The 288,358-nt window shown below is 37.1% G+C and overlaps 3 protein-coding genes and 1 long non-coding RNA gene across 8 annotated transcripts; all 4 read left to right on the forward strand.

Annotated features, from left to right (window-relative positions):
* Positions 1 to 31,055: 31,055 nt before the first annotated feature.
* Positions 31,056 to 95,814, forward strand: LOC119778195 (transducin-like enhancer protein 4). Of its 5 annotated transcripts, none has more exons than XM_038277337.1 (20): positions 31,056 to 31,315; positions 31,657 to 31,754; positions 34,953 to 35,016; positions 35,102 to 35,146; positions 54,930 to 54,992; positions 62,636 to 62,710; positions 63,080 to 63,281; positions 64,162 to 64,178; positions 85,346 to 85,468; positions 85,828 to 85,881; positions 85,986 to 86,138; positions 87,663 to 87,795; positions 88,227 to 88,414; positions 89,327 to 89,403; positions 89,530 to 89,779; positions 89,864 to 90,111; positions 93,223 to 93,370; positions 94,033 to 94,183; positions 95,289 to 95,365; positions 95,602 to 95,814. In XM_038277337.1, exons 1-20 carry the CDS (start codon positions 31,271 to 31,273, stop codon positions 95,707 to 95,709), a joined length of 2,319 nt encoding a protein of 772 aa, XP_038133265.1. In that variant the 5' UTR covers positions 31,056 to 31,270; the 3' UTR covers positions 95,710 to 95,814. The 5 variants fall into 5 exon arrangements, with proteins under 5 accessions (XP_038133265.1, XP_038133266.1, XP_038133267.1 ...); XM_038277338.1 differs by having other exon boundaries at positions 63,083 to 63,281; XM_038277339.1 differs by having other exon boundaries at positions 31,669 to 31,754.
* Positions 95,815 to 109,274: 13,460 nt separating this feature from the next.
* Positions 109,275 to 137,720, forward strand: mccc2 (methylcrotonoyl-CoA carboxylase 2 (beta)). The gene is made up of 17 exons (XM_038277342.1): positions 109,275 to 109,505; positions 110,589 to 110,655; positions 112,475 to 112,559; positions 114,961 to 115,062; positions 115,196 to 115,323; positions 116,246 to 116,358; positions 117,463 to 117,576; positions 120,588 to 120,652; positions 120,916 to 121,015; positions 122,076 to 122,171; positions 122,826 to 122,898; positions 122,976 to 123,052; positions 124,452 to 124,518; positions 124,631 to 124,787; positions 131,609 to 131,723; positions 134,110 to 134,195; positions 137,143 to 137,720. Exons 1-17 carry the CDS (start codon positions 109,374 to 109,376, stop codon positions 137,258 to 137,260), a joined length of 1,695 nt encoding a protein of 564 aa, XP_038133270.1. The 5' UTR covers positions 109,275 to 109,373; the 3' UTR covers positions 137,261 to 137,720.
* A 7,587-nt stretch (positions 137,721 to 145,307) lies between these two features.
* tmem8b (transmembrane protein 8B) lies at positions 145,308 to 219,545 on the forward strand. Its single transcript, XM_038277343.1, has 13 exons — positions 145,308 to 145,599; positions 152,462 to 152,651; positions 153,911 to 154,118; positions 160,046 to 160,179; positions 161,761 to 162,029; positions 170,674 to 171,056; positions 183,717 to 183,813; positions 184,095 to 184,218; positions 186,954 to 187,096; positions 189,706 to 189,884; positions 196,279 to 196,425; positions 210,943 to 211,059; positions 217,502 to 219,545. The coding sequence occupies exons 1-13, from the start codon at positions 145,323 to 145,325 to the stop codon at positions 217,838 to 217,840; spliced, it is 2,607 nt and encodes an 868-aa protein (XP_038133271.1). The 5' UTR covers positions 145,308 to 145,322; the 3' UTR covers positions 217,841 to 219,545.
* Positions 219,546 to 263,494: 43,949 nt separating this feature from the next.
* LOC119778112 lies at positions 263,495 to 264,093 on the forward strand. The gene is made up of 3 exons (XR_005280025.1): positions 263,495 to 263,621; positions 263,716 to 263,971; positions 264,040 to 264,093. It is a non-coding gene; the product is annotated as an uncharacterized LOC119778112 (long non-coding RNA).
* Positions 264,094 to 288,358: the final 24,265 nt, after the last annotated feature.

Here is a 288,358-nt window from a genome sequence, read left to right on the forward strand (position 1 = left end):
CATAAAATACAGAAAGCTTAGCCTGACGTAGTCCGACTCAATTCTAGTCAGAATATGAGTCTGATACTGCTCCATAGAGCTGTGATTATGGGGCGTGTTTTGAACGGACCAGGAAAAAAAATGCCTCTGCACTCAATTGGATAGACCTACAACCAATAAGAGCAACGGAGTGCGTGACGTATGTTAAGCCACGCATAGTTGTTGTCAACAAAAATCAAAGCGTGCAGTTGCGCGCCTAGAATAAGAAGATGAGCCGTGATCGCGTTTCTCTTTTCCTCTTTTGAAATTAATTTGCTTTTGATATCTTCTAGAACAGACCTAATAGCAGAATCTACTCACCTCAACTCTCCGGCTGCAGCCATTGTTGTTGTCGCCCAAGCGCGCTTTGGTCACGTGGTTGATTACGTTACTGTTGATCATCTGTCCATCATCGTATAAAGCCCGCCCTGACAATTTGATTGGATCGCCAGAGGGTGGGCGATCATACTCGCGCTACTATGGAGCAGAGCCAGACCGAACTTCCCGACCTCAAACCTTGTGGGCGGGACTAAGTTCGGAATGGCACCCAGGCTACAGAAAGCTATGGAAGCTTTCCAAGGCATGAAAGAAACCGTCCTCCATCCAACTGAAATGTAAATTTTGAGGGAACTTTTACAAGTTTGGAAAAAGGAAAGTCGAATTAGGGGTGTTTCCCTTTTGGTTAAATCACATTAATCAAAGAGTAATGTTGTCATACATCATCTTCCACATTGTAACTTGCAAGGCTTTGATAAACAGGAAGTAAGGCTGCAATCTAGCACTGACCGCAGATCTGTAATCGGGGAAATATTTAATAAATGTGTTTTAATCAGGTAAGTTGTTCTTAGGTTACATTTTAGGTAGTAATGGTAATTTTGCTTCCAGCCATGTGAGGTAAATGTTTACTTCGTCAGAGCTGATTCAAAAAAGGTGTTTCTTCCTCCAATGTTTCGTGTCAACCTTTTCTTAAAAAATGCACACAAAAAAACACCTTAAGCAATGTTAAAAAGGTATTTTCAAATTTGACAATAATTTTTTTAATGACTATGTATGATATTTAGTTATTTTTGAAAGGGTTAACCCCGGCTGGGAACCAAACCAAGGACATTTCTGCTGCAAGGTTACATTGCTAAAGACTAGACCCTGTAAAGCCAAAGATCAATACATTTACTATGAATTTACATACATTTTACGCTTACCAAAAAACTCTGAGGTAAAGTCAATTTTAACCAGTTACACATTTATCAAGAAATATGTGTTTTTCAACATAGAGGCAAATGTAAAGAACTTCCAAATTCTCAATAAATTCAACTTTCTAGTCATAAAAACATCTTAAAATGCGGAGGAATTGTGCACAAACTGGCACTTTAACAACCTGTGTTCTTCAAATATTCAATCTCTTGTGTTACAATAAAAATAAAGCCTACATGGCAAAATAAGTTAAGGACTGGAGAGATGTAGGATTGCCATAAAGGGGTTAGGAACTCCTCTCAATCTCAAACATTACAATGAGTCCACATGCAACTGTGTTGTATGAAAATCTTATACTGTAAAGTTGTCTTTACAAAGTACAAAAAGAGCTAGGCTTCTCTAACCTGAGCCGGAAAGTACTGCTGCTGCAAAAAACTATGATGCCCACTCAAAGGCAAGCTTCCTCAAAAGTGTGCTCACACGAAGGTTCCTTGTTGTACACTTTCTGTTCTTTAAGCTCTTTCTGGATTGATGCCAAGGTTAATACCCTGTAATTAAGAACAGCTAGTTTCAGCTCCTGTATTACAGACAGGTTTTTTCGAGATGTCCAGCTGTGCCTTTTCTCATATCAAACCCTATAATCCAACGTTTAGGTTCTGAAAGACCAGTAAGAGGCGAATAGAGCTCGCCAACTTTTTTGGAATATGCAGCAGAGCTCTTACATGTACAGCAGTACACTCTCACTCGAGCCTTCCTAGCTATGCTATTAGCAAATGCTGTGAGAGAAGGTTCAACAATGTCAGGCACTTGCTGACAAAATGAGAAACGTCTCATCTAATAAATGTTCATTTAAAAATAATGTAAATACTAGTAGTGCGGCAAACAGTTATGCATGTTTCTTAAGCCCCTGTAACACCTTGACGATTTAGACCAGCGTATGCCTGATGTATGAAAAACCTTGCAAAAACAGTGGCATACATTGGATAAGTTATGGGTACATTTTGTGTAAGTAATGAGCACGCTGAAGCATGCTGGCACACGTCGCCATATGGCAAGTAGGTCAACATATGCCAGCATATGCTCATACGTTGGCCATTAGTTACAGGTAAGTTATCTGATTGTTGACACACGTTAAGTGTAAATTACTTACTTTTTTTTGGGTGGGCGGTAAACAGCAGCTAGGTTAATACCGCGATCAAAGAAATCTTTTTATGCTGACCGGGCGCCTCAAGGTGCATTGTTGCCCCCCTCAGGACATTTGCTTGCGAAACGTATTCAAATCTTGGAAACCAAGTCCAGTGGATATTTTTTGAATTTTTACGGAATGACTATGACCTGGATGACTGAGAATCTTCATCAGCTTAGGCTGTAGTTGGACATACGCTTTGGACTCGTTATAAATACTCTATGTATATGCCCCAAATTGAAAAACTACATAGAAAACTACATAGAAAATTCAATTTATACAAGTGTTTTACAGGATTCTGGAATGTCAGGCATATGCTGGCTAAATGCGGGCTTTACCTTCTCTATTTAGCCCTAAAGAGAAGAGGGAAACGGTGACCTCTTTTCAAGTATTGCAAAGTTCCTTTATGTATTTATATGCAGTATTTTATTGTAATAATACTATTGAATGCTGTGAAATTCTTGAATTTTTACTGTCCTTGTTGTAATATAACATTGTTTTTTGATTGCAGGATTTTGATATAAAATAAGAATTAAATGCTGCAAAATCCAGGGAGACTGTATTTTTTACAGGTATTCATTTGGTATATTGAAGCAAATTACAAGAGTTACTGTTAAATTATACTGTTCATTTCTTTTTGGGAAAACTGGTAATTTCTAACAGTGTGTATCTCACCTAAACCTGTTAATATATCTTTTTTTTAATACGGTTGACTTTATAGAGGATCGTTCCAGGGACTCTGATATTCTAATACAAGCTTCTTCTTTGAGAATTTGAGAACATATTAAATATATGGAAACTTAATGGATATCCAACTGGTTCAGAGTCCACTTTTACTCAGACCTATGGACCAGCAAATACATTTATTAGCCACTCTGGTGGAGAATTAAGGAGTTAGAGGACAAAGCTAGATAGATGATTGTGTAAATAGAAGTAAGAAAAATCCTGAAAACGTTTCCTGTATCCCCACCAGGCTGTTTTAATCTCTGCCTTTGCACCTGTTGTTGATATAAAATTTCTCTGCTGGTAAGAAGAAATATTATTGAATAACAAACCTAAGAACTTCAGAGAGAGACAAGTTTAGCTTTAATATGGAGTCACTTACTATATAATTTCTGTCTTTATACATAGATGTATTGTTTTGACAAGCCTTTCGTTGCAGCAAGGTTTGGAAGTGAACTCAGGAACTCTACTAAATTTACAGCAGGAGAAAAATCAGTAATTGTGTTTGGTTTGTGGAGTCTGCATATGAGTGTGAGAGCACCTGCCTTTGTCTCTGTGTGACCCTGACATGTTCATGTATGTTGAGGGACCAGTGACAGCCCTCTAAGACAAATTTTATTTGCACCTACAGCTCAGTGAGATGAGGGAGGGAACTCTTATGAGGCTCAACTAATTGCTGCCTGGGGATCCGTGTTCACATGTGCGTCCTCGTAGGTGTGTAGTATAGTGTGTGTTTCCTGGTTGTCTCTCTGCCAGTATAAACAGTTTTGTGAATATTTAATGCACGTGTTTATCTGTGTGTGGCTGTCACTGTGTGATAACAAAATGTCAGCAAAGACAGAGGAGCTAATGAGGCTTTTTTGCCATTAGCAGAGGACTGAACAAGGTGCACAAAGCTACATTTGGTGCTTTGGTGTTTAATTATGACTGTGAGGAGGATTTTGCCCAGCCCCAGTGAACAGAACTGAAAAAGATACCAAAATACATCATAAGTTAGATAATCTAATAATCAATTTACATGCTAGAATCAACATTTATTTGGGATGATTGCTCATTTTGCTCCCTTTAATCACGCATGTCTTAATATTTTTTTTTTATATTTTAGTTGTAATAATATTTTATCACTGTTTTGCCCAAAATCTTTCCATGTGATATTAATGGTCTACACAGGCATTTCGTTTTAAGTGAATTACATTACAGCATTGCATTCAAAGCATCAACACTCTGCACAGTGAAAAGTTTGAGACAAGTCAAAACTTCCTGTTGCATGATCATCACCACAGAGAAGTACAGTATACTACATAAAGACAACATTGCCACTCTAATAAAAAAAATAGAATATTCTCTCAATTATTTCATGGTCCAAGCATTAAAGGGCTAAACAACAGTACAACAGTTTTATATCTAATAATTAGATACAATTATTTTTGTACAATAGTAAAAAAGTAAAAGCAAACCAGGGTTTTAGTCAGATTACTTTAGAGAGCTAAAAATGTGCTCTGTGTATTTCTATGTCAATTGTCATAACCCATCCTGCAATCTGGATTTGTGCGGTCCTTCTCTCTCAGGAAGGTTAAACTGAGCTTCTAACTGAGCTGGGGTTCCAAACAGGAAGTTTGGACCCACTTTCCCCAAGAGGTCGTTTGAGCTTCACACCAAGCAAAGGTTTCATCTGCACCGCAGCCCGTTCAAGTTCCGCAGGAAATCAGAGTGGCAGTCAGCTTCTCCGTTCACTCCAAACAGGAAGTTTGGATCAACTTTCCCCAAGAGGTCGTTTGAGCTTCACACCAAGCAAAGGTTTCTTCTGCACTACAGCCCTTTCAAGTACTACAGGAAATCTGAGTGGCAGTAAGCTTCTCCATTCACCAAGGAACAACCACAGTCTGAGTAACCCAGTCCACCCATCACCAAGCAAGACAATCTCTGGTACAATCCTCTCAGTCTGGATTCCATAAAGGACACCTTTCCCTGGAGAAGTGAGTCTGCAACCTTTTCCTCAATTCTAAACCTAAGATTCAAATTACCCACTGAGCCTGAACTAACCGCAATGTCTTCCCCTCACCTTTCAGTCCCTGTTGAGCAGTGCTCAGAGCAGCACTGGATTCATCACATTATTCCTAAATAAACCTGTTTAAACTTTTCCCTGGTCTCTCTGTTTGGCCTTCTGCATCTTGGGGTCAGACCTTAGTTAAATCATGCCACAGGGTCATTCCAGATGGGTGTACAACTGCACAGGATAAGTGATGACTTCGTCATTTTAAGAAATTCCCACCATGCTGTCTGGGAAGAGCTAATGTTGATATTTTAAAACATGATGCCGGCTGATATTAGAGCAAATACACTGCAAATGGAAAGTAATGAGGCTACTGCATATTTCCTGTTCTGTGTCTATCCAGGGTTCATCTAAGGGATTATGTTTTATCCATTTAGAGATGAATTGTGGTCTACTTGCTAAGTAGTAGTTTTGGATGTTAGGTAAATCTGTCTTTAGTTTTCTGTAGTGTCTTTAAGCTGATACGAGGGGGTTTAACTTTCCAAAGAAATGTAGAGATGGAAGAATATTGAGATTTAAACCAGTCGGATGATGGTTTATTGGGGATCATTGAAAATAAGTAGTTAATTCTAGGTAAGACCATCATTTTAATTGAGGCTACCCTACCCATAAGGGAGATCGGAAGCGATTTCCATCTTTCTAGGTCCTCTTCTATCTTTTTTAAAAGTGGGATGTGGTTAAGTTTTGGTAAATCAGCTAATTTAGATCACACAGTAATTCCCAAATATTTCCTGATTGCAGTTGTAAACATAGGGGCAAATAATTGGTAGTACTAGATTTAGACAAATTTATAGAGTAATCTGAGACTTTTGAGAAAGATTCTAGTAATCTAATTACTTGAGAAAGGGATGTGTTTGAGTGCTGGAGATTAAGTAATACTAGCCTGGGTGCCATTCCGAACTTAGTCCCGCCCACAAGGTTTGAGGTCGGGAAGTTCGGTCTGGCATTGCTCAATAGTAGCGGGAGTATGCTCGCACAATATCTGGCGGGCCAATCAAATTGTCATGGCGGGCTTTATACAATGATGGACAGATGATCAACAGTAACGTAATCAACCATGTGACCAAAGCGTGCTTGGGTGACAACAACAATGGCTGCCGCTGGAGAGTTGAGGGGCTGTAGATTCTGCTATTAGGTCTGTTCTAGAAGATATCGACAGCAAATTAATTTTAAAAGAGGAACAGAGAAACGCGATCAAGGCATTTGTTAAAAAAAAAGATGTTTTTGGCGTCCTTCCTACGGGATTCGGCAAAAGTTTAATTTATCAGCTGGCTCCCTTGGTCATACGTCACGCACTCCGTTGCTCTTATTGGTTGTAGGTCTATCCAATTGAGTGCAGAGGCATTTTTTTTTCTGGTTCATTCGAAACACGCCCCATAATCACAGCTCTATGGAGCAGTATCAGACTCATATTCTGACTAGAATTGAGTCGGACTACGTCAGGCTAAAGTAATACATCATCTACGTAAAGACTAATTTTATGCTCTATTTTCATGCTTTTTATACCTTTAACAATATTAGTTTGTCTAATTGTTGCCGCGAGATTGTCAATAAAAATGGCAAAAAGTGAGGGGGAGAAAAATCGAGAAAAAAAAATTGAGATGTTCAGACTTTTTGAGCTCATTTGTTTTTTTTTTAGAATTTCATAAATATTTCACAAAATTATTTTACTTTGTCAACACTTATCCATCATGGTCATGTTGCCTCTCCAGCAGTCCACAGTAAAAGGTACGGTACACCATGGACAGGTTGTCAGTCCATCACAGAGACACACAATGATGCACACACACCCATACTACAGGGCAATTTAGAGACACTAATTAATGTATAAGTAGTATTTCTGGACTGTGGATGAAAGCAATAGTACCTGGAGAAAGCCCACTCATGCACAGTGAGAACATACAAAGTTCCTGCAAAAAGACCCCAGGCCAGGAATTGAAACCATTAACTTCTTTTTGCAATTGTGTCACAAACTGCACTCGTGCAGCCCTCACATTGCATACCTTACCAGAATTTTCAATATTTTGTAGCACAATTCCTCCTGTATAAGCACATTTGCCCCTAAAACAAAATATTTTATTCCTCTATGTATTGACACAAACTTTTGTTTTTAATCAACTAAATTATTAATTGTCTCATTTGACATACGTTGCTAAAACAGTACAAAACCATTTCAAATTAAGAAAATAAAAGTTTTGAATAAAGTAAAATAACCATGCATAATTCTCATCACATTAATTCTGAAATACGCTTCCAAAAGTATATAAATACACCTTCTTTATCCATAACCGATGTTGGATTTGCTTGTTTTTTTTTTTTTGCATTTTAACCTTTCTGGTTAAAAAGCTGTCTAACACAACAGCTTGTGTTTAAATATCTGATTAAAGTGATGGAAAAAGTACTGTCAGGGGTAAAACTTTTGGTTCTGTCTAATCTCATCTGATGTGCTGCTGCAGTGTTTCCTCTGTCTCTGCACGCTCATGTCCACAGCAGGCAGGCTCATAAATTGGGCAGCTAAGCCTTTCATAAAGTTTAATAAAGCGCTGTTTCATGGCTCAGGGGAGCTGGTATTAGTGACGAGAGCCGGTGCTGCCATTCCAGCAAATCACATCATCATAATGAGGCTGTACTATGGGAGAGAGACACCTCCTTTACCACCCACACATCCAACCACATCCCCTCCATCAGCTTTGTTTTCTTTATCGTTCCTCTGACACAATGCGATGTCTTCACTTCACAGATTTTTTTCCAATGGGAATATGTGGATTTTACTGTTTAAACGCCGTGGCCGGCTTGGACAGGCTAGGGTTATTTCTCATTTAGTAAAGATCACAGACGCTGTAAATGCTCCGGTGGCATGCCGTGAATGCCAAGGCCGGTGTGATTGGCAGCTTGACGGCAGCGGCAGCATTTGCATGGCATTTAGCTGGGCGGGCAATCACCACCCCTTACACCAAGGTGGGTAAATAAGATGACTTCTCTGTTCACACAACGTACGCAGGCATGGACACACACAATATATGCTTATGTGCTCACTCATGCAATCTCACATTCTCAACAACACCCAACTATCTTGGCCTGCCAAACCTGGAGCCTCTCATAATTGTTTGGCATTTAAGCAGCAGAAAAGGGACATCTAATCATGTGGGCAAAAGGACCACTGAACAGCCTGAGCTTCACATTTATACCTCTCTGTCTGTTGTTGGATAATGATTAAGCACAGTCTCTATTTTATGAGACTCAGATAAGTGGGAGATGCAAATGACAGTAAATGCAAAATTAACAATACCTTTTGGATTTAAAAGATAACCAAGATTTGCTACAACAAGCTGGAAAAAAACATGGCCAATATAATCATGAACCCAGGATGTAAAAAAAAAAAAAAAAGAAGAAAAAAAAAACAAACTTCAAAACTGATTTGATTTCAATTTCTTTTTTCAAAAAAAAAAAAAGGTGTCTCTCTGTTGTAGTCAGTTTAATCTGAGTGGGCTGTTAAACCTCTTTGTATTACCAACCTGTCATGACAACATATACCATCCAGTGATGCAAGTGTTGTTTGGACAGTTGTTTTACCTGGATGGGATAGGAAAATTTGACAAACACCAGGTTGCGTAAGCAAAAATCAGGCTGTGAGCAGATGGTTGAGGTCCATTATTCAGCTAGAATGTCTGTGAAGAGTCAGAATTCAAGTGACTGGTATTAAACAGTCCTGTGCAATAAAACTCTGCAGTGCTGAATTTTTCTCCTTCTTGTGTTTTACATATCATTTACTATTATCAAGACTAAAAACATCCATGTTTCAGCTTCATTCAGCAGTCCTGCAAAGAGAGTAAGTGCATACGCAATCATTCCAGATTCTGTTATATTCTTAGTCAGAATTTTGCACTTGTCATAACACCCCAAGACTTCATAATAAAGCAGGAAAGAATTTGAAGCGATATCTGAATTCATTCCTTCAGAAAGCAACATTTGCACACCAACAAAAACGGAGCCATGGTAGATACACTGTTTAAAAAGACATACACTATTTGCTCCACTGCCTTCAAAATTCTTTCATCTTCTACCATTTGTCTATGAAAGTCACCGGGGGCTGGTGCTTATCTCCAAAACTCTATGACAAAAGAAGAGGTACAACCTGGACAGGTTACCCGTCCATAACAAGACAGCATATACACACAATCATAACTAAGGGCAACTTAGAGACTTCAATCAACCTAGCAGTAATGTTTTTGGACTGCATGAGGGAACCCCATATATGCACAAACAAGCAAACTCCATGTAGAACGATCCTAGGCTGGAGATTGAATCCAGGACCTTCTTGCTGCAAGGCAAGAGGCCTTCAAACTGTACCACCTTCCTCGTCCATAAGATTTAATATTATGTCGACTCACCATTTAAATGTCAGCTTACCCTTGCAAAAAAGGCTTTTTTTAAGTAGTTTTCACTTCTCAGTCATCCAGAAAATAAGTGCTTTAAGGTTGAAGGCAACTTTACTTCTTCTGTGGTGCCTAAAGATGTTTTGCCTCTCACAGCCTAAGAAGCCTTTTGGTTGAAAAGAAGAATGTCTTCAAGAAATGAGAGGTGGAGTCCATTTGCATTATGATGCCCAGATGAAATTCTTTTTCATTGCAGTTTGGACCTGACCCGTTTAGTAGTTCAACTGTACCATACATAGATGGATATGCACAAAGCCGACTGAATAATGTCAGTAAAAAAAAGACAAGCAACTTTTGCAGAAATCTTTTCTTGATCTTTTTCCAAACACAGTGTTGGGAAGGAGGCTTCCTAGGAACTGAGGTAGTCCACACCTTTTTGCATTTTAGGTACATTTCAGGGGGTTCCAACATAGGGTCTATGGTGTTTTTTAGATGCTGTAGTGCCAGATACTCAAAATAATTCATGACCATAGATTTGATATTTAGTGTGGTTTGAATTATTCTGGCAAGTGTGTGTGAACTTAAATTCACAGACTGAGTGCTCGCCTTGTTATGCAACTAATTGGTGGTCCAGATTCTAAAGCACCAAAGCAGCCCCAGATAATTACAATGCAAAGGTGGATATGATAACCTTTTCTAAAATTTTACGATAACTTTTGAACCAGATGTAAAAGAAAACATACGTTTCAACAGTATCTTCCACTTTTGTCTCATAGGTCCGCATAGAATTATCCAAAACCATAAAGAATCTTTTTTTTTTTTTTTTTTAATGGTAATTTTGATAAGGGCCTTTGTGTTTGTTTTTATTTGTTAGTAGTGGCTCTCCCATGTTTTTTTTCTTTGAGCACAGACACTGACCCTGAGCTTAACCAATCCAGATGAGCTATTAAAATGCTTTTCTTGGTTCCTCTGTATTTCCTGAATATTCTTTTATGTACACTTGTAGTAATTTCTTTCCACTAATCAAACCTAGAAAAACTCAGCGATGTTCCTTGTTTGTCTATATTTGAGTATATAACTTTACAGTATGCCAAAAGCCTCAAAAATAGATTCTTAATAAGTCCACGTCCAGACCAATAGACATTAATTAGCTTAGTTATTTGTTCTTTATTATGATAAAAGCACAACATACATTTTTTAACCCTCTTTATTTTATTAAAGTTGTTTTTTGATTCTATGGCTATGGTGGTAATACAGCCTGTTGTGGATTGCCAAATTTAACCCCAAAAATAGGTATGTCACAGTAGATTCAGGCTTGAGCAAAGAGACCAATTAACTTTTTCATATTCAACCAGATTATTTTATCATTTGGATTAATTGCCTACACAGTAAATTTTGCAGTGTTAAAGTAAGATTTTCAGAGTCCATTTGGTCCCACTCAGTATTAGTGTTAAAGTAGAACTCTACGTAGTGTATATCTTACTCCAATTGTTGTTGGAATAACTCTTAAAAAGTCAATGTGCTTTGAGACCACATATTTAACACTGTGGAATATAATGATTTATCTGATGATCTAAAACATTTAATGGGGACTGAAAAAAAAAAAAAGAAACAACAAAAAAACCCAAACGGAGTGGAAATCTTAAAGGAGGTGAACACAATTGGCTTAATTCTTAATGACAGTACTGAAATAAGAGGGTCTTTTTCTGTAGCCTGGTTATGATTTGTTATTCTTCATGCATGTGCGAATTCATATTAGTAGGATTGGTAGCAGTGAAAGAGGTAAAAACCAATTTTTATCACAACATAAAACATTTCCATATCTTCACACACCAGTGACTTCTGTGTCTAAAGTCATTAACTTCTCCCCCGTCTTCTTATTTTCCAATATTTTTTTCTTTCAAGCTGCAGACACGTTTACGCATCGTCCCTCAACTTTTATTCACCTGAAATTATTTCGAAATGACATTACCGGTGACAGCAAGGCAATAACAAAAGTAGAAAAACTTCTTTGAAAAACAATAAATCAATAAGCCTTGCCAACACATCCTGTTACATTCTCGACTTCTTGACACCTGAAGCTCATTAAACAGAGCCTAATGTCAACTTAGAGGGAGGAGAGTACACAGAGGCTTGCCTGTGTGCAGCCTATCATAATAAGACTTACTGAGTAAGCTTGATATATTGTATATACTAGAAATAAATATGATTGTCCTTTAATCTGATTTTATTATTTTGGGGACTCCCGCTGGCAAATCTACTGAGGACTGATAGGCTGTAATCTTATTGCAAGGTAGCGCGCTGTGTTTCATATCCCCTTCTTGATGGTGTGTTATCATGTCAGGACTATTATTGTTCCTATTGGTATATGTGTCTCCCCATTTATATGCACCAGTGTATATAACCTAATAAATCGAGTTATTGCACATTCTCGAGCATCTGTCTCTGTTTATACCTGTTTGTTTGCTTGTTTGCATGCACCCAAAGGTCCCTCCGTGTTTTTTGGATCCAGGTGCTAATTTCAGCGCGCCCAGCATGCCGGCTTGCTCCGAGGAGGTTCTGCTCTGTTTATGAAGCAGGCATATTGACCCAATTTGTGGCCTTGGTGCTTTTTCTCTCTGTTTTTCTTTTTTTTCACCCTCTATCTCCCTTTTTTTCCGCCTGCCGGGGCATATTGCGAGCCTGCATGGTTGGAGAGACGGGCGCACTCATTCTGAACTAAACGGCACACGCATCATTGAGCAGCATTACCAACCTCTCCCATCTCATCACTCTCTCGGGATGCTGTGTGTGCCGGTGTGTGTGTGTGTGCATACATGTGTGTATTATACGTGTCTGTATAGAAAGCCTGTTAACTAGAAGGTCTAATAAATCAAGCTGTCTGTCCACAACCTTCTCCCCTCCTTCGCTCTTACTTATTCCCCCATTACTTCTCCCTCCTCTTCACTCATCCCTCTGCAACCATTTTCTCCCTCACCCTCTTCATCCCTCTCTCCTTTATGTCCTGTAATTCTTCTTTTAAAGCTCAGAGGGTGGTGTTACAGAAATGATGTGCCTACTGATAAATCACTGTCTCTGAACAGAGCAGGAAAACATCTGTGGATCAGCTTACAACCATCTTGTAGGTAGTCTGTCTATGGTCTTGCTCAGATTTGTGCTTTGATGTGCATGATGACATAAATGTTTTTCAGCTACTCCTGACTGTATATTACATGCAACTCCATTGCACATGCATGCATTACAGCTGAATGCAGTACACGGCTGGGGGACTGATCTCCCTGTCCCGCTGAATGGTGGCTGATTGAGACACATGGACTGCCTTTGTGCCCTGATCTAGTTGCCATTGATTACCTATCAGGGTTTTTGATTGCATCCTGGAAGTAATTCTTTTAAATAGGCCCTAATGGCCTCCAATCTGGGCTGATGACGAGCTTGGAGAGTCCAATCGCAGATCCATTTAGGCCCTTTCAGACCCCTGCACATGCACTCTGAAACTCTCTCTCATAGCTCAGCCCCCCGACTTCTGCCGTCACTGCCTCCCAACCTGCTGCTCAGCAGTGAAAATCTCACAACTAAATGAAGACACAGAATAATGCTTTGCCACCCATGATAGAGATGTATAAAAAAGGCTTAAAATAAGTACATTTTAACAATCCAACTATAAAAAACAACTTTGATATGTCAAAGAGAACAAGCTCGTATAGGCCATTCCATTTTGCTCCCCAGATCGTGCAAAGTTCTTCGTCTTTGTTTCTGTTCAGCTTGTAAGTTGTTTATTTTTTTTTTTTTTAAGGCGCCTTAGACATGGAGACTTAGATGCACATGGAAAACGGATTTGTATTTGATAAACCATTTCTGGATTGAGTTGCATATGTTTTTTGATTGTTTTTAGCATTTAAAAAAAACACCTATCTTTTCTATAACACGCATTTTTACTATAAGACACCCACATCAATTTTTGCTTGTCAAATGGGTACTAAGCCTTTTGGAAAAGATCTATGAAAAACATAAGTTACAAAAATGTAGGAATCGGCTGAAGCTCTCTGTAAGGATCCTACTTTTTCTTTCTAGCTCCTAACTTCTTCCAGTATTATTCAGATAGCATTTATCATGATGATGTACTTGCATGTCCCTACCAATTTGTACTATCGGAAGCATCCATGGCCACTCTTTTGGAAAAAAAAATCAAACCTAGTTTATGTCCCTCCTTAACAATCCGGTTAACCCTGAGTGGTGGGACAATAGATTAAATCCAATAAATGTTATCTATAAAACAAATTAAAACAACAGAGGACCAAAGTGTTGTACATAAAGACCATGACATAAAACAGTAAAAATCAAAAAAGTAATGTTGGTTCTAATTTATCAATGCTCATGAAAATAATTTAAAAAAAACATACATTATCAAAGTATTAAATAATAAGAGAAATTGGTATATAGGACTTTAGTGGGTAAAGAATTTGTTTGTTGAATGTTTGTTTGTATTGTTACCCAGGTAAAAATGCAAGGCACAGATTATAAGTTCAATATTCTCAGAAATACTTCCCAAGGTATAATGGAAAAAGAATAATAAATAGTTAAGAATGACTATTATTTTATAGAGATTTATTTGTGGTAGCATTTTACAACTGTGGACCTTAATGCACACTGCTGTGTATGTTTTAGATGTTTCTTCACTTTAACACTCATAATCAGGTGGTTACAGTTAATCAAAGCCTGATAATAACCCATCAATTAATAGCAGGGCTGCTTAAGCTCAGAAAGATCTAAAACATGGAGGAAAGCTGTGGGGTTAAAAAAACCCCAGAGGTTTAGGGAAAATTTAATCAGTTTTAATTTTTTTCCCAAAATTTTCAAAACGAAAAATCCTACTATAGGAGTCTTTTTCTCTTACTTAATACATGTACTCAAATTAAAAATGTGATTTTTCTAAATGTTCACAATTAAAACTTTTTATTTACTGAAAATAATTGATTTATATTAAATCTTTTTAGTATATCTTTGCAAGTATTGCCAATAAATAGTCCAAACTGTATATCTAACAAACATTTAAAGACAGATTACAAATGATAGAGTTAATACCAGGAGTCCAAGGGAGTGACAGAGTAAGATGGATATAGACACAAAAATACTGTAATCCTGCATTTAAATAAAAAGATTGAGGAAAGTCCTGGTTTTAGACCTGAGAAAAGAAGAGTGGAAAATTAAGTCTGGGAAAATGAAGAGGTGTGACAGATATGTTAGGGATAAAGGCGAAAGAATAAGGGAGCTGCTTGTCAGTCTGGCAGGCTATGTTATTATAGTCTGAGGGGTGGATGGAGGCACGGTAAGGAGGTGGAGGAGGAGGGACTGACTGTGGTGGTGCTGAGGGGGTGGGTGGGTTGTACCAGACAGGAAGAGGGCTCGCCGTCTAATCCTTCAATTTTCTTACATTACTGCTCCCTCCTCCCTCCTTGCTGCCATGCCTGTCGACAAATGAAACTAGAGACAGCAGCAGGTTAGAGATTGACTTGAAGGAGTAAAACACACAGAGAAAAGAGAGGGAGAGAAAGAGGCCTCATGCACCTCAGACAGCATAAATGTAAACTCCCATGGCTCAGTCCTTTACTGCTCTGTGCTGGACAAATGGCAAACTGTCCAAATCATGTACAGTAGGGTGCTGTAACATCTTTTTACCCTTAAATTGTCACATCTTGCAATGTTACAGTGACACGTTTTGATATGTTTTGTTGTGAATATGTGTTTTTTGGTTAGACACTATTGTGACATGGAAAAAAATATGCATATTATGTTATTTTTTTTTACACATAAAGATTTAAATACTTTGGCATGCATTTTTACTTATACCTCCATGGTCTTTGTTGTGTATTAATCTGCACTAATCATAAGATAAAATAAAGTTAATGTTTTATAAGTTTAAAGTTGTTTTCCCAAATACTGTTATGGAGCCATTCAAGGCCAGAGAGGAGAAAAGCAGAGCAGTGAGTATGTGTAACTATTGCACCTGGCCCCAATAGGAGTGAAGTCTGCAGGACAACGCAGGGTTGAGGCCCCTTAGTGATAAGAAAGCACACTCAATAAAAATTAAATATTTGACATCTCAAGGTTGCCCAGCTCAGCAAAATTTGGCCATACAAAAAGAGTTGTTATTTTCAAGGCACACAGAGCGGTAATGGTCCCAGAAAGGGTGATGCTTTGACTAAGATACGAGGGGGGAGCAGTAGGCCAGACTGACATGGCTTGAAGCAAGGGAAAGATGTGTTCTGACATGTTTGTGACTAAACCGTCATAAGTTTCTGATTTGAATGCACCAGATGTTTTCATGGCCTGAGAGATTGCTCTCACAAGAATGAGATGTCTATGAATGTCACCGTGTTTTGCAGATAAATATCAATGTGACCTTTACCAAAGACTGAAATATGTTCTGAAGGGGGTTTTCCACCGATAAGAAATGTATAAAAGGGAGCTGTGTTCACCATTTGTTCAGCTTCGGCTCACCGGTGACCAGCTCAGTGTGAATGTGTTGTGTTTAGCAATAAACACACTGGACCCGGACTCAGCTGCCTCTGCCTAAATTTTTTGATCTTTGTTTGAGACTTTTTCTGCTTTTTAAGAACTTTGAATTTTTATAAAACTTAGCTTCAATTTTAAGTCGTCAAGAAGAGAATTATAGACGACATCTTCAGCTGGAAGTATTTTATCTGTATATTGAACTTTTTTTTCAGGCTTATGATGTCTGATACATGGAATTTTTATCTTTTTTTAACGGTTTTATCCTGTGTATTTCTGGTGTTCTTACAATGCAATGTTTTCATGGAATGAGTTTTTAGCATCCGGAGCGACAGATTACCATGTTAGGCATATGTATAGGTGCTGTCAGGACTGGCACAAGTTATGGTGTTCTGGTGTTGTAGCCTGACTTTTTGTGCTTTCAGAAATGTTATTCTGTATATCTTGCTTGTAACAACCATATATATGAGTTACTGTTTCCTTTTACCAGCCCGAACCAGTCCCCCCTTTATCCTCTCACCTCTGGCATCAACAAAGCAGTTTCACCAACAGAAGTGCTGCTCACCATTTTCTCTTTTTCTACCCATTTCTGCCTACAGGTTGTTGTTATGGAAAATCCCAGTAGATCAGCAGTTTCTGAAATAATCAGGCCAGCTCAACTGGCACCAACAACCACACCACATTCAAAGTCACTTAAATAACCTTTCTTCTCCATTCTGATGCTTGGTTTGAACTGCAGCAGATCTTTCATCATCTTGACCATGTCTACTTGCCTAAATGTGGATTATTGGATTGCTGCTATGATATTGGATGATTAGGAATTTGGATTAATGAGGAGTTGGACAGGTGTACCTAATCGTTGTCCAATGAGTGTATATAAATGATCTTTGCCAATCTGCAAAAAACTACATTGGATTACCTTGGACTTTGACTCAAATCCACCTCTTATTAAACAAATGCACATATGTTCCTGATTACTCACATTAATCACACCTGCGCAAAGTATGTATGCTTTTTTAATGTGACCCTGGTCACTTGAGCCCTGCCCAGTTAGTACAGGAAGTAGCCAAATTTAGGTCCCATCTGGGCCAAAGTTTAAATCATTATTTCTGGTGTTGAACATGGCCTGATTACAGTCGAGGTTGCTACATCCTCATGATCCCACCTAGTGGCAGAGTAAAGCGGCTGGCAAGGAGGCGATAATGAACCGATTCCTGTTTAAACAGAGCTGCACAAGCCATCCATTGTTGCTTGAGGCTTTAATTCTAGTCATATTATTGAATTGTACTTTGCATTTTTAAACTGTGAGGGGGCTATATAAATTCAGTTTACTTACTTAATTATTAGGTCTTTATTTTTGGAAATGAAGATTTTTCCGATTTCTTTTGCAAAAAAGCTAAGCACAGTCCAACTTTAAAAGAAAAACCCTTTATGCACTCAGTTACATTTCTGTCAACTTGACCAGACTATTCTTATGTCTGAATATTCTTTAATATCAGTTCTTTTGAATGCGTGGGTTCCATGTGCATTTACTTGCATACTTTCACCTTCCTGGCTTTACCTTTCCAGGGTTGTAGTAATACTAAAGTCCTAGTAGTTTTTAATCTTCCCATGGCTTGTTGAGAGGTGGAGTTGTGTACAGCTACAGTGCTTTATTCCAGAAGCGACCACAGAAACCAATAAAAGTGAGTGTACAAATTTTTTTTTATACCTTTAGTTTGTCACAAAATAGGTTTTTAAATGTTTTAAGCCAGAAAGTACACCTATGATTTGATCTATGTTCTAAGTTTATCAAGAAACACCCTACTTTAAATCTGTGTTGAAGCATTTTTTTTTACACAAAAAATTATTTCAATATGTGTTTAAGTGATAAGGTAAAGCTCAAAACTTCATGTGTGTAGTCCGTTTAATAAGAAATAGCCTACTTTTAAATCCACATCAAAGCGGCAGACAGCTGTCAGGCTGGTGTCGCTGCTAACTCAGCCAGCATTTGTTGTGTGATCTCCAATATATTCGAAGCAATGATTTTGGCCAGAAAGGCTGTCATCACCTGTCAATTACTTAAAGACCAAAAATTTCTTTAAGATGTTTTTAAGCTGAAAAGTGCATATCAAAACTTTATCTGTTTCTGACAAAACAGATAAAGAGGCATTCAATGAAAATTGGTCTACCGTAATCAAAAGTCCCTTCTCCATGTTCCGTCAGCATCAGTAACTGAAGGTTAGTATACAAATGTTGTATTGGTGCCATTTATTTGTTAGAAAAAGTAGTCTTGAGATATTATCTTGTGAGAAAGTACAACTCAAAACTTAGTTTTTGCATTCAGTCCATCACAATTACTAATTTTCTTTTCAATATATTGTTTTTTTTTTGGCTAGTTAAGCCAACTGACCTTTGGCACCTAAAAATTTCATACTATAGTGGAAAGGCACTGCCATTTTTAATTGAAAGTACACTGGAACAGGAACTTGGTCCTATTAGGAATAAAATGAAGCCCTATTACATCCACTGACCTTAGGTGTAGGTTTCTCATCCACTAATGTTCAGATTAGGGCCAATGCTCGAGGGAGATGATATGCCAAAGGTATTCAATTAGATCTAGGTAAAGGATCCACTGAACTTGGTTTGGGGTTTCCAATAAAACTTCCCATGTGACGTTTTAATCTTTTTGTTTAGAGGAACTTTACTGACAAAAATATACAAGATAAAGTAAACACAGAACTGTGTTCAAACATCTATGCAAACAGCCAATCAAGGGTCATTTATGTAAAGACTAAAGTAGGGTTTCCCCTCTAGCACTGGGAATACCCAAGTTACAGTTGCATCAGCTCGGCCAGAGACTCTTAGATTTCTTGCTAACTGTTCATCTGGTAAAAACAGCTGATCTGCTTCCCCAAAACAATCCATTGAATTTCTGTTTTTTTAAGTAAAAAGTTTCAAAGAGAAATCATAGTGCTGCAAAGCATTTTTATTTGGAAACTTTATGCATATCTGGAATATAAAACTGATTGCACAGTATAAGCGTATAGATCTTTTTATGAATAATTCAATGAACGAATATTTCAGACAACCCAGAAACACTAACATCTCAAATTATACACATGCAAATATTATATACCATCAAAGAAATATATATATAATGATGTTATATGTATTATTCAGTATTTATGACTTAAAACAGGTATTAAGAAATCAAGAGTTTTTCTAAACAGCCTTATGCTTCTTGAATTCAACACAATGTATTTTCCACACTTTCATGCAATTTATTGACATGCATACTGTTTTGTGCTTTAATTGTATGAACACCTCCTTTTGAAAAGCAACAAACTGGATGGTTTTCTTTGTTTTCCTATCAAGCCATGTCTAATCATGGCTCCATTTTTTTTCTCTCTGAAATCTTTGTCTTATTTAGAGATGTACAACGGCTGGTTGACCTTGCATTGATTTGATGAAAAGCTACTGTTGATTAAAGCTGATTTTAAAATTGGAAATGAAGCTGAGCTTTTAGAGGAATCCAACTCCTAAAATTAGAGCAAAGATTCAACCACTTACACTTGATTTTCCTGCACTTACCATATCACATTTAGTGCAACACATTATCCTCTTCAAAATAGCTCCAACTTGCCTTTCTTTTCTTTGATTTCAATAAACAAGCCGACTTCTTTTTTTTTTTCAGTTTGCTCATCTCTCTTATGCTCAGACGTCACTTTGTGGTTTCCATTTCCCCGCCCTCCTGATTGATTTGCATTCCAGTCCCCTCTCATTGGGTGGAGGCAAGGCTCCCTGACTGAGCAGGACTAATTTGCCATGTTAATGAGATGGCTCCGACAAACAGAGCCAGCTGGAGACCAAAGTAAATGATCCTGTCATCAGTCAAGAACACAAACATGGCTAACAGCTAATTAGCTAGTGGCAGTTTGTAGAGGTTACATTTTGTCTGAAAATAGAGGGGTAACAATAAAAAAAATAAAGAAAATGGTGGGAGGTTTTGTTTTTCCAACTCATTCTCACAGCATGCAATGTAGTGTCCACACAAGCACACTGCATATAACTTGCCGGCTTCCTCGCGTACCACAATTTGCAATGAGGATAAGTGCATGTATGTGCCATCAGAGTAGGCGGAGAATGAGGGGAGAAAATATGCTAAGCAGACAATCAGAGGTGTACCCCCTGGTGTGTAACAGCCAATCATGGTTGTCCCAGTGTGTGTCACCAGCCAGCAGGAGGCAGAATTAGTCCTGGTTAGCATCCAGAGCCCTGCAGAGTGCCTGATTAGTCTTTTAGACTGAAGAGGAGACAGAATGTTAAAAGTCCATCTGCCTGTCTGAGGCTCGCAGCAGACAAAAGCAAGGACTTCTTACTTGTAAAAGAAAAGTTATCAGTCACCCTGCACTCTTATAAATGTGATACTTCTAAACAGCACTCTAATAACCCTTATCTTGTTTGCATGTAGCCTTGAGGATAGAAGTTGAATTTGCAACAAAGACAACCATAATTATGCTGTCAGGATTGGTTTTGGATCTTGTAAATGCTTGTATTTAATATTTTTTCATGTTGCTTAATCTCCCCTTTATTTTTGTCTAATTTGGAGTATTTGTTTCTCTGAATTGTTTCTAAGATTCAGGCTTCTTTTCCTAATATGGTGTTTTATATTATGTTTTTCTGTGATTTCAGTTAAAATATTTCAATATTAATGCTGTAAAATTAGCAAGGAAAGGCAAGTTTATTTGTATAGCACAATACAAGGACAATTAAAGGTGCTTTACAGTTCAGGTTGCTCATAACATTAAGGTTTTGGCCATAATCAGTGGTTTCTAGCTGTAGTAGCTGAAGCTGTGAGCTGACTCTTTCAAACGTCCGAAGATTATTACCGCAGTTTTGTTTTTATTCAGTTGGAGAAAATGATGCGCATGCACACATCAATCTTTTGTTTGCATGTAGTATATGGTCACCCATAGCTGTGTATATATAGATATGGTAACTGATGTTATTTGCTATAACCTGAGCTAAAGGGAGCATGTAGATATGAAATAGGAGGGGACCCAGAATGGAGCCATGAGGAACCCCAAGTGTGATTTTTCAAGTCTCTAAAAATTGAGTATCAATTACTGCACTGAGGTCCAATAGTGCAGGCCCTGTGGTTCTCCCACTGTCTGAATTTATAAAAATGCCATTGAACATCTTAATCAGGGCAGTCTCCTGCCTGGAAGACATCAAAGCAACTTGTCATTGTTCAGAAGCAATTTAGCTTTTGAAACCCAACTTTTTCAATAATTTTACAGCTGAAGGCGGAGGTTTGTAGTTATACAGGATTAATTTGTCCTAGCTTCTTGTTTTGATAATTGCTGTTTTTAAGGACCTTCTACATGCCATGAATCAAATCAGACTCTAGATAAGGTAACACCTTCTTAATAAAAAGTGTGGTTAATACATCAAGCCAGCCAGAAAAGGAGCTGTGCTTCTGAACATTTCTTTTTTTTTTTTTTTAGTTTTGCAATTTATTCGGTAGCATAGGGGCATTTTAACAGAGTTTATTCTAACTGTTGACAGCATTGATACTAGAGTTGGTATTGATTTTTAGACAGCTTTTATAACTCCTTGTATTTTAATTACAGGCCTTTTTAGAATGGAGTTCATCAGCCACAGATATAGGCGGCATTGGTAACCTGTTGAATGTGGCAAGGCATGAGGCATGAGTATTGCTGATGTTTTTGTTGATAGTCTCAGAGAAGAAATATTTTATTGCATCTTTTAGTTCTAAATTATATTTGGGAAATTTGTATTTAAAGATTTTAAAGTATACTTGGAGTCCATTCTTTGACACCTTTGTTGGCCTTTTCTCCACTCCCTCCTTTCTTTTCTAACTAATGGAGAATTTTTTCCATTCAAATTTCATCTCCATAAAGCCAAATTTCACTTTAACTGAAGCAATGGAATTAATGATGTCTGCAGTTTTAGAATTGAGATTATCAACCAGCTCATCTACTGAGTTACAGGGTAACATGGAAGCAGAACGATAAATCTGGGTAAAGTTTTTAATTGTACTTTCTTTGAAAACACACTCTCTTATAACATTTCATTTGGTAATTAGATTTGTGGAAAAGATGGTTTCAAACTAATCAGAAAAATGGTCTGATAGGGCAACAGCAGAAACATTAGAAGTATTTAGAGCTTTTCTGATTACAAGTCCAAAATACTGTATGTCCTCCATTGAGTGTTGGCTCCAAAACTTTTAAGTGTATCACACAGTTCTTTTGTACCTCTGTCTTTAGGACTGTCAACATTTGCATTAAAGTCTCCTGCAATAATTAAGTAGTCATTTTCAACACATATCACAGCTAAAAGTGGATTGAAATAATTTATTACGTTTTTTTTTTTTTTTGACATTTTGGAAAAAACAGTACTGATTTAATAATATATGTTTCTCTTTATCATAATTAACCCAGATCATAAAGTGACTTTTTCTTAGTTAGAAATTTTAATGTTAAAGCACTCATCTTAATAGACAGCATAATGCATGACAGTCACTACGTTATAGTTTGTTTTGAACTATAGGTAAACATTCTAAGCATTTACATACAGAAAACCTCCACTCCGACGCTACCACATGTTTCAGGTTGATACCTTTTTGATAAGCTCTTTTCATTGTTTGGGCCCTTAGATTTCAGCCTTCAGCTATTCTTGATGTCACTGCTACCCTGGTAATTGCTCCTCATCAAGGTCCATCTATTATTGTCCCTTTTCAGCATCTTGCTTTGTCTGTCATCTTTTTGCTCTGTGGCATTTTTTTTTTCTTCCATAACTGCTCTTGCATCTTTCCATTTGTAACGTAATAAAGAAATGGCAGCAGTTTGCTCGTTCCTCCAGGGGGTACTGGATGACTTTGAGCACCAGATGCTGATGTTCCCCCCCAAGTCGTTGGAGAGATAGAGAACGATCTTTAACTGTCTCCAATAAAAATACAGACAAACACACACAGGCACTCATCTTCACCCCCACACATACTGCCTACCCACACTCTCAGTGAGGAGGTAGGTTTAACCTGCTGGTTGTGGAGTAAATTCAGCTCGGCACTGTCTCCTCCTTTTTATCTCCGTGTCTGAGGAGGCCTGGTTATCCCCTCACACAAGCTCCATCATTCAAAGAGGTGGCCACCAGGGATTAATGACATGTTAAAGGGGCAACCACAGGGGATTTAGACACAGCTGGCTGTAAAGATGACAGATTTAACAACACAATCCAATGGTTAATGCTCACCTAAGTGAGATTAGCTTGACACTAAAACCCCAAAACATGAATGAAAGCCAAGTACCTTGAATTTAATTACAATTATAATGCTTTTACCATTGTTATTTGTGATTGCAAAAAGAAAATGCATTTAAATGCATTCCAACAAAATTGGGTTTAAAAAGTTTTCAAAGGCACTTTTAGAGATGACCTACACTGTAAAAACGAAAAAGTTAGTTCAACTCAAAATTTCAAGGCTGCACAGAATTTTTGAGTTGAAGGCATCAACTTAATTTTTTAAGTTTTGTAGAACTACACCTATTAAGTTGTGTCAGCTAAGTTTTTCAAGTTCTGCCAACTAAGTTTTTTTAATTCAAGTTACTGGAACTTAAAAACTTATTATTTTAAGTTCAGATTATCTGTAAAATGTTATTTTGAATTCAGATTACCATCCCCTGTAATAACTTACATTTTTGAGTTTCGTCCCCCCCCCATTAAATCATCCACTGACAGTAAACCATCCATCCATTTTCTTACACACTTGTCCCAAGTGGGGCAGGGTACACCCTGGACAGGTCACCAAGCACACAGGACTAACAACCATTCATGCACACACACTCAACAATTTAGAGAAGCCAATCAACCTAACAGTCATGTTTTTGGAGGAGGCCGGAGTACCCACACATGCTCAGGGAGAACATGCAAACTCCATGCAGAAAGACCCCAGGCCAGGAATCGAACCCAGAACCTTCTTGCTGCAAGGCAGTAGTGCTACCCACTGCGCAGAGTCAGCAGAGTGACCAGATGGCTGAACCAAACTTTAGAAGGGAGCTCCTGGGAAAATCCATGGAAACCCTGTAGCAGCCTGTTGCCATGACAAATTTGAAATGAGCATGCGCAGATAAGTTGACCTCGCTCGGACTGGGTGTTAACTACAACTTCTAAGTAAACTCAACTTAATTTATTGAATATGAACTTTTCATCAGAAACTTATGAAAGTGAGTTCAACTGGCTCACAAAAGACAGTTCAAGTTCCAACTGGCAATTTTATTGTCAGTGAATGCAAAAATCTTAGTAAGGTGAACAATTTTGAGTTGTCGTTTTTACAGTGTATGTGTTTTTTGACAATATGCTTTTTACTGTTTTTCACTATAATTAATGCATTGTGAAATTATTTGCAAATAATAGTCAATTTAATCTTACTAATAGCTCACCAATTAATTTAGGTTGCCTTTTGAGCATAAATGTTTTTCAGATGTTAGGTATCAGAACCTTCTGTTTTCATCATTTATTTTGGTTTGTTAGGGTCAGACTTAGATCATTTTATGTCTACAGAAAAGTTGATTTTAGAAGATACAGTCTTTGGAAAGGAGGTTACCCTGTATAGTATCTTGAAAAATGCATTTGTACATCTATAGCATCTCGAAGCAACTTTTGTTTTCAGGGTGTGAAAGTTGTTAGCCACTTTGCTTTCATTGAATTGGGTATTTTTGCAGTCTTCTTCTCCTTATTAGGCCTAGTTCTATGTATATGTTTTATGCTCTGGTCATCTCGTCTCTGCACGTGAGTTGTTGTTTTTGTTTCTTTTTGGTTAATAAACAATTTCAACTCACCAAAGGTCCAAGCGTGAGGATAGAAATGTAGACCGACCATGAAACTGAGTAGTTCATTTTCTGCCTCACCTCACTCTTCACCACTCTTCACTCACCAAGTAGGTTAATCCAAGAATATATCAGAAACCAAATGATGGGAATCTATCATTCTTCAAATGGCTACAAAACAATTCTATAAAACAAATACATTTTTCAAATAAAAGAAAGCTACTTTTACCCAGAATCCACATCTGTCCTGCAGATTAAGCAACATGATTATGATCTAAAGCAAATTTTGTGCTACAAAGCCTGATGGAATCATTCTACTACCTGACAAAAATCCTGAAGAAGAATCCCTGGCCATCAGTTTGTGACCTTTATCTCAAGCCACATGGGCTATCTAGTAGGGCAATAACAGCAAACACACCTGTGTATGGCCCAGAAAATGTGTTCCCCTTTTTCACTGGCTCGCTGCTTTTAGTAGGTATGATCAGAGATGAAGAGGACCAAAAAAGCCAGCATTAGCGATGACAACGCAGTAATGGAAATTGAAAGTTGTTGGTAGAACTAGGCCTACTGGAGCTAGAGGAAAAGTGCAAAAATCAAGGTTTTGGATTAGCCTAGTGAAAGTCTGGATTGGCCATCTCAGATAGAGACTGCAGGAGGAACAATTTGGCACATTTCCACAAAGGAGAGTGAAATAAAACTCCTTCACATTGATGCTATAACCAGAGGTGGGACAAAGCAACTGTTTTGCAAATCTACGGTAGGTTTCAGGTCTTTATCCTCAAACTCCAGTCAAGTCTCTGGCTAAGGATGTCCTGCCAGAGTTGAGTCTAGTTTATGACAATTCTTATGTCTGAGGCTTCAAATTTTAAGTCCTTTTGGCTCTTTTTTTTTCTCCAAACACTATTATTTTAAATGAGATGTTGACATTTAACCATGTATTATTTTTAAAATCTGTATTTATATCAACATGTGATGAAACCGGTACACCTGCACTAAGTTGACTACAGTTGGCTAACTTGTCTTCACAAAAGGGAACTAGGCCTACCACCTAGGTCAGAGGTAAGGGGTGTAAGAAACTGTAAAACAGTCATCCAAAGAAAAACTATCTAAAAATCAAGGAATACTATTTTATGACCCTCTATAATTACGGAGAACCAACAATCAAGACAACAATCAAACAAAAAAAATTCCAAAGAAAAGGCCAGCAACTTTATAGAAAAAAGAGGAAAAAAATCTCAAAGCTATTTATAGTTACATGACTTTCAAACTGAAAAGAATGATGATAAATAATTTCTAGATCAAACGATACTCCTGACAATGACCTTCACAAAGGTTACCTTAGTGAACATTAAGGTTAATCTACAGACACTGCAGTTAAACATGATGCCTCAATCATTAGTTCTTGCCCCGACTCTCTGCTATAGCCCATGTCAAGCATGCTCCCTCCCTCTTAATCCTCCTCTCCCGCGATAAAGCACTGTGCACTTCTCTTAAAACACCAGCACACATTCAGCTCGCTTCCCATCTACTCTCAGAATCCGCTCCCTTGCAATCACCTGTGCATCAGCTGCCAAATGAAGTTCCTCTTTAAAAAAAAAATAAAAAACACTCAGCTGTCGAATCGCCTGCGTGCCTGGCAGCACCGGCAGCCCTTGTGTTGAAGCCAATAATCCAGCATCAGAGCTTCAGGTGCACAGAGGGCCGTGATTGACAGGACTCGATATGAGGCCCTCGCCTCACTTGACATTTGGGTTTCATAAGGTCTGGAACAAAAGGCAGGGGCAAAATAATCAGAGTGGGGCGCAGGCAAATAAATCTGTTTATTCCTCCTCACCTGCCCCCTCCCTCACCTCTGCACCTCCTCTGCTCGTCCACATCAAGCCTCAGCCCTTGAAGGCGAATGAGGGAGGGTGCAATATTACCTTTTCGCAGCCTTAGTGGATTCACGCACCGCGACAGCAGGTCACTTTAGGCCCTGTGCTTACCTGAGATATTAGTTTGTATGAGTGGTAGATAGAGATGTGTATTTGAATGGCTGCAGCGCCGTGTGTATGTGTGTACAATGCTGTGTATGTATGAGGGAGAGGCAGAGACAACAGAAAGGACGGAGAGGTAGAAGCAGGATTGATGTGGAGTCATACTGTGGATTACCATTTGTATGCTTGTGTGGATGCAAGAAAAAAAGGAGAAACATAGCATTCAGCAGATTTAGAAGTCTAGTTTTATATGAAATTTATTCAGGCTAAGAAAAACAGTTCAGTGAAGAAAAAGAAGATCTAAGTTATTTTTTTACACTTGTTTAGTTCTTGTAAATGACTGATGGTAGCATTTATGAGACCTGCTGACCCAGCAACACTGTCTTTCATCTCCACACACTGAGCAAAAACTAAAAGCCACAAATGCAGACGGACTTACTAGATACACTCACTTCCTGCAAGTGAATGAGGAAGCTGTAAGTATCCTGGTTGTAATATTTTACCTTACTCAGCAACCCTAATTGGATTGTGGCACTCAAATGGCAAATCACTACAAAATGTGCAGTAAAGTGTATTTCGATTCTTGCTTCTCCATCTTGTATTTTAAAAACATGGCTGTTCTTCACATATTGAGTTTACACAGACTTCTACGAAAAAACTATTTAATGCAAATACATACATCAGTCCCTGTGAATGACGCTTCAGACACACTAGTATCCTCCAAATGTACTACAGAAGAACTTTTCTGTTTTTTATGTGAACAAAATTGCAGCATAACGAAACTACATATTATTTTCTGAAGTGTAATTAAAAGGGCAGACTCACAATGTCAACATCCACTCAAAGTAGGTTTAATTTTCTCTTTGCATTATTCAACCAACAAGATACTGTGCAACGTTTTGGTTAATTTGCTTCCCCAGACAACTGAATAGGAAGTAGTTCTATGCATCTAACTGGTCACTTAAAGACACCTTAAATTCACCCAATGTCACAGGTAGAAATCAAAATATTATAGATTTGTTATATGTTTCAACATTTTCCTAGTAAATATTTTTTTGGCATTTTGATAAACATGAATTTACATGAGATATCAGTCACAACCTGAGTAATCTGCAGTGCAAAACTGCAGATTATTTAGTCAGATATTTAGACACAACTCAGTTCATGAATCTGATTATGTCTAATGAAGTAGGATGGTACAGAAACAAGCCAAGGAAATATTGGAAGAATAATTTTTTGGTGGATAATGGGTGTCATTAAATAAATCCTGATTGGAGAAAAAAATCATGTTTTTTCAACATACTGTTCATACATCTTCCTACATATACTGCAGCATATACATGAATAAATGGCACTAGCAGACCTCATAGACCTGAAGGAAGGATACACAGAGAAAAGCAATTTCTTTAAATAGATATAGAAATAAAATCACATTTTCCAAACAACCACAATAGTCTCAAACACAACCACTGGGCCTTGTGTTGTCTGAAAAGTTTATCAAGGTCTCAACCCCTGGGTTGCAGAATAAATCCTGTTCAATACCACGTAACCATAATAGCAGAGAATATTAAAAGCATAAAATGCATGTAGAAGATATTCATTTCATGCATGTACAATACATGCATTGAAAGGCATACAGATTGAATGAACCTGGGACAACGACTCAAGGCCTCCCAATACGGTGCACCTTCTCAACCATTTTCATGCATTCTTTCTTTTTCTATACATGATGATAAAGGAAGATCATGGATTAAAAATAATAGTGAATCTGACTTTAAAATTTATGCTTTTTGAAAAATTGTTTTATCGCAGCCTAAGAGGAAAACTGAAAAGCATGCGTAACTTAAATTATATATTTTATAAAAGTTAAAATGATAAAAAATATCAAATTCTATATCCAATTTTTAAGGATAATGACCAAAACTCTATTTTTGAGAATTTCAGCATTATTTTTTTATGCTGCGTTACTTCTACCATTATACTGTGATGGTAGAAAAAGAAACTAAAACAGCAGAAAAGAGAAGGCCAAAAAAATATATGCTACAGTAAATGTAAGCGTTCATATTTCATGCAGAAGGGCCAACATCCCGGAAAAGAACAGATTAATCAACAATCATTTAGTAAAGATTAATGGGGGCATATTTTTAACATACTTGTGATGATGGTACCTCCTTGTGTTGCTTTGGCTGTTTTAATGCAAGATGTGTGACCTCACCATGCAAATCTGATCAGCATTCACATAGGTTGTTAAGAAACAAAATGTAGGCTGACGTTATAAACCAGTCAGTCTCATAAGTCCAAAATCAGTATGAATGATTTACCTTTTAGAGCTGAATCATCTCTATAATATAAAACACCGTCGCAGATGACTGTATTCTGTTTACCATAACTAAGCTAAATTGGGTACTTCATTTAGTTTGAAATCGAGTTATTGTTTCCCTGCTCCTCACAGGCACCCAATCATGCCGAGCCTCGTTCTTTTGACGAATTCTGAAAGGTGAAAGAAGAAAGATATTGTTGAAAAAAGGTCAAAATAAGTATGAATATTTGCCAAACATCATGTAAGAGAAACAACGAACAAGCAAATTAAAGTGCCTTGGTCACACAAGATGAAAATCAAACTTTTTGGACTACAGTACTTGCTTGAAGGCAATAAAATCCGAAAACCCTAGAAGAAAACCTGCTGAAGGCTTGCGACTAGGACAAATGTTTGCCAACAGGATTATGATCCTAAGCAGAAGTATATCGAGATTCATCTTATAGAATGTTAACAAAGGTGTAATGGCCAGAAAATCCAAGACCCATTATTCCAGAGGCAACAGTTGACATTTGAACAGTTTATTAAAATATGAAACTGCATTTAGTAAGACAACAATGAAATAGTTTAGATCCAAAAACATCAACATATTTAAAAGGTTTAGTCAAAGCCCAGAACTAAAGGCTGGGAGTTGTAAGAACAATGAACGGCGGATCTATAATGCCTTGGAATAAATGCAAACCTTTCAGAATGTCATCGGGAATTTTAAAACGTGAAACCTCCCATGTTATGACCTAATTCGTATTAATCTGTCCCATAACATCCAAATTAAATACAATAAAGTTTATAGATATTTTGTGACAAAATGTTATGGGAATTAAGCAGAATATATATTTTTGCATGATGTTATGTTAATTATTGGAAACTGATATATTCAAAAGTAAATTAATAATTGTTAATTATGTATCTTTTGCTCAGTTGAACATCTATCTTCTATATTCTAAGCATGAAACACTAGTATTTCAGAATGTGAACGGTGCTGATTTGATGTCTGTATTTCTTACAGTGTAAATTGTTCACCATGTATCCTAAAGCCTCAGCAATCTATTGAATTTGAGTGCATTTTTGCACATGGTTTAAACTAGTCAAGAAGACTGGGAATGATGGAACAATTGACAGATTACATGTTTAATCTGTGAACACCAAGTAATTAAACAGCTAAACAACAGTGGCAAAAAAGCACCATCAGGCATCTTCAGGCCATATAGACACCTCTAATTTATACTATCAATAAAATCAGATAAGCGAGAGATTTCAGTGTAATCAATGTCACAGCCCTGTATTCCAGAATGAGACCCCCACGTGGGGGTCTGGATAAATAGCATGATGTCGGGATGTGATTGGACCGTTTGCGGATGACAGACGGCAGGATGCTGCACATTGCTCACTTTTTTCTCCTCATTGGCTGTGTTTAATCACCGCTCCTCCTTCAGACCACACATCATTGGCTTTATGGGAGGTGGGGAGTGTACGAAGGGGTTGGATGAGAGCGGTGGTGGACGTGGGGGGCTTTGAGAAGGAGCCGGGAAGTTGTAGTTCTTTATGGCAGAAGCACATCTGTAAGGCTTATTATTGGCTAATAGGAATTAAACTACACGTCCCGACGTCACGGTGTGCGGGGCCCCTCTAAATGTTGTGAATATGTAATTGCGCCCTCAAGAATGGTTGCTGCTAAATTTGGCGTCACAGACAGGGGCAAGGCTGGCACGGTTGGTTGGTGAGGTGGTCTCTCGCTTGGATGTGAAGCGTAAAAGGAAGCTGGAGGAGATAAACTGATTCATGCGCGACAACGGAGAGGAACCTGAGATGCGCAGTGGGATGAGCTGTGCCACGATGCGCAAAAGTTGATGCTCCGTAGGGGAATTTAAGACAATTTAAGACTTTTGTTAGTTTAAAGGGATTACATCGAGTTGCATGGACAGAGGAGAAAGAAAATTAATGGTTAGCGTTGTTTTTGTTGTCAAAGGATGTTTCTACTTTTTACATAAGCCGCTCTCAGTTCGCTGAGCGGATACTGACTGACCTTTTACGCACGGGGACCTCGCTCATTTCTTTATTTCTTTTTGTGGATGAACTTTACAAAGCCCTTGAAATGATTCGAGATCTGAGCAAGATGTACCCGCCGGCACGGCATCCGGTAAGTAGAAGATAGAAGCAGAGAAATCAAGAATGTGTCAAAACAGCGTAGATTAACTGCCGCGCGCCTGATGCGTAATCAGTTTATATCCAGTTTCCGTGCCATTGCGCGGACCCCTTAACAATTCCGCTCATTGTCAACATTACCGCATGCAGCTGGCTGTGTCTGTGTGAGAGTTGTGCGCTCGAATAGACTGTGAGGGGATTGAGTGCGATCACAGAGGTCCATTGTAAAACAAGCTTCAATCCTGTAACGTTGTGTCATGACACTGAACTTTGGTGGCTCAGTTCTCGCTCTCTCCCTCCTCATCTTCATCGCACGCTCTTTGATTTTGGGTTGAGGTGCCACACCAGCCGGGGCAGCCGTTCAAGTTCACCGTCACCGAGTCCTGTGATCGGATCAAAGAGGAATTTCAGTTCCTGCAAGCCCAATATCACAGGTGAGAGTCTGGATGGAAAAACTGCAGAAAGAAAGCCTTGACGCATGGTGCTTCCTGCTCTTTTTTCTGTTTCACTAGGTTGGCAGACAGAAAAAAGAGAAAATGATCAATTAGATAAATAGAAACAGGTTTCTTAGTACCACTTAAAGGAAATTATATATTGAAATGCTTGAAGTGAACCAGGGCATTTGTCCACCTCTTTGGTAATAAATTTTTTTAAGTTACCAAATAAAAAAAGTTACTTATAAATATGTAAAACCTTACCTATCAAAAACAAAAAACAAACAAAAAAAACACTTTTTTGAAGGAGAATGTGACAAAAATAACACCAATTAAACATACTATTATGACCAGCATGATTGGCCTATGAAGTCCCACATAAAACAGTTATCTACTGATTATTCTGACAGCTCTGCCAGTATCAGCATTCAATCAAAAGAAGTTCATCTGTTAAATTGGACCATGCACTTTCCAGATTTAACACTGTTGTCTCTCTGGGGTACCTTTTTTCAATTATGGAAAAGTATGAACACTCCATAAAAGCTGCAGTTTTGGAGACTCTATGACCAATGGTGTCATTAACTGGGAGCTAAAGGGACAGGAGTGACCTGCCCTTTAAATAAGGTCCATACCTAGAGAGGCAGCATGATTGTATGCATCCAAGTCTAAAATGTAAGAGATTAATACGTTGTAAATAAATAAATTATTTTCAATGTTTTAAGGATTACCTGTCCTGGCTATTTATGAAATTGTATGTGTATGTGTGTATATATATATATATATATATATATATATATATATATATATATATAATCATTTTATTTTGTCACTACCAGTAGCCCCACCGTATTTAAAACATTCTGGATTCATCCCTGGCTCTTTAGTGTCACAACTTCACTGGTTTACATACTTACTCAAATCCTTATGTTTGCCAATTTTTTGGTCTCTTTCTAATGCAATTAAAAGCACTGTGTCAGGGTTTAAAATATGACAACAAGAAAAGACTCTTTGAATGCAATATTTGTCAGCTATAAGTCAAGTCCGCAATAAGTGTCTTGGTTTTCTATATGTCTGTGCCATATGCCTGAACATGTGTATGTAGTCGTACTGTCCTTTACGCTTTGACCTGAAGTAGATTATGAATAAAATATGCCACAGGTGAAGGAAAATAGTGAAGGATATTTAGTTATTTACAACCAGTACCATCATCTATCAATATAAGTTATATCAATTAGAAGTTTTGAGAATTTTCAACAAAACTTTGAGGTCCAAAGCATTCACTTCTTCCGTGATATATCCCAAACAGTAACCAAAGCAAAATGTTAATCACTTGGTCACATTATTATGCCTAACTTGTACATCTTAGCGGTAAAAAAGTTTAACAATGCCTAGTGCCATGCATTCATGCATGACTCTTGCAATATGACCAACATATCAGAGAAATAGATGATGCAATGACATGAAATACCAAGTGGAAAGTGGGGTTTGGTTTCAGGTTATTATTGATAATTGAAGGAACTCAGTTTGGATTTTTTAACATCTGAAGATGATATGCAACGTCTCCTCTCCCAGCAGCCTGTACAGAGCTCATTCATAAGCTTGTGTTGTAACCGCTTGTCTCAATCCTGTCCGTTACCAGTGACTAATCACAGGTAAACCCCATTGACTTTCATCTGCACGTCTCTCCCTGCAAGTGCAAGTAGTGTGAAATACTGCTTTACCTGACATGATGAAGTGTGAAATACGTCGCTGCTGGGCAGGACCATAAAGCATGACACCAATGCATAATAATCGCCCACTTCTGGCCACCTTGTAATTGTTACCCAGCCTCATGGGGAGATGAACTGGGGGTCCGACTTTTTTGGTCAATCCTGGGGCTTGAACAGGCTGAACTGAGGATAATGAGCTGCATGCTTAATGATGCAGCCGCCCACATCAAACGGTTCCAACATAGGGGGCTGGGGCTGGTTAAAAACAGAAAGAGACTTAGGATGGATCTGATTGGAAGTCAGAAAACTATAAATCGTCATTCTGATGAATGATCAGGGTTCATTCTTTAGTGTTTAATTAGAACACTTGAGCGGGTCATTATCTAAGCATGGATAAGTATGAAAAATAGAACGGAAAAGGATCTCTTTTTCCATCCATCCATCCATCCATCCATCCATCCATCCATCCATCCATCCATCCATCCATCCATCCATCCATCCATCCATCCATCCATCCATCCATCCATCCATCCATCCATCCATCCAGCCAGCCAGCCAGCCAGCCAGCCAGCCAGCCAGCCAGACAGCCAGCCAGCCAGCCAGCCAGCCAGCCAGCCAGCCAGCCAGCCAGCCAGCCAGCCAGCCAGCCAGCCTTGACATATACATTTTAAACAAGATAACAAATTGACACTGCTATAAGTGTACTTTATTACTTATTAACAAATAAGCGGCGAAAAGAAGTAACACTGCCATATAGAGTGCACTGAAGTGAATCTCTGGTATCAAATCACTGATATCCTATCCAGCTAATTAGTTAATATCAGAGCCGATATCTGATCCAGGTATTGGACCTCTAGCAATTTGAATGTGGAAAAGGAAAAACTTTATTGAATTAATTCATTATTTTAGTTCTATAGTGAACAAAAATGCTCCTTGAAATGCTCCATAAATTTTCAAGCAGTGACGTAGATGTTCACGTGCTACATTGTCTTAACTTCACACACCTGCTGATTATCTCATTAGCTGACACTCAAAAGCTTTTTGTGGTTGTAACAAGAAGATTTCCCATCAACTGAAACATTTTTAAAGAGTAAACCTTTTCTGTTAAATGGATCCTCATTATCTGGTTACTTTTATGTTGATGATGCAGTTTTGGCCCCCTCTCACAGTGTAAGAATATATGATGAGGTCTGTGTGTATGTCCATTAATTCAGTAATTACTCTTCTGCCCCTGCTGAGTAAGGACCTGCATCTGCAGCGGGGAGCTGTGGTGAGCCACAAAACTCTTATTGTTGTGTTGTTGTTCACCCTCTTTTAGAGTTCAGCTTTGATTTAGATCTGCACATTTAACTTTGTGGGGAAAGCCAGAGTTATAAAAACACTCCAAACTAGGCTTTTGTTTCAGGTTATATTAATAGATATTTGAGGTCGATGGAGAGTTTGATACTAACACTGATGTAAAATTTTCTTTTTTGATCTTTTCCTCTAGTCTAAAGTTGGAATGTGAAAAACTGGCCAGTGAGAAAACTGAGATGCAAAGACATTATGTAATGGTAAGTCTGACTGCTGCTTGTGTCATTCTTAGTGCTTGATTTAAAAGAAGGAGCGTAACCTTTTTTTTGCCTGTGCTTTTGACAGTACTATGAAATGTCATATGGGTTGAACATAGAGATGCATAAACAGGTAAGAAGTTTTTTTTTTTTTATTAAAATGCAAGAGAGAAAAAGCCTCATAATTTGTCTCAGAGTAACAAGATCAGTACAAGTTTTTGTTGTATATGTGCATTAACCAATAATAGATCATTGTAGTTGGAATTACAAGAAAAGAAGCGTCAGCTGTATAGAAAATTCTCTATAGTATTTTTAACATTAATACACCTTTTTTCTGCCTTCCACTTGCATCCTTTCTTTAGATGGCTCTGATTTTGCAGGAAATCTTTTCAAACTACAGGGTTCATATGCTGTCACACTGTAAGAAAAGAATAATTAAGAATATTCAAAAATTCAAAACAACCTTATGCAGTAAGAATTTTGTGTTCTCTCAATGATCGACCACTTGATTGTTTCAAGTTTAAATTCCTCGTTGTACCAACAGTTTGTTTGGCTTATTCGCTAAACTCTAAATTCATCATCTTGCCAACAGGAATTTGCTTACTAACTGAATGGTGTTATTCACAAAAGTACATAAAACTAATTACCTACACAGCAAATTTCAACTTTGGTCAAGCATTTTTACTAGACAAAGTACGTACATTCTTTGATAAATTCATAATATTCGATTCCATGTTTTCTTACTTTATTGAACTGTTATCAAATTGAAATTCCAAAGTTTATAATGGACAAAAACCTTAAATCAAACCAGGCTAAATACCTACACAGCATAACATTTAACAGCCTAAAATAAGTTAACAGTGGAGTAAATCATGGGAATAGAAAATGAATGCACACAAAATTATTTCAATTTCCAGTCATATTCCTTTTTAATAAGAACACATCCAATATTTGTCACTCCAAATAAATTGGACGTACTCTTATGTCTGCTGGTTCCTCATCTGCTAGTCTTGAGTTCGATATTTTAAGCCCAGTTATGTTGGAAATCATTAGTGAATTCATAAAAGTGTGAGATGCTTTGCGCACAGATCACCTACATGGTAGACAGATAAGGACAGAGAGAAACTCTTAGATTTAAAGACCAGAAACTAAAATAAATAAAACAGCATTTCAATTCCCATCTTGTCTATTTTCTTTTTTATAGTTTTTCCTTTTTTAATTTAAATTTTCAAAACGTAACTATGTGGAAGCACGTGATTTTAAACTTAACTGTTGCATTTTTGGATTGCAAATAGGCCAAACACTTGGCAGGAAATGTGGATTTATTTTACTATAACAAAGTATTGAATTGTTAAATTGAGACTGTTTGGAAACCTAGAGACTAAACCAGTTGCAAAAAATTTAAGCAAAGATATAGTTTGGTTTTTATTTGGAAATAAAAGAATATGAAAATACAGGTGCACTGATTTTATCTGTAAGGTTGAGGTTTGCATGCATTTTGAGTTCCATCTGGTTCAAATTGTTGTTTTTATGTAGTTGTTTTAAATGAAATTTTAATGTGGGTAAACAGGATCTTATATCATTACATGGTTAGATTAGAGGTTTTTAACAACAATATTTCATGAAAAAAAAAAGCAGCTGGCTAAATATGTGAATCCCACCAAATAGAGATAACCTTCAACACAAATGCGGCAAATGTTTTCACAAAGACTGCTGCATCTTTATAACCATTCTCTAAAATATATCTCTATTCTTAACTGCTTGGAAGATTCAGCAGTAAACATGGTTTAAAGAAAATGGCTATAAATTGCTTTGTTTAATAAGTTGGTAAAGTAAGGAAGGAGGAGGGGTCAAGTTTTAATGTGTGAATTGATGAGTGAAAGAATTTACCCTGAGTATTAAAACCAATAGAACTGAATTGAAACTTTACACAATATACATGCATTACATGCTAACATAATAAATTCACTGCTTTCATTTTTATTCAATGCTTTGTATGAGAAGTTAAGGTTAAAAGCAAATATGCAAAAGACTAAAGTGGAATTGACGTCATATCATTAACTGACGTCAAAAACTGTTATTGAGTTAAAATTATATGAAGCTAGAGATAAGGAGGATACTATAAGTTGCTTCCTAAGTTATTTACATATTACACTTTTCCTAATGTTACCTTGATGCAAACAAAGATACACTGCAAAAATCAAATTTCATCTGTTTCATAGAAGAAGAAAATGCACCTCAGCACACTGCATTAAAGTTAAAGTAAGAGGACTCCAGCCAGCATTGTTTTGGATTTTATTTTTGCATGCTAAAACATACAAAAAAAGCTCCTACTATGAAGGTAATCTTATTTGGTAAAAGAATGTGTAAAGGAAAAAAAAAAGAACAAATGTTAACCTTAAAAATCCTATAAAGACTTTAAAGCAACACCTGGTCTATTTTATTTTGTCTCGTTTGGTCACTTGGTGAAGCTGATAGCAATTTTACATTCGAATAAGAATTTCATCAGCTTAATTGAACAAGATAATGGGCTGAAAAATGACTGCAGCCAATAAGGATTTGGCCTTTAACGAGCCTTTGCATCACTGCTGCTTTTTTTCCCCAACTTCAACACGGAGGGTCATTAGCATAAATGTCTGTGTTAACCACACATCAGCCGCCACGATAAATGGACCACAGCTAACCATCCACACATTCATCTCTGCACAAATAGCGTGTGTGTTGGTTTGAGAAGATGTGATAAATGCTTGGCCTTTGTCTTGCAGTGTATGTGTGTCTCTCTGTAACTATCCAGCCTGTTTACTTTGCTGTGTGTGTGTTTGTCAGAGTGTTTAACAGCCCATACTTACCACCAGTGTTTACAGAGTGTGGATGTTTTCGTGAATGTGTTTGTCTGTAGGCACACTTTAGATGTTTATTCAGTTTTGCATTCACTATTTGCAAATCTGTGCACATGCTGGGTGCGTATGCCTTTTACTTTTTGTGTTTACTCTCACCTCAGCATGCACACCCAAACACACACATCCCCTCCACAACACACAAATGCTGCTTTTTTTTAAACCACTGGCACACTAATCATAGTTGTCGGATGAAATATGGGGTGTCTGCTATAAATCCCGGCCGCCCGCTGCTGTTTGTGGGCGCTGCACGTGCTGCTGTGTGTTGTTGTGTTTGCATGGACAGACAAAATGAGAAGCGGTAAAACGTGGCCTGCAGCTCTGTGTGGTGCCGAATGATTTCTGTCAGGAGAGCGAATCCCTCATTTCTGCCAGCAGTCTGTGGGTTCATGCATCATGCAGTTGTGTGTGGGTGTGTGTGTTTGGAGTATTGGAGGGAAATTATTTAGACTCTTCCTCCAGCATGCCTGGGTATTACTGTGTTAGTGAGCATGTGTTTGATTGTGCTTCGTGTAGATGAATGAATAGAAGAGACAGAGGTGTTTCTTTGGCGGTCTCTGGATTAAGGCAATCAGCAACCACTTCCAAGAGAGTCGCTAATATTGCTTGTTTAGCATTTTCTGAGGGTAATAGGCCCATTGATTTTTGGCTCTGCTCCCTGTTTTATTTACACAGAAGGGCTTCTAGTGCCCAGGGGAGAGAAATGTACCGAGGCTCGTTAAAGAGAAATTGACTCGTAGATGGAGGGGAGGACAGGACGGGGAGGATGCTCACAAGACTGAGAGAGGACAGCTAATCAATTGCAAATTAGTGAGGCTGAAAGAGAAATAAAGCAAAGCGCAGGATGTAAAGAGAATAAAAGATAGGCGGAACAAGGACAAAGTGGTGATAGAAGCAAGTTAGAAGACTTTAGATACTGAAGACTGACAGAGATTTGAATTATGTGTGACACGTTATATCACTGCAGAAGTTTGGCAAACTTTTTTTTGTCTTGGTACAGACTGTTTTCAAATTGTGGTTTGAACAGTAAAAAAAACAACAACAAAAAACTGAAAAACACATAAAATGTAAAAAATATTTTTTTAAAGGACAGATTTGATTACACATTTAGCTCATTTACAGAACTATTTTCTATTTTTCAATCTCATTTCTCTTAATTAGACATTTTATAGTAAATCTGCTCCTTTTGACTAAATAAAGTAGGTGGTACTAACCCATAACCTATTGGCTGGTTTTGTCTGTGTGATGTCAATTACAATATCTTTCTTCTGCTTCCCTCCACCACAAACTATAAACAGTCCCTTCAAAACTAGAATAAAAAAAAATCTTATTATCAACCCATCAGGGGTATGAAGAACAATGATAGATACTGAGCTATACAGCAGAGTTGGTTAAAATAATGCTCTTTGTAGCTTTATTCTGAATTTTGTGCGCAAATCTATCAAATTGTGTGACAGTTTTTACATTTATTTTATTTACAAGAGACCTTTCACTACTGGGTATGAAAAACAGTACCTGCTTCAGATTCCTCACATTCTGGTGTACCACCTTTGTTGGGAACAACTAATATCAATGTATTGTGGCAGTCTTCTACTTTTATATTTTTACTAGCTGCATTGTTTTAATTCAGCCTCAATGGAGGCTTTGGTTTTAAAGCAAGGTAAAGCTTTTAAAGCATAGACTGTTAGATTTAAGTCCAGACTTTTAATATGACATTGCAAACATTTGTTTTTTTTTAACTATTCAGAGTTAGATGTGTTGTATTTCTGAATATTTTCCTACTGTCGAACCCTGTTTTTTTTTTTTTATTATCTTTTTGGTGCGATGAACTAATAACCAGACACCAGACAGTTTTAAGATTTTCTGCCAAATTCATGATTATCTCATTTACAACAAGTCATCCAGATTGTAAGACAACCTGCAGCCATTCAGACACTTAGGGATTGGGATGATGATTTTGTTGTATAAATGTCTTGTCTCTTGCTTATTATTTAATTACAAACTCCAACTGTTTTTTTTCAGGGTTCATTTATTACCTTTTTAACATCAATTTTATTTATCTATTTTGATTTGAGTTGATCATTTTTGTGGGTCTTTGAGAATGATTCAGTGTGGTCAGACGGTGTTTTATAGAGCAACATTAGATACGACTGCCTTTTTTCCTTTAAAGAAGGAAAACTACTTTTTGTAACATCTGACAAAGTTTATTAAATTATCAGGAACATTTAATCAAGACAAAAAAGTAAAAACAGTAGACATTTGGAAAGGAGTTTGATTTGGTTTTATGGCTGAAAGGTGAACATTTGCACTACTTTCAAGTCATGCACAGCCTTACTGTAAGTGTTTTACTTCCAGAACTTCTCTTTATCAGTTTCATCTTCCTACAGCTACTCAAAAAAAAGAAGTGTCTCGAAAACATGATACCAAACCTTGTTTACAGTGTGTTCAAGATGACGTACATTCTTAGTTTGTTCACAGGTGAAGTTTTCCAAATGGACAAAAAATATATATATATATATATTAGATCTCAATTCACCACTGAAGCTTCTTTCACATGTTAATCATCCAATGCTTTGTGGACTTCCCCATGGCTGCACCACTTTGTTTGTTAATTAAATTCCTATAAGAAATACGATAAAAGCTGTGGTTGTAATGTCGCAAAACGTAAAAAAAGGTATAGGAAAACCTTTGCAAAACCTGCTCTATAGACTAGTATCTGTAAAAAAATAAAAGATGGAAAAAATAACTTAAAACTGCATTAATGTTTTACTGTTTGACTTGACAGGTAAAACAGATAATCATACAATTATATATATATATATATATATATATATATATATATATATATATATATATATATATATATATATATATATATATATATATATATATATATATATATATATATATATATATATATATATATATATATATTCTTATGCTAAAAAAAATACTCCTGGAATCATCATTATCCATTGATGAAAAAATTGTGCTTTCAGAACTGCTTTTCTGACTCTTGAAAACAGATGTCTGGTACAATAAACAGGAACTTTACTTCTTTGTAAAATGATGATTTAACATCACTCTTTGTTTCATAGTAGATTACAAGCATTTTCTACATTCGTGTAACTAGTTTTACTGATCACTTCATACATAAGTATCTGTTTGTCAAAATCAGTAAACATCTATGTAACGATAACAACAGTGTGTCTTCTGATTAAGGAGTTCAACTGAAGCAAGAACTGCTCAGAGACAGCTTCCTAATGCTTTTTATATTCTGTCTTTGTCCCCTTCCATTATTCTCGCTGCTTCTTTCACACACCCACTCAAAACACAGAGGATCACAAGGGAATATAGACTTTATATGGTGAGGTCCATTAGGTGTATTAGCTGGTGGTGAAAAGTGGTGCTGATGTGGTGCTTACAAAGCTCCAAAGGGGAGATGGACATTTGATCTTGTATCTGACCCTGTCTGACTCCAGGGCTCCTGCCTGATCTAATTTCAGTCTTGTTAGGAGGTAAAGTGGGACTATTTCAGAATGTTCTCTTTGTTTATTGACATTATTGTGCCTGTTGAGGGTATTTTTGCTGACAAGTTTTTATATATGGCTTGCCAGCCTTTCATAAATAAAGAAAATTCTGTAATCCAGGAAGTAAAGGCGCATAAAAGTTATTTGTTAAAGGCAAATAAACAGAGATGGAATGGCATGGATCTTTGTAATAAACCAACTTTATTTATTTGTATGATTAAGCTGTTAAAAAAACTGATGTTTCTCCTGATGTTTTTGCTTGACTACAAATAATAATTTAATTTAGGATTGAATTCTCACATACCTTACAAAAAAGTTTTGAAAGGAAATCAAATGCCCACAAGCTAACCTCAGAGGTTGCTGCAGCTTGATGTGAAACAAATCGATCTGCTGTATGTCCTAACCTTTAGGAGTCTCTGTTCAGTTGTTTTTGATTATACATTCTCTGTTGAGCCAGTGACAGGTCCGGGTCAAAGCCCTAGTCCTAACAGCAAAAAGAAAATAAATAAATAAATAAATATACTAGAAAAGATGCTTGGATCCTTCCCCCCTCCTTACAAAGAAGCATGTGGCCAAATGCCTGACATGTTTCCACTTTGGCCTGCTGTCACACTGGTTTTCACCTGGTGTAAAATGTCACATGTAATTGGTTGTGTCGCACAGGGCAAAACTATCATTTTCTGCCTCTTTTTAGTTTGTTTCCACTGCCAAAGGTACATCATTGAGAATCTGTGTAAGGGGTGAAAGATTGATTGTGTATTGAAAGTAAGACTTTGACCCTAAAGATTTGAAGCTCAGAACACTTTGAATAATTTTTTGCATAAACGAAAAAAGTAAGCTGTTAGAAGTTGATTTCTGTAATGCTATAAAATTTCCTCCAATGATTATTTAGAGAAGTATGAATAGTTTTTCACTGGCTTTTAAAAAAATAAAATGTTTAAAAAAAATGTCTTTTTTTACATGCTGTATGGTGGATGAGTAGGTAGTAGGGGTGGGTAAAATAATTGAAGAATCGATGCATCGCAATTATTACATGCAAAATTCATAATCGATGCGGGAGCCCCTCAGAATCGATTCACCTCCTGACCGTTGGGGACGCTGTGTGCACTGTTCACAGAGGTGAAGGCTGTGTTGGAGTCGCTAAAGGCTGCTGAAAGAGTCGCGCTGACATGCAATGGCTGGACTTTGAGAGCGACTGACACCTAAATAACCATCACTTCTCATTTCATATCAGATGAGTGGGAATTAGTTTCAAATGTGCTTCAGACCAGGCCGCTTCACCGAAGTCACACAGGGATCATGTTGATGGAGGCATAGCGAACATGTTGATGGAGGCCATAAACGAATGGGGCATAACCGGAAAAGTAGCCGCTGTTGTTACAGATAATGCTGCCAATATGCTAGTTGCTGTCGATATCACTGAGCTATTACATGTTGGCTGCTTTCCCCATGTGCACAACTTGGCATCCTAGGCTGATCTTAATACTCCTGGAGTCACACAGCTTCAAAAATCAGCATTGAATTGAATCGAATTGCATCGGATCGAATTGCAACAGCAATAATCGAAATCGAATTGAATCGTGAGGTTCCTAACAATACCCAGCCCTAGTAGGTAGTATTTTTTTCCTTGAGAGGAAAAGCCTAAGTCCTGGGTGTGAGAAAAAACTGTTGTCTTATAGATACTGCTGGTCTCCCATTGCATGGTTGAATTCTCTCCAGGTACTCTGGCTTCCTCTCACAATCCAAAAACATTTCTGTTAGGTCAGTTGCTCTTAGACTATGGGCTTGAACAGTTGGGGAAAAGTTGTGTTGGGGAAATATTTCTCAGAAATTACTTACAAGATTGCCTCAATTTTTTAAGAAGTATTTTCATTTAACTGTGTAAAACAAACACTTTACTACTTCATAGCTTTGTACAGAGCATCCAGATGGGCAAAAATATGTCTTTATTGTTTATAGTGAGTGGGTGTTTTTTTGCTGTTAACATTATACGATTAAATCTGAGATCTTTGAGTTATGCTTATTTAGAAGTTAGGATAATATAAATTCTTAGTTTGTCCTTCACAGGTGACGTTTTTCATATGGATAAAAAAAGGAAAAGTTTTTAGATCTCTAATTTAAAAAAAGTTTGGATGATATAAATTCTTAGTTTGTCCTTAGCTATTGTAACCGTAGCTGTGGAGCCAAAATTAGACTTCTTTTAAGTAGCCAGTTCAGTGCCTCATTGAACATCCAACAAGCTTTGCATTCAGCTTAAGCTGCGTCACTTGCTCCTTTTCACAGCTTTATAAATATTAAACATGGCCAACACTTAACACCAATGTTCCCTTGAGCAAGGTACTTAAACCCCAGCTAACAACCGTACTGGAGAATCATGGAGGCTAATATGTATGGGTGAGTTCCCTGGCGTGCAGAAATGTGAAGAGGAGTCAAACTGAAAAAGGGCATGTGTGCTCAGCACATCTTGCCTGTATAAAGATTAAACATAAAATGAAAATGTCAGTTTTTTAGGTTTTCTCTGAAAGAGTGTGCCAATGCAGTCCGGTGTTATTGGCACATGAGAAATATTTTTTTCTAATAGTCCCACTCCATTATACAACTATCCATTATACCTATAACATTGCTATATGTTACTTAAAACTATACAGTATATGCTGTGTTAGGAATGTATCAGTCCTGTAGAACACATTCTGATGCTTGTTGAGGAAGGACAAAGATATAATGCAAAAGTACCTTACTGATGTTTAAGTCTGTTTCATATATATATATATATATATATATATATATATATATATATATATATATATATATATATATATATATATATATATATATATATATATACTTTTTTTAACTGTCAGTAGGCTAGTCTGCCTCATGTTGCAGTTTTAAGCTCTGTTGTCATGCAGTTTAGAACTTGGTTCAAATCCTGACCTGTGGTCGTTCAGCATGGGGTTTGAATATATATGATAGTTTTCCTGCCAGGTACCCATGTGTCTTTACCCAAAAAATATTTCATTACAATTCCAAAAGTTTTAAACAAAATAATAATTTTGTGTGATTGAATTATAATAAAAAAAAAAATGTATCTCTATATATATATATATATATATATATATATAGGACGTAAGTTAGTCTGGCTTTGATCAAAATCATACTGACTAACACATCCGAAGAAAAAAACTACATCATAGATTTTAAAAAGCCATGAAGTCAATATCATGCATTCAATTCAGACTATTATCAGCTAATATATTGTTTTACTCAATAATAATCAGCTATTTTTATATTTCTGCAGTAGCGATGCATCTTATCGATTGACAAGTGATTAATTGAGAATCTGACATTTTCTTTAAAACTTAAAAATGTGTTTTTACTAGGGCTGCAACTAACGGTTATTTTGCAAATCAACAATCTGTTGATTATTTTTTCGATTATTAATCGGATTGCCAAAGATTCCTTAAAGAACATTTTTTCTGAAATTAAACCAGGTGAAACTTTCCACTTGAGGAGTTCTGGATAGAGCATATTGCCAGATGATGAGTTTTATTTTTATCTTTAATGCAAAATTTGTGCATATTATTTTTACAATTTTAATATAATTACTCCTCTAAGTGGGTTGCTCTGTCAGCTAAAGGCATGTTTTAGAGTCTCTGTACCCCAATTCTTAATTAGTTGATAATTATTTCAATAACTCATTAATCACGATTAATCTAATTAATTGTTTCAGCCCTAGTTTTTACAATATGCTGATTTTAAAAATGCACTGAATTATTATATTGAAAGTATTTTTTGTGCAAGCTGAATGAATTATTAGAAATGTTTTCTTACGCATTACATTTTAATAAGAGATAACCGTATTGGGTACTGAATAAAAATAGTGGAATAAGATAAGTGAAACACTTGATTTCCTTCGTTTCTTATATACAGAGATGTAAAACTATCATTAAAAGACCAAATATATGGCTTTGTCACCTCTTCCTTATGAGGTGGACAGTAACCGTGATATAGCTCTGTGTTTTGAGTATTTCATCAATCAGTGCCAGAAGAGACTGTGTGCAATACCTTTCGAGATGTATGGTTGATCTTACAGGAATGTTTAAAATTGGCTCCATGAAGTGCATTAACATACACAAGCCATTCCCGTCTAACGTGCTGATTTCTAGCATGTCTTTTTCGATCATTTTACAAATTTTTTGCATATGGTGGTAACATTACAGCACTAAATAAAAAAATTGTTCAAAGTGGGCGTTATGAATTAATATAAAGTAATACTTTTTTATGATACATTATTAATCAACAATTAATCTTAAGTTATCTTTTTATTTTACATCCCTAATTTATATGTTAAATTACAAAAGTCACAGACTGAGCTTTTAAGCTCAAATATCAGGACTTTGTTTTCTTTTTTTCTCTTGCGAAAAGCAGCTGAACGATAGATTTCTGTCCACACTGCTTCACCATCTGTGGGTGTCGACACTATATTCTTCATGCGGGGTAATCACAAGAGGAAATACAGTCCAAACGGACCCCTTCGTTGTTTGTGTTGCTAATAAATAATGTGATGTTCATCCTCAGGTGCCCATTAGTATGCGTTTGTGTTTGAGTCTTTTCTTTTGTCTGTGTTTATGTTTGGGTTTGAGTTGCACTGCTAGCACTCCTTTTGGGACAGTGGATCAGGCAGTTTCCTGTAAAAAAAAATATCCCACCTGATCTGGAGGAAGTAAGTGCTGTATAATCTTTAAAAGCCAAGCCTCAGGTTCACTAAAAAACATCTGATGAATACAAAGAAGGCTGCAGGGGTGGGGGGTGGGATGGGGTAGCCTTTGCTACTTGATGTGTGTCTGTGTGTATATAAGGTTGTGTTTATGTGTGTGCTGTAGCTTTGCTTGAGCTTCTGGCTGAGGGATTTTATTTAAGTGTGTGTTGGGGGTTTGCTGTTGCTGCCGCAGGGGAAGTCTGGTACCACTGATACCAAAGTTAACCTCTTCAAAGGTTACATACATGAAACAGGGTTATAGATGTAGCCTCTGCTGCTTCATTTGCAAGAATGGGAAAAAAGTTATTTTTGTTCATTTTTTTTACCTGATTGATTGGGAAAAAATAAAAATTATTTTCTTTTGATCTCTGTTAAAAAAATATAAAAAAATTAAGTTTTAAGACACTTTATCTTTATAATTTTTTTTTCTTGGTCACCTTTTAGATAGCTTGTTAATTAATTTAAGTCAGCATCACTAGTCAATGAATGTATTTAAAAGTAGTTTGGCAAATTAAAATTTTTGACAATGATCAGGGTGTCTGACAAAGCCAATCAGAACCATGTAATACTGTCAAGACCAAGATACACTCGACAGGAGGAAAAAGGTTGTATAAAGTTATATATCAAATTAAAATGAATGGAGCCAGGCAAACCGCTCATCATTCTCTGCAATGGTGTGGCTGTAGTCTTTGTCTGACCCCTGTAGCAATTTCGCTAAAATGCTATGTGTGGGACAGCAAGACAGATATGGTGGCAATGTAAGGCATAGCATGTTTGGGAAAAATCACATGGTAAACTGGCAGGTTTGTCCCAATAAGGGTTCATCCGGGAAAAACACCACGTGTGTAAGCGGGGAAGACTTGGACATACACAATCAATAAAACATTTCAATAAACAGTATACAGACAGCAGACAAAGTTAAACAGTGATCTTCTTCGAGCTTTATAGAGCAGTATTACTATATCTTCTCAGAACAGTGGTCTGCAAAAAAAAAAAAAACCTTTATGCAACAAACATTACAGGAAAAAAATGGAACTTGAGCTGTTGATTTAGACATTAGGTCTAGGTTCTGGCTTTAAGCCTCCTCTTGGCCTCCGTGGGCCTGTAAAATTCCTTGAAGCCTGTTTTTTTATTTTTGTTATCCAGTTCGTCCAGGAAGACACTGCATTTTTTTATGATATATCGGTAGTTTTATAATTTCTTGCACCCTGTCCACCCGGTGATAATATTTAATGCACAATGTAACAAATGTAAAATAAATCTAAGCAATGGTCAGTTTTCTGTGTTCTTCTAAGCCCACAGTTTGAACTTGCCCTCATTTAAACCAATTTACAGACTCTGCCCCTGATCCTCGAAGATTCCATTTAAGGTGCGTTAACTTGCACTTGCAATTTCCTCTTTAAATACGTTCAATAAGTGGCTGTGTTGCTAGTGATCTACAGACCTTGCTGTGCCAATGTTAAGACATGCAAACCAATTTGGTTCGAATCAGCAGATTATGCATTTACAGGCAGTTGAGAGTTGTTGTAAAAAAAAAAGATGCAGATCAAAGCCATGTAGCTGAAGATAGTAATGATATAAATTATTTAGAAAATAATTATAATACTAAATAATATTTATAGAGCACTTCACATAGGCAGCCCATCTTTAAGTGGCAGAAACAAAAGCACCTAGAATAGGAAGCCGGATGCTGCCTATCAATGATTCATTTGGCATAACAGACCTCCTCTACGCTGTCGTCTGCTGGGCCCCTGGCAGCCCAGAGCGGGACAGAAAGAGACTGAATAAGCTGGTGAGGAAGGCCACTTCTGTCCTGGGCTGCCCTCTGGACTCGGTGGAGGGAGTGGCTGAAAGGAGGATGCTGTCCAACTCACATCCATCATGGACAACACCTCTAATCCCCTGCACACGACTGTAGAGGAGCTGAGCAGCTCCTTTAGTCAAAGACTTAGACACCCTGTCTGTAAGAAGGAGCGCTACCGCAGGTCATTCATTCCTGCTGCCACCAGACTCTATAATAATGCACTACAGTATAACCACAATAACTCATGTAAAAACCACTGTGCAGCTATATTATAGTTTTTTATTTATTGACTGTGCAATATTCTGTGCAATATGCTGAATGTGTAATATATGTGAATTAGGGATGGGACGATTTATGAAAACCGTCAGAACCGTTCGGTTCGACTGTCTCGGTTCGATTCGCGTGTGTTTCGTTCGGTTCATGCGCTGCTCCTTTTTCTCATAGGCGAAGCGTTTACACTCCAGAGCAGAAGGTGGCGGTACTGCGACCAAAGCGAACCACCAGTAGTAAACAAGAAGAAGAAGAAGTGAAGCAGCTTAGCAGGGTGTAGCAGGGAAAAAAATCAGTTGTTGTGGAGAATTGTGTCGGAATGGCGAGTGGGAAAGAACAGGAGTTGGAAGACGCGCCAGCAGCACTTTATAGGTCTGCTGTATTGGACCGCTTTGCATTTAGAGTGACCTACGATGACGGCGGAAAGAAAGTTGTGGATAAAAGTGCAACAGTGTGCAAGCATTGTGCAACACGTTTTGTTTATGCTAACAGCAACATGACCAACATGTCATGCTAACCCCGAAATCCCTCATACTCCGTCAGCAACCCCCGCTCCGCCCCGCTGCGCTCCAGACCGGCTGCTCAAAGTAAAGCTACAGCCCCCACTGTGGCTCCCGTCCGCTCCCCTCTGAGTTCCTTGGAGATGGTAGAGAGCATGCGCGAGATGATTAAATTCAAAGCAGCAAAACATACGGAGATGATCCAGGGTTTCCACGGATAATTTAAAATAATTACAATCCATTATTTTTGGGGAATTTTTTCATTAATTCCATACATTTTTATGGGATTTCGGTGTAACAATCAACATGTATCGAACCGAACCGAAAACCGTGACCAGAAACCGTGAATCGAACCAAACCGTGGATTTTGTGAATCGTTCCACCCCTAATGTGAATAGAATAGTCATACCACTACCTCACTGTTGCTCCTTATCTACTACACTTTAACGTAAAAGTAAATCCACCTTGTACATGATTGTACATACTTTTATTTTTTATTTCTTTATTTCTTATTTTTATTTTGTTTTTCATTGTGTGTGATACATGTACACTTGCACCTGGATATACTGTATATATATTGTTTATTGTTTATATATTAATGCACATTTTTCCTCCTTGTTTGCACCCTCTTTGACTTCTATGCCAATATGTGACAAGTGAATTTCTCCACTGTGAGATCAATAAAGCTCATCTAATCTAATCTTATTTTACTATTTGGATCATGAGGTCCATGACATCAGATGCCTTCTCTGATGTCATGGAGTACCCACTCTGGTCCCCTGCTGGTTCAAAGAGGGCATCTGTATATTGTGCCATCGGGTGTGACAATGAAAAAGGTGACTGATCAATTTCTTTTTACCGCTTACTAAAAGAATGAAATGAAAGTGGTCAGAAATGGCTGTCAGGGATCAGACAGGCTAACTAGACATCTCTGCAGTGTACATTTCTTATCAGATGAGTTTCAAAACAATCATGAGAACTAGCTTAGGCTGTTTCCAACTGGATTGAATGTGTTTTACAATTCTATTTAAAAAAATTATCGAGATCTGAAGATTTTGCTATGGAAATTATAGTTATCAGCTGTTTACATAGGGTACGCATAAAGATCAGCAGAAGACAGGTTACTTTACATACAAAAATCTTTTAATATATTTTCGGTTCAATAACCCAGCCTGCTGTGAAGTACCAATAGGCATCTGCGTTTTTATAAGCTTTTAGAGTTTCCCTGTTTTATGAGGACGGATTTTGCATAAGATATATAAGGCATGAAAGGACAAATCTGAAAGCCTGCAGTTGTAAGAAAGCTGTTGAAAAATGTCTGCAGGGACTTCATATGGATCGCATCCAATTACACTGATTTTATCTGTGTATCATTTAAACTCATGGGATTTAAATGAGAATGAAGAGCTAAGCTACATATGCGGTACTCAATGTTGATATATTTTGGGTTTTGTAACGGAAAGCTTTAGTCGTTTTTGTGTAACTTTATTATTTTTGGTTCTGTTTTAGAAGCCGGTAGTCCCAGTTTTGATTTGCATCATCCATGTGAATTTTCCTTTTTGTAATGGCATCCGAAGGCTGTCTGTATTCAGCACAGCTGTCCAAAGTTCCTGTCCTACCTACGATAGTGTTTTTACTGTTGACCACACAAAAGGTGAATGAATGGGAGTCTGAAACAGGATCTAGGAACTCCAATTTGCAGAAGTCTTAAACTGTCTTTGTCTTTGTAGAGGCTTAAGTCTGGCGACTTTTAGTTTGGACTTCATGTTTCTTCTGCAAAGTGAAGGTTTCCTTAAACCTACCATGACAGAAAAACTTGTGTACGTAGACACTTTATAATTATACAGACGTTTACTTTCATAATGAGCCTGCTGTAGGTTCCAATATGACATTAAGAGGGATTTCTTATTTACATATTTCCAGGGGCCGAGGTAGCCTATCATTGGCCACCCCTTTGGCCACCCCTACCATGTATAGTAATCCCATGTACATAAAATTCACAAAAAGTTCCCCTCTTAAACAGAGGGTGGCAGCAGTATATATATATATATATATATATATATATATATATATATATATATATATATATATATATATATATATATATATATATATATATATATATATAAGATTATAAATATTGAATTCATACTCCTTTCAGAACTAGTTTTTCTGTTTTACAGTAAAGAAGAAAAAGTTATGTATCTGCTGTCACCCAAGTCTTCAATGTAGTTGGATATAAATAACAACAAAATCCATTTAATGTAGGGATTAGTAGATGAAAGTATTAATATTATGCACAACAGTTATTAATAAAATTATAGTTGACATTTTTTTCCAGAAATGCACGTAGAAAATGACAATATGTTAACCTCAGAACTCATAGCTGAAAGAAGATCGTTCACTATACTTTTAGTTTAGACAGCCTGGAGGTGTACATTTGTTTATTTATTAGCAAGGGCTTTAGAAAAACCTAGTTAGTCTTTATTTGCAAAATATGGATAATGAGCTTGTTCATTTTCCAGTTGGAAAGTGTAGATTCACCCTGAGGTTCTGGCGTATGTCTGCTTTTGGCCACCTCTCAATGCACATTGGTGTTGTCCTGGCCACCCCTATAAAAATTTTCTTGCTACGCCTCTGCATACTGCAATCTTCTCTCAGTGTGAACTGGTTTAAAAAGCCAGACAAATGTATATCTGCATTTGTTTTGAATGCCCTCCACATGCATACTCTGTTGCCTGACTTCAAGTTGTTTGATAACTCTTTCAATTCTTGACTAGACCCACAAGCTGCTGCATGCATCTTACCTAAGACCCAGGATTTTGCTTTTTAAAGCTTTATTAAATATTTATAGGACCAACTATATTAAAAAATAAGCAAGCTGTTGTAGGCTGTTTCTTTCCTATGAAACCAGTCTGTCTCTGTTGCAAACTTTTTGAGGGGCTCACCTAAAGTTACAGGTAGGTTAAAATTTACTTCTTAACTTCATCTTTTGTGAAGATGTTGGCCCACATAGACATTCTCATAGGTGCTGTAATGGGTATTCACCTAAAATGTGTTGATATTTAATACTTTTAGACCTATTAAGATAGCACAGTACACCTTGATTGGAAAAGTTGATGCTGAATTTCAATGCCAAATATGGATTGCTCCCACTCAGGAATGATGCTCACGTACTCCGACGAATATGCACTTGACTGTGAGGGGGTGAAAATGTTGGGAGTGTTAAAATTATTTCATAAAAATGGAGCAGATGAAAGCTTCATCCTTCATCATTCATTATGTTTGTTTATGTGGGAGCACTACAGTATTTCTAGTGCACACAAATTCTCCTCTTGAGGCTTTTTTGTAGTTTCAAAGACAATTTAATGATGGTATTTGCAGTAGTGCCAACTGCAATAATTTGGGTGATGCATGTTATGAATGTGATGATAATTGCAGAGTCGTTGTGTATTTTGCTTGTGACAAATCACAGTTCTTACGGCACAGTGAAATGCACACACTTGCTTGGGATGTAAACATTTACACTCTCATTCATGTTCGGATGATCATGACACCACATCCAAATCTGCACCTTAAGTGACAGCTCTTCAGTTATACAACTTAAAAGGTTTCTTTCTCACTGTGAAAAGAATTTTTTTTTTTTTTTTTTTTTTTTTTTTAAGACTTTTATTGGCTTCCTCCATGGCACATTTATAACCCAAACTGTGTAGGTGCTACACTTCTTATTTTTTATTGCAATTCATTTTCTGTGAAGATAAATTGTTAGTTTTGCCCTTTACATGGCATCAGGAAAGGACAAAAGTATCTCACAGTTCTTTTTCTTAAGATTTTTTAACCGTATTATCTGAAGTTTAAAATTTCCCATCTTGAAAGTTCAATGTTGAAATGTTAAACACAATAAAGATACCAGTTATTATCATTAAAGTTAATTTCCATATAGTACAATCCTAATTTTTAAATACATGTTTAACTTTTCAGATTAACTGTTAGGTAACATTCTATGTTATTCCTAGTTTGTTCTGCAACATTTGAATTGATTGGTGCCTCTTGTTGCAAGACATCTGGAGTCATCTAAATAAAATCAGGTACTCACCTAAACTGTCTAGGGATATATTTTAATTGGGCTCTTTGTTGAGGGCAGTGTTGTTTTTGACAGCCATCTTTGAGTAAAGTCTTTCTGAAAAAAATGTGTGAGTCTTTTTCGAATATTATTGTTTTATGTTGTAATTTTATGTTGATATGGAACTTGGGTCTTCAAGAAATCATTTGGGGATATTTTATATTATAGTTATTTTAGTTATTTTGATTATTTAGGTCAATATAGAAATTCTAATTTTGAAACTTAAAATAAAAGTAAAATTATAGTTACAAGTAGATATTTAGCAATTATCACAAGATTTCAATTTCATTATTTGCTTACCGGTAATCTAAATGTCTTTAAAATTGACCCATCTAAAATACTAAATTATTATTAAATTCAGAATATACAGAATTTCAATCTATGTTACAAAGCATTTCATTTACAAAAACAGGAGCTAAATTAGCTTTTTTTTTGCATGCGTATTGATTCCCCGGCAGTCTCAGCAACCGCTTGTCTTGTGCGGACTTTAATTTACGAACATTTTCCTTGCCGCACCTTCTTTCTTTGCTGACTTTTTTAAAACGAGACCTGTAAAAATCTGGGTTTTGTCTGAGACATATACAAAGATTCTTTACTGACTATGTTGACTTTATGACAATTGGAGAAAAATTATGATCAACCATTCATGGGAATAATTATACAACCACACATATAATCTGTTGCATTGTGAAAATGTCACGCTTGGAAAGAGCATTTAGAGCAGGCATTCCCAACTTCGGTCCTTGAGGCCCGCTGTCCTGCAAGTTTCAGAGGTTTCCTTGCTCCAGCACAGCTGATTTTAATTGAAAGCTGATTAACAGGCTTTTGGTCTACTGCATCATTATAATCAGCTGTGTTAAAGCAGGGAAACCTCTAAAACCCACAGGACAGTGGGCCTTGAGGACCAAGGTTGGGGATGCCTGATTTAGAGGGTATCCTGTTTTCCAAAGATCACTGCAGGATGTGCATGACCTCCTCCCACCTTTTTACTCAATTTGATGCCAGACCTTGCCAATGAGAGCGTGACCTATACATTTTTTTATTTGAAACACAGCTTGAAAAACATGTTTCCCCCAACTCTCCCTGAAACCAGCCAATATGTGTAATATTGAGGTGTGTGCACTTCTTCCACCAGCTGTTATACCAAGAGCATTAGAGTAAATTACTTATTGCTACCCTGATGTGGTTGTGATAAGATTGTAGCTATACAATGAAACAAGCAAGACCAGGTCTGCTTCAAATTTTCCACTGGCCAATCCAAGTAGGGGAAACCAAGGTCAAATGCCATGGGAAAGTCTAAAGGGTCTAAAAGGGTCTTCCTTCCTGCTCCCAGGATCCTGATAAGGTGTCAGTGCAATAATGAACCTCCAAAACCTCACCATAAAAATGTTGATCACAATGACAGCAGTAAGAGGTAAAGTCGGCATCTAATGGGAGGTGCATTGCATTCTAGATGTTACCTTTTAAACCTCCTGGATGGGTCAGTTGTTCAATCCATGGATGTCCTGTTGTGCTATACCTTCTTGTTGTACACTATACTGTTTTTTTGTGGCGCCACAACAAAAGTGTGCATTTACAAATACAGTATTTTTACAGTTGATGGGAATTAAGCCAGATTCTAAGAGAGAAAGAAAAAAGTTTAGGCTTACACGACCTTGCTTAAATGTTATTTCAGTATGCTTATTTATTTTCCTTTTTACCCTATATTTACATTTTATTGCTCAAAAGTATCCACATAGGAACTGGTTTAGTATGTATATTCATGTAGAGAAGAAAAGGTACTCTTTAAACAATTGGATAGTTATATTATGCAAAATCATTATCAAAGATTTTAGGTAAATATTCAATCAGATACATAGATATTTAATCGAACTGTGGCCCAATGAATAAAACTCAAATTGAATCATGAGGTTTTCAATGATACCCATGCCTAGTTTTTCCTAAATAGTAAAGCTCAGTCATCTAATCACCTGAAAATGACACCTTGTGTATTTGATGATTTTGTCCTCTTTGCCTGTCCCTCTGTCTTACAGGCAGAGATCGTCAAGCGCCTGAATGCAATCTGTGCCCAAGTCATCCCTTTCCTCTCTCAAGAGGTAAGAGTGAAAAATTCCTGCCACTGGGAGTTAAGGAAAAGGTGGGTGAGAGAAAGAATGAGGGGGAGAAAAGACGACCGGGGGAAAATTGTGGATTCTGAGGCAAACTGTACAAAAAATATACAGACACACACATAAATGCAAAAACAAACATGCAGATTATCCCAGGCTAATCCTCCCTGCTCAGGATAGGCAGATAGACTGTGAACTTATCAAATGTCTCCCACTAACATATGCAGGAGCCAGCAGTGAAGTGTACATGTTAGAAAATACTTTTTTGTTGAAATACATTTCATTTGTATACGTATACAGAGGTGGGTATGAAACGTGGGCTTTATGCGAGTGTTTATTATCCAATCCTATAGTGTGTGTGTTGCTGTGATAAATCCTCCCTCTAAGGAAGTAACAAACTATGTGTACAGGTGCTGGTCATAAAATTAGAATATCATGAAAAAGTAGATTGATTTCAGTAATTCCATTTAAAAAGTGAAACTTGTATATTATATTCATACATTACATACAAACTCATATATTTCAGATGTTTATTTTGTTTAATTTTGATGATTACAAATGACAACAAATGAAAATCTCAAATTCATCATATCAGAAAATTAGAATATTGTGAAAAGGTTCAAAATTGATGGCCCCTGGTGCCACACTCTAATCAGCTAATTAACTCAAACCACCTGCAAAAGCCTTTAAATGGTCTTTCAGTCTAGTTCTATAGGCTACACAATCATGGGGAAGACTGCTGACTTGACAGTTGTCCAAAAGACGACCATCGGCACCTTGCACAAGGAGGGCAAGACACAAAAGGTCATCGCTAAAGAGGCTGGCTGTTCACAGAGCTCAGTGTCCAAGCACATTAATAGAGAGGCGAAGGGAAGGAAAAGATGTGGTCGAAAAAAGTGTACAAGCAAGAGAGATAACCGCACCCTGGAGAGGATTGTGAAACAAAACCCCTTCAAAAATGTGGGGGAGATTCACAAAGAGTGGACTGCAGCTGGAGTGAGTGCTTCAAGAACCACCACACACAGACGTATGAAAGACATGGGTTTCTGCTGTCGCATTCCTTGTGTCAAGCCACTCTTGAACCACAGACAGCGTCAGAAGCGTCTTGCCTGGGCTAAAGAGAAACAGGACTGGACTGCTGGTGAGTGGTCCAAAGTCATGTTCTCTGATGAAAGTAAATTTTGCATTTCCTTTGGAAATCAAGGTCCCAGAGTCTGGAGGAAAAGAAGAGAGGCACTTCATCCACGTTGCTTGAAGTCCAGTGTAATGTTTCCACAGTCAGTGATGGTTTGGGGTGCCATGTCATCTGCTGGTGTTGGTCCATTGTGTTTTCTGAGGTCCAGGGTCAACGCAGCCGCATACCAGGAAGTTTTAGAGCACTTCATGCTTCCTGCAGCTGACCAACTTTTTGGAGATGCAGATTTCATTTTCCAACAGGACTTGGCACCTGCACACAGTGCCAAAGCTACCAGTACCTGGTTGAAGGACCATGGTATCCCTGTCCTTAATTGGCCAGCAAACTCTCCTGACCTTAACCCCATAGAAAATCTATGGGGTATTGTGAAGAAGAAGATGCAATACACCAGACCCAACAATTCAGAAGAGCTGAAAGCCACTATTCGAGCAACCTGGGCTATCATAACACCTGAGCAGTGCCACAGACTGATCGACTCCATGCCACGCCGCATTGCTGCAGTAATACAGGCCAAAGGAGGCCCAACTAAATACTGAGTGCTGTACATGCTCATACTTTTCATGTTCATACTTTTCAGTTGGCCAACATTTCTATAAATCCTTTGTTTTTATTGGTCTTCAGTAATATTCTAATTTTCTGATATGATGAATTTGAGATTTTCATTTGTTGTCATTTGTAATCATCAAAATTAAACAAAATAAACATCTGAAATATATGAGTTTGTATGTAATGTATGAATATAATATACAAGTTTCACTTTTTAAATGGAATTACTGAAATCAATCTACTTTTTCATGATATTCTAATTTTATGACCAGCACCTGTATGTATAGGTGTGTGCTCCTGTGTGTGTGTGTTGAGGGGTGGGAACAGCAGGGACGAGTGAGTTTAAACTCCGAAAGCTCTCCTCCAGATTAGCCATGGATTAGGAGGGTTTAGGATGGATTAGGAATAATGGCATTAGACTGTGGTGCTGCTACACAGCCCTGAGGCCTGCAGAGAGGGGAGGCAGGGAGAGGAAGTTGCTTTGTGTTGGTGCAAAGCCTTGTGGACTGTGCAGATGAAATGCACAACAAAAACGCTGCATATTATCATTATTATGCACCAAATAAGATCAGTTATATTGAACCACTGCTTTTTTTTCAAACCTATTAATTATTTAGGATATGGTTTCCCATTTAACTTTGTACTGAAAATGACATGCTTCCTAAACATGGGGTACTACAATTCTACTCAGTCAATCTCAAAGCAACACTTCTTATGTTGGCAGGATCTGATGCTTCTTATTGCCTAAAAAGAAGTGCATTTCATCATATTTATTAAACTTAATTTCTTTGGAAAACCTAATGAAAACTTAAATTAAAGAGCAACTCAGTAGCCATTGCACTGAATAAACTAAGCTCACTCAGCCTAGTGAGATTCTTTATACCCAGAGGTTTGCAGGTACCAAAACATTGTACTCAAATAAAAATACCACAGCTTCAACATATTTTTGCTTAAGTTAAAGTAAAAAGTAGCTGTTAAAAAATTTTATAAAGTACCGAGTAACTGTATTACTATTTAAAATGATGTAATCGGACAGATCATAATATAAATTTATGGGCAAACTCCTTTTGCATTAAGGCAAAAAGATAATAGGTATTATAAAAATGGATATATATTTGGAAAATAAACAGAGGCAGAAAAAAAGACTTTTAAAATCCCATTTTTCTAACATAAAATACATGCAACCATTTCTTAAAGTGTATGTATATATGACCCAACTGTATAAAGTACCTCCAGTGCCAATGATTTATTTTATATTCATTATATATCGACCGCATAAACTCTTTAAGTGATTTTTTAACTGTCTGTCTGTGTCTTTTGCATTTTAGGTTAAAATAAGCTTGTTGTATTTTAGTAAAGTTACTCACAGAGGGTCGAATAACCAAAGATTTTACTCAAGTAAGAGTAGTGATACTTCATGATACTAGTACTTCTTGAAAGTATTTTTTTAAGTTAAAGTTTTTAAAAAGTGAAAGTAAAAAGTATAGTAGTACATTTCTTTCAAAATGTTACTTAAAGAAACCTATGTAAATCTAACTAGTTACTACCCATATTTGTTTATACCCTTTCAAAGTTCTTTCATTTTGCAACTTTATAGCTACAAACTTATTTTCATTTAACACAACAAAAAGAAAAAAGGAAAAAAAAGAAAAAACAGTGTAGCATTCATTATTATTCAACTACCTGTAATTTGATGCCCCTTACTAATATCCAATGTGAAATCTTGCTTCATGTGTCATCTTATCCAAAATAAACCTATATTAAGGAGCAACTACAAACCTACCATCGATTGGCTGTTTTCTTAAACTTAAATGTCTGGGAAACATTAAATAACACTGCAACTGTAATTAAAGCAAAAGTTGGAGCTCTATGTCTTTGCTTAGTGGATCTTAGAATACACACAGTAGGCAAGCAACAATTTTCTTGTATTTGCTTAACCATTTAGGGATTATATTTATTCACTGCAAAAAATGAATCTAAATAAGTTTGTTTTTTTTCTCAAAATAAGTATGTTTTGTCTTGATTTGAGGAGGTAAGTACTTTGGAAATGGAGCAAAACGATTTACATTTACAATAAGATAAAATTGCATTGTCTTATTTCAAGTACATCTAATTAGCTTTCTTAAAGAGTAAAAATGCTCATTCCATTGGCAGATCATCTTATTTACCTACTTAAATAAAGGGTAAATAATCTAAATGTAAGATTTTTTTTCCTAATTTTAGATAATTTTTGAACTGTTAGATTTATTAGATTAAAATATTGTGATCATTTTAATAGTTTTTATCATTAAATTTTCCTTCCATTTGACGATATCTTTTACTTTTTCACATTAAATTCAATATCAGTGTAAATTTTTTGACAAGATGTAAAAAAAAATTGTCGAAAACTTAAACACTGAACACTGTATGTAGAGTTCTGTTTGCCTAAGATCAAATAGTTTTTCTTCAAAAATCAAGATTTGCATGGCCTGAGATGACAAAGATGATTAGAATTTATAAGCATTTAATTTGTAATGTACATTTCTTATTTGTAGATATTAGAAGTATTGATGAAAATGTTATGGAAGCTAATTAAAAGTATTTATCAGAGTTTTGAATCTTCTCCTGTGTGCGTTTCACATTCTGCTACGTAGGTTAGACTCAGGGAACCGACATGTAACCTAACGCGATGGTCAGGTTCATTTCCACACCTGATAAGCTCTTTCATCTCTGGTTTACTTTGATGTCCCTGGATGAATCTTCCTGCTCTTACTCACTGTCTGCATCCGTCTTCCCCTCTCTCTACCCTTTTTCACGACTTTATTCTGTTGGCTGTCTCCCTCTTTCTAGCTGACTCTTTCTCTCCACAAAAATGTTCGTTACTGTGTGATGAAGCTTTTGGAAGCAACATTTTTCCTTAAATATTTGAGATGTTCTATCAGCCTAAACATAATTCAAAAACCAGAAGGACACACAAAGATCTTATTAAACAGTCTTTAAAATTCAATAAAAAACTAAATACTCATCTCTATTGGAAAAGCAAACCATAATTTTCTAAATTAAAGCTCTATTGCAGAAAATTTGCTCCCATCTAGTGGTGTGCTAAAAGAATTGCAATGACTAAGGGCTCTGCTACTTTGCTGTTAAGTGCATAACTACCACAGAAGTTGTACAGCGTCATTAATGTGAGAAGTCAACATCCTGTTTGCATTCCTACTGTCTCGTTGAGTAATGAAGTGCAGAACGTCACCTAATTATTTTCATATTATATATTTTTTAGCATAAAAATGTTTTCAGCTGAAGTAAATCATTTACGATGAGAAACTTGCATTACTTTGGTCTATTCTATCTGACTAGAGGGAAGACATTAACTCCCATCACCCTTAAAAAAATCAGCTAAAATAAACAATGAATCACATAGAAAATCTTCCAGAAAAATGGCTGAAAGAAGTGCCTACTGGTATGCCTTCTGTATTCTGTATGTTAAAGGGCAACTTTAAATTTCATTGTTATATTGAATTAACTTACATGTCCAGCAGGAAGCCTGCAAACTCTGCATCTGTTTTGATGCTTTGCTCCCTCATGAATTGTCTACACCTGTTAAAAGATACAGTACTCTGATGTAGACTCTCTTGATCTTCCAGTTGTAACCTCTTTTTCTATTCATGGTTATTTTCCTTTCCCTCTTTCTGGGCAAAGAGTCTGGATGTTACTCCATTTCAACTCAGAGAGCGAGTAGAATTATCTACTGTGGGCCGGATTTATCAAGATCCAATTTTGCGTGCAGTAATTTGCGCTCGCAAACTGGAATTTTGCGCGAGGGGCTGAACCATGGTTTGCGGGTGATTTAACAAGAGCGATTGCGTAACTGGTGGCAGGTGCAAAACTGTTGGAGACGCTCTATTTAAATTATGGTTTTGCGCGTTTGGTGGTTTGCGGCATGGCGAGTTTGGACAGCAGAAAGCGCAGAAAGAAATTCGACCCCATGGAAATGGAGGTATTGGTGGATGAAGCCAACAAACATTTAAGTGAACTACAGCAAAAAAGTGTGCCTGTCACACAGAGGAACGCTATATGTGAACAAATCTGTAATAAAGTAAACGCTGTTGGTGAAACCTTGCGAACAGTGGATGAAGTAAAAAGAAGATATCAGGATATTAGAAGGCGAACCAAAGAAAAACTGGCATATAACAAAACATCTGCGAACAAAACAGGAGGGGGCACAGTAGATGAGATGCCTCTGACCAGCATTGAGGAACAAGTACAGCTGACGCTCTGTGAGGAGCAAATCACTGGAATTGCATCTCCAAAATGGCAATGCTGGATAAACGAAATGTTTTGATGATCGTTTCCTCGTTCATTCCAAAAATATTCACACGGAGTGAAAAAATGCGTTCTCTGCGTCTCCTTGCTTCATTTCGATGTCTCCTTTTTGCGGAAATAACCGCTGCCATGTGTGCGCAATTACGCATACAGACCATTTGCACCTTCTTTTGAAGCGTGTTAAATATAGAGTCAGATACCGTAAGTAAAATTGCTTTCAGGTTTGATAAATCACTTTGCGAGTGCTAAATTAATATATTTACATGTTCTCCTCCCACAAGACGCACTTTTGCGTGTAAACGCCCCATATTGCATATTCATTGCAGAAAAAGTACTAAATGGATAAGAGGCGCTATTTAGCACGTTTTAAAGACCAAATCCTTTTAGCACGCTGTTGATAGATCAGTTTGTACATTTTTTAGCGTGCGCAGTGAAATAGCTCACGTTTTAATACACGCAAACCTTTGATAGATCCGGCCCTGTGTGTTTTATATCTATCCTCCACTGACAAGTCTTCATATACAGGTAGAACATGCAAGACAAACAAGTTTGTCTCCTTTCAGCTAATGTATTCAAAGATGGCGACACATAATGGCATCGTCCATTAGGTGCACTGCCAGTTATGTATTTATAAACAGCTCATTCTAAACTATGGGAACATTTTTATCTTGTATGTGATTGTTATTAGAATTTGGCAGAATATGTATTTATGAAAGCAAAACTTGATTTTTAGCTAATAAAGAGTCAAACTAGTTAAGGAATCACTTCCCAGACTACTAAAAGACATTGTTTTATTTTATAACTCACACCTAGGGATAGGCCTGTATAAGACTCTCACTCTATGATCATTTTTATTAAAAGCTATCATGATATGAACATCATACACCAAATGAAAATATATGGCATAATATATTTCTGGTTTGACATTTATATCCATTGTTTCTACAATTACAAAGATGGTAACAAACTATACGTTTGTTTCAGTTCTGATATTTAAACTTGAGTAGACACACCTGCTTGATTTTACATATTTTTTTTCAAGTGCTTAATAAGTTAATAAGTTGAGCTTGCTGGTAGGGTAGAGTCTGCATTTGATGACTTTACGGACATGCCACTGTTAGTATGTTAGATTACAGTTTTAACTAAAACGGAGAAGCTGCTCATTTAGTTTATTCAACACAGTTGCTTGTGTTTTTTGTAACTGGTAAAGAAACACAGACATGGGTTATTTCAAGTGATCACTATTTTATTTTAAAGCATGTTTTTATATAATAAATGGGGGATTTCCTAGACTTGTATCAGCAAAAGACCCTAATTTATTTTAAGATTTACTCCTCTATTAAACTGTTTCCTGTAGAGCAACTGGTTTCATTTGTTACTCTAAGTCATTTGAAACAGCTTGATGCCCTGGTTGTAAATTATGATTTAATTTAGAGTAGTAAGGTCTGTACTTTAATATTCTAATTTAGTGTAGATCTAAGTTTTCCCCCCACAAATATTTATTTAAAATATCTGTTTTTACTGATCTCATTCTCACTTTGCCAGTTAATTTGACTCTAAATCGTCCTGCTTCATTTCTGTCTGTTAGCATCAACAGCAGGTGGTGCAGGCGGTTGAAAGAGCGAAGCAGGTCACCATGGCTGAACTCAACGCCATTATAGGAGTGAGTTTAACACACACATACAAATGCAAACGGACTTAGTGTGGAAAGTTCAAGAAATTTTTCAAAACATATGAGAGTGTCATGTTATAATGTAAAGAAGAACTTGGAGAACTTAACAGATTAGGATTTAATGGTGCAAACATCGCTTATGAAGTCAATTCTATATGGCATTTGAAGGGATTTTATATCAAAAAGAGGGTGTTCTCATTTAGTTTTACACTTTGAGGGCATAAAACCACATTTTTATGAAACATAGGTCAGGTTAAAGTCTAAGTGCTTTAAATAACGTTTGCTGCCAATATTATAGATTTTCATTCCCCATGATAACTGTAAGGGGTGTGTCTGTATGTGTGTCTGTATGTGGATCAGCAGCACCAGCTCCAGGCTCAGCACCTCTCCCATGGTCATGCCATTCCAGTCCCGCTCACCCCCCATCCAGCAGGTCTGCAGCCCCCTCTGCCCCCGGGTGCCAGTACTGCCAGCCTGCTGGCTCTATCATCAGCACTGAGTCACCAGCTGCCACTTAAGGATGAGAGGAAACACCATGAGAACAACGGAGAACATACAAGAGGTAATTCTGGCTCTGTGTGGGTTAAACAATGAGTAATACTGAGCCTGTCTGGGAGAGCATCTGTTCTAATTAGATCCATCTAAATGCTGGAGAACCAAAAGAGTAATTGGCTCAGATTATTTTATTCTGGCTTTTTAAGCTTTGGATACAGTTTAGTTGATTCGCCTCTGAATATATTTTAAGATAAAACCTTACCTCACTTCCTCCTTGTGTGACATCATGTAAACATCGAAATAAATCCATCAAGATACCAGGAAGAGAATAGTGGACCTCAAGATGCTTAATACCTGGAAAAAAAAACAAACATGTTTAAATATCTGAAGGTGCAGCATTAATCTTTTTAAACAACAGGTTTAATACAAACATCATGTGAAAATGAGAGTTCCTTGTCTCAGAAATAACAATTTCATAGTGCAAAACATGAGAATTACTGGAACAAAGGCAAGCGTTTATTATTAGGGTGCTTACAATGGCTGGAAAGAGTTTTATTATTATGATTATCTTGTAAACAACAGGATTTGTGCACAAGATTTGTGAAATCCAAGAGCCAGCAGATATGTTAGCCTTGATAGAGAAATGTTTTGGACCAATGAAATGCAGGTAAAAGAAATGAAAACTTTAGTGCTGTAGATGTACATGAAAGTTTCAGGGAGATTCTGTCATCGGAATAGAAGAGCAATTAATTCAAAGATATTCTCACATCTTCACTAGAGAGAGTCAGTAGTTGGGGTGTTTTATCTGGTCAAAACTGCTTTGTCTTTTTGATTTCGGTGTCTTTTATTTGTTACATATGTGGTTGTTTTACATAAACCTAAATTGTTTTCAGTCTTCAATTAATTTTATTTCTCTCTTTCTGTCTCTCCTTAATTTTCCTCCTCAGACAGAGACTCAGTTAAGGTAAGTCTTTTTAATCTCTACTAGTTATAAAATGAACCATCTTATAACTACAACATTGAGATTATATGTCTGTCTTAAAGACAACTAGTGCATAATTAATTCAGGGTCTAAAGTGCATAATCTCCCCCTCTTTCTGACACTAAATCTGACAGAAAATCTCCTGTTTTAGGTGCATTAGGATTACCAAAATAACAGATTTTTTCTATATCAGTATAAGTGTGTGGAACTTTTAATTTTAATTATTAATTTCCTTTCACAGAAATGTACATACATTTAAATCAATTTGCCCTTAAAAACCTTTAGAAAAGCAAGATGTGAGGTGAGCTCAGGAAACGTTCTGATGCAGTATCTCAAACATGCTGTTCTCTGTGACAAGACGAGAAAAAAATCAAAAGTATCCAAGCAAAGTTGGATAATTATCATTTTGTATGATTTTTCCTGTGGTGTGGGACTTTGGTTCTGCACATTATAAATAGATGGTGTATTGAGGATATAACTCCTATGTGGGATTTTTGAGGCAACATCTCATGGGATCTGTCTTTAGGGTCGGGTAAATATGGGTCTTCAAAATGGACAATGTCCCTTCCTGAGGTTTCGAATTTGGTATAAATTGTTGAAGAAAAAACAAGGTAAATGTTTTGAAGTGGTCATCGTATAGAAAATGTTTGACAAGAGTTTTAGGGAGTTTAATGGGTGGAATAGGGTTTATAAATTTGACTTGGTTACATTAGATTTGTCAAGAGGAACCAATTATTATCCAAGCAAACTGGATTAAACTTGTGTAGTATTTTTTGACTCAAGTTATAAAGTTTAGGCTAACTTTCAAATAATAGGAACATAAACTTCTGAAGCTGATGAAAGTTAAACATTCTTATAGAATTTTTCAGGTTCACTCTAACCTTCAGAAAATACTATAAATGCCATGATCTATTACATGGATGCCCAAAGTGTGGTGCGTGCACCCCAGGGTTGTGCGAGCTGCCACTAGAAGTTGGTGCAAAAAATTATTACCCGTATTTTCACGACCATAAGGCGCACCGGACTAAAAGGCGCACTCTCAGTTATGTGTGCCATTTCTGTATTTAACACACACATAAGGCGCACCGGACTATAGGGCGCGTTTTTTATATACAGGTACATGTCCTCTCAGGTGGATTTTCCCACTTAAAAACATATTAAAACTACTTTATGATCACAGCAAATAAAGCTGCAAGGTGTATTTATTACAAAGTATTATTCAAACCATGGGAACCGGCCGTGAGAGACACATCGCTGATGACACAGGGCTGCGATTACTCCTCTGATACAGTTTATTGACGCATAAATTAACTTAAAACATAGGCAGGATAATAATCTGGATGAACTGACTGCAATGATTAAATTTTCAGGTGGACTTTCTCACTCAAAAAGATTTAGATTATTTAGATGAAAAAACACCTGCCGAGGTGAGCCCGGATGCGCCGCGGCCCAGAGGCTGCTGTTGAATTAAGTTTTCAGGTAGAAAAATAGAGCGGGAGCAAAACCGAGTATGATTGTGCTTTATTCAAGTATTCATTACAGAGTATTAATCAAACCCCTCAAAGTCCTCATCCTGTTTCTGAATTAAACAGCTGCGCTAAATCCGACATGCCAGATTCCCCTTCTTCGTTTATTGACGCATAAATTAACTTAAAACATAGGCAGGATAATAATCTGGATGAACTGACTGCAATGATTAAATTTTCAGGTGGACTTTCTCACTTAAAAAGATTTAGATTATTTAGATGAAAAAACACCTGCCGAGGTGAGCCCGGATGCGCCGCGGCCCAGAGGCTGCTGTTGAATTAAGTTTTCAGGTAGAAAAATAGAGCGGGAGCAAAACTGAGTATGATTGTGCTTTATTCAAGTATTTATTACAGAGTATTAATCAAACCCATCAAAGTCATCATCCTCTGTTTCTGAATTAAACAGCTGCGCTAAATCCGACATGCCAGTTTCCCCTTCTTCTTCGTTTATTGACACATAAATTAACTTAAAACATAGGCAGGACAATAATCTGGATGAACTGACTGCAATGATTAAATTTTCAGGTGGACTTTCTCACTTAAAAAGATTTAGATGAAAAAACACCTGCCGAGGTGAGCCCGGATGCGCCGCGGCCCAGAGGCTGCTGTTGAATTAAGTTTTCAGGTAGAAAAATAGAGCGGGAGCAAAACTGAGTATTATTGTGCTTTATTCAAGTATTTATTACAGAGTATTAATCAAACCCCTCAAAGTCCTCATCCTCTGTTTCTGAATTAAACAGCTGCGCTAAATCCGACAGTTTCCCCTTCTTCTTCGCTGTCAGAGTCACTTTCCATGCCGGGCGGCTCCTTGGAAATGATGCCGGCTTTTGCGAAAGCCTCTTTAGGCAAAGTCTTTCTTTTAAAAATCACCATAGGCTGCAGTTTCTGTCCATTTGCGTGGCAGCCAAGCACAACAGTAAACGACGCCTTTTCATACCCCGTTGTGTGTATCGCTACAGTGCTGGTCCCCTTCTTCTCCACGGTGTGATTCACCGGGATGTCGAAAGTGAGCGGCACCTCGTCCATGTTGGTGATGTGGCTTGGCTGGATGACTTTGTCAGCGATGTGTTTGCTACAGAAGGAGTGGAAGCTCGCCAGCTTTTCATCATAATCCGCCGGACGTCGCTGAGCAACTGTAGTCCTGGTCCGGATGGAAAAATTGCACCGTTTCATAAAACGGAAGCACCACGATGGACCTCCTTGAAAATTTTCAATTTTCATTTCTTCCGCCAGCTTTACTGCTTTTAGTCGAACAGTGACCGTTGAAACGCTGGCCCCACTCGTTCTTTGCTCCACGATCCACCGCTCGAGTCTTTCCTCCAACTCGGGCCACCTCGCCTTATGTCCGCGGAAACTCAGCTGCGTCTACTTCACCAGTCGGAGTTCGTTTTCCAGCTTCCTCCACTTGCGAACCATCGATTCATTTATATTGAATTCTCTCGCAGCTGCTCGATTTTCATGTTCCTCTGCGTAGCTGATAGCCTTCAGTTTAAACTGGGCTTCATAGGCGTGTCTCTTTGCCAATTTCAGGATGTGTTGAGACAACAATTTTCTGCATAAAGCACATACCTGTTCTTTTATACACAAGCCACGCCCACACTCCCCCCTTTAAGGTTCTCACATACTCATGGTGGTCTCAACAACGTCCGCAGATAGGGCGCACCGCACCATAGGGCACACCGCACCATAGGGCGCACCCCACATTTTGAGGGAAAAAAAAGACGTTTAGGTGCGCCTTATAGTCGTGAAAATACGGTAATTGTTTTGATGGGCTTTATTTTCCTGTTTTCTTTACTTTCTGTACTCTCTCAGTCATAGTAAAGTCACAATGTGCAGAACCTGTGCATTTATCCATGTGCAGATTATCTGTGTATTCCTGGATTGCATTTCTGCTAATGTGCACTGTGTTTTATATATTGGTAGTTTTCAATTTTTTTTTATAATTCCAACTGTTGTTCAGCAGATGAATCACATATTTTAAAACAATGTTGTTAAATATTATAGAAATATTACTTGAGGATGATTACACTATTACACTTTTTAGACTTACACTTTATCCCAAAATATGGATACACATCGCATGTTTTATGTACTGTATGTATTATGTATATACAAAAAAATTATATATCTAAAATATTTGTAATATTGATCGAGGAAAGGCTGATTTTTTAAAGAAAAATAAACCATAAGATAGGTTAGAGCAGAAGCTAAGCAGAGATTAAAAGAGAGGTTCAGGACCAGATCATTGTTACCTCCAGTGAGAATAATAATTACTTTCTTAAGTGCCCCCCTAAGGAAAACATTTGGTTTGTTGAATACTCAATGAGCAGATTAGCTTGTTTTTATATGCTGAGCTCACATGCTAGAACACACACTTTAGATATGCTGGCTCTGTGTTTTTATGTGTGTCTTTTAACGATTTGACATCTGAGGAAACTGGAAGAATGTTTTTATATGTTATCTTCTACCCCCCATGCAGAAGATCCCCAACCATGCAGACACACATTCTTTCTGGCTGCATCAATTAGAGGGCTTTGCTAGATGTGTGTGAGTGACCAAGTATAGGTTACCTTGTGGGAACAGTGTAATAAAAGTTTCCCAGGAATATGTTGCACTTGTAGGCACTGACGTGTTAGGATTAGCTATGTATTGGTAATGGGTAGAGTTTGGGAAAGGGTCTGGGTTAGGCCATGCAAATCAATGGAAGCCATTGCAAAATCCCCGTAAGGATGGTGAGACATAACTTTGGGCGTGTGTATCTGTTTGTGGTCCTCAGGAATCAGTGATAAAGAGGCAGCAGCCAGAATGATGAATTCTTTTCATTAGTGCCCAGTGAGAAATCTCCCTCGCACACACAAACAGCCCCCCCCCCGATGCTCTTTGACACGGTGGCCAACAGTCACTCCATGAAACCAATAAGGTGTTTGTCAGTGGTCTGCCGTTGCCTTGGCTACAGTCCACAGAGTACAGTTTGTGTGAACTGCATGAACATCTGTGCCTTGATGTCCTTTGAATTTGGTCCTCACACTCTGCTAAAGGTGTGTGAGTATGAAGCATGCACTGGCATGGGTCTGCAGACGCATTGTAACCCTTTCAGGCAGTCATTTAAGCAGTCTTGTTATGTTCAAGGACAGCACATTCTGACTGCTTGTGTTGCTATTGATGGAAATGAATCTGAGGGTGATATCTGGTTTAGAAACCTTCGATTTACCTTTAAATTGTTTATAGGTTATGTGTAATTTTCCTTTTTAGTCTCTCTTATATGATGGGTTTCCTTTAAATGAGTCATATCAGTTTTTGATTCTTTTAAATTAGTCATAACCTAATATGACTTCTTATACTATTGTTCTGAAAAATTGACGTTAAATTCATGGATAATTAGTTTGAGTTCATTTAGAACCCTTTTCAGTCATTTTCTTTATTTCACGAAAGCATGCACAATAATTTAACTTGTGTGTATGTGAATTTAGGTGGATGTAACATTAGCAAATTGCTTAATCATTGTGGTCCTAGCGCCGATGGCTGGCTTAATTGTGTACTCCATTCACCCGTCTAATTTGCCTGGTTGTTCATTGCCATTTCATCTGATCCACCCGGTTCCTGCTGCTATTTATGCTGCCTGTTTGCCTTTCACTGGTGCCAGATTATTCAAGCTGTTGGTTAGAGCAACTCTAGCATCTATATATAATTCTGATCCTGACCTGTATCTGTTTTTGTAACTTCCGAGTTTTTGCTTTGCCCCTGTTTTGCTCTGTTAGTCTGATCTGCTCTGGACTTATTCCTGCATTCTGCCGGCTTACCGAATTTGAAGCTGTCCTCTGACTTTGGCTTGGTTCTCCTCTGGTACTTCCTCAGATCTCTGATCTTCTGGTCTGGTAACCTGGTTCTGTTATGACTACGGTTTTGAATTTCCCCTCACAGATACTGCTGCTGCTCAGCGTTGGCTGGCATCAGCTCTGCTCATTCTTCTGAACTCTGGGAGTGGCTGCTGCCGCAAGCTGTGGGCAAATCTCCTGTTTAGATTCTGCTCCTTCCTCCTGGATCGAACTGAACTCAGAACCAGAGATCCGGTGTGTCCGCGGCAGCTGACGAGCAGCCGGGTTTCTTTTTGTGTAAATAAATGCATTGAACTTTCCCACTGCCTGTTTTGTTTTCAGTATTGGGTCAGATGTCTAAGATCATTACAGTGGGCTACCCCACTTCTTTGCTCCCCATTTCTGATGCTTCCCCCTCACCTGCTGTATCACACTGTCACACACATAGGATCTTGGGGAAGAGATCATTGCCGTGGGTCCTCCCATGCTGGTGAAGCTAATGCCCCAATTTTATTGAACACTGTAGTCATACGGATTCAGGGTTGTGACTGGCTTGCCGCAGGGTGGGCACTTCAGAGGGTTGGCTACCTGCTCTTTGGGGTGCCTTTGGATATCTGGGGCTTGCGTCACATCTTTATCAATCCTGGGTCCTGTATATCCTCTGTGTTGTCTATTTTTGCTGTTCTGTTTTCATTTGCTCTTTCCTGTCTCTATCTTTTTCTCTCTCAACTAGCGCTGGGACATCTATTCACAGAGTTTTATTGACAAAATAGACACACAAAAGAATCAAAAAGGTTACACAAGCGCAAAAGTTACTGACTACATTGCTGGCGGGTTGTTGTTTGTTGGATTCCCATTTTATGGTGTAATAAAGAGATGGTAGTGGTGATAGCAAGGTGAACTTGTGTTCCACCCCTTCAGTATTGACTTCAGTATAGGAGGAGAATCATATTCGAGCTTTGTGGAGAACATGCTCTTGCAGGCATTTCTGGTTTAAATGAGCCCACAAGAAAAAAACTGTAAAATCTCTGTAAAAAAGTCAGACTTTCATATGATGACTCCTTTAAAGCAACACAAACAACTTTTAGCTACTAGGGGCGCTACAGATGTAACTTTCATGTTCAATGCCCATCAAAGCAACTGGAAGCACTGCATTGTGGCAAAATCAAGCGTAAAGACAAGGCCATGTTCACTCCTCTAGATCAAATCCCTCATCAGAGAACCAACTCTTTTATCAGGTATGTTTTACAACTTTTTTGTTGTCTACCAACAACTTTTAGCCTATATAGCTTACAGGCCAGTTTTACAATAGCTGAATGAAAAGATAAGCCAGACCAGACCAAGTGTGATCCCGTGATCCTGGCTTCATCCTTTTCACAAAGGCCATGCCAAGCTAAGAAGTGAAGCTATGTCAAGGTGTAAGGTCGAGACAGAGTTATTGATTTGGCAAACAATAGGGGATCAACCACATGCCTAATATACATATTTGCTGACCATTTCTCTTAACTGGAAAGATCGGTATATAAAGTGCTGTTTTCCTACATTGAACAACTTAAAAATCAACAATAGAGGTCATTATTGTAAACTTTGCAGATTCTACAGATGATAGATGAATAATAGTCATTTGCCTTGCCATTTCTTGTCTGGGATGAGGGAAACTCAAAATTGATTCTTGGGTACATAATGAATCTGGCATAAAAACTACATCAAGCAGCATTATTTAAATCCTTAAATGGTATGTTGAAATAAAAAAATACATTGTTTTGTTACACATCCTGTCATTACTCATACAAAACAGGTGTGACTGGACAAAAGGATCTGGTAGCAGGTTAAAATGAAACATAAGATCCTTTTTGCATCCTGGGTATCTGGTATCTGGATAAAACAGGTCACTTTGCCTTCATGTTGCTGATGATGCGGTCAGCATCACAGATCATCTTAAGTAATAAGATGCTCCAGAGGGAAGTTTTTATCCTAATGTCAGTGTAATCCTGTGCACTAACAGCATGAGGGAATCTTGCATCAAAACATTGAAGAAATTAAATACATCGACCTGTTCTAACATGTATTTTGTAGTATGTGGCCTTATTCATATTATGTGAAATATTGTAAAATCCCTCTTTGATCTACCTTACTCTTCTATCCTTTTAATTTCAAATGGTGCGGCAAAGAGTTGCTTTGCTAAGATGTTTACCATTTCATCCTGTCCAACACAAAAAACCTTTGTAATGTTTAAGGCATGTTCAGTATGGTGTTGAACTCTAGGACCCACCGGTCTGCAAAGGTATGCAAATGCAGTTAATTGTCTTTAAAATCTCAAAGTTAAGCACACCATTGTAAAGGAAGACATGTCTTTGGAGCCACTCATAAGGCGTAACTTTACAGAGAACACCCTTGATTCTTTATCAGCCATTTTTCTTATTCCTTCTAAAAAGCAAAAGTCTATTAAAGGCATTGCTTTCATACTTGGAACAACAGCCATTTTTAAAAACACAAATGGTAAGAAAATCAGTATACAGAAATAAAGTTAAAAAGGGTATAGGCCTCCATAATTATGTTAAAAAATTAAAATACTTGACTAAATAATCATATGCATCAGTGGTATTCTAATGTATGCAGATAAGAAAATTTAATCACTGACAAAACTCACTGATTTCTGATCAGTGTGATGCTGCTTCAACAGAAACGGTACCAGAAGGAAGTAAGCCTGGCTGTTAGCTTGGTCTGGAGCAGGCTAGCTGCACAGAATAAATCAAAATGGTAACATGTGAATTTTTTTTATCAGAACATCCAGGAAATTCTGGCTTATGGGGTCTCAATGATTAAACATTGCATGGGATCCAGTAGTGACTGGTAGAGTTTTCTCCAGGGGAAGCTATAAATTCAATATAGACACACCAAAAACTTATAAACATATACTAAGTTATCACACCAGTATAATTATATGAATGCCAACAACAAAAAAACATAAAAACACATAAAAACACTTTAGAAAAGCAAAACATAATTTCATGTACAGGTTTACTTTTTGTACATAAATCTTGCCCTTCTGAAGCTTTGTGAAGGCAAATCTGTGTTTTGCACCGTCAAATATAGTGTCACAAACCTAAAAAAAAAATATATATTGTACAAGTTAAAGTTTTTGGAGAAGCTATTACCGGTAGTCAGCTTTATATTTTTTAAGCTATATAGCCGTCAATCCATCCATGCATCCCTCCATCCATCCATTTTCCTAGCTGGGATGGCGAGGGGTGCTGATGCCTCCAGATCTCCAGCTGTCTACAAACGAGAGGCGAGGCACACCCTGGAGATGTTGCCAGTCTATCGCAGGGCAGGCTAACCTTTTATGATTATTTTAATTATGTATTTTGGTCCTTGAAGCGGCTTTAGGCAGAGAGTTAACTGATTGTTGATTATGTTAAAGACAATTTATAACTTTTCTGTCATGATTATATTATTAAAGGTCTGACCACAAGATGCAGAAGACCAAACAGAGAGACCAGGGAAAAGTTTAAACAGGTTTATTTTAGGAATAATGTGTTGAATCCAGTGCTGCACTGAGCACTGCTCAACAGGGACTGAAAGGTGAGGGGAAGACACAGCGGTTAGTTCAGGCTCAGTGGGAAATTTGAATCTTTGGTTTTACATAGGAGGAAAAGGTTGCAGACTCACTTCTCCAGGAAAAGGTGTCCTTTATGGAATCCAGACTGTGAGGATTGTACCAGAGATTGTCTTGTTTGGTGATGGGCGGACTGGGTTACTCAGACTGCGGATGTTCCTTGGTGAATGGAGAAACTGACTGCCACTCAGATCTCCTGCTGTACTTGAAAGGGCTGTGGTGCAGAAGAAACCTTTGCTCGGCGTTAGGTTCAAACGACCACTTGGAGAGAGTTGATCCAAACTTCCTGTTTGGAGTGAGTGGAGAAACTGACTGCCACTCTGATTTCCTGCGGTACTTGAACGGGCTGCAGTGCTGAAGAAACCTTTGCTTGGTGTGAAGCTCAAACGACCTCTTGGGGAAAGTGGGTCCAAATTTCCTGTTTGGAACCCCAGCTCAGTTAGAAGCTCAGTTGAACCTTCCAGAGAGAGAAGGACCGAACAAATCCAGTTTGCAGGTTGACTTCCTGCCGAGAGGCAAAGACAAAAAAAAAACAAAGTTAAGACTCGGGTTGACAAAAACGCAATTTGACTCAGAAAAACTCAGCTTGGCTAGAGAATCCAAAACTCGCAAGACAAACTCAGGTTAGACTCTGCTAAACTAAGCATGGCTAGAGTGCCCAGTATTGGCAAAACAAAGACTTAGGTAGACTCTGCTAAACTAAGCATGGCTAGAGTGCCCAGTATTGGCAAAACAAAGACTTAGGTAGACTCTACTAAACTAAGCATGGCAAGAGTACCCTGTATAGGCAAACACTCTGGCTCCGAGGTAGTGGCAGTCAGCAGCTTAAGAACACTCCACAGGCAATGAGGCAATGAGCTGCAGGTGTGCAGGGAGACCCAATGAGGACGGGGCACAACCTGGTGGAGGAGGAAAGGAAACACAAAAACAGACCACACAAACTGGATTCCTGACATTTTCTTTAGATTGAATTAGTACTTTTGTTTATTTATTGTCCTGTCTGGCAATGTGGAAGTAAGAATAATTGTCTTGATGCCAAAAAAGAGCCCAACAGATTTTTCTTTCACAAGTGGAGCAGTACGGTTATCGCCATAGTGTTCTACTTGATTTATGCATACAAATTTGTCATGATCTTATCTAGTGCTCTGACCCACATGCAGAAGACCAAAACAGAGAGACCAGCGAAAGGTTTAAGTCGTTTATTTTGAAAGATGAGATGAGTCCAGTGCTGCTCTGAACACTGTTCAACCGGAACTGGAAAGTGAGGGGAAGACAGTGCGGTTAGTTCAGGCTCAGTGGGAAATTTGAATCTTAGACTTGAAGAGGAGAAATAGGTTGCAGACTCACGTTTCCAGAAAATGGTGTCTCTTATTGAATCCAGTCGGTGTGGGATGTTCTAGTGATTGTCTTGTTCGATGGAGGGTGGACAGGGTTTACCCAGATTGCGGTTGTTCCTTGGTGAACGGAGAAGCTGACTGCCACTTAGATTTCCTGCGGTACTTGAACGGGTCATTGTGGAGATGATCCCCTGCTCAGAGAGAAGCCCCAAACGATCCTTGGGGGAAAAGGTTGATCCAAACCACTAACTTGAATCCTCAACTCAGTTTGGTTCTGAGAAGATCCTTCCAGGGGAGAGAAGGTCCCGAAACATCCAGTTTGCAGGATGACTTCCTGCCGAGAGGCAAAGACAAAAAAAGCGAGATTAAAACTCAGGTAGACAAAAACTCAGATTGACTCATCAAAACTCAGCTTGGCTAGAGTACCCCAAACTGGCAAACACTCTGGTGTCGAGGTAGTGGCAGTTAGCAGCTTAAGAGCAATCTGTTGATGAGGTAACCATCCGCAGGTGTGTGAGGAGGCCAACCAGAATCAGGCGCTGCCTGGTGGAGGAAGGAAGACAAACACAAACACAAACCACACAGACTGGATTCCTAACAAAATTGCTTTATTATAATTCATGCAGGGAGTATTACAGATTATATGGACACTGCAATGTAAGAAGAACAGGAAAGGAAAAACAGGAAAAAGGAGAAAAGATAAAAGAAAGAGGAGATAAAGGGGAAATAACGATTAAACGTCGTCAGTCTGCTTCATCACCTGCAAAGAGAGATGTAAAAAAAGAGCAGTGCAATCAACGGATGTAGTATAAGAGCTACAACAAAGTAGCACCTTAATATTATCGCTGAGGTATAAGTGGTATTATATAATCTGACACGTATACTGTGGTAGCTTAAGATAAAAGTAATCTAAAAGTGCTAGAAGGCTGTTTTCTTCTATTGTCCTCATCATGTGTGATGGAGTCAACCATAAAATAAAAAGCAAACAAAGTTCTTACAAACAAACTTTGTACTTAGCATACAGGGGTATGAATGACGTACATCACAACAGTGTATCGCAATGTCCTCCAGAAATCTAAGCCTATAGCAGCATAACTATATATATAGCTCAGGATAACCTGAGCCACTCTTAACTATAAGCTTTATCAAAAGGAAAGTTTTAAGCCTAGCCTTAAAAGTAGAATGCGTGTCTGTCTCACAGACTAAAACTGGTAGTTGGTTCCACAGGAGAGGAGCCTGATAACTAAAAGATCTGCCTCCCATTCTACTTTTAGAAATTCTAGGAACCACTAGTAAACCTGCAGATTGAGACTGAAGTGGTCTGTTAGGGACATAAGGAACAATCAGATATCTGATATAAGATGGAGCTTGGCCATTTAAGGCTTTATATGTGAGAAGGAGGATTGATTTTAAATCTATTCTTGATTTAACAGGAAGCCAATGATGAGAAGCTAGGATAGGAGAGATATGATCTCTCTTTTTAATTTTTATCAGAACTGCAGCATTTTGGATCAGCTGAAGAAAAAAAAAATCCCATCCAAATGAAGTGACTGACTAACCAGCTTCTTTTTCAAAGACTCTGGTCCAAAGATTATAACTTCTGTTTTGTCTGCATTCAGGAGCAGAAAGTTAAGAATCATCCAGGTTTTTATGTCTTCAAGACATGCCTGTAATCTATGCAACGGGTTAGCTTCATCTGGATTTATAGACAGATATAGCTGAGTATCATCTGCATAACAGTGGAAATTAATCCCATGCTGTCTAATAATTGTAATGATTGGGAGCATATAGAAAAGAGAATTGGTCCTAGCACTGATCCCTGTGGTACTCCACAGATAACCTTGGAGCATGTGGAAGATTTGTCATTAACGTGAACAAACTGAAATCGATAAGATAGATAAGATTTAAACCAATCTAGTGTTAATTTAATTCCTAAAAAATATTAAAGTCTTTCTAAAAAATATATGATAAAAAACTGTAAATTATACAATAATATAAAAGGGGCATTCATTCTTATTTTACGTTTTTGGTACATTAGGAAATGGTTGGACCAGGTTGCTGTGAAACATGATTATACTGTTATTTTAAAATGAATGTAAAATTATTACGGAGTTTTTATTGTTATATTAGTTAATGTCCAGCAAAGTTAGCTGTTTTAGAATTATTAGGACTGCAGCCTTAGGGTGTGTGTTCTTCACTGTGTAGAGAAAGATCATACCCTTGATCCTGCAAGCTGAAATTTGTCTGATTCTTCTCTGCAACAAGGTTTTTTTGGTGAATTTTTACTGAAACACATTAGAGCTTCTTTTGTGTGAAAAGGGCAATTTGCAGCTTATTTTTCAGTTCTATTTTTGCTTGCAAACGAGCTTTACAACTGCAGTCCATTTCTCTTTGTCAGTGCTCTTTTATAAAGCTCATACTTCAGCGTGTTGCCTGCCTTTCCATGCTGGGATAGCCACAGAGAAAGAAACAAATTAACAAGCCAAGCGAGATGGATTAAACCAAATAACTCTGACTCAAACTTCAAAAGATGTTGTGCTGGTGTAAAAAATTCTGTAGAATAAATCTGGTCTTTTGTAGCCTAATTGGGTGACAAACCATCTGAACTGTTAAGAAAAGAAAAGAAAACTGGACCATTGGTCACAGCTTAAACATCGGATCTTGGGAAGCAACCCTCTGTGTCGCATTTTTCAATCTCACTTGGGGTCTTTCTGCCATCATAGTCCTTATGCAGTGTATTAAATCTACATCTTTCAAGAATAGAATTAAACAGAAATGTCCTTTAAGATCGAGTCGATTACAGGTGCTGGTCATAAAATTAGAATATCATGAAAAAGTAGATTGATTTCAGTAATTCCATTTAAAAAGTGAAACTTGTATATTATATTCATACATTACATACAAACTCATATATTTCAGATGTTTATTTTGTTTAATTTTGATGATTACAAATGACAACAAATGAAAATCTCAAATTCATCATATCAGAAAATTAGAATATTACTGAAGACCAATAAAAACAAAGGATTTATAGAAATGTTGGCCAACTGAAAAGTATGAACATGAAAAGTATGAGCATGTACAGCACTCAGTATTTAGTTGGGCCTCCTTTGGCCTGTATTACTGCAGCAATGCGGCGTGGCATGGAGTCGATCAGTCTGTGGCACTGCTCAGGTGTTATGATAGCCCAGGTTGCTCTAATAGTGGCTTTTAGCTCTTCTGAATTGTTGGGTCTGGTGTATTGCATCTTCTTCTTCACAATACCCCATAGATTTTCTATGGGGTTAAGGTCAGGAGAGTTTGCTGGCCAATTAAGAACAGGGATACCATGGTCCTTCAACCAGGTACTGGTAGCTTTGGCACTGTGTGCAGGTGCCAAGTCCTGTTGGAAAATGAAATCTGCATCTCCAAAAAGTTGGTCAGCTGCAGGAAGCATGAAGTGCTCTAAAACTTCCTGGTATGTGGCTGCGTTGACCCTGGACCTCAGAAAACACAATGGACCAACACCAGCAGATGACATGGCACCCCAAACCATCACTGACTGTGGAAACTTTACACTGGACTTCAAGCAACGTGGATGAAGTGCCTCTCTTCTTTTCCTCCAGACTCTGGGACCTTGATTTCCAAAGGAAATGCAAAATTTACTTTCATCAGAGAACATGACTTTGGACCACTCACCAGCAGTCCAGTCCTGTTTCTCTTTAGCCCAGGCAAGACGCTTCTGACGCTGTCTGTGGTTCAAGAGTGGCTTGACACAAGGAATGCGACAGCAGAAACCCATGTCTTTCATACGTCTGTGTGTGGTGGTTCTTGAAGCACTCACTCCAGCTGCAGTCCACTCTTTGTGAATCTCCCCCACATTTTTGAATGGGTTTTGTTTCACAATCCTCTCCAGGGTGCGGTTATCTCTCTTGCTTGTACACTTTTTTCGACCACATCTTTTCCTTCCCTTCGCCTCTCTATTAATGTGCTTGGACACTGAGCTCTGTGAACAGCCAGCCTCTTTAGCGATGACCTTTTGTGTCTTGCCCTCCTTGTGCAAGGTGTCGATGGTCGTCTTTTGGACAACTGTCAAGTCAGCAGTCTTCCCCATGATTGTGTAGCCTATAGAACTAGACTGAAAGACCATTTAAAGGCTTTTGCAGGTGGTTTGAGTTAATTAGCTGATTAGAGTGTGGCACCAGGGGCCATCAATTTTGAACCTTTTCACAATATTCTAATTTTCTGATATGATGAATTTGAGATTTTCATTTGTTGTCATTTGTAATCATCAAAATTAAACAAAATAAACATCTGAAATATATGAGTTTGTATGTAATGTATGAATATAATATACAAGTTTCACTTTTTAAATGGAATTACTGAAATCAATCTACTTTTTCATGATATTCTAATTTTATGACCAGCACCTGTATAAGGGGGGATGTCAGTGCCTAAGGTTGTCCTAAAAGGAACACCATAGCAGAGACCCAGAGCAGCTATTATGCAGAGGGATGAAAACATGAATATTACTCATGACATATTTGTACATACATATTTGTAGTTTGCACTGTATACTGTAGCCTTTCTTAGTGGCTAAAAGCTGCTTTTCTGAGTTGCACTTAAAGTGTCCATCTGTCACCAAGTAACAAACTCACATTCAGGGATAATATGGTTACTGATTTTAGCAGTTGCCATGGTAACGTTTCCGTTCGTTAGTTTAGAAGTAAAAGAAAAATTAAAAAAATATCTTGTTATACTAATAAAGTCACCATCATCAGCTCTACCTGTTGTCCATCAGATCCGTTTAGCCAATAGTCAGTTTGCAGCTCCTGCTCTTTGTTCGTGCAGTCCTCCATGCTGGCGCCTCTCCGATGTGAGCTCCCCAAAGAAAAGGAAGCAGACATGAGACAGTTGCTTTTGTCCTCAAACACTGTGGGAGGGCAAAGGTACACCTCTATAGGAGTATCTTGTGATACTGTCATTGTGGGAGGGGTTGTAGAAGCTTGAGTGTCCAAACAGCAGGCAAACCTTAATGCTCCCAACCCGATGGTTATAATAAATATCAGTATTGTTTCTTTATCTCCTGTATGTTCTCCCTGCGGTGTTCTCTTGTTCTGCTTTTTGTTGTTCCTTGCATGTTTTCTTCCTGGATTTATGCTTCTGTGCTACCACTGTCAGTAATTTCACAATATCTACTCTCTACCTCCCCTTCTGCATCTGGGTCCTTCAACAAACTTCTCCAGACTCTGACAGTTGGCGGTGGTGTTGAGATAATATTAATATGATTCTAAGGAGCACAGACTGTTTCAAGAAAGCATCTCCTGTGCATTACTACTACCATCAATATTAACCTCTTATAAAAGGTGTGTCAGATTCTTAATGGCATGCTTGGCAGGACGCATACACTTATATGTCTATTAAATCAGGGGTGTGTAAGTTCAGTCCTCGAAAGCTACCACCCTGCAACTTTTGCAGTCTTTTGGTTTATTGCTGCAATGGAGTAAAAATAATGAGCACTCTTGTCAACTGTTCAGAGTGTAACAGGAGATTTATCCAGAGTGAGAAGTTGTTGAGGCCTGTCAAATATCGAGGGATTTCTAAAGTAGTGGGTCACAGATTCATGCAGCTGGATACTACACCATACGCAGATGTTTAAATGCTGAGAAATAAAAAGCATGTGGTCTTGTCTGGCAAGTTTCAATTAGCTGCTCGTTTAATGGTTTAGTTTTTTTTATATAAATTTTGTATAGATTGTAAGAATGTTTTAGACTAAAATGTTTAAGTGCGACCTCTATGTAAATAAAAATAAATTATATCTTTATTGTCATGTTCGCCAGGTGCTTCTGTTTTCTTCTGTAGTGTTTTTGGTCTCAGCGTTTCTTTCTAAGGGTCTTGTTTTAATTAATACATTTCTGTGTCTATACACTACATTTATTGTCTTGCCACACTAGGTCATGCATTTGAGTTTTTTTTGTATTTTTATTTATTTATCTTTTCTCTCTGTTCAATGTTTTAATTTTTTTAGTATTCCAAAGTCTCTGTGTGTCTCACTTTAACTTCCTCTGTGTAAGTTAGTCATCATACTTTTGTCTCTGAAGTCAGCTATAGTAATGCTTCCCGTTCTCCACCGTAGTGCAGTACTGCTGTTGAACAGTGGTTCCTGCGTCATGATTGTATCTAAATGGAGAAAAAACGGTATTTTATCTGACGGCAGCATCATTACATATGTCAGCGTTAAAGATTTAAGCATAATATTTAATGATGATTTTTACATTTAAAAATCAACATTATGTTCAAAAGAAGCTTTTTTAAGTTGCATATTTTTTTTAATCCTGATTTGGAGAAGGTTGTGCATACCTCAATTATTTACAGGCTCAACCTTTCTCTATGCTCTCTATGTTGGTTTGTCTAAGTCAAGCCTTAAAGTGGAGATAAAACAGTCAACCATACTCACCTAAATCACAAGACTGTGTCCTACCATTATCAATAATTATTTTACAAACGTGAAAATTAAAAGAAAAAACTTAGCATTGCTTTATAATTTTTTTGCAAGGGTGCCGCCATGTTGCATTACTCCAAGCAATGATGTCACAGGGTTGGTCAATGATTCAGCTGGCAGTTGAATAGATTGGATATACTGGGGATAAATCACAACCATACAACACTTTGGTGTGATGGATGACGAAGCCGAAAGGATCTAAATCCCATTGCTTATGCTTTTTAGCCAATTTGCTTTGAAACTTGAGCAACACAACATTTATTTTTTCTTTATATATTTTTTACATTTGTACTTTAATTATTGATAACAGTTAGACACCAACTATTGAATTAAGTTAGTTTTGTTAACTGTTTCATTCCTACTTTAATCACACTCAACTTTGTTAGATTGCAGCTGCCTATTTGTACATTAGCACGCGTCCTTCTTTATCTGGACATTTTAGCATATGAGTGGCAGGTCCTTAAGATCTTCCAGACAGATTTAATAGGATGTTCCTAGAACTGAGCTCACTCTCTACAGTGATAATGGCTCTTTGCTGGTGGCACCAACAGTCTGCAACCAGCTTACTTTAGACCTTCAGGCAATCACCAAACTGGGCCTTTTTGAAAGTCTGTTAAAAGAGGATTTTTTTTATGTTTCTTTGGACACTTCTTTTTAGCAGAACTATTTTATTTTCTGTAATCTTTTTGCCTATTTTTTTGATTTTATTGTTATATGCTTGGGTCTCCTTGTTTAAATTTCTCAAAGCGCTTAATAAATAAATACATATGAAGGACTTATTTTTTCAACAGACAGTCTGCAAATAAGAAACTGTAAACTGATTAACTGTATCAGTCCTAGGTTAGGATTTAAATTGATTAAACAGGAGTGGCATCAACCTGCAGTAATGCCCACAGAGAGCACTTTTAAAGGTAATAAAAAAAGAAAACAAGAAGCCACAAACGCCACTGAGAAGTGTGGGAGGATATGAGTAGTAATATGAGTCGGTTACAATGAATACTTTCACTCACCCACAGCAAAGAGTTTGTCACAGTCACAATGCTCCTTCAGCCGATGGGGGCCTTCATTTAACTGTGCAGAAAAGTAGATTTGCTTAGATTTTTTTTGAAAATAGGTAATTTGCAGGCTAATTATTCTAATCAGCCTGAAATGGAGGTGACATTGAGTGATGCCTCAACTTGCTCCTCTATCGCTCAGGAGGCACCCATGCACAGGCGATATCTGCAGATTATTTGCACATACAGAGGACTAAAATGTAAACAGGATCAAGTGCACCACACACATCAAACCAGACACACCCCACACAGCCTCAACCTTCCCCCTGCTCAGAATCGTTGTCATCAACACTTGCAGCACGCCAAAGGGCAGTGGAAAGGTTACGAGCGTGAGTTAGTGGAAAGGTCGAGTTAAAGGTCTTGTTTTATTTTATTTATTTTTCCTTTCCATCTACTGTATTCTGGTGGAGCAGCGCCTCCCAACATGGAGGGGAGATCAGCAAAGACTTTCTCAGGAAAATGAGCAATGTCTGACTGGCCTCAGTTTGATCTCTGCTCCTCAAAGTACATTCATCGTTTAAAAAATGTAAAGCTTGATAAGAAATAAGTGGCATTAGTCTAGCTACTGCACCTAATGAAAGGGTTGTGCAATCAGTCTGTTAAGGATGTAGCACACTTTGTTATGTCATTGCTGGATTTGTAGACAAATGGTGGTGCTGATCTTTATAGTTAATATTTAGTAGATAATATTTTAGGCAATATTTTTGTTGGTTTATTGTTCAGATTTGTCTTTCATTCTGCAGAATAGCTGACTAGCTTCATGCCAAACGCACCAAATATTCAACATACTTTCAGAATTATTTTGTCATCTGTATAAGATTGCTGTTTGCAACTGACTTAATAATTTTAAAAAGGACAGTTCCATCACTGATTTCCTCTTTATTGAGATTTTTAGAATCTAAAGAAAGCACTTATGGGATTCTTGACCAATTTTGAGGCTCTCAACATTAAATTTAAAACTAGATTTATGTATTGCTTCTATGTGGAAACAATTTAAATTGCATTGCATGCATTAAATTGCAACTGAAACATGACAAGTCTGCATTCCAGTCAATTCATTTTGAGATTGAGATCAGAGATTGGGTTTATTGTTCTTGGCAAATGGGGCTTCACAACACATACTGTAAGTATAAATTGCGAATGTGGCAATGCTTGTATAAAGCCACAAAAATTATTTAGGACCAAAGGGTGAATGTTAAGCTAACTCTCATGACCACTTCTTCTTTGCTTGCCTTCTCTTTATGATGTATTTCTGCAACTTACAATGAACCACAGACCAGCTGCTGTATTGTGCAAAAACTAGCTGTTTAAAGGAAAATGATGCCAATATCTGGTCCTTTGGTGTGGCAGCATATTTACAGATACAAGTATGATTACAAGGACATCGTATTGAGTCAGATAGTGGTGTATTCCTACCTGCTGTAATTAACTATTATTTTGCCTATCGATTCATCTGTCAATAATTTTTTTAGATTATTCAATTAGTAATCTAATAGCCAAAGGTTCCCTAAATAAGATTTTTAACAGAATTAAATCAGGAGAAACTAAAACGTTTCCACTTGTAGAGCTCTGGATAGAGTATTTTGACATATTTTATTGGGTTAAAAAAATATATTTATATAATTGTCTAGAATTGTGATATATAAATATATTGCTCTAAATGGGTTGCTCTGTCAGCTAAAGACAACTTTTAGACAATGTTGTGCCAGTTCATAGCTAAAAGTTCAGTTCACACACATGAACATGAACTTGCTCAGGTTCATAGCCGACTTTTTCAAAAATAAACAGTGTTCACAAACCTATAAATGATCTAGTTCAATTTAATTTGGTAAATTAAGCCATAATACTACAATAGAACCTCATATTTCCCCCTTTAAATGTGTGATCATGATATATAGGAAGAATTGGAGAGTACTTGATGCAGTCAAGGTATACTGTATGTGCAGTGAAGCCTTTATTTAGCTAAATAAAATGAAACTTCAGAAAAATACAGGTACATTCAGGTTCTACTGAAAAGATCAGTATCGAAAATGACTTCTTATGTTCCTCATTCAGTATCAGATATTTCCCAAGATGTGTCACTTTAAATTTGGAGTGGACGTGGCTGACTTACAGACTTGTTTGTGAATCCCGGTGAGGACAGTTTGCACAAAAACATGAGTTTGTTTTTTTTCTGTCCCAGTTTCCATTGTTAGTTCATAAAACTCAGCCAAGCACTCTGCAACACTGGCATCAGAAACACCAGTAGATGAGTCTGAATCACACACGACTGGTACTAGCAGTAGAAATCCTGGTCTGTCATGCTGTTTGCCGTAATAAGCACAGTAAAACCTGACATTATCCAATTAAAAGTGTCATTATTAATTAAATGTGAACGTGAGCTGCGTGTGTCGCACATTATTCTGAGAGTGAACGTCACTATTGTTGACATTCATTACTTCAAAACTGATCCGTTCAATTCACCAATCTCTAAAAATATGAATGTATTCAGTGAGTGTGTTCATGCACAACACAGGTTTTAGAGTGTGTAATCAAGTTAATGATTAATCAGTTACTAAATGAATTGATAATTTCCATATTATTCATTATTTCAGCCTTATTCATCAGTTATTAATCAGTTTTTAGCAGTCGAGGATCTGGGCAGGACGTACAGTTAAGAGGAGGATACACCTGGTGCCATCAGAGCACTAAGAGTCTTCAGAGTGGGCTGATAGCATTTCCTCATTTATATCCCTATTGCTGAATTTGAAGGGCTAAAAACAGCTTGGTATAGAACCTTTAAACAATAATTACCTCTGTGTTGACTACATTCTGATATGGAACAAGAGTATCAGTTTCAGTCTTATGGGACACCAGAGCCCATATGACAAAATCTGCATATTTATGTAATCTGCATGTTTAAAAAGGGACATTGTTCCAGTATTGCTGGAGATGCTGTTGGTGTAGGCTGCAAACAGAAACGGAATAAAACATAAACACAAAGGAGCCGTGTGATAAAAACCAATGGTGGCATTTAAGTTCAGAGTAAATAAACACCATGGCTAATCCAGATGTTTTAGTATAAAATAGCATGAGGCTGGCATCTTCTCCCACTTATCTCTACACTGAGTATATATGAATATTAACAGAGGCATTTACAGAACTGTATAGCTACAGTTACACAGCTAAATAAACAAATGTGTAATCAATTGTGATTACCAAAGCAAAACGAAACAAAGATGGTCAGCAGTCTGAATTACAAGAACATTCAGCATCATAACCTTCCATAATAAAGGCTTGGAGGTAGTTGTAATGGTAGTTTTCTTCTCTGTTTCAGAGATCCTCTGTGTCTCCGTCAGCCAGTTTCCGGGCCGGAGAGAAACATCAGAGTTCCAGTGATTTTTCATCTGACAGCAAAAAGCAGAAGACAGACGACAAAGAGCTAACCTCGACCCGCTACGTGAGTTACACGGTTGAAATCATCCTTGACTGAGCAGGGGAGGAGATGTACGGTAATACATTTTATTGCTGAAAGAGAAAATTGGAAAAGAGAGGTAAATCATTTTTCTCTGTTCTTGGTAGGACCCTTTGTTTTGAAAAACTGGGAAATGAAACAGAGTAAAGCTTGTGAGATAAAAAAAAATACAGGTTTACCTATCTTTAAGTTAATGCTTTTTATTCTGACAGATACAAAATGTCAGAGAAAATTGGTTAGTATTGTTAGATCATTTTCCTCTATACAATAAGGCTAATTAATTTTCTATGTATTATTTCTTTTATCTTTGTTAAATGTAAAATTAATTTTTCTGTGAATCCCAGGAAAGTGATGGAGAAAAGAGTGACGACAACTTGGTGGTGGACGTCTCCAATGAGGTACCGATCAGCTTTTACTTTTATTGTTGGATATGATTTTTTTTTTTTTCTCATTTGAAACAATAATGATGTTTTCGTTTAAACATATTTGCTAACCATCTCAGGATGCTACGTCTCCTCGAGGAAGTCCTGCCCACTCTCCTCAGGAGAACGGATTGGACAAAAGTCGCCTGCTAAAGAAAGACGCCCCCCTGAGTCCTTCTTCCATCGCCTCCTCCAGCAGCACACCTTCATCCAAGTCCAAAGAGATTAATTTGGTGAGTCATTGTGAAACTATCGCCTTTTGATCTGATTCAGCTTTTTTATAGATTAACTTCCTTTTATTTCTGGCATATAGTCGTAAACATTACAAAGGATCACTAGAAGTGATGTATAAGGAAATATTAACCTTTGAGAATAAAGATGCACCAGGATATACGTAATAGATATGTTCTGGACTTCATTAGGGTAAAAAGTTTGAAAAATCACCTGCAGGGTTCGTGTGCAAACTTATGGGAAGCCATTATTTAGGAAAACAGATTATACAATTACCCAGATTAATTGATTAAAAAAAAACTGAGTGCATCTAACTAGAAGGAACCCTAACTACTAATTTTAGGGAATTTGAGAAGGAAAGAAACTAGGAGGTTATATAACAAAGGGTATTTTATTTACTGGTCATTATTAAGAAAAATGACTGACCATTTTTAGGTTTGGGCCTCACAGATATGCGATATAACACAAGGCCCAAATGGAAAACAATGGCCTTTGAGAACCATTAGGTGCTGCCCATTAATCTGGAAAGGGTAATAAAATGATTCGAACACTATCTAAACTCAGTATGTCAATTGAGAAAGATTATCATCATCACCATCATCATCATTTTTATTTGTAGAGTGCTTTAAAACAGCTGAAAACAAACTGCTGAACATAGCTAAAAATAGTAAACACAATAAAATAATAAATTACAGCATAAAAACATAAAATAATATGAATTTCTTTAAGCTAAATAGACAAAGTCACAACACCTAAGTCCTTGCAGTGTTAAAAGCCAGCAAATAAAAGTACGTCTTGAGCTGTGTTTTAAAATTTGGCAGGGAAGGAGCCTCCTTAATGTACTGCTTTTACATAAAAGCGGAGCAGCTATACGTAGAGAGGCTCTTGCCCCACTCAGCTTGCTCTTAAACCTCGGTGCCTGCAGGAGCTGCTGTTCTGCTGACATGAGGGATTATTTAACATCCCAAGAAACCAATCCCAAGGTCAGGCTATGCAGCACTCAGTAAAACAGCAAAAAACTCAGTATCTCCATTTAGACTTATGTTAGCCTGTTAAATGTCAAAGATCATATAGTTTGAAAAGGAGTATGACAAATTAACAGAAAGAAATGTGCAGTAGACCTCACAACATGCGACTGAAGGAAGACAGTGTGATAGAATGATAAAATGATCACACGGCTGCTAAAGGTGGCTCCACAAATTATGGACTGTTTGGATTTATTTCCAACAAATTTCCTTTTAAGATTTATCAATTTTTATAAATCATGACTGAGAATGTATGCATGCAGACTGCACAATCTACACTTTATATTTAAATTAATTGTAGAACTTGTTAGGAGCTCGATGAGCCCTGATTCTTAAATGCCTAAAAAAAAGTATACTTTACAACAAACAGTGGGTTTCTAAGTTGGAAAATAATTTTAAGATCAAATTGTTTTCTGCATTATTTTATTATTCCTAAACCAGATGTATGTAAAGAAAATTTTCTTGTAATTTGTTTTTGTTTTTTTGGTTTTGTGGATTCAGAATGAAAAATCGACAACGCCTGTGTCTAAGTCCAGCACCCCAACATCCCGTTCTGAGGCCCCCACACCTAGCAGCACCTCCACCCCTGGCCTGAGGCCTGCGCCGAGCAAACCCACAGGAGCTGAGCTGCTTGGTGGGTCCTGATTATAGCTAATTACAAAGAATCCTCACAGCACCAAGAAGCTTTTGTAAATCACAAAGAACTTGGTTAAAATAACACTTTGGACTTGGAAAATAAGCCTTATGCTGTCAGTTTGACTCATTACAGAGCAATATGTGGTCTAGGAAATTTAATATATATTATAGATTTATTCTATTGTCTTTTAAAGGTAAAAAAAAACATTACCTATTATGTTCTGGTAATGTTATAGAATTAGGTTGCTACTGTTATTTTTAGTAATAAAAAAAGCAATATGATTAAGTAGATCATGACCTTCAAATATTTCTGTTTACTTTTTAATTAATTGCTTAAACTTATAAACTGAAATTTGATAACAATTTTATGTTTTTTTTATACTGATTGAAGAATGTTTGTTATATTTTTTGCCTTGTTTCACCGTCCAGCTTCCGGTCTTCGCACACCGCTTGCAGTGCCCTGCTCTTACCCTGGACCGTTTGGAATGGTGCCTCATCCCGGCATGAATGGAGAGCTGAGTGGAGCAGGCGCCGTCTATACTGGCCTGCATAACATCTCCCCACAGATGAGCGCAGTGGCTGCTGCTGCTGTGGCGGCATACGGACGCACACAAGTGGTACATCCACAGAAACATACATCCTAAACATGCACCAATATGTTAAAAACAACAATGTTCATTGTATGATTTTAGGAATTTTCTGTCAGGATCCTAAAAAAAGGTAATCAAATGTAGTTTGTGAGGGTGAATTATGTTTATGCTATGTTTTATGGAACTCTCATCTTTATTGCTGTTTTTAATCTATTTCTATAACAATCAGCAGCTCACCCTTAAACATGCATGCTAAATATTTTTTTGGTTCTTTAAGATGTGCTTCCAAGCATCTCTAATGGGGACTTAAAAGCTTTTATTCAGATTTCTGCTTAATAACTTCAGGTATTCCCCAGTGGATAACCACATTTTGTCTGCAACCATTTTTCTTTAAAGTAAAGTTTTGCTTAAAATCTTGTAGCCTACTAGTGCCCTTAAGGTGAAGGTCACTAGCAACAAGACAGCAGCTGTTCTAACACATCTAACACAAACAGAAAAGAAGGAAACTCTTTTAACCATTAGGAAATAGTAATCTTCTGTTTGCAAAAAGAAACCCTGAAAATAAAAACACCAATAATTTTCTATGTTCCTCGTTGAAAATATTTAACTGAATAAGTTTAAGTGTTTTTGAAGTTGTTCAAAATTAAGTATTCAAGAAGTGTAATGGAATTTTCATTAAAACAAGAAGAGCCATCCTTCAATAAGATTTTGGTTTTGTCTAATTGTTAAAGCTCCTTAAAATTGAACCATTTCAACATTTCATTTCATTTTTTGTTTTATGTAAATAAACTGATGCTTCTTAATTGATAGCTTAGGAGTTTTGTTTGTTTTTAAAGCTATCATATTTATTTAATCAATACAGATTTGATTAAAGTCAACTATTGCAGCAGTATTTTACAGTAGTGTATAGTTGAACTATAGTCCTGTTATCTTTTTTAGGTGGGATTTGATCCTCACCATCATATCCGAGTCCCAGGCCTTCCCCCCAACCTGTCAGGAATTTCTGGTGGAAAGCCGTAGGTTTCCTCACCTCAATTTTTAATGTCACCACCACACCAAGGAAGACACATGGTTTTGTCTTCCTCCTGTTTGCTTTCATTTCACTCTCCGTTTTTTTTTTCAACACTCTTTGTCCCCTCCAGAGCCTATTCCTTTCATGTGAGCGCTGATGGACAAATGCAGCCTGTGCCTTTTCCTCCAGACGCTCTGATTGGCCCCGGCATCCCACGCCATGCACGACAGATCAATACTCTTAGCCACGGAGAGGTGGTGTGTGCTGTCACCATCAGTAACCCGACTCGTCATGTCTATACCGGGGGCAAAGGCTGTGTGAAGGTGTGGGACATCAGTCATCCTGGTAACAAGACCCCTGTTTCCCAGCTGGACTGCCTTGTAAGACCTATTCCTTGATCCTTACTGTATATTCCAGACAATGTCAATAAAAACATGTCATAAAGTTATTTAATGTCATTTCAGAACAGGGATAACTACATTCGCTCATGTAGGCTGCTTCCTGATGGACGGACGCTAATTGTTGGGGGGGAGGCAAGCACTTTGTCTATTTGGGATTTGGCTACACCAACTCCTCGCATCAAAGCAGAGCTGACCTCATCTGCACCAGCGTGCTACGCTTTGGCCATTAGCCCTGACTCCAAAGTTTGCTTTTCTTGCTGCTCTGATGGAAACATAGCTGTCTGGGATCTTCACAACCAGACTTTGGTTAGGTAGGTGGTTAGAGATTGGTTCTGGATTATTGTATTGACAGCCCTATTTGCCTGTCTACATTCAAACGTAGGAAATTTAATGGCATCCATTTCTTAAGTCATAGGGTTTAATATAATTTCACTTCACCATTTGCAGCTGGTACAGCTCTTCGACTCATCTAGAAAGGCTTTCGCAACATTTAAGTGTTTGTTAGAAATGAACAATTTTCAAAAAAAAAACAAAAATCAACAATTGCGTTTTTTTTTTAACCAGTATCGATTTTTTTTATTTCCTTCATGCTAATCACAAGTATGTAAAAAAAAAAAAAAGTAGATGTTTCTCTGCAGGGGTTTATTGTTTTCATGACCTTGAAAACTTGCTTGTCCAGAATCGTAAAAGTTCTTGTTTCTTCATGCTAGCTGCAACCTTCTCTTCATTTCTCCGAGTGTGCATTACCACCACCTATAGGGCTGGAATTAAAAAGTCAACGTCTTACTCTTATTTTAATGTGACCAAAATTCTGTGCCACTATGATTTGAAAATTGCATTTTGTCAAATTGCAATTATATTGCAAATTCAATGAAATGCCCAGCCCCAGTGTTTATGGGATTTTTGGACATTCATGAGGTCAGACACTGATATGGGATGAAAAGGCCTGGTTTAAACCCTGTTTTTCAACTCACTCCTGGTGTGTTCAGACCATTAAAGTTCTTCCACATTAGAGTTGAGGTTTGATGTATTTAAGGGCAACAAGCGTCTGGGAACACATATAAGCAGAGTGATTAGTTTCTGGTAGCAGGTGGAGAGTGAGGCAGGTATATAAAGGGAGGGAAACAGGTGGAAGGACTTTGGGGATAATTAGTGGCAGCAGCTGAAGCTAGTTATGGTTCTAACTGGTGGCTGCCGGAAATTGACCAAAGGAAATGCACCTGGGAATAATAATTCCAAAACTAAAACAACAATAACCAAAGCATGTCATCTCCCTTCTGCCAAGCTGGTCCATTGCAATGCTATACACAGGCATGAATGGTCACATACTAACTTCTTTAAAGTCCAGTGTTATTTTTTACATTCATGTCATGCTGAAATCAGCATATTGCTATTCACTTTGCATTTTTTATTCTTTTTTATAGTTTAAAAATGTACAATCATAATAAATAAATTATAATGTGCTCCGATGAGCCTTGTTTATCAGCTTAAATATACCTTTTGAAAATATCACTCTTTAAGTGGGTATTAAAATTATTTTAATTATCCCACATTTTGAACCTTTTTATTGGTCTGATTTTAAGCATTGTGTTTATATCAGATGTTATCCAGAAATACACATACTTAACAAAAAAGGCTTGAAAGTATTAGTCTGTGTGTAATTTCTATATAAAACTATGTCAGTTATTGAATTAAGTTACTGGGATAAAAACTATTTATCAACTGAATATGCATGTGTATTTTCTTAGAATGAGAATGTTTACACTTTAGTTATAAGTTAAATGATTAAATTTGATCCAGTCACTTAAAGACCCAGTAATGTAGCTTCAAGTAATTACACTGCATTTTTTTAAGTAACAAAAGAAACATACAAGAGGCGTCATTATAGTACTTTAGCCTAAATGACCACAACGGGAAATGTTTGAGTTCTACTGTACTGTGCAATGCACTGAACTAAAAAGAAATTCTAGAATGATAACGCTTATGCTACGTTCTGACCGCAAGTGTTAGAGGCAGCAGAAGCAGCTGGTTTACATGCAAATTCAGTGGTTGATGCGCATCAAGGTGCAGCAAAAGCTCCTGCAGCACGTCTGAGCAGCTGAAGCAGCCCCTCATGAGCTTCTTAGCATCTGACCCACGTGATGCGCTGCAAAAGCAGCAGATGCTGGAGTTGAAAAAAATTGAACTTATGCTGTTCGACGCGCCACATCAACCAATCAGAGAATCTGATCTGGGAGCTGGCAGGGAGACAGACACAGCGCTGCTGATGCAGATTGCTATGATCGCTCCCTTGAAACAGTTTATTAATGCCTAAATTAACTTAAAATGTTAAAACCTGCCAGCAAAATATGTTAGATTTTATTTATTTATTTTATTCTGGTGCCTGCACTTCGGATTACGTACATGAAAAACGCTAACATCTCCTTCCAGCCGCCATGAACATTAGAGGAAAACCCAGAAGAGACAAGGCCAGAGGCAGCCTTTGAAGGAGATTTCCAGGGACAGTGTGCAGATGGTGTACGGGGGTCTGAGCGGCTCAGACAGCGAAATAATATTTGAAGGCAGGATCATAATCTTGATAAACTGAATGCACAGATAAAGTTTTCAGTTGGACTTTCTCACTTAAAAACATATTAAAACTACTTTTTACCCACTTATAACAGCAAATATAGCAAAGCCGCTCTGTTTGCTAAACACAGGAGCAGCAGAAGCATGAGACGCACATGGACACACTTTTCTGGACGCGCATCAGGAGCAACAAAGTTGCTCTTGATGCACGTCTGACCTTAATGTGAACAAGCATCTAAAATGAAGCAGCAGAAGCTTTTTTGCTGCTTCCAGCTCTTGCGGTCTGAACGTAGCATTATTTGCTTATTTTAAAACACCAGAGTGGTTCTGATTATTTTGCAGCAGTGCAAATAACACAGTGCTATGAACATATGGTCTCATATATTGCAAGACTTAGGGGAATTTGTCCTTTTATTTTTACATATCAGGTATATTTTTACCTTCTATACAAGTGTTGAAGCAATTTAAAAAGCTTAATAAATGCCATTAAATACCATCGGGTCTCTCTCTTTTTTTTTTTTTTTTTTATCTCAGGCCAAAGTCTGGTGTAGGTTCTTCTGACCATTAACAAAATTGCAAACTTTCTACTTTTCTACCAAACTGATTACAACACTGCAGAAAACCATGCAGGTCATAAAAATGTATCACCAGCCTTTGCTTGAATAAATAAATGGTAAAAACTGGTACTTTTCAAACTTTATGCTGCAATTCAAAAGTTAGCTTGTTTTTTACCAGGGCAAGAAAAGATAGGACTTCAGTTTTTAGCTCCAAACTAACGTTAACTGTGGCACAACTGTTGTCAGATAAATCCTACAAAAATTCCATTTATGTTATTTCATTATCTTTGTTTTCAGGCAGTTTCAAGGCCATACAGACGGGGCAAGTTGTATAGATATCTCTAACGATGGAACCAAGCTGTGGACTGGTGGTCTGGATAACACCGTTCGTTCTTGGGATCTGAGAGAGGGCCGGCAGCTGCAGCAACACGACTTTACTTCTCAGGTATACGGAATGCTCCAAAATAACCCCACAACAATGCAGCGCTGTAATACGAAATACAACATTATACAAAAAAAGCTTGGTTTTTATAAAAAAAAAAAAAAATTATACCATTAGTTTGTGCTATAGATAAAGTAAAAATGTCACAGGCTAGTACAAATTGTGCATCCCTAGACAGGTCCTTGCAATTGCATGTGTGATTACTGTCTCTACTTTTGATTTATTGCAGTAATTTACAAGCTCAGTTCAGAGTGTTTAACCCACACTAAGGGCTGGACTGTTTTTGTCATGCCCTCAAATACTTTTAACTCTGATAATACTTGCAGTTTCAATTTACCTTTTTTCAGGCAAGGAGAAAAGCAGCAATAATTGACCATTATTGCAATTTTCCTGAATAAGGCCCATTTTACAACCCGAGTTTGCACATGAGGTCGTGACTATCCATTTAAGAGGTTTGAGAGTGAGGGCAGACAAGACAGGAAGTGATATTGCAGCTTTACAGCTGCAGTGAGTTTATTACCAGATTGAATCTGTTCATTCATACAATTTTATCACGGCAATGCTGCAAATATTTCTTACTTTTTTTCACGAACAATGACTAAATCTACCATCCAAGTTACAACATGTGGCTGTCTTTAAAAGACGACTATTTCTCTTTGTTGCAGATCTTTTCTCTGGGTTACTGTCCGACAGGCGACTGGTTAGCTGTCGGGATGGAGAACAGTAATGTGGAGGTCCTGCATGTCACTAAACCTGACAAATACCAACTCCACCTACATGAAAGCTGTGTGCTCTCACTAAGATTTGCTCACTGTGGTAAGAATGAAACATGGGACACATATGATAGTATATCACATATAGCCTCCTTGTTTAATAGTGAAATATACTTTTTCTTAATAAAGGCAATAACAATGAATAACCCTGATTATTTTAAAGTATGACTATTAATACTGGACAGCTATTTAAAGATTTTTAAACTGGTTTGGCTTGAATATTAATTTGTTAGCCTATCAGGGTCTTTTCTACCGATATAATCCTAAAGATCAGGTGCATGCACACAATACGCCTCCATATAAAAATCTGTTCTTTACTGAACCTAAAATGACGCTTTTGTTGACGTTAAAAAAATATTTTTATTATGCCTGGAAGAAATTAAATGTGATTTAAGATGATTAGAAAGTTGTAAATATAAAAAACAGAATTAATCCACAGCAGTTTATAGTATCTGCATAATGCTGCTCCATCTTTATAAGAGCATACCGCTTGTAGAAGTGCTGTTTTTACCTCTGTAAAGGGTAAAAATATCACCTTTATAGGGCTTATAGTAATTATGAATTGGACTTCTTTTGGCTTTATTTTTGACAATTACTTTTTTCTTGCAACCCTCGAACAAAGGCTAGATTTGTCAAATGCAAGGCTTGTCTACCTTAACAGATTCTCCAACCTGAAGTGTGGGTCTCTGCAGGTCCTATAGCTACATTGGGCCTCTAGAGCAGACTTACCTATTTCAGATGATGGAGTAAAGGAGTTCTTTGTGAGATGTTCATTAACTCGAACACTTTTTATAATCTAGCAATGGTTTAAGTATCTTTAAAAGCTTAATTATCCCTGATTTGTCTGCTCTTAAGACAGAATGCTTACATAAGAAATTGTAAAATATCTATGGGACAAAAACACTATCAGCTGCAAACCTAAACAAACATTAATCCCAGTCAAAGTCTGGTTTGGATTTACAATTGTATCATGTTAGCATATTCCCTAGCCTTTGTTTAACAAAGTTTTATCTGGATAAGTGTTTGGGTGGTTCTCTAAAGACAAGGTAAACAACAAAAGACCCTGGAGGTGAACAAAGAGGGAAAAAAATGCTTAAACATGTTTGATTTTATTTTGAAAACTTTGATTTCTGTCATATTCTCTGCAGGAAAGTGGTTTGTGAGCACAGGAAAAGACAATCTACTCAATGCATGGAGAACCCCATACGGAGCCAGTATTTTTCAGGTGAGCATTCAGAAAAAAAAGGATAGTCGAACATTGGTTAGAATATGTGAAACTATTAAGAAGATCTATTGGATCTGCTGGAACTTTCTTTATAAGGACAGACATTTGAATATATATTAGCTATAGAAATACTTTTTTTTTTTTTTTGATTTTTAGTTTTCACTAAAGTGTGTTCTTATGTTAGCAGAATCTGTCAATTTGTTACATTAGACAACATGTTTCTTTCACCCTTCCAGTCAAAGGAGTCATCATCAGTGCTGAGCTGCGACATCTCCATAGATGATAAGTATATCGTGACGGGATCAGGAGACAAAAAGGCGACGGTCTACGAGGTCATCTATTAAGAAAGCTGGACTTCATGGTCATCCTTTCATCAGGATGTAAAGTCTCCTATCATCCGTACGAAATCCAACAATAAAAAAAAAAAAACATTTTCTGGGATTTTAACATTTTGACCTCCTATTTCTGAAAGGTTGTGGATCAAAATGAACGAAGCACAGAGATTTTTCTTTTTTATCTTTTTTAATTTTTAAGCATTGTTCTGTTGATGTAAATTAAAATATATTGTACACTTCTTGCCGGATAAGATCTCCTCATGTAACATTTAATGTGCAGTAAGCATCTCACTCTTTTGATTGTTTACAGTATTTTAGGTGGCCCAAAAGGCACTTCCTTTATAACAGGTTTCTATTGCTATTTCTGTATAGTTCCCCTCACTGACTGCACCTCCAAGAGTTGACAGATGCCTTCAAGGCTTCATGACAGAGGGTTAGCAACTGCAGACAAAAAAAAAGCCTTAAGATCATGAAATATGTTACTGAATAAAAAAAATCTAACCTGTAATAGAAGTTTGTTTAATCAAAATCACTGATGGCCCAAATATTGTTCCACCTTATGATATTCACAAAGGATAAATCTAATATAAATGAACTAGTAAAAATACTTTCTGTTTATCTGCATATCAATAGGACTTTTTTAACCATTGAATACTAGGCTGTCTAAGGATCCATATTGAGCATAAACACACAGCAGAGTATTGAATACTAGAAAATACACTCTTCAATGTGCACTTTTGGAAAACTGCAGCAAGGCATCATGGTGGTCCATACGAGCACAATGACTTATCTGCCCTACCATCACAAAAGCAAATGTCTGGTATTTGCTAAACTCTATCGAGATTTTAATTGGAACCAGTTGCTTTTATCAGATAAGACTAAGCTTGAGCTTCTTGACCACAAACACTTCAAACGGGCTTGGCATTAAAGAAAGGGTGGATCTATGTAAAAGCACCTCTTGCATCTTGTTCAATTCTGTGGAGGAACAATGGTGCTGTGTGGCTATTTCTCTTCCAAATAACCTTGAAACTTTGTTCGAGCTCCTTTTACAATTGAGTTTTTGAAAATGAAATGGAATTTTAGAATTAAAATCTTAGAGAATCTACCAAAAATGGTTAAAAAGATGTCATTACTCAGTTATTCGGGCTTATATTGTTGTAGAAATTTGTAAAGACGGTTCTTTAGAAACAAGCCCCTGCCTTGCCACAAGTCTTTTAGAAATATGTGGGGCAAACCAAAGGAAAAGGGACCCAGGTCTGTTATTTATTTGTCAGGATTCAGCAAAGTAGCAAAGATCTCTCTCCCTCACTTTGTGCACCAACCTTGCGAATCTTTCTCTGAAAATACTTGGGTCTGACCTACTGGCATAAAGATACTGAACAAAGTGCCAACAACAGGAATACATATATTTTAACGTTTGTTTGAGACAAATACTTAAAGGTGTTGTGGAGGATTTTCGCGAATTTTTTAAAAGACTCAGCCTGTCCCCTTAAAAAAAATGCACATGCACAACCCTGTGCATGTACTCCCATGAGGGAACGCCTATTACATGTGCAAGAGCACATTTCTCCTCATGCACGCTCTGTTTTAAGTTTTTCGTTCTCATAGCTCATACAAGCTTACTGTGTCCGAATGTCCATCCTAACCCCTTAATCCCTCAGTCACTATATAGAGCGGGGCCTATATGGTGGACTTTATAGTGAACTCAGTTAACCAACCGTTTGGACAGATGATCACTGCTTTTCGCTCCCTGTTGATCACTAGACTCCTCGTCCACTGCACGATGACTGCACCATCTTTGTTATTAGTCGCCGCTGTTGTCCCACTGTCGCCGCTGTAACAACAGCCTATGGCGACAGTGGGACGCTGTGACCGCAAATCCCATGATGCTTTGTGAGGAGAGCTCTCCGCGCAAAGCATTCTGGGATCTATCTGCCTCTTCTGAGGCCTTACTTTTCTTCTCATACACTTCGGAAACACATTTTCTCTTACGACCCTCAGCTATTTTCAAAGAACTGTGGTGAGAAAGGTGAGCTTCAATAACTGTCTGAAATCATAGCTCACCACAGGTATAAGCTAGGGATGGGACGATTTATGAAAACCGTCAGAATCGTTCGGTTCGACTGTCTCGGTTCGATTCGCATGTGCTTCGTTCGGTTCATGCGCTGCTCCTTTTTCTCATAGGCGAAGCGTTTACACTGCAGAGCAGAAGGTGGCGGTACTGCGACCAAAGCGAACCACCAGTAGTAAACAAGAAGAAGAAGTGAAGCAGCATAGCCGGGTGTAGCAGGGAAAAAAATCAGTTGTTGTGGAGAATTGTGTCGGAATGGCGAGTAGGAAAGAACAGGAGTTGGAAGACGCGCCAGCAGCACTTTATAGGTCTGCTGTATGGGACCGCTTTGCATTTAGAGTGACCTATGATGACGGCGGAAAGAAAGTTGTGGATAAAAGTGCAACAGTGTGCAAGCATTGTGCAACACGTTTTGTTTATGCTAACAGCAACATGACCAACATGTCATGCTAACCCCGAAATCCCTCATACTCCGTCAGCAACCCCCGCTCCGCCCCGCTGCGCTCCAGACCGGCTGCTCAAAGCGAAGCCTACAGCCCCCATTGTGGCTTCGTCCGCTCCCCTCTGAGTCCCTTGGAGATGGTAGAGAGCATGCGCGAGATGATTAAATTGAAAGCAGCAAAACATACGGAGATGATCCAGGGTTTCAACGGATCATTTAAAATAATTACAATCCATTATTTTGGGTTTTTTTTTTTCCTTAATTCCATAATTTTTTATGGGATTTCGGTGTAACAATCAACATGTATCGAACCGAACCGAAAACCGTGACCAGAAACCGTGAATCGAACCGAATCGTGGATTTTGTGAATCGTTCCACCCCTAGTATAAACCTAAATGTGCGCATGCACAGAAAAAGATAGCTAATGGGATGGCCTTACGTAAACATATCCTCAGAATGATTGACAATTAGGAGGACCACTTATTTTGATGATCCACCCAGAAATAAAAGATCCACCTCTATACCTTTAAATTAAAGGTATGATTTTCTTTTTTACTCAATGCAAAATATGTTACTGCAATAAAACATTAAATTATTTGAATATTTTTTTTTTTTTTTTACATTGGTGTCAGCAAATGTTATGTTTTTTTTATGACAAAATGAACCTTAAAGGCAACATGTTCATATTTATTGTGTTTTTCATCTCTTTTCTCTTTGAAACAAAAATTTTCTCTAACAGCTGTTAGAAAAGCTTCATGTGAAACACATGAAGAGTTAATTTCATTACAGTTGCATGCTGACGGGTGCTCTTTCTAGAAGAGGATTCGGACAGTTATCTTATTATCTCTGAGCTTGTTTGGGGTCTGACAAATTGGGAACAAATAGGAACCAGCCTTTTAGAACAGGTTTGGAGGGCACAATAAACAAACTAAGGCATAAGGAGATCATAACACAAACTTTTAGTGTAAAGACTGGTTTACCCAATCCAGAAATAACAAGATGTCCACTGTACAGAGGTGTGTGATGTACTTAAACTGTATTATCTGCTCTCATTCAAACATACATTATACTGTTTGTAAAAAAAAAAAGTGCTTAAAGGTTTTGTTTTGTATTTGAATGGATGATCTGTGTTTTGATTTTTTTTTTTTTAGGATGCGGCTTATGTTTAGTACCCATCAGTATTTTCTACCACCTTTTTCTTCTTTTTGCTGTAATTCCATTTCAGGTTGGAAGTTTATAGACGTGTGTGTGTTTGGTGTCTATGCTTCAATCTCGTGGGCGATTTATGAACAAACTAAAGAGGCAGCCCTCAGTGTACTAACCCCTGAAAGACCGTTGGACTTGGTTCTGACTCCCAGTTTGGACTCCTGTGAATGCTCTTTTGCTCTGCTCTAACAGTTTTTCTGTAAAGCTTATTTATTGATGTTTTGGAGGTCAGCCTTCTCATTTCTGAACTTGGTTTTCTGTTGCTGGACTTTATTTTTGTTGTATATAAAGAAAAGAACAAAGGTTGACGATGATACAGACTGAATTTACTACGGATTTCTTTTTTCCATTAGCTTCTTGTAAAAAGAAAAAAGAAAAAAGAACAATACAGTGCCTTTATAAGACTACCGTTTCCTGGATTCTCCTTTACCATTCCTGGTTGTACAACAAAACTAAGAGTTAAAATGTAACCCTGTTAAAATTCTTTTTTATTATGATTATTCATTTGATCAAGTATGTTTTTTTCAATGTCAGGAAGTAAATATATGTTAAACTTGTATGCTGCAGTCTGAAAGCATCATTTAGCCAAATGGGATTTTTTAAAGCAACTACAAATAGTTATCGTATACCTACGCAGCAACATGCAAATCTAGCTTTGAATTTCCTATTTTAAACCTATTTAGGGCAAAAACTTGTGTAACAGCAGATGAGATATTTCAAGCTTTGGAGATTGTATCAGTGGGTTCTCTAAATGAGGATCTATTGAGCCAAATATGTTTTTTGATTAATCTAACTCTATACTTTAATCTCCTAAATAAGCCAACCTGAACCACCTGTAACCTCTTAATGGTTAAATGTATGATAATAGTCTGAAAGCTATTCTGCATTGAATTACTCATCCTTCAGCAATCTTTAGCCTCTCCAAAGTATTATTAAATAGTGTTTTTATTTCATGAAACAAGTTTTTTATGTTATATATAAAACCATGATTTACAGCGTTCAATTCTAACATCCTTCAAGTATATAGGAATTATTTTAAACCCTAATTAAGAGAGAAGAGCATTTATGTTTGTGGTACGAGTATGTAAACTTCAGGAAACTGCATTAAATCAGATTTTTTAAATTATATTTCTTTCTAGCATGGCAAACAAGAGGTTTTCTTTTAGTAACAGGTAAAAAAGAAGACAACAGAAATTAATAAACTTGTGTTAATATGGTAGGATTGTTCTTTTTACACTAGGTACCTCAGAAGGATTTAAAAGTTTAATACGTTTTGTTATTTACAGCCTTTTTTCTGCCATTTCTGCCTACAGTCTTACAGCTCAGTGTTTCTTCGCTTTCTTTGTATCATTTGTAACTTTGCCTTACAGTGCTCTTTTTTTTTTTACTTGCAGGAGCCAAAATTTTTCTATTTAAACAAAAGTATTTGGTTTTCTTTCACTGAATGCTCTGTTGTTTTTAGATCTAGTGATTCTGTGTTGAACTGGATTTATTTATTTTGATTCTATCCTCGACACCTTAAATGTACTTTTGTTGTTCTCAATGTTAAGATCCAAACCTGAATGTCACTTTTCTCATTTTAATGCTACACGAATAACACAAAATTAAGATAAACCATTTATTAATGATGTACAGATCACTTGGTTTGACTGAGCTCACAAAGGTGTTACAGCTTGACTGTAAAACGTGTAATTATTTAAGCTGTGAGCACTTAAAGAATAATCCTGTAACCAGTTAAGCTTATTTTCTTTCAGTGTAAAATGGCTTTGCTCTCTTTTTTCTAATCTGCAGCTGATTTTATTAAATTATTGTGTCAGTATATTTTGTCTGAGTCTCTTTTACAGTTTGCTTTTAAGACTGTGGGAGTTTGTTTCATCAGTCCCTATGGTAATTTCTGAAATTGAAATAAAATGTAGCTAATGGGACATATTTTAAGTAGGAAATCTTACGTGGAATTATGGTAATGTTTAAAAAAAAAGAATGAACTTTCAAAATTTTGTTTTTTGAAAAAAATATTTCACATATCAAATCTAGTTGTTCTTACTTATTAATATTGTTATTACTGTTAGAAAGCAAGTTACTAGAAATATTCTAAAAAAGAACAAAACAAAATATACAATGATTAACATAAATGAATTTTATTAATGTTTTTGTATCCACTATTTCCCCATGTGTCCCTGCACTCTCCACTTGTATTTCAGTTGCTGTTCCTTATATATTCTGCTGGATTCTCTCTCATCATCCTCCAGCTTCCTGTGTTTTCACTGTGTTCACCATGTTGATCCATTTTGTGCATCAAAACATCCATTTTCCACAAATTTTCTGCCCTGATCCTGATGCTGCTTTACTCCTCAATAAACCTAAATCTCGACATTTAATGAGAAAATATTAAGCGTACACCCGCTATACTTAAGGACTAGAGAGTTCCTTCATGAAAAGAACCATTGCTTTTTTAATTAAAACAACTTTGTTTCAAATGAAGATATTTAAGTACTCTGATTAGATTTGTAATGAAAGAAATTTGTTAAAATACTTTGTTTTTAACCACATGCAGGGATTTGGTGTCATCACTCCTGCTACTGTATCTGCCCATTGGGAAGGAGGGCAGTCTTAGTCCATAATAACAGTAGCATTTTTGTCACGATAACATTTAATCACTGTTAGAAACAGCATGACTGAGACTAAAATTGTGTTTTTTTATGTGTTTTTTGGCAATGTAAGCAATGCAAAATTTTTATAGACCTATGTACTACTAGGGTGGTGTACCCCCCATGAGCCCTGTTTACTGATGGGGCTTTATATCAGACAGTTTACTTATCTCTCTTTGGGCAAAGCTCAGCAACAGCTTATTACAGCCAGTCCTAGGCTAAACATGCCTGCTATACAGCTGCTTTTAAAAAAAAAAGTTTTTGAAATTACTTAATTCTAACAGCTGATTAATTCTTGAAATGTAACTTTCTAAAATTTTAGAAGTTTATATTACATACATCCAGATTAAAAACTGCACATAAATAAATCAACATCTGGTCACAAGTACATATTCTGCAGGCCAACTGTCTTTTTTGTCTAAATCTTTCAAACTGTCTTTTAAGAGAAAACTAAGCTTTTGTTTAAAAAAAAAGTGATAATCGTAACAGAAGTTACACTCATATCAATTTTGATGGTCAGTTTTATGTTTGGGCTCATGATTTGGGTCATCTGTACAGATGGCATAATCGTAAATGTCTTGTAATTCTTCATAGATTCTTCATAAAGCATAACCACATTTGGTAAGTCTTAAAAGTAATAGCTTCCAAATTGACTCTTACATTTTACCTGCTAACCAATGCCTGTAAAGTATAAGATGGAGCTTTTGCATTTTTTCCATTTTCTCTGAGTACTGCACAGCCTGACCTTCACGTAAGAAGATTGGTAGCTGTCTTACAGTAGGTGTTTTACACTTGAGAACAATATTTGAGAGAAATCTCTAAGGAATGGTCTCTTAAACTGCTCCAGATTAATAGCTGGAAATATTTTCATTGCTGATGTCTCTCCTTGGTCTAGTGTTAACTATCACAGCTGTATGAGCCAGACCAACAAACCTTCTGCTTAACAAAGCGGATCACTTTGTTAGAGACCAAGCATTCAACAGTACTTCATCTTAAGAGCTTGGCTTCTGCATCACCCTGAAATTTATGAGAGAACCTAGAATCACAGCGTTTCACACAGCATTGTTTTGTATCTATAAGAGCAGCATGCAATCTGTTATGGGTTTTCCTAGGCTTTAGGTTAGATTTAAATTTTTTTAAATTACACACACCCCGAGAATAAAAAGAGAGCACACTAATGTATTTATTTTAATCTTAATGATATACATTTTGCTTTTTTGTATTTGAAAATCCTGATTTTGTCATGTTTTATGTTGCAAGACATCATCTTATACCTCATAGTTTATGGGCTAGTCTCAGTCTGACCCCCAATGGATGAACATGATGTGTTCATACAGCACGGAGCTCTGGACTAGTAAAGTGGACTAAGTGATCTAAGTGAGGGCTGTGGAGGAGGACGCTCTGCCATTACAGTGAATGATACTCCTGATGCAGCTCTCCAGTGAGCACTTTAAACAGCCGAAAGTGGATGAGAAGGAGAGAAGGTTGTGATGCAATGTGGGAACAAGCAACCCTACTTCAACAATAAATAGTAAGAGCACTTACTCATGCACATTGCTCACTTTCCACGAGTTGATTAAACAAACAAGACAAACAAAAGCAATGTTCCATTTATTTTGATGCATGTTTGCTTATCAATTTTAGCAAATATATTATGGTAAAATTTTATCTTGACAAGTGAGTACCATTTATTGTGTGAAGTACCAACTGTGTTGTCTTTTTGCAACCCTCCCATGACTGCAGTCATGACCTCACAGCCTGATGGAATAATGTTTGCAAAGGGCCACTTTACCCATTTCAACTCTCCTACAATCTCAGAGGGCTATCAAAGCAGCTCATTAATTCATTCACAGTTTTCAAACACTGACAGCACACTGTGGAGATCTACAGCTATGAAGCAGGAGAATGAATATTCACAGCCGTTCAAAACATTTCTGGTAAATTCTCCTTCTAATCGCATTACGACAAAGAAATGACTGCAGTCCTACATCTGAATGTAATGCACTTTGGCATTGCAGTTCTTTAGGCCAAGTACAAAAATGACAATAGTGCAAAGTTGTTTACATTACAATTTAGTTCATCAGCTTTAAAGAAATATATGTTTCTGCACCCAAGATCTGGCTTTGGTATCGAAGCAGCCTTTTTGGTCTTGATGCACTTTGTTTTATCAAATTGAAAGTAATGTCACTTTAAAAAAATATGTTTACATATTTCTGGGAGTTAATTAAAGGAATGTTATATTAAATAATATTTTTAGCTCTGTAATGTATTTTGGTGCTAAGCCATTCAGTGGTTTTGGACTAATAAGGGTATTTTAATCTATTCCCTGAGATACTTTAAAACTGCTGTGATGTGTTAAACTTCCTTAGCTTCGGTGAGAATGTGAGCAGCATTCTTGATCAGCTGCTTTTGATTTACTTTTTAGTCAGACGTGTGAAGACACAGGTACAGAAATCATTTTTAATACAGATGATGGCATGAATTTTATCTTAAAGATCCCGCTGAGACATTAGTCTTTTCATCCTGCCGATGTTCTTTAGGTGGTAGAAGGAGGACACCATTATTGTCTTTATGTGCCTCTGGATGTTCAAGTTAAGTCCATCACTACACCCAGATTGCAAGCCTGATTGGTGATTCTGGCTGTATTAATTGAAGCTGTGTGTTAAATTGAATACTCCTATTTTAACTCAAAAAAGTAATTAATTTATGTTTCAATTCAGCTAAGAAAAATTGGTCAAATATGTGCATTGATTTCTTCTATACAGTTATCGAGCACTTTAATGGGTTAATAATTAGTCAGTTATTTAGTGAAGCATTACATGCTTTTACCATGTTGATTTTTTATACACTGAAAACATTTTGGTGGAGTTTACTTGTTGAGCCATTCATACCCTAGGAATAACTTGCCACCTAAGTCGAGGTCTCTTTCTCTCCATCTCTTAATAACAACATTACACAAGCTTCTAAGTTAGTACTATATTAGGGAAGGGTATTTTTTAAAAGATATCAATTTGTGTTTTCTTCTATATTGCCTTTTGGTATGTTTGAAATCAAATTCCTAAAAAGTGTTCATGTCTGTCTGCCATACTGAGAATGTCTCAAAAATTTCATAGAAATTTGGCAACAGTTAAGCCCATCAAAACAAAAGAGGGCTAAGGGAGACTGAAATGATCATATTGATCATATTACTCAATCAAGCTCATCAGTGATCATTTGAGACTAGTTATTTTGTTAAGAAATTGTCCATAAATTTTTCTGTTACACTTATTTCTGCTGGGGTCGTGAGGGGTGCTGGTGCCAGCTGTCAGTGGGTGAGAGGCAGGACTGTAGAGAAGCCAATTAACCTAACAGTCATGATTTTGGACTGTGGGAGGAAGCAGGAGTACCCGGAGAGAACCCACGCATGCACGGGGAAAACATGCAAACTCCATGCAGAAAGATCCCGAGCTGGGAATTGAACCCGGAACCTTTTTGCTGCAAGGCAACAGTGCTACGCACTGCATCAACTGTGCAGCCCCATTTAAATAGTAAAATTACTTTGCATTTCTAGCAATGGTTGCAGCAGAATTGCTGCATCACCTACCGCTTCATATAAAAATAATTACCAGGAAAACATAACTAAAAAGAGCCCAGAAGGACTACTAGGTAACCAGACTATAAACATGCAGTACTGCCTCAAACATCTGTATTATTGCAGTCAGCACAAGCAGGAAGCAGAGAACAAAATACACCCATTGGTTGACTGGAGGCCACTGACCCACTTGATACTCAAATGCCACTTGAATGAATCAACTATGTTGAAAATCTGTAAACCTAATAAATGTCTGAACAATCAGGCTTTATTTTGATTGCACTATTTTTTTTTATGTTTTTCTTTTTAAAGCAAGTTTTTAAAAAATTACACTTTACAATATTTTTAAAATGCTTTACAATTATTGTCTAATGGCAATGTAAATTTATAAATTGAAAAATATTAAATTACTGTCTTTCATATAAGCAGTTTACCTGATAATCTAAACTTACTTTGTAAGAGTTGGGATTCTTATTCCCCAAAAAGCAGATATTTTTTTTAAGTTTTACAATTTTTTCATCCATCATATGCATTTGTCTCTTTTTTCATTTTTAATTAAAGCAAAGTTGCATGCTACATTTCCAAATGTTCATGCTAACTTGGGAACTCCTACTATATAAAACCGATGTACTATCCAATATATTAGCTATAATAACAAAATAATTATTTAGAAAAACAGATAGTTAAACATATAAAAGAAACACCAGCACCCACATGCATAAGGAAGTGACAGTTCCACACAACGTTACCTTAGCACTTTCTGTATTCAATGTCAAATAAAGGGACATGTATTATGTGCTGTCTATTTGTGCTTTCCAATTGATTTCTTATAACTCTGATTTATTTAACTATTTAAGATAACCATCTATTTCTAAATAAAGAGGCTTTTTGTGCAGCTACATCTATTCAGTCACTCCACGGCCACTGCTGTGAAGGGATCAGAGGTGATAAAAAAAAGTACAGAGAGCTGGATGAGTGAGAGGGTTTAAGTTCGCACAGAGAGTGGAGGATTGGATATTCCCTAAGAAAACAGGAGCAGCCATTTGAGTGGAGGTCACGGACATTTCTATGCATGCCAGTGAAACAGGTGGGAGTGTTGGAGGAGAGAGGCCTCTTAAAGCCAAATAAACTAAAAGCTCTTGGTTTGAATGCTCTTCAGGCTGCACTCTGTCGAATGTACTTCAGTTCAAATAAAGCACTCGGGTCAGAAGAGATGATTTTTTTTTTTTACCAAGCTTTTAGGACAACTCAGATTCCCACTTAAATCCAGCTTTAGTTCCTCTTTTCAAAACAAGAAAATTACCTTTTTTGTGTGTAGTGAGAGCTTCTAAAGCATGATGTGAAAAATATTTCTAAAATGTTTCAAATTTTAGAGTACTGGCATTGTAGTTATGCTGAAAAAGAGATGAAATAATTATTGCAACTCTAAAGGAAACATGATGTAAACTAGTGAAAAACTACCTGTCATACCAAAATGAAATATAATACACCATATTTAATAACAATTGTAGTCTAAAACCAGCCGGCTTCTTTGTTAAAGGGTTAAGGTCAGGCTAAATCAAGAGATTGGGATGAAAAAAGCGAATGTGCTGCCATAAATTTCTTAACCCAAGAAAAATAGCAGCATCTTCACCTCTTTAGAAAATATTGCATTTAATTGAAAACCAAGTGACAGCTTTCCTAACCCTGTCAAAGTTTATCAAACATTGATAATAAATTAGCATTTTTGCATTTCTGATTTTTGACAAAAGAGTTATGGTATTATTTTATGAATTATTACATATTAATTGAAACAATTGTATGAACTATTGCCTTGCAGCAGTATTATCCTGTATTGGAATTCCAGTCTGGCATCTTTCTGCAGAGATTACATGTCCTCCTTGTGGATTCATGGGTTCTTGTTCTTTTCTAAAATAAAATATGAGTGTTAGTCTTTGTAAATACCTAAATCCCTTTGATTTCAAATGTGTGCATGTGTGTATGTTTGTTCTGTGGTGCTCTGTGATGGAACGTTTATCAGTCCCCTGTGGATCCCATCCCCTTCCCAGTTATTGCTGAAGGTAGGCGTTGTCAACACTGCAAGGATAAAGGAGACATTAGCAAAGGATGGATGGGTAATTCATATCAGCTCAGTTGTAGTGCAGTGTTTAATACACTTGGTGGTAGCATTGGTCTGTGATTCTCTGAGTATAAACTCTCCACAGCATAGCAAGAGCACTGAGCCTACAGTGCAAGCTGCACTCCCCTCCAACAACAAATGGTTCAAAAAATGAAACTATAAAGTTCTCAGTTCAATGGTATTTCATTAATCCAGGGAAACTGGAGGTCTTTTGGAGGAGTTCTGGGAACAGACATTGCTGCATGACAACAAAATAGGTAATTTGTATCCTATCGTCCTGTAATAAGGTACCTAGAGGCTAGAAGGTGAAAATAAAAAAGTACAAGTGACTTTTTTTTTTCTTCTGTAGATCAGGTTTGAGTCCATTTTTTTACTTGCTCATTGAGACCAACAGTAGTCAATCTAGGACTTTTATATGTTGTATTAGGCTAACAGGTCTGAGGTTGCTTTGGGCCAGCCCGACGGTAACATGTCTTAGGTTTTGGAACAGGGCATGATTTTAACCACTTGAAATGTTAACCAGGGTTAAAAAGGTTGAATATGTATATCAGAACCCAACATTAAGATCAGATGCTGTACAGAAGTGTTATGTTATTTTGATTGTTACTGTTCTGTTTATTTTTGACATTTTTCTGTTTGAGCTTACCCAAATCACACTAGGTAATTAATGGACAGGTGGTTGTGCTGGAGGAGGGTTTCATAAACAATGTCAGGTATCAGGAAATTTTAAGAACAATAAGATGAGCTATGTCAGAAAATGAAACATGGGCAGCACTGGGTCTTTAGGCACGGCAAAATAAAGCCTGAAATGTTTTCCTACACAAAGAATCAGTTTTCTCAAAATAAATAAATAAATAATTAAATAAACAAACAAACAAAAAAAAAATATATGGTGACCATATAGAGAAAAGAGCCTTAGAGAGCAGCCAGGGCCAGTCTAGATAGGTGTGTAACACAAAGTTATTAATGTTAATTCTCCTATATTGTGCCATTACTGGTTGTATTTCTTTTTTTAAAAAGGTGTGTCTTAAAATCATATCTAAATTAATGATATTTTTTTTCAAAATGCATTGATGCTATTGCTAAAGAATAAAATAAAATAAAAAATGGGAAATGTTAATTTATCATGTTTCCTGTTCATTTCTGAAGCAGTCTAAAAAGGTAGGCTTTAAGATTGATTCATACATTTTTTGATACAGCTTGTGAAATTGGACATTTCCTTTAAAAATTTTATATCAGCATTTCTGTAAGTGAAGAAATATGAGAAGCAAATAAAGAAAAATATTCTGGGCAATTTGCTGTAGAGATTAAATAAATGAACACTTCTACTGGTAAAAAACAATCACGTATCGGCTCGGATTAAGCAATATTTAATTAACATTGTTTTTAGTTATCATATTGTATTATTGTTATTCTATCACAGACAGGAAAAGACCCCTCTTGAGATACTTATAAAGAAATCATTTTGATGTGTTTTTTTTTATGACCAACAGGTGGCGACGTAGAGCGTCTCTAATGAGAGTGATAGCAACCGTAGAAGAAAAAAAGCTCCCATTAAAGCTAGCTGGTTAGCACGACTGCAAACCTATAATTAAACATATTTGTGAGTTTTTAAAATGCTTCTACAGTCCGTAAGACCCTGGCTACTTCGATGCAGAGTATTACCGCTGTCTTGCGCTCGAACATACTACGCAGACAGCGTCGCTCGGCTCGGCTCCCAACCTGATAAACAGTCGCCTGAGTACCAGGTGGGTTAGGCTAATGCTAAAGCCTGCTAGCCTGACTATAGTAACAACGTAAAGTCATAGTTCAACCTGATTAGAAGGTAACTTAACAGAGGACACCACAGATGAGTCGCAGTAATGTTTACACATCTGCAAAACTGCGACCAATTAGTTTATGGTCTGTAACATATTGCATAGAGGGAATGTTAGAGGTCAGAAACCCCTTTTGCAGCCCCCTAAGAAGTTTAGAAGTGACTAATATGACTCCCATAATTTACAGATTCCGCTTTAGAGTGAACAGTTAAACAAATCGGGAACAATTAATGTTTCCATATGTTATGTGCTTATGTCTTAGTAAGGTGGTTTGTTTGCTAGATGTATGTTAGATGCATAAGTTAAATAATTAACCTCCTTTCCCCAGTTTTATTCACTTTAAATGCTTTGTTGACCCAATCCACCTTTGGCAGCAATTCCAACTTCCCATGTCTTTTTGTATCTGATAGCTTAGTTTGCCTGTTTTTAGGTAGTGTCGCATAATTTTCTTTGCAGTTATTAGGTGAAATTGATTTCTTAGTTTATTTTTTTTTACTTTTCACTGTCTTCATAATACTGTGTTGTGTTTAGACATTTATGTAAAATGAGGTTAGACATTCAAAGATAAATACCTTGCAAAACCATGTGCACATATACATTACATAGACATAAACAAATAAGGCATACTTTAGAACATATACATTGACACTTAAACATATTTTTGGCACTAATGGAACCCCATATTAATAAACATTCATCAAGTAATTCTGTATCATATGTTATACTTGTGTCTAGATCCTTGGTATTTTGATTTTCCTCAGGATCAAATATGCTCATACACTGCATGTAAAGCTCCCTCATTAACACCTTTTTCAGAATTTTTTTATTTTTGAAATTCTGTGTCAAATAGTTCATTTATGAAAGCAACCATTTTCAACCATGAGTTGTGCTTAGTAATTTCACTATGCAGTAGTTTTTCTATAATTTATATGGACAAGCATTTTGATTAGATTATATTCCGTTTTCGAAGCTTTACTCACCAGAAAGTTATACTAAAAATCAATTGTTTTGCAGGAAAATTATGAGCGAATGAAGGTTTTGGTTGATGAATTGAGGAGCCGAACAGAGAAGATCAAGTTGGGTAAGTGTCGGAACCAGAAAAAGAAGATAAAGGAGGTCAATATTAAACCTTAACTTGTGCTACTTTTTTTTTTGCTAGGGAAGATAAACCTCATTATACAGCACTAAGCTACAAAATTTGGAATAACTTAAAATGTGTTTTGTTTTCCAAGGAATGGAAACCTTACTGAATATCTTGTGAACAGCACTTGATTGGAGAATGTTGTTCCCCCAGCAGGGCAATGACCCTAAGGCACCTTTAGACTCCATAGACATTAAAGGAATAGTACACCCAAAACATGATTAGCCTTCATTTTCTACTCACCCCCATGCTGAACAACACTCTGGAGTACTTTTTTGATATCTCAAATGCATCTGGAGATCTGGGAGGCTTCTTGCTGTCTGCTGACATTCAAATAATGGAGGTCTATGGTGCCCGAGGCAGAAAGGTCCATAAAAGTCCACAAAAAACGTGTCAATATTCCTCCATACTGCTCGTCCAATGTATTCTGGGTAGCATCCAGAATTTACTCGAAACGAAGTCATTTAGAATGTTTTTAGAGGATAAACAGTAGTGTATAGGATTTCCTTAAAGTGCGCACGTTCACGACGCTACGGAAGCCGGCAGACCAAACCAACGCATTCAGCTCGGCAAAGAACTCATGCTCTTCCTCAACACTGAAGTCCTCAGACATTTTTCTTTCGTTGTTTCTTTCTTTGCACAGGTAAACAGAACATTTGGTCTTCTACGCTTGCATTATTGACAGAGCAGACGCTGAATGCGCACTTTCATCTGGTTTGGTCTGCCGGCTTCCGTAGCGTCGTGAACGCGCATGTGCGCGCTTTCAGGAAATCCTATACACTACTGTTTATGCTCTAAAAACATTCTAAATGACTTCGTTTCGAGTAAATTCTGGATGCTACCCACTCAGGACACTTGGAATACATTGGACGAGCAGTATGGAGGAATATTGACACGTTTTTTGTGGACTTTTATGGACCTTTCTGTCTCGGGCACCATAGACCTCCATTATTTGAATGTCAGCAGACAGCAAGAAGCCTCCCAGATCTCCAGATGCATTTGAGATATCAAAAAAGTACTCCAGAGTGTTGTTCAGCATGGGGGTGAGTAGAAAATTAAGGCTAATCATGTTTTGGGTGTACTATTCCTTTAATATGTAGACCCATCATTGGATGGGCCAGCCTTATGCTGCGACAAGTTGGTGTTCGCTACATTGGATGTGGCTGATTTGCTGTTAGACTCAGGGATATTTATTCAATATTAGAGGGACTTTAATCTTATTCTACACTTATAATTGTAGTATTAACATTTATTTTATAATAAATGCTTTTATTGTGATTTCCTTTTGGCTTTATTCACCTGATGTTATGACCTATCTCTTCATTTAAAGAAAAATAATTATAGCCTGGCCCTAAGACTCCGTTGTGGAAAATTTTCAGGACTCTGCAATGCTTCTGCAAACGACTGAATGACTATTCTCCTGATGTTTGACTTTATTCTGTTTTAATTGTGTATTGACTTCTGTCTCACAAATTGTGATATATTTTACTCTTAGTTTTTTCTCGTTATATTAGTAGCTTTATCCCTTTATTCTCTCAAAATAGTATGTGCCCCTAATACTCCATCATAGATCTGTGTCAATACCAGATATTGAAAAGTTCACGTGTTCAGTTACATTTGTTCTGACTGATTCTGCTATACCCTCAATGGAGTGAACAGCCTGTGCCATACCAAGACAACTTTGGATTTGTTGATGAAAAAAGATGCTTAAAAAAGAACTAACAATCCAAGTTTTTTTCATATATATTTATCACTAAAGGTGGAGGAGAAAAGGCAAGAAAACTTCATACATCTCGAGGGAAGCTGTTGCCAAGAGAGCGCATTGACAGACTACTGGATCCAGGGTATTATCGTCATCAGTTCCATTTATAATTTATGACTGTTTCATTTTGTTATGTGGCAAAGCGTCATCTAAATTTAGAGATCCACTCTGTGATTCTTAAAATAAAGGAATGAATGGATTACATTTCCCCCAAAAAATATTGTAGTCATTTCTAAAGGTTTTTCTGTTTTTGTTTGTTGAATACTGATTGTTGGTTTTAAGTTGAAACACGAATGATGCACAGATTCAAAATGATACAGATGAAAATGTTATTGGTCTAATTGATTTACAGTTTTGTTTTATGTGCTGCATAGATTTTCTTCTGAGAGTGTTCAGCTTAGAGGGAATCTTAGTTGTGACCTACAATTTAGGAATAAAACAGAAGAAAAAAACTAAACAATCCTACCAGAGCAAGCTAGCTTTGCTAACAATTGAAAGTAAAGAAAAGTTTTGATTGATACCCTTCAATAATACCTTTTTTGAATTTATTAATATTTATAAATTTATTTTAGATCCTATATTTAGTAGGTTTGACTTTTTTTAACTATTGTGATGCATTGAGATCTGCTACAAAAAAGGCTTTTGCAAATACCCTCTACATACTACATTATTTAAAATCTAAAATATTCAAACACCATAAAGCATACAGGTGCTGGTCATAAAATTAGAATATCATGAAAAAGTAGATTGATTTCAGTAATTCCATTTAAAAAGTGAAACTTGTATATTATATTCATACATTACATACAAACTCATATATTTCAGATGTTTATTTTGTTTAATTTTGAGGATTACAAATGACAACAAATGAAAATCTCAAATTCATCATATCAGAAAATTAGAATATTGTGAAAAGGTTCAAAATTGATGGCCCCTGGTGCCACACTCTAATCAGCTAATTAACTCAAACCACCTGCAAAAGCCTTTAAATGGTCTTTCAGTCTAGTTCTATAGGCTACACAATCATGGGGAAGACTGCTGACTTGACAGTTGTCCAAAAGACGACCATCGACACCTTGCACAAGGAGGGCAAGACACAAAAGGTCATCGCTAAAGAGGCTGGCTGTTCACAGAGCTCAGTGTCCAAGCACATTAATAGAGAGGCGAAGGGAAGGAAAAGATGTGGTCGAAAAAAGTGTACAAGCAAGAGAGATAACCGCACCCTGGAGAGGATTGTGAAACAAAACCCATTCAAAAATGTGGGGGAGATTCACAAAGAGTGGACTGCAGCTGGAGTGAGTGCTTCAAGAACCACCACACACAGACGTATGAAAGACATGGGTTTCTGCTGTCGCATTCCTTGTGTCAAGCCACTCTTGAACCACAGACAGCGTCAGAAGCGTCTTGCCTGGGCTAAAGAGAAACAGGACTGGACTGCTGGTGAGTGGTCCAAAGTCATGTTCTCTGATGAAAGTAAATTTTGCATTTCCTTTGGAAATCAAGGTCCCAGAGTCTGGAGGAAAAGAAGAGAGGCACTTCATCCACGTTGCTTGAAGTCCAGTGTAAAGTTTCCACAGTCAGTGATGGTTTGGGGTGCCATGTCATCTGCTGGTGTTGGTCCATTGTGTTTTCTGAGGTCCAGGGTCAACGCAGCCACATACCAGGAAGTTTTAGAGCACTTCATGCTTCCTGCAGCTGACCAACTTTTTGGAGATGCAGATTTCATTTTCCAACAGGACTTGGCACCTGCACACAGTGCCAAAGCTACCAGTACCTGGTTGAAGGACCATGGTATCCCTGTTCTTAATTGGCCAGCAAACTCTCCTGACCTTAACCCCATAGAAAATCTATGGGGTATTGTGAAGAAGAAGATGCAATACACCAGACCCAACAATTCAGAAGAGCTAAAAGCCACTATTAGAGCAACCTGGGCTATCATAACACCTGAGCAGTGCCACAGACTGATCGACTCCATGCCACGCCGCATTGCTGCAGTAATACAGGCCAAAGGAGGCCCAACTAAATACTGAGTGCTGTACATGCTCATACTTTTCATGTTCATACTTTTCAGTTGGCCAACATTTCTATAAATCCTTTGTTTTTATTGGTCTTCAGTAATATTCTAATTTTCTGATATGATGAATTTGAGATTTTCATTTGTTGTCATTTGTAATCATCAAAATTAAACAAAATAAACATCTGAAATATATATGAGTTTGTATGTAATGTATGAATATAATATACAAGTTTCACTTTTTAAATGGAATTACTGAAATCAATCTACTTTTTCATGATATTCTAATTTTATGACCAGCACCTGTACATTATTATGCGGACATTACCATAGTTAGTTTTTGAGTTATTTAAAAAATTGTGTTTTGTTTATATTTTATTGAAATAGTAAACTTTATCCAGCAGATGTGTTTTGTTCCTCATTTTAAGAATCAGAAAAGTGTGACAGTTTTTGTTAATTGTCTTTACAGGACTCCGTTTTTGGAATTTTCCCAGTTTGCAGGATATGAATTGTATGGAAAAGAGGAGGTTCCTGCCGGGGGGATGATCACTGGGATTGGACGTGTTTCAGGGTCAGTATATTTTTCATAAAAGAATGTTGGATTATATAAAAGATGTTGACTGTTTGATCAATTTGATAAAAATAAAACATCTAATTTCCAAAGCAAATTCCATTAATTTCCCTTTGATGTTTTTCCCTCTTAGGGTGGAATGTGTTGTTGTTGCTAATGATGCTACTGTTAAAGGAGGAACCTACTACCCCATTACAGTGAAAAAACACCTCCGTGCACAAGAAATCGCCCAGCAGAATCACTTACCCTGCATTTACCTGGGTATGTTTTGCTAGATTTAGAATAATTTTTTCAAACACTAAATCTTAAAATAATTTAGTTTAAAAAATAAAACTTTTAGCCCTTGCTTACTTAAACATACATTAATACCGTATTTTTACGACTATAAGGCGCATATAAAAGTCTTTTTTTCCCCTCAAAATGTGTGGCGCGCCCTATGGTGCGGTGCGCCCTATGTGTGTTGTTACTGCGGACGTTTGAGACCACCATGAGAACGTTAAAGGGGGAAGTGTGGACGTGGATTGTGTATAAAAAAATAGGTATGTGCTTTATGCAGAACTCCTCATCTCCTCAATGAGGAGATGATGAAAGAGTGGCTGAGGGAGGTGTATGTAAGGAGACCAGGTGTTTTTTTCCACTCATCACCATCGCTGTTAATCTGTGACTCCATGCGTGCCCATCTCACAGCCATGGTGAAACAAATGAACGCTGTGCTTGCTGTTATTCAACCGCTCGATATCGGCACCAGGATAATAAAAGCGAACATATTCTGCCGGCAGATTTCTGCATTTTAAGTTAATTTATGCGTCAATAAACTGTTTCAGAGGAGTGATCACAGCGCTCTGTGTCATCAGCGATGTGTCTCACGGCCAGCTCCCAGGTTTGATTAATACTTTGTAATAAATACACCTTGCAGCTATATTTGCTGTGATCAGTGGGAATAAAGTAGTTTTAATATGTTTTTAAGTGAGAAAATCCACCTGAAAACTTAATCATTGCAGTCAGTTCATCCAGATTATCATCCTGCCTTCTAATGTTATTTCTGTCGGAGGCGCTCAGACAAGAAAAAAATGTGTTGATATCTTTGGAAAAGGAGCATGAGTTTCCTCTTTAACACTCATTATCAGACTTTGGATCATAAATGATCTAAATACTCAACTTTTCTTCATTGAATTTTTCTCAGTGGATTCTGGAGGAGCCAATCTTCCCAGACAGGCCGACGTCTTTCCAGACAGAGATCACTTTGGCCGTATTTTCTATAACCAGGCCAGGTTATCTTCAGAAGGAATTGCTCAGGTGAGGCTTTAAGGTGCTTGTGACAGACTTTTTAATCAAATAAAGATAGTGAAGAAAAGCATATTAATATTAAGTATTTACAATTTAATTAAAGTCGTAATAAAAGACAACTTTCACACAAATTGGGCATTTTGCTTTATTAAATTTTGAGAGACCAAAGTCGACTGGATTTGTCGACTAAAGGGATCTGCAGGATCATTCATTGTGTGAATGTTGGTTATAAACACCTCAGCAGGTTGCACTTAAACAGTTATTAACTGGGGGGATCAGCGTTCACCTTAACTTCATACATAATAAATATATTATATTAATATAATATTTTTTTGTTTCTTTTAACTCCTAATTTTCTTTATGATATTGACCTTCTGAAATCTCTTTAAATGCTTAAATACTTTGCATGATTAAAATGATGAATAGCTCTATAAATTATTAAAAAAGAAGTCAAACAAAATAAAATAGAAATTTCAATCTTAGCCCACGGGTGAGTTGTGCTGTTTTCAGAAAATGCAGTGGGCACCCCATGAGGCCCCTGAGGGCCCCTTGGTGCCCCACGTTGCTGACTCCTAGTTTAGACCAATATGAAAGAGAAAGGCCTTGAAATAATGAAAAACCAAAGGTGTAAAATTAAATGCTGTCAGTAAAAACAAAAACAAAAAACATTTGCAATAAACTGACCCAGAAGTAGCCAGGAGGAGTTAAACATGTCAACTTTAAGGACTCATCCAAAACATTTTTCTTCCTATTTATATTAAAACCTTCTTTTACTTAATACTGGAGAATGATGCACATCTGTGGTTATCCTTTGATAGGCTTAATGGTTTGCATAATAAACCACTACAAAGTTTGTCCTTATGCCCCCTAAAAGTTAAAAGAAAATTGCAGTCATAAGTCTTTTAAAAGTCATATCCTCTAGTGTGTGTTTTGAATCATTTTGGTGATTTGTCACATTTTAATATATCTTGCTAGTCAATGAAACTTTTATGAAGAAAAATTACCACAGACTTTTTTTTCATTGCAGATATATTTTTTCATGGTTCTTTAATCTAGCTGGAGGGGTTGTTTCTTTTCGCATTAAGATTTCTAACACTTCCTCTTTCTTCTTAGATTGCTGTTGTGATGGGCTCCTGCACTGCTGGAGGAGCATATGTACCAGCAATGGCAGACGAGAGTATCATTGTGCGCAAGCAAGGAACCATCTTCCTCGGAGGACCTCCTCTGGTTTGCAGATTTTCTCATCTTGTTTGTATTTTACAATCATGAAATGAATCATGTGGATTGTTGCATCCTCTCATGGTATTACAGTTGAATTGGTAATTCCAGTACCAGCTGGTTACTATGACTGAGCAGCTTTTGCTTCGGCAAAATAGAAGCAAGCCAGCATTTGCGCGCTGGTTTTATTGACTAGGAGCATCTATATGGCCATGCTGTTTATCCACATTTAGGGAGATGTTTTGCATCTCATTTAGAATAAAGGTTCCACTCCATTCTCACTGACAGGAGGTGTTTTATGTACAATTAGTGCGAATATTTACCATGTCCTTAAAACAGGTGTGAAATGAGACCTAACAGAAACAACAGTGAGAAATGAAAGGTGCAATACTGTTGGCTTTATAAAAAGACAAGTTTTTCACTAAGTTACACTGTTTCTTCCTTTGTGCCAGACATTTTTACAAGAGATAATTTTGTCCTAGAATTTGTCTAAAAGATTGCATAAAATCTTTCTGTTCATTTGTATCATCTCATACCTGTAATTTTCAATTTTTTCTTTTTGTTCTTCCATTTGATTTTGTTCCTACTAATATACGATCATGGGGAAAGACCATTTTTAATTCAAATTAGCCCATATTATCTGACTGGATATTTTTTTGTGTATAGCCCATAATTGATATTGACCTAATATGATATCGGCGGATTTAATCAAGAGGTATTATTTAGGGGCAATTGTCATCAACAATAGGTAGGAGTTAAAACTGATCAATTTATTATTAATCAATAAGCAGGGGTTGACAAACTAAACTTTTCTTTAAACTGTTGTGTGCTTGGACAAATATAAATTGTAATGTTAAAAATAAAAAAAAAAACTTGACAGGTTAAAAACCTAAGATAAATCACAAGACAGAAGTCAATGTCACAAATGAATAACTTTTATTTTAGAGTCACGGTATGTTTATACAAGATAATACTATTAATATAATGTGACTTTTCTAGAGAATCATTATACAGTTATTTTATACAGGGTTTCCACAGTCTTACATAATTTCAGAATTCCCTGACTTTTAACTGAGTATGGATTAGTTTTCCCTGACAAAATAAATGCAGCCGTTTGTCGTTTTGGTAACTACATCAAAATTACCTCTAGGTGGACAAAAATCACGCCCTCTGGCGGAAAATCACCCGGCCTTTTCAAATCACGCGAGAATGTGTACAGAACAACAAAAATGGCGCTGGCATTTTTGCGATCATTCCACTTGCTCGGCAGGCAAATGCAATGAAATTTGTACTCTCCCAACAATAAAAACTACTTGCCCTGGGAGATCAGGTGATGGTTAACATCGAGCCCTGATAAGTTACATAAACTTTAAACTGAAGCAGAGAGTTTCTTCCAGCATGCTTACATTGGGGATTTTAATACAGGTTCCAACATTCCTTTTGTTGGCTGAAACCAGACTGATTTCCAATATTGATATTGGGTTGAGACATCCCTGCTATTAAAGACAGATTTTAATTATTTGAATAAAGTTATCACTAACATAGACGGTGGGAGCACATAACATTTCTAATGCCTTCCTCTACAAAATATTGGATCACAGGATGCAAAGATGTGGGGCGAACAATTTTGCCAAAGATGTAAACCTTTTTTTCTTCTTTTTTTTTTTTTTAACAATATTACGATTGGCATTTTAGTTTGGTTTTCCATTTCTCTAACCACAAAGATGTAAATACTTCACCTCAGTCTTTCATGGTTTTCCTGACCTTTTAAGTTTACTTGTCCAGAATCCAATGTCGCAGGACTTTACTGTTACTGTTGTGGAGAAAAGTGCTGACTTCTGCTTGCATGATCTGCATGCTAGCTGCAATTCTCTCTTCCCTTCGGTGTGACAGCAAACCCATTTTAAGTGCATTGCCTCCTAAAGAGCTGAGGTGGGAAAGTCAGTGTTTCTGACTCCTGTTAAATGGGTTGTGATCAAAATTGAGACACCTCTTCAATCTAAAAATGGCTTTGGTTAAATTGTGATTGTATTGAAAATGCAAATAATTGCTCAGCCCCCCAAAGAAGGCAAAGACGCCTTTGTTTCCCTCAAAATATAAAGCCAATTTAATTCTGGATTACATTTCTAATTTCTAAATTTAACAAAGGACTTTTAGAAACATGTAGGAAATATAATCCACTCTTCTTTTATCATCTCTGCCAGTGAAATGATAGCAACCAAAATGTATTGCCGATTGATAAGATGTTGTTGTGCAGTTATAGAAAGTGTTGCTCTGGCTGCTAAGACCTGAGGCTTGTTGTGAGGAAACCGATGCTCATTTCTCTTAGTAGCTTTTAACACCTGATGTGTTGGAGGTCAAACTGGTCGGAGGTTTGGGCTCGGGCCAAAAAGCACATTTTATTTCACTCGTTCTGTATCTTCTGGGCACTCTTTTGATCAGAAGGCATCATTTTCTGTATGAATTAGAAGACTGAATTAAGACGATGTGGGTTGGTGTGGCTCAACCTTTTGCCCATTTGTGCCCTAATTTCCTCCCTGCCCATTTGCTGTTGGTCACCAACATATTAAATTTTATATGTGTAATCAAACCGTTGATGCCCGTTTAGCTGACTGTGCTTAGCAGTTTATTATGTCCTTAGAGTTAAATATCTCCATTACACTAGGATAGTCATAGACCTGATATAGTTGTGTATTACTCATTGTTGTGTTACACTTTATTTTTGTTAAATAACTGAGCAACCTCCTGCTGATGGTGTATATGTTAGAGTCACACAACCACAACTTGTGGATCAATCATTGGATATAGTAGATTACTACCACTACTTTTAATTGTTGTACATCCGGCCAGGATCAAACCATTACTAAGGTGTGTATAATTTGCAGTAAAAGACCAAAGACCAAATGTCAAACTGGCAAATGAATGGTGAAATAGTAACAGTAGGAAACAATCAATCAGCTGCAGAAAAAGACAGTTCTTGCTGCAGCAGTTTCATGAAACCTCTTTGTGTCTTTTAACAGGTGAAAGCTGCCACCGGGGAAGAGGTATCTGCAGAAGATCTTGGTGGTGCTGATCTACACTGCAAGTATGAGCACAGTATTTCGTGTAACATCACTGATTTTCCTCTCTTCTATAAGGCTGTTGTACATTTTCCAAATACACTGCTTTGAATGAAGCGCCTTTAACTGTTGATGTGATGTCCAATGTTTGAAATTATATCACATTAGCTTTATTTGATGGTAAATGTGTATTTGGATCTAAATGACTGCTAGATCTGTATATTCCACCTGCTCTCCACTCCATGGTCATCTCTTAACTACTGGGATTGATTTCTTTCCTGTTTCACAGAAAATCAGGTGTGACAGACCACTACGCTTTAGATGATAACCACGCACTCCATTTAGCCCGAAAGACGGTCCGTAGTCTCAACTACAGGAAGAATATCGAGGTCAGTCCAATCAATGGTCTAATTTAGGGCTGGGCGATAATTCAATAACGATATATATCGATCGATAGACGTGTGGCGCAATAGAAAAAAAGAGGGTTGATAAAAGTTCGATAGAAAAGAAACGTAGTTTTCCTTCCTTCTCATTGTAGCCTAGCATGTAGGTTTATGCTAGTCACTGCTTCCTCCCAACCAATCACAATCGCGGACCCAGGCACGCCGTCACCAAGCGCCGCCCTCTCAAACCGCAACACAGAGCACATGAAGATGTCGCAGCAAGGAGAGGCGGAGGAAATTGTTCCAAAGAAGGGTTTTTGTAGTTCAGCAGTCTGGCAGTATTTCGGTCATGGCAAGTCGGACCAAAAACAAACCACAGTCATCTGTAAAATGTGTAGGGAACCAGTGAAATCGAAGTCTGATAACACAACCAACTTTTTTTTTTTATCATCTCAGCTGCTCACACCCGCAGGAGTACGAGCTGTGTAGGCCCCGACGCGGCTCTCCTCTGAGGAATCTTCGGGAAATATATATATATATTTTCAGTTCTGGGCAGTTTCCCACGTAGTTCTAACAATTGAGAGAAAAATGCTGAGGGGCCAGAAACTTCAAAGTAATAACGCAGGAAACGGGGGCGGCGGCGGCGGCGGCGGTGGGGGGGCATTTATTTATTTGTTATATTTATTTTGGTCACTTTTCTGGTCACTTTAGTTTATTCTTTGTCATTATTTAATAACATAACTCAGGTCTCTTAAGTTATTTTTCTTTAAAACAATTCTGTTATGGTTAAAAAATTTGGTTAAATAAAGATTTAATTTGAAGTCTGTGTTTGTGTTTTTTATTAAAATTAAATCATTTAGCAATATTATAAAAAGTCCAGGCAGAGCTGCACATAAAATATGGTTTCAAATCTTTTCAATAATTATTGATATCGATCAATATGCATTTTTTTTTATCGATAAGCTTTTTTTCTATATCGCCCAGCCCTAGTCTAATTGCTAATTAAATTCACCTAATTGTGCCTGAACTCTCTGTTACCTTTATGTTTTCTTCCTGTTTTTTTAAGGTCACTGTAGAACCCAGTGAAGCCCCCCTTTACCCCGCAGATGAGCTTTACGGGATAGTTGGAGATAACTTGAAACGTAACTTTGATGTCAGAGAGGTAATTGTCCGGCTCCTTGCAAAGCTGATCAAGTGAAGCGAGCTTAATGTTTCAGACTGCACTTGGGAAAAGATGAGCTTTGATATGATGATTTTTCTGTAAGGCGTTAAACTGTGTGAGCTGCACTCAGAATGTTGATGAGACATTACTTGATTCTGAACAGATTCCAAAGAAGATAGAATAGAATAAATAGTCACCTCCATTCTGATATCTAATCCTAGCCTACATTGATATGTATTTTAAAGGCTGAGGGGGAGCAGTGTTCAGGCTTTCAGTTGATTATGTCTGCTTGGCATCAATCACTTTATTTTTCTTCTCTGGCTGCTCCTGAGACTCTGGTGCTCAATGCAGACTCAGGAGCAAGAATTACTGTTAACTCAAGCAATGCCAGAGTGTTTGTGATGTAGAGCAGCATTGACAGCCTGTTTAGGTGTGGTGAACAACCAGCTGTGCCTTTTCCTTTACAAGAGTTTTCTTTCTTATCTGGAACAGGCAGCTCCTCGCAGCAAGTGGCTAAATCACTTTAATAAAGGAGGTTACCTAAGATTTGTGACATTACTGGGCTGCTTCAGCTTCGTTTTCTGCATAATGGCTGTTTTTTTTCTGACGTTTCGTTCCACCACTCTACGATCTGACACATTTATTTGTTTGTAGGTCATTGCCAGAATTGTGGATGGCAGTAAATTTGATGAGTTCAAGGCATTTTATGGAGACACGCTGGTTACAGGTATATGGTCGAATATTGTTTTCCATTTCATTTGCTTCACCAGCCTCACCTTTTAATTTTAATCTCTGCCTCTGCAGGCTTCTCAAGAATATTTGGATACCCTGTTGGAATTATTGGCAATAACGGAGTTCTGTTTTCAGAGTCTGCTAAAAAGGTATTTAAAAAAAAAAATGGGTCTCACCTTGAAGTGAAGGTGATATAATGTTTAGACAACTCTGAAGAATGAAGAGTCCTGAAGTGGTTTGGGTTAGCTGCACAGATTTGCTGCTTCCAGTGATACCAGTTTGTTTCCTTTCTTGTGTTCTTTGCAGACTGTTCATACTCTAACGGCCAAGTTTCTTACACAAAGTAACCTAGCAAATTCCCTTTTTTCTGCCACCAAATCCTTGTAGTTATTGTAACGTTGCATTTTAAAACCTTAATTAAAATTCTGCACATTTCACTTAATTTGCAAACTAATTGGCTTTGAGCCGAGACAAACTTTACTTCAGGATAAACATGAGATGATGAGTCAAATCTGTTTTAATACACCTATATGTTTTTCCAGACATGTTTTGAATTAGATTACAGGCTTGACTTCTTTAAATCTATCTCTCTCTGTCTGGTCTGCTCACAACAGGCTCATATCATCAGTGTAATTACTGTCAAAATAGACCAACAGTGTTTTGTGGAGAAGCCATGCTTGGAGCGCATATTCGACCAAAAATCAATACAGGACCTGGTGTTCAAGATGCATTTATGAGACACACTGTCATCACTTTTAAACAGACCCTGGCTTCAATTATACAAGGTGTTGGGGAGGTTTAAAAGCATATCTGTTGAGTATTTTTACAGATAAGAAGTAAACCAGGCAGAAACATAACAGACACAGATTAGTTTTTTTTCCTTTTCTTCCCCCCATCTAGGCAGCTTTTAATTCAAGGAAAGCTTCCTTAACAAAAGGAAGCCTGCAACAACAATAACCAAAATTAAGCTGCATTAGTGTTTGCTTTATGTACAAGCTCTCAGTTCTTTATTAAGTTAGGTGAATAACAAACATGAAAATAACATGCACTCTCTTGTATCCATCCATCAATCTGTCCACCCATCCATCAATTATTCCTACCATCCATACATCGTTCTGGCTGTTGGTTCATTGTACCCCCCTGCTGATCCATCAATCAGAATGTCTGTCCATCCGTTATTCTATCAGTCTGTCTAACATACCGTCCATTCTGTGTTTAAAGACGAGAGCAAGAAAATCTGACTTGAAAACATGTATAAATCTTGATTATTGGACAATGTGATGCAGACAGGTCAATTTTTATCAGCTGCTGTTAAGATGATGCATTGAGATAATTCATTGCGTACGCACACATGCTTGGGTTGAGGGTTTTTTGATATGTACAATTATACTCAATGCGTCTTCTTATTTTAATGCTATATTGTTGTTGGTCCATTGAGATGCCAGGTCTGTTATCCTAATGTTATGAAGATGCACGGCTAAGATTTTACCTCTTGGCAGTTCTCTAGTGTGAGTAATAATGTTCAAAAACATTGATTTTTCTATTCAGGGAACACATTTCATCGAATTATGCTGCCAAAGAAACATTCCTTTGATTTTCCTTCAAAATATAACAGGTTGGTGCAAATTTGACTTCCTCTTTTGAAATGATGTTGATGTGCTGAGTAGCAAAGACAAACCACTCATTTTTTTTCCTTTAATATCCTGTTTTCTGCTTGTTTTTCAAAGGGTTCATGGTGGGAAGAGAGTATGAAGCTGGAGGTATTGCCAAAGATGGTGCTAAGATGGTCACTGCTGTGGCCTGCGCCAATGTGCCGAAGATTACAGTCATCATCGGTGGTTCCTACGGTGCAGGCAACTACGGCATGTGTGGAAGAGCGTACAGGTAGGGAGAAGTCTCTCCCTGTTGGGTCTGGAGATGTATTTCAGTAAAAAGAACAAAATGTTCCCTGCTTGATATTAATGATTTATATGGACAGTGCGTAATTTGCATAAAATGGGAAAGCTCTTTTTTAAAGCTATTTTTTTATTGACAGTGATCTCTAAATCACCATAAGTAAGAAGGGATTAGCAGTCAGTTGTCTTTTCTTTTTTCTTTTGCTACAGCGCTCGTCCGTTCATTTTATGTTCACCATTATTTTAGTGTTTTGTAAAATATTTCAATGAAGTTATACCCAGCTGTTTCAGCACTGTGTCGGACTAAGAGAGACAATTTTTGACCTTTGCAATGGCATTCTTACTGCAGGCACCAGTGATTAAAAAAATACTAGGATAGCTGGACTTAATTTATTGATCTCATTTTATATGTAATTGATTTCTCTGAAAAATCATAAATTTTTCAGACATCAGACACAATCCATGTTTCATTGTAAAAACATTTTTGCTGCTAGCTGCAAAGATTAGATTTGTGTGACTCATTTCTAGTGTTTTCTTTGTGTGAGCCGTTGACCTGGTCTTACAGATCTTAGTTGAATCTGACCATTTCTCTTAGAAGAAATGGTGGGGGAAAAAATGTCCACGAAGAGGAAGAGATAGAAAAGAGATGCAAATAGATTTTTGTTTTGTTGATAAATTCAACTGAAAATATGTCTTATATTCTAGGTTCTTCAAAGTAGCCATATTTTGCTTTGATTGCTGCTTCGCACACTCTTGGCATTCTCTTGATGAGCTTCAAGAGGTAGTCACCTGAAATGGTCTTCCAACAGTCTTGAAGGAGTTCCCAGAGATGCTTAGCACTTGTTGGCCCTTTTGCCTTCACTCTGCGTTCCACCTCACCCCAAACCATCTCGATTGGGTTCAGGTACGGGGATTGTGGAGGCCAGGTCATGTGGCGCAGCACGCTATCACTCTCCTTCTTGGTCAAATAGCCCTTAGACAGCCTGGAGGTGTGTTTGGGGTCATTGTCCTGTTGAAAAATAAATGATGGTCCAACTACACGCAAACCGCATGGAATAGCATGCCGCTGCAAGATGCTGTGGTAGCCATGCTGGTTCAGTATGCCTTCAATTTTGAATAAATCCCCAACAGCGTCACCAGCAAAGCACCTCCACACCATCACACCTCCTCCCCCATGCTTCACGGTGGTAACCAGGCATGTAGAGTCCATCCGTTCACCTTATCTGCATCACACAAAGGCACGATGGTTGGAACCAAAGATCTCCCATTTGGACTCATCAGACCAAAGCACAGATTTCCACTGGTCTAATGTCCATTCCTTGTGTTCTTTAGCCCAAACAAGTCTCTTCTGAATGGTGCCTGTCCTTAGCAGTGGTTTCCTTGCAGCTATTTTACCATGAAGGCCTGATTCACACAGTAACCTTCGATTTCTGAGGCTGGTTCATCTGACTTGGATGAACTTATCCTCTGCAGCAGAGGTGACTCTTGGTCTAACTTTCTTTGGGGCGGTCCTCATGTCATCCAGTTTCTTTGTAGCGCTGGTGTAGTGCTGGTGCGCTGGAGATAGGCACCAGCACCCCTCGCGACCCCACTCGGGTTAAGCGTGCTAGAAAATGGATGGATGGATGGATGAATGAGGCGTGTCCAAACTTTTGGTCCCCTCCTCCTTAAAATATTCGTACCAAGACTTTACAAGAAAAACAAAATAACTTCATTAATGAACTGCAAAAATGTCAGGATTCTGTATCTTCTAACATTTTAGAGTCCAATGAAACTGAAAATTAGAATACTTTGTACTTTCCAACCAAAACATGATTTACTACTTGTGTCATTACTGTCACGATAACATCAGTTTGTCTTTAGAAATATAGAAGGCTTGTTTTGGTTTTGACTGTTTCTGGAAATGTTTTTACACATCACATGCACCCTATTGAAGGTATAGTGGAGGATTTCCGTGAATTTTTGAAAAGACCTGCCCTCTCCACTTAAAATAAAAAATGCACATGCACAACCTTGTATCCGCTTTAGAGAGGGAACGCTTATTAAACGTGTGCAAGAGCATGCACAAGCCCCTTTCTCCTCATGCATGCTCTGTTTAAAAATTACTGTTTGCATTGCTCATACAAGCTTGAGCGATGCAAGCAGCCGGGCGTACACTGTGCGATTTTCTTTTCAGTCGTTGCACGCAGCTACTGCTCACACTGTACGACTAAACACCACGTCGGACTCAGCTCCGCAATGAGATGGAGCTGCTCTGACTGGTCTATTTGGAAGCCAAACAAATAGAAGATGAATATGAAGCTCACTAGAGTGAAACGCGCTCCTATGGCAATTTGTGCACTTTAGTGCTGAAAGCCCTAAAAAGAAAAGGCGACAATGTGTTTGGAAAAAAGACATGGCTGAGCAAACGTGGCTACTTCGATCTGTCAATTTTACAGACAGAACTGCATTTCACTCATTGCATCCCTGCCATGCTGCTGTGTTTACAGAAGAATCCTTGATTGCGCATGCGCACTGAGAAATTTGCCCTCGACGGTCTGGAGAAGATCGAACATGTTTGATTTTCTCCCTACCTCCCGATTCCTGATCGGGAGGTGGTCATGAGAGGCTGATCATCCCTCTTAACTAGGGCTGGGTACCGAACTTCGGTTCTTTTATGATACCGACCAAAATGCTTCGGTTCTACAGAGTATCGAAACATGCCTCGTCTTTCGGTACCAAGTTTCGGTGATTGGCTATAACAGTTAACGTGATTGCGTCATCCAGGAAAAATACATAGGTGGTCACGCCTACAGCCAGGGTTCACGTGTATCTGTTGTGAACTGGTTGCAGCGTCATGGAACCCCTTTAAAATGCCCCCCCAGGTCAAAAGTGTGGCTTCACTTTATTAAGACTGATAGTGCGCAATGCAACACATCGTGCACGGAAATAATTTAAGAGCAGAAAGTTGCTCGGTGTTGACTGCAAGAAGAGCGGACCGCAGCCAGCGCGACCATCCTCCTCTCAGCAGCCCGTGGGCAGAGCAAAGACAAAGCGGAGTGAATCATGCTGCTTTCAAACTGGACACAGCAGGAGCAGCAAAATCACGTCTGCTGCTTCCTTTTTTGCTGCTTGTACCAGCTTCTGACGCGCGGCTGAAGAAGCTTTGCTGCTCTGGCTGCGCGGTGCAAAAGTGGCTCTGACGCGCGTTGGGCGGAGCTACTCTATCCTTTATTTGCCTTGCAGCTATATTTGCTGTGATCAGTGGGAATAAAGTAGTTTTATTATGTTTTTAAGTGGGAAAATCCACCTGAAAACTTAATCAGTGCAGTCAGTTCATCCTGCCTTCCAATATTTCTGTCGGAGCCGCTCAGACCCCCACATACCAGCGGTGCTCTGTCAGTAGGATCCCATTCAACGGGCTTGTTTGTCAGACATGATAATTTTTCTAAAGGAAAACTGCTAAGTAAAAAGGTCCTCACAATGTAACAGTGAATATTAGACACTGAAATTTTATTTTATGTAAGAGGAAAAATGTAAATGGAAATTTTCAGAGCTTAAAATAAAACTCAAGATTTGTACTTTTTTATGTTGTGTAATTTTCTTTTTTTTTTCTCGAATTGATATTATAAAACTGGTATCGAAAAAAGTATCGTTCAGGAACCGGTATCGAAGTGAAGGTATCGGTATTGGTACCGGAACCGAAAATTTTTGAACAATAGCGAGCCCTACTCTTAACCCCCTGTACACTACATGACTCACGACACACGATCAGGCTGAAAGTCAGCCCGATCGAAAGATTCTCACACGACTGGAAAATCGCCCGGAACATTGCACAGTGTACGCCGGGCTTAAGACAGCACTGTTTCCCATTCGGTACCTGACATCGACCAGATGCAGCTCAGTGCAGCATGGGTTAGTACTTCTCCGCAGCTGGTGGTTGTTATGGATTTAGTTCAGATATATCTTAAATTTGTTGCCTTTGAAAATGTAGTTGCAATGTGAAACACTTACCTAGTGCCACAAAGAACCAGTGTTATAGTTTAATAAGGGAGCAGTCAGTCTAAGCTTTAATTAGTGTAAGAGTTATTGCAGTTACCAGCCTGTGAATGATGGGGCAACCTGAAATCGGTCGGAAATTATTTATGATATTATTATATAGGGATGGGAATCGAAAACCGGTTCCTGTTAAGAACCGGTTCCGTATTTTCCGATTCCATGGCATCGTTTGGCAGCTCGCTGAACGATTCTTTTTTCGATTCCCGCAGCACCAGAGCCTAGAGCGCCGGCTCTGGGGAGCATGACTTACGTCACATTTTTTACGTAAGTTACGCAAGTTACGCAAGTTACGCAAGTTGGAAGAACTATTCGAGGAGGAAGACAACGAGCTGCGGTCACTTTGTGAATCAAAGCCCCGTCTTTCCTTAGCCCAGAGGGTAGATCAGGAAATCCAGCTCTGTAAAAGCTTGCCCTCCATCCCCTGCAGGGATAGCGCCACACTGTGGTGGTGGAAGAAGCAAGATACGCTGCCCTTGCTATCTGGACTGGCTGAAAACTACCTCTGTGTGCAGGCTTCCTCCACCCCATCTGAGAGCGTGTTTTCCACGGCTGGAGACACCATAAGCGCTGAAAGATCCCGTATCCTTCCAGAAAAAGCAGATATGCTCATCTTTCTGCAAAACAATTGTTAATTTTCCCTCACTGCAAAAACGATCTGAAATTAAGTAAAAATATCTTAAATCAAGTGTATTTACCCTTAATTTGAGCAGGTAAATAAGACAGTTTGCCAATGGAATGAGTATTTTTACATTTAAAATAAGATAATTAGATAATATGCACTTGAAATAAGACAATGCAATAGTTTTTTTCTTATTTCAAATGTAAATTGTCTTGTTCCATTGGCAAAATGTGTCACTTACTTACTCAATTCAAGAAAAAATGAACTTATTTTAAGAACAAATGACTTATTTAGATTTACATTTTTTGCAGTGCTACTACTGTTTTATAATTAGTATTTTTTGTTATTTAAAATAGGTTATTATCCCATCATTTGTTATTAGACATTGTTGGTTATTAAGTTTGTTCTTGTATTCATTTTTCATTTAAACACAGATGTTACTCCAGTTTCACATTTCCTGTGGACATCTTGATCTTGTTGAGTTTGTAAGATTGTGCAATAGTTAAGTAAACAAAGTTGATTCTGATAATCAAACTGTTTGTTCTCCTTTTTCCCCCAAATTGGAATCGAAAAAAGAATCGATAAAGAATCGAATCGTTTCATAGAATCGAAAAGGGAATCGGAATCGTGAAAATCTTTTCAATTCCCAACCCTATTATTATATTATCTTTATAACTTTTTATAATGCTGGCTTCTTATGTTAATATTGTTAAGTTGTGTTTAATGAGTCCAAAGCATGTACATGTTTATTTATTTATTTTTGTAGTTCTAGATTTAAGGCTCCACTGTTAAATAATTACAGAAATTTACTGACAAAAATATAAAAAAAGTATTTTATTCATTGTCATTCATGAACTGAACGTCTAATTTTTTTTTGTGTACTTTGCCCTAGAAACTGCTTCTTATAATTACAACGGATACGGTGACGTTTTTATGGAGGCAGGCATCTTTGCTCTACAGCAGCTGTGCAGAGCTGAAAAACTAGTGACTGTAGAGATCCCCATTACGCTCAATGAAGTTATCTTACTCCAGTCCCATTTATATCATACACAGACTGATAAAATATTATAAAAGTATTCATGCAAACAAACCTCATCTTCACTTGACAAGATAGGTGATGTTGCAGAAGCCATTTTGTACCAAGACAGCCTTCGTGTTGTTTGAGGGGGAGAAACGGCTGAGGGAGCAGTTCATGTCCCTGCAGTCTGACCATTAGATGCCACTGAAAATCACACTCTGTAGCTTAGATCTTAAGGGTGACACATGCCTCGGTTCCCCTTTAGAGGGACATCCCGCTGCATTGGCCAAAGATGAGAACCAATATTCAGATCAATGTAAGCATTAAAGCCTGCATCTATGATTGGATAGGTGTGAATTTGTGGCAGTACCATTTTTAATTAATAACTTCTGTCGTAACTTTGCTTATATCTGCCCACAAATGCACTTAGATAGAAATTACTGTACTGTATTACAAGTTATTGCCTTTTTCTCATTAGGTCTATGGTCATTTTATGTAGACAATGTAGAAATTCAAATTGGGGATACACATTTATTACAATGTAACTGTAAACAAATATCAAAAATGAAAATGACTACCTAGACTATGATAATTAGTTGTGCATATAATTATCATTATTTATGTTCAGTCTGGGGCAGCATTATACATTTGTTGCTTAATGCAGCAAAAGCCATTTCAAAACTATAATGACATGTTCTGTTAAGGTCTTCTATAAGCTATAACTGTGTTTAGTATTTTGTCAAAAAGGCAGCTGTTGCTAAATTTATCAATAAAACAACCATAAGAAGTGAAAAAATCTTTTTTTCTTTTCAAAATCACCATCAGGATTCGGTGTTTGCAATAAGTTTAAAGCAGAAAAAAAATATAATTTTTTTCCTTTAGTAAAATAATGCTTATCACTAGTCATCTCCTCACATACAAGAAGACTAAAACAGGCTCCATGCTTACATGATGTCCTGCTGAGGAAAAAGGAACTGACTGGGAGCAGATTCATCAGCTGTTGTAAAGCAAAACAGTAGTAGCTTTTAATTAAATATGAAATAGCTTTTTTAGTGTATTTGAGAAAATGTTCTAAGGTGCTCTGATGTATGTATTTGTAAAATGTTATGTTCAAGGTTTTATTTCTTCCTCACAGCCCTCGATTCCTCTTCATGTGGCCAAATTCGAGAATCTCTGTAATGGGAGGTGAGCAGGCGGCGACGGTCCTGGCCACCATCACCAAAGATCAGAGAGCACGAGAGGGAAAAGAGGTAATAATTTGGAATAAATCTGCCCCTCTGTGCCCTCTCTGGGAAGCCATAAATACACTGTGGTTGATTGGCTGCCAAAGGAATAAACATTAGGAAAGGCACATTTCTTTCAGTTGATGGTAAATCACAGCAGAATGAAATCATATCAGCCTTAAGTGCAACTGTGATGCATTATCCAGAATAGTGCCGTCATTAAGCAGCGGTAATTAAAATGTCTCAGGTTTGCTGTTACAGGTGTATTAAAAATGAATTAATTGCTTTTAGAGTGACACATTAGTGCCATAAAAAGCAGCAGTTTTAATGATGTGTTAGCTGGCATAAAAAGATGAGTACAATTTGTTCATATGTTGTTTTTAGAGCTCTGACTCTTAGTTGAACCTGAGGGAACAAGAAATTAATGTCTAAAGATTTGTAGAAACGGGACACAAAAGCATTCTTTCCTGTGTACCTTTCCCTGTTTTGTGTCACACTATATTTTCTTTGGATTTATGGATTAAACCAACATAAAGCAGCATGTAAAGAATTACATTAACACATGGTTTTAGTATTACCTCCCAGAAGGGGGTTATTTTTTCATCTGCACTGGTTTGTCTGACTCTTTAAAACACTGAAAAGCTGAAATTTTCAGAAAACGTTCGTATTGCGACCGAAACAAATTATTCGATTTTGATGATGATCAGAATTACTGTCAGGATCTGTGGATTTTTAAAAAAAGATTCTGTGAAAGCATATTTTAACTTAAAGTGGACAGTATGTTGTTGGAAATGAGCTACTTGGTCGTGGTCTGCACTAGGGCTGAAACAAGCAGATTAATCGTGATTAAATGATTATTGAAATAATAATCAACTAATTTAGTAATTGATTAATCGTTAACTGGAGCATCAACACTGTAAACCATGCCTTTAGCAGACAAAGCAACCCAATTAGAGCAGTAATTATATCGAAATTATTAAAAAATACATAAACATTTTGCATTTAAGATGGAAAAACATTTTTTTGGTCTGTCAATATGCTCTATCCAGAACCTCCTCGAGACGAAAAGTTTTAGTTTCACATGGTTGAATTTTGTAAAATTATTCTTTAAGGAACATTTGGCTATCGGATTATTAACCTTTTAATCGAAAAAATAATCAACAGATTAATCTATTTGCAAAACAATCATTAGTTGCAGCCCTAGTCTGCAACTAACCGAAGGTTTTTCTAGTTCACGGAAAAAAATGAAAAAATAACTGTTGTTCTAGTCTTGAACAATTAGTAATTTTACAGCTTTTGCACTCTTGTTTTGTATCCACTATTAGGAGATGGTTGTTTAATTTGCAGATATTTTATATAAAAGCCTGAGAGACTTGCCCCAAAGGAAGGTACCACCCACCTCCCTTCTGCCCACACACACATTACACAGCGACAGGGCTTGTACGTCAGTGGTTCAAACTCTGCTTAAAGTGAACATAAAAAGGTTAAGATTAGACTTTTCTCAGCTAGAATGAATAAACAATCATTTATAAATATAGACAGATAAAATTTGCAGCCCAGAAGCAGTGGATAACACCGGTCTTAAAAACTGACAGGTTTTTGTTGGTGGATATATGCTTTAAATTTCACTACTCAGCCTATTTATGTTGAGTTTAGATTACGTACTGGTAGAATCTGTTTACAAATTAAATGACCTGCAGAAGTGACTGATTTGGCTTGAGAAGGCAGCGTGTTTATTTAGAATAAAGAGGTGAATGTATAGGCATTTAAAATGTTAGCTTTACCCTTTTTAACAAATACATATCCTAGTAAATTTAAATGGAGTTCAGTGTTTATAAGTAACTCAGCAAGGAGAGGTGCTCTTCATATCCTGTTCTGGAATAAATTATAAATTCCACTAAAAAGCATATTTATACCCATGATTGTTCTTTTTTTAATCCAAAGTAAAAAGCCTTTTAATTTGTTTATGGTATTTGCCCCAAATGGACTCTAGTCTGAGTTAAGGCCTACTCCTGATCAGCTCAAAATCACATTTTGATCAAAGACCTTAGAATTATTTCAGGAACTTTCCAAGGGCCGCAGAACACCAAATATGTGGAGTCCTTTTTCTTTCAAATATTGCATTAAAGAAGTGCTTCTGATTGACAGCTTGTTCGCCCGTCTCATCCTTGGAGTTGAACTAAAAGCAGTGGGAAGCTTCTGCATTTGCTCAGTTTTTTTTTTTTATCATTTTTTTTTTTCTCTCAAAAAGAATTTGCTCAGTATTTCCAAGTAGATGAAACCGACAAATGAAACGGCCATGTGCTTTCAGCTTTACATTTCAATTTCACCATCAACAATTCAGGCAACCTTTAAAATGCCTGCAGCCCCAGCCCTCATTGATATGTTCTGTTTTTTAACTATTTATTCACAGTTCACAGCTGAACAAGAGGCGGCTATGAAGGAACCAATTGTTAATCGGTTTGAAGAGGAAGGCAGTCCATATTACTCCAGTGCCAGGTGAGATTAGGTCAGGGAGCGGCACATATTGGAAAGCATTCGCTCCATTTATTCATTCCTGTTTGGAAATTCAAGCATTCGAATATTGTTAAAGACAAATGTTGTGATGTTGTGATGGATTAGGTTTTCATTTTTTTATTTTTTTTTATTGATTTTAAAATGTTTTCTAACTTGGAAGTATTTTTCATCTTTGGACCAAGAAACTTATCCTGTCAATATGTGAGAACTAATGCAAACGATTTTATTATTTTTATTTTATTGTTTTGGGTTTTATTTGCTTTCCATTTGCTCTTTTGCAAATGTATTAGTGTGTATGTGAGATGCATCTATCTGTACGTTTTAAAATAGGCCTGCTTAATGGAACTTTTGAACTTCTATGAGATAAAAAAAATCTGTTTTGTGCGGGGGATCTTGCTATCCCAGTTATTTTAAGGCTAAAACTAAACTGGCATTGTTATTTGAGGCCTTATTATGAAGTCTCGTAAGCCTTACTCTGTTTTAAACGAAGGCTGCTGGATGATACCAGCACAGAGTTAAAATCAGTGGGATCTGAAACATCTGGTTTGGACTTATTGTCTTGTTTTGCTTCAACTTAAGTTAAAGCCTGGACTTAAATATTAAACACTGCAAACAATTTGGCATTAGATGAGTTTGGAGTTTAATAATGTTTATTATAATGACCCATGTTATTATTAACACGGGTTCTACAGTAGCTCACTCAGATGCAGCTCGGCCAGCCTTTTTTCCCCCTGCTATTAAAGGCCATTCTGAACGATCGGATCACAGCTACATGCACATAAACAAATGAGAGCAGTCTGCAAGCTTTAAACACCCTCAGCTCAACGATCCATTCTCAATGGGATTCAGAGACTCTTTTATTCATTGTCTTGATGTCAGTAAATGCATCACAAATGCTATTGTTCTTCTGCATAGATGACAGAGTAGACAGAGAGCAATGGTCTAGATATCCGTTAATGACGTTTCAGTCCATGTAGAGATGTTCTGTTTATGTTCTGATAGAGTGGTGAATCTTTATTTTCATGTCAGACTGACTCTGACAAACAAGCTCTGGTGACGCTTTTAATGCTGCTCCATTATTGCCTACTTAACACTGCAATTATTTCAGCAATTGCTAGTCATCAGACAGGCTGCATTACAGACTATATTGTGCACATACAGGTGCATCTCTTTTGATTCCTTCCTTCCTCCAGTCATTTTACTTTAACACATGCTGATTAATCTGTTTGTTTTTTTCTAGGTGAAAAACAACAACAACAATTCGGTTTCTTAGTGAAAATTTTATCAAAAGACTAAATAAAGGATGTTTTAATACTGAGATGTTATTGAAAAATGTACACTAAAAAGTTTAATTGGGTTGGAAAGGGTCCTTAAGAATCATCCCTCTATTGAGAACTGAATCCATGACCATTCTATGTTGTAGGAAAGAATCACAAGTTGTGGAATCCCACTGGAGTCACTTCAGTGCTGACCTCAGATTTTTTTCTTTTTATGTGCATTTTGAAGAATTTGCTACAGATAGGAACCGCAGAATTTGAATCAGTTGACTAAATTTTGCAAACATTTTTATGTTCACCTGAGGTGTTTTTATTTTTTTATTTTTTTTCGAAAAAAAGGAAATAATCCAAAGAAGATATGGAAGCATATTTATCAAATAAGTTCTGACGTAGCAAACATTCACCTCACATGACCGATCAGCTGTTTGATGATCTTAATGCCAGCATTAAAACAAATGGCACATTCCTGTTTATTACAAGTGGGAAAATGTCTTAATTTGTTTTTTTTACATTTTGAAAGTTCATTCAAAATTGGATTAAAATACGGCTACTGATATCTTTAAAACATGAGGCTTCAACTATAGTAGTCCTTTTATCCAGCACAAAGGGGCTAAGGTGAAATAGGGACTTGGACTGTAACTGGTTGTTCCAAAGTCATTTTTCCAGATGAAGGTAAATGTAAACATTCATTTGGTCCCACTTGTTTAGATCAATCCTTGGATCCTGTTACTGAATAAAGTTTGTTTGATATTCCAATTAAATAATAAATGACTGTAAAACCTTAAACAAATGCTAAATATTCCAGAAAGCTTATCTATTCCTAGTGTCCTGATAGCCACATTTTGATATAACATGACATTTTCTTTCCACCCTGGCATACAGGTTTTTGTTATTTAATTAAATTCAGAATCAATTAACAGATAATTTATTGATCTTGAAGAGAAATTAAATGTTGCAACTGAGTTTTTTTTTCTTTAGCTAGCTGTTATAAATTTTAATAGCTGTTGGCAGGAACGATGTCCTGTAGAGGTCTGTCTTAGAGCCGATTTGCAGAATCCTTTGAATATTTACTGTTGCTGTTCAACAGTCTCCCTCAGGGTTATCCATACTGTTCTTCATTCTATGAAGAATACATCTTTGTAAAATCCTCTCTAGAGGAGTTCCTAGAACAGCCAGCTTTGTGGAGCACATTGGGCCAGAGCATTACCAGTTTATCCCACTTGCTTCAAAGCACTGACTTGGCGATGCCTGAAGCCAGTGCAGCGGAGGACAGCATGACTCACAACTGAGACATATGTCTGAGTGAGTTGTATTTATACCCAAATGTGAGGCTAAGATGACGAAAGCCTGTAGTGCTTGTACTATTTAAGCCAATAGAAAGATTCAACTGCAATTTGCACTTTTTAATCCTACGAGGGTTGCATTAAGACTGGTTTAGGAAAAAATATTGAAGAGCTAAAAAAGCTAACTTAAAAATTTAAAGAAAAAAAACACAGTAAGATTAAAACAAAACCCCACAAGCCCAGGTTATGCAAACTATCTGCAAAATAAGTAGTTTATGAGATGAGCTAAAATTTCTAATAATACACTTTATTCTAATAAGGAATATGTGTAAAATTGTGAAACTCTTTCTTTCTTTGTTCTTTTTACAGATTGTGGGATGATGGTATCATTGATCCAGCAGACACTCGTCTGGTTCTGGGACTGAGCCTCAGTGCAGCTCTCAATGCGCCATCAAAGAGGACCCGCTTTGGAGTGTTCAGGATGTAACTTTCCTGTAGTTTTTGATGTATATAGACACATATTTGTAGTATAAATTGAAATATGTGGAAAACAAATTTCAATAGGACAACTTCAGAGGACTTAGTTTTTTGACTAATTGTCGTTGTGGGACATTTCCACAGTAAAGTTGTGCCTTTAGTATTACTTTTCCACTGTAAATGTGGCTGTACTTAGAAACATTTTTTTCTTTCTTCAGTTAAATTTTCATCACTTTACTGTAAATGAAGATTAAACACATTAAAACTTCTGTTTTAATTTTCTTTAATCTCTTAATAATGCTAGAGAACATGTGCTCAATAGGGGGCACTATGTAGCCAAGAATAATAGACTGCCTTGTTAAGTGAGACCTACAGGTTTATTTTTTTTTCTGGTTTTTGGAGCTCCTTCATGTTTTTATGTTTTCATAATGCAAGGGAGTTGTCTAACAATAAATAATGTATGTGGTGTACCTCGTGGTAGAGTTTATATAATCTTTAGAGACTGTCTTTCTACATAAAGTCGGGCATTTTTGTATTTCCTCAGCCATTTGCTCTATTCCCATATAGATCAGTTCTCCCTGAGTCTCAGTTTTACTCCAGGGATTTGGAGGATCATTGTATTTACATGCTTGCATGCAGTCGGCTAGTTAAAGTGCTTAACTAGAAGCCCTTCACGCTCCTCTCTGGATGACTGTAGTTTAAGCACTAAGGCTGGGAAATGCTCACCTTAGAGAGGGAACAGAAATAACTGAGGGCATCATGTGGGCATGAGTTTATCTGCCTTCTACCCACGCCTCCTGCTCCAAATGTCACCGTAGGAGGCTTTCCAAAATCTCACATCATGTCTTCCAAAATTGTGGTCATTCTGCAGATATAAGAGTGAATATTTAAGGAATACTTTAGTGTAATGAAAGTAATAGCATGGAGCATTGAAAGATTTTGATTTCTCATTGGACATTCTAGAATTTGTGTATTTATACTGTTTTAAGAAAAACTGCGAACCCAATATGTAAAACATTCATCTGATGTGCATCTTCCAGATCTCTGACAGTGATTGTATTTGTTTCGTTCAGAATATCTGGCAGGAGTTCGATTTTTCTTAAAAGTGCTTGCTTTGCCTCCAAGGTTCACAGCCTTTCTTGGCTTGTATCGGATTAAAAGGCAGTTGAGACAAACGGCCAGACAGACGAGCGCTCCGAATAACAGCGATGTGTGGATGGTTTATCTAAGAGAAAATAAAATGTCTTTAGGCAACTGAACAAAGATGAAACTGGTGAAAGAGATTAAAGTCAAGTGAGGATCATTGAAGGCAACAGTGCAGCAGCGTGTGGCATTTCATTACATTAAACTCATCAAGAGGATTTATTTCAGTCAGTTGAAAGTGTGAAATATTGATCCATTATCCTTGGGGTGATGGGTATTTTAAATTATATATTTAAGTTTGAAAATATTTGCTGTCAGCTAATAAAAACCCAAAAGTCAGTTTTCCAGAGAACTTGGAGTTTACATACTGTACATCCCACACAATCATGGGTTAAGGGGCTTACTGGAACTGTCGTTTAAAAAAAAACAAACCCTGATGGCTTAAAGAGTGCTGTTTCTAAGCATTGGAATAAGAATTTAACTCCGGAGAGAAAGATTGAGGTAGAGGAAGGTGCATATGTAATGAGTACGGTAAAGCAACCATTTCACAACTTTAATGGTGAGTAAAAAGGTGTGAAATTTCGGCTGGAATCTGCTCCAAGATCCTTTACACACACACACACACATCTGTTTTCAGGTAATGAGCCACACCTGTCACATCCCATGTGTGAAACTTCCCCTAACCAGGAATGACATCAGAGCTAAAAGGGAACAGGCTTGACTGTTACTTGGTGGTTGAAAATCCTAATTTCATCTCCCATCATTTTCTAGAACCAGGTAACCTGCAGGTGTGGGTCCAATGGGTTTTATCATGGTACAAGTAGAGTCCAGCATTGCAAAGCTTTTTAGAGGTGCTGATCTAATGTTCCAGCAGGTCTTAAGTGACCACCAGACTGCTGTACTTTATCGGTCAGGAAATTACCATCACCTAAGATGAGGTTCTTTGGTCGATTAGAGAGAGAAAAAAAGAAAGTTATGGCTTTCCAGCTTTCTTCTTAACTACATGTCAACGTGCCCCTGGGCAAGGCACTCTACCCGATGTAGTCTGTCTGCTTTTAAATGTGTGTGTTTGAGAGAGAAAATCGGGCTGCAGTTAAAAAATACTTTGCACTCTAAGACTGGAGAAATGCTTCATAAGTTCAGTCTGTTTGTGGAGTGGGAGATGAGACAGCAGTCAGACAGTCTGAAGGTCGTTGTTGAAGCAATCAGCAGTGCCACCGGCTAAGAAGAAATCCATGCTTGATTTACATCACTCAGACTCTATATAAGCTCTACTTTTTTTTACAGAGCTACATCAGTATTTCTGTGATATCTTGTTTTTTTTTTTTTCAGCTGTTAAAACTAAGCAATTTTATTCCAAATGTCTGGTCTAAACAATTGTTTTTTGGTGCTTAGAGCTAAAGTGGGATTTGAATTTTTGTTTCATCTGAATGCAGATAAGAATTTGTGCTGAAAGCTATCCTTAAAACAACAGAATCATGTTTTTAAAATGGAATAAAGCTTAGACTTCTTTTTATTTTTATGTAAACACAAGAATTTAAGCACTAAAAATATAAAATTCAGTAAAAAAAACATTTGACATTTATTCTTAATCTAAAGAAGTAGAAAGATAATTTCTGGGCTGTTAAAAAAGACCAGTGTCTGCAAATGTGTAAAGATTGAGATTTTTTGTAAATCCCTTTCTTAATTTTTATTTCCAGGAACTGCTTCCTATCTGTGCTTCATAAACTCAACAAAGAGTTATTCAGCCTCAATCAAATATTCTTATTTTCTCTTGGCTTAAAGCATCATGACCCTGTAACTGTTTTTACAGTATGTGAAGAAGACTAGATTGAAGTATAAATCTGAGCCACCATACCCCATAGACGTAATACACAATAATGCCTGCATTGACTCATAAAATGTTGATTAATTTCTCTTTAGGTTCATCATTTTTCTCCTATTAACTGTGTTTATATAGGAAAGTTCACTTTGTTACAGTACCTAAAGACAATTGATTTCCGTGAAACTGTTTATTTTATTACTGTCTTGGCTATTGATTGATTAATCTGAATGATAATTTTCTCTTTTTTTTGGCATTTCCTTTGCTTTTTAAATTTTACAGCTTTAGACCTAGTTGTAGATTACCATCTTATAATGTCCTGTGCTTCTTTATATGTTTTAGATTTTCAGCTGTCTTTAAGAACAGCTTTTATTTTTGAACAAAGCTGCTTGCTATTGTTGCATTGGACTGATGCAACCGACAGATTTCAAGATATTTTTGATTATCTGCTGTGGAATTTTCTAAGAACTGGGTTCTACTCTAAAAACCTCTGCCAAAAATGTTTTGAAGCTTTTGAACACTGGTTTTCTGTTGAGGGTAAAACACAATGTAGAATAAAATTCCAGTCCGTTTTCTGCCAGGTTATATGAGGTTAAACCTTTAATACTATGCTGTAATAAAAATCCTGGCGGACATGTTCTATTTTTCCTCAGATTAAAACTTTAAACCCTAAAACCCACCAACAAGAAGCCTATTCTCTAAATGGGAGCTGTTTCAGCAATTCCAACGTTGTGATTATATTTAACTTTAGAAACTTGACTTAAAAGTTAATGAACCAACAAAAAGGATTAACAAAAGAGTAATATGAAATATCTTGCACATTTACTATTATAAGTTAAGTGCAACCACAGCAGAAATGTTACTCCACCTGTATTATAGAAACCAGAAGAAATGTAACATAATCTTGAATTTTTTTGGATGCAACTATTTTTCCACCCAAAGTCCAAGACCTGGCCCATTTTGGGGGGAAATAAATTGTCTTTAAAAACAGCAAAATTTGTATTTGTTTTTCATTTATATTGGACTTTTTTGGCATTAAAATAATTATATAGTTTTATATCATCATCTTATGATGACAGCTGTGCAGAGAAATGAAACAGCTTTATTATGTCTAATCAAGGCAGCCAAAAGTAAATTGGGTATATTTACTTTAAGAGAAGATCCTGTACTCAAAGTTAAGGCAATAAAATTATGCATAAAGATTTAAAGTGCAAGTTTGAGCTAGATTACTGGGTCAGAATATTTGTAAAACCCTTTTTCCTGCTCTGCAGTTCTTAGTCTCTATCAAATATGGCCCAATTTCTCAGATTGGTAAAGAGATCAGCATTGTTTTAGATAAAAGGTGTTGAGGTTTGTTTTGTATGGAGATGAATAGCCCTTGGCAAAACTCGGGGAGTCCATGCTGACTGAACTCCATCGTTAAGGTATTAAAGGGTATGTGAGCATTAGAATTTGACCACAGTTGTAGTTTTTGCACAAATAGTGAGTTGGGCAATCTGCTTCTTCTGCCCCGTCAATTAAGAAAAAAGTTGGAAGAAACTGATTTAACACATGACTAAATTAGAAACTTCGAAGAGTTTTCAAAGACAAAATATGGGTTAACATACAGGTGCTGGTCATAAAATTAGAATATCATGAAAAAGTAGATTGATTTCAGTAATTCCATTTAAAAAGTGAAACTTGTATATTATATTCATACATTACATACAAACTCATATATTTCAGATGTTTATTTTGTTTAATTTTGATGATTACAAATGACAACAAATGAAAATCTCAAATTCATCATATCAGAAAATTAGAATATTACTGAAGACCAATAAAAACAAAGGATTTATAGAAATGTTGGCCAACTGAAAAGTATGAACATGAAAAGTATGAGCATGTACAGCACTCAGTATTTAGTTGGGCCTCCTTTGGCCTGTATTACTGCAGCAATGCGGCGTGGCATGGAGTCGATCAGTCTGTGGCACTGCTCAGGTGTTATGATAGCCCAGGTTGCTCTAATAGTGGCTTTTAGCTCTTCTGAATTGTTGGGTCTGGTGTATTGCATCTTCTTCTTCACAATACCCCATAGATTTTCTATGGGGTTAAGGTCAGGAGAGTTTGCTGGCCAATTAAGAACAGGGATACCATGGTCCTTCAACCAGGTACTGGTAGCTTTGGCACTGTGTGCAGGTGCCAAGTCCTGTTGGAAAATGAAATCTGCATCTCCAAAAAGTTGGTCAGCTGCAGGAAGCATGAAGTGCTCTAAAACTTCCTGGTATGTGGCTGCGTTGACCCTGGACCTCAGAAAACACAATGGACCAACACCAGCAGATGACATGGCACCCCAAACCATCACTGACTGTGGAAACTTTACACTGGACTTCAAGCAACGTGGATGAGGTGCCTCTCTTCTTTTCCTCCAGACTCTGGGACCTTGATTTCCAAAGGAAATGCAAAATTTACTTTCATCAGAGAACATGACTTTGGACCACTCACCAGCAGTCCAGTCCTGTTTCTCTTTAGCCCAGGCAAGAGGCTTCTGACGCTGTCTGTGGTTCAAGAGTGGCTTGACACAAGGAATGCGACAGCAGAAACCCATGTCTTTCATACGTCTGTGTGTGGTGGTTCTTGAAGCACTCACTCCAGCTGCAGTCCACTCTTTGTGAATCTCCCCCACATTTTTGAATGGGTTTTGTTTCACAATCCTCTCCAGGGTGCGGTTATCTCTCTTGCTTGTACACTTTTTTCGACCACATCTTTTCCTTCCCTTCGCCTCTCTATTAATGTGCTTGGACACTGAGCTCTGTGAACAGCCAGCCTCTTTAGCGATGACCTTTTGTGTCTTGCCCTCCTTGTGCAAGGTGTCGATGGTCGTCTTTTGGACAACTGTCAAGTCAGCAGTCTTCCCCATGATTGTGTAGCCTATAGAACTAGACTGAAAGACCATTTAAAGGCTTTTGCAGGTGGTTTGAGTTAATTAGCTGATTAGAGTGTGGCACCAGGGGCCATCAATTTTGAACCTTTTCACAATATTCTAATTTTCTGATATGATGAATTTGAGATTTTCATTTGTTGTCATTTGTAATCATCAAAATTAAACAAAATAAACATCTGAAATATATGAGTTTGTATGTAATGTATGAATATAATATACAAGTTTCACTTTTTAAATGGAATTACTGAAATCAATCTACTTTTTCATGATATTCTAATTTTATGACCAGCACCTGTATTTCATTTGTTGTAAAGCCCATCTGAGATTCATGTAGAACAGATTATTGAAAAATAATTCTAGCTCAGAGTTTGAGGCTCAAATACCTCAGGTCAGATGGGGCTGGGTTATATCTATTACCTGGAGGAAAAGCAAGCTGCCAAAGGCAATGGGATCTTTTGGGAACTGTGGTTCCTTCCATGTGTGTGGATGTTACTTAGACATGTATGCAGACTGTCTGCACTGCTGGATGATCAAAACTTTGCACAATGCAAAAACGAATCACAGAGTGTTTGAAGAATGGTTTGAGTTGTTGATCCGGATCAGCAGATCTCAGTCTGATGATTTAAACCTACAGCTGCTAACATTTTGGTACCAGGTAGAAAAACCTGCAAGGATGCAGCGGAGTAAATGCCACAATGGTCTTCAAATAACCAACATGCTACTGAGTAGGTGGTCATAATGTTGCGCCTGTTAGAGAATGTATTTCAGGAAAATGGCAGATATATCAAATCCATTTCGTTGAACTTTTCTTTGTTACTTTTACTTGTCACAAACTCATATATACCGTCTAATGGACTACAAATCATGCTTTCTTTGTCCAACTGCAATCATTTGTTCAATAAGCTATTCAGGCAGACCTCATTCAGGAGCTCATTCACTTTTCAGCAAATCTGCTTGGATTGCTCTGACTCATGGTGAGACAACCCTAAAACCAGAGTATGAGTTATTTCCACTCTTCAGCTCCAGGAAATAGGCCATTATCGACCACAATGATTTAGATTAACTGATGAATCGCATGCGGATGGGTAGAATGTTGTCTGATTTTTATCTTTGAAATATTTCAATTAGTACAAACTAACCACTGATCATACAGTAGGTTATCTTTCATTCCTATGCCTTGCCAGTTTATTATGGATCCTTACAACCACTCTTGCCTCTAGCCGGACCTGCACTGACGATGTTGATAGAAGATGGAGCTGCGACCAACCTTAAGAAGATGGAGGGAATAAAAACCAGCATGTGTATCTCTCTTTAATAAATTTCCCCCTATCTTCTGATCAGTGTTATCAAAAATAAGTGAAGTATGTAAAGTCCCTTTAAGTTTATTTTAATTATTTCTAACAGTTAGGGATTTGAACTTTGATTGGTTCCATTTTTATACTTCCTGACCTAGATTTTCTGCTGTGTTTGGATCTTTTAAATGTTTCATGACTCTGCTCTGGCCAAGCCGGAACCATCATATGTGGCTTAATATCTGAATGGAGACCTTTGGTGTACAGATATGATGAAGAAATGCTTACCTCCTATGCAAGTTACTAAGCTGTGGCAGGAAAACCAAAGTATTTAGTGGACAGCTAATTCCTGCACCCCCCCCCCCCCCCCATGTAGAATGCTATTTATATGTACTTTTCAATTTTTGTATGGTGTTGTGACTACAAAAGATAACCTAATTGCTAAAAAAAAAAAAAAAATTTTTCTTTATGTCTGAAATTAGTTGTTTCCCCCCCCCCCCCCCCCCCCCTATAATAGAATGATATCATCTAGGCGTAGGCTAATCTTCAATAACTTTTAATAGAGGTGATTCACTCTGAAATATTGACTAAAACTAACAAAACAAAACAATCAAACAAAAACTGTAAGAATTCCCTTAGATCACCAATGCAAAAATGTTAAAGTTCATTAAAGGACTTTGTAGGAATGAGTCCACTATCCTCACTAACTTTCTGTGTCGGGTCCCTGAGGAAGTGGAGGCTCCATCCCTCCTTCAGGGGGGGCAGCTGCAGCCTCTGTAGTCCTCCCTTGTCTCCAGTGTGCGGTGGCCCGGCGGAGGCTCCGGCGGTGACGAGGCCCTGTGCTGCAGTCCACGTCTGCAGCGTCCACCGTACAGACAGGGCCGCTGCTCCAATGAAATCGCTCGACATATTGAGGTTGTCAAATCAAAGCCAAAGAGGAGGCGCGGTTCACGTCGTCGTCGGAGTGACGTCATGCACAAACAGCTGGTCGCTGGCTGATAATCAGAAAAAATGTAGACCAGGAGAGCTCCTCAGACCTGCAGCCGGGCTGGAGCCCTCCTCACAACTCGTTCGGCTTTTAACGATGTTGCAGCTGGAGCGCCAGGGCTGTGGATGTAGCCCTCCGAGGCTCCTCTTGCTTGTTTACACCTTTTTCTGCGCTGTTGGAGGTGAGTGGCTGTGTCGCTCTATCCGCTGCTGCTGCTTTGATTCGCGGAGCTGTTCCTTTTGTTGGTGGTGCTGAAATCCACCGAACTAAAGCAGCAGTAAGCCGCGGCGGTGAGAGCACCGCATCCCGGCTCTGGTTCAGTCCTTGGAGCATCCATCCCTATCAGCTTCCGGCTGATAATAAAAATTATCCTGTAAACAAATATGAGGAAAATAGAGCTGCCAATTATGTTTCACTCTAACAAACGATACTACAGTAAACATGTATCGTTTATAAAACTGCAACAGGGAGGAAAAGGCGTCAGACTGGACCTTTATGTTCCTAACTTTCTTCGTTCTTTTTCATTTGTTTATTTTACACAGAAAAAAAATTATAAATTAGGCAAATGTGGTTATAATCGTAGTGACTTTGAATCTCCAATTTAACAATGTCACTTCTAACTAAACTGAGATGACAAAATCAGATAAAGTGGTAGTTTTCAAATCAGTGTTTCCCTTTATCTTTTGTAAATAAGAAAACATTCCAACAGATTATAATGAGTTGTAGTATTTTGTTTTGATGTGTATGATTTTGTTGTCCCTTGGATGCCCACCCAACAGCATGCCATTGCCAAACATATTAAAATCTATGTTCTGGATTCTCGGGCAAACAACAAAATGTACAGTAGGACAATCTGTACTTTTTTTAAGCATCTGTCTGAGAATGTTGCAAACTTGTTGCTGTTTTGCTCCACCAGCTTCTTCTAACTTTACTGCATACCGAATAGAATTATATGAGGTTCCTTATTCTTATTTGCCCCCCCAGTTTTATAGGTGATAAATCGGGTTATTTTACTCGTGATCAAAGTGGAACTGTGCGAATGTTGTAATTTAGAGCAGAAGGTCTACAAATCCTTCTGACTGTGAGTTATTTTCAAGCCATTTGCTTTTGGTGGGTGTAAGCAGCAGGGTGAAGTAACCCCCACCCCCCATAAAAATCCATAACAGCAGCCTCTTATTATATTTTGCCGTTAAGAAATTAAAGTTTGCAGACAGCCGTGTGAAATGTTTACGCATAAATCTCCTGTTGAGATGACAAAAAGCAGGATTATGTCTGTATTAAGCCTCTCTTCCAGGGTAAGAGACAGTGGTAGGGAGGTGCTCCTTGAAAAGATTACCAAAAAAACAGGAGCATGCTGCAAGAAAGCCTGTAAGCACTAAGATGCTTTTATCTTCTGATGAGATGTCTTCATTAAGCTGGCAAACAAAACAAGCAAGATGTTTTCAGCTCTGCGTTAAATTGATTTTTGGTGTCACTGAGGCTTGGACTGTTCGGATTAGAATTTTACAAATCTTTTTTTTTTCATATATAATGCATTCAAAAGAAAAATCTGCTAAAATTCGAAGAAAAGGAATTCTTGTATTTATATACATCCACTTAAAAATGTCTGAATTTTGCAAATTTAACAACAGCTGCTGCAAATATGGTATCTCACATTTCCAAATATTTATTGAGCTCTAATTCCCTTGAGATACCCTACTATAGACCCGCTGTAAACATGCTGGCAGTTAGACATAGGCACACATCTGTGGGTGCACTTATTAATTTCAATCTTTTTGGATTTGGCTGCAGCATCCTAAATAACTTCTGCAGCCCACATAAAGAGCTGAAAATTTCAAATTAATTTTGGATGCTATGCACAAACAAACAAAACATAAATTAAAAACTAATTGATTGGAATCTGAAAGGAAGCAAAAATATTTTTATTATTTTTACTACAACCAGTAACCTACAGGGCCTTGAATAAATGTTTATCATTGTAAATTTTTATCACATTAGAAACACATTGTACATTTTTATCACATTAGAAATACAAACTTGTATTCTCTTATCATTTTTGTGATAAGTCAAGCTAAAATAGTACATAACAGCAAGGGGAAAGGAAGATTAAAATCTAAAAAATAGAAATATTATTGCAAATAAAAATCTGAAAAGTGTGGCATACATTTGTTATCAGTCCACCATGATTAAAACTCACAGCCATGTTTCAGTGCGATTACACCTGCAAATGTATTCATGTTTCAGCTTTGAAATCTCAAGGTTTTCCAAAAACAATCCAAGCATTTAAATATGCTTTGATCAGAACCATTGTATAGTAAATCTGGTTGTATGGTCCTCTAACGGGTTTTCTTCCAGGATTGCCCTGTGTTAAGCACAGGGTCAGCCTTTCAAACCCTCTGACCAACGTTCCTACTGGAAGTGCCCTCTTTATGATTCTGCCCCCACTATTTTACATTGGGAAATTGTGTTCAGGGATCATATACAGTGTTAGTTTTTCTAAGTGCTTGGCCTAATTAATTTGTGTTTTATGATAATATTCAATTGTGACTTGGGATATTTAAAACCAAATCTTTAGTAAACTATTACTTCTGCTCTATGGTTGATTCTCAAGTGTTACAAGGGTTTATCACTCCTTGTAAGTGTATTGTTCCATAACATTTATTTCATGTTTTGTTTTTTTTGTTTTTTGGTTTTGTTGTTTTGCTTTTTTTCCTTTGTACAGTGACTTTGTGTTATGAAAGGAATTTGTGGCAAAATTAATTTATGGTATTATCAAGTAAAATAAATTAAATTTAGAAGCTCTAATATGAATAAGTGTTTAAATGGTGTGAATACTTTTACAGTTTTTTTCACCTCACAGTTTTTGCCCTCCCTCTTAGATAAATGGGAGACTTGCTTTGCCTACTAATAAGCTAACTGCTTTAATATAGAGATCTCTTTTCAGTTGTGTAATCAGTGTCCATTGTTAGACTTGTTCAAGATGATGGAATACCCGGGACTTTTTTCTTTCTGCCTCTAAACCAATGTCCCATTATTTAGTTTATTTTTAGATGTTTTAGAAAGACACATTTTCTGTTTTGCTAGAAGATACAGGAACTATGCCAGAGTTCTTGTGTCACTCTTATCCTTTTGCACTTTTGACTTTGACCTCAGGCGTTTATTTCAAGAGTCAAAAAGCTATAGGGAATTTACTCTGGAGAAGCTTAACACTAATGCTCAAAATTCAGAACAAACTGGCACAGGAGAGTACTAGATATTTAGCAGCTTCTATGGGATTAGGTTTGAGCACTGGAGAACAAGCCACTGCTCTGTTTTAGCTTCTTTATATAGTAATCAAATTTGCCTTTAGTTACTGTGTGTGAAAATCTGTGAACACTTTTAGAATTGGTCATCGAGTGAGGGGGTAGAAACATTGGAGGAGGCCAATTTTATATATTTTTTTTCTCTTTTGTTTTTTTACACAGACATTCAATAATATGACACATTCAGCAAAATCTTTTCTTTTGTGCATCCAGAAATCAGCTCCTGTTCAGCTTACAGGGTCATTTTTCTTCACTATCTCCTCATAGTAAAGAAGTTTAATTAAACAAAGCAAAAAAAAAAAAAAATGTAGCCACATATGAGCTCATAGCACTATGAGCTTGCTTACTGTATTGCCTCGACTCTTAAACATATTTGTTTTCCTTTTTCTTTTCATCCTTGAAACACTTCTGTCGAATTTGATATTTTTCAACAAATTGTAATTTGTACTTCTGAAAAGTGAAGAGATGTCATCATTAGTCTTGTAAGCGCAGGATGTAAGAAGAGATCTACACAAACAGAAAGAGAAGGTGTTATAAATGAAACGCATTCCCTGCAAATGAAAAATCCCCGTAGTTCCTGTGGAAACCTGCTCCCTTTGCTGCTGTTTATGTTTATGATAACACTTATGCTTTATGTGCTTGTGTGGCAATTAACTGACTCATGCAGTTACCCGCAGATTTTGCCCACACACAGGGTATCTTGCCTCTGTGTCAGATCAGCCCAGCTAGGTAATGTGGCAGATTACACCTGCCCGATGTGCTTTTTATATGCAGAAGTCTCTGTGGATGTAATCCTAGGATTTACAATTGTGCAGAATGCTAGTAAAGCATATTCATTTGCTGCTTTAAATGCCGTTTGAAGGCTGTGATCGCAAATTTGGCAGATGTAAACTGCTAAAGCTGTTTTTTTTTCAGAATCAAGGAGTAGTTTTTTTTTGCATTTATGTGTTGAAGAGAGCCTATGGAATTATGCATGCAAACATCCATAAATTAGAATATATATGAAAAAAATTCTATTTTTCACAAAGTCCATTCAAAAAAGGAAACTAATGTTTTAGATTTATTTCACCCAAGGGGGATAATTTTTTGTTTATTCCTGTCTCAATTTATTTCAGTTTCATTTTGATGTATACGGTTTCCAACTATATTTATGGTACTGCTTGTTTCAACTGTATTTTAAAGATTTTTCTGTGATGAACTCCAAATCTTTGAGAATAGAAGACCTCCTTTCTATACTCCTCATCTTTAGCTCCCTTCTTACGTTCCAAAGTCAAGACATTATTATTATTATTATTATTTACATAATTTTTGTTTTTCTTCTCTTGAAACATTATTAAAATCAAAATCTGCTGGGGGTATGGAAAATTTTGGACTTTAAATGTTAAATGGGCTTATCTTTAGTTTATTTTAAGGCTAAGGGTCTTAGAAACAGGATCGCAGTCTGTCCAGTTCTTTGGTCTGAAACCTTTGTGAAGTATACAAAGAGCTGTCATTAAATCCCTTTAAATATCTGCAGTCTCTAGTGAATCGGGTCAATTACCTTTACATCCAGTGGCACAAGATCAGTTCAGACTCATTCAGAGGAACAAACATTTATTGTTTCTATCTTGACGTTAAGGAAAGTTTAAAAATATTTTTTTTTTCTGCAGAGAAAGTCAGATAAGCTACTAAATAATTGCATACAACACAAATTATTAAGGTATTTACCAAATTAAAGAGTGATGGTGGTGATTTAAACTTAAAAAAAAGTAATTATAACTGCCATCATGATCCCATAGTAGTAACATTCTGTAAAAAAAAAGAGTTTTGTCTGGATCCTAAAAACATGTTGCTTTGCAGGAACTCACCCAGTGTGAGTAAAAATGGAAGAAGAAAAAAAAAGTCTCCTAATTGGGTCATTCTCTTCATCTACTACAGTTTCCTTTGCATTCCTGACAGCGAATGGAGGGTGTCTAAGGCAACAGAACAATGTAGCAATTATAATCTCCATGCTGCTTCTTTGTGAAAAGATTCTTTATAATAAAAAGGATATTACTTGTTAGCAGGACTGCAGGTTAAACAATAAATTAAGATGTGTGAACGATATGATAAATATCTACCTTTTTGCACAATATGACTCTTGCTTATGCAGAATATTACCTCTATTTGTCTTTCTGCACGGTAAAAAAAAAGAGTGGAAGAATAGCAAAATGTTATTAGGTAGTTAACTAATCAGGCTATCTGCACAGGTAGGGCCTCCACTCTTCTATTTAGCTTTTGTTACTTGCCAATTGTAGTTTTAAAACACTGCCAGCTTACAGCTTTGTTCTATTTGATGACCACTTGGTGTCAAGCTCCTGGCTATATTCTGATACAAACAAGAAGGATTTGTATGAACATCTCAACAGCATATCCTGTGAGCAAACCTACATAAGAAAATGAGGGTATCCGAAAATAAAAGGCATACACATTTTCCATTAGAATTACAAATAAATGACTGTTTTTCCAAAATTATAAATGACAAAATTTTGAGAATGTACATATGCGCCTGTAGTTGTGAGTCTGTTTGTGTGCAAGCTTGGCTTCACCTGAGGGAAAGATTAGGTTAAAATGCAACCAGCCTGGAGTGCTAATACCGGTATTAGTTTAGGCATGATGAGTTTCTATATGCATATTATCTTTTAATATTTATAGCTGTAATGATGGTTTAGTCCATAAATCCTACCTTATTATAAGTATAAATTTTTTTCTGATCAAAAAAATGAAATAATCAAAGGTCTTAAATTGCTTTTAGTAAGCAAGTCTAGTTGCCCTTTTTTAGTGTCCAGCTTCTGTTATTATGAGCAAAGTTCTCTTTGCTTAATATTGGCAGAGAAAACTCCACTCTCTCTTCCTCTAGCATGCCATTAAAAAGACTTTCCACTAATTAGATGATGGGAAATTTAGGGGGTTTGAAGTTGGAATCATTGAATATTTCTTTTGGTACATTAAAATTTCACTGCTTTTAAATTTCTTAAAAGTATGCAAAAATAATGGAACCAAAAGAACAAAAATTGAGGGTGTCACAAAAAAGCAAAATGAAGGAAAAGAAAAGAATTTGAAAGAATGCATTGGCCTAATTTACCATACGCCTCACTGTTCACTGGTGTCATAATGCTTTTGTGTCCTCCTCCATCCTTGTTTTTTACAGTTAAGTCGTTAAACTTCTTAATTAAGAAATATTCTGACAGTAAATTTAAAGTTCAGGAAAGCAGGGACTTGTTGATACAACAGGAGGACTAACCTACAATCTCTGATTCATAAGTAAGGAAAGCGTAAATTCACTGCACCTAAGATGACACCACTCACCTTGTGTAAACTAGCTTAAATGGTAGGTCTTTGCAACTCTGTTACCAGGACTATAAATACGTTAGCCATTCATTGCATAGTTGGATATTTAAGGAAGCAAAGAAGCCTTTCAGTGTTGGAGCATCAAGACATGAAGGTTTTTCAATATTAAGGCAATATAAGCTTTTTTACCATTGGTCCATCTTGCATTTGTAAGTTGTGTCAGAATTTTCCAAAAGGGTTAGGAAATTAGTCATTTATTTATTTATTTTTTTATTAAGAATAAAATTAAAAAGCGATTAAGCATAACAGAAAGCAGAGGAAATTTAGATGCATGTATGTAACATATGAATGAACAAAAAAAAATATTTAACACTTTTCAAAAAGGGAAAAAATTCCAGTGTACTTATTATTTATTTGTTTTTATCCACCCAGATTGCCTTTTTGTGACTGATTACTTCACCCGTACGCCTCGTAAGCTGAATGCTTTCAACTCCTTTGCCAGTGTGGAGCTGTTCCACTTCAATGTGCCTGAAGACACAATGATGGCCGTCTGGAACCTCATCACCTTCAAGGAGCAAGGGGGCACATTTGGGGACAGCTGCCCAAACCGCAATGTGACAGTGTAAGACAATGACTTCAGAGTCATCTCCTTCTGAGGGGAATGAGTTGATAATCATAAGCCTTTTACCTGTGGATAGGTTGGGGGGTTGGGGGTGGGGAGTAAATCTTAGCAAGGTCAATTGTTACCAGCAGCTCAGAATCATAAAGGAGGAACTGCTGTAACGGCAATTGGCATTCGTTTTTAATATTTATTATCTATTTTTATCATAGTTTCTGTTAAAGGCTTACATTTTTGTGTGTCCTTGTGATATTTTAATAAAAAGGGGAGACAGTGCAGTTCATTTGAATTATTCATATTTCCTTCAGATGCTATCTGTGCTCATAGAGCCGATATGTTTATATATGAAATGCCATGAAAACAGTATTTGCTCCCTGTACTGCCACGCTGAAATACTGTAGATCATCTTGGTCTTTTTTAATTCGTATCAAAAGGCAATCTAAGCCCACCTAGCAAGTGTAAAAATGTAATTGCCTCCCTTGTTAAGTCATTAATGACTGGTAATCAACCATATTGTTCTCTTTCAGTTTTAGATGTAATAGATACACTGATCCCTGATTTGTGATGGCAATATATGATTAAGAAGTCCTTAAAATTAACCTGTGTCTTGGAAGGCGTGGTTGTGGTTACATTACGTCTTAACTAAAACATGATATCAACACTCAAACCTGGTTAATATTGGTCTGGTGATTTTGTGATTAAGTGATTTAAGACCTGAGCCACTAATTGTAATTGATGTAACCTGCAACTTCTATTGCAGAATATCCAACCCTCTGTTTGTAGCCTTAAGCTCCAGCTCACTTATTGGAGCACAGCATTGCTTAAAGGACATCAGTAAGTGATTCCACCTTAATCATTACGCAGCTAAAGCGAAAGAGTTGAGTTAAAATACATGGCATGATTTTAAACAGGTTGTTCATCAGCCAGAAAAACAAAGAAAAATGGGGAAAAAAAATCTCTCATCTACAGGCTCATTACCTGCCATTGGAAATCCTTCATGGGATTTATTTCTGCCACAAGTTGCTAAACTAGTTAAGAAGATTAGGGGCAATTACTTTTTACATAGTCTGGTTGCTTTGGATAGCTTTTTCACCTTAAAAATGAGTTCATTTGAAAATTGAGCACGAAGCACAAAAACATAAATCTTTTAGGGGGCAAATACTTTTTTGCCACACTATTCATCTCTTTTTCACGTAAGGCTGTTTTCTGTGTTGTTTATGAAAATGTTGCTTAGTTTTAAAATGCGGCTTTGCTATTAATAGATATTTCAGGTCAGGGGCACCTCCGGTGATCAATCCCCTTTACACCCGCTTCCCTCAAGATACAGTCGTCCCGGGGTCCTTCGCTGTGACCTTGACCTGGACTCTTCCAAACCGAACAACTGGAGCGTTCAACGTGACTAGCCCTCTCCCTGGAGACTGGTTCTTAGCCGCACATTTACCCAAAGATGAGGGCAAGATCTCAGTCAAGGTGAGCCCGGGCATTTATCAAAGCTAACTGTCTTCCCAGAGCTCCACTTACAAACACATGCTGTGAATAAATCTGCCTTGATATTGACCTGGCAGGCCAATACTGCAATTGCTGCAGCCTTGCAGTTAACATGGCTGAAATGTGGAAATCTCCCATCTAGCATTTGGTTTTTAAAGGAGCAAATTAACTGCTTGAGTCACTCTGATGTTGCTCATTACTCATCAGTGGTGACTGGTAACATAATTTTAATGAGATCAACTTCTATTTTTTTCATGCCTGCTTAACTCATTTTTATAGCTCAAACAGAGAAAAAAAATGTCAGTAGGTGCCAAGATTAGTTTTCCAGCAGGTTGTACACAACCAAAAGAAGCAGAACAGAATCAGAGAGTTTTACTTCATCTCATCATGTTCTCCTATTTGGCTGCATAAACGCCTGCTGATTTCCATTTCAGGCAATTTATTTGTGACCAGCACGGTGTTCCATTGTACTTCCTCTGTGGTTTTCCCCGGCTGGCAAAAGAGCACCTAGAGTACACAACAATCAAAAATATCATCTCAAGTTGCCATCAACATCAAATATAAAAAAGAATTGGTTTTCTTTGGGGGGAAATAGGGGATGAGAGCCACAAAGGCTATAAATGGGGAAAGTTTTTGTGTTTACCCCGTAAACATGGAAAAATGGACATTCTGCTTTATGCAGGAATGAAACAGTTTGCTTTGATATGGAAAGTAAAATTCAAGAAATGCAAGCAGTATTGGGAGGACATAAAATGCCTTTTAAGGACAGAATAAGTAGAGCTTTAGCTGCTATTTCCTCAACTTAAAGACGCTATTACTAGGGGTGAGTATTGGCATGGGTGTTGCGATACGATACATGTCCCAATTCTTGGGTGACGATACAATATTATCACAATATTGCATATCAGTATATATTCTGATATTTTCAACTATCAAAATTACATGTATAGATAAAAAAGCATGTGCTGTATATGTTTATCAGAAGATATTGATCATTTAGTTATTTTGGTGAACATGGTGTTTGGGGTTTGAGTCAGTCCACGTCTTCCACTGTGATTGCCTCAACTACAGACATTGTGCTGTGCCTCACAGCAAAAGGACTCCGTGGTGCTATCTACCACAGTGGCGGTGCAGAGGTAGCCTATTTTTCCCTCATTGTTTTAGGTAAAATATTTTGTTTTTAAAATTGATTCTAGGAACTGAAAAATCGATATTATATCAGGCAGCTGAAAATCACAATATATTGTCAAAGCGATTTTTTCCCACACCCCTATCTTTTACTTGCAATTAGAAATGACATTTGCAGCTCCGCTTTGCAACATTTTTTTAAGATGATGTTAAAATGACTTGACAAACTTTCATATTTATGTAGAAAACTTATTTTGTGAATATACTATTTTTAAAGTCACATTTTCGATAACTTATCAATAATATCTTCCAACCTCTTTGATCTGAAATGATAATTAAAATATTGTGAGAAACACTAGTTTGTCTTCACAAAATAGAAAAAAAGAAGAGAATATTATATCATTATATGTTAAAGTTCCTCTACTATCACTATTACTGCTCTATACTTTTTGAAAAATTATTCAATGTAAAATTAAGAAACTAATGGAATAGAAAATTAAGATGTTTAAAATCATTATTACCTATTTAGTCTATTATCTATCTTTTACTGTCTATTTTCTCTTAACACAAGTTTCAAAAAGCAAAAAACTACAAAAAATCTGAAGTCTTTGTCTTTTCCTTTAATGTATCAGTATTGTGACTTTCAGTGTAGCAGTATTGAGATAGCTGCTCCAGGAACAAAGAAAAGTATCAGTTAACCTAGGCTGCTTTTATCAGTTTAACTTTTACACTTGCTGCATTTTAGTGTATTATCTTAGTATTTTCTAGTGACTGTCAATATTAATCCATTTAAAAACTGATAGATGTTCTGAAAAATAATATATATATATATATTTTTTTGTCCACATAAGTGATTCATATATGAGAGATTTTAGTGAGAAAATCTGTGATTTACTGATTCTTTTGAAAAGCACTGACTATGTTTCCATTAAACCCTTCAAAGTGAGCTGTAAGAGAAAGTGATTGAGGAAAGATTTTAGTACATAGAAGAAAACACAAGATAAAACTTAGAGTAGTTGGTACCGTATTTTCACGACCATAAAGCGCACCGGACTAAAAGGCGCACTCTCAGTTATGTGTCCCATTTCTGTATTTAACACACACATAAGGCGCACCGGACTATAGGGCGCGTTTTTTATATACAGGTACATGTCCTCTACTACCTTTAAATACCTCTACTGCGTATTTAAAAATACAGCGGGGGCAAAACTGAGTATGACTGTGCTTTATTCATGTATTTATTACAAAGTATTAATCAATACAGCTGGCCGTGAGACAGACACATCGCAGATGACACAGCGCTGTGGTCACTCCTAAATTAACTTAAAATCCTGAAACCTGCCGACGGAATATGTTCGCTTTTATTACCGGTATCCTGGTGCCTGCAGCTAAAATTATTTAGATGAAAAACACCTGCCAGCAGCCGCGGTGAACGAAAGGATTTCTCCTGTCGGCGCACCGCTGGTATGTGGGGGTCTGAGCGCCTCCGACAGAAATAGATAATCTGGATGAACTGACTGCAATTATTAAGTTTTCAGGTGGCCTTTCTCACTTAAAAACATATTAAAACTACTTTATTCCCACTGATCACAGCAAATATAGCTGCAAGATTTAGATTATTTAGATGAAAAAAAAACACCTGCCAGCCGCCGCGCTGAAGAGGAGGAGACGCGCCCACAGGCTGCTGTTGAATTAAGTTTTCAGGTAGAAAAATAGAGCGGGAGCAAAACTGAGTATGATTGTGCTTTATTCATGTATTTATTACAAAGTATTAATCAAACCCATCAAAGTCATCATCCTCTGTTATCCTCAGCATTCCTCTGAATAAAACAGCTGCGCTAAATCAGACATGCTAGTTTCCCCTTCTGCGCTGTCAGAGTCACTTTCCGTGCAGCGCAGCTCCTCAGAAATAATGCCGGCTTTTGCGAAAGCTTGAAGAACAGAGCCAGCAGACACAGTCCATCTACAATCCATCCGCAAACGGTGGCGTAACTTGCCCGGCGCTGCCTTCCATTTATCATGAAACTGTGGTCTCCGTCTGTCATCCATCGCTCCCACGCCGCTCGCAGCCTTACTTTGAACGGGCGCGTCACACCGATGTCGAGCGGTGGAAGTTCCTTTGTCAGACCCCCGGGATAACGGCGAGCACAGCGTTCATTTGATTCATCTTTTTTTCACATCGGCTGTGAAATGGGCACGCAGCGATGGTGATGCGTGGAAAAAAGCACCTAGTCTCCTCACATACACCTGCCTTTCATCATCTCCTCATTCATCCAGCCTTTTCATTTGCGTTAATATCATCAGAGCGCTGTGTCTCGCTGTCAGCTCCCAGATCAGCTTCTCTGATTGGTTGATGCGGCGCGTCCAGCAGCAAAACTTCAATTTTTCCATCTGAGCAGCAGCAGCGCGTTGGCGGTGCGTCAGATGCTTAAACGCTCCCGACGTGCTGCACCAAAATGCGCTGCGGGACCTTTTGCTGCACCTATACGCGCGTCAACCATTGACTTTGCATGTAAACTCGCTGCTTCTGCTGCACCTGCTGGGTCCGGTTCACACCGATGTCGAGCGGTTGAACAGGGAGCACAGCGTTAATTTGTTTCCCCATGTTTTTCACATCAGCTGTGAGATGGGCACGCATGGAGTTACATATTAACAGCGATGGTGAGGGGTGGAAAAAAAAACACCTGGTCTCCTTACATTCAGCCACTCTTTCATCATCTCCTCAATGAGGTGGTCTCAAAAGTCGCAGTTACAACACACATAGGGCGCACCGCACCATAGGGCGCACCGCACATTTTGAGGAAAAAAAAAGACGTTTAAGTGCGCCTTATAGTCGTGAAAATACGGTATGTTGTTTGCCAGCAAGCAAACTCCAAGAATGATCGGTTTCTCACTTCAAAGCAGGGGGCAAAACTTTATTTTGAAGGGTGCAACAATAGACTAATCGCTTACAATAACATAAATGTATATGCCCCAATGACAGATGGTGTAGAGGTACAAACCAGGTCGACAGAGTGACGAAAGAATTACTGCAAAACCATGAGAGGTAGTTTAAACCAACATGAGAGATAGTTTAGTATGCTTTTTTATTTTTTAATGCACAAAATATGTTGCTCTTATGATATGGTTAGACAATAAATTACTTACCAAGATAACTCTTTTATGATAGATAAGGTAGACTGAAATGGAAGGCCTTTACGTATTAAAGCTATAACAACAAACTCTCCAAGAGACCCAAGCCAAAAAGTCCAATCCTTGAAAAGAGCAGGAAGTTCTGAATTTCGATTGCAGTTCTCTCTGCTCCATCATCACCTATTGTGTGACGTTGGCCTTTGAGTTTTTAATATCAAAACTGCTGAGACGTCGTAGACCAGGTCCAGAATGTAAAAACCTTGCCTAGTTTCCCTTCATCCTGTTCCCCACCAGTATGTTTTGTGGAGCTGAAAATGCAAATTGTTGGAACTAATCTCTGTAACAGCTTTTTACTTTCTGGGCCTGGATTATTCACATCTGCCCAAATGCAGGAATGGATGTCAAATTTATGAAAGCATGAGGCTCTTTAACAAAACCTATAATAGCAAACATATATATGCTGCCTGTGTTCAGTGGATGAACAAGTTTGTAAAACCCTAAAATGTAATGCCCCATTCATACTTTGTGCATAGACCGTTTTAGAGGTATTTATGTTGTGTAATAAGGTGTAAATGTTATTTCCACAAAATGGAAGAAATCTATTTAAACAGCTGCTCACTGTTAAGATGTTCACACACTGATGAATTAAAAAGGTCTTTTTATTTCGGGCTTCCCGGCTGTAAAGTCCCATCAGAAGCCAAGAAGCAGTAGTCTATTACAAACAGTAGAATTTATGTAAGCAGTAAGTTTAACAAAGATGTTTAAGGTTGCATTCATTTCAGCACTGTTGCATGAGATTGCTCAGGTGAGGCTGATAAACAGCTTGGAAACTCACTGTATACCCTAGAGTTGACCCTGAAAACGCAAAGCCGCCGTGAGCATGTCTGAATGAAGGCGTTAGAATAATGCAATTAGGCAGGATTTCAGTGGGGAGTTCTCGTTCTTCAGGGCTCTAATGGATTTAAGAAAGCAAAAAAAGAAAAAAAAATCTGCACAGAATAAACAACTCTGCTTATATCTGTTCGGGTGTAGATTGTCAAATTTAAAACTGTTAAACCTAAAACCATCCAAAAGAAGCAGGCTTTAAAAATCCATAATGAATGAGTCTTAATTAAAACCCAGCTTACTGTAGAAGACATTTGCTGCTGGTTGAGAAGACGGGCTGTAATAAATCAAGAGGTCACCCTGGTAGCTCTTGGAGTAATGACACGGTCAGTAATTGTTGCTTATATGCTCAAGAGGGGTAGTGATCAGATGACAGGAATGTAGGACCTCATTTTCCATTCACACCTGTCCTTTTGAATTCTGGTATTCTTTTTCCAAAAGCATTTCTGAGCAGATTGTGTGTGAAAACAACGCACGGTCTCCTGGCTTTTAAGTCATTCTCCGTGCTTGGCTCATCTCATAGCATTAATGGTTCAGAGCAACACAAATGAAATAGTGGGTGTGCATGCTTCGCTGTGCAGCAGAGAGGAGGAGGACAGAGTCATATTAATCCAGGAGGCTGACAAGCTTAATGCACACAGTCCATTAGAGAATTTTTGGCCTCTCTGAATGATACCTAATCTTCTCTTTACCAGGTTTAGAGGAATATTAATGAGAAAACCACTGAAATACTGACTAAAACTGTCGGTGGGATGTCGTTTCAGGGTCTGTCTGAGGAATGCCAATATCTGTTCCAGCCTCAACTCATTGTCCAGAAGCTGATTGGAATTTCCGTACTTTATCCTGGGTACTTTATTGATCAGATGATTCCAATCCATAACAGATCAGCACTTTACAAGTAAGTGTTTCTTAAGTCACAATTCCAAAGAGTGTCCAGCTGCCTTTTCTGCACTAGAGTTATTTTCAAACACTGTATCACGCAAAGTTTTTTATCCTCTTTAACGATACAAGGCTGGGTTTTTATCAATGACCTACATTTTATATTTATCAATGATACACATTTTAAAACTCATTTTAGCTGTTTGGTCATTTGCTTTTTAATCACACGAGATTAAAAATCTGCCAAAACAGTTCCCTATTTTTTTATTTGACCATTAAGAGAATCCTTTTATTTCTGTGGCAGAAAAACAATCCTGATCTATTAAAAGTTCTATCAAGGTCACAGGGAATTTGAAAGAAGTCCCTATTTTTTTTTAGATACAAAGGGTTTTATTTTCCAGTGCATGATATTTTCAATAGATGAATAAAAGAGATTAATGGATGCTTCCTTTTTATACCACAGTCAAAGCTCCTAAAAAATGAGGATATTTTTAGTATTGTGCAATCAGATACTCTTAAATGTTTAAATCTTTTCTCCTTAGTATTGTGTAAAATCAGACTTCTGGAAATCCGACTATGTAACTAACCAAAACATCTGCTATGGTCTTAGATTTTTTTGTGCTTCCCCGAGATTATAAAAGAAGCCACCATCCCTCTTTATCAGCACTAAATTGGTGTTTCAAGGCTGCTGAAACCAGCGGCATCTTCTTGTTTTGATTGATTTGCTGATGTAATTTACTGGTGCTTTGTCATTGAAAACCAATTCAAGTTCCTGGCTCAGGACAGAGAATGAAATGGATCTTGCAAGAATATACTAGTGCATTGCAAATGGATTGAATTTTATAATTATCATCATGCTTTACTCATTGGAACCCCTCCTTAAACAGTAGATGACAATATATAGGATTTACTACAGCTATGAAATAACTAAAGGAGACAATTGCACAGACTCTGCTTATCTGAGTTAGCTCAGAAGTACATTTTTAACAGAGAATTGAAGACAGAACTCTTCATTTTTCTAATAAGTGCAAACCATGTACTTGAAAAAAAATTTAATAAGTATGTTTTTTTGGGATTTTAAAGCATTAATAAAACTGCTTTTTGTGCTGGCTTATCACAGTTTTTAAAAGGTTGTTTACCTCATTTCATTTTTAATTCCATTGCATTTAAAGATCACATAAGAGTTCATTAATTTTTCACATTAATCCCTCTTTGTTGATTGCATTGTTCTCAAGATTTAGAGTGAGAATCAAAATTAAGATCTAAAATTAATTACAGGTACAGTCTGAAGCTTTGAACCACCTTTAATAACATTGATGAATTCATTTGTTGAGCCATGTCCCTTTCATATTAATAACAGCTGCAGCTTTTTTGTTTTGAGAGGTGAAGTAACATCAGAAAGACAAGACATACGATGAGTACCAGCTTGCATAAATATGATCATTCTTTTCATCTAAACAATTGTATGCATCTTTTTCTATCTAACAGACTCTAATTTATTCAAATTTTTTTTTCTCCAGACAGAACATACAGATTCTGTACTATTAGTCAGAGTTTGATATAACACATAAAAACTGTATCTCTGTTTGTATCTGTGCAGGGTTTTCATTCCTAATTATGTATCGAAGGTAAAGGTTCAGCTGGTGAACTGCAGCACCAAAAACAAAAGCAGCGACACTTGTCCTGTGGTGCTGAAGATGAGAGCGCAGGCGCCGCCGGTGCACAACTCGAGTGCCCTTGACTGCAGGGAATGGAACCCGTGTGAATTAGTCACCCTCGTACCTGCCTGGGAGCAATGGTACTACATCCTTGTTGAGAGGTATCTGAGTAACTCCGACGTCTACTTTCGCATCGGCGTGCAAGTGACAGGTGAGCATAATCAGCATGAATAGATGTGAATAAGCTATGTTTTTTTCCCCCTCTTATTGTAGAGCCTGTAATTGTTTTATGATTTCCTTTGGAGCTACAGTATGTCAGTTAGTATTTTACAATGAACACAATGTGGCCTTTTTACAGTGACTATGATGTATATTAAGAAAAATGGGAATATGGGAACTATATAAGAATAAGAATTACTTTATGAATTCCTTGCAGAAAATTCTTTAAAATATACATGTTTGGTTGAGCAACTAAACATTGTTATCTAACTACCAGAGCTTTTTGTCTTAAAGCATGCTGATTTCCTACAGAGGTGATACAGCAACTTATGAATCTTATTGGATTTATATTTAGAATAAAGAAAACAAGAAAAGGAAAATTGTGTAAAACATGCTTTTATCAAGTAATGTAAAATTATAAATTTAAACATAAAGATTCTCAAACCTACATCTACAGGAATAAAAAAACGTTTAACTGTGCAAAATTGCTGCCAGAGGAGATTTACTATATTGACATGCCCTCTAAATGGCAAAAGAGGCTCTGCAGATAGTAAATATTATTAAACCAAAAAAACTTTTTAACATACTAGAAATGTTCGATTATCAGTAACTGTGTGGATGTGGCTGCTAAGATTTTATTTATTTTGTCTACATGTATTTTATATGGTGCTGTTTTGTATTTTATGCCTCATGCTATTATTTTATTTATTTTGCCCTATATGTATTTTATATGGTGCTGTTTTGTATTCTATGCATCATATTGTACAGAACTATGTGATGCTTGTCTGAGAAAAGTGTTACATAAAGAAACCTTACTTACTTTCTGTGTATGATCCACTAAAAAAGTTGTTATACGTACACAATGAGCTCACCAGCAAAAGGTTGTTCCCAAATAGGAGTAGCAATACTTTAAAATATTCCTAATGTAAAACTACCTAAAAGGTGCAGTAAAATTTCACAGATTATTTTTTTTTGGCTCACAAAAGTAACCGTAATCCGTTGCCATTCACCTCTGCTCATATTTAGTACCCATATTTGGCAGTCATCCATATTTTTACACCTGCAACTGTCCCCCAATTGGCTGGTTGTCCTTAAGTGCATTTATTTGGGCTGCACTCATAAAGAGGTTTATGAGGATAGAAAAAAAAAAAAAATCTTTGTTATATGATAAGCTAAAGTGGAAGGGCACCAATCAGTCACTTAGGGATTTATTTACATATGATAAACCCTGTTTTGCTCCTAAAATACTTTTCCTCCACAAAATGCAACAGAAGTTTTAAGTTAATCTGCCCTAAACTGTGATTCACAGTTTGTAAGAAAAAAATGAAAACAAATAACAGCAGCTTATTCTAACTGATATGCACCTTGTTTTTTATGGATAAAAAAAATCAAATGCAAGTTAATGGTATTGTGGCAAAATAAGGATAATGTTGCAATTTATTTATTTTCTGTTACATTCTAAGATACCTCCTCTTACCGAAGGACCCACAGCATACAGGTGCTGGTCATAAAATTAGAATATCATGAAAAAGTAGATTGATTTCAGTAATTCCATTTAAAAAGTGAAACTTGTATATTATATTCATACATTACATACAAACTCATATATTTCAGATGTTTATTTGGTTTAATTTCGATGATTACAAATGACAACAAATGAAAATCTCAAATTCATCATATCAGAAAATTAGAATATTGTGAAAAGGTTCAAAATTGATGGCCCCTGGTGCCACACTCTAATCAGCTAATTAACTCAAACCACATGCAAAAGCCTTTAAATGGTCTTTCAGTCTAGTTCTATAGGCTACACAATCATGGGGAAGACTGCTGACTTGACAGTTGTCCAAAAGACGACCATCGACACCTTGCACAAGGAGGGCAAGACACAAAAGGTCATCGCTAAAGAGGCTGGCTGTTCACAGAGCTCAGTGTCCAAGCACATTAATAGAGAGGCGAAGGGAAGGAAAAGATGTGGTCGAAAAAAGTGTACAAGCAAGAGAGATAACCGCACCCTGGAGAGGATTGTGAAACAAAACCCATTCAAAAATGTGGGGAGATTCACAAAGAGTGGACTGCAGCTGGAGTGAGTGCTTCAAGAACCACCACACACAGACGTATGAAAGACATGGGTTTCTGCTGTCGCATTCCTTGTGTCAAGCCACTCTTGAACCACAGACAGCGTCAGAAGCGTCTTGCCTGGGCTAAAGAGAAACAGGACTGGACTGCTGGTGAGTGGTCCAAAGTCATGTTCTCTGATGAAAGTAAATTTTGCATTTCCTTTGGAAATCAAGGTCCCAGAGTCTGGAGGAAAAGAAGAGAGGCACTTCATCCACGTTGCTTGAAGTCCAGTGTAAAGTTTCCACAGTCAGTGATGGTTTGGGGTGCCATGTCATCTGCTGGTGTTGGTCCATTGTGTTTTCTGAGGTCCAGGGTCAACGCAGCCACATACCAGGAAGTTTTAGAGCACTTCATGCTTCCTGCAGCTGACCAACTTTTTGGAGATGCAGATTTCATTTTCCAACAGGACTTGGCACCTGCACACAGTGCCAAAGCTACCAGTACCTGGTTGAAGGACCATGGTATCCCTGTTCTTAATTGGCCAGCAAACTCTCCTGACCTTAACCCCATAGAAAATCTATGGGGTATTGTGAAGAAGAAGATGCAATACACCAGACCCAACAATTCAGAAGAGCTAAAAGCCACTATTAGAGCAACCTGGGCTATCATAACACCTGAGCAGTGCCACAGACTGATCGACTCCATGCCACGCCGCATTGCTGCAGTAATACAGGCCAAAGGAGGCCCAACTAAATACTGAGTGCTGTACATGCTCATACTTTTCATGTTCATACTTTTCAGTTGGCCAACATTTCTATAAATCCTTTGTTTTTATTGGTCTTCAGTAATATTCTAATTTTCTGATATGATGAATTTGAGATTTTCATTTGTTGTCATTTGTAATCATCAAAATTAAACAAAATAAACATCTGAAATATATGAGTTTGTATGTAATGTATGAATATAATATACAAGTTTCACTTTTTAAATGGAATTACTGAAATCAATCTACTTTTTCATGATATTCTAATTTTATGACCAGCACCTGTAGTTATCCTCATTGATGAAGTTTTTTTCCTGGAAAGAAAAGGTACATAAAAAAAAAAAAAAAAAAATGTAGACTCAAATTTCAAATCAGAAATTAATTTTCCTAGTAAATAAAAAAAGGTCTTAAACTGTGTTTTGTAATTTTTTAAAATAATATACATTAATGTAAATTTTAAAGTTCTCATGAAGGCGTAGCATTTTTCTCCATTTAGATTTTATTCTCAAGGGTGAGAAAGCTCATTGTTATTAAGCACGGGAGTATTGTGAGATGTCTTCCTGCTGGGATTCACAATCGGAACTGGTGCATAATACTACTGAGCGAATACAAGTAATGCTCCACTGTATCTGTAGACCAGCCATCTGTATATTACACATTGGTTGTAAAGTGTTTCTCAAAGTGATAAAAAATGGATGCAAAATGATGTTGACCAAGCATGAAAGTGTGTCAAAGCAGAAGTGGGCTGAAGTGCTCATTGAATGGGCACATATATAAAGCTACCATTAATGTTAAATCATCTGTGCTGCTATCAAAGCAGCATGTTTTTAGAGAAAGCTCTTCTTTAGTGTTGAATGGCTTTTTAATGTAGTCCCTGTAAGTTTTAAACAACTTAGTTAAAATTTAAGAAACAACATAAGAAATTTAGATATGATAATTTTGAGAAATGTATGTTTTCTTTGGAAGCAACCATCAGTGCAGCCCCCATCCAGGAAGCAGAAACACCAGCATAAAAAATAAAAAGAAATAACATATTTTTTAATGCTCTCATCAAAATGTAGTGACAAATTTCTGATATTTACCTGAGTAATGAATTCTGAAAGACTCCGGTTGTCTCTACATCATTATAATCAATGATATTAGAAGCAATAAAAACATCAATTAGTGCTCATTAATGATTACACAAGGATGTATGATAGAACAGTCACAGAAAAACAGGTTTTTATAAGGTTTTTGAAGGTTATAGGCTGATTTTAGACATGTTTTAGTTGGAAAACTAAAGGACAGATTCCTTTAGACAACAAAGAGCCTTGTTTAAGAACAGCGCTTTGGGTGACGTAGCAACGACTGGGAAAAGGATGATGAATCCACGGCGGGCTACTACATGCTGTGATGGAGTTCAGGATATTTCATATGCATCATCTACAAGGGATGGCTTACAAATCTGTGGGAAGTCCACTCCTACAGTATGTAGCGATTCTCTCCCTCTGTTCCACGACTTACCATGCACTTTGTGACCATGGTAACACAGACACTAATTATTCACACTCTGTCTCTCCTCCTGCCTGGCAGCCAGATCTTACTTGACCTTTTGCGGATTTGAATTGAAGAACACCTCAGGTTCAGAGGGAGACCATCTGGAGTCCTTACTTCCTCGCCCTTTGCTTGATAACATGAATTTTTGTTGTTAAGTGCATCCGAAAGAGAAATATGCAGCCTTATTTGAATACTTCCCAGTTTAAGAGTAAAAGTTGCTGGTTAGACAGTGCAGAAAAACTAGGTTATGATTTATTATTCATTATTGTTGTGTGGAGCTTTTTCACTGCAGGTGTCTCGCCCTGGGTGATTGGACGCGGAACAGGGATCATGTGTTATGCTATCTGTGAAAGCACAATAAAGACATTCTTTTCAATTATTGATATCATAAAACATATGGTTGCAATCCTTCTTTGTCTAGCCACCCACACATGCAGCACACTAACATATTCATTTGTTATATTCTGCATATTGCTGTTTACTATTTTGTAGAGCATAGGTTGTTTGGTATTTTTAGGTGTGCTGCTTTTCTAACACACGTCAGAATCTTCACGCTCCTTATCAGACAAAAGCATGCAAACAAGGCTGAGCTAGAAAATCCTTTGACAAATGCCTTTCCCTCGAGGACTGCTGGTATTTGATGCCTCTCTGCCAGTTGTCATCAATGACCATTTTGTAGTGAGTTGCTTTATGTTTAAAGGGAGCACACTGTTTGCAATTACAGTGAATCTATGTCTCATTAAGGAGCAGTCTGCTGCTCTGGAAGACAGCTGAAGGCAATCATTTTAAACATTTTAAAGGATTTGGTTTCTTCACAGAATGAGTCATTTTTCAGCTTTTTTTCTCTGTTTTAAATTGTCATTCAATTAATTGCTTTATTAGATAAAATGTAGTACTGTAAAGGTTTTGACGTTAGCCAGTAAAATGATGTCTAAATGTTGCACTTATATAAGAGTTACTTTGAATGTATTTGTATTTTTTTTGTTTTTGTTTCACATTAAAACCATATACTGTATACTTTACTGTATTTTATTGTTATCAGATAAATCAAGTAGTGTAAAAAAATTGTATGGAACTATTTCTAATGCAATATTAATCTATCCATATATCAATTTCTTTACTATCACAGCTTTTCCTACGGCCTGTTTATTTATTTATTTTTTGACCCCACCAAATTCCTTTTAGCTATAAAGCTCATACCCTGCCATACCAGAGTAAAGTGACATCACTTTTTAAAGCTTTGCCTCAGATACTAAAAGGATTTGTTGTAATTGGCTCAATCCATTTTCCTTTCCACTCTGACCATCAACCCTGTCCATGCCGAAGAAAAACGTTCCAGCAACTTGCCTTTACATCCTGCTGATTATATTGCACACTTTGTTTTGTCACACTTTTCTTATTGTGTAAATCCTTTAGGTCTGTAATGTCCTTGTACAAATGAGCACAGAAAATTTAAATGAAAAGACAGAGAAGTGGCATCATTGTTAGAGTCCTGAAAAAGTATGATCTTTTAAGCTTAGATTATTTTTTTTCACATTTGTCTTTTTAAAAAAATTACTTTCCGGCTTATAATCTTACCTCAGAGGTGATTTGTCAAGTAATATCAAAGCCCCCACACGGAGCAGGATTTATCCCACAGAGAAGTGTAAGTAGAGACTATTAAATAAGATGCAAAACATTATTTTGGAAATCATCTGTCTCAAATAAAAGACCACATACTTCCAATCCTTTACGACCAATTTTCAAAGGATTAATTTGCCTTAGAACCTTTAAGTCTCATGTGAAATTTTATTAAAAAGTAAGAACTAAAACCATAACAACTTACTCAGCACCTTTTTTTAACAGAAAGCCTATTTTACTGTTTGTTGATTAATTTCTTTGTAAGAATAGTTTTACAGGTTTAAACCTTGATTGAGGTTCTTATTTTATGTCTATTTTAGAAATGTTTCTTTGTATTAAAGATTAAACATGACCAGGGATAGGAGCTGGGAGATTACCTTTTGGCAGGACAATGGTTTAATTGGGTGTACTGTAGCACAGTTTTCTTTGTACATACTCAAATAAATATAAATACCTTGATAAACATTGCTGATATGCCACAATGATATTCATGGCAATGTGCATTTTTATTTTTTTTCAATTAGGACAGTAAGTTCAGTGTTTGTTTCGTGTTCTTGTTTGCAATTTTAACTGAATGTATTATCTTTCAGCTTTTATCCAACAAATGATTCCTTCCTGCCTCTGTCTTTAAAGGCTAGCTTTCCCTAGGTTTGTTATTAACAAATTCTCCTGCTGTGTATCTCTGCAGCGCTACTTTAGATCCTCACCTGCTTGTCTCATCAATGCTCTCTTGGTTAGGCCTGTTAGTTTAGATGTAAGCTACATTTTTGCAGGTCTACATTTGTACTATACTGTTTTTTATTTGTTAGATGAAAGTTGTCTGTGGGGTCCTCGAGGTTTTAGACCAAATAGATTAAAAACAATTAAATATCAAAAGAACAAAACACTTGAAATTACAATTGTAAAAAAACTTTTATTAAAAATATCTTCCACTTCAATGATTATACAGGTGCTGGTCATAAAATTAGAATATCATGAAAAAGTAGATTGATTTCAGTAATTCCATTTAAAAAGTGAAACTTGTATATTATATTCATACATTACATACAAACTCATATATTTCAGATGTTTATTTTGTTTAATTTTGATGATTACAAATGACAACAAATGAAAATCTCAAATTCATCATATCAGAAAATTAGAATATTGTGAAAAGGTTCAAAATTGATGGCCCCTGGTGCCACACTCTAATCAGCTAATTAACTCAAACCACCTGCAAAAGCCTTTAAATGGTCTTTCAGTCTAGTTCTATAGGCTACACAATCATGGGGAAGACTGCTGACTTGACAGTTGTCCAAAAGACGACCATCGACACCTTGCACAAGGAGGGCAAGACACAAAAGGTCATCGCTAAAGAGGCTGGCTGTTCACAGAGCTCAGTGTCCAAGCACATTAATAGAGAGGCGAAGGGAAGGAAAAGATGTGGTCGAAAAAAGTGTACAAGCAAGAGAGATAACCGCACCCTGGAGAGGATTGTGAAACAAAACCCATTCAAAAATGTGGGGGAGATTCACAAAGAGTGGACTGCAGCTGGAGTGAGTGCTTCAAGAACCACCACACACAGACGTATGAAAGACATGGGTTTCTGCTGTCGCATTCCTTGTGTCAAGCCACTCTTGAACCACAGACAGCGTCAGAAGCGTCTTGCCTGGGCTAAAGAGAAACAGGACTGGACTGCTGGTGAGTGGTCCAAAGTCATGTTCTCTGATGAAAGTAAATTTTGCATTTCCTTTGGAAATCAAGGTCCCAGAGTCTGGAGGAAAAGAAGAGAGGCACTTCATCCACGTTGCTTGAAGTCCAGTGTAAAGTTTCCACAGTCAGTGATGGTTTGGGGTGCCATGTCATCTGCTGGTGTTGGTCCATTGTGTTTTCTGAGGTCCAGGGTCAACGCAGCCACATACCAGGAAGTTTTAGAGCACTTCATGCTTCCTGCAGCTGACCAACTTTTTGGAGAGGCAGATTTCATTTTCCAACAGGACTTGGCACCTGCACACAGTGCCAAAGCTACCAGTACCTGGTTGAAGGACCATGGTATCCCTGTTCTTAATTGGCCAGCAAACTCTCCTGACCTTAACCCCATAGAAAATCTATGGGGTATTGTGAAGAAGAAGATGCAATACACCAGACCCAACAATTCAGAAGAGCTAAAAGCCACTATTAGAGCAACCTGGGCTATCATAACACCTGAGCAGTGCCACAGACTGATCGACTCCATGCCACGCCGCATTGCTGCAGTAATACAGGCCAAAGGAGGCCCAACTAAATACTGAGTGCTGTACATGCTCATACTTTTCATGTTCATACTTTTCAGTTGGCCAACATTTCTATAAATCCTTTGTTTTTATTGGTCTTCAGTAATATTCTAATTTTCTGATATGATGAATTTGAGATTTTCATTTGTTGTCATTTGTAATCATCAAAATTAAACAAAATAAACATCTGAAATATATGAGTTTGTATGTAATGTATGAATATAATATACAAGTTTCACTTTTTAAATGGAATTACTGAAATCAATCTACTTTTTCATGATATTCTAATTTTATGAGCAGCACCTGTACTTCACATATTCTGAATTTTGGGGTTTTAATGAGACTTAGTTTATAATATAATGTGCTTAGTTTGTAATCTTTTGAAACTTGTATCTTCTCCTAATCAGATTGCTCTAAACCGAGTTCATCAAAGGAGCGAGCACAGTCCAGTTCCTCCATGAACATGCCTCAGTCTTTTGGAACAGCAATGGGGTTCTCCCTGTCTGACACCCTGCTCATGGCCTCACTGCCCTCCCTCTCTCACAATGCAAGTCACCTGCACACCTCGGAGGACAGCATCATTTACCTTCCCCCGACAGCAGACACCAACAAATGCTGGCCCATTCGCCCAACCCTGCGTAACGAACTGGATACCTTCTCTGTGCACTTCTACGTCTTCTTTGGTCCAAACATCTCCATTCCACCAGACCGGGCTGCTGTGTTTGCCATCAACCTGATGCCTGTTTTAGACAGCGGTGGGGTCCTTAACATGGAGCTCAAATTAAACCTGGTAAGTTCCTGAATAAGACATTATATATTGCTGGATTATTAAAGTGGTATTTTGTAGTTTTGTGGCTAATTTGCTTCCACTATTTTTCTTTATTTTTATTCCCAATTAACAGAGAAGTTAAGACATTATACATACAGAAATACCTTGAAATTTGCTTTAGGGTTTTTAGGCCAGCTTATTTATTTGATTTAAGATTTGATTTATCATGTTTTTGAATCATTCTCATTCTATGTGGTAAAATGATCTTACGCATATCATTCTTTTTAAACTTAGTAGAGTAATGTCTTCGGAACGCCACTTTTGCTATTATTTTTTTCCTTTGTTTTTTAAATCTCTTCAAAATTTGTTTATATTCTTCCACTTTGAACATTTAAAAAAATCTAAAAATTTGTAATTTTTTAGATTATATGGATTTTTTAAATTGCCTTTAACTTTGCTTGTTGTTTGTCCTCTATGTTTTTGTGGTGCCCTGTGACAGACTAATGTTCTGTTCAACATGTGTCGTGCCTCTTACCCAATGTAAGGTAGGGATAGGCTTTTTATAGACAAGCAATCGTAGATAATGGATGGATAAATGAATGGATGGATTCGCAACATTTCTATTATTTTGGTATTGAAAAGTATATTTTAAATGCTAAAGATGACATTTGAAGGATTGAAAATTAAGAATAGGTTAAATGGGTGCCACCTAAGCCGATTGCCTATTGCATTTAACATTTTGGGAAAAATCTGTAACGGTAAAGCCTTGTGTCCAAGGTACATAGGTGGAGCATAATTGAAATAGTTCCTTGAGGTTAAACAAAGGCTAACATCCGCTACAGGAAAATGTGATCTTTTTGCAAAAATCATATCAGACGTTTTCACAGTATTCTGAACGGCAAATTCTGAACATTTTCCTTTCAAAAAAATCTAATATGAGCCGGTTCCATAGGTGATACTGAATTGGGTACATATACTATTGTTTTTTAAGCGTATTTGCTGTCCAAACATTTACTTCATATTTAGTCCAATGTTTAAATCAAGGCCAAGGCACATACTGCACATCCACACAGACTTCTCTGCAGCAGTTACTGATTGCTTGTTAATAGTAGTTGAGCTGTTTTTTCTTACCTCCTTTCTTTGTTAATGATGTGGGCATTATACTGTCAGCTCCCACAGCTCAAGAGGTTTATAATAACAACACAAAGACACCAGCACCCACTTTGGGTCTTTTTTTTTTCAGCTTAATATTATTGAAAATTCCCAGTGACAGTCGCATTCATTATTACTTCTGTGAACGGTGTGCTGCTTCGTAATGTATACATTCTTCTTCCGTTCCTGTGGGTCACTTTGATGTCTTGAACCACTGAGACTGAAGTATGATAGCGGTCACATTTAATCAATAGCATTAAAAGAAAACGCCAAGAGGATGAGATTTCAGAAAAACAAAAACAAAATTGAGCATCAGGACCTGCTGCGTGAACGTAGCCTAGGAAACCCAATCCCTGACCTGATGAGACATTTCTGAAACGGTTTAGAACAATATGATTGCAAGACCATCATAAACAGATGAGCTTTGGTCTGAATTATAAGACAGTGGAATGATGCATCTCTTAAATTATTTATTTAGAAACAAAAAAATGATAAACATGACTGTACAAATAAGTACATTTGTGTCAATTGTATTAGAAGTACAAGTAACCCAGTATAGAGAAACATTAAGGATCCCCTAGTATATTTATGCATTTGCACTTGAATTTAGTTTCTGTTGTATGAGATCAGATTATAAAGGCTGCTGAGGATTTTCTGTTGAAACACATAAATCAAGAAAATGTACTGACACACAGCTCTATATGCATGAAAATACATGCACTAATAGATCCAAGCATATGCCCTTTATCTAATCAACATATAATTTAGCACATAAAAGGAAATCACAGGCATTTGTCTTGGTAAACCCAAATTACATATGCAGAATGAAGTAAATATGATATGTGCTCATATATATTTCTTTCATATTTATTGAGTAGAGATATGTTAAACATGAGACATAATGTTTAAATGCAGGAAGAGGGATGAGTTCATGAAATTATAGTTTCTTCTACATGAAAGACAACTTGATACCAAGAGCCAAAAAATGCTATTGTGTAAATAGAACACTGTTATTGTAAATGAATCCCAACGCATGCTGCAGAAAGGATGACACTCAGGTGTTTCCAGTATTCAAACTATTTTCCCCACAAAGACATTTAGGGTTTTGTTTGAATATATTGAAACATTAGATTTTTAAGCAAATAATAATAGCAATATCATCTCTTTAAACCACTGCTTTTTAGAATAGCATAGGAATACCCTTTATTGTACCTGCTTTTTACATAGTTGTAAGTTTCCCGATCTTTGTATCAATAGCTGTAGAAACAGCTTTGATTGCTGTGTAAAACCACACACATTTATTTATTGATTTATCCAAGAGGTTTTATGTCAAAAATGATGTTTGCCATGTTTTCATGAATTGCACCCTGTGCATTTGACACACCTGGATGCATATGTAAGAATCAATTTGCCTTGGCATAGAAAAGGCCACAGCAAAAAGGCGTCGGTGTTTAGAGCTGTAACATATTACTCTAATTGAGTCCAAACAAAAATGCAGAAATCCTCAAGATCTGATAATTCTCAGGTGATTTACCCTCAGATCAGGAAGGTATTAGAATGCACCCGTAGTGGCCCTGAAGATCTGCAGGGAACCCAAATGGCTGGCAGACAGAGTTTTAAACTTTTCACTCGTAATCGAGATCAAGCCAGCAACTGCTGAAATACGCAGAGGATTAGGCATAAAACGGACGTCTTTTGATTGTTTGGTTCAAAGGAATGTCCTGACATTTCTCAAAATATCCCTCTTTTTGCTTTCCTCCCAGGAGTTTTACTGATATCAGATCACTTTTGTGCATGCAGAAAACGTATTGTTCAAGGACAATATTTAGCATAAAAAGGATACGGCAACTTTTTACCTAAAGACATATTGAACATAATGATCGACTATTTAATAACAAAATCAGAAGGGAATTTAGTTATTTTCTTTAGTGAAAATAATTCCATCTGCGGCTTAGCATGTGTGCATGGTAGGTTTGAAGTTGTTGAAATGCCACTGCAGCCTCCATGCTGCTTCTCTCTGCAGCCTGAATGTGTGATAGGCAAGGCTAAACACATTCTTCATCTCCACTACACACACACAGATGAAATTGATAATCGATCTTTTCTTCTAACTCCTGCCAAGAAGGTAAACAGGCCTGTTTCCTAAAATGTCAGAGACAAACACAAACGGAAAACGTATGAGGAAATGGAAGATAATTGTCTGTCATTAATTTATTTGTTACTTTGGTGACTGTGAAGTTGACTTTGTCACTTGCAGGGAGATCATCTGGCAGACTACGCTTTGCATTTTCTCTGTTAAGCATGACTATTTCTGTGGTTTTACACACTATGAATTATACATTAATATATATTTTTATTTATTTTGCAACTTCATTGCAAAACATACTTGATCAACAATTCTTCAGACATGTTTTAGTTTCAAATTCCACCTGATACAGGGCCTAAATTTGTCTTTTGAATGTAAGCTCTTTGGGACCCGCCATCAGTCGACTAAACTAACATTTACTTCAGAACATTAGTTAATTTATCTTATCCAAATATTAAGCAAAAAAAATGAAATAAATTGAGCTTTTCGCAGACTACTAGAAAAAAAGTCTATAGAGTTTTGCTTTACTTTTTGTGTTTGTTTTTACTACGTCTGAAAGTTGGGTGCAGAATTAGCACTCAAAAATGTCTGTAGTCATTGTGGTTACAAATGAGGCAATGGTACAATGACAGAGACAATGGACACGTGAACCTATCTTAACTGTCAAAAATATCAGTAGTAGAATTATATTAATATTAGATGTATGCACAGGCTGGCACAGATTGTGCCGTGGGAAAGCAAAGAAAAAAAAATAGTCATGCAAGTTAAACCAAAGTGAAAAACACAGTGACTTAAATATTGTAGCATGTTTATAAAAAATGCAAAGTAGAATAAGGAGGGGTGCCTGAAATTAAAATCCCTTCAACCTAAACTTTGGTTGGAGGGATTTTGTTTTCTCCCTCAATATTCTGTTAAGGGCTGTATTAGTATTGCTCTACAGTTTTTTTTTTTTTTTTCCAATATGTATTGGGTTAAGCAGGTGATGTAAGGAGTGGGCAGAGGTTTCGAGTTTAAGATTTTATATTTAACTCCTCTACTTCATCTTTTTTTTTTGTTTGTTTGTTTCACCTTAAATAATTTTCGTCATTATTATAATTGTATTACTTATGACCTATCTTTTTTACTGCCTATTTCAAACAGCCGGTAGGAAACACAGGTTGTTCATTTAAATGGGGCATAGCTAAACCATGTTGCACCTCTTATCAGTTGCACACGCAATTTCATGAATTAACTGCAACTTTTCCGCCTATTACACGAAATATACCAAATATTTAGTGGATGAAAAAGCAATCGACTCAAAATCTCCCACAGTGCAGTTTGAAAAGTAGTGATCATCCATGCTCACTAGATGAGCAGATATATCCAAGAGTCAAGTGACCAACTGTGAGCGACAGGTAGTGGTAGGTTACTGTTTGGGGCAGAGGTCTGGACACCACCATGGAGCCAATCTGGAAGTGGATTCACATAGAGTAAAAAAATATTAATAAAAAGAAAAAGCTATTTTCATTCTATTTTTTGAAAATATAGCTGAAATATATGAAAATATACAAATAAGAGTATTTAATAATTTATGTTACAAGATGTTTAGAAATAACTAAAAGACAAAAGCTAATATGTAAAGCTAACACCAGACTGACCCTTTTGTTGCAAAAATAAGCATAAAATCGAACCAAGTGTGATTATATGAGCAATTATGTAAAATAATTTTTCTGTGATTGGAAAGAAGTTATGGGCAAAGACAAAGTACAACTTCCTTCATACAGTCTTAAAATTGAAGTTAATTGATACTTTTGTAATAGACTCACTTAACTGATCATAGGTAAGTAAGCAAGGACTGCTTTGAAAATGATTTTTATTGAGAAATCAGGTTAAAAAAAAAAGTAGCAAACAAATGTGACTACCACTATACTGTAACAGCAAAATTTTCCCACTTGGCTGATTTGAAGAATGAAGGCGTGTGTTAACAGCATGTGAAAGAAGTCAATGGTACCCCCTACAGGACAGCTCTCTATTTAAACTGAAGAAAAGAGACAGAAATAAGCATCTATTAGACAGCATACAACCAAGGTTTTATTTAATTCAGTTTATGTATGTAGCACCAATTCACAACACATGTCATCTCAATGCACTTTACAGTTCACCAGATCATACAGTCAAATTCATTAAAAGTTTTCCATCTAAGGAAAACCAGTTGATTGATCCTCAATTCGAAGGCAATCCCTCACATTAAGCATGCTTGTAGGAACAGTCACAGCCAGGAACAGATGAGGCGAAGCTACTATCAGAAAAGGCAGAGAGAGAATAACATTAGAGATTGAACTAAAAGATTCTGCAGAGTGGGAGAATAGAGATAGAATGATGTAAAAGGGGTCCCTGTGTCCTCCAGCAGTCTAAGCCTATAGCAGCATAACTATAGCGATAGCTCAGGTTAATCTGAGCCACTCTAACTACAAGCTTTATCAAAAGGATGTTTTAAGCCTACTCTTAAAAGTAGATGGGTGTCTGCCTCACAGACTAAAACTGGTAGTTGGTTTCACAGGAGAGGAGCCTGAAATAACTGACTGTTTAGGAAAGGCTCAAACTGCTTTTCTTAAAAATACATTAGAGGGGTGGCGTACATTTGTGGAAACATATTTTTGCAATGAATTTGGTTGTGTGACTTATTGGAAGTAATGATGTAAATGAAGATATGTGTAGACATGTGTATGTTTATATTTTAATTAATTTATTTGTTTACTTAATGGACTTTTATAGGATTATGGACTCATAAGTTAAGTAGGAATGGGGAGGGCTACTGTTTTCAATGACTATAGGAAAGAGAAGGGGTATAATTAAATAACTCATAGTCCTCATATCCCTTCTCAGACATGTATATAACGTGATTGTATATGTCATCAATTATATGTAATGTTTGTATGTGTTAAATTTGTAAGTTCTTTGGACCCATTATAACAGAGTGGATTTTGGTCATGATGCACCGTGGCACAAAACAAGCTCAGCACCATTATGTCCTAATATCACCTTCAGCTTATATTGTATTCTAACCTGATGCTTATCGATGTTCTACATATTCTAGTATGCTAGATAATATGTAATAAACTGTTGAATTGTTGATGTATTGCAAAACAGTGAACATCATCTAAGTCCTTAGCGGTCAGTATTTCTGGTGTTGCTTGACTACAACTCACAGTGAAAATAAAATTAAAGTCCACAATGAGACTTTTATCTCCTTCAGCATAGAGAGGTGAAACTTTTTGTCTGGTTTCGTCTGCAAACACCCTAGAGGGTATTGCGGCCTGATAGCTTAATCTCAGTTTGATCAAGTTTCCTGACAGTTTTCTTTATGACACAATAAAGTATAATTTATCCCATCTTTATTCTTTGAACAGAAAATTTTACCCAGGGGACTGACATGTACATCACAGTGAGTAATAGCTTCTCTCTGGCCTTTTTGAAGTGAAAGCGTGACTGAGAGAGTACTACATTGATGATTGTCCTTCTATGGGGGTCAACCACCCCCTTTAGAGAAACAGCATGTCTCATTTTCCCTGAATATCATTAAAAATATAGCTCTCTGCCCAAACTTTAGTATTTTATACAATATAGATTCTAGGATATGTTCAGGTGCACTATGTGACCAAAAGCGTTTTGCTCATCAATTAAAATGATTAAATACACGTGTTACTTATTTTTTTTCCATCTAAAATTAAGCACTGTATGCATGATACAACTTTTCACATACTGAAAGATTGGGTTACCACCTATAGTTAGGAGAATTTGAGTTTGGAAAAATTAAAGGACGCCACCTGTGCAATACAGCCGTGCAAAAAATAATTAGACAGTCATAGTTTCGTTTAGATTTTTTTTTTCCTCTTTAATCTTGAGTTTTTCTCATTACTAGATGCCTTACAGTCAGCTGTGTGATGTTTTAACAGGATTGGGCAAGTGGATGCAAAGTCACAGTCACTATCAATCACAGTACAATTTTATTTAATAATGGTGATATATTCTGATATTTCAATATACATTACAGTCTGTGATTACTGCATTTGTCACTGACTGACATTCCAGGTTTCATGTGTTATTTGTCATGTTATTTGTCATGTTATATAAACAAGACCAAATAGTTGTCATAAGTTTGTACAGGAATCGTTACAGTATTTCTGAGACTTTTATTTTGTTAATGTGGATGTTGAAATTCTATTATTGAAAAGGGTGCAGCATCATAAAAATATTTTACAAGTTAACTTCTAAAAAATTGGTTGCTAACCACCTTTGGGCAATCATGTTTTGCTGTTTTATTGCTGATACTCTTCCTAACCTTTTGTTTTTTTACTCTTACCACATATTTTGATTGTGATCTTGGTGAGAAATTTTCTGACACCTGAATGTTTCAATCTAAACCATCTCTTTACAGCTCTGACTGGGTTTAGGGTCACCTCTCTGATCAGTCAATCACCAGTTCCTTCAGAAGTCCCGAGGTTTTCCCTATATTTAGAGTTGTAGAGTCTCTGGAATGTTAGGGATAATGTTCAAAGACTTTATTATGTATTTATATTTAACTCTGATTTTAACATTTCTACAACTTTAGTTCTTATTAAAGGTATGTGTTCCTTGGTCTTGATGATGCTGTTTGTTCACCAGTGTTCTCTAATTAAAACTTTGAAGCCTTCACACAGCAGCTGTAATTTCACTGATATTAATAAGACACAAGTTGACAGTGGATGTCAGATGGTTGCTTTGGATTTGAGTTAAATGCATTGGAGTGAAGGGGAAGCTACTTTGGTTTAGATATTAAAATAGACAGTCATAATGTAGTTAATTTATCCAAAGGACAACAATAATAAAGAACGAATTTGAGCTTTATCAATGTTCAGTTGTCCGATTATTCATTCAGCCATTTTCATCTCTTTATGCATTAATAGTTATTTATTCATGACATTTCTTCCTTTTTCCCCTCATCCTTAAACCTTGATTAGTAATTTGTTGGTAGATGGCACTCCAGACTGAATTATGCTTCTACCACTCACATTTAACCATCATAAGTAACTGATGCAAAATGGATCCGGCATATAAATCACACTGTTAAATGTGATTAATGTGGCTGTGTTTTCCAACAATGCCACAGAGTGCTTTACATGCACAGGCTGTAAATATCAACCTTAGCAAAAAACATAACATTAAAATTATAAACATGAATTTATAATAGGGCTTTAACCAGAACAAGAAATGGTGGTAATTAAAAGCAAATCACATAATGACCTAGCAACAAAGGTATTTTATGAGGTGTGTTTTAAATCCCCCCTTAAAGTGCTGGCCTTTGTATCGGGGTAGTAAAGATGAAGAGTGCTGAAGGTAGATAAACCTTGAAGACAAACGGAGCCTCAGAAGTTATCGTAAAAATCTTAATGTAAGCTCCACACGGATCTGCAGAGTGGAGTTTTAGTAGAACAGTTTCCTGGTTTCACCCGAGCAGAGGAAGTTGAGATAATAAACCTGAAAAAGATGAAACTCACAAAATAATCACCTGAATCTTGAGATAATCTCTCTTCCTTAATTTCTGGTGTTTACCGGTGAAGCAGGATGTTTACAGCAAGTCAAGAGAAGAAATCACTCAGCATAGATCTCCTGTAATGATTGCAGGTTGAAACAGTAGATGTACCCTGATAAATCCTCTGACACCAAAAGATCTGTCCTGTATTACTATTGAAAGGATATTAACATATTTTATTTGAATGTTTAGAATATTCAGTCAAGTTTAGACTATGTTTAGACTCTTTACTTCTTTGATTCAGTGAAGTTAAATTTTTTTCATCAGACTTCAACTAAATCCTTAGTTATCAATCCATACCTTTCTACAGTTGTCCAGCAATCTATTTATTCACCCTTCCATCTGTTTGTCCACCTATCTCTTCATCTATCAGTCTGACTCTAGGTTTGTCTATACCTTCATCACCATAATAATTCAGTCACAATTCAGTTATAATTCATAAAAGAATTTCATGTATATATGTGTGTATGTATGTGTGTGTGTATATATATATATATATATATATGTATATGTATATGTGTATATGTATATACGCATGTATGTATGTATATGTAAATATGTATGTGTGTGTGTGTGTGTATATGTATATAAACACCTGATTTCAGTGATTTCAGACAATTACTTAAATCAGGTGTTTTCTATAATGTTCAGGAAATGTTCACTCAGACTTGTTGACAGGTATGTTGGTTTACTGTTCATGAACAAGGTGCTTACATTTGTTAGGACTTTTTTGATTTTTTTAAACAAAATTTCAAAATTTATATTTTCAATTTTACTATATTATTCTTAGTAAATTTTCATAACTTTTTCAGTTTTGTGCTATTTGAACTGTGAATGTACCATTTTTTTAAATGGGAGGTCATGTAACCTTTCAAGCACATCTGTACATATAGAAATTTGTTTAATTAAAAATTATTGTAATGTAGATTTTCATTATTTTATGGTATTTGGTTGAATTTTAAAGATAAACGAAAACTGGTCCTAGCAACACTACTCTTTATATTTCCAAAACGGTCAATTTGAACCTTGTTGTATTATTTCTGCATCTGCACAATGTGTCTGCCTGTGAGGAATCTCCTTTCTCACCATAGCTTGCCATAGCTCTCTAAATCCATTCGACAAATAACCAGGAGCTATTTATACTGAACTTCAAGCTCTTTCTTTCTGTTTGACCTTTAAAACATGAATAGTTTGAATAAAGAATATATTTTTGGTTAATGGGTGTGGATTTCTAGTATGTTAGAAGGAAGTGCTAGTCTTCTACCTTGATGTTTCTACTTTAGTTTATTTTATTTTTTTCTTATCGAAGGGTCAACTTACATGTTAGGGTTAATTCTTCCATGCTGTATAAGTGCTCTCTAGTAGTCATATAATTATGAGCTTAATTATTTAAAAAGGGAGGCCACCTTGATTGAGTCCTCATCATTGAAAACAGATCTCTTGCAGTGGCAGAGATGGAATTACATACTTTTTCAAAGTAAATTGCTGCAATGTGAAATTGCTGCAATATATTAATAGCAGCTGCATAGATTCTGCTGCATATTCTGTGGTTTACTTTGCTTCTAAGAGATAAGTTCCTCATATCCGTTAGTACTTTATGTCCAGAAAATCTGCTGCAGTAATCAGAAATGCTGCAATACCATTGCTCTGACAACAGGTGATGATATTTAGACAGTGACTGCTTCTCAACATCTCCTTTATTATCTCAAAGGGAAATAAAATCTTATAGATATCACAATGGCTGGATAAAGATACTGATCGCTGTGGGTAGGAAGGATCTCCTGTTGCAATCAGTATTACAGCAAGCCTGAGGATGCCTCTGACTTTAGGCACAGTTGTATGACGGTCTCATAAAGAGGATGTTGATGGTTGTTTATAATGGACTGCATTTTATGAAGGATCCTTATTTGTACAGTTATCTCCAGAGGCTTCAGAACTGTCCCCGGAAAAGTCAGCAGCCTTGATTAGACTACTCAGCTAAATAGGTGCTTGGTCAATGTGGAACATTAATGTAAACACAGAAAAAAATAAATCTCATCATTGCAGAATACCCAAGTTCACTTGGCTAGGGCTTTTATCAGGGATTATACGGCTATAGAGATATGAGCTAAACCGATCCTCTTGTTACCATGTATGTTCATCCCTGCCATTAGAAACCAACAATCCCTCCAACCAATTGTTCTTTGTTCCACCATCAATCCATTTCTGCTTAACTGAGGCAAAGGGTCCAAGACATAAACCCACCTCCTTCCACCCATAGAGACACATTTCTTTCCCCTCAAGGAGGGAAATTGCCAAGGAATAAATATAGTCCCTTGGTTTCCTCATGGGTTTTTTCACCCCCAATGGGACCTGCCTGGATACAAGCAGCTGTACCCTTTTCCTCCATCCCAGCCTTGGTTAGATTTAAGTTGAGGAGCTCTGCCACTTGCCTGTATCTTGGATCTTGCTCTTAAGGCATAATCCATATATATCAGGACCACAGGTCAGAAGGTGGATGAACCGGTAAATCAGGAGTTTTGCTTATCGTCTCAACTCCTTCTTCACCTCCACAGATCAGAGCACTACACACATCACTGCAGATTAAGCCCCAATCTTTGCTTCATTCTGTCATTACTCCTGAAGAAGACGCATAATACTTTCAATTATACGGCTTGAGGCATTCATTGAACACCAAGCCATACTGTAGGTAGCAGTCCACCCTTTTCTGGTTATGAACATTGAAAAAAAGGAATTGACTCTGATTCCAGCAGCTTTATAATGACTTTTTGGTGTGCTGCCGTATTTCTAAACTCCATTACATATCATTAAAGATATCTAATTTTGTAATAAAATACACACACAAATAATCATTACCCCTTTTCTTCCTCTTGGCCAGTATCAGACATGATCTTTTTTGTCCTTTCCATCTTAGTGTTTCTTACCTAACTCGTCATCTACAGGTTTTATGATAGAGCTGGAATGAAACATTGGGTAAAGGAGGGGCAGAAACCATTTTAAAATGCCAGGGGACTTGATTTAGTTCAACCACCAGGAGAATACTGGCCAGATGGTGAGTTTAGGAAGCCTGAAATCCCAGCACCTGGCTAAGTGTTTGTCATTGCATTAATCAACAACATTGCCAGCTCCCTGCATATACATTATGCTTATTTTCTGCTATGTGGAGGTGATGAAAATCTTATAAATCCTAGAAATAATTGCCTTAAGATGTCTTTATTTCCCTCTGGACACAAAACAAATGCATTTACAGGCTGGAAAATTGTTCTATGATTTTCCTTTTTTTCTATTTAAGTTAAAATGACTTCTCCTGTTGTCGAGGGCACTTTCTAATTCGCTAACTTAGTTGGACAGTTTTTATATTAGTTATAGACCACTTCATTGCTTTATTCACTGGGGAAAAAAACAGGAAGAGCGCGACTAAGAGGAATTTTGAAACTTGTGAAGTGTCAGATAATGTACTTGAATACCCTCAGATAATTTATGAATACATTCAAATTTTTTTTACAGCATTTTGTCCTCGTGTTTTTTTTTTTCCTGTGCTGACACTAAACCATATTGCCTCCATTTTCCCCTCAGCAGCATGAGCTATTTTCTATAAGCATAATGAAGCTCCTGACGCCTGAATAATTCTCCAGAATTTCCTTTTAATGCTTGAGCATGTTATTGTATAATTGATGCTGTAAGGAGATAAACTGCCAACTTCTTCATTTAGGTGCCTCTGGCAGACAAACGTGGAGAGGTTTCACTTGATTTGTTAGTTTTAAAGTATAGTGATTCATAGCTGAGGAGAGCAAAGGCCTGAGGTAATCATGAACAGTGCTGGCTCACTGGCAGCAGATGGTTGATGGTTGTACAGATGATTGGCATTTTCTTCTTTTTCTTCTTTTTGCAGTCTTCGCTAAGAGGAGCAAATTTGACTGTATTCGGCTGCCTTAATCATGGAATGCCTCTCTTCCTGAGAGAAAATTCGTCACTGAAATGTGAATCAGGTGTGTTGGAATTACTGTACCTGTGATAAAATAAAGTTGACAGATTCTGGGTCCCCACAGTTTGCATGTCATAGTATAGAGTATAGATATCCAAGAACAGAAAAAAAATCTATAAATCTGTAAAGTCCATCCATCCATCCATCCATCCATCCATCCATCCATCCATCCATCCATCCATCCATCCATCCATCCATCCATCCATCCATCCATCCATCCATCCATCCATCCATTTCAGTAATAGAAACTGAATTAAATCCCTTTCATTTTTCTCTTTTTTTCAGAATCTGTTGCTGGGTTTTTCCTCTCTGTCAACATCTCCTCTAACGTTACCAAACTCAGAATTCCCTACCCACAAACAGGAACCTGGTACCTCAGTCTGCGCTCTTTATGCGCCACTGTACACGGGTAAGATGGCAATGGTCCTTAGCTGCAGGTATATTAATTCAGCCAGATGTAAAATATAATTTATTTACAGAGATGGTTAGATGAATTTAGATGTGCTATTTCCTTTCTTGTCATTACATACTGTAAAGCAGGGCATACACTGTGCGATATTTTCAATCGTTTTACGCCGCTACAACTCAAACTGTATGATAAAACCGCAGGGTTTAAAAGTTCACAGCCCACGATGAATGTTCTTACACTGTGCGGCCAGATGCTCTGATGCAACCTTATGACGGCCGACCGACTATAGGTTTGATTTTCTCCGGACCTTACAAATCCTGATTGGGAGGTGGTCGTGAAAGGCTGATTGCCCCTCGTTACCCTCTGTGTACTACATGAAGCACGATGCACGATCAGGCTGAAAGTCGGCCAGATCGAAAAATTCTCGCAAGACTGGAGAATCGGCTCGAAAAGGGCAACAGATTGTACAGTGTATGCCCGGCTTTAGAAAATGATACATTCTTTAAATAGCTGTAGAAGATTTTCACGATGTTTTGGAAAGACCCGCCCTCTTCCCTCCAAAAAAAAAAAAAAAAAAATGCACATGTACCACCCTGTATCCACTCCCGGGAGGGAATGCCTTTTAAACCTTTGTGAGAGCATTCATGAGTCCATTTCTCCTTGTACATGCTCTGTTTATAAGTTGCTGTTTGCATCGCTCATGCAAGCTTACTTTCAAAAGGAAGATTTCTAAATTTTTCCACTATTTCATGCTCACTATTGGTAAGTTGAAATGCGGACGAGCACGTAGGACGGCCTTAAGTAAACATATCACCAGAATGATTTACAATTAGGCGATCAACCGGCTGATCAACCCGGAATAAGAACATCCTCCACCATACCTTTAAGGATCTTGCCTGGTACTAAAGTTTAGGTTAGCAAGCAGACTGGAAAAAAACTGGTCTGAATGGCGTTGTAAATATATTAAAATGGTTCTTTAGAATATATAAATAAACAGGATTGAGATATCTATCATCTGTTCCCACTCTTAGCGGTGGATAAAAATATTTCCCAAAATATCTAACAGGTCTTTACAGTGGAAAGGAGTCTGTAAAGTGCACTCTAAGAAGGATTCATCCAGAAAGTATAGAAAAAAAAGAAAGAAAAGAAAGTGGATTTACAAGCAAATATTAATTGAAACGAGCTGGTTAACTGTGTCTTATAAATTTTTGACGTTCTCATAATCAGTTCACAGCCTTGGTCCCAACACCCCATAGCAGCATCACAGAGACGCTGTTTGCTCTTCTCTGCTGGAAGACGATCACAACACAGGATGTAGAGTTTATTTATAGAACGTTTTCAAACAATCGCTACCTTGTTAAACAAATTTAATAATTTAGCACCGGGATATGGAAACCAAGCTCTTCTCCCATCTGTCGTCCAGCAGTTCAGTTTATTATCTAGATGCAAGTGACATCTAAGAGTAACTCTATTTTCTATATTGAGAAATGTAAACATAATTGATGATTCAAACAAGTAGGTATATTTCTTTCTCCCTAAAAGTATTATAAATAATTTTATTGCCTATTTTGTTATAGGTTACATTTCAGTATTAATTATGTAGACTGCAACTTTACCTGGCACAATAACATATAAGCAGACCAAAGCTGTCAGCATATTGTGCTTTCTGTAAAGGTCACAGCTCTTATCGTTTGTGGACTAGATTACGTCTTGTGTTCACTCCAACAGTTTGTGCTCTACAGATGAATTCACACATTTCTTCTCAGAGTTTATTTTAAGTCCATGTAAGAGATGTCACTGAGAAAATTTTGGACAAATAAAGCTATAAAGTCATCCAATTAAAATATATTTCTAAGTTTTTTAGTGTTGGGGATTCAGCAGATTGATTCATTTTACAGAATGTTACATTATTAATGAATGTGAACAAAATTGAATTAAATGCTGTTTTTTGCAGGACCGACCAGGGTTTCCAATTGAATATGAATCACAGATAATAACAGATGGTGTGGGACATGTACTCATCCTCATTTGAAAGCTTAACTAAGGTTTGAAAATGAAGGTTGCATGCACATAGCTGTGTGTTACATTTCACACTTTAAAAGATGCAAAATCAGCCCAGGCTCACTTCAGAAGAAAACCGCAAGTGTAATGGGTTGGTCGTCATTACATGTACTTTTATATTTAAATGCAAATCAAAAGGAGGTCAGTTAAAGCTTTTATGAACAGGAAGAAAAAATATCTGAACGTGCTTCAGTCTCGGTTAAAAGTTGTGAGAAAGATAAATCATGGTGAGATATAACTAGTCCGTTTAAAGGCAGGCAGAGCTATTGGATCTCTATATTTTAAATAATATATACAAAAATATTTAAAGAGTCTTAATAGTGTGCAGGTTGTGTTGCTGCATTGTTTAAAACCATGATATTTTGCAGAAGAAAATGTTTTATTAAGTAAAATATCCCTATTGTTTCCAAGACATGCTAGGTAAGATGGTTGTAAAAGCAAACAAACAGCTGTAGCAAAATGTGAGGGTTTACAGTAGATTATAATGTATTAGATTGTTATTCTGCAGAACATAAAGATAGATCTATGGTTCAAAATAGTTTATTTAATCCAACATTTTAAATTATGTGTTATGAAAGAGAACCTGGAAAAGAAAACCACATCCAGGAGAGGAGAAGTAGAGCGTAAAGAAATCTGAAGTTATATGTAAAAAATCTGTTTTCTCTTCTCCCTAGGTTTGAAGGATGCACCAATGTAACTGCACTGGTATATATGCGTGCTTATCTGACTCCATGCATCAATGATTGTGGGACATATGGACAGTGCAAGCTCCTACGAACCAACAACTACCTTTATGCTGCATGTGAATGCAAAGCAGGTAACCATTTTTATTTAAGAGCCATTGTGAATCAGAGCATCTCTGTTTGCCAGACTGACTTTTTTTGCTTTTTGCTCCATTTCACTTGTTTTTATTTTACTCAGAATCAGAATGAGAATCAAGTTTATTGCCAAGTAGGTTTGCACTTACAAGGAATTTGACTTGATGTTGATTGTGCAGACAAATTAGATTTATATACAGAATACAGAATCTATAGCTATATACATTATAAAACATATACTACACTATATACAATATTTAGTATATAGCTATATACTATATACACAGTAGACTGTGCTATAATGTCACGCAGGACGACTGGAGATGCTACGTTCATGTAAGATGCTATGGTGGTCTAAGCTCGCTGTAAGCTCATTTTAGGTTTAGTCGTCTAACAATGTCTTCCTTTGATTTTATTCTTATTTCCAACTCAGTCAGCAGCAAACTGATTACAGCGTGCTGTTTTAGCACAAGTGGGAAAATAATTAACCAATATCTTATCCGATAAATCTCTTCTTTATTTAATATTTATCAGTAAATTATAAGGAGATGCAGGACCATTAATTATTTAATTGATTTTAGATTAAAGGAAAGACACAAAAACTACACAAGGTACAACATACAGCAATTAATATTGGATTAATTGTGAAATATGTCGAATTTAAGAAATAGAAAACAAATGGGGTTGGACAAGTCATTATCCTGAAGATAACTAACAGAAGTGCAATTAAAAAGTAGGGACCACTGTCCACTAGGCCTTGTATTAATTCTTTTCACATAGGCTGTTCAGACAACAGTAAAATGCATTCTTAATTACAAACAGCTTTTCAATAAAAGATGAGCTTATGAAGCCAAACAAAGACTGTCCTCAGAGGCTTTTTTTTAATCCTGCGTTTGATCTTGTTTTATCCGAGCCCATTTCTCTTCTGTTGAATCCATTGTCATACTTAATGTGTGCCTTTGCTTCCTGGCAGAGCTACAGCAATCACCACTTGCCCTCGGCTTGTGTTAACTCAGCAAAACCTAAGTTAAACAGTGCTCTAAAAGTGTTGTACTTACCAAACTTTTTTTTTTATGTTGTTCCCTAGACATGGGCGATATACTGTAGAAATATTAATTATCACAATATTCCTGCTACAAAGCAGTATCTCAATATTTATCACAATACCTCTGCCAATAAACAATACAGTTAGGATGCTATCTTGGAGAGGGAGTAGAAAGTGAAAACTCTTTATATTCAATTTTATTCTTTTTCAAAATACGACATATAACCCAAACCAAATTCTTTTAAACACTATTAGAATTTATACATTAAAGAATACAAAAATATAGATATACTTCTCAAGTAGCCATACAGTATATTGACATGTCCAAAAAATCCATTTGTAATTCTGTGTAGCAGGTCAAGTATGCATTCCTATAAGCACAAAGCAAGCAGAATTCTTAGGTTATAATCTAATCTAAGAAAATTGCTGCCACCATGTACTGTCTGGTAGGCCACACATATTGTCTTTGTTATTGGATCTAAAGCTTATGCTTATCACTGATGTTGTAATTTTCTGTTATTCCGTGTAATGTTGAAATTGTGTACTGCTCTACACTATTACTATTACATAGTATTTTTTTGTAGTTTGCCTTTTTATACATCTTCTGTGCCTCTGATAAATTACTACTGATAAAATAAAATCCAGTGCGTTAATTGCCTTTAGAAGTCACCTAACTAGAAAATAGTCTGACATTGAGTCATTTAATCTGATCATATATACAGCTGTTCTATAAAGGTCTCAGAGGTTTGGTAGATAAATACCAAATTTAATTTGGTATATTGTTGCAAGAACAACATCTGATAGGTCGGGGATAACCCTGCATAGACGTTAAATGCAGGGTTAGATTAAAAAAATTATATTCCAAGCTAAGCTGAAAATATAAAATATATCTTTTACATCATCTGGAAATACAAGAAGACATTGGATATGATTTTGTCAAATAAAGAGCATAAAAACAAATAAAACGATAATTTCCATATTTCTATTAGTAAAAAAAAAAAACATTTTCCTTCTGCATTTGAATCAAACAATGATTTAGATGCATAATGTTGGTCTACTCCAATGAAATACATAGAGGTTTGTCTTATTTTGATAAAATGTTGAAAAACCTTTTTTAGCTTAAAACAGACAGAAAAACAAGCAAAAAAGTGCTGATTTTTAGAATTGTTTTATTTAGTATGTCTGTTTATTATTATCTATCTTAGCAAAGCTGAGGTAATTCACAATAGGAGGGAGTTCACTCCAGGAGAATCTATTGTACTTGATAAAAAACCTCACCCAATTCTGATATTACTAAAAAAAGAGCTGCTGCTGCTCATCGTGTTTTTGTCAAGACATACATTTTTTATACCTTTTAAGAGATATGCAAAATTCAAATGAGAATATTATGAAACGATCCGTTTCATCTTCCATTCAAATTCCTTATCTCTCATCCACAAACGGATTTAAAAATACTTTTTCAAAGTTCATATAGAGTGCAGCACAACTTAACGATAGAGAGCCTCTTTAGATCTCTCCTTCCTGCAGTCAGGCTACAGCTCTGACAGTGTGTTTGTCTAATAGGCTGGAATGGCTGGGGCTGTACCGACAACTCTGAAGCCTACTCTTACAGCTTCCAGCTCCTCTCCACCCTCCTGCTCTGTCTCAGCAACCTGATGTTCGTTCCACCTGTGGCCATCGCTATTCGAAGCCAATACCTGCTGGAGGCTTCAGTCTACATCTTCACCATGTTCTTCTCCACGGTGAGTCCCTTCTAAATGATTAAACTGATGACTAAAATGAATTTGAAACCAATGTGTTTGATCTATAGAGTATAAAAATACATCCTTTTTCTGTTCTCACGGCCTGATTTCTAGCATGGTGGATGTTACAAAACTATTTCTATTTGCTTGACATAAAGATATTGAGAGATGGGGTGTTCTTGTAATAAAGTTTTATGATACTTGTTCTTACAACATGTGCTCTAAAATGCTTTCTAACCCACAAAATCCTTGTGTTATGATGAAAAATTCCAAATAGGTCATGCAAGATATATAGGTAATGAAGAGAATTGTGGACCTCCGTTAGTCTAGTACAACTTCCAGATACCCAAACATGTCACTGGAAATTTGAAGCATTTAGATGGTATTATTAGCAGCATGAGAATGTTTAGTTGTCATACCATTCAGAATAAAGGCAAGGCAAATTTATCTGTATAGCACAATTCAGTACAAAGACAATGCAAAGTGCTTTACATGATTAAAATACAGGAAGATAAAACAGATTCAAAGCAAGTAGGAAAAAAAATAAAATAAAAAATGCACAAACAAAAAAGAAAATGTGTTTTAGTTGAACTGTTTAACTAGAACAGTCAAAGGCAATCCTAAACAAATGTGTTTTTAGTCTTGATTTAAAGGAACTCAGGCTTTCTGCTCTTTTACAGTTTTCTGGAAGTTTGTTCCAGATAAGTGGAGCATAGGAACTAAATGCTGCTTCTCCATGTTTAGTTCTGGTTCTAGGTATGCAGAGCAGGCTGGAGCCAGAAGACCTGAGTGGTCTGGAGGGTTGATACACTGATAGCAAGTCTGTGATGTATTTAGGTGGTAAGCCATTCAGAGATTTATAGACTAACAGAACTATTTTAAATTCTCTGAGATACAGGGAGCCAGTGTAAGGACTTTAGAACTGTGGTGATGTGCTCTACTTTCTTAGTCTTAGTGAGGACACGGCAGCTATATAAATATAGCCCATTGTTTGTTTGAAGGGAAAATGACCTGAGAAAACCCGATGAACTGTGAAGCAGTTGGCAGCATCATGTTGTGGGTGTTTTTAATGCAGGAAGGACTTGAGTCAGACTCAGACTCAGACATACTTTAAAAATCCCAGAGGGAGTTACTTTTGTTAAACGCTCCAGAAATATAAACACACACACACACACACACACACATACATACATATATATATATATATAGTGAAACCAGACAAAATAAGGTTACATATTTAAGTAACCATAAATATGAAATGCCTCCTCCAACTTTCATTGAGTTCATTGAGTAAAATAACAAGATGTTCATTTTTAAACAATAAATTTAACCTTCTGGTTTGAATTGTATTTACTGCATTCTATTTAAATCTGATAACCAGGAAGCTTCATTGCTTATTTATATTCAACCATTTTTTAACAACACCTAAGAAGCAAAGTCATTTGATGTCAGTGTGGAGATTAAACTCATCATGATAGAATGTGCTCTTAGGATGTTTGTGTTTGGATGTACATAATCATGATGCATGCAGGTAATTTCACACAGTTCCTGACGAAGGACTCATGCTGCTTAACTGATTGACGCCAAATGGTAGTCTGGAACAAAGGCAGTGATTACAACTATGTTTTTCAAGCGCTTATGGTGGTAAAGCAAACATAAATTGAAGTCAGAAAAGTTTTTTTTTTTAATTAAGGCTAAATTTTAGCAGTTTAGTATCCAGGTTGTGCCCATAAAAATGTACAAACTGCTTATTCTGCAATTGACTGTTTTGAGCATCTGGTACCCTAGCTGCTAACAAAGGAATGCCTGGGCTGAGCATTAATAACAGTATTCTAAGCAAGGACCCTGCTAGAGAAGCATGGCAGGTTTCAATTATCTTGGTAGGATGCATACTAAAGTTAACTGCTGTTACAGCATTGTTTGGAGTCAGCCATGGTACCGAAGCACAAGTTCCATATAGGAAAGAAAAATCAGAGACGAGAGCAGCCCATAGAAAGTACTCCACAGGAACGACACCCCTTTCAGAGACATAGACAGGTATGGGGCTTTGCAGGCTAACAAAAGAAGCCAAACGACACCCATTCGAAGGGGTGGACCCGTTTGTCCGTTACAATTTGCATGTTTTCTAAACAAAAACATGGGCTTGTTGGGCTACTGTACATAGCCTCAAACTCAATGCTATTTCTGACATTTTAAACTGAAAAAGCTTCCCGGATGGGAAGTGAAACGTCTTCAAACTTGGAAACAAAGTCCAGTGGATTGTTTTTTTACCTTTTTTGGAACTCCTCAGGAAGACCGGTTCCTCACTCTGTCAGCACTTCAGAACCCCAGGCAGTCTTCTATAGATCTGCAATCAAAGTTTGCTGGATGTCCGATGGCTCTCTAATAGACTGAACACACCTGTTCTCATAGAACATTTTCTTTTAAAATCCATCTGTTTAAATAAAACATAATATGGCTGGGTAATTAATCAATATTAATATATATGTTGCGATGGACACCTCATCAATATCAATATAAAATATGTCTGATGAAACTTTCAGTAATTCCCCTGACCTCTGATCCAGAAACAATGCGTTATTCTGAGCATAGGCAGGGGAAAGGCTTTTGTCTCTAAACCTCTTAAAGCAAAAAATCTAAATACAGTTGCTGGCCAAGTAGTTCCATATTTAAAGGTCAAAGGTTATGTTTAAGTACACTTAAGGTTACACTTTGATTTGGGGTTTTGTCCCCTGCTCCTCATTTCAAATAATTAAATAATCAATAATCATCAGTATTGTCTAATTTGAAAGGCTTATATCATGATGCAGTTTTTAGCTGTATCGCACAGCCCTACATGTTATCTATAGAGTATTTTATTTTCAAATTGTTTGGTCAAGCATTTTTTTATTCTAAAAGTCTTTCTGTATGGGTCAGGAAGATTTCCATTTTCAGCTTCAAATCAATTTTATGTACTGCAGCAAACAGATGAGTCTTTCTGAGGTCAGTAGAGTGGCCATCCAGAGCAGATTGTACTGTGCTGAAATATACTTGGGGTTCTCAGTCTCACTTTTAAGGTAAAATAAACGCTGTTAAGCCCCAAATTATTTTCTCCCACTGGCTCATTTTGAGTTAAAATTAATTGAGCCAAAATGTTTTATTTTCTAAAATGAGACAAGCATCCCCCAAAGGTAATGAAACACTGAAAAAATTGATAGAAACCTCACCTCATAAAAGTATTTACGTATTTTAAATAATTTAATGCTGTCACCACACAGTTTGATGTATTTTGTTCAGATAGTTTGCGGTAGACCAATAAGAAATAATAAATGTCAGTATAATTCTCCATATTTAACTTATTGAATAGAGAATCCTCAGACACTCGCCTTGAGTTCAAAGATCTTTAGAGAGTAGGATGTACAAGTTATAACAGTTGATAGTCGAACCAGATAAACTTAAAAAAAAAAAAAAAAAATCGTGAATGAATCCTCTTTTATTGTACATCCCATTGTCCCGGTTCAAAGACACCATCATCTTGGTATAAACATCGAAACAGCAAAACAACTTATCCTTGAAGGCATTCAAGGATAAGTTCCTTCTTATCTCAGTAGCAGATATCTCAACTGTATTGAAAAGGTCAGCTAGTGCCGAATCGGACTTTATTCTTATGATTGAATGATACAAAATATCTCATAATTTCCCTCCTGTTTTATCAAGAATAATTGTCTTATGATCCCTTCACGTGCAACATGACCTCCCTAGAGCAGATCAGTGTGTTTTTGTACAGTGTGTATTATGGGAGGAGGTGACCCGATCCCCCTGCTGTCCTTTGGTGATGACTCTATTGGACTGTTCATCATAGATGAATTACATGTTGGAGGAGGACATGTAGAAAAGAAAAAAAAAAGTCTTATGAGGAGTCTGAAAAAAAAATCTCTTACATCTTCATAAAGCCGCCCTATTTCACTTCTTTTCAATTTTCATAATAAGGTTTACAGTGAAATCAGTCATGCATCCTGTGTCTTTAAATGTCTGTCATCTTATCATGCAGGATCGGTCTTTTGTTCATAAGGATGTTTTGTGACCAGGACATATTGTGTAACAGAAATGTATGGTGTGTGTAATACTGCTGAGACCTGGTAAAATGCAGGATGTAAAAAAAAAAACCCCTTTGAAAATAAGAAATATAATCAACATTAAGATCTTGAGCACAATTACACCATTACATAACCCTTGTCCATGGCATCCCTTAATGATGTCAGGTTCACAACGTCATGTGTAATAACACCTCCATCGGCATCATTTAGAGGTATAAATAAACAGCACAATATGCATACCACCATTACCAGCCGGGAGCTGATGAAGACCCATTCGGTTTCTATGGGGACTTCTCTGACACCTCTTATTTACTTCTTGCAAAGTTCATATTAGTTATAGCAGTAGTCATGTTTTTTACTCCCAGCCCCAGCTTCTTCAGTCCAATCCAAGGGAACAGACTTGACTTTCTGGCCTGTGGCCCACTGTTGATGGTTTTTAGTAAAAACCTTTCCAAAAACTAAATCATATGGTGCATGCAGCCCTCTCTTCATGGGCTGTTACAACATAACAGTCAGTCATCAGAACCTTTTCACAGCTGCCAGTCCAATCACTGGGAAGTGATACACAGATGTTATGTCCCATATTTGGAACAGTGAAATAAGGTTTGTGTGCTGCTGCTAGAGGAGCTCGACATGGAATGAAGGGCTCAATGAGAGTTGGAGACTTCACCTAGGTATTGAGCATCTTTAGGCAAAGCTGTTAGCACTTACATTATTGTAGACAGAAAGGTGGACTGGACAAAAAGCGTGTTTTTATTTTCTCCTGTATCAAATTAATTTACTTCTTTTTCTTTGCTTGTTCATGAGTTAGCAGGACAAGTCACTCTACAACTTACTTTGGAGTTCCATTTATTAACTACTAACTTATTTTGGTTTTCATGTGTGAAGTGACAAAATGAAAAATGGCATTCCATGTTTTTACAAAAAAAGAATTGCAGTTCTGGCTTTTTTTTTTTAAGTATTCCAACTATGATAATCCTACACAAATTCATGCAGCAAGTTAGTTCTGAAATTCAACTAGATAAAAGCCTCAGTTGTGTTAGGGGACATGCTAGTAAACAAACAGCATAATTTCAGAACAATGAACTCCGCAGACAGATGGAAGATATGTAAATTCTATAGGAAGGTTTGTTATAGTATAGGACAACTTCCGAATTACCAAGGAGCGGCTGTCCTAGAATTGGCCATAAGGCCCTTTGTTAGTCTGAAGAGTTTCAGAGATGCACAGCTTCGACAAAAACATCTATGGACTCAAATGTTAGTCATGCTGCATGACTGAGAGGAGCCCATCCAACAGAATGAGTCATGCACTCTACAAAACAAATGATAATGGAAGAGTAAAAAAGGAAGAAGATGGCTTTTGTGCACAGAATACCAAGCCACGTAGACATCAACTCAAGCAGGTGAAAAAATGAACTAAAATACAGTTTCTAAATGGTGGGAAATTATTGCTTAAAATTTGTGATTTGTGGTTCTACAAAGTACTAACTTTTAGTTACCTGATACAAAGGCATACCATTTTTTTCAGATTTTATCTGTAAAGATAGTTTGAAATAGTTTTTATTTGTAATATTTTGATTCACTTCCTCATGAAGCACGACTTTTGTTAGTTTGTCACATTGATTCCCTGCCAGATGCATTTAAGTTTATGATTTTACATGACAAAATTGTATACAACTGTTGAAGAAGAACACTTTTAAATAGTTCTGTAAAGTTTCCAACCGAAGGGTTTCTTTTTAGAATTGGAAAGTAATCCAATTATACCATTCAAAACCTTTCAAACAAGGTTAAAAAACCCATTTGATTAGGGTTGGCTTCAACTTTTTTTTAAACTAATCAAAATATTGTTGATTTCATTCTGTTTTATATTTTCTGTTTTATTCTGTCTATTTTTTACTCACTTTTATTTATCATTTCACTGCAATGCACTTTGTTGTCTTTTCCTATATTTTTTTCATGTAATGCAGTTTGAATATTTGGTTGCTAAGATGTGCTAAAACAAAGAAATAAGCCTTTTCTTGCAATGTTGATACTCTTAAGAAATTAATCTCAAAAGCTGTGAAATTACAGTAAAAGCTCCTCACAAAAATGTAAGTGTCGCACATAACTTAACAGGGCTTCTAAAAAAGTTGTTTTTCAAATTACCTTTAGAGAACTGTTGATTTCTTTATCATCCTGTGAAAATTGAGTGTGCAAATTAAATGTTGGGTCTATAAAGAGAAATAAAATACATCCATCTCTGATGTCATGCTCTTTAAACTGCACTGAAAACATAAATCAAAAGCCAGCTGTAATGACTGCCTTTTTCCTTCCTGCAGTTTTACCATGCATGTGACCAACCTGGTATTGTGGTGTTTTGCATCATGGAGTACGACGTCCTGCAGTTTTGTGACTTCCTTGGGTCACTTATGTCAGTGTGGGTCACAGTCATTGCCATGGCAAGGCTAAAATCTATCATCAAACAGGTATGTTTTACTCTATTTCAATTTATCAGTGATTGTAACAAACTAATTGCATGGGGAAACAGCTTCTCATTAAACAATTACAGTAACACATTTTTTAAATTATAATATATACATGTACTGAACATGCTATCAAATTGGGAAGTTTGTTTTTGCTATAACATAACCAGATCTCTATTAAAGATACATCCCAGTATTATTATTATTTTTTTTTTTGATAGAATGATTTATACATATTTTTAAAGCAATTTGATTAAACTGAAGTGAGATGACATGGGCTGAATACCCCGGCTCAATTAGAAGTCAATAATGGCATATTTAGTTTTTTTTCTTTTTGTTTTATTTTTACTCACTCAATTTTTAAGGAGTGCATTTAAAAAAAAAATTATACATCCATCAAAATCATTTCTCAAGTAGTCTCAACACAGTTAACAAGTCTTAAGTTCACTACAGTCCATACATAAACTGGATGACTACAATACTCTTGGTAATCTTAACATTTTATCCACCTCATATAGCCTCATAAGAAAAAAAGTTTAAAAAATCCCAAACAAATTCCTTCCTTACTTATTTCTTTAAATTAAGAATTCTTAGAGTCTAAATTTGTACAAACAGACAAAGTTAGTTGTCATATACCACTATTATTGATGGGAAGCTTGGCTCTTCAACGAGTGGCTCCCAAACAACTATATATTAATTATTACCTGTAACCATCTTATTTTAACTTAAGTTGGCAAATACTAATGTTAAAAATAGATTGATTTGCATTCACTGTTTTAATTGGAAGGTTTATACTTGCCTAATTGTATGTATTTGTTCTGTTATGAAAGAAGCTACTTGCTTTTTTTTGTAATAATTTTTATTTTTTGTTTCATTTTATTTAACGCAAAAACAGATGAAAGAATCACTGCATAAAGATTAATTGAATAGAAACAAGACAGAAACAGAAGCAAAATCTTCCAGACTATCAAGTCTATCCCCCTCTCTGTTTTCGCATAGTTGTACGACTTCATATTCTATGCTGTCATTCAAAACAGAGTGGAGTGACTGAGAAATGAACATTAAAATTTCAAAAAGTGGGGAGTCTGTTCTCAGAGCATAACCCACCATTAACCATGATAGAGTTACAAACCCAGAAATGTTGACCAGTTTAACTGTTTGGTATAGAAAGCACCCTTTGACCCAGGTGATTGGTTTTCTTTGTTCGTCGTTGCAAGCTTAATCGCATAATATCTTTCAGCAATAAGCAGTATCTTTAATACAAAATGTTTTTCAAAGATATGCGTTTGAATATCCGAGGTGTTTTTGCTCCTATAATTAATATAAAAATCTGACCCAACAGGATGTTGCATTAAATGGGCTCTGGGTATTATTAACAGACAGGGCACACAATTACAAAAATGACTCTGGTACCATAAATTGCTCTAAGACCGGTAAAACCTTCATAAGTGAAAAACCATAAAAGGCCATTTATTACCCTGTAATCAGCAAACTAAAAATGTAGAAAAACAGTTTTAACTTCTTCCATCAATCAGCACTGCTTCTACTCCTCCAAAGCCTGTCCATCAACCGGATATTAACTGTAGCAGTTTTTTTGAAATATTGTGAAAGTGATTATGTGATATCATCAGCAGCATCAGACAACCTTTAGTGCAATTCTGTCAGAGTAACATGACAGGGCAAGACAAGTCTATATGTATAGCAATATCCAGAAGAGTTCAAGGGTTTAAACAAAAATCACACAGATAAAAGACTCTCACTAAAAATGGGAAATACAGTTATCACATTAAAACAAACATTACATTGTAAAAAATATATATATAGAATGCCCCATTTATAGCAAATAACTAGATAAGACAGGATCAAAATGATCAGATTACATTGAACTTAACCCTTTCGTAGATTTAACAGTAAACATTAATATTTCTAGTCCTTATTTAAAAGAAGCAACAATCTTTGCAGATCTCATGTTTTCTGAGGTTTGTTCCAGAACAGAGCAGCCTAGAAACTAAATAGTTCCTCCTAATGTTTATTTGACACACACAGACAGGGATAGGGAACATTTCATCCAACGTCCCCAAGTGGCTTCATTTTAATAAATACCTTTTTTCTTGTAAATTTTTAACCTTTCATTCATTCTTAAATATAAATAAGAAATACTATTTGCTTCAGTTTTATGGTAAAATAGCTACAGTATACAATATAACAAAATCCTTTTTATGTTGGGGAAATAAAAACTCAAAGGTTGCTGATCCCTGCTTTACAGGGTTGATTTTATATGTCTTTGGTTTTAGCACTGCTTAATGAGTGCATTTTGATTCTTTTTTCTGCTGATGCTTTATGTATTTTCCCTTCGTATAACAAAAAGGCATAAAATAGTCTTAATACTTTTTATTCAAAAAAGAAAAAACATAAATGTTCTGACTGCCTTCACACATTTAATTGTTCTAGTATACATTTTTATGAAGCTCTAGCGGAAGTTCAATTGAAGAAACTCTGGCTTACCTCCATCCAATCAGAAGCTGATCCGTCTCCGAAGCGAGCTAATCAGCTTCGAACTACTCCACCATGAAGCCCAATCAGCGTCCTGCTTTCACTTTATAAACTCTCCAAATCCTCCTCCCAGTCCCGCTATCCTGCAAGCACTATGTCGGATTTCGACTCAGATGACAATTCACCCACCTCCATCCCCTTCTCCGCCATCGCAGCTGGATCGTCCTCATGACACGACTTCACCTCAACCTCATCAGAGGGTATTAATCCCAGTTGTCACCATCCCTCGCCTCACTGCATTGGTCCGGCAGAAGACCACCATGTTGAGCCCGGTTCTGCCAGAGGTTTCTTCCCAAAGGGGAGTTTTTCCTCTCCACTGTCGCTTCATGCTTGCTCATCATGGACAGTTCACAGTTCCTGCATCACCAAGCAGGACCTCATATCCCGAGTCTCCTAGTGAAGCCCCGGCGTCAGCTCCCTCAGTCTCCTAGTCCCTCATTCTGCTCAGCAGATCACCTCGTCAACCAGCTCAATTGAACCACCATCAGTTTCAGGCCAGGGGGAACATCCCTATTCTCATTCATCAAATCATGCATGTCAAGCATAAATCAGCATGAATGTTCCTGCCGAGGTCTGAGCGCCAAAGACTATACCTTCTATCAATAAAACTCTTCTAATTATCCTTTTCTCTGTGTGAGTTTTTCAGATTGAAATAATCATATCATACAACAAGCAAATAAAATAAGAAAATCAGTAGTTTTTTATTTATTTATTTTTTTACAGTGTCCTGTCTGGCAATGTGGCAATAAGAATAATTGTCTTGATGCCAAAAAGAGCCCAACAGATTTTACTTTCACAAGTGTGGCAGTATGGCAATTGCCATATTGCTCCACTTGTTTCATGCATATAAATTGCTTTGTTATAATTATGCAGGGAGTTTTACAGTTTATATTGACACTGCAATGTAAATAGAGCAGAAAAACAGAAGAACAAAAAGGAAAAAAAAGAGAAAAGATGAAAGAAACAAGAGATAGAAAGGAGACAATGACAAAACATTTTCAATCTGTAGTTTTTTAAGTTGAACTTTTATACACTTTTATAAACTTTTTACACAACAAAATAATTTTTTATCATATTTGTTTGATAATTAAAATGTACTCTCTTATAGCCATCTAATGATAAGCATTAATAAAAAGAAATGTATGCATCATAAAATCAAATAAAAACAATCTTCGCTTTTATGATTTTCAAAATTATATAAATCTCTTTTTATATGTATTTTGCATTGTGATTGAGCAGATACATCAAACAACATGTTAACTGAATACAGCAGGTTTCCTTTTGGATGAAAGGTATGAACTTTTCTTTAAAGGTAGAAACACTGGTATACTTTAAAATACTCAATTATGCATTTTTACAATATAGTCTTTAGGTCATTAGAATACAAATAATAACTAGCATCATTATTATATAATTATTTATTTTACAGATAGATTAAAGCAAAAATGTTTGAATATAATAGATTTATTCCTTTTTATTTTAGAGCTACACATATATAACAGAGCGTGCATAATGTAGCTGGCTATCTGTAATAGCTGGTTTGAACAATAAAGATCAGGCCTACCAAACATTACTGTCAAAGGTTTATTATCACCAGAGGCTTTAAAAAATATAGGTTTTGTTATTGCTAAAGGAGCTAGAGGCAGGATGAGAAAATGAGACTCATGAGTGTAAAGATATGTGGGTGGGCTGATTGGTTTTGGGTTTTAACTCTTAATGTTCCATTAGCATTAGAAAAACTGGACATGCATGTTTATTCTTTCACCATTCCTGCAATCACAATTCCTGGAAATGTGTTGGAGCGTTTTTATAACTTGCCGACAGGCTGCCTGAAACAACTGTGATCACTGTGACATTTCTTAATCATTTCATTTAAATTCCATGAAATGATATGAAAAGCAATGCAGAATATTATGTTGCTTAACATTATTTGGATAATGTGTACTCTACTCTAGCATTACTTTTATTTGATTATGCAAATATGCAGATTTCAGTTTAAAATTAAAGAACATTCACCTGATCTTATAAGCGTAAATTGCAATCAGGTGTTTACTGTATTGTAAAAGAAAAGCATTTTATTATGATCACTCAATGTATTTTGAAAGGTTGCTAAACATGTCCAGGTATTTAGACATCTGTAATAAGACCTGTTTGTATCACAATATATGCCATGCTGATGTTCTGTTGCAGTTTTTGATATGTCAGGGGTGATGAGGCAGGAAAAAAAGCCAGAACAAAGAGAGATTAGAGGTCTCCAGAGCAGTGTATAAACAAATCTCACATATGCCTTGGTTCTTGGATATAAATTAAAAGATCAGTGGCTTTAGAAATTGTGAAGTGTGGCACTAAATTCTCTGCTTGTTGACATATGGTAGAGAATAAACACTAACAGGTGCACCTTCTCCCTGGGTCACCCCCTGACTGCATACCAATATTGAGCAGTCGGAGGGGAAAGTGTGTGAGTGTAAATGTGTGTCCCTGTCTATAAATGAGACAGAGAAGCGCGGGGGTGGGGTTGTGTGAGCGAGGGAGAGTATGAACATCTGCTGTCCTCTTGGGTTTTCATTTTTTGCTTAGTTCTGCAGTATGCGGCCACTAATCAAATCGCACATGTCAGGACTGGCAAGAGGAAGCGTGCACGCTTGTGTACTTGAACAGAGTGAATGCGTGGGTAGGTGTGTGTGTTTATAAATGTCTAGGACCACTGCAGCCGTAAAGGGTAAAGGACCTTGCATTTTCTTAATGTATCTATGTGTGTGCTTCTCAAATAAGACGCGCAAAACCTTAAAAGTTCCCACAAATGAAGGTGCAGAATACTTTACTAGTCTGTAAACAAAAAGATATCTTAGTCATTTCTTAATCACAGTCTGCTAAAGGTAACTAGTCAGCATCATTTATTTGAAGGTAAATAATGTTAATCTTTTGAATTTTGAAGTCACGAAAAGCTAATTTTGATTGCAATATTTGCTGACCTTTTGTTTCATCGGTGCATCAATATTGAATAATTATAGACAATTAACCACATGATCTGATCTTTATCATTCTGTGTCCATCATGTCTTTATATTGCCCCACTTCCAGTTACTACTAGAGTACTGTGCAAAAGTTTTCCACCACTCCTTGTTTCTTCAAGGTAAATTTATTAAGACGCTTTGCTGGTAGTAGCCATTTAATTAAAGGCATATGGAGTTTTGGCCTAGTGGTTAGAGCAGAGCGCTTGTGCTCTGAGAAGGTTGTAAGTACCCCGTTTGATCCCCACAGCCTCCACTCTGGGTCTTTGAGCAAGACCCTTAACTCCACACTGCTCGCCGGGCGCCTCACAATTGCAGCCCACTGCTTCCCAAGGGAATGGGTTAAATACAGAGATTGAATTTTCCCATTGCTGGACAATAAAGAGATATACAAAAACTTTTCCAGGTTGAGCAATGTGGCTTTTTATAAAAGAAGGAAACAAATGAAAAAAAGACCTAACAAAGGGCCTTTAAAAAAATTATTCTTTTAACTTTTGTGAAGTAGGAAATGTTCTTTGGCATTCCTTCTTCAATCATTTTGAGAAGAACTATTACATTTCTTTAATTGGTTGGTTAAAACAAGATTTAAGATAACTTTATTGTATTCAAGTTGTTTCATTCTTTTAGAGCGTGGGAGGAATCTTCATAACTTCTTTAAATGAAAGGAATTAGATCTTTTTATATGTATCTCTTTAATTTTCACAATGTTTGTTTAAATGCTGATATTGCAAATCCATTTTTTTAACCAATGAAAATCCTGCCTTGATTATCTCATACCATGTCAATTTAGTTATGGAATTTGTTACTAACAGAAATGTTTGAATTTAATTTTTAAGTAAGTTATGTACAAGACGTTTTTAAGTATGATAGATGAAGATCCCCTGAGTAATCTACTCCTTTAAAAAAATATGTTTCCTCACAGCAGAACACCTGCAGATTATACAAAAATTAATTTGATGCATCAGTTGTTAAACTGAGTACAAAACATTCCCATGATAGGTTGTTATTAAATCTACCCTGAGACTGATGGCTTCTTATTATTCTTGAAAAAAACAAAACAAAACACAGGAAAGGCAAAGCAGTGAAACAGTCTTAACCTGGTTTAAAAGAAAAGACTATAATCAATTCAATCAAAGTTAAGGTGGCCAGCAATAGAAAAAATTTTTTTGGACAGGTACTAGCTGGAAAAACTTATTTTTCGCCTAGACATCTTTGATCACATGCAGAAAAAGGTTCAATTTCTTAGAAAATTTACTGCATAATTGATTATGAGAATAATATCTCTTGATTGGAAGGAAAAATTTGCTTTACAAAACATTTTATAAAAAACATCCTTCTGACATTTCTCTGCCGCAGTTCTTAAAGCGCTGAACAAATCAATTGAATAATATAAGCAACCAATAGTAGAAACAGATCAAAAGAGCATGCAAAACCAATAACATTACAGCAGCGACCTACTAAAGGTTACACACACAAGGTGTCCAAGATTATTAAATTCTTAATTAGCTCCATGAACCTACTTTTAATAAATAATGTATTAAACCTGAAACATGTGCTGTCTGTGTTCCCACTTATTAAATTCTCACCGTCTTTTGAACATGTTTCATCCAGCAGGGCAGTCTGCTGTAGTGCTGTGATTTCATGTATTTTATATAAATATACATACATCAGCACATATTAATGTAGATTGCAAAGCAAGAATATGCTGATAAAAATAGACCAACTCTGGAGAGGACAGGAGTTTGTGTTAGTTCTTCTGTTACAGTGACGGTTAATGATTCATTACAGTAAAAAAAAAAAAAAAAACTTGCTTTGGAGCATCAGTGTATACAGGCCTATGTATACAATGTTTGCATTTTTAGGGGCCTCTGTATGATCTGAAACCACTGTATGACTGATGATCAGGCTGCACAGAGTCCTCAGGCTACACCGCACCGTTCCTCTTCTCTTTGTCTGTGTCAATTAGTCCTTTTCTCCTACAGGCAGGTCATCCCCTACCAGCTTCGAACTCCCTGGTTTCTCTTCACATTGCACACAGACTGAAGTCTTTCTGAAGCCTGTGTACAGTATTCAATGTATTGATTTTACCCCCCACTCTGACTTTATCTCCTTCATATCCTGTGGCTTTACAGTATTTTAAAATGGGATTTGGAAAAAAATAAATAACATATGCCAGCTATAGCATTATTATTCTATTCCTACTTTTAACATAGTAACTTTTACTCTTAGAGTCTTATGTATTTTATTCGATGTTCCTGGCAATTAACATAAAAAGCTGTGATTTGACTACAGTGTAGTAGAAGTACCCTAAAGACATTTTTTTCACTGGTACATAAAAATGTTAATTTACTTATCTACTGTACTTATTTTTCACATTATGTTAGTTAAAATCAGTTTTGGATGTAATATGGTCTAGCCGTTTACCAAAGTTACCGCAACAGGACCCTAAACACAAGAATATAAACCTATAAATAATGGATGGAGAATGATTAAAGTATTATGCTAAATACCAAAAATGAAACCATAAAGGAAAATGTATTTAAAAGCTTACATACCTGCACCGTTAAAATGAATCTCATATTCTGTTTTTTCCCAGAGTTTACTAAGGACACAACTTTTACATTTGATTATTTTTTCATAGAACCTGGTCAAATACTCTGACTATAGCTTCATCTGTAGTGTCAATATTTGTCCACTACAACGAAAAGTTACTCCGCCGTATTTGGTTATAACTATTTAAAGCTGCAGTCTGTAACATTGAGGAGAGAGCAGACTTCGACTGAAAATTTGAAGAAAAACAGGTTTCACTCCACTCCCCCACCCTCTCTGCTTCACTCATGCCCCACCTCCAAGCTCCACCCCTCTCACAGCATCTGCGCGGCTACCGCATGCGACCAGAAGGGGGGGGGGGGGATTCAGCGTGTGTGAGCTGTGATTGACACTCCAGCAGACGCTCCTCTGGCTGTGATTGGTTGTTTTGACTCGTCCCGAATTATTCTTTCCAGATTGAAATACAGGCAGTAGGCGGTACCAATTGAAGCAGTTTTTTTCACTGGTTACATATCACATGTACTGCTGTCTGGGCATAGGGACAGTTTTAGCCAATATGACAAAAAAGTGATTTTTAAAAACTTACAGACTTCAGCTTTAAGTTTAAATATTGAAGTACTCACTTTAAAATACTTAAGTATTCAAAAGTACATGTGTTTTAAATTACTTAAGTATTCAAAAACACTGATTTAATTTCTAATCTCAGTACATGTCTGTATAATTTTCAGAGTAATTTTAAAGAACCTTGTAACTTTCAGAAACCACCTGATGTACTGCTGCGTAAAACAAATGCTACAAATTCTATACCACCTGTAAAGAACTTTAAATGCCACAAAAACAAATATGGACAGCTATTTTAGTTGATATTTCTTAGGAGCTTTTAAATACACGCCATTTACCTTTTTTTTTTTTTTACCATGTTTAATTTGCATTTCAAGAAAGAAAAACAGCAACAACAGATTACAGAGCTAAGCTGAGCCAAAAGGAACAAGGAACTACTAGCTTCCTCAAAATGTAGTGGAGTAGAGAGTTATAAGTACTCCCCCCGAGAAAGTACTCAATTAAAGTAAAGATACTAAAAAAATTTCTTAAGTACAGTAATCTTGTAAATATACTTTGTTACTTTCCACCACTGCTTATTGTATTCCATATCGGTGTTTTGCAATTTTTCTTTTTATTTGTTTATAAACTGCAGTGTTCAGGGTTTTTACAAGCAGTGGGACAATATTGCGCATATGCACAATGAATAAACAATAATATAATGAAGCAAAGCAACCGCAATGGAGGTGTGAAAGGAAAAAGGAAAAACCAGGGTTATTTTTAACAGCATCATCTGCAGGTTGATCATGATGTGGGGCTCTGCTTTGCATTTCAATAGACAGCTGGCAAGGCCTTTAGGAATCATGTCTGTTAACCTTTTTTTTTTTTTTTTTTTTTTTACTTTCCATAATTTGACCCAGCCAATTCAGGACATTTGGTGAATTTGTGAGACACTGGGACATAAGTGAGAAATGCGGACATCTGGTCCTCCATGCATAATGGGAACCTTTACATGACAAGTGGGACAAAATAAAACTGCTTTGGAGCTTACAGAGTCAGAACTAGTTTCCCTTAAAAGAAAATCGACTGAATGCAAATGTTTAACATAATATTTTATTCAACAACCGACTAAAAATCGAAATATATGCTAAAATACAGTTTACAGTAAGAAACCTCTAGCTTTTTGTAGCCACTACTATAATCAGTAAAGGTGCAATGTGTTTTTAACAGCGTGCTCTCTACTACAAACATGATATTTAAATATAATGCATGCATTTCCATTTGGATTGAGGTTTCTTTACCCATTCTAAAGCCAATATTGATGTGTCTTTGGAATCATTGTTCTCTTGAACATCCAATTGTGTTAACTTTTCAAACATTAAGCTGATTAATGGTTGAGGTAAAAGTTTAAATTCAGTTTGAGTTCTATGATTCTTCAATAAGTAGTTTGCCATTTACTGCTTCTGTTAACAGTTAACAGACACCATGATGCTTCCACACTATGCTTGACAGTTTGTGCAGTATTCTTAGGTTTCACTGCTTAAAACAAAAGTTATTACAGTTAAACACTTAAGATGTTGTCTCATCTGACCTTATAACTGTTCTCCAGAAAGTAAATGATGATTCCTATATGGTTAGCTTCAGATTCCAAATGTCCATATATAACAGTTGTTTCAGTGTGGATTATTTCACTTCTGTTTAGATTTTATAAAAGGCTTCTGGATCAGAGATTTCTGCATTGCTCTCTGTAATTTGAATCACCTTTCCTTTCACCCTTAACCAACTATTGTAGTCAGACATTTTGGGAAATGTCTCTCAAACTCATCAAAGATTAAGACTCACAACGAACTGATTTTACTTCAGTTAAAGCCTTTTGACATTGACCTTATCGGACTGTCCATTAAAATTGTAGTCTTTCTTTAAGGTCGTAGGGAAGTCATATTCAAAAGTTAAGTAATTCTAGCTTAAACATGTATATAAGAAAATTTATATAAAAAAAAAAATCCTTTCTTAAAATCTGTGTTTTTTTTCATTATCTTATGCAGGCCAGTTAATTATACGTCAGCTTGTACACCTAAATTCAGCCAATCACATATCAACGGTCATCTGTCAATCAAATTTTTTCGGTCCTAGCATGTTGATTCATATTTCACAGCTAATAGACGCAACGGTTAAAACAAGAAATAAGAACTTTATCATTGAGTTAGATCCCAGTGTTCACAGGGATAAATGACTGCGTTTTCGCCAGGCGTTGAGCTAACAGATTTGGCAGCATTACGAGGCAAGGGCTCAAACATGTACGGCTGTAAGCCTTCTACACCAAACCAATCTTCTGCCGCCCTGGCGTCCTCTTCCACAACATCTCCTTAGCCATTTTCCTCCTCTAAATAAAAAATGTATGACGAAGGAGACTCATCCACGACCTCCGACAGAGAAAGTCTCCTCCTTGAATGTTTCAGCTGTTCATAGCGTTCCTTAACAGTGTCATTTCTAATGCTGCGTTCACACCGGGGGCAGCTGGCGCGACAGAAGCAGCGAGTTTACATGCAAAGTCAATGGTTGACGCGCGTCAAGGCGCAGCAAAAGGTCCTGCGGCGCGTTTCGAGCAGCAAGCGCAGCGCGTCTGAGCAGCTGAAGCAGCGCGTCGGGCGCGTTTTGGCATCTGACGCGCGTGACACGCCGCAAACGCGTTGCTGCTCGAGATGGAAAAATTGAATTTTTGCTGCTCGACGCGCCGCGTCAACCAATCAGAGAAGCTGATCTGGGAGCTGGCTGGGAGAGAGACACAGCGCTGATGACACAGACCGCTCTGATTACTCCTCTTAAACAGTTTATTAACGCATAATTAACTTAAAATATATACATCTGCCGGCAGAATATGTTCGCTTTTATTATTGTGGTGCCTGCAGATCGGATTATTTAGATGAAAAACACCTACCAGCCGCCGCGGTAAACCGCGAGGAGGCGACCCGCCAGAGGCTGCTGATGAATGGATTCCTTCTGTCGGCGCACCGCCGGTATGTGGGGGTCTGAGCGGCTCCGACAGAAATAATATTGGGAGGCAGGATCGTAATCTGGATGAACTGACTGCACTGATGAAGTTTTCAGGTGTATTTTCTCACTTAAAAACATATTAAAACTACTTTATTCCCACTGATCACAGCAAATATAGCTGCAAGGCAGAGAAAGGATAGTGAAGCGCCGCCCAACGCGCGTCAGAGCCACTTTTGGACCGCGCAGGCAGAGCAGCAAAGCTGCTTCAGCCGCGCGTGAGAACTAACTGGTACAAGCAGCAAAAATGAAGCAGCAGACGCGATTTTGCTGCTTTTGCTGCCCCCGGTGTGAACGCAGCATTAGTGCTACTTGGTCCCAATGTATTTTCCCATTGTGAACCTACTAGCACTAAGTTGCTAACTGGTTAGCAAGATGTTTCAGACAAACCGGCCACAGCCGAAATTGCTTGCGAACTTTCCGCCACAACAATCCCGCCCCCTTGATAAACGACCAATCACGTTCACTTTATTCACTCGTTTAAAGTCGGGCATCACTCGGGAGAATTCGGAAATGCAGCGGTTGGAACAGCTGCTTCCATACAACTTTAAAAAGTTCGGGATCATATAATGAGACCATTTAGGTGGCTTTTAGAATTTCTGGGGGAAAAAAGGATTTAGATATTTATCCAGAATATCTTGATCTTGTCATTGGTTGCAAACAGTATGGTCTCTCTGCAATTAAATAATTAACTCAAACTTTTGTATCTTATCCTCTTTATTTGACATCACTTAAAGGAATAGTACACCCAAAACATGATTAGCCTTCATTTTCTACTCACCCCCATGCTGAACAACACTCTGGAGTACTTTTTTGATATCTCAAATGCATCTGGAGATCTGGGAGGCTTCTTGCTGTCTGCTGACATTCAAATAATGGAGGTCTATGGTGACCGAGACAGAAAGGTCCATAAAAGTCCACAAAAAACGTGTCAATATTCCTCCATACTGCTCGTCCAATGTATTCCAAGTGTCCTGAGTGGGTAGCATCCAGAATTTACTCGAAACGAAGTCATTTAGAATGTTTTTAGAGCATAAACAGTAGTGTATAGGATTTCCTGAAAGCGCACACACGCGCGATCACGACGCTACGGAAGCCGGCAGACCAAACCAGCGCATTCAGCTCGGCAAAGAACTCATGCTCTTCCTCAACACTGAAGTCCTCAGATATTTTTCTTTCGTTGTTTCTTTCTTTGCACAGGTAAACAGCACATTTCTTCTTCTACGCTTGCATTATTGGAAGAGCAGACGCTGAATGCGCACTTTCATCTGGTTTGATCTGCCGGCTTCCGTAGCGTCGTGAGCGCGCGTGTGCGCGCTTTCAGGAAATCCTATACACTACTGTTTATGCTCTAAAAACATTCTAAATGACTTTGTTTCGAGTAAATTCTGGATGCTACCCACTCAGGACACTTGGAATACATTGGACGAGCAGTATGGAGGAATATTGACACGTTTTTTGTGGACTTTTATGGACCTTTCTGTCTCGGTTACCATAGACCTCCATTAATTGAATGTCAGCAGACAGCAAGAAGCCTCCCAGATCTCCAGATGCATTTGAGATATCAAAAAAGTACTCCAGAGTGTTGTTCAGCATGGGGGTGAGTAGAAAATGAAGGCTAATCATGTTTTGGGTGTACTATTCCTTTAAGTTATATGATTTTAGTATTTTTCCACAACAAAAGAAGAAAAAAGTACAGGTATTATTAAGAGAATCAAATTAGCAGCATTTAGGAGGGCTATTTTAACCGCAAGTGAGGATAAATACTAGCCTGACGTAGTCTGACTCAATTCTAGTCAGAATATGAGTCTGATACTGCTCCATGGAGCTGTGATTATGGGGCGTGTTTCGAACGAACCAGGAAAAAAAATGCCTCTGCACTCAATTGGATAGACCTACAACCAATAAGAGCAACGGAGTGCGTGACGTATGTTAAGCGAGGCATAGTTGTTGTCCACAAAAATCAAAGCGTGCAGTTTCACGCCTAGAATAAGAAGATGAGCCTTGATCGCGTTTCTCTGTTCCTCTTTTAAAATTAATTTGCTGTTGATATCTTCTAGAACAGACCTAATAGCAGAATCTACTCACCCAAACTCTCCAGCGGCAGCCATTATTGTTGTCACCCTAGCGCGCTTTGGTCACGTGGTTGATTACGTTACTCTTGATCATCTGTCCATCATCGTATAAAGCCCGCCCTGACAATTTGATTGGATCGCCTGACAGTGGGCGATAATACTCGCGCTACTATGGAGCAGAGCCAGACCGAACTTCCCCGAACTCAAACCTTGTGGGCGGGACTAAGTTCTGACTGGCACCCAGGCTAGATAAATACTCCATGAATACAGATGTCTACCTCACTTGGTATCTGCATTTTTAGCAAGAAATGTATAAGGAGCCATAATGATAGAACAAATTATCCCCTCAGATTTCTTTATTTTTTCAAAGTTTTAATAAATGAATGGCCTTTACTAGTCTCTGAGCAAAAGCATTGGTAAAAATGGCAAAATATCTCAAATTCTATATCCTTTTACCTGTGATGCACTGTAATGCAGTGTAGTGGAGTTTTGCTTCTCTTGTGTATTTTTAAAGTATACACCGACAGAGGAGAAAAAAAATCAGTTATAGCAATTTTGTCGCCCAAATTACAAAAAAATTACTTTTCAGACAAATCAATAACAGAAGGACTGTGCTGTTCCCTCACTACACAATTATCCATGTATTTATTGGTGATGTGATGATTTGGACTGTGTTTATGGAGGATAGGTATTGATCTGTGTGTGTGGGTTCTTTTTTCTCTTTCTTTTTTTATTGCGAAGGTGCTGTATCTGCTCGGGGCGATGTCTCTGTCAATGGCTCTGCAGCTGGACCGTCACGGTCTGTGGAACCTGCTGGGACCTAGCCTGTTTGCACTGGGCATAATGGCTGTGGCATGGGTAAGGGTTGTTTTTCTTATTTGTACAGCTCTGTTAAGAGCATATCTTGTTGAATTGTTAATTTCCCTATCACAATTTATTGTACTTGGGAGAATACTAAAAACATCAGATAGCGGATTGTGTCTTTTTTTAAAGATTATAAAAGCTGCATCAAACCAATGCAATAATCCTATCATGGGTAATTATTTATTAAAAAGAAACCAAGAAAGCCGCAGTTTGAATCCTATCTTTCAGGGTAAACATTATCTGCTGATAAACTCACATTTTGTTCTGACTCTGGAGAGGAATTCCCAGGGGCTGCAAGACAATTATTTTAACACATCTGTGCTTAACATTCACAGCCGAGTGTGACAAAACGTGTCTTGTGCATCGTCCTTCCAATATTTCTTGTGCTAGAAGGTTTAAAAGCATTTAATCTGTCATGTTATCCAGCAAGGGCTAGAAAATGTGTATGGATAAAAACTAGAATTTCTAACTGACAGGGTTATTTTATATTGGTATAAGAGAGGCTTTAAAAGTTTTGCTGCCTGTGGGGTATTAGTCATGGATGGTAGTTCCATTATAACTCTACATGTACTTTCACTGACTCTTCGAGTCATAATGTGCTCCCTGAACTGAGAAGATAAAAATAACAGTCTTTCAGGGAGGCCCCTTGAAAAAAATAGAACCTTTAACATCATCCCCCCAAATCGTAGTCTGAAAACAAGTTTGTTGCTTCCTTGAAAGGAAAAAAAAAAATGTGTGTGGATAAAATGTGGGAGTTTTAATTTATTTTACTCTACGCATTTAAATCCTCCGTGCAAATGCTTGTGCTTGAGCTCAAGAAGGAGGAGGCATAATAATCCAAAACATGATGTTTAAGGTAATATCTGATATCCTATTGCCATCAAAACTTTAATTAATTAAGACATTTAAACTGAATACATGGATACAGTACAACCCCATGATGTAATGAGTTCTAGTAGTGTAGTGAATCGGTCCTCTGATTGCCATCTAGGGGACCTGGGTTTGTATCCTGGTTGAAGCAGGAAAGGCCAAGTCACAATGATCTGCTGTGGTGACCCCTGAATAGGAGAACAGCCAAAAGAAAACAAACATACAGTACATAGAATAAAAGAATTTTTATTACAATTGTCTTAGCTGGCAACCCAGAACTCTGAACTCAATCGGAACTTCAAATACAAAACTGATCCATTACTATACAGGTTACTTAGCAACGTACATTAAGAAGTAGTAAGTCATATTTTTAAATGTTATTATTTTATGCTCTAATAGAACCGATAGTGGAAGACGTTCCACACAAAGTTGGTAAATTACATCTTTACATAATTTGCATAATTGAGAACGTGCATGTAATTGTAATGAACTCTGCAGGGGGGAGAACCAATGCTGGGTGAGAGGCTAACATTAAGTAGATAACACCCTTAATATGCATTGTGCTATAAACGGATGGTTCCTGTTGATTTTTAAAGAAAATTAAAATTCAAACCCACTTTTGTTTTTCTCATTGTTTGACTGGCAAAAATAGGTCCTTAAGAACCGCAGATGTGTTATTTTAAAATAATTTTTTTCTTTTTGTTTGTTTACTTCTTTTAGATATATTTTTTGTGGTTTTGCAGCTATATGAATATTATATAAATTAAAATACTGTAACATTTTTCACTTGGTGAGAAAAAAAGTGAAATATTATTAAGAGTATGTGTGAGTAGGGGTGTATGGGTGTGTGTATCTGTCTAGCCATCAGACTGAGGACCATTTTTCCAATTTCACCATCAGACTGAGGACCAGTTGTTTCAAAGTAAGGACATTTTGCTGGTCCTCACATGCTATTTTGCAAACAATTTGGTTTAGGGCTAAGGTGTCAATTGGATTAGGGTTACGTATGCATTGGTAATGGTTAGGTTTACGGTTAGTTTTAGGGTTAGGACACAGAAAGGGTTGAAAATGACTAAAAATCAATGGAAGTCAATGAGAGTCAACACATGGTCTTCACTACGATGGCAGAACAGTTATGTGTGTGTGTGTGTCTAATCTTTAGTAGTTTACATTCCATAACTGCACATTGTCAGCAGCTATTGACGTGAACCTGGATCAGTCTGATGGGTCGTCTCTGACCTTGAGGCTTCGCTGAAGTCAACAACTTAAGAAGAGACTGTCATGTTTGGGCCCTCGTGTTTAGAAAAACCTTTGTTTTAATTAAAAGGTACATTGATATGAACTGCAAGTGGTATCAGTCCCATTCATCAGCTGATTTGGTGGATAAACTATTTATGAGACCTCTGGGAGCACTTTCAAACGGCTAAGAACATTGTGAAGCACATACATATACAGTATTGAATTGAGTTAACTGCCGCATGATTTCAAATCCAAAGATTAAGTCTGTTCTTGTGGGGGAGCTAAATGGATTTGTAAACTGGGCCCCCTGTGAGTACTTTGGAATGAGAACCTGTTGCTCCTTAATAAAGCAACATGTGTATAAACTTGAAAGACATATGAGAAGTCACTATTCACCTTTGCAAACAGGTTGCTAGAGGTGTCTTAATTGGACAACACTGGATGTTTGCATGGTGCACCTACAGCATATCTATTTAGATGACAGAGCCAGAGATGTTGCTATGGATTCGAGGAAAAACAAAAGCACATCATTGTTTTTTGTGGTGCACATACTGTACGAGTGTATACATAAATAATACTAGACACTGATTGTTGTCGTTTCAGATAAAGACTGAATTTAGGTGTTGGAAATTATTGTGGATAGTGCTATGTGTATAATTAATTTCTTTTCTATGTATTTCTGAATTTATATAACAGAAAATACTAATTTTGGAGAATTATTCCATTTTAGCCTAAGCTATAGATTGTAAAAATAGTTTCAAAGCTTGTTCCTATAAAACTTAAATTAATAATAACAGCAAAGTTAACTAAAATTAGGTAAAGGTTTTTATTGTGACAAAAACGATATACAGCAAAGGCTTTTAAAGTTACTCCTAAATGACTGATTTAAAACTGATTTAACCAGCACTGATTCCTCCCTACTTCTGCGTTTCCTTAGGCTCTGGATGATTTCTAATTTAATTTTAGATATCCTCTTGTCATGTGTTATCTCAAAAATAAAAACTGCAAGGATTAGGTTTTTGTAGGCTATATGGTGACAAGTTCAGCTTAATGAAAGCCTAAACTCTGAGACAGCATTTCTTAACGCTTTCTGGCAAATCAGAACTCAAGACTACAGCAACTTTTATAGAAAGAAAATGTTAGATTCGGATCTGCAGCTAATGTTGCAGTTTTTAAGGATAAACCTGAGCATCTGCTTTGATTACTTGACAGTTAATAATTTACATGATGTTCAGCTGAGAATGCCTGCATTTCAACAGTCTTCCCTCAGCGCAACGCCTCTCGGATTGACCCTTTCATTTTAGCTTGTCATGTTCCTGCAAAGCTTGGCATTCTGAATGCTCCCAGACACCACCAAATTAGATCAGTGAAGCGGAGGGCACCGAGCGTCTGCTGCTGCTTTGGGGTGTCATTAGCAGTAAGAGGAAGGTGAGCTGTTCCGATCAGTCAGTTCCAAAATATCCCGATTTTTCCAAACCAATTGAAGTCCCTGACTGGAGCGTTAAAATGACTATCCCACTTTAGAATTGTTTTCTTTAACAAGAAAAATATGCATTGCTGGGGAGAAATGAAGTGCAAAGATACATTTTGCTCCTCACTTCACTTCTCACAGATTATTAGTCTTCAATCCAAACTTTAGTCTGCATAATAACTTAATCACCGCCATTTCCTACACTAGAATTTGTAATTATTTTTGCATCTAATGAAGAGCACGCATTTCCCTTGATAATAGCGCAGATCTTCATGGAAACATATCTGGAATATCTGTAAGAATTGCAAGTAATCAGCGTTTAGGAGCTGATGAAAATAGAGACGGAGTGAAATGAAATTGCTGAAGTGTTTTTGTGCCGCGATCGTGCCGCTTCTGGGAACAAATGAGCGCAATCTGTTGATTAAAACAGACAGAGGCAACATATCCAGTTACTGCCAAACAGAACATGAGCATAGATGACATGACAGATAAGGGACTGGCTAACAAGTGAAATCCATTTGCTGATAAGTCTAATACACTTGATGAGGCATGCAAACTCCTCAGAGTAACAAGTGAAGATTAATAAAAAGAAAACAACACACTCCCTCAGCTCCTCCAGTTAGAACCGGTTCTTAACTTACGATCCACTTTAATTATGTGTGAGTTCAAACTCCAATGACCTGTGTCTGCATCGACCATTTAATATTAATAGAAATACATAAGAGCATTAACGAGTCAATTATGCTTTGTTGTGTTTTGCTTTGATGTAGAAAGTCATCCACAATTATTAAAAGCCTGTGAAAGATGTGGAAGAAAAACATAAAATAAAAGTTTTTCATTGCAGTATAATAATCTCACACCAAATAAGTTTGATCATCTTAACCTTTTATGTGTGACATTTAAATTGGGAAAAGATATGTTTTTAACCATAATTCCTGGTTCTAAACTTATACAACTTATATAAATACAGTTTGCATCATTTTTAAAAAAAGTTGATTTAAGAGCTGATCTATTTTGTTTAATATTTAGTGATAAATCTTAAAATATTAACATGATGCAATGCAGAGGCTCCTCAAAATGGGAACATGCTGGACGATGTATTGGTAAGTTTAGCATAGCTTTTATTAGATGTAAACAACATAAAGTCATTCAACTAAAAAAAACACCCAAGTTGAGTTTGACAAAAGATTAAAACGTTTAAAACTTTCTAATCCCCACTGTTAGGAATGGAGTAGCATACAGTGGATCTGCTTTTCAAAAATGTAAGGTATTATACATCCTTAGAATCACCAAAAACTGTTTGAATATTCTGGTTTCCTTTGCCAAAAAAATGAAAAGGGGTCATAATTTTTTCTTTAACATGATAACGATAAAAACATTAGGTCCAATCATCATGGAACAGTTTACCAGACATGAAAGGAACTTCTATTCATGACCATTTCCGTCAAGCCTTTATTGCATAGAAAAAAAAATAAGACAAACCACACAAAATATTGGCTTAGCTGAAAAGGAGAAGGCAAAGAGAGGTGCAAAATGAAATAAGGATTCCAGTCTTCTCCAATGAGATTTCACAAGCTTTAAGATAAGAGAAAAATGGTGTCCTATTTGGAGGAAGAGGATTGTACAAATTCTAACAACAAGATGGATGTCAATAATTCTACCAATGACAATTTTCTGAAAAGAAAAATAAATCCTCACGAAAGATTTCTGCTACTCATTCAGTATGTTTACTGAGAACAAAGTTGGCTCTCAGTAATATGTTTAGCATTCATTTTTGCTCCTGCAATAAAGACAACATTAATTATAAATCTCTTCTGTATGTTCATCCTTAGTAAGTGCTACAACATTTGTGGCAAGTACTGCATTGCAATTCTATACATTTTTGCATTTCAAAGTTTAACTAAATTAGAACAGATGTTCATATCAGAACAATTGACATTCCCTGCTTTGATTTGATCAGTTTCAATATATAATATAAAAAAGTTAAGAGTGTTTCCTCACTTCAGTTGCTTTTATTTGATTTTAAACAGCCCGCACAATGTCAAGGCTGCAATTACTGTTGTTACTTACAATATGGTACTGTGCCATTGGACAATAAAATAGGGCACTTCATGAAATATGTATGCCTTTGTAACAAAATGTTAACATTCTCACCTCTGATCTCATGATTTTCTTCCTTCTATTATCTATATTTGTTAACTCATTAAAGTAAATAGATAAGCAAAAATTCAGTTTGTGGCTGAAGAAAATGTCATCCTGCTTTCTGGTTAAAATAACTTCTGGAAGTCTATCTCAATCCTTCCTATGAGTTGTTTGAGGGGTTTACCTCAGGGAATTCTCAGCATGGTGGATGTGTACGAATGTTTAAGGTTATTCATAAATATTCTAGTTTTGCTTTAATAATAATAAAAAATAATAATACTTTTTTTTTTCCTGTGGTATATAATGGAATTCATATTTTATTCTATAATGTTGAGCTCACAGGTCCTGTTTCTGCAAAACATCAACAAACAATGTCCCTTACAGCTCAATACTTCACAGTTTTTATTTGGTTTTGGACCTAGATGGCTCTACTTTGTTTATTCCAGATAAATGTTCATTCTTTGGTCCAGATAATTCAAACATATTATTTTCCATGACCATCATGTAGTGGATTGTTTGATCCAGATGTATTCTTTAGCAAATTATACAAAGAAATCTAGATTAAATGGCACAAATTTATGAATTCCTTCAGAAAGGAAGGAAGGAAGAACAGAAGGGAGTGAAGGAGGGAGGGGGGAAGGGATATGTCTCAACATGTTCTGTTTCTAACTCTACATGAAGTTTATGAAATTATTAATTTAATGTTTTTGTTAGACGGTGCGGACCATTCGCCGCAGACGCTGTTACCCGCCCACCTGGAAGCGCTGGGTTTTCTTCCTGTTTCCCGGGACCATGATTGCCACATCAGCGGTGGCTCTGTACGCCTTCGTAGAGACAGAGGAGAACTACTTCTACATCCACAGCATCTGGCACATGCTGATTGCAGGGAGCGTCGGCTTCCTTTTACCGCCGCGTGCCAAGCCAGAGGTGGCCAAGGTGACCCCGCTGAAGCGTAAGCGGGGCTGCGGCTATCAGCTGTGTGTGAATGAACACGAGGAACTGGGCCTGGTTGACCCAGGCATCATAACTATCAACAGCATCTGTACCAGCTGATAACTCCCCATTCACAACTTTTTACCTTACAAACACTTCATTGCCTTCTTTTACTGCAGAAATTCACTCATGGAAATGAAGCCACAAAACTTTTAAAAAGGAGGAATGAAAAAAAAAACAATGTAAATACTTAAATCCTAATGTGACACTAAAATTCCTTCTGTTGTAATGGTCATGGTAATGATATAATTATTATCTATAGCTAAAGTTCTGATGAATTGTGGGTATATAGTGACAAACTGTTGTTTGTGAATATGTATTTAAAGTCAAAGCTGAAACACTGCTGCTATCTGACGGTGACTGCAAATCTGCTTCTGTTGGTTATTTATTGCTGGTCTTGTGAGCAGGCTAAGGACTGAGGTGTGCGAGGGTGGGGGTCACAGGTGAACGGTGACACGGATGGACTTCTACAAACGGCACGGCTTTTGTGAAATCCTTTTAAGATTTATCTTTTGCACTGAGACACAAAATGTTAGTCTGTACATTTTTATAATACAACGGGCGTAACAAATGTAAAACCTAGTTGTCATGTGGAATGTTAGATCGTCTTTTGCAAATGCAATGTATCACTTTTACATGAATGCGTTGATTTTTGTGGATAAAAAAACCCAAAGTTCTTGAAAGAAAAGAGGTTGTTATACTTAAAAGAACTGTTTTTTTTTTTTTAGTTTGGATAAAGTTGTATTGGGTACTTTTTAGTCAGTATCTTACCTGCAGTTGACAGCATTCTGAGTGACCTCAGTTTGGAGAATTAGAGACATTTTACCAAAAAGAGTTAATTCTTTACTAAGACTTTATCCATCAATTCTCGTTCCACATAAATGTAAATAGATTTGCTTCTTATTCTATCACACTATTGCACATTTACCTTGCATTCAGATTCTATGTGAAGTTATAATTTACTTTTTGTCAAAAAAATCCATTTCACAATTGTCACAATCCTGAGGTGCAATATATAAACAGCACATAATTACTACTGCTAAAAACAGTATATATATTCTATGCTAATGAAAGAGCAATGACAAGATAATTACCTTATCAAATCTCATATAATTTGATGCAGAGCCTGTCTGCTCTGAAAGTTAAATTGTCTCATCTCACTGTATGTTTTAGGGTCCTGCAATTGGACCAATTTTCTAATGACTTCATTGAAATTTTATCTAAATTATGTTGTCAATGATCCTATGAAGTATTAATCTTTCAGCCCAAGGTGGTAGTACATTTAACACCTTTCATTCCACTCCACGTGCAAATTTATGTAAAGGGGCATTTTACATGAGATACACACGACTTAAAATTTCACACAAAGCACTTTATTCACTTACATTTTAGTTCAGCTAACTACTGGTTTTACAATTGTCAAATGTTACAGCAGCTGCTCAACTCTTGTGCACTGCTCTGATTGATCACTCTCCTGATGTACAAAAGTCAAAACAGCTGGATTTGATGGAATTCAGTAAAAATATCAAACGCTACTGCTTCAAAAAAAAAGGCATGGTTTTATAGTGAGATTAAAAATTTTAACCCATTTGAGATCAAACGGCTTTTTTTCTGCAATGGTGTCCAAAGGGAGAATTTTGGTGCTAATTCATTCATGTTTTCAAAACTCATATCACCATGGAACCCAAATGTCCATTGTATTTATTGAAAATCAATTAACTTTTTGTGTTTCCTTTTCTAATAAAGAGCAATTAAAAAGATTAAATTGATGCTTAAATTTTTAAAATCAGGAAAACTTCTATTTATGAAATTTTCGAGTATATTTCAAGTTTTTTTAGATTATAACAAAACAAAAGAGGAGATATGATTTAATAATGTGTGCATTTTTGGTGCTACTGCTGGGCATACACTGCACCATAGGTGTTTTTAAGCTGTTTTTGGGGGTGCTAAAGCCACCCTAATTTGAAACAAAGCACCCCTAAAATATGAGTTGTTTTTTTAATACTGTATTGTGCTTTTTACAATAAAAAACAAACAAAAGTATTGTAAAAAACTATACAGTATTTGGTTATTTAACCCCTTCAATTATGTTCTGGATCATCAGAAATAATAATAAACAAACAAAAAAACAAGTAAACAAGCCTGAGGGAGCTCCTTAACTAAAATGTTGACCAACGTTCTGAAGAAAACGCTGCATTCAGGTGTTTCTGAAATGTTCAGTCCTATTTCTGCTCCGATTGATGGTGTGTTGGTGAAATGTTCATCAGCGAGGTCCTCTAATGGTTTTGAGGCTGGTTTGTTTGATTGTCTTTAAAGCCAAACTCAATATCAATATTTAAATTTACTGAATCATTAGCAAATCGTTATCATTTTTTTCGGTTTCTAGTTATTTGAATTTACAATCCATATTATTATTGCCAGTCTAAAGAGAGAGCAGAGGAGCAAGGTATGTGCAAAATGAAAGGTCAGGGAAAAAAAGGTAAGAAAACAGACAGAATAGCAGCAGACCAAACAGCAGTTGGCAAAAAAAAAACCATTTCATTCATATACATACTGTATATCATGAAGGTAATTTTGGCACACAAAATAGAAAACTCATTTAAATAAAACTGATTCAAAGATTTCCATGAAATTAGTTGATTTAAACGCTTTAATTGGTTGGAATATTCTGCTAAAAAATGCTGCTTTTTGCTTTACTTGTTAGGTTTTTGGCACATGTCTCAGATACGATGCATTAGTGAATGATGGAGTCAACAATTAGCAAAACGCACTGAAAAAGGTTAAAAAATATGTGAAAAAAACTGTTAAATTAATCTTGTCTAGCCAGACAGCTCTCTGGGAGCTCAGGGCCCCTAAACCTCAGATTCTAGAATGTCCCCCGCACTGTACAATATATTAATTGGTACACGCAGCTACAGCTCAAACTGCGATGAAACCACAGGGTTTAAAAGTTCACAGACCAAGATGTTTGTTCCCACACTTTGGGGGCCCTGTACGTCCAAAAACCACAGGTCAGACTCAGCGCTGAGAGATGGCGCTGGTCGGACTCCTCAATCTGGAAGAAGAACTCCCTTGTTTGCACATTTGCAGTGCTTAGGTTCCGGTAAATCGGCTCGTAGCTCTGATTCAACAGCAGGATTTGCCCCAGAACACCTTACGACAGCCGACTGAATCTTAAACATGTTTTTTTTTCTCCCAACCTTACGATTCCTGATCAGGAGGTGGTCGCTAGAGGCTGATCGCCCCTCGTTACCCGCTGTACATACGTGACCCAGGACGCACGAAGAAGCTGAATCTCAACCTGATCTAAACACTTCTCGTACCACTGGAAAATCTGCTTGAAAAAAAGGCAAAAAATTGTACAGTGTATGCCCGGCTTGAAAGTGTTAAGTTGGGAAAAATACACTTATTAAAGGGGGTTAGATGTCTATCGGATGCTAAAAATGAAAAATCTTTCCACAAGATCACTTAAACCACAAAAACAGAAATATTCTCATGAAATCCGTCGACATTTGATTAGCTGTGAGCCTGAATTTGTTCATGATTCTCCAAACCGATAATACACTGTATATTTTTTAACTTTTTACGTACTCACTACTTATAACTACCCCTAAAAACCCATCTTTCAAAAACCACAGACTCCCCTTTTAAGAGAACTCAAATGGAGACCTCACCTTCCCACTCTCTTCTGACAGGACCTCTGTGACACCACATTCATGAACAATAAATGTTTTCTTTCTTTGCCTCAGTATCACTTCTGCTGCACTCAAAGCTTTTAAATGCTCCACAACTACTGAAATCTCTCACAAAGACATCATATTGCCATTCTTGACCCTAATGGAAGCCAGTGGTTCTTAGACAGTGGGATGAGATGCTGTCAACAACATCCTCTCAGGAATGGAGAAGGAGTGGAGATAAATAATTCTTCTCCAGAAGCAGTAGTCTGAAGGCAGTTTCAGAAAATGCTGTCGATACAAGGCTTTTTTTCGCTGCCTTTAGAAGAAAAAGCAGAGTTATGAGACTTTTGTGAGTCTCTGCAATGTCCCTCCCCAGGTGCGATCCATCATTTCTTGTTCACAGTGGATAGTTTTTATGTGAATATTTCAACAAGGATGAAAGGATTCATTATTTTAGAAATGCATATCCTATTTTGCAAGGTAGATGGTGATTGTACCTAGACTTGTTGTCACACAAGGAGGGGATGATGTCTGTTAAAGGTATAGTTTGACATTTGGGAAAGTGTGCTCACTCTCTCTCTCTCGTCGTGAGATGATTACCGTTGCTCTCTTTTACGTTAACACAAGGCTTCAGATGAAAAAAAATATCTATTAGCCGAGAACAAAAGAATGAAAACGAGGGAAAACAGCTCAGCTCAATGGGATCTGTTCAAGCTGAACAAATGATTTTTAGAGGTATGGTTGCCATAGTTTCAATTTTAACAAACAAATGAGAGAGTAGTATTGATTTCCCTCAGCAATAAAGTAGTAAAGCACATTTACAAAATGTCACTCTATTCCTATAAGAATAATAAAATTCATTAAAAAAAGAAAAATTAGATTTCTTTTTTAATAATTCAGTCAGTGGTTAAACCCATAGCTATGAATAAGTCACACACATGAATACCAATGGAGCATATTAAATAGCAACCTTTTTCTTTTTGCTTTTGTAAGCAATAAGATACTCAAATACTCCAAAGTCTCCAATGCTGCAGCTAATTACACCAGATTTTTACTCCATGTTTTCCTATTCGGCTTTGAAAACATGACAGAATCAGGTCATATGAGGCCAACAAAGTCCTTACATTTATTGCTTTTCTCTATCTCTTCAAAGATTCTTTAAGGGGAGAAAATATATCTGCACATTACCACAATATAAAAGAGGCTACATTATGCTTTGTACTTTTGATACATTTAAATTAATCATACCGCGATACATTTTGTAATAATTTGATTTACAAACGATTATATAGTATTTTAACCAGAACAAGATGCAGCCCACCCATATATGTTAATTAGCCCTCTTTTCCCATTTTTCCAGTCCAATAAAATAATTAAAGTAAAATTTCTGAAATAATTATGTCAACTAGAAAATTTCTAAAGAAATTTTGAGGGGGGCCACCTACTGCCCGTCTGGGTAACTGGGCCAATACGGCCCTGGCAAGTGACGTTGGGGCTGCTTACGCCTTTGAGGGCTGCTGAGGGAAGCAAAGAGGGCTAGGTCATGGGCAAAGAGAGCTGAGTGCCACTTGTACTGAAATCTGGGAAATAGACGTGCACAGCATATGATGCACAAGGGTAATATGGGTTGTCCATATTGAACCGCAGTGGGTAAAGCGCAGTTGGCGGGCTCTGCCCGCCTGCTAGGAGCCCTTGCAGCGATGAAAAGAATCACCAATGGCGGGCTCCGCCCGCCTGCTAAGAGCCATTGCAGTGATGAAATCACCATTGGCGGGCTTCGCCCGCCTTCTAAGAGCCATTGCAGTGATGAAATCACCAATGGCGGGCTCCGCCCGCATGCTCAGAGCCATTGCAGTGATGAAATTACAAATGGCTATGAGCAATATGCCAGAATGTATGAGTGTGTATAAGGAAGAGGCTTTTATTCTGTAGAGTCCCTGTAGTCTTATTTTGAAAGTCTATCATGGATGTGCATCAAAAGAGGGGTCATGCCCAGCAGTGATATAGAATCCATTTCCAAATGTTAAATCACTGGTTTTCCATGTTATTAGGTGAATAGCTGCTGTATTACAGAGTAAATGGGAGACTTTTATTGTGAAATTTGCTCTGGGGTGTGTTTTGAAAAGGTCACTAGAGTCTAATAAAAACAACCTGGAAGAGTTTGGGTCATAATGTTGAGCCATTTGCATCAATTATTGCATTAGTATAATCTAGAGGCTTTTATTTTGTAGGGTCCCTGGAGTCTTATTTTGAAAGTCCAACAGAGTTGTGTTTAGAGAAAATGTTCAGACCCAGCAATCATAGTTGATGACTTTCCAATCGTTAAATCACTCTTTTTCCATGTTATTAGGGCAGTAGATGAAGCGGAAATGGGAGGCTTTTATTTTGAAATTTGCCATAGGGTGTGTTTTAAACAGTCTCCTAGAGTCTATTCTCTAAAATGGGGTTGAGTTTGGGTCATAATGTTGAGCCATATAGGGCAATAAATATATGTAAAAAATATAGAGGCTTTTATTTTGTAGGGTCCCTGGAGTCTTATTTTGAAAGTCTATCAGTGTTGAGTGGCAAGGGAAGTGTCATGGACAGCAGTCATATAGTGTCCATTTTCCAATGTTAAATCAGTGCTTTCACCCTCCATTGGATTAATATGTGCTGTTTAAAACAGCAGAGGTAAAATCTCTTTGAAGCACGGTTACCTTGACAACGCTTAACGAGCCTGTCAGTGACAGAGAGAAAAGCGCAGCACTATCGTTCCTTAGCTCTCAGGCTTTTTTGAATGGGAGGAACAGCTGCTGAACAAACGACTGCTGAGCAAAAACCGTAATAGGTATTAGAAAAATTCTTTCAGTGAAAGCAACATCTATCCTTTGTCTCAGACTGGGGTAACCTTCATGTCTGTAGGTCTTTCACAACCCAAAACGAAGCACAAACAAAATGGCTGATCCCACCTGCTCCTCCCTTTGTTTAAACTGCAGCACCACACTCTGTCACCTTTAAGCTGCTATAGCACCCCTCCGAACAAACGACAGCTGAGTAAAAACCGTAAAAGGTATCTGAAAAATTATTTTTATCTAAGCTAAAGCTATATCTTGTCTTCAATTGGAGTAACTTTCATGGCTGTAGGTCATCTACAACCTGAATGGGAAGAGAAAGAATAAGAAAAAACGGGTCCTCAGTCCTTAGCTTCTAACTGAGCTAGCTGCAGCAACACACTCTCACTCACCTTTAAGCTGCTAAAGCCCCCCTCCGAACAAAGGACTGCTGAGTAAAAACCATAAATGATATCTGAAAAATTATTTTTATCTAAGCTACAGCTATATCTTTACTTCAATTAGAGTAACCTTCATGTCTGTAGGTCTTTCACAACCCAAAACGAAGCACAAACAAAATGGCTGATCCCACCTGCTCCTCCCTTTGTTTAAACTGCAGCACCACACTCTGTCACCTTTAAGCTGCTATAGCACCCCTCCGAACAAACGACTGCTGAGCAAAAACCGTAAAAGGTATTAGAAAAATTCTTTCAGTGAAAGAAACATCTATCCTTTGTCTCAGACTGGGGTAACCTTCATGTCTGTAGGTCTTTCACAACCCAAAACGAAGCACAAACAAAATGGCTGATCCCACCTGCTCCTCCCTTTGTTTAAACTGCAGCACCACACTCGGTCATCTTTAAGCTGCTATAGCACCCCTCCGAACAAACGACTGCTGAGTAAAAACCGTAAAAGGTATCTGAAAAATTATTTTTATCTAAGCTAAAGCTATATCTTGTCTTCAATTGGAGTAACTTTCATGGCTGTAGGTCATCTACAACCTGAATGGGAAGAGAAAGAATAAGAAAAACGGGTCCTCAGTCCTTAGCTTCTAACTGAGCTAGCTGCAGCAACACACTTTCACTCACCTTTAAGCTGCTAAAGCCCCCCTCCGAACAAATGACTGCTGAGTAAAAACCATAAATGATATCTGAAAAATTATTTTTATCTAAGCTACAGCTATATCTTTACTTCAATTAGAGTAACTTTCATGGCTGTAGGTCATCTACAACCTGAATGGGAAGAGAAAGAAAAAAAAAAAACGTTTCCTCACACCTGAGCTTCTAATTGAGCTAGCTGCAGCAGGACACTGTCACCCAGCTTTCTGGTGCTTAAAATGTCCTCCGAACAAACGACTGCTGAGCAAAAACCGTATGAGTTATTCAAAAAATTCTTTCACCGTGAGCGTCAGCCATCCTTCGACTCCAACTATGCCAGCTTTGGTGTATGTGTGTCTTTCAGAACAATATTTATGACGAGTTTAAAACACATAATGTCATTCGTTTTTCTCCCCTCTGCTGTTCCAAAACCAATGAAAAACGGCTCTGATTTTCATCGACTTGAGGTCGGTCTGGAGGGTTTTTAAGGAAAAGTATTAATCCTACCGTAATTCCGAAGACATTGTGTGGGTCCAGAGATTTCAGTCTAAAAACTGACCAAAAATGGTGACTCTAGCTATAAATATGTGGCCGTGAGGGCGAGTTTAAAATGTTTTTGGGTCTTAAAAAAACGGCTGCCTCACACTCTAGCTTTTCAGTCTCTCCACTCTAGAAGGCTGGATTTTGCCAAAACTTTGTGGCGCTTGAGGTCTGATTATACAAAAACCGTAGCAGTTATCAACATGCCGTCTTCAGTTTTATGCAGACGAAGGATTTATCTACAAACTGAGCTTTAAACTGTTTTTCTACGTGAATGTATGCCAACACAGTGAAGCGCTGTTTTTTATGCTGTTTTTTTCCTCTCCCCATTCATTTCCTATGGGAATTTTTTGCGACGTTTTCGCTAATAATTCGCAAACCTTCGGACTAATGAGAAAGTTTTATACAAGCACGCATCGCCCCATTGGTCTCTACGCGTGTGCCAACTTTGGGCCCGATCCGACGAATGGTGCGTGACTAGTTACGCGCCGAAGTTTTTGGTGGCGAGGAGAACTATAAGCTATAATAAAAACTAGAAAATTTCTAAAGAAATTTTGAGGGGGGCCACCTACTGCCCGTCTGGGTAACTGGGCCAATACGGCCCTGGCAAGTGACATTGGGGCTCCCCAGACCAACTGCTTACGCCTTTGAGGGCTGCTGAGGGAAGGAAAGAGGGCTAGGTCATGGGCAAAGAGAGCTGTGTGCCACTTGTGCTGAAATCTGGGAAATAGACGTGCACAGCATATGATGCACAAGGGTAATATGGGTTGTCCATATTGAACCGCAGTGGGTAAAGCGCAGTTGGCGGGCTCCGCCCGCCTGCTAGGAGCCCTTGCAGCGATGAAAAAAATCACCAATGGCGGGCTCTGCCCGCCTGCTAAGAGCCATTGCAGTGATGAAATCACCAATGGCGGGCTTCGCCCGCCTTCTAAGAGCCATTGCAGTGATGAAATCACCAATGGCTATGAGCAATATGCCAGAATGTATGAGTGTGTATAAGGAAGAGGCTTTTATTCTGTAGAGTCCCTGTAGTGTTATTTTGAAAGTCTATCATGGATGTGCATCAAAAGATGGGTCATGCCCAGCAGTGATATAGAATCCATTTCCAAATGTTAAATCACTGGTTTTCCATGTTATTAGGTGAATAGCTGCTGTATTACAGAGTAAATGGGAGACTTTTATTGTGAAATTTGCTCTGGGGTGTGTTTTGAAAAGGTCACTAGAGTCTAATAAAAACAACCTGGAAGAGTTTGGGTCATAATGTTGAGCCATTTGCATCAATTATTGCATTAGTATAATCTAGAGGCTTTTATTTTGTAGGGTCCCTGTAGTCTTATTTTGAAAGTCCAACAGAGTTGTGTTTAGAGAAAATGTTCAGACCCAGCAATGATAGTTGATGACTTTCCAATCGTTAAATCACTCTTTTTCCATGTTATTAGGGCAGTAGATGAAGATGAAATGGGAGGCTTTTATTTTGAAATTTGCCTTAGGTTGTGTTTTAAACAGTCTCCTAGAGTCTATTCTCTAAAATGGGGTTGAGTTTGGGTCATAATGTTGAGCCATATAGGGCAATAAATATATGTAAAAAATATAGAGGCTTTTATTTTGTAGGGTCCCTGGAGTCTTATTTTGAAAGTCTATCAGTGTTGAGTGGCAAGGGAAGTGTCATGGACAGCAGTCATATAGTATCCATTTCCCAATGTTAAATCAGTGCTTTCACCCTCCATTAGATTAATATGTGCTGTTTAAAACAGCAGAGGTAAAATCTCTTTGAAGCACGGTTACCTTGACAACGCTTAACGAGCCTGTCAGTGACAGAGAGAAAAGCGCAGCACTATCGTTCCTTAGCTCTCAGGCTTTTTTGAATGGGAGCAACAGCTCCGAACAAACGACTGCTTAGCAAAAACCGTATGAGTTATTCAAAAAATTTCTTCACCGTGAGCGTCAGCAATCCTTCGACTCCAACTATGCCAACTTTGGTGTATGTGTGTCTTTCTGAACAATATTTATGACGAGTTGAAAACACATAATGTCATTCGTTTTTCTCCCCACTGCTGCTCCAAAACCAATGAAAAACGGCTCTGATTTTCATCGACTTTAGGTAGGTCTGGAGGGTTTTTAAGGAAAAGTATTAATCCTACCGTAATTCCGAAGACATTGTGTGAGTCCAGAGGTTTCAGCCTACAAACTGACCAAAAATGGTGACTGTAGCTCCAAATATGTGGCCGTGAGGCAAGAACAAAATCTTTTATCTTAAAAAAACGGCCGCCTCACACTAAGATGTCAGCAGCTGCACACTAGCAGGCTGCTGCAGAAGCTAACTGTCAGCTAGCTTCCAGGTGCTTACCCTCCAAACAAACGACTGCTGAGCAAAAACCGTAAAAGGTATTTGAAAAATTCTTTCAGTGAAAGAAACATCTATCCTTTGTCTCAGACTGGGGTAACCTTCATGTCTGTAGGTCTTTCACAACCCAAAACGAAGCACAAACAAAATGGTGGGTCCCACCTGCTCCTACCATTGGTTTAACTGCAGCAGCTCCTCTCTCATCTTTTTGCTGCTAAAGCACCCCTCCGAACAAACGACTGCTGAGTAAAAACCATAAATGATATCTGAAAAATTCTTTTTATCTAAGCGACAGCTATATCTTGTCTTCAATTGGAGTAACTTTCATGGCTGTAGGTCATCTACAACCTGAATGGGAAGAGAAAGAATAAGAAAAAACGGGTCCTCAGTCCTTAGCTTCTAACTGAGCTAGCTACAGCAGCTCACTGTCACCCAGCTTTCTGGTGCTTAAAATGTCCTCCGAACAAACGACTGCTGAGCAAAAACCGTATGAGTTATTCAAAAGATTCTTTCACCGTGACCGTCAGCCATCCTTCGACTCCAACTATGCCAACTTTGGTGTATGTGTGTCTTTCAGAAAAATATTTATGACGAGTTGAAAACACATAATGTCATTCGTTTTTCTCCCCACTGCTGCTCCAAAACCAATGAAAAACGGCTCTGATTTTGATCGATTTTAGGTCGGTCTGGAGGGTTTTTAAGGAAAAGTATTAATCCTACCGTAATTCCGAAGACATTGTGTGGGTCCAGAGATTTCAGTCTACAAACTGACCAAAAATGGTGACTCTAGCTATAAATATGTGGCCGTGAGGGCGAGTTTAAAATGTTTTTTGGTCTTAAAAAAACGGCTGCCTCACACTCTAGCTTTTCAGTCTCTCCACTCTAGAAGGGTGGATTTTGCTAAAACTTTGTGGCGCTTGAGGTCTGATTATACAAAAACCGTAGCAGTTATCAACATGCCGTCTTCAGTTTTAAATAGACGAAGGATTTATCTACAAACTGAGCTTTAAACTGTTTTTCTACATGAATGTATGCCGACACAGTGAAGTGCTGTTTTTTATGCTTTTTTTTCCCTCTCCCCATTCATTTCCTATGGGATTTTTTTTGCGACGTTTTCGCTAATAATTCGCGAACCTTCGGACTAATGAGAAAGTTTTATACAAGCACGCATCGCACCATTGGTCCCGACGCGTGTGCCAACTTTGGGCCCGATCCGCCAAACCGTGCGGGACTAGTTAGGTGCCGAAGTTTTGGTGGCGAGGAGAACTATAAGCTAGTATAATACGCGGAATAAATATGTGAGATAGTAGTAGGTGGGCCATGCCTTCGGCATGTGGCCCCCCTAATAATACGCGGAATAAATATGTGAGATAGTAGTAGGTGGGCCATGCCTTCGGCATGTGGCCCCCCTAATAATACAAAGAGAGAAGTGCTAAGAAAAAAATTATACATTTTAATGTTTAAATAAACTTAAATCTTTAGGAAGTTGTATATTTTTCAGGATATTTCTCAGTAGTGTCCACCAAAAGATGAGTAACAGAGAAACTGTAATGTAAAAATTCAGTATTCTGAATGGAAAGTCAACCCTTTGGCATGAATATAAGGCCCCTAGCTGTGTCTAATGAGACAAATCAGACCCAAAAGGCAAGGTTTTAGGTGTTAAAATTTAAAAAATAAGATATTCCTTTAATTAAGCCTCTGGAATCAAAGTTAAATCCCTTCTTTTTATTAATTGTGTCTTCTCTATCATAACATAATTATTTCTCCAGAACAATATTACATCACCAGAGCCTTTTTAGCTGGACAGTTTGAGTTTTAAATGGTCCATGACTATCCTTGTTGATTTGACCTGCTACGTATGGGGCTTCAGAGTTGATGTATGATAGCATTCATGCACAATATATTTGGATTTCAAACATTTTTAGTTAGAAAAGGAATATCTCTTTATAATCAATGTTTATGTGATATGTGGATAAGCACATCTACTGTACCTGAATCGTAATACTTCCGATTGCTGAAAAAATCCTCTCTAATTGGAATGTGTAGAATGAACCTGAATCCATTGATTGGAAAAAAGTACAGTGATCACTCCTATTTCTCTAGAGATGCTTAAGGAAATGTTGCTAAGATTCTTAATATGAATAAGGCAAGGGAGTAGATTTCATGTTTTGCCCCAGATTTGTGACATAACAGAGTATGGTTAGCAGTGAGCCAGCGGCTATAGCATACAGTAGAACTAACTAGATTTGTGTAAGCTTTAGGTTTTTATAGGTAAGGGGAATTTTCCCTGTATAAAAATTCACTACAAGGAATATTTTGTTCTTGGTTTATGGTACAACAATTAGCTGCATTAACATCTTATTTATCAAGGATCTGAACCAATGGAACAACAGAATGTCGATGCTCCCTTCAACACACCTCAGGTTCACTTCACTTGCTTGAAGTTACTGTATGAAACCAGACATTGTTATTGTGATCAAATGTACAGTAGATGATTTCATATAGATGAAATCATGTTAAATTATTACACCATGCTTATTATTATTATTATTTTATTATGCTTATTGAATTCTTAAAGGAATATACCTGGGGTCCGTTTCACGAAGCAGGTTAAACAAATTCAGATTAAAATCAGCAACTCTAAATTGATCTAGCCTAAAGTCGGCAACTCTGAGTGTTCGGTTTCATAACGGCTGCTATCAGTTAGTTCAATCCAATTTAACTAGGTTCATTCAGAGTTAAGCGCATGCGCAAAAAGTATTAAAAGCCATTATCAGCGGAGCAGATAATTCTATGAGTCACCAGGACTACAGGCAACAGGAAGTGCCTATTTCATCCCACTGGAACTAGAGATTTTAATGTGGAAGTGCAAAAAATAAAATAAAAAAGGAGAATGTGTTTAAGGACAGAGAAACAGCACTACGGCTACAAGGAGAGGAAGGTGGCGAAGAAGAAGACTGTTGCTCGACTCAATGCGTACTGTAAATTGATATGGTCTATGGCATACTGTTTTTACATTTATTAAAAGGACTACTCTCGGTTGTTCCATTTGTAGATAACTAAAATAACTATCAAAATTACACTTCTAGACCTAACTGTAATAACATATTTTTTTAGAAGAAACTGAATTTTAGAAAGTAAAGCAAAACAAAATGTTGGGAGCTGGAGAAGTTCCACCTTTCTCCAGCAGAGTCCGCCGTGGATCCTCTGAGGGAGCCTCCTGCACAGCTGCAGCTCATCAAGATCATCAGAGGATCCACTACTTAAGCTGTCTTCAGACCTTGCCTCAACGCCGAAGTGTTGATCCAGTTGGTCAGCGCCTAAGCCTAGATCCTCAGTGAAACTTTGTGACTTTGAATCCAGCCTGGATTCTAACCATTGTCTCTGTCTTCCAGGAAACCAGTGTCTCCTCTGTGAAGCTCAAGAAGAGCTAACCTGCCGAGCCGACCCTCTGAGCCAAACCTGAAGAATCTTAGAGAACCTTCAAGCAGCTCTGGGCTAAGAGCTGGAAAACCCAAAGCCAAGGTCTGTGCATTACTAGAAGTGAGACGCTGAAGCAGCAAGCGGACTCTGCTGATGAACCCCTCTCCAGATCCAACAGAGACTCTCCCAAAGCTAAACCTCAAGAACCCTCAAGGTACAATCAGTAAGCTTCAGGAAATCAAGCCTCTGTTGGCAACGCTAACTGAACTGTCTCTCACGCAGACTCCGGTGAACCAGCATCCAGGCCCCGAACCTGAACCAGTACAGGTGCTGGTCATAAAATTAGAATATCATGAAAAAGTAGATTGATTTCAGTAATTCCATTTAAAAAGTGAAACTTGTATATTATATTCATACATTACATACAAACTCATATATTTCAGATGTTTATTTTGTTTAATTTTGATGATTACAAATGACAACAAATGAAAATCTCAAATTCATCATATCAGAAAATTAGAATATTGTGAAAAGGTTCAAAATTGATGGCCCCTGGTGCCACACTCTAATCAGCTAATTAACTGAAACCACCTGCAAAAGCCTTTAAATGGTCTTTCAGTCTAGTTCTATAGGCTACACAATCATGGGGAAGACTGCTGACTTGACAGTTGTCCAAAAGACGACCATCGACACCTTGCACAAGGAGGGCAAGACACAAAAGGTCATCGCTAAAGAGGCTGGCTGTTCACAGAGCTCAGTGTCCAAGCACATTAATAGAGAGGCGAAGGGAAGGAAAAGATGTGGTCGAAAAAAGTGTACAAGCAACAGAGATAACCGCACCCTGGAGAGGATTGTGAAACAAAACCCCTTCAAAAATGTGGGGGAGATTCACAAAGAGTGGACTGCAGCTGGAGTGAGTGCTTCAAGAACCACCACACACAGACGTATGAAAGACATGGGTTTCTGCTGTCGCATTCCTTGTGTCAAGCCACTCTTGAACCACAGACAGCGTCAGAAGCGTCTTGCCTGGGCTAAAGAGAAACAAGACTGGACTGCTGGTGAGTGGTCCAAAGTCATGTTCTCTGATGAAAGTAAATTTTGCATTTCCTTTGGAAATCAAGGTCCCAGAGTCTGGAGGAAAAGAAGAGAGGCACTTCATCCACGTTGCTTGAAGTCCAGTGTAAAGTTTCCACAGTCAGTGATGGTTTGGGGTGCCATGTCATCTGCTGGTGTTGGTCCATTGTGTTTTCTGAGGTCCAGGGTCAACGCAGCCACATACCAGGAAGTTTTAGAGCACTTCATGCTTCCTGCAGCTGACCAACTTTTTGGAGATGCAGATTTCATTTTCCAACAGGACTTGGCACCTGCACACAGTGCCAAAGCTACCAGTACCTGGTTGAAGGACCATGGTATCCCTGTTCTTAATTGGCCAGCAAACTCTCCTGACCTTAACCCCATAGAAAATCTATGGGGTATTGTGAAGAAGAAGATGCAATACACCAGACCCAACAATTCAGAAGAGCTAAAAGCCACTATTAGAGCAACCTGGGCTATCATAACACCTGAGCAGTGCCACAGACTGATCGACTCCATGCCACGCCGCATTGCTGCAGTAATACAGGCCAAAGGAGGTCCAACTAAATACTGAGTGCTGTACATGCTCATACTTTTCATGTTCATACTTTTCAGTTGGCCAACATTTCTATAAATCCTTTGTTTTTATTGGTCTTCAGTAATATTCTAATTTTCTGATATGATGAATTTGAGATTTTCATTTGTTGTCATTTGTAATCATCAAAATTAAACAAAATAAACATCTGAAATATATGAGTTTGTATGTAATGTATGAATATAATATACAAGTTTCACTTTTTAAATGGAATTACTGAAATCAATCTACTTTTTCATGATATTCTAATTTTATGACCAGCACCTGTACATTCTGTGTGCTTGTGCAAATAAACTTGTTAAACTTTCATCCCTGTGTCCGTCAGTGGTGTTCTGCATACTTGGGTCGCTTTTAGTGAACCCATCATGACACAAAATTATACTAGTAAGAATTAAGTTTTATGTATCTGGAAATGTTTACGCATTTTAAGTGGCCATTACTACATTTATCAGCTTGACTGAAAATGTATTTATGTTATCTGAAAAAACTTTTTTTTCACACTTAAAATAATACAAATCTTGACCAGAAATATTAAGAATATGGAGATCTGAAATTAATTTATACACATCCAGATTGTTTATTCTAGATTTGGATCATGTCATTTTGTTTGAAATGGTCATTTAGACAAAGAACAAATGTTTTTTTCAGATATAAGGAATACACATAGTAAAACTAGTGAATATCAAAACAGTGTGCCATAGACTGTTGTTACCCTGAAAATTTTACGGGATTATTTCTTGAATGGTAGTAGATCATTGTATCTATTCAGGTGAAACATTCTGGCAGCAGGTGAAAATGAAGTCTAAAAACGTTCTTATATATAGAACTTGTAGATCATGTCATGAATCCCTCCTCATGTTGATTCAGTCTTCTTTTACACAGTAAATCAATGGCTGTTTGCAGCCATGATTTGGATGTTATCCCAATAAATGGCCGTTATAAGTGACTATCAGTCCCATAGAATGGCTTCAGTTTGAGCCAGTAAGCCCATTAAGTTATCGCGTGAATCCTAATCCTAACCGTAAACTAATTCCTTTTCCCCCTTTTAGAATTAATGAATCTATTCATGTGTAATATGAAAATAAGCATCTCGCTCATATTAAACAAACAACAATTGAGTGGTAGAATATTTAATTCTCTGAGAAAAAGTGCAGATCATTCTTTAATAAGATTCTCGTCAAACGAACATGCTGTGTTTTTTTTTTACATTAATAACTGCAATGGAGAATATATATATATATATATATATATATATATATATATATATATATATATATATATATATATATATATATATATATATATATATTATGAACAAAATTATGACAAAAACCTGACTAAATCAGGAAATAAAACAACCTGATTGGCTGCAAGGAGAGCAGAGACAGAGGACACTCAGAGTTTACTGGAGAAAACCTGCAACTGACCAGGTTATGTCTGGGGAGAATGTTACTACGGTGACTGAAACAGAGGTTGAGGAAACTCTCTTTGTGAACCGGAAAAGTCAGAGTTTCCCTGTTTTCAGGTTTAGACAACTTTAAGTTTTCTGTAAACCTGCTTTATGAAATAAACCCCTGTAGATCAACAACCTTAAGAAAACAAGAATGATTGGCTGTTTAGCTTTTCAATTTTGTGAGATATTTCTTAGTTTTCTTAAAGCTTCTGCTTTAAAGCAGCAGTTCTCCTGACTTTTTCCTTCTCAGTGGGAACATTTTGATATAAATCTTCCTTATGAACTCATGTTAAGTTGAGAGGGTTTTATTATTTCTACTTTCCCTTTGAATGGTTGTTGTGTTTGCACTGATGCCTTTATTGTGGATTTCAAATATAAAGGGACCCTTGGATCTCCATAGACTGCATTCAAGTACTTTACTGATGATGGATTACCAAAGACTGAAGTAAAAGTCAAATAATTAATAATGTCTGCACTTATCAAACTATAAATGTTCTGCAGATGATGAAATAAAAAAATCCTTATTTTGCACTGGGTTGTAGTATTGTTCTCATTCTGATGTGTTTTTTTCTGCAGTTCTACTTGATTAATGGTGCTTGTTTAAAAAAAAATATTTTCTTGGTTGCCAGGGAAGGGAATTAGAGTTTATTTCCTCAAACAGACACCATGATGCTGCCCATCTGGAAAGAAAAACATTAGGGGACATTAGCTCTATTGTTTAATTCTAAACTTATTTTAAAAATGATTTCAGAAAAGTAAGGAGGAAAAAAGGTACATATTAAGAAATAAGAATAACAATTTATTTCATATTTTCTTGGAACAATTAGGAAGATTTCTCCTTTTCAGTCAAACCTGAACAATTTATCTTCACACTGTCAAGGAATTATATTTTTCCCATCAGCATATCAAGAAATCTCAGATTGTTTCACGACACATACAGTATACAGCACGATTATGGGGCCACTTTCTTCTTCCTGACAACTATTTCTTAATATAAAAGCTTTGTGCCAAAAAATCAGGGAAAAATGGTGATAGAGTGTCCCTTTTAGGTTTTGCTGAATATGGTGTTATTATAGAATGTAATTTTTTCCATTTCCAAACAGTACTGTGAAAAACTATGTTACCCCATGCTTTACATAAATGTAAATATTAGCCATTATTATGGGAAGAAGGTGCAGTTACATCACTATACACAATGTTTGGCCCCATCTTTTTTTAGGATTTTAATTCAGCAAAGTAACTAATATCCTGCATGGTGATTTTTATTTTTTATTAACATGTCATATTTTGGACAATCGGTCCACTGTACAAAACCTGCCACTGTGAGCTTAGAGAGAACAAACAAAGCACAGATCTTTGGTGCAAATGCAGCACAGCAGCAGTGTGACTAGGCGGCAGGTGATTGTTCTCCAAGTGCTGCAGCTCTGTAGTAGCGCTGTTATTAGATTTTTTTCACTCAGTCGAAGTATGGCTGACACTTGTGTCTGTACAGAAAGGTTCTCCTGTTCAGCATCATCAGAGCTGAGTTGCTTCTTCCACATCCTCAGGTAAAATGGATTTTATCTGGCTCACTATTAAACATGGTCTGAAATGTATCTGTCATTATGTGAGCAAATGAATAAAAGAAAATAAAGAGAAAATAACTGTAGTCTCTTCATCGACTAACCTGGTTTCCATGTTGCTAACCATACCTCTCTATATTAAGGTTCAATCATCTTTCATTGCTTTCATGGAAAGTCAACTAGGGCTGAAAAAGAAAAAAGGCCATCACAACACTAAAACTGTTTTTGACTCTTGCTGTTCCAGTTTTGTCTCAGATAGTTTATTTTTAGAATCAGTAACCCAGACCTAAACCTAGAAAAGCTTAAGGCCAGCCCCTACAAAAAATTCAGTGTTGTTGAAATCCTTAACAAATTTTTAAGGCATTTTTTTTGGTTGGCGGCTCTCGTCAGAGATGGTTAACAACTGTTCTGTATTTTCTCCATTTATAGATAACGGATCTACCTGTTGTTTTATAGAGCTCCAAAGTCTGGCTTCGGAACTCTATAAAGCCTTGAAATTGTGGGGATCCTGAGGCTTGCCCACCAGAGGGCGCCAAGGATCCTCTTCTGTTATATGTTTTCTGTTAAGGACTGGGGTTACTGTTGGGATCTGGAGATCTACCATCTGTCTCCAGCAGAGAGCGCTGTGGGTCTCCTGGGCTGGAGCCTTCAGCACACCTGAAGCTCATTAACTCATCAGGAGACCTTCCTACATAAGCAGCAGTCAGACCTTCCTTCGATGCCGGAGTGTTGACCAAGTTTGGTTAGCAAACCTAAGCCTCTGTAAACATAGTGAATCACAGTAGACTCTAGAGAGGAACTGGATTCTAACCTGCCTCTGTCTTCTTTACTCACAGAAAACCTGACCGAAGTCTGAAGCTCTGGATGAGCTTTACCCGGAAACCTGCCTGCCTGCCCAAGGAAGCCAAACCTGAAGGTCTTAGTCTGGATTCCTCCTTCAGCTCTCAGGGAAGAGCTAGGAAGCTAAACCTGAAGATCTCAGTCTGGATTCCTCCCTCAGCTCTCAGGGAAGAGCTAGGAACAAACTCACGTCAGAGTCTCACTAACCAGAAGCTAGACGCTGCTGCTGCTGAGCTCTCTGCTACTTCCACAATCTCTGGACCCAACCGGTTCCCCATCTCAAGGATCTGTCAGAACCTCTTCAAGATATCTGTGAAACCAGTCCCGGACCTGTACCAGAACCTGTTCATTATTTTTCTTGAGTGCTTCTCATCAATAAACTGTTAAACTTTTACTCCGTTTCCTTTGGTGTTCTGCATGTGGGTTTAAACACTAGAGACCCATCATGGCGGAAATGGCTAAAGAAATGGCTTTATAACTCCTATCTTTACAGGTAAATATCAATGGTGCTGGTTCTCATCTGGTTTCTGAATTTCTTCAGGTGAGGCAATAACAATTAGCTTTTTGAATTATTTTATCCTTAATGTCAGACAAGTTCTGTGCCATTTATATATCAATTCCACAGTTCTAACAGACAAACATTGTGAGTACTTCTTAAACTATCCATAAAACACATATTTTCTCTGTTCTCTGAAGTATTAACAAAACATGAGTAATGCCATTGATTTGGGACATTATTCCCATAAGGCACTGACCATATGTCCATCCTCTTCAGTCTTAATTTTCTCTTTTATCCCCTGGCTTTCGCTTTAGCCACCATCTCTCATTGTGGCATTAGAGGGCTGTCAGCAAAGGGAGGTCAAATGAAAATTCACAACTTTTCACTTGTTAAATATAAGCAGAACTCCCACATTGTTATAAGATATTAGTGATTCATTCCAAAGTTGGGTGTAACAAAAATAAACTGCAGACAAAACTACCCTCTAGAGAGCAGTAAAAGTTTTCACCCAAATATTTTACACAGACTGGGATGAATTTGAAGCCAAAGAACACATTTGATTCCCAATGTCTGTTTCTCATTATTAAACATGTTGGTGAATCTGTAATGGTTTAGGCAACCATCTGGTGAGAGTCATCATGTCCAGTGTTTGTTCTGCATGATTGCATAGCAACCAGGAAATATGTGCTCATTTTGGCTGACCAGATGCACAACAGGGTGCAAATGTTTGTCCATAATTATGGAAAATGTTAATTAAGAATAAATTACATGCTGAGACGATCGGCATAATTACTTCTAACGAACGACTTTATCCACTTCTTGATCAAAACTGTTAAATATTTCTATTGAAAACTTAAAGTTTACTGTACATTCAACTTGTCAGTTAAAAGGTACGGGATTTCCTCATCAATTTGGTACACTATACATTTCCTGGTTGAGATTATTTTAGTGCACTGTGTTAAAGATTAATGAGGGATTACTGAGTATTTATGAGGCTCAGTAAAAAACAAACAAACAAAACACCAGTGATGGATTTGTCATAACTAACTTCTGAAGCTACTGTAGAAGACAGTGACAGAGAAGCAACTTGAGAACTGTCCAAGAAAGGCAAACAGCTCAGAGACTGAGCAGGAAATTAAGACTCCTGGGTTTTATTTCACTGAAGCAGGTTAAATACAGAAACATAATGAGGAGCAAAAGTGAACATCACACTTATGAGGAAAAGTAAGTTGGCTAAGATTTAAACTTCTCAAAAGGACAATTAATTGGCTTAGGTTTACAGTCCTTAGTTTTAACCTGTTTATGTCTTTAGGTATGTATATCTACCTTAATCAAAGTAACATTTACACTAATCCTAGCTCCTTGTTTTACCTCTTTTAACTGTCACTAAAATATGCTATTGTGATCTTCTGGAGTTTGGTACATGCTGGCAATTTTCTATATTTTATAAATATGAAATAATGCTTATGGCAAAGAGGAAAAGAAGATGCTCTATTTCTTGATGTTTATGATGCTGCTTATTCACACATTTGGTCACTTCTGAATGCAATCAGTTGAAGTAGATTGTTTTTAGGAGTATCACCTTAAATGGGGGACAAGATTAATCCACAAGGGTTGGAAAACCATGTCCAATCTCCTGTTGACTTCATTGCTTTGCTTCTCTTTATGCTGTTGAGTCATATATTATTCCAATAATTTGTTCCTGTATTTATCAAAAGATAAATTCAAGCTGAAGAGGAATTAACAGGTTTGCGACGCGGTTATCAGATAAATGTACTGCTTATGTTTTCTGTTTTTCCATCTTATTTACGGTCACTGCAATGCCCAGAAACAACAAGGAAAGGAAAAATCAGTCTATATTTCAATTCAGATCTGATTACGGTATGTTGCAATAAAGATAAAAGTTAAAGTATTAACGTATTTCTGATTTCTGAAGTTATTTATACAGTCATGAGTGAAATAAGAAAATTCCAATAAATCTCTCTGTTTGTTTCAGAGAGTTTAATTTTTCAACATGTCATATACAGATTCCATGTTGGAAAAAAGAGATTTAATAATAGGTCAGCACCAAAACTTTACCTCATTCTGGAGAAAGAAAAATTTGGGAAACCTATTAACAGTTAGCGCAACCCCTGCCCTCAGGTTGGAATCATTTCAGTGAGACTCTTCTTGAAGTCAAACATTTGCCCTGCTCTTTACTTAGAGCTGTGAGTTGTATCAGTACTCTTTCTTTTCATGTCCAGTATCCAAATAACATTTTAATCTGGCCTTTGACAGGACTTTCAGTTTAGTTCTAAGAAAGAACTTATGATGGAGAGTTAGCTTAGCCACAAACCATGACCCTCCAGTTCTTTGGGTCTCAACTGGGATTATGTTATTTTCCATTGAATGCCATATTTAATAAAAAATTCCTGTCATGATCTTGGCTCTGATGTCTGGTCTGATTACTCATTTGACTCACCTGCTTAACTCCGCCCAGTTCTCACTATCACTCGTCTGCTCCACCTGCATCCGTCTCTATTTAACCAGCCTTTAGACCAGCCATCAATGCCATAATTCGAGTCAGTGGTACACAAGTTTTAGAGCACTCCTTTGTTTCTGTTTACCTGGGCCGGACCTGTTCTGCCTTTGGACCTCAGAGCCTGCCTGTTCCTGTTCTGATCTGTTTGGCTGACCTGTCTGTCTGTATACTGAAACTGGAACTGCTACTCTACTCCATCTGGATTCTCCCTCTGCACCTCTTTGGGTCTCTGAGCTCCTGGCTCTGACTACAGAGCACGTCACTGACGTCGGCTTTGGCTTCGCCCTCTGGATTATCCTTCCTACCTTCGTCTACTCAGTTCTGATCTCCTGCCTGTCCTTCGACCACCAATACATCAGCGTCTGGAACTCTCTGGATGGCACCCGCTGCATCATGCTGGCAGTGGACCAGCTGGAAGCAGCTTCACCCTCTGGGCTCGGACCAAACTATGAGACCAGGTTAGTAACTCACCCGTTCAATTATAATCCACCTCCAGAAAGATGTTGTCAGTAACCTGTTAACTCCTCCTGCAGAGGTTCCTGTATTAGATACCCACACTGCTCACTATGGTTTTGTTTCCAATAAACGATCTGAGAAATCTAACTCTTTGTCTGCCTCGAATTAATAATCCTATTGTTCTGAGCTTGACAATTCAATCTACTCTCGTCTATTGATTTAATTCATGGATAATTTATTAGACTAACCAAAAATATTCCTGGTATTTGTCTATGTTTTCACTAGTAAATGTTGTCTTTTTTATGGTTTTCCAAGTAAGGAAAGGTATTTAACTTTAATACCTATCATAGCAAGAAATCTGCAGCTTTCCAATTGATTTTCATATTTTCAATAGCAAAAGCCTCATGTTATATTTTTAAGGTTTTTAAAGGTTGAATTTAGTATCCTGTTTATAATCCCCAGGACCTTACAAACTCGATATATCTTAGGTCTAAACAGAACCAAATTGATGCGATAGATCTACATATTATTACAGCCACTTAAAGAGGGAATGGATGTTAGGGTGAGTTCATTCAATCTTCAACAGAAATAGAGATTTAATTTAGATGAATTGGGAATAAAAAAGTTCTTTGGTGTTAGATTTTTGGTCACATTACTTGAATAATTCATTGTTTCTAAATTTGATATTCAATAACTGTTTATCCATAAATGTAATTGAAAAAGCCTAAACAGAAGGTTTTATAAGGTCTCCTAGATCCTAGCTGCTTTAACACTACTTTTGACTGAAATTGGTGTTTTACATAGACAGAAATATGTCAATGTCACTTTAAATTTACCATGGTCATATTGAAATGTATTGGAACGAAAGAAAACTGTCAGAAATGGGTCGGTCTGAATATTTGGCTTAATTTCTCCTTTCTGGCTTTGCTCTACCACTCCTACAGAATCATGTCAGCGCACAGCGGACCCAAACACATCAGCCAGACAGCTGAGGCTGTGAGATGAGACCATAAAGGTCATGCCGCATTTCAGATGCCGTGTTCAGAAGGATCGTCTGAGTGTCGGAGCTGCAAGATTTAATAAAGTCTGTCGCGGTTTTATGCAACACGAGCCCCCACACAGACATCTGTCACAATCAACGAAATGATGAGGAGCTTCTGACACAGTGAAAAGCTGAGGGGGTTGATGGTGTGCTGATGATGCCTGGAGTTTAAAATAAAAAAGATGCTACAACTTGTGAAGCAAAGGCAGTTGTCCTTGCATTGCAATCTCAGATTTGCCATCTGCTGCAGGACTTAAATTGTCACCGCTAAGTGTAAACACAAAAACAGCAGCCACAACTTTAATAATTGTGAAAAATATATTCTTTTGCAATACCCATTCATTACTTATTCAACTGAGCTGGCTACAATTTGCGATATCTTACATGAGTCATGATTAATCTACAGTAAATTAACATTTGTGTTGCAACTCTAAAAAGATTTATCCATTATCAATTTACACTCAACACGGTTCAGACTTTCTTTAGATATTTACTGGATAAGAGCAGTAGTGATCTTTGAGCATATGGAAAGGTAAGTTAAAGTATATTTTTTGTGTGTATTGGTTGACTGACTGTACAGCGGATTACCTAGGTACAATAATAGTTGACCACAGGTGGTTGGTAACTAGTTACATTTACTTGAGTAACTTAAATATCTAATATTTTTTATGGTACTTTTTAATTTTACTAGGGTAATATTCTTGTAAGAGTTAATTGAGTAAAATTTCTTGTTATTCAAATCACCAAGAGTAACTTGTGATTTACAAACGAGAGAAAATTTATTATTTTTTTTATTAATTTTATGTCAATTTTTATTTATTTTTTGTCATTGTCAAGACTTTTGTCGTAATGTTGTGCGTAATTTAAAAAAGTTTCAACGTTAAGAGGACCGTGGCAAACAGCAGACCTCTGATGTTAACCCCAGCCAGGGCTAACCTTAGCCCGTCTGCAGCAGCCCTCTGTCAGCACAGCCGTGTGTGAAGTACCTCTGACTCTGATACCGATATTTTTGTTTTATTTGGCAAAATGCTCATTTAATTTGTGTATATCTGACTGTGTCAACTATTATCCCCCCTCTAAATAAAAAAAAAGTAAGAATTTATTATCTAGAGACTGTTAATACAGGGCTGCCAACTTTTCACCAAACCTTGGAGGGAGATTTTGGAAGAATTTGGACAGGCAACCCTTGTCAGAGTTAGAGTAAAAGACTATGAGAAAAGGTTGTAGGTTTTCAGAGGATTTAACTGAAACAAATTGGCAAAATGTGGAATTTTTATAGCACAGTAAATATTACTGAATAACAATAAGTGATCAGTAGTTATGTGGAACATTTTCACACATTATACATCATTTTCTATAACCTGGTGATTTTGAGATAAATGAAGTAAACAAAAATTGTCCCTGCTAAAATACTTGCTTCTTAAATATACTGTAAACTAAGAATAACACAGCTGCTGTAGATTCTATAAAAACTGACCATGACGCAAGACAGCATTTCTGTGAATGATCAATTTTGGTAGATGTGATGGAAATTGAGTTTTTAAAAATACTCAATGGACCAAAATACAGATAAATGAATACTATAATTAATAATAAAATGAGAACATCTCTCTGGTTCCTCCTCTATCAATCCCGGATAACTAAGTTGTTCTGCAACATCTCCTCTGTGTCTTATGTGGTAGGTCTTTTCTAGGCTGGCTGATCTTTTGAAAAATAAAATGCAATAGTTCTTTTTCTTTTTTTTGTGGACCTCCTATGGCTTTGTGAGGCATACCTGAAAGCTTTAAGAATTAAGCAATTTGTGTCGGTTTGATTAGTCCTAAATTCCAATGGGAGATTATTAAACTAGACTCAGCAATAATTATTTAAGCAAAACATGGTCTAAAACTGAGACTAAATAAGCTAAACTAACAAACATAGAGTAAAGCTTACTAAAAAAAGCACTAGGTATAGAAAAAACATTCCATTTGATGGCAATTTGATGTGATCCTACCCTCAGTCTCCTCATTCATAATTTAAGCTAGCTGCTGTATATTTTATTCATATTTACTCAAGTACTAGATTGCTTCAAATCTTCACTAATTTACAAAGTGAATTATATTTGTCTAGAGAAGATAAAATAAAATTCAAAAGACATACCTAGTAATAAATGCTCAGAAATCCTGGTTCTTTATAATATCATGCGCAGGTCCTTCAGCTTTGCTGCTGTCAGCACAGTCAATTGGTGGGCTGGTGCAAAAATACAGACTGGATATCAACATGGCATGTCCTTTAGTGATAGCACCAAGGTTGTGTTGAAAACGTAACTGGATTTTTATCAGCATGGTATTATTATATATAAATAAGTAGAATGGAGTTGTCATTTGTTTGCATGAACGATTGGGGATAGGGAGTGTGAGCGTGTGAAGACACTGAGATGCGGGAGTGTCACGCCCAAATGGGTGAGAGTTAACAGCCCTGTTAATAACAGGAGGTGAAATGCAGCTCCAGATGAGCAGAGTCTGTGGTGACGAGTATGCTTCTGTTCCAATTGACCCATATTTATGCTACATGCTCTTTTTTGCTCAAGTCCATACTTTCATGTGTTCTTCTCAAAAACATAATTGGCAAGAACACAAGTCCATACTCACATTCCTTTGAACTGAGAAATCACCATAGTTCTCACCTGTATTTGTGCTAGACTATAGTTAAAAAAATTCAGAAAGCCTCACTGCTAAAAAAAAAAAAAAAAAAAAAAAAAAAAAAAGAAAAGAAAAATCATTCAAAGTCTCGGCTAGGTTTGCTGCTTTGCCTCTGGTCCAGAATGAGTATGACACTTGTCAGTGTTTTCTAAAACATGGAATGTTAAATTGGAATCTATGAAATGTGCTCTATTTTCTAAAGCCTCCTTTCATTTCTATTTTCCAGCCTATTTTTATTTCTATTTTCCAGCTCGCTGTTAGACTGTAGAAGTGTCAGATGCTCTAGCAGTTGACAATAGCGGTTGAGCACATCTGATCCCTCCCCACATCTTTGTGGTTATTTCACGGGATGAGAGGCATCTGGCCTCCCTGTTGCTGTTAGAAGTGTTATGAATTATGCTAAGCAGTCAAAACCATCAGAACACCACATGTAGACTTCTGCCAGTTCCTGTGTGTTATAGAATTATGGAAATCACTCTATTACATAATAAAAACCTGTGTATGGTTCTAGCAAACTTTGTGAAAAAAAAAAAAGTTTATCCTCCTCGGGCAATCATAAGGTACTAAATAATCACATTAAAAAGCTCCTCATTGTTATACTATAAAACATTTAAAACCTATATGCTTGTCATAGTTGTATTTCCCTTGCAAATCATCATAGAGTCTCTTCAAGAAAAATGAACACCCCAGAAGGTTCCCTGTGATATGACAGGAAAACGTTTTTTTTTTATCCTGTCAACGCTGACCATCTATTTTTGAACAGTGGCCGGCGATGTCACTTATGTGATCTTTTCACAAGGTGTCTGCCACTCATGCCTGACTCTTATCTTTTGCTGGTCATAACTGCATTTCAAGCTAAAGACCTTCAAACTGCAAGATGTTCTAAGTTCTCTCTGTGATTTTCCTTTCTAATGAGAAAAGATTTCTCGATGAACCACAGCAAAAACAAAAAAAGGAAAAAGTATGTTGGTGACATATGATAACGTACATGGAAAATATCAGCTTTACTTTGTTGGCATTTAATTTATGCAGGAAATCTTTTAAACTGACAGGAAATGTTTTCAATATCTAGGATTTGTGAGCAGTGGGACATCGCCTTTCAGCAAGGGCAAGTCAACCAGGGCTGTCCAAGCTATAGTTAGCTCTATGAAGGGTATTCTGCTAGCCTGCAGGTCCTTTGGGACACCTTGAATCTGCACAGACAGGTTGACCATTGAACCTAGTACACAAATCCAGAGAACATTTTTTTTATGCTAATGGGGCTTTTAAAGACAATTTCCACTGCTGTGTCTGAGCTGGAAATCGTGTATTTGTTTTTTAAAAGATCAACACAATAATTTGCTTTTGACCAAAAATAAGATTTTTTCTGGCCTCCCGGCCCTGCAATTAAAAATGTACAATCTCTTTATCCATATAGTAATATCAGATCTTATTTCTTCAGAATTAAATTACTTATGCATTAGATCCTTAAAATATAACAGTTTAGAGCCAAACTGATGTTTAAGAAAAAAAAAAGTTTAGATTTTTATCCAGTTAAATATGCAATTAGCCACCTACAGTTTGTAACAAATGAAGCTTGGGTAAAAAAGATGTAATTCTAATTAGATCCTTACATGCAATTTTGCCACAATACTAAACCAGGTGAACAGTAATATACAGCAAGATGTGAATTGTTTTTTATTAGATGAGAATTGTTTTTCTATTCTTGAAACACTAATTACTGTAAATCTATGACACTGGATAACACCCAATGCCTGCTTCCATGTTTTGTTAATGTTCATGTGATGATAGAGCGGGGCTTTTTTCAAGTGTCCGTTCATCAGAAAGGCTTGGCAACAGTTTAATTATCACATAATAAAAACTCATGGCCATGTCACTGTCTTCTCAGTTAAAGGACTGTTCGCCCATGGAAATCCTTCGGCCTTTTAATGGGCTGGTATGTTTGACCTCCACAAAAAATAATATATATATATATATATATATATATATATATATATATATATATATATATATATATATATATATATATATATATATATATATATTCTTTATATATATAAAAAAAACACTTCCCTTGCCTTCTCATGAATCTGCCTCCAACTTTTTATTGGACAAATGTGTTTCTAGTGAGCAGTACAACACAGTCACTATAATCTATTTTGTTGTGGTCCTGAGTTGTCATCAGTCTTGATGATTAAACGGTTGGCTGTGCTTTTAAATTCTGAGGACTGTATTTTTCTCCCATTGTTCTTCAAGGGAAAAGTTTAAAGTTGTACATCTAGTCGAACGGTTCAAAGAAAATAAAATTAACTCTCGATCATTTTGACATTATTTTCTGTTCTTTCCTAAAACGCACCACATCAAATTCTCACTAAGTGCTCTCTAATGGGACATGGACAGTTTGGGATTTTAGTAAGCGAAACATGGTTTCAGTATGTGTATTGGGGTGCATGTTTGTGCCCTGCATCAACCATTAACTGTGCTTTAACAAGCTCCACAGTCAGTGCACAGTTCCACTCCTGTGGAGAGGAAGACATCCTGATTGGCTCATTCTTGGCTGTGGGCCTGCAGACTTCCCAATTAGGGGCTCGGAATATTGTTGTGGGAGGTGAGGGACAAGGGAGCCCAGGAGGCCGGGTCAATCACCAGAGTTGAATCTAGGCAGCACCATGCAGCTTGTTGCTTAAGGCCTTGAATGGAGCAGGTGTGTGCGTTTTATACTGGAAAAGTGGGATTTGGGAAGCAAATTTGTACCTAGGTTTTGACAGCTTAGAGGATGTTTTTAATCATGAACTGAAAAACTGCTTTCCCTGACAGTCTGCCAATTCTTAGCCTGAAGAAAAATTTTCTCAAACTACAAATTGTTCCACCCTCTTTTTTTTTTTTTTTTTTTGGCTTTAAATAGAAATACAAATTTGGCTCCGTTTCACAGCATGCAGGCCTTGATCTCCACACCTTCACCTGAAAAGAGCTCTCTGAGGATGGTTTGCAGCTAAGACATTTGCACAGGGTGTGACATCTGTTTAGGAGGAGAAGGTGAAAATCATGAAAAGAATTAGCCAACAACAACAAAAGTTAGTTAGGAAAAAATAGAAAAAGGAGGACAACACCAGTTTTTATCCAACTTAGTAAGGGGGAAGTAAGACCTGACATGACACTCTTGAAGGTGACTGAAAAAATGTGAGAAACTGTTACCTTCATGATTACCCAGATGGCACAATTCCTTTTTTTTAACCTGATAAATCTGTTCAACATCATTTGGAGTGCAAGAACTCTCTTTTCTAAAGCTGCATCTGTTTAGTTGTGATAAAGGGAAGCATGTGAGTTCTAAAACAAGTACTCATTTTAAATGACTAAATGTAATAGATAAAGCTACAACTTTTAATATTCTGATAAACATGCATATTTTTCCATGCATTATGATTTGCATAGCTTTTATCTTAAAGCTTTTAATATAACAATAGTGTGGATCAAGTTCCCTCACTTAAGGAGCAATCCAGCACATCTTGATTAATGTCAAGGAAAGATCAGAGTTTGGGTTAAAGCTGCAACTCTATTTAAATGGGAAACCCTTGGCAACTTGATTAAAATATGAATTAGTTGATGATGCACTCATGCACATGCTCATATTTATCATACACGAGTGTTTATAGCTTCTGGGTATTCTCTGTTTTTATGACCATAACATGCTAAAATAAAAGAACAACCTCCTTTTTTGTGGGCTTTTATGATGACCTAATAAAAATGTTGATGTCTAAATCAGTAAATGTCTAAATCAGGTTCTAAAGTTTTTTTTATACATATATATTTTTGAGGGTGTGTCTATGGCCATGTATTTGCAGCCTTGTAGGGACAATTTTCCAGGAATATGCTAGGGACTTATGGTACTCCTTCTTGGAGTGGGAGTTAGGTTGAGGACTAAGGTGAAAATTTAGTTTCATTACCCCTGCCGGTATGTCGTTACTATAAAATTTCTTGTACAGCTGAGGTTAGAAATTGACTTTATATTTCAGCAAGAACATTATAAAATAAAGATACACATGACTTCTAATGAAAATATTTACAGTTAAAGCTACAGTATGTAATTCTAATTTTTCTGCGATACATAAACAGGTTATAGTGGAGATGAATCCCCTGCTCAGTGAGAAACCCAAAACAATCCTTGAGGGGAAAAGTTGATACAAACCACAAACTTGAAACCTTAGCTCAGTTTGGTGCTCAGAGAATCCTTCCAGGGGGGAGAAGGTCCAAAACATCCAGTTTGCAGGAGGACTTCCTGCCGAGAGGCAAAGACAAAAACAGCAAGGTTAAAACTAGACAAAGGTAGACAAAAACTCAGTTTGACTCAGCAAAACTCACCTTGGCTAGAGTACCCAAAACTGGCAAACACTCTGGTGTCGAGGTAGTGGCAGTCAGCAGCTTAGGAGTCCTCTATTAATGAGGAAACCATCAGCAGGTGTGTGAGGAGGCCAACCAGAACCAGGCGCCGCCTGGTGGGGGAGGGAAGACATACAAAAACACAACCCACACAAACTGGATTCCTAACAAGTTTATGGTCAACACAAGTGCAAAAACTTGACAACTCAGAATCTTAATCAGCAGTTTGCTTAATGGTGGATATTAGCGTTTTTTTTTAACCATGAGTAAATTTTGTTAGGTTAATTTTGGTAATCACTGTCCTGAACTTAAACTACAGAGAGGCACTCTAAGACTTGTTGAGTCTGAAATGTCTCGCTTTTTCTAACATTTCTGTAACCATCCTACAGATTAGCAACGGTCTTAAATGTTTAACAAAAAACCTTTAAGTAGAGACAAAATGCTGACCCGTTTAGATAATCACTAGGATAGAGTTTCTTATGGTTGGAAAACGAGTTGGTTTAATAAAGAAATTGTTCCTAAAACTCTGTGAAACACCTATTAATTTGTGCATTGATGTACAGATCAGACATTACAAATGATACATAGTGCTGCTACTCTTTCCTGGGGTTTGGGTGGCCTAGAATTTATAGTGGTTAGCTTTAAACTAACTTCATTTGTAGAATTATTGTTAGGTAAAACTGAAGATACTGATTGAAGAAGTATATTGAGTTATAAACTGCTGAGATATTTTAATGTTTCTGATTTGATTGTGGCAAGTGGAGGCCACAAAACCATGTGAAGGTCTTTAAGGAATACTTTTTGAAACAATTTTTTTAGATTCCCAAAAATGAGCAGCAGAGATCCTGATAAGATCTTATAAAAATGCCTTAATCTTGGAAATGGGTCAGAACATTTTTTGTTCTCATATATGAGTATTTAAAAAAATTGAATAAAATCCCTATCTTGAGTAGGAAAATAACAGTGTTTTGTTTTGACAATGTAAAAAATTATCTGCAAACCAAAACAGAAATGTCATTCATACCTGATAGAGAATACCCCTTAATAAAACTTTGTTTTCACCAGAACTTTACAGTATTTAGCAGGCAGTAAATAACAAGCAGTCATTTAGTTACCTTTAATACTGTGAAAGCACAAGCAGTGAGTATGGATAATTTCATTTAATTTGAAGCCGTAATTAATGCAGATTGAACCCAGAGGTGCATTCTTAGTTCACTTTCCAACATCCACGTTTCACTCATGACTGCATTTCAAAATATGATAGGGACTGCTTCATTAAATTTGAAAACAGGAAAGCAGGCAGAGAAGATTTTGAATAAATGGAAGTCAGAGAAGAGTATACTTGAACAAAAACTGGTAAAGGAAAAGTGGAGTTGATTTATAACAGTCATGGTGAAGTCAATATATCCTGGCTTAAAAAAAAGAACAGCAGATTAGTGCCAGTTCTGCAGATAAAAAAAAGATAATTTTTCCACACTTAGCTCTGATATGCAAGGACCCCTAATGTTCTCATGATGCAGCTCAAGCTGAAGTCTAAGTGTGGTTTACCATTTAAGTTCTACATGTCTTTGGATATTGTCAGTAAACTGTGCTGATGAGGACAACATCTTTGTAAGAACAGCCCATTTACCAGCTGAGGAGCTCAGCTGCCATCTGTGGGTGCCGTTTAGGCACAGTGATAGGAGGGCGGTCACAGATGCAAAACCAACATGATGACAGGCTGATCACCTCTCTCTCTCATCAGGCTCTGCCATTACTGGGAGAGTCATACATACTAGAATACAAGTAGTTTGAAGCACATTTAGGCACTTTTACACCCACACTATAAACAACTTTTGGATTTGCTGCAACACTTCTCTTACAAATGACTAGCTAGTGAACTTTTACCTTAAAAAATTCAGTTTTATTTTTATTTTTTCGAACAGGAATCTTTCCCAAATGTCCATGACATTTGTATTGTTTGGTAATATGTTTAAATGTGACATCTAACATTAAATATATATTTTTAGTGTACATCAGTAACCCTTCAGTTCTGACCTTTTCACCAACTGCATTCAAAATGTCCTTGCTGGACCTTTAAGATTTAGCCATAACAACATTAAATTTGAAGAAAATGGCATCTTGAAATTTTTACATGTGACTTTTTTGTAGTGATTGTTATTTTATCGAGCTTAAATTGTTGCCTTAATGTGAAAAATCCAATAAAATTATTGGCATAAAATCCAATAAAATTCTGTTTTTTTCTGACACATCCAGAAAAATAGTTCCACCGAATTCAACAACACTTACAAATTCAAATTATCAAAATAAATTATATAGGAGGTTAACAGATGTTTTTCTGTTTAAATCTCATTCCTTTAGTTTGTTGTTTTCCTAAATGTTGAAGTAAGAATTAACACCATGATGATAACAAAACAGATGTCCATGCTGACAGATTGAAGATTGTTCAGCATTTTATCAGTCTGACACGGGATTTAAAGAGGTTTCTAATCAGTAATTCTAATGTACATTAAATTGGTTAATCTCACCGCACCCTAAAAGTAAAAAAAAAAAAAACTAAAGTGCAGCATGGCAACAGGGTGTGACAATGAGCTAAATCATATGAAGAAATGTCTGAGAGAAAAGCAATGAAAAGACTTGGGGCCGGATTTATCAAGATCCAATTTTGCGTGCAGTAATTTGCGCTCGCAAACTGGAATTTTGCGCGAGGGGCTGAACCATGGTTTGCGGGTGATTTAACAAGAGCGATTGCGTAACTGGTGGAAGGTGCAAAACTGTTGGAGACGCCCTATTTAAATGATGGTTTTGCGCGTTTTGTGGTTTGCGGCAAAGTAGTTTGTAGTCTGTACAAACTAGTGCATTAAGAAATTTAAATCTTACAGTGACCCCCAACAAAAAAAATAAATAAGTAAATATATATATATATATATATATATATATATATATATATATATATATATATATATATATATAAATTGGCAACCTTTATTCCCTAAGGTGGTATGTGCTGCAGTAAAAAAAACAAAAAAAAAACAGGTGTTTTGTATTGGCCTGTGACTGTGGATGAGATCCCCGCAGCATTTGGTACGTTGCTCCACAGGCGCAGGGGGAGAACCCCGACCCCGTCGGACAGCACTTCTGAAAAAACGAGATTGGGAGATCCCAGCTCTCGCTGCAACCGTACGCTGGAATGACCCAGATGCAAAAAAGTGCAATGTTGCAAGGAGTTTTGTGATATCTGGTATTGCGCGAGTCCTCCTTGTGGCTGGCTCCAAATCCATTCGGAGTTCCCCCAACAGCTCCAAAATGGCAATGCTGGATAAACGATATGTTTTTATGATCGTTTCCTCGTTCATTGCAAAAATATTCACACGGAGTGAAAAAATGCGTTCTCTGCGTCTCCTTGCTTTATTTCCATGGGCCGGATTTATCAAGATCCAATTTTGCGTGCAGTAATTTGCGCACGCAAACTGGAATTTTGCGCGAGGGGCTGAACCATGGTTTGCGGGTGATTTAACAAGAGCGATTGCGTAACTGGTGGAAGGTGCAAAACTGTTGGAGACGCCCTATTTAAATGATGGTTTTGCGCGTTTTGTGTTTTGCGGCAAAGTAGTTTGTAGTCTGTACAAACTAGTGCATTAAGAAATTTAAATCTTACAGTGACCCCCAACAAAAAAAAATAAATAAGTAAATATATATATATATATATATATATATATATATATATATATATATATATATATATATATATATATATATATATATATATATATATATATATATATATATATATATATATATATATATATATATATATATATATATATATATATATATATAAATTGGCAACCTTTATTCCCTAAGGTGGTATGTGCTGCAGTAAAAAAAAAAAAAAAAAAAAAAAAGGTGTTTTGTATTGGCCTGTGACTGTGGATGAGCTCCCCGCAGCATTTGGTACGTTGCTCCACAGGCGCAGGGGGAGAACCCCGACCCCGTCGGACAGCACTTCTGAAAAAACGAGATTGGGAGATCCCAGCTCTCGCTGCAACCGTACGCTGGAATGACCCAGATGCAAAAAAGTGCAATGTTGCAAGGAGTTTTGTGATATCTGGTATTGCGTGGGTCCTCCTTGTGGCTGGCTCCAAATCCATTCGGAGTTCCCCCAACAGCTCCAAAATGGCAATGCTGGATAAACAAAATGTTTTGATGATCGTTTCCTCGTTCATTGCAAAAATATTCACACGGAGTGAAAAAATGCGTTCTCTGCGTCTCCTTGCTTTATTTCCATGTCTCCTTCTTGCGACAATAACCGCTGCCATGTGTGCGCAATTACGCATACAGACCATTTGCACCTTCTTTTGAAACGTGTTAAATATAGAGTCAGATACCGTTAGCAAAATTGCGTTCAGGTTTGATAAATCACTTTGCGAGTGCTAAATTAATATATTTACATGTTCTCCTCCCACAAGACGCACTTTAGCGTGTAAACGCCCTATATTGCATATTCATTGCAGAAAAAGTACTAAATAGATAAGAGGCGCTATTTAGCACGTTTTAAAGACCAAATCCTTTTAGCACGCTGTTGATAGATCAGTTTTTACATTTTTTAGCGTGCGCAGTGAAATAGCTCACGTTTTAATACACGCAAACCTTTGATAGATCCGGCCCTTGGAGTGCAATTTCAAGCTCATTTCTTGTCATCATACAGCTTGTTGAGGTTTGACCGAAAACAGACAGTGCTATGCAAGAAGCTCCTCAAACATCTCTCTGCTGAAAGTGTGTGTTTGTGTGTGCAGGAAGTGTATATACAAATATGAAAGATGGCCTTCATCTCACCTGAATTCTTTATGCGAAAATCTGTCTGAAATAAATGACCTTAAATGTCTTAATATACAAAAAAAGCTTAAATAATCTACTAATATAAAAGAAATCTCAAATCTTATCTAAGAGATCTTAAATGATCTCTTTTTATTATGTATTGCAGTGGTAGACTGATTAAAAACTGTTGTATTTTAATTTAACAGCCTGTCTTACATGTTAGGACATTTTTATTTTATTTTTTTATCTGGTGAAGATCACTGAAAATAAATCATCGCTGCATGTTTAAACAGGATAATGACCCAAAGCATATTTTTAAATCAAGATAGAAGTTATTCACCAAATAAACTGTCTTCAGTCAACAGACATAAATCTTGTAGAAAAGCTGTGCAGTGAGCTGAATGCAGGACATCTTAAGAGGCAAACCCAAGAGTCCGGAGCACCTAGATAGATTGTGCAAAGAGGAATGATCACAGATCTCTTGGATTATCATCAAACCTTCTAGTATGATATAGAACAATACTAAATGCTGCCTGATTGGCAATTATTTAGTATCACAGCCATTTTCCCTTTTGAGAGGTTGTCTTGCTCTGAAAAATACAGTTAAATTTTTTTTTTTTTTATATACCTCTTTACCAGCTGTGCCAATAAATGTAGAGTGTGCAGTATACTGTAGTCATTAAAGTAAAGTAATAAAAAAGTATGATCTTAAACAAGATTTTTTAACCTCAGCTCTGGTCATTGTTTGCTCACTTAAACATTTCTTTTAATAAAATTTCTCTTGAACAGCATCAGGATTTGTCTATAGCCAGTTTGGTTGAAGAATTAATGATGCATATGATAGCCTCTAATAAATAAGATGAGACTTAAATCAATTCTCTGGATTTAGAATTCTCTTTTGCCTTCTTATTCATTACTTTATTTTCTCTGAAATTAAGATTTGAGATGTGCACTAAACCAGTAAATTCCAAAAATTTGCTGTCCTTCTTCAGTACAGCATTTTCTTCAGCGTAATTGAAACTTTTAACATGACTGCTATAGTTAAAAGCATAAACATGGTTCTTTCCTTATAATTGGTGCTTTTTAGAGGTTTTATATAAAACATTTTTTCCTTTTTTAAATAACTCTCCATGCAAGGATTTTACAGACAGTACACATAGTTATCAAAATATAGAGCTACTGATTTTCTTCAGGTTTTAATTGACAATTATTTGTATTTTCACAGCTGATATCCTCAAATGAGGGGGAAGGATTCCTTATTAACATTTATACAGAAATAAAAATGACGTATAAATTGATTTTGCAATCTAAAATAAACCACCAACAACTGGATTTGTGGTCAATGTTTTCCATAAATGGAAATAAAACAAAAATTCTAGCGTAAAAAAAAGAAGAAAAATAGCAAAGTTATTATTCTGGTCATTAGGGTTCACTTCTGCTGAATGAAGAGATTTGTTCAACTGTGAGCCGGTTTCACATGTTTCTCATCAAAGGTGTTGAGCTGAATGGTAACCCTAAGCCATGTTCACACTCCTTCACTCTCCTTGTAATGCTCCATGTATTCACCTCAGTAATGAGCTCCCATGGACTCCGCTGCTCAGGCAACTTTGTGTGGAATAAGCAAAGACAGATAACATGTAAATCCCCCAGTCAGAATCAGTTCAAATAAATAAAATTACTATTATCAATAAGACATCTCCAGTTGGTTGATAAATGATTATGAGTCCGTGCAGAAGTAGAACTAGTGTTGTAAACCTATTATTCCTATTTAACAAACATGTTTTTTTTTTTCATCACAGTTAAATTGGTATTGCACACTTGCAACAACAATTTAAAAGCTCAAATAAAGTCCTTACATTACATGGATCAAATGATAATCTAATTACTTATTTCTGATAATACACATCAGAAAATGTTTGACTTTAAGCTTTGCTAAATAGGTTTGAAGGCTTCGCTGTCATTCAAAAAGCAGACAGATAGTAGTTTGGGTCAGCAGGCAATCACATCCAGAAAACCTGACACATAGTATGTATAATCCAAACAGACCTCAGAGTTCCCTTTATACCTATATGAGAAAAAATTTAACTGATGGCAGGTATAAGGTGGAACCTGTAGTGACAACTACATCAGGTTACTTGTTAGCAGCTTATAGTACATCAGAGCACCTAGTGACTTAAACCATCTTAAGGAAAAGTAGGAGTGTGGATTAGTGAAAGCACTTTCTAGGTCAAGGAAAGTGAATCCCAGGAACGCTTATGCGTAAAGTGAGACGATTTTCTTATCTCATGTTGCCACAGCTATAATCACATTGTACCCCTGCAAGCCTGCACTAATTATTGGCTTTTCTATTCAAACAAACAACAAATACCCACGAAGAGTAATCATCCTCCTTAGTCATAAAATTAGTCAGACCATTAACCTTGTTACTGTCCTTTTTGTTAGATAAACACCTTTTTAAGAGGAATCAATGCTGGGAAAAGAGGCTATACTCAAAACTTTGAGTGGCTACTGGAGGAAATCTTGGATAGTGGCTAAATTTTTCACACTTTTACATATTTGTGCCATTTTCATGTGGATATCTTTTGGATAGGGTCCAAACAAACACAAGCCGTCAGTACGGGAAGCATCGTTTGGTCCAAAAGTGAGAGTTAAGCGACTTTCAGTTTGTGCCAACCCTATTATTATCTGGAGCTCTGCCCAATGTATTTTAGGATATACTTCAAGCCATCACAAACAAGGAGCACCATGAATAATTTACAGTATAGAAAGATTTACCACAGTCAGAGCATCACAGCCATCCTTCATTTTTATTTCGTGATTCACTTGTCATTTTCTATTGGAATGAAAAGGGGAAAGCATCTGCAGTTATTTTGTATTTATTTTCACACTCCCCCAGTCTTGAGCACAGCTAAAATTAGAATACCTCCCTCCCAATTTCTTTTTATTGACCAGAAACACATATTTTATATCAGTTATTTTTATGTAAGGGTAGAACACCGTTAGTAAAGCACCCCGTGGAGAACAATTACAGCTGCATGTCATGCAAATGTTGTCAAGCAGAGTTTTAAGCAAATATCACCATATCTTATACCATATTTTGTAATTCTGTATGCATAACAGAGAAGAGGTGATTGGTGAGACTGCTTTGTTTATTTGTTCTCCAGAGGACAGTGGAGTCAAAGAGAAACAGCTAAAAGGACTGATAGGAAATAATATTATTGAATAAGTAGTTTTAGCATTTACTAGTTTAATCAAAATAAAAAATCAACTTTTTCCCCTCTTCAGGTCATTGGAGAGTCCTTGTCTCAAGTGGAGGAGTTCAAGTATCTCTGGGTCTTGTTCACAAGTGAGGGACAGACGGAGAGTGAGATCGATAGATGGATCGGTGCAGCGTGGGCAGTGATGCGGTCGCTGTATCTGACTGTCTTGGTGGAGAAGGAGCTGAGTCGGGGGGCAAAGCTCTCGATTTACCAATTGATCTTCGTTCCCACCCTCACCTATGTTCATGTGTTCTGGGTAATGACCAAAAGGACAAAATCGCGAATACAAGCAGCCAAAAGCAGATTCCTTTGCAGGATAGCTGGGCACACGCTTTGAGATCAGGTGAGGAGCTCAGTTACCCAGGAGGAGCTTGGAATAGAGTCGATACTCCTTCACATCGAAAGGAGCCAGTTGAGGTGGCTAGGGCATCTTTTTCGGATGCCTCCTGGTCGCCTCCCTCGGGAGGTGTTTCTGGCATGTCCTATTGAGAGGAGGCCTCGTGGAAGGCCCAGGAAACGCTGGAGAGACTGTGTCTTTGAGCTGGTAGGGTGTCATCTTGGGGTCCCCCCAGCTGGAGGAAGTGTGTTTGGATCAGGAAGTCTGGGCATCTCTGCTTAAGCGGGGCATACAGTGCGATTTTTTTCAATCGTTGCATGCAGCTGCTGCTCACACTGTACGACTAAACCGCAGGGTTTAGTCGTACAGTGTGAGTTCAAAGCTCACGATTTATGTTCGGCCCGACGCTCTGATGCGATCTACCTGCTCACAATGTACGACTAAAAACCACGTCGGATTCAGCTCCGCAGTGAGATGGAGCTGCTCTGTAGCTCTCTATCCTGAAGACAAACAAATAGAAGAGGGATATTGAGCTCACTATAGTGAACCGCACAGCCTTGGCAATTTGTGCAATTTTGTGCTGAAAGCCACAGGAGCGCTGGAAGCTGTTTCAAGCGAGGGGGGCTGATGGCTGGGTTGGAAAACACATAACGTCATTATGTTGAGGGCTGTGGCTGACATTTTTAACATAATATTGTAGGCCTACATTTGTCGCCAAGTACTGCCATTTAAAATGCATCGGAACAAAGCATGAACATTTTAAACTTTATTTCTTCTCTTTTAATCATTCAAAACAAACAACAGCTCACAATTAACAGGATCAGGAACACGACAAATAGGCACAGCATATAGAAATAAATAAGAAATAAATAACGCTAAATAGATGCTCGACGGCAGTATAGGGGAATTAAAACCATTTCTTACCTCGAAATAGTCAGAAATACGTTTCTGCTGCCTATTGCTAGCCATGCCTAAACGATTGTGAGGTGGCGGAAGCTTCCGGGGGAGTAGTCTAGTTTTTTATGAAATATTAAAATAATGAATCATTATTTTATATCTTATACACAGCCCATCATTTTAATCCCATATCAAACACAGTCTTTTAAAAAATAAATACATAAATAATTTCATGTTTTTAAGTACAATATTATGTTACTCCTCAGCCCCCCACCATGGGGGGCTGATGCTATGACGAGGGAGGCTGCAGCCCCCGCAGCACCCCCCTTCCCGTGCCACTGGAAAGCCATGAAAAGAAAAGGCGACAAGGTATTTGAAAAAAAGACATGGCTGAGCAATTGTGGCTACTACGGTCTGTCGATTTTACAGACAGAACAGAATTTCGCTCATTGCATCCCTGCCATGCTGCTGTGTTTACATCTGAGAGGAAAAATAAAAAGAAGAATCCTTCTTTGCGCATGCACCCTGAGCAATTTGCCCATGGCAGTCAGGAGAAAATTCAACATGTTTGCAGAAAATGGATGGATCGATGGACTTTTTCCTAATGCAGGAGCTTCCATCCGATTATTATTTATATAGTTGTCATATTACCTACAGACATATAACTTGTGTTAACACTAACATTTTATCTCTGTTTGGCATCAACTGAGACCAAAATAATCCCTTTTAAAGGTTGTCCTATGGTTTAATGAAATTGAAATCAAAGTGTTTGGCTGTAATGACATTCAGAGTCAAATTTGCTGCTGTAGTTGCCAACTGTTTAGGACAGGGCTCGGCAACCCACGGCCCCGGAGCCGCATGCAGCTCTTTAGCATCCCCCTTGCAGCTCCCTAGAGCTTGTTCAAAAATGTATGAAAATAAATTTTTTTGTTTGTTTTAATATGGTGTGCAAGAGGTAAAAAAAAAAAAATTATTATGTTTTCCAATGCTGTAAACATTTGTATAATAAATAAATTTAGACAATAATTTGCGTCATAGAGATCAGTGGTCATAACTTGCAACCAGCATGGAGCAGTGCCAGGCAAACAAAGGGGTGGGTGTGTCTCGGACCATGGATTCCAAAGGGAAAAAAGGAAGATACCTAATGATAAAAGAGGATTCAAAGAAGAATGGAGCGAATCATTGCTTTCATTATCAATGCAGGATTGCCTGCATTTTTTGCTTTGTAACGAGATGTCAAAAAATAAAACATTTTGAAAGGCATTTCCAGGGAAGGCAAGCTAAAGATGAAGTCGACCGCCAAGTTAGGAGTGAGAAAAAAATTGCGGTTGCAGAACTTCTGGATAAATTAGAGGAGCACAAAGATAGATTTAAGAAGTGGATTGCATCTCCAAACTCCACTGCTGCTGCTAGTTTTATTGCAAGGATAAAAAAGCATCCACAGATCGAACAGGTAGCACTCTGATGCGGGTATGTGAACTTTCTTACATTTTTTCCCCAAATCCTAAAAATATAAATCCCACCAAGTAACGATGGTGATGGAGGATGTGGGATTTTAGGGTTAGAGAGCTCTGCTCTGATGGGTGTCAGTTCCTGATTGGTTCCTCATGACTTAATCAACTCCTCCCAACAGAAACGTGTCCACCATAGAAAGATTTCTTTATCGTGTTTCTATATTTTGATCAATTCAACAAAACCTTAACCGCGTGGTGAAGGGCGGAGAAGTAGTGCGCAGTAAAAGTGTTAACTGCTCCTCCCTCACCTCATGCTGCTATTTGACATTTGTTCCAGGATAAACATTTAATCATGAATGCTTATTATATATTGAAGCCCACATAGTCCTTTTCTATAGTGGGATATAACACTTAGAGCCCGTGTTGCCATACGAGGCATATATAAGACTTTTTTGTGGCTCCAGAAAGATTTATTTTTTTGTTTTTTTTGGTCCAATATGGCTCTTTGAGAAGTTTGGGTTGCCGACTCCTGGTTTAGGATTTTACTAGTCTCATCACTTGTGAAGGCATTTTTGTCAAATTGCTGACGTGTCTTGCTATATTTTTGACATCTGAACTGGTGTTTTGTTTCCTTTATTCTTTGCCTTGTAGTGTCACCATCTTACTAGCTTTACCACTTTTTTTGGCACTTCACTAGTGCTTCAGTAAAACTGTGTACATCTAGCCTCCTAGACATGATTTTGACTAGACCCCAGTTTTCAGGCTTGGGCAGGCTCCTTTCCTTCTCAGGGAGATTTAATATAAACCTGGGCACAATGTCCTCTGGCATCACCATCAGGGTGGATAGCTTTTTCCCAAACCAAAAGCTTACCATCTACCAGAAAAGAAAACCATAGAATACCAAACAACTTAAACACATCTTAAATATAATGAAAATTATATTAAATTCAAGCTTAATATACACTACCGTTGAAAAGTTTGGGGTCACATTGAAATGTCCTTATTTTTGAAGAAAAAGCACTGTACTTTTCAATGAAGATAACTTTAAACTAGTCTGATCTTTAAAGAAATACACTCTACAAACAGGCTCTAACCAGAGTAGAAAAAGAAGTGGGAGGCCGCGTTGCACAACTGAGCAAGAAGATAAGTACATTAGAGCCTCTAGTTCGAGAAACAGACGCCTCACAGGTCCCCAACTGGCATCTTCATTAAATAGTACCCGCAGTAGCCTGTTTTGTGCTGTCCTCTGCAGGCAGTACACACAGTTGTATGAAAACTTCAATTTCTTAGCAATTTCTCGCATGGAATAGCCTTCATTTCTAAGAACAAGAATAGACTGTCAAGTTTCAGATGAAAGCTCTCTTTTTCTGGCCATTTTGAGCGTTTAATTGACCCCAAAAATGTGATGTACCAGAAACTCAGGCTGCTCAAAAGAAGGTCAGTTTTGTAGCTTATGTAACGAGCTAGACTGTTTTCAAATATGTGAACATGATTGCGCAAGGGTTTTCTAATCATTAATTAGCCTTCTGAGCCAATGAGCAAACACATTGTACCATTAAAACACTAGAGTGATAGTTGCTGGAAATGGGCCTCTATACACCTATGTAGATATTGCACCAAAAACCAGACATTTGCAGCTAGAATAGTCATTTACCACGTTAGCATTGTATAGAGTGTATTTCTTTAAAGTTAAGACTAGTTTAAAGTTATCCTCATTGAAAAGTACACTGCTTTTTCTTCAAAAATAAGGACATTTCAATGTGACCCCAAACTTCTGAACAGTAGTGTATTTAAATTTAAAACTATTTTATTGGTCTAAAACAAAAGCTAAATGTTGCTGTAACACTTTGTGTTTTTGTGAGTCTCTTTTGATATAGAAAAAGGTGGCACTTGAAAGTAGAGTATCATGCAAAGTGCCAAGCTAAGGTATAAGAATGGAGTGGAGGAGAGATTCACCCATATGTGATTAAGATAATCTTTTCCATGTCCAGTAAGTGCTGTTCCCAGCACTTACTGGACATGGCAGACCATAGCCAAGCTGCCCTCTCCAACGACCATTTTTTTAAAGTATGACACAGACAACACCTATAACCCTCACAGCCTCAGCTCTACTTCACAAAGGAGGTAGTGAAAACCCTTAAAAATGGCCTTGAACAGAGATGATGGGGTAGTTAAAAAGTTAGACTGTGGGGTTAAACAGACAGCCCAAAACCCTCTCCTTTATTGGATTGCATGAGATTCTTCACAACGTATCAGACTAAACAACTTCTATTTCTTCCCAAACCCTGTAATCGTGTTCAAGGACCTCTGTCTGCCAGAGGTCAGTGCCTGTCAGAGACAATGGCTCTTAAATTAGAAAGATGCCATTCTTTCCTCCGCTTGACCGCCTGTGGTGGTAGTCCCATCAGATACATTAGCTGAAGTGCAGGGACAGAGAATGTCCCTCAAAAGTAGATGAGTTCCTAATAGCATTCTGCTCTTCATACATCAGGGCCCCATTGAGGACAAAGATTCTGACCTTGAAGTCCTAGGAAGCCTGACATATAAGGGGAATTTATAACAAGAAAGTTTTGGTGTTGTCAGCATCAGTTACAGCAGGCGGGAAATGTAATTTTTCATGCTTAGCATCTGACACCCAAGGTCTATAGAGCACAGGACAAAAGCCCTTTGAAGAAAAAAATGTTTCAAATAGAAAAATGGAGGTTCAGATTTTCTATAAGCGCAGGTAATAACGACCTGGTACAGGAAATTGCTGAAGTAGAGGGTAGAAGAGACGATGAGACTGATTTGATGCTGGAAGCTTTGGAGTGCAGTGGATAAATGTAATTTTCCAACAGGTGATTTTGTAAATGGAGGTAATTTTTGTAAATTAGGAGAGTAAAAAAAAAAAAAAAGATTTCCAGCCGTATTACTGAGTCACAAGCAGTAGAGAGAGTTTATGAGCTGATAAAATAGATTAGAAGAGAAATTGGACACTGAATCTGTTTGACACACATGATGAAGATTTTACTTCCTTTTAAGTTATTTGCATTTTGTAAAATGAAATTATTTCATGAAATTATGTTTTCCTTTGCTGTGGTGCTCTAATCATTTATTAGGGGTTGTTAATTTCAATTAAATTTATTGGCAAAAGAAACCAACTTACTATATTCTAAAGCCAAAGCAGGTGCTCAATATTAAATGAATACAGGACGCACTTTCTTTCGTATTTTGAAATAATTACTTACATCTTTATGAACAACAATGATACTGGTAATAATTAGAGGTTGTGTTCTCTATCCCTCCCTTCTGCTGTCTATTGCCCTTCTCATCAACGCAGACAACGAATCCATCACCCATCCTGTGTGAGTCATGGGTATTGTCTCCTTACATTTCTCTAAAGAACTGTCTTTCACCATTTCTTGGATTTAACATGACTTGTTAACAATGATCCCTAGAAACTGATCATGTAAATGTATTGAGCGTCCCTTTAGTTATTTAAAATATTGGAAGAATATACTCTGAAATGAGCGAAGGGAAGAATGAGTTTTCTTCAGCCGAAGGCTTTTTGTGGTATGAAATTTACTGTATATCGCTTCCTACATACAATCATTTCAGTTACGTTTTGCATGAGTCATCAACTGGACTTTTATTAAGAATACATTATAATGATATACTTGTATACACAGAATTCAATTTAATATCTTTCAAAATACATTTCCCAAATTCATAACAAATAGAAACACAAGATGTGAAAATTGTCAGAATAATGTTGTAGCCTTCTTGACCTCATTATATTTGGTTTGACTAGCATATTAAAGCTGCCCTACAAAGACGCCAGTTGGGACAAAACATCTACCGGGTTCAAACAAAAGAAAAGATGAGAGAGGCTGCAGAGATTGTGATGCTACCACTGAGTGTAATAATTATAATGGGATAAAATTGTCGGGATCTGGAGATCTGCCACCTGTCTCCAGCAGAGAGCGCTCTGGGCTTCCTGAGCTGGAGTCCTCAGCACACCTGGGGATCATCAGCTCATCAGAAGACCTCCCTACATAAGCAGCAGTCAGACCTTCCTTCGACGCCGCAGTGTTGACCTAGTTTGGTTAGCGAACCTGAGCCTCTGAAATCCTAGTGAATACTAGGTCCCTCTTGAGAGAAACTAGCCTTCTAACTTGTTCTTGTCTTCTTGCTCGCAGAAACCCGACTGAAGTCTGAAGCTCTGGATGAGCATAACCTGGAAATCTGCCTGCCTGCCCACGTAAGCCAAACCTGAAGATCTCAGTCAGGATTCCTCCGTCAGTTCTCTGGGAAGAGCTAGGAAACAAACCCAAGTCCGAAAACTCTCTGGCTAGAAGCTAGACGCTGCTGCTGCTGCTGAGCTCTCTGCTACTTCCACAGTCTCTGGACCCAACCGGTTTCCCCTCTCAAAGGATCTGTTAGAACCTCTTCAAGGTGCGATCAGAATTCAACTCACTCGTCAAGCCATAACCACCTGGCTAACCAAACTCTCATCTCTCCAGATATAAGAGTAACCAGTCCCGGACCTGCACCAGAACCAGTTCCTGATTAACTCTGTATGTGTTTCCTAAATAAATATTGTTAAACTTTCCTCTGTCTCCGTTAGTGTTCTGCATGTGGGTTTTCGTTCATTAAACCAATCATGACAAAAATCTAGTGTGTCATGGCACAACAGTTTAAGTTCTCAAGCAATGTATGCTCTACATAGTTGAATATTGCAACCTTAGCAGCTGTTTGTTTGCTTATTCTGTTTTTGTTTTTTTTTTCCTTGAGAAATAAGATTTGCTCTAAACTAAATTAGTTTGAATATATAAATATATCATGCTGTACAAAGACTACTTTAATGAGAAGGATTATCATCATTTTTCAAAGATAGATAGATAGATAGATAGATAGATAGATAGATAGATAGATAGATAGATAGATAGATAGATAGATATTGAAAAAAATAATTACCATCCAAAGTCTTCACTCCCTCCAACACTGCTGAGATTCTGAACCTGTATAAAAGTGAACTTGCGAAGATGGATTGCATAAAGGTGTTCTTTGAACTAGAGTGGCTGTCGAAGTCTTTATCAGACAATAATGTGACAAGAGCGGAAAGCTCCAAAGTAATCTTTGTTATTCTGCTAGAAGTAGTGTTATCCACAGGGAGCGCATTCCCAGACTGTTTAATCAGGCATATTAATCATACATTATTTATTACAATTACAAAAGCAGCTCTCCAAGGCTATAGCCCTTGAAGGAATGAAGCATGAAAAAGACTGTGTGAACAGATTAAACTGGCCCTATGGCACTCCTCAGCACAATGTGTTGTAGTGAGCTGATTTAGAAGACATTAAATCAGTTGTACATTAAATTCTTTCAGATGCATATAGAAATAATACATACCATAGTTTTTTTGTGTCTTTTAAAAATGCCAAAAATGTCCCAAAATTCTTGCCCTTACAAAAAATGAAAATACAAAAGGTTGAAAGTCTGAAGATGATTATGAGTCTCAGATATAAGTAAAGCACAATAGGAAGACATAACAATCAGTATAAATTTGTTGAACACATTCCTGAGCTGTCTTTTTAAATTCTTTAAATCCCATGTTTATAAGGAAGGGCATATATTTCTCCCTTTTCCCTTTTCAGGTGTTGCTCCAGGCCATCCATCATTATGGCACAGCAGTGCTGAGCTATGCTTAGGTGAGCCTGATTAAAGCCAAGGATGCCTCTCTACCTGCTCTGAAGAAAATGAGCAGGGAGGGATGACTCCAGACCCCCCTCTCCATCCATCTCCCTACTGCTTTATTCATGTGCTATCTGGTTCACTGGCTTCTGCATCGTGTTTGCCTCTCCATAATTTGGATTGTACAGCAGGTGCTGGTGAATTGTGCATGTCTCATTGTGTGTTCCACAAAGCCTTCCTCTCTTCTCCTTTGTGTATGGATAAATGTGCCTGGAGGCATTATTTGCCAATTATCTCCTCACAGCATCTACCGTTTCAAGAGGAAAAAGAAGGAGTTAAGAGCCAAAATTGTAATTTTATTTGTAAAAAGAAATCCCAACGATGACAATACCCCTGTCACACTCTATATGCACTGCCTTTTAGTTGAATATGAAGGCAAATGTTGGATAAGGTTCCAGAATCACCAATCAACATAATACAGCATAATGATTTATTTTTACCTAAAATTTAAAAAGCAGAATGATAAGGTCCTATACATCACCTATGCACTAGGGCTACAGAATGTACCCAAGTTCTGCTTAAACAGCATTTTTTTTGTTACCATCTTATGCAATGTTATACAGAGACTCTGTATAGCATTATAGATGGTATAAATATACACCCATCACCACATGTTGAATACTTGAAGTTGCTGTCATGCACAGTTGGATCTATTTTCCTAATATAGCTAAATATACCAAGGAGGCAAATAATCATTTGTCGTGTTGCATATAAAATCTGCATAGAGAATGATCATTTATCTCCACATAATCACTGAGTGTTTAAAAAAGGAAGAACAGGGGGTTCTGTCATGAGAATTGAAATCACTATATCCTGACATGTATGAAAATGTAGTTTCCTACCATTATCCAATACATGCGCACCAAGCAAAACACAGGCTCATAATTTTGAAAAAACTTGTTTAACAAAGTGTACTTAATTTCTAACATTTACACCCACATACAAATGCTACGTACACCAACTTACCCAGCAAGATCAGAAACAGCAGCTTTATGTTCCCTGATGTATTTTCAGCTTTGAGGATCTTTTAAAAAAATGTTAGCTTACATTATTCATCTGTTGCATTCTTAGTTTATTTTTATTTATCTAATCCATGTATCCTTGCAGGCATTTGTTTAAAAACTGCATTATTCAGACTTTGTGAGTCTTTTTTTTATATTACATAAACCTGCATTTCAGCTTATGCATATAATAATAGAGAAGTACGTTGGCATTAGCATGAGCATTACTTCATTGTTGCAGCTGCAGGTCAGATTTATTACTTTATGCAGGCACGGCTCATGAATTTTGATGGATAGCAATAAAGTCTTATTTGAAACTTGATATTTTATCAACGTTTTGTTAGGAAGCTCATCTGTCTAGAACTAAAATGCAAGCAAGTGCAAGAACCTTTCAATAAGTTACATTTCTTATCACTTTTTTAAAACCTGTCTGCTAATTTTCTCTTGCATTTTTTAAAAATTAATATGTGCAGTGATGTCACAACAGAGAAGAGATTGTAGTGAGTTAATTCTCTCAAAACACAAATATGGACTTATCCTGCTTAGTTTTGACAAAAAAAATCCAATGAATATAGAAACATAAAGCCAGCTTCATCCCACAAATATATTTTATGTAAATTTAATACATTGTAATTTGTTTTGTTTAAATGTATTATTTAAACCTGTAGAAAAGGTTCTGTATAATCATGCATTTTATTTAAAGTCCCTTTCAAGAAACCCAAGGACACTGTACATATAAAGTGGGAAAAAGGGAGAGCAACACAAATAGTCAAAATGTAATAAAAATGCATGAATAAAAGCCCAACAAAAACAGATATAAGAGTTTAATAAAGAGTGCAACAAACAGTGGTGTAACAGATGGACTGAATGATGTCAGAGTTTGTAGGCACATTTGAACAGGTGGGCTTTGAGGTGAGATTTAAAGAGAACAAAATAATTTATGTTATGGAGGTCTGGAGGGAGGAAGTTCCAGAGTTTGGGAGCCGAGCAGCTAAAAGCCCTGGAGCCCATGGTAACCTGTCGAGAGGAAGGAAAAGTGAGATGGAGACAGGAAGAAGATCTCAGGGAATGAGAGGGAATAGCAGTGCAGATAAATATGGAGGGTTACGCTTGTAGATGGTCTGAAAAGCAAAAAGAAGAATCTTAAACATAATTCTGTAACTAATAGGATGCCAGTGGAGCTGTTTTAGGACAGGAGTGATGTGATTATAGGAAAGGGGTCGTGGTGATGATGCAGGCAGCAGAATTCTGGACCTGTTAAAGTACATGGAGTGCTTTTTGGGGGTAGACCTAAAGAAAAAGGGAATTACAGTAGTCGAAATAGGAGATGAACCAGGGAGTGCAACAGTATACTAGTGGAATGGGTATTGAGGGAGGAGCCGGGTCGTGTGACAGTGCAGAGGTGGAAATATGCAGAAACAAGTATGTTATCAATTTTGGCATGGATGAATAGGGTGCTGTCAAGGATGACCCTCAGACTCTTAACCTGAGGGGAAGGGGGGACTAATGAATGTTCAATTAATAGTGAGAAACTGTTAGTTTTAGAGAGAGTTCAATGAGAATGAACTCAATTTTATTGTTGTTGAGTTTGAGGAATTTCAATCAGGACTGAAGGTCATCTAGATGCTGGAAAGAGAGGAAGGTGGAAAGGAAGAGTAAGGTTTGCCAGAGAGGTAGAGCTGGGTATCATCCCTGTACTGGTGAAAACTGATGTTATGTTTCCAGACAACCTTGTCAAGGGGGAGGATAATGACGACAAAAAGAAGTGGGCCGAGGACTGAACCCTGGAGGAAGGACACCTGCAGTGAGGGGAGATGGCTGGGAGCAAAATTATTTAAGTTGAATGAACTGAGTGGGGCCAGAGACCATTCAAGATGGGTCTGGGTGATTCCAGGAGAAAATAGTGTGATATAGTGTCAAAAGCCACACTCATATCAAAGAAAGGATGAGGAGGGAGAGGAGACCAGAATCTGCTGCCATGAGGAGGTCAATTGTAATTTTTAGGACTGCAGATTGGTTGTTGTTATGAGGGCGAAAAACCATAGTAAGAAAATCTGGAGGATTGTAAACATCCTTATGTTTTTCCATATAGAAACCAAAATGGTCTTTATTTTAGAGTGCCATTCTTTATCCTAGCAGAAAGGAATCTTTGAAAAATAATACATTTGCCATAAGCGCTAGTCCTAGACTCAACATTAGCAACATGAAAATACTTCTAAAATTATTCAAAATCAATTCTAAAAAAAACAATCAATGGGGAAATGCCTGAATTGGAATAATGTGATTTGGTCTGTCTTTACCGTTATAGAGCAGTAGTGCTACATGCAGTGTAAAGTGGGACGGTGAGATTTGATGGCAATACACAGAGTTACCTCAGAGGTGTTGGTTGATGAATAATCTCCTCTTGCGATCATTAATATATTCTTGATGATGTGGTGATGTTTATTATTGTTATTGTAGAGATATCTGTACGTTGAAAAAAACATGTCAATGCATTATGAAAAACAGCACAATATGATGTATAATAACTCTAAACCTTTAGTTTAGATCAGTTAAATTTGCCAAATAGATAAATAGCTCCAGCTCTGACCACATACCGGTATTTGCTGTTGGACTTATATGTCTACTCCAAAACACTGACTTGTTTTTTCATTAGAAAACTCTATAGGTAATCTTGAATGGTTTTGCTTTTGTTTCATTGGTAAAACCCAGCTGTGCACAAATGTACCTTCCTGACCGATGTCTTGAAACTTTCCTAAACATTTTCTTTTTTTTTTAAACGGCATCTATTTTTTCTAAGGTGCACAGAGCTATACTGCAGCAAAACATAAAGCAGCCACCACCATAGCTAATGGTTGGTACTGTTTTATCTTACAAGCTTCCCTCTTTTTTCAACTGCACAAGGACAGTTTTGTCAAACTGCAATTTTTTTTTCATCAGGACAGAGGACATTTTTTCAGAGATAACAGAGTGGCCTTTCGGCCTATGTAGGAATTGTTTCACTGTGGATATTGACAATCTCTTACTATCTTCATACATCCTCTTCACAGCTTGCTTAGTTTTGTTTTGCATATAACCTCTTTGAAAAGTATTATGTCAGGACATTATCATGGCATTTATACTGTCTAAACAGATAAATATGGCACCTTCAGGTGGCCATCTGAGAATTGAGTCTAAGGATAAACCCGACATGTAAAGCTTCACATTTCCCTTTTTTATATATCAGCTAATATCTTATGTTTTCCCCATGTTTTCCACAAGAAAATTGCGTATATTTTATACCTAAAATGCATTTACAGGTGTGCCATTTTTGAAAGAGATGCTGTGAATAAAATTTTTACAATAGTACTGAAATTATATTTTGAGAATTTTGCCTTTTATTTTTTCCCTTTTAACAAATAGAAATACATTTGTTATACCTGTATTATCATTACAAACTTCAAACAATAAAACTTAAGTTTGACTGTGAAAAATGTTTTGCATGCAGACATTTCAAATGCATATCATTATATGTATGGATTTTCTACCATCAAAAGAAAAACAAAAAACAAAAAAGTTTCTTTTTAGATTCTGGTCTTTATTTTGCCATTCAATACTTTTTTTTCTCCCTTCCAATCTAAGTAGAGTTTAAACAAGGAAATGAGCAGGGAGCTTATTTTCAGAGATAAACGTAAAGCAATATAATGCATGTATCTCTGAAAAAAAGTTTTTAGTTTTAGATGATGGAGCCAAAGAAAAAGCAACTGTACTATAAGAGTCTGGAGGTGGGACTCTGGCCGAAGCTTATCATTACTGACATGAGCTGTTGGCAGACGTGATGGACAGCCTTTCACATTGATACATCGCCTCAGAGTTAGTCAACTGGAAGTACACAGTGAATTTAGTGGCATTCGTGACTGACAGTCAGTCTTTTAAAAGATGTACTGTAGCTAAAGATACTCTCCAAACTTATACTCTAAGGTTTAGAAAATATCTTCTCTTTCACATTGGTTCTTGCGTCATAATCTTTAAGAGGATTTAATTGAAGGTAAAAGCTTTTGTCATGTTATGGCAATGTTATGGATGAGGACAGACATGATGTAAAGGACAGGATCTACTGTTGAACTTGAATATTCAAGAAAACAGTGTAAATCCTGTGGTTTTGTAACTCTCGTTGTAACAATGAGATTAAATGTAGCAATAAATTCTTGGGCTGAAGAAAAATTTGAGCTGGGCTCTCTTTCATATTTTGGTGCAAAATTGAAATTGCTGCAAACAGGCTCGGACTGGAAACGATTTTCAGCCCTTGGTATTTTTCCATCTACACGGACCCACTTATAGACCCCCCTGAAAAAAAAAAAAATAGAAGCACAATCAAATGTGTGCGTCTCAAATGTGAAACACAAGATGAATACACACTGTGGATTATCACACAAACGCCTCTCACCACATCAGTAGGGCTGCCAGATGTCACTGACTCACGTTTTCCAGCCCAAAAGATGTTGATAAACCACGTGGATATACGATATCTCACCCAATTTGAACCAAAGTCTATTGATCTCTTTGGCCTTAAATCTAAAGAAAAATATTTTTTACCCATATACAGCCATCCTAAAGTGCCACATTGGGAAACCCAACCTGGGTCCCAACCTGGCAACAATGCACGTAAGACGCGAAACATTTGCCAAACCCCATTTTGCACCGCAACATATTTTTGCTAAATATTTGAACATAAATTCCTCAAACATATAAGAGGAACATATTATCATCAACATGTTTAAAGAAAGCATTTTAGTTTTATTACAATTTAGTTTGTTGCAAGGATTTAACAGTTTGAAGAAAATGGAAAATTGCACTATATACCAACCGTCACAAGGATGTGCATTACAAGGAAGGGCTATATATACTGCATGCATCATTTAGGTAGTTAACGTTGTATTACTTCTTGAGCTCCTTTGAGTTATTTACTGTCACAGGAAGGTGCTTCGGCCGGAGAGTAAGTGTTGGGGCCGATATGATTTAAGGAGTACCGGCCCTCGCATGGTGAAATTAGGAACGGGCCACCGGGAAAATGCCCGGTATCCCACATTACCAGTCCGAGCCTGACTGCAAATTATAGTCCAACAGGAGTGGAATATTTGCTGAAAAGACCTTACATTTGGACATTGTGATTTATTTTAAGACGTAAAATATTTTAATAATTAAAGGCAAAAAATTGATATACAGCAACCCAATTGTTAGAAATTTTATTAGAAAATAATCAATGGATCTTAGAGAAAATATTATTTTTATTTAGTTTTTCATTCTTCTTTGATAAATAAATAACCATTGACACCAGATAATTCGCCAATAATTTAAAAGGCGCAAATTCTCCTAAAAGCTACAGTTTTTAAAATAAGAAAACAAAAATAAATTAAATTTGGCCTTTCAAATGTTTTACCCCAAGATAATATAGTAGTTTTAAACTTGGCTTCGAAGAAAGAAACCATGACAACACAACATTAAACATTTCATGTCGTGGCTACAAAAGTTTGCTTAAGTGGCATCAACACCCATACAGTTGATCACAGTTGTTGTTTGTGAGCCTAATGTTTCCCAGGAAGGGAAATGTCTTGCTTTGCCATGTCTTTTAGTTTTTATGGTTGCTCTCTTGACACAGAAATGTTAATACCTGCTAATGTCCACAGATCTTAAGTAAAGTTTAATCCAAAACTGTCTGCAAAAGTTTCCTCTTGCATCCTTACTCCTCAGTAACAACCTGTTACTAACATAACTTACTAACATAAATTATGTTATTTGGGTGATGCGGTTGTTAGGAGAAATGGAAGTGGTGATGGATGCCCATGTAAAAAAAACAAGCAAAACATGCTTATCAGGCTCAAGCAGAAATTATTTATAGGTTGAATTTACTTTTTAATTACCGGTACCTTTATTTCATATAAAGTTATTTGCAGCCCTTAAAGATTTTTAGACGAGATCTGAAATTTCTGTTCCTTTTTTTTTTCCTTTCTCTCACTTGACAAACCATTTTAAAAGGTTAAATTAAGGAGCTTGTATTTACTCTGATTTTCAATGTTACCATTATTTTTTTTATTAAAAAACAAATATATATCATGAGTTACAAGCCGAAAGACAATTGAAAAGCAAACACTGTTGCACAATCCCAAGTCTCTGATCCCCTTTTAAACATTAAATAATTTCTCCACATATCTGAGAGGAACATCTTGATCATTTCGTCATATGTCAGACTGCGACAAACTTTAAAAATTCTGAAAAATACAAATGATGCTCCTTTCTCATGTCATACTAGTAGATGTTAGAGAAGTATGCAAACAGAGGCTGTTATCTGAATCCCATTTTCCTCCACAAAGGGAAGGTTTGAATTTTGATTAGTACTCCCTCTTCTGTAATCCAGAAAAAAAAGTATGAAATGAATGCAGCTTACCTGTGTGGATCACCAAGGCGCTTTGGTGCAGCATTTACCATGATAATGAATGAATCACCCAGAAGAGGAAAGCTGTGGTAAGGCCTGGATCGATTAGCCTGTTATTTTAGTACTAATGAGCTGTTTGATCTCAGGAGGCTTATGCTGTTGCTGAAGTGAATAAACTATAGTGCTATGTGTTTGAACCTTGAATAAGTTTACCTTCTACCTTAGATGGTGTTATCATTTGTAAATAAAAAAAATTCATACTACTTGCATTTCTTTTTACAATTTGCCATGTATACATTAAAATTTGTTTTATAATCTAATGTGATAATCCAAACAAATTAGTCAAGTCAAGTCAGCTTTTATTGTCACTTTCTTCATATGTACAAGACATACAAGGGAAATGAAATTACGTTTACTCTCTAGAAATATACAAATATACAAGAAATATACAAGACTGACATTTACAGACTGACATAAAGTGTGGGACATGACAGGTAACAGTGATAAGATAATGCGCAGTCTCTGGCACAGTGTGTGCGTGTGTGTGGGTGTGTGGGTGTGTGTGTGTGTGTGTGTGTGTGTGTGTGTATAACTTTTAAATAGAGGTTAAATGAAATGTAGTTCAAATATTTTTATTTTTTGTATTGGTCATCTTTACTCCGAAATGAAATGTAACGCGCCCAATTTCCTTCAGTAGTCATTTATAGTTTACCTGGGTTTTTTTTCCTTTTGGTTAGATACATTTTTTGACAGGCTCTGACTTGGACACTTGGACAATAATAATAAATAAACAGCTGTATGAGTCAAGAATAAGTCTTAAAGAAAAATATAATTGGGGATTGGGGAGTAAAACATTATTCAAAGCTATAAACATCATACAAAGCATTTGTTTATCTATCTATCCAGGTCCATACATCTATAACAGGAAAGCAGCCAAGAGCGGCATGATAACTCTGGAAGAGCTGCATAGAACTTTACTCATGTAAAATCACTGAAAACACCTGATTTCAGTGACTGAAAACACCTGATTTCAGTGATTGCCTCAAAGTGTTGCTCAACTACTTTTGTCAATTTCAATTAATGGAAATTTCCAGAGGCATAACAAAGAATAACAATGAGTCAGTATGTAGGTAGTCAAAGTCTAGACATTGATTTAAATGTGACTGAGCAGCTGGACTGAAAAACTGGTCTTAAACCACCCCCCTTTCTTTTGACTGAACTTGGGCTCATTTGCAAAAATAACAGGTAATACATTCAAGCTGGGCAAAGCCGCTAGAGGAAAATCTCTCTTGCAAGTTAGTAGAGATTTCCTTGGCACAGCAAATCATAAAGGTTTATGAGAGCTTAGGGCTTCACTGCCTTAAGATCTGTTCTGTTTCCGGATCAAGTTGATCTGGACCTGATGATTCCTAAAAATAATTTAACTGAGTCAGATTGGTCTTTTGTTATCTACTTTTATTTTTAAAGATATGAGTTATACTTGTCATATATCTAAAAGACAATTATTTAATATGTATTATTTGAAATCTAACATTCTATGACGTTTTTGAAAGGTTGGACCTGTTTGAATTCACTGCCAAAACTCTTAAGGTCTCCTTATTTTCATGGACTTCCAAGGACCCAGTCCAGATAGACCCGGTCCTTGGAAGACACAGCCTATGAATTTGAATTCAGCCTATGTCTCCTCTTTCCTAGCTCTCTTCTAGATTCTTTTGTCCACCCCTGCTCCCAATCAGTTGATTAGCCCAGTTCTTGTTTTGTTTGGCGTATATACTCCTCCTCTCAATTACTGTTTGCTGAATTCCCCTGATGTCTCTTGTGTTGTTTTGTTTTTTTTGTTTTTGTTTTTGGTTGGTTTTCTATTTTGTTTTGGTTTGTTTTCTGTTGCCCTGCATTAAGATTGCAAGAAACCACCTCAGCCTCCATCTCTGCATTTGGGTCCTCTTAAAACCTCCACACAAACTAACAAATACAAACTTCACAAACATTTGTTTTCTTTAGTAGGATTTCATTTCAATATGCTTAATGCCTTCATTCAGTTTAAGAACATGGTCCTATAACCATAAATGCTTTATTTAATAAAGCTAGTAAAACCAGAGTGAAAAGAAGAAAATCTAGTCAGGATTTGCCAGTGAGGGTAGCTTTTCTTATAATGACAAATATTTCAAGAGATTTTCATCTCAGGGAGAGGTTTTGAAAGCAAAAAGGCTTGTTTTTGCAGAAGCAAAGGACACAACGTGTAATCCTGTAATGACAGTCTGGTCTAGCTTGGCCCACATATTGCTGTAAAGGTAGCTACAGCAGATCCTGTTAACTTCAATTTGCTCACTGCTGCTGAGCCAGCAGACTGAACTGAATGATAAGAGACCAGATTCCAGCCTAATCCCTCTATCACTTTTCGTCTCTGTTCTCTGCCACCCGCATCCTTCACAAACAAACCACTGCCAGTTAATTTGCCTTCGCCCCTGGCTGTGGAAAGGTGCCAATAGATGTTCCTTCAAGATGTAATGGGATGTATGTTTTGTTGTTTTTCACATGACTAATTCTCATTTCTTTCTAAAAGGCAGTCGAGGAAATGAAGCCTTTGTGTTTTTGTTGCTGTTTTCCTTTGTAGTCCTACCTTTACTTGTTTCCTTGGCTTTAGGGAGTGCTTAGAAAAAGCAGTCTTGACATTTTGTAGCAATGCAGTAATTGCAGTCTAAGCTTTATATTCTAACCCCCCAACTTAAATGTCATGGTGTCTGATTACACTGCCTTTCAAAAGCATTAATTCTGCTTGGATTCTTCACAAATTTTTACTTGTCACATCCCCAATCTTAAACAGAGGGATAAAGTGGATCTAAGGGTGAATGCAATGTAATGTCTATTGATTTTATATCCATGCGACAACCAGTGTCTATATTCATGACAAATTACCTGTGGACAATCGAGATAATCTAATTTGATCTGATCTAATCTAACCAAACTCTAATTTAGTTTATTAAAATTGATTCAGATAAAACGTCACACAATGCATTATAATAAAGTGAAAGATAAATAATTGCTTTGTGGATTTTTACCAATTAAAATCTGGAAACTGTGTCATTTCATTTGTTCCACTTTACTCTGACATGACTAAATTAGTCCAACGCAATCAATTGCATTTGGGAAATACACAATTGCTGAATAGAGTCCACCTATGTGAAATCTATTCTTTATGTTCAGCCCTGTATAAAGCTCCTCCAATAAGGCCTCTTTGAGAATATATTTATAGAAAAGGTATCATGAAAACCAGGGAAGACAGCAGAAAGGTCAGGGGGAAAAGTTGTGAAGCCTGAAAAGGATTAGATAAAAATACAATCCCAAGCTTTGGTGATCTCAGGGAACACTTTTTAATTAATGGTCTAAAAATTGAAAGCAGCTGCAAAATCTGCAAAGACATGGCTCTCCACCTAGCTGTTAAGAATACAAATACTCATGGTAACTCTGAAGAAGCTGCAATAATCTACAGTTAAAGCAGGAAAATCGATCCGTTGGTCAATAGTTAGTATTCTTCTGAATCTTCTTTTTTTCTGATTTTTCATGGAAGATTTGGAAAAAGTCAGCCATTTCTTTAGATAACCTATACAGTTTGGAAAAAGCCATTTAAGGGAACAGAGTGAATATGTAAAAAGAAGGTGCTCTGGTTCAGTGTTTCCCAGCCCTGGTCCACAGGGACTACTGTCATGCTGGTTTTAGAGTGTTTCCCTGCTGCAACATACTTGGCCTGAATGAATGGGTGATTGACAGGCCTCTGTAGCATCTAATAACCAGCAGATGATATCATGCAATAATCTAAACCAGGTGGGCTGCCAATGAGTTATATCTAAAAAATGCAGGACAGTGGGTCCTAAGATGCAGTGTGGGGAACTACAGCTCTAGTCAAATGAGACCAGGCAACTTTTTAGTTGACATTCAAAGTGGTATGTATGGTAGAAAAAAATGGCAATTCACCCTCAATACACAATACCCATGGTAGCACATTGTGTTGGCAGCATAATACTGTATTAAGGCACCCTTTTTTTCAAGGTGATGGAAATTGTTCATAGTTTGCAAGGATACAGATCCCCTCTTATAAGGTTCATATTCCTAAAGATAAAGACAGAGCTTCAATTAGTGGGTAAGATCCAAGAAAATTTAGATTTTAAAGTGAGTCATTCTTCTATCCAGACTTTCTTAACGTTACCTCGAAAAGATATACTAAACAATATTTAGAGCAGTAATCACAGTTGGAGATTTATCTTTGGTTATTTTTGGTTTATCAGTTAAAATCCTAATTAAATACAGTGAAGTGTTTTTTTGTAAGTTGACCAAGAAAAAAAAGAATGATGCAGTAGTAATCCTGTTGCACAGCATTGCACTTTCATGGTGCATTACCATCTACAGTTTCTATTTCCTGATGCAGGTACATAGATGTAACAGAAGTGGTTGGCTTTACTCCAAAATATTTCATATCTTTATTTCAAATCACTGTTGGGAAGGAAAAGATCAGATTGAAAAAAAGGCAGAGCTCAGTGCTTGAACCCATATGAGAGTATTTCTTTCTTTTCTCTGACTGAGAAAAAATAGTTCTTTCCCCTGTTTATTGTGCTTTGACTGCTGTCACAGCTGTTTCATGTGCATTAGCATTTGAATTTCAACTCAAAGGGAGAACCTCAGTCTGAACCAGAAGCTCTGCAGGAAGCTCAGCCCAGGGAGGCTGACGACCCAGAAACAAACCTTGAATATGTGTGAATGTTGGTGCAGCGCTTTTCTTACAGTGGTTAAGCAACATACTGTTGATGTAAAGCAGATGAGCCATTTTTAGGCTTGGTTTTTGCATTTATACTCAAATAATATTTTTTCAATAAAGATTTAAACTGAAGGAAATTAAAAAGATAAACAGATTAGTCCTATTTTTTGATTATGTTGGATGGTTTTTGCCTTGAATTAATTGACATAAACCTAAATATGAAATGCAAATATGTTGTAGGATGATAAACATTTGTTTTTATACTTCAAATCTGTATATGTTTTTGCATGTTTAAAAAAAAAAAAATATATATATATATATATATAACTGCAAATCATTTCCACAGCCACTTCTTGTATTTAAAGATTTCTAAGCTGTATGCCTAGCGCTTAAACTGTCGTTGGCTTACCACAATACTCAAATCTAAGTAAAAATCATATCACAATATAAAGCTTTTCAAGTTTCCTTGGAAATGTACAGAATGTGTTTTGACTTATGGGATGTTAGACAAAAAAAAAAATCTCAAATTTAAAGCAAAACAAGTCACACATCTCTACAACAATAGGCCTGTAAGCAACATTATCTGGGTGGGATGCCTTGCACACTGTACGCACGCTACATGCGTAATAAGTTGAGTCAGTTCATCATAGCCATTAACCCATAGTTCCAAATCGTAGCCCCTAAGAAGTCATGGGCCCGTAAGTAACAGCTGTCTCTGCTTACCGATAGTTACGCCACCGCTCTGGATATAAATAAAGCAAAGAGCAACAAAGTAGAACCCATTTTTTCATACCTTTATAAACAGACTGACTTTTTATTAAAACCATAAAGCAAGTAACTTAAGGGGAGAAAAAATGTTTAATGAGATTGTTTGTTTGTTTTTTTATGTTGCAAACTACAAAAAAGGAAGATAAACTTTATGTCTAACAATTACTTTATTTTCTCTAAATATGCAAGAAAAGAGTCTTATTCGCATAAGCTATAATTCCCGAAATAATTGCATTGTGGAAAAACCGAACATTTTTACTGCTTTATGAAAAAGGCCTGGAAGAGAAAAATCTATTTGTTTCTTTCTCTGTTTTTTGCAGGTGGAATCTTGTTGCTTTATGATACAACCTGCAAAACTGAAGGAAGTTTTTTAAGTACAAAGAAAACAAAGAGGTAGAAATCTTAAAGTAATATTTTTCATTTTAAGGGTTATTCATTAATTCATTTATTGCGGTCACTCACAGGGCTTCTTTCCTCCGCCAATGCCACAACCTACATCCACCAGAAATCAGGTGAAATGTTTTCATGAAAGTAAACTAAATGAAAGTAAAATCATTATTTATAAGATAATATCTGCATATTTTAAGTCCACACCTCAAGTATTTCACAGACCTCATAATTATATGATTTTGTTCTTATCACTCATCTGTAATGATGCTTTATGGGAGAAAGCAAACAAAGTTTTAACCCTCAAGGTATCTGCTCTCACTCCAGGCTTGCCACGCTATTATAATGTTCTAATATCATATCACGTAAAAACTGCAGCTTTAAATATTTGCTCTGTTTGTTTTCAAGTCTCAAACATCTGATAGTTTTCTTTTCTTTCTTAGTCTAACATTCTGCTTATACAAATATCACTCCAAATAAACAAAGGAATATTGGATTCCACAGCACTGTCGCACTATGAGAAGTGCATCTAAACCAAGTGGAAGTGTTCTACCTTTAGATAAGTTGATCCAATTACGTTGCTTGGTTTTAGTTTTGTTTGTTTTTTTCGCAAGAGGCACCTACATGGATACATTAACCCTTTTCACAAATCTCTTATTGCCCCACTCCTAAGCCAGTTTTTAAGGCCACCTTTTCTCCAATCTTTCCAAGATGTGAGCATAAAGCTAAATGCTGTTCCCTTTTAGGATAACTGAGAACACTAAGTAAATAATTCCTAATGAACAAAGTTGCTGGTTTATCAGAAACTTTTAAATTTATTGAGGCCCAATATAGTTAATTTTTCATATACCAACAACATGATTTGTAATGTGAACCAAAGGATCGCAGAGCAATGGTTTAAGGACTAGTTTAATATGATCCATCTTCCTGGGTCAAGCAACAACAATGACAGCAGCTCTCTGAATATGTTCCAGCTGCTTGATTGATTTTTGTGAGTAATATTTAGGACACTTTAGTGAAATATTCCTAGTAAAACCAGCTCAGAGAATGTGGAGGGATTTGCGGTCCAGTATTTCATTCCATTTCTCATGGTGTTTGAAGGAAATTGTTGTTATAGGCATTAGTGTAAAGCTGTTTTGACAATGAATTTCCCAGCCATAGAGATCCTGCAGTGAAATTAAAGCTGCTTTAAATGCTTCTCCCTGATTCAGACTTTATATAGCGTCAATTCACTACACATGTCATCTCTTGGCCCTTTACATTTTAACCAAATCATTCAGTCAAATTGATTCAGTTTTCTACCTAAGGATAACCAGTTGATTGCATCGACTCATTAAGTCGAAGGTAATCCCTGAAACTAAGCATGCTTGTAGCAACAGTGGAGAGGAAAATCTCCCCTTAAACAGGAAGAAACCTCCAGGAGAACCAGACTCAGTGTGAGCGGCCATCTGCCGAGGCCGACTGGGGTTTGAGGAGAAAGAAGCAGACATACAGTAAGAAGCAGAGATAAAAACAAACGCAACTGTAAACCAGCTCCACAGGTGGCTCGGTCCAGCAAACACACAGCCAGGCAGAGGTGTTTTTAACCAACTCCCATGCTGGAGGATGAGAAAAGCTTATCTAGCCAGTCACAGATGTTTGGTTTATATGCATCTTTTTACTGAAGGCCCTGCACCCCATCTTAATTCACCCAAATCTTTCTTTATTTTGATTTCAATTCTATTTAGTTCCGTTTATTTCTAGATCACCAATTCCCAACACATGTCACCTCAAGGCACTTTACAGAGATAATACAGTCAGATTGGTTAAAAGTTTCTATAAAGGAGAACAAGTTCATTGCACCAAGTCATTGACTTGCAAGACATGCTCCTCCTGGATAGGATTGTGGTGACAATTCTTGCATTTTGTTATTGACTCTTCAGCAATCCCTCACACTAATCAAAGTGTTGATCTCATTGAATACTAGAAAGGCTCCTCAGTAAATTTGATAAAATTATTGGTAAAATGTGCATTATCAAACTTCATAAATATATTAATTAAACTGTGTTAATATGTGCACAAATATCTGCCTGATTTCATGAGTATGTCCCGCATTAATCAGCTGTTTATTGCACACTCTGACATCATCTCTCCTCTGCTCTGGAGCAGTAGGATTCTGCCTGTTAGCCTCTATAAGAAATCCCTGTTGAGGTTTGAGCCTCGGTCTACTACACTAAATAGTGAGAAAGTAGGGCCATGATCGGAAAACACGCCAAAATACGTCACTTCTAGTGAGGCCAAACCTATGGAGCAGGGGTGGGCTGTGAGGCTGGTTTCTCCAGGCTAACTGGCAAACATATTTAAGGATTATTGACTGATGGTGGCCAGATAGGAGGAGGTTTCCCTCGTGAGTCGAGAGAGAAAAGTGATCATTCAGTCAGCCAGCCATCATGTGCTGAATTCCTGATGTGTTTCTGCAGTTTATTATTTCAGGGCACTTCATGACAGCTATTTTCACCCGTAGTGTGTTTTATGTGTTTCAACATTTATAAATGAAATTTAAGTTTGGATTTAACACCATTGAGCCTACAAAAGGTAAATGTCAACCAGCTACACAGGTGGCCCTATCCAGGAAAAATATAGACAGGTAGAAGAGCTCCAAGCCAGCTCCCATGTCAGAAGATGCTAGAGAGCCCATACAGTGACACAATAACAGCCCCAACACAATAACAGCTGCAACACAACATAAAAACAGCAACAACACAACACAATAATGGTGCATTCAGACCGGGCGCCGTGGCTGTGGCAAATGTGCTGGAGTTACATAGAATTCCTATACAAATCGCACAGTAAAGTGGTTGGTGGTGAACTCCACACGGTGAGAGCGTTCAATGTTCTGCTATCACCCCATGCCACTACTGTAGATAAAGCTGAGGTGTTGTCAAACAGCAGCACCACATGGAGAGTGTGGTGGCTGTTGTAGTCTTGTGTTGTGTGTTGTGTTGTGGCTGTTGTTGTGTTATGGCTTTTGTATTAGAGTGAACCTTGCCAATTCTTTCAGTTCCTGATATCTAGATGACAATATCACAATGTGACAGCTGCTGTCACCTACAACATTTAATCACCCAATAGGAAAGCAATTTTAGCCTGCAAGAGATAGTTTTAAAAATGACTATAGACCTGTTACCCTGAAATTCCACATCACTGTGGCCTTAAAGAGACTCCTGTTGGGTAACCTGACCAAGCAAACAAGCATCAATCAGGAACCCTTGTAGTTTGCTTATTTTCATAGAGTTGAACTTAGATGCCTTTATACGTCTGCTTCAACAGACAAACAACAGACAAAGCACACAACAGGTCATGTTCTTTGATTTTTACAGCGCATTTAAAACAATTCAGCCTGACTTGCTTTTTGAGAAACTCCAGAAGACTGAAGTGGAGGCCTCAACAATCACCCGTATATAAGACTACATGACAAACAGACCCCGGTCTGTGAAACTGGAGGGTCAACTGTCTAATCAAGTTGTCAGCAGCACAGGAGCACCACAGGGTCATTACTCTCACCATTCCTTTTTACTCTGTACACCTCTTACTTCCGCTACAAGAGTCCTGTGGTCTGTAGAAATACTCGGATGACTCTGTAGTCATTGGGTGCATCAAAGATGGACAAAGATCTCCAAAAATGAAGAAAATTACAGAAAGCCTTGTGAATCCTCTTTAGAAGACTTTAAAACAGGGTGTTTTCAATCAAAGGATTCTCCAGATTCTGTACAAGACAAAGCACTGAAAAAAAATCCTCCTAGAAGTGTATAGTAACATTGACTTTGTAAATGTAATGTATTTATTCTTCAAGGATCTGTACGCTTTTGAGGATCTGTACTTTACAAAGTATTTTTGTTAAATTGCAACTTTTACTTTTAATTCATTACTTAAAATCTGTATAGAAAATAAAGCTGTCAAATAATAAATTTCAAGAATCATGAAAAACAGTGATCTCCTCTTTTTCTTCACTTGCAAACTAAAGATAATAATTTGTCTGGAAATAAGAATACTAAATCTAATTACTTTAACCCCACTTTAAACTAGATAAATCAAATCACTACTATGCACACCCTGTTCAAATCACTAAAAGTCACAAATTATTCTACATTTGAAAATAGTAACTAAAAATAGAACTGTTTAGGCTTTTCATGCCCCCCTCCTCCCAGAGGCGGCTCCACCACAACCCACAACCATGACAACCAATCAGAGTTATTAAGGATAGCCTTGAAGCGTGGAATAAAACATTAGATGAAGGACAGAGCTTGACACATGGGCTGCTATCGACAGCTCTGTACAACGTATTTCCCCTTATGACATCATGATGGGAATGCTTTTCAGACAGAGCATTTTGAGCACAATTTAGCTTAGAGCTGGAGAAAGGCAATGATAGAGGTGAAAGGGTTTTTTTCATTTGTGAACATAATCCACAAGCTTCAACAGTCATATGCCTGTTACAAAAATATTTATCATTTCATTTTCATTTTTCTTTATTTAACCAGGTAAACCCCGTTGAGATCTGGATCTCATTTTCAAGGGAGACCTGGGCAGAGTTCTGCAATACACTGCAACCTGGTCACAAAAAATAGAACCATAAAACCTTGTTATAATGTGAATTTGGCAAAAATGGGATCTTTAAAGTAAGAAAGGTTAGCAGCAGATATACACTGATTCTTAACATGTGTGGCTGCCAAGCACAGTTGTAATATTACTGTTCAAGTTTGGTATTTATTTCTTTTTTTGTATTGCTTTACTATTGGTTTTTGTGTATTGGACACTAACATTTATTTTTCACACCAAAATATAGGTTCTTATTATGAAGATATCTAAACGAAAATGTATATTTTTGGTGGAACAAATGCAGGTGATGTAATTCAGTTTATTTATGTAGCGCTAATTAATAACACAAGCCATCTGAAGGCACTTCACAGAGACATTTCAATCCAGATATACAGACAGATATGTTAAACGTTTTCTGTTTAAGTAAATCTAGCCAATTGCATTAAGTCGTTGACTTTGCAGAAATTGCTTCTCTTTGATAAGCATGTTAGAACAGCAGAGCAGATTTTTATTTGCGTTGTGATGCTGACATTGTCACAATCTCCCTCTGAGCTTGCTGTTGCTCATTTCCAGGATTTTGTTCTAAAAGTACACCATTATAAACCCTGAGCCATCAAATACCAATCTTGTTTTTGCTTCCTTTATAAGGTATGATTAATGACCATAAAAGTAGTTTACGTTATAAGTGTAAAACTACATGCAAACTATTATACTTGTCAAAAATTGAAATAATTTCAGGGCTAACATACAGTCATATAACGCACTTAAAAATGTATTGTCTTGTCCCATACTGCCTTTAGAATTTGAGTATAAGATGTATGTACACCAAAGTGAGCTGAGCATTGTGTAAAGGTGGAAAGCACTTTATTTGCATGGAAGGGCAAATTGCAATGTACGCACAGTCAAGATTGTTACTGAAAGATAAGTAGCAGCTCTCACAAGGAGCCTGGAGCAGGATCTCCTCACGGAGTTTGGAGCAGATGGTTGTCTGACTGTTTGGGGTGAACATGTGCCCTTGTCTCCAACCTGATGTCATCATTTTCCACCACAGAGGCCAGATGAAGGCCAGGAAAATGTTATACTGGAGTTTGCCCTTGAAAGACAAACAGTTTTTTCTATGGACTTGGCAGTAAGAATGCTGTTATTTTCTGACTTCTGTTATATTCAAAAATGCTCTGAGGCACATGGTGATCCTAACAAGATATCCTTCACGCTGTGCTTCTTCCTCTGGTCTAATTTCCTATTATTTTCTGTATCTCTAGATTTTACATCCTTGTTGCATCATTTATCCATTTTTTTTTTTTTTGGCAACTCTTCCCTTGTTTGAAAAATGAGCTAGGTGTTTGTACAAGGAATTCCCTAACATCTACAATTCCTCTTATCTGAAATCTGGTTTCATGTAAAACACACCACCACTGCAAACAATGACTTCACTGACTCAACTTGAAAAAGGATGTGATCACTGCATAAAATATTCATAATGTATTTGGACTGAATCCCATCATATATTTGCTTCTGTAATTTCCTCAGACTTTTTTGAGCTAGGAGAGAGGAGCAGGCTGCCTTCTCCAGAGATGCCTGTTGACAAGATTCTGCCTGTATCAAAACTTCTGTCAGGGAGGTGACAATGTCAGGTGCTGCATTGTGGTGGAGTGAAAAATGCAGGCTGAGAACCCTTTCTGAGACCAGCTGTAGCTTTTTAAGGCTTCTCTAGTGACACCTAATGGCTACAGATATATTAAAAATCGTCTAGGAAAAAAAAGAAAGTATTATGTTTGAAATGGAACATAAATCTTATCCTCAATGGAGTGCGAAAGCATGCACTTTTGTGCAGCCTTTTCATTGTATTATTCATTTGTGTTTTCTTCTACTTTCTCAGCATGAAAATGATTCTATCTTTTCTCCCACCCTTTAATACTCTCTGAGAGCTCCCTTGTTTATTGACCCATCGTGTTCCACCTGGTTTAATAATACATGTATAAACTAGTGACCTATTTTCTGTTGATATCTTTTTTATGTATACATTTTAAAATCTACAGAAAATTGCAAATATGACCTGAAAGTTGCTGTTCACTTACATTCGTCATGAATAGTATCCCTGGTACTGTATTGCAAAAGTATTAACTCGTCGAACTTCACATAATTGTCAGATTTAAGGGCAAACCCCTATACATTTAATCAGGATTTGATGTCCATAATGAAGAAAAAAAGATAATTTAAAAAAAAAGAAAAAGCATGTCGACAGCTTTAAGTTTGACTATTCACAAAGAGTATTAGAGTATTAGGGTATTAGGGCTCTCTGCAGGTACTTGTCTTTGTCGTCCACTCTATTCAGCTGGCTTTTGAAACACACAAAGAGAAGGTGGAGGCCGGGTGGTGAGGGTTACATGGACGAGAAACGCAAAAGTAACGCAATAGTTAATTTTACTAGTAATTAATTACTTTTATTGTGGAGTAACTCAGTTAGTAACTCGGTAACTTTTTGGGAGAAGTAACTAGTAACTATAACAAATTACTTTTTCAAACTAACGTGCCCAACACGTTTTATGTGTTGAAACTCATAAAACACACTATGGGTGAAAATAGCTGTCATGAAGTGAAAAAATAAGTTTTTCATATGTATGTTTTTACGTCCTCATTTATAAATTGTGACTTTCACCTTCAAAAATGTCGGGTATGTCCTAGTAAGCTCCTCTCACCCAAAGTTGGAAATTTTTTAGCAGTCTTCTTTGCTAAATACCTTCAGCTCAGTCAGTCTGGACATTTATCTATGAAAATCTATTCGGAAGCTTTGCCACAGAAAAAAATGACAAGTGCATTAAATGCATTCACTAAATGACGTTTAGTGCTCTTCTCGACAGAAAATGAACCTTGCTCCAGTCTCAAGTCTTTTGCTGCTTCTAACTATGCCCAAACTTGTATAAGCATCCCACAGCATTCTACTACCACCACTGTGGTGTTCAAGGTAATGTGGCTAGACTTCCTCCATATACTGCGCTCTACACATAGGTCCAAAAGTCCTATATGTGTCCTTTGTTCGACTTGCTGCTAGCTTTCAAAAACAGATGGACGGAGGGATAGTCTGTCCGTTGTTCTGTTCTTCAGTCTGCCTGTCCGTCCATCAGTCTGGCCGGCCAGCTGGCTGACCAACAAACAGACAGATAGATAGTTTTCTTGTTGTTACAGTGATAATAAAGATTCTTATCCAAATTTTCCTTTAACACAGGAAGGTTTGACATGGATAATGTTTGTTTTTCAGAGTTTTCGAATAAGGACTTCAAAGAACAACTTCACTGTGATCAAATTATACTCAGAGTATTCCTTAAGGCACTTGGTGTCACTAGGTTTTATTTTAGAGTATATTATTTAAAGGCACTGAACCCCAGCCAGTTGATTTTTTTCTTCCTTTACTTCAGAATCATGAATACCTTTACAGTTATATAAAGCTCTCAAGACAATAGGCTAATGTTTCTTGCTGCCACGTGAAATAAATGTGAAAACATTTATTGTATGAAGATTTTGCAAAGTGTTTGGAACATATGTTATGTATTTATTTTATTATACTAAACATTAGAATGTACACATTCCTTTAATGTTCTTAGATGTGTTATCTATTCTTTGAGGTGCAGTACTTTATTGGTTTATTTATGATTCAGGCACACTTTAGTTTGAGTCTGAAGCATCAACAGTGGCAGTCTTCTAAACCTATAACAGAGCCAAGAAATAAAATATGGTGCCTGACTTTTCAAGCGCTTTGAGGTTAATTATTCAGGACTTTACTCACCGCACAACAAGCCAAGAAACAGCAGGATAGCATGCCGGGTAGAACTTGCTTCTTCATTATTCCCTCAGAGACTGCTACAAGTTTAAACTCATGTGTTCAGCTTTAATTGAGATGCACAAATTGTCTGGAGTCTGGCGCCTTCAAACACAGCAAAAGGAAATGTAAGTCGGCATGACCTCAGACATTCTCTATACTAAGCGAAGCAATCAGTGATACGTTTTGAATCAGCAACAAGGATAAGCTGTTGAATCTTACAATGATAAATTGTGAGTGTGAACTTTTTTACAGGTACATCTGTTTGATGATTAGAAATTTGTACTAGCTCTCCACAATAAATGAGCAATATATGAATGTCTGATGGTTTAATTAAAGTTTGGCATCTATCTTATTAAAAAGCAATTAAAAAGCACAATGTGGCTGAAAACATTGTGCTTTCATGTAAGAACGAAGCATAATAAGTGAATATGGAGAGACAATGGAAATAAATATAAAAAAGAGGTCTAAGCAAACCAATTTCAGCAAAACTACATGTTTCCTTTCTATCATTAGCAAAAAAATAGGCATTAGAGGTTTTATTTTGACCTTTTCCGGATTCTCCAGGGTTTTAGACTTTCTGTACTAATTATCTACATCATTCTTAAAGATTAACAAAAGTTATAAACATACTCTTTGACTACCTTCACTTTTAGATAAAATCAAATAATTATTATAAATAAGTCAGAAACCTGAATATACTGCCTTTACTTAATTTTGCATGTTTGTTAAAAGGAGATATTATGTGTTATTATTGGAAAGACTTTCAGTTTAAAACAGGACAGAGACTTCCTTTGCACATGATGAGATGCCAAATTTTGCATATTTCAGGTCACGTCTACAGCAAGTGGCTTCAAGGTAAATCGATTGAACAACTTTCAACCTGGAAAACAACGGCCTCAAGCAGCACACCAGGAGGAGGCTTTCCTCTATCTCTAAATTTAGAATATCATATAGCAGCTCTATTGCCAAGTCTTTAAGGGTTTTGTTGACAGCAGAAAGCTGATATACTGTAGATCCTTATGTTTTCCACCTTGACAGGAAAAATAGCTTTATAGAAGCTTTAGTAATCTGTTAATAATGACAGCGATAATATCTTCTTTTATATTTTTGATTTCTCAAAACAAAAAACCTAAATTTTTTTGTGTTTTGTCTAATAACAACATATAACCTTTATTGTCCTGCAGTGGGGAAATGTAGGTAAACAACCATTAAAGTGGAAGGTAAATTGAAGCAATCAGAACAAAGCATACATTTTGAAAAAGAAAATAAGAAAAAGCGACTTTACAGTCAGGGTAAATTTACAGAGTAAAAAGAATCTGTGCAGTTGTTAAAAATGACAAACTTAGATGCAGAGAAATTTGCAATCAGACCA

The sequence above is a fragment of the Cyprinodon tularosa genome, unplaced genomic scaffold (genome assembly GCF_016077235.1).
Source record: "Cyprinodon tularosa strain WSP-4 unplaced genomic scaffold, ASM1607723v1 ctg130, whole genome shotgun sequence".
Lineage (NCBI taxonomy): Eukaryota > Metazoa > Chordata > Actinopteri > Cyprinodontiformes > Cyprinodontidae > Cyprinodon > Cyprinodon tularosa.

Bases quoted from the DNA above. Each gene is read 5' to 3' on its own strand.
- LOC119778195 (XM_038277337.1), top strand. From the start codon at position 31,271: ATGATTCGAGATCTGAGCAAGATGTACCCGCCGGCACGGCATCCG. The intron at 87,796-88,226 runs GTGGGTCCTGAT...TTCACCGTCCAG, and splicing joins CACAGGAGCTGAGCTGCTTG to CTTCCGGTCTTCGCACACCG. The intron at 89,404-89,529 runs GTAGGTTTCCTC...TGTCCCCTCCAG, and splicing joins GGAATTTCTGGTGGAAAGCC to AGCCTATTCCTTTCATGTGA.
- mccc2 (XM_038277342.1), top strand. From the start codon at position 109,374: ATGCTTCTACAGTCCGTAAGACCCTGGCTACTTCGATGCAGAGTATTA. The intron at 123,053-124,451 runs GTATTTAAAAAA...TTTTCTATTCAG, and splicing joins TTTCAGAGTCTGCTAAAAAG to GGAACACATTTCATCGAATT. The intron at 131,724-134,109 runs GTAATAATTTGG...ATTTATTCACAG, and splicing joins GAGCACGAGAGGGAAAAGAG to TTCACAGCTGAACAAGAGGC.
- tmem8b (XM_038277343.1), top strand. From the start codon at position 145,323: ATGAAATCGCTCGACATATTGAGGTTGTCAAATCAAAGCCAAAGAGGA. The intron at 160,180-161,760 runs GTAAGTGTTTCT...GTATCTGTGCAG, and splicing joins AACAGATCAGCACTTTACAA to GGTTTTCATTCCTAATTATG. The intron at 187,097-189,705 runs GTAACCATTTTT...TTTGTCTAATAG, and splicing joins TGCATGTGAATGCAAAGCAG to GCTGGAATGGCTGGGGCTGT.